Source organism: Neopsephotus bourkii, unplaced genomic scaffold (assembly GCF_033783945.1).
Source record: "Neopsephotus bourkii isolate Nb327-2 ecotype Australia unplaced genomic scaffold, CSIRO-AGI_Nbou_v1 NB_36, whole genome shotgun sequence".
In the NCBI taxonomy this organism is placed as follows: domain Eukaryota; kingdom Metazoa; phylum Chordata; class Aves; order Psittaciformes; family Psittacidae; genus Neopsephotus; species Neopsephotus bourkii.
Genome location: NW_026900553.1, coordinates 1014244 through 1293014, shown reverse-complemented (window position 1 = coordinate 1293014; position 278771 = coordinate 1014244). Strand labels below are relative to the sequence as shown.

Genomic DNA, 278771 nt, shown 5'->3' with positions numbered 1-278771 from the left:
TGCTAGAGCAGCTGATGGAGGTGATGGGTCAACTCTGTGATATAATATGACAATTTTGAGGGAAATGTCAGTGCTGCATTCCTTCTATTCCTCTCAGAGCTTTTTATCTCTTTCTGGTCTTTGTAGCAAAAAATAAAGTGAGAATTATTGCCTTTTAAATGTGTAGCTATGACATTTCAAGGCGTTAATTTGCCTCAGTTGATTACTGTTTGCTGTTCTGAGTCTACAGATGAAAAAAAATCAGAAGATACCCTGTTAAAGGAACTTGACAAACTTCAGAAAGTCCCAGAACTGTCCCAGAATGCAGAAACCGGGGTGCTCAGGAGTGCCTTCCTCCCGAGTTGCTCGACTCTCAGCATAGTTCATTTTCTACACTTAGTTCATGTTCCATACTTACTACTTAGGATCAAAAAATGAGTAGAAATTACTGCTGCTGCATGCATTGAGCTCCTCGTTTTTCCAGAGCTATCCACAAGGTAAAGAAGGAGAAATCTGAGCAGGGCAAGTATTCATATTTCCATATTTTTTCAGCTTTCTGATTAATGATCCAACCTCAAATCACAGCAAACTCCATTTGTTTCCTGTGATCAGTAGGCTATAATTCTTGAACTGGTAGTTCTTATTAATAATACCTTACTCTTCTCTGTTTCCACTGTTTTTTAATTACGGTAGGAATTGGGCATAAAGGGAATGTATAGTGATCCTAAGACCTTTCAGCTTCCAAATTCTATGTATTAATATTATGAAACTCCCCTTTCCACTTCAGGGGTGAAACAATCTGGATTGTTAAATGTCAAACATATTACCAAACATGGTGATAGAAGTAATAGGGAAGCACAGAAACCGGTGGTGAAGAAATATGCAAATATGAAGTCCTATTAATTAGCCAAATTAAAGGATGATCCATATTAAACCTTACAGATACCCTGATGATATCATCATGTTAAAGAAGAATATCAAGAAGATAAAACAATCCAACTACATAAAACCTATTCCTCATTTAAGCTTATGTTTAGCCTGGATATAGGAACAAGTAATGAAGACAGGCTCTGTTTTGTCTGTGATATAATACCGTGCTGAACAGCACACCAGATGAATAATTTTATAATTTTCCAGCTAAAGTACTGTCCAGATTAGTCAATGCTTTCTTCAGTTGCGTTCACTGCTACTTTATTTATTTTAAATTGTTCTTCATTTAGAAATGGTGGCTACCCCAGCAAGTAGGTACCTTAGTTTTTTTTTCTTCCTTTGGGTAAATGCTTTTTTCAATGCCATTCTTCCTAAAGGATGTGATGTTGAAATTCTAATTATAAATGTTGAAACTCTAATTACAAAATACATTAAATCACCTCATGGGTGTTAATTATTATTGTAGTAATAGGACTCTTTATTATCCACAGCAGAAGAAATGTATGCAAAGAAATGAAACAGACATAGAACAAGTGTTGATCTTCATCTTCCACTAAATGTAAATAGTGTAAAGAAGAGATGTCTAAGGTACCAGCTACGCTGAATTTTCTTGTATTTCTCTAGAGACCCCTAGTGGAGAAAACTTTGTAAAAGTCGTTTACTCAAAGCTGCAGTAAGTGTTTACGTTAAGAATTTATTGTATGATAAAGCACTTTGTTTTATTATTCTAAAATAATCCTAAAGAGGATTCATTTAAATATATGATGCAAAAATCCTTGCATTCAAATATTTAGGGGCTTGAATAAATGCCTTTACATCAAACTGAAGTAGCAGAAACATCTATCTATTACTCATTTATGGCTAATTCTACTGATGATGTGCAGAAATTTAGCAAATAAAAATGAAGGAAATTAAGAGCTTTTCAAATATTCTCTTTCCAGTTAAAATCTACAGATGTTTTAGATCACTAACAGTGTATGTCATGTGTTATACATATTGTGCTGTATTTTATAACTACTTTATGTGTTTATTTTTTGTTGTGTATGTGTGTGTTAAGCGGCAAATCTAAATGAGCAAAAAATCCTCAAGATCAAAAGAGAAGCTTCCTCTATCCTGTAGTTGCTGCTTAAATCCTTAAATTTCCTTTGGAAAACATGATTCAACAGAATTGGGATTTTTGACGTTAACTTCATTTAGATCAGCAATTTGCATCTGGAGTAAGTTTCAGTGTCTCTTCTTAAGAACTAGTTTGGTTTTAAGAATGCCACTGACATGTACTAGAATCATAGAGTTATGGAATCAAATAGGTTGGAAAAGACCTTTAAAATCAAGTCCAACCATTACCCTAGGGCTGCCAAAACCACCACTAAACCATGTCACTGAGGGCTTCATATACACAGTGTTTTAACACTTCCAGGGATGATGACTCTACCACTTTCCTGGGCAGCCTGTTCCAGTGCCTGATCACCCTCGCTGTGAAGAAATATTTCCTAATATCCAGTCTAAACCTCCCTTGGTGCAGCTTGAGGCTGTTACCTCTTGTTGTATCACTTGTTACTTGGAAGACACCAACGCTCACCTCACTACCACCTCTTTTCAGGTAGTTGTAGAGAGCGATAAGGTCCCTCCTGAGCCTTCTCCAGACTAAACAACCCCAGTTCCCTCAGGCATTCCTCCTAGGACTTATTCTCCAGACCCTTCACCAGCTTTGTTGCCCTTTTCTGTACCCGCTCCAGCACCTCAGTGTCTTTCTTGTAATGAGGGACATAGAACTGAACACAAGATTTGACGTGTGGCTTCACCAGTGCTGGGTACAGGGGATGATCACTTCCCCAGCCCTGCTGGCTATGATGTTTCTTATACAGGCCAGGATGTAGCTGGCCTTTGTGGCTGCCTGGGCACAAGCTGGCTCATGTTCAGCCATCAATCAGCACCCGTCCTTTTCCACCAAGTAGCTTTCCAGCCACTCTTCCCCAAGCCTGGAGCATTGCATGGGGTTGTTATGGCCCAAATGCAGCACCTGGCACTTTGCCTTATTTAGCCTTATATCATTGGCCACGGCCCATTGATCCAGCCTGTCCAGATCCCTCTGCAGAGCCTCCCTATCCTTCAATAGATCAACACTCCCAAGCAACTTGGTATTCTCCACAGATTTGCTCAAATGCACTCAATTCCCTCATCCAGATCACCAGTGAAGATATTAAACAATACTGGCCCTAACACCGAGCCCTGAGGGCTACTACTAGTGACTGGTTGCAAACTAGATGTGATACCATTTACCAGCACTGTGGGCTCTGCCATCCAGCCAGTTTTTAACCCAGCAAAGAATCCTCATATCCAGGCCATGAGCAGTCAATTTCTCCAGGGGAATGCTGCAGGAGACAGCATCAAATGCTTTACTCAAGTCCAAACAGACAATGTCTACAGACTTTCTCTCATCATCCAGGTGAGCCACGTTATTATAGAAGGAGATCAGGTTGGTCAAGCAGAGTGTACTCTTTATGAATCCCTGATAACTGGGCCTGATCCCCCCTGTTTTCCCACAAATCCTTTGTGAAGGAAAACCTAAGAAGTCCATTGTCCTTTAGGACAAACAAAGATGTTGATGTTAACACATGTTTAAAAAACCTAGTGTTTGTAAGTGCAAGGTGATGAACTTTATAAGTAAAGGGTTTAGTTGTAAAAGAGTTCTGGGCCACTCACAGCTGGGTTATGTGGCTTCTCTGCACACCTGCCTAACAGGAGTGTTGTAAGGGAGCTGCAGTCAAGGAAAAAAAAATATTTACCACCTGGTGGTTTACTGCAGCACTACTTAGAAACCCCATCAAATAAAGCATGAAAAAACATGTAAAACATCTTCTGTTTCCTTGAAAGTATAAGCAGAGAGACACTGGGGATAAAGATGTAAAGCAGAACCAGCTTAATCCAGTTAGAATTTGTACCTTCTGGAGATTTAGATCAGAAATAAAAACCAAACAAAAAAAAAAACACAAACAAAACAAAACAAACCAACCAACCAACCAACCAAACAAACAAACAAAAAACCAAAAAAATTTCAGAGTGTGGTAAGCCTGGCCACAAACACAACTACCAAGAGAAAGAAATTTCCCTGGTGTAGTGCGGGACTCAGTGAGGGACTCAAACTAGATGAAATCTGGTTTCCACACGAACTTCTGTAACATATAGGGGTTTTAAATATCAACTAAAGGGAAGAGGGCTTGATGTTCACATGGATACACAGAAATAGGAGGTATAAAGTAAATACAGTAGTAGAAAAAGTGATAATGATCATGATAGTAATAGCAAGAATAATAACTTAAGGGAAAGCTTGTAAATTAAGAAAATCAAGCTTGGTTTGACTGAAGGCAAAATCAAAAATGCTTTGTGTGTTTTAAAGGGGATGGATTATCACCAAAACATTCACTGCAGGATTTCTGATGTAAATGCCTGACAAATGTTTGCTACTGTCAGTTATCTCCTTCCTTTCCAGACCTATTTTAGTGAGGATGAATTCATATACAACTATCACCATAAATGAGAAATGGAAATATACCTCAAGGAAGTAATTAAGAAAAACCTGATGGTGAGTCCTGTGAAGATCATAAACTCGAGTGCATGGGTTTATAGTCAGTTGGTCTTCTAGGGAAATTTCAAGAAAATATTCCAAGAAGGATCCTAATTTTTTCCTCCTCTATCACCAGTATTTAGATGCTAATGAATTTTCTTAAGCCACCTCCTTATTTTCTGTCACATCAGGGTTTTACTTTAAGGTATGCTAACTCACTTTTGAAACATCATGACCCTGTTCAACTGATGATTTTTCATGTGGTCGTTTTCAAGCTAGAATTCATACTACCAAAATTTCAGCCATCTTAATGGCAGAGTTAGTCGTATCAGCTCCCTTTATATCCCAGATGGAGAGAAGGCAAGTCAGATTTTAGGTAAGGATGATTTGTGTTCTGTAAGTGCCTCTCTCCTTCAACAGCAGAGCAGATGGGATGACTAGTTTGAACTAGCCTAATGTTTAGACAGCCTGATATCATGAGAAGAATCCCATCCTTTGCATTCATTCTTGAATGGTCTGTTTTTCAGAGAATAAATGGTCTGTTTTTCAGAGAATAGATGCTTAGAAATATACTATGTTGAATAAGATTACTTTGAAACACTATATGTTTTCTGGTGATCAGCTGGGTTATTATGTTTTCCCTTTGTTATTTCTCAACCTAATGACTAGACCCAAAGGGCCTCTTGCCAGTATTCCACCTAAATTTTCACGTTTGTTGAGGTCATCCAATTAAGCACAGCTGTACCACACCTGCAGGAGCTAATTCATTCTCCTACTGTTGAGTTTATTTACTCAAGTGCTTTAGACTCTTCTCATAAATCTCATTAGAGTCTTCATTGCCAATTTATGCAATTAGAATCTTCTGATGTTTCCCCATGTCATGGTTTAACCCCAGCCAGACAGCTTTTCACTCATCCCCCCCCCCTTCTTGCCCTCCCCCTACTCCTGGGGGGACGGAGAGGAGAATCGAAAAGAAATGCAACTCCCATGGGTTGAGATAAGAACAGTTTAGTAACTAAGGTATAACACAAATCACTACTGCTACCACCAATAATAGTAATGATAAAGGAAATAACAAGGGAGGAGAATATAACACCTCGTCACCATCCGACTGATAACTCGCCCCCCCCAGCCCGACCAAGCACTGACTGATACCTCCTTCAACCCTGCAGTCCCCTAGCCCTCCTGGGTAACTCCCAGTTACATCCAGGGCATGACGTGCTGTGGTATGGAATACCTCTTTGGTCGGTTTGGGTCAGGTGTCCTGTCTCTGCTTCATCCCGGCTTCCCCTCCTCCCTGGCAAGAGCATGAGGCTCACAAAGTCCTTGGCCAAACCAAAACATCATTTTTATCAGCTCTGTTCCCAGCCTAAAAGTCAAAACACAGCACTGCACCAGCTACCAAGGAGAAAAATGACTGCTACTGCTGAACCCAGGACACCCCATTACCTAATTTTTCCAGTCATTATGTTGCTCTTTCTGAACTTAGATTCCCTTGTTAAAAATCTCTCATCCAACAAGATATACAAAAGTGAAAGCAAATCTCACCATGGTTGTATTATGCTTCAAAAGAAGCCAGTACTAATTCTGGATTAATTTCTCTCTGATCATTTACTGCAGGACTCAGATGAAGGACTCTGCTCCTTACTATCAATTAATTTATTTTATTTTTAATTTCAATTTCATTTGGCACTCATCTGCAAATTGGCTTTTCTCCTCATATTTCCACAGTTTTTTAAGCTTATTCTATACATTACTGTGTATTCACAAGCCTAACAATATTATAAGTAAGATGTTTAGCAAATAATTTCCTATTATTTTTCCCCGTGACATGCAGCAGTGAATGCATGACATCATAGCATGTGTATGTATGCATTAAATCACAGAAAGCATTGCTAGATGGAGCAGAATGATAGCCCTAAGCCATCTGAATTTGGGAAAGAAGTGAAGGAGAAAGGAATAATTAAAATTACTGGGTTTGTAATTGAGAGTTGGAGATACCAATCAACACTTTGGCTCTATGATATGTAAGGAAATAACCATCCTTGGATATCCTTGGAAGCTGTAGGTGTCTAAATTTTAGGCAAATCAAAAGAAGTTGTAAAATAAATCAGATCCGTTAGAAAGTGTATTTTATAGTCATATTCTGATGTGAGAAGACATGTTAAATTTTAAAATATCATAGCATATACTACGGTTTTATTAAAAATCATCCTATACTGATTATGAATAATGATTAAATTTAAAATTATTAATAAATAAATAACAAAGAGATCCAAAAACATGAACTGATATTTACTGACACACTTATGAGCATATGGCAATATTTTATAAAAAAAAATACAGTTATATAGTTTAATCCTGACCTGCAAATTCACATCATTTACCCTGAAAAATAAAATAAATGTGAGGCAAACGCCCCAGGAAATGGGACTGTCAGTTCCTCATCCAACAGCAGGTGATGCTGTTGCCATAGGCAAACAGTTCTGCTTAGAAAAGGACATATCATCTGATAATGCAGCCTGAGGTAAGATCCACAATATTACCAGGTTTTTGTGCTTATACAGCACATGCTAAGCATCAGACCAACACAGAGATAAAAGCTGAGTGGACCTATCAATAGGAGTTAATAAGCAATTCAGACAGCAGTAAAATGTAGTATATAGTCCCAAAGAAGCAGCAAAAGCTGCATCAAGGGTGCTTGTACTGTCACCCACTAGTATTTCAAGGTTGTCCTGGTATTAGATGGTATGACAGTGAACGATACTGTATGTCTCTATTCGTTAATGTTTAAAGAAAAAATACAGACAAGCAAACAAGAGAACAGAAAAGCCTACTAGTTCAGCCAGTACAATCCAGTTTATTTGTTTGCTTAACATGTCTCCTTGCAAATATTTTTTTCTGGTTGAGATTGAAATGACAGCAAATTGTCAGCAAGATGCATTCTAAAGGGACAAATTAAATGCTTAAGTACTCTGCTGGAAAGTTTTTACAGATTTCAAAAATAATTTAATCTACTGCAGTGTAGGTAAAAGTTACCGCATTTCTAGTTAATCAAAAGGCAATTTATTGCAGGGTCTGCATTGTCTGGATATATGTTGCAAAGATCATAGAATCACAGAATCATAGAATAGTTAGGGTTGGAAAGGACTTTAATATCATCAAGTTCCAACACCCCTGCCATGAGCAGGGACACTTCACAGTAAACCATGTCACCCAAGGCTCTGTCCCACCTGGCCTTGAACACTGCCAGGGATGGAGCAATCACAGCTTCCTTGGGCAACCCACTCCAGTGCCTCACCACCCTCACAGTAAAGAACTTCTTCCTTATATCTAATCTGAACGTCCCCTGTTTAAGTTTTAACCTGTTACCCCTGGTCCTATCACTACAGTCCCTGATGAAGAGTCCCTCCCTAGCATCCTGATTAGGCCTCCTTCAGATACTGGAAGGCTGCTATGAGGTCTCCACACAGCCTTCTCTTCTCTAGGCTGAACAGCCCCAACTTAATCAGCCTGTCTTCATAAGGGAGGTGCTACAGCCCCTGATCATCCTCGTGGCCCTCCTCTGGACTTGTTCCTACAGTTCCATGTCCTTTTTATGTTGAGGACACCAGAACTGTATGTACACAGTACTCCAAGTGAGCTAGTAGTAGCTGTTTCATCCGTTTTGAATTTGTTGATGTTCTTGTCAAGTTAAGGTAAAATTCCAAGCTTCTTGTTATTTACAGACTGCAAAACCCTGATTGCCATGATTCCTTCCTGTTATAGGATGTCTTTTCAACCTAGAATATACAGATTCTAAGGCACAAATCAAAACTGTAAGAAAGGTACAGGAATTTATGGGGGGCAGTGGCATGTGGTCATTGAGAGAGCTTTGCATAAGAAATCAAGAGAAGAATGGGAATAATCAGCCTTTAAGATGAAATAAGTCTTTTAAGTTAGGCCTTTGATCACATCAGTAAGACTAAAAGAACTGGTATTCCTTTGCCCTGAGTATAATGTAGATATACTTAGTAGTGCCAGCTTTTATAAGATGGGTGGTGTTAAACACAGGGAAAAGTGGCATTCTGGAAGAAGTGAAATGTATGGAAGGGGAATGGATTTGGCATTAAAATGAATGTTCATAAATTATTTTTTTTTCTCAAGTTTCAAGTACACATCCCATACCAAAATGCACTTGGTCTGACTGCTAAGTGAAGAATGTAGTGGTTATATCAAATGAATGTGGGAAAAAGAAATGGTCTAGGGATCTAGATGCAGTTTTTTGAGAACTATCTGTCAATTTCTCAAGCCAGATCTAAAAAGTACTCCCAGTTCAGATTATTTTTTGATCTAGAAGCAATATGACTTGCTTTCAGAAGTCACTGCATAAACTGAACATGGAATAAATAATGGACAACACAGTGATAAATGCTAAAAATTCATAAAAATATTTTTCAGTGAAGAATATATCTAAGAAATTAATGAAAATTAATATAATTCTTTTTACAAGGTTGATTATAAAACATGTATTAAAATCTTGTGTTTCAAGAATTACTGGATAGCCACAGCTTCCACTCAAATTGAGCAGGGGGGAATTGGATCCTGGGTTCCTACATGATTTGAAATATCAGGCATCTCTATTTGTCTGACATTCATGCTTGTGGTCACTTTCCAGATTTGAAATTAAATTCAGAGAAATTATTTCAGACAGGACAAGATGCATTGCCTTCATTCTTCCCATTTACATTCCTATTTAGGCTGTTGGGGTTCTATAATTTCTGAAGACAGGGAAATTGTCTTGTGTCCTTTCCCTAAAACCAGTTATAGGATGTGGCACAAATTTAGGTATTTCTCAGTATGTGGTTATGCTACTGTATTTTAAATGTAGAATAAAAAAATAACAGAACAGTATGGGTTATGAATCAGGGTTTCATTTTATAAACATTAATTCCAAAATGTTGATCCTAAGATATGTATGCTTTTCTAGGAAGCAAATTACCTCTTCTAGGAATGGAAGCACTTAGGTTTTATGCTTTTAAAAATTATGGGTTCACCCAATAATCTCAATAAATAGTCATAGAATCATAAAATGGTTAGGATTGGAAAGGACATTAAGATCATCTAGTTCCAACCCCCCTGCCATGGGCAGGGGCATATTCCACTAGACCATGTTGCTCAAGGCCCTATCCAACCTGACACTGAGCACTTCAAGAGATGGGGCAGCTATGTCTTCTTTGGGAAACCTGTTCTAGCACTTCACTACTCTCACAGTAAAGAATTTCTTCCTTATATCTAGCCTGAATCTCACCTGTTTAAGTCTGAACCCATTACCCCTTGTCCTGTCACTACAGTCCCTGATGAAGAGATCCTTTTAATAAGAACTCAGTGCAGAGGCAGTTACATACTAACGAGACCCTTTAGTGAGTTTTCATCTGTGCACAAAAAGAAACACAATGAAAATGGCATCAAAAAATGTCTTTCCAGTCTCAATCTTTGACCAGATGACAGTTCTCATATACAATGTGATAAGGTGGGTCAAAACATAAACAACTTTTTGACAAAAATCATGAGACGTTTTTGCCATGAATATCTTTAAACAGACAAGCTGTCTTCTGCAGAGCTAGGATATATGAATATATGAGTAAAGTCACCTTTCTAAAACAGATCATATAAACCTGCTTGAAGGAAACCAAACTCCTGCCTCTGATTCCATATCGATACAGTAAAACACATTTACAGGAAAATGTGTAGATTGCAATTGAAATCAGATACAGATTTCAATTCAGAGAAGTCATGAACACTCTGTTTTGCATTTTAGACTTTTCAAAGCACGCACAGTCAGACTTGATCTGTATTGTATGTGTCCGGAAGCAGTTCAATATTTGCACAGCAGTTTTATTTTCAGTGCCTTCAAAAATATATGACTTTTCATAGGAAGTGACATCTACTGTATCTTTCATTATTAAACTGACACTTCATTCAGCTTAAACATCACTACTTCTAAGGCAAAATTGAACAAACATAATCATGCAGAATATAATCTACCTTAACAAATCAGCAGATTTAATGCTGCAAATCAGGGAAAACTGATTTTCTCCTTGACATGAGGAAAAGGTTGAAGAAAAGATTAAGTATATCAATTATTGTATTTTGGAGGGAAAATGAAATCTTTATGTGTAATGTTAGGCACACAATTATTATTTCAGGGATCAGTGGGTTACCATATCAATACAACCCAGTGGCTTTTGAAATACTTTATTTAGCTTAATCACTGGGGGGAAGGATTTACTGTATTCAGAATCAAACTTAATCAGAATGACAGAATATTTTTTCCCATACCTACAGTGAATAGCCCATAGCTTCACAGAATATGATTACTGCTTACTTACAGATCCGTGTTTTGAAATCATCCCCACTTGTACTACTTCGTGAATACATTGTGAAGGACCAAGAGTAAATCATTCTAGTGGTCACTTTTTAATGTTATAAGAACTTTATCCGTGGCTTTGTGTGGTTCCTACCTATTTTGTGGTGCTTGCAGAACACTAAAAGTTACAGTTACATGACACAGGTCATTGCTGTGGGTTGGCATTTTTTTCATGGCTTGACTTCGCGAATGAAGATTTGGGAAGGGCTTTTACCCACGCTTACTACAAGCGCGCTGATGACTAAGAAGGCCAATGTGGGATAGGCAAATCTGGCTACAAAAAGCACAGCAGAAGGTCTCCTTGGGTGGAACAGGTGGGACACGATTCTTCCTGCGTTGTCTTTTCTCCTCAAGACTAGTTCTTCGTGAGCTCTCAAAGGAGTCAGCGGCCCGATTGGAGGCCAAGGTGGATCACTGATGGTAGTCAATATGGCCAAGGCTAAGGTATTGTTGCAGGGAGTCCTTATATCTCTTATTTGGGGCACCTCTCTTGCGGCTACCGGTGGCAAGTTCACCATAAAACACGATGTTGGAGAGGCGGTGATCCTTCATCCTAGAGACGTGCCCTGCCCAGCGCAGCTGCAATTTCAGCAATATGGCCTCGATGCTGGTGACCCCTGCCTGTTCGAGGACAGTGACATTAGACACATAGTCAGTCCAATGGATGTTTAGAATTGTACGGAGGCAGCACTGATGAAAGCGTTCCAGGAGTCGCAGGTGATGACAGTAGATGACCCATGATTCAGACCCATATAAAAGATTAGACAATACAATGGCTCTGTAGACACTGACCTTTGTACTTTTCTTCAGGTGTTTATTACACCAGACTCTTTTATGGAGTTTTCCAAAGGCTCTATATGCCTTTGCTATTCTGTTGTCTATCTCTTTGTCGATCGTGGCATCCGAGGAAATGATGCTTCCCAGATAGCTGAACTGCTGAACTGTCTTAAGGTCTGACTCGCCGATGGTAATATGGGGATGGTGATGATCTTCTTGGGGTGCAGGTTGGTAGAGGACTACTGTCTTCTTCAAGCTGACTTCCAGCCCAAAAACCTCAGCCGCCTCCGCAAAGCAAGATGTTAAACGCTGCAGAGCTGCTTCTGTGTGGGCAACAAGGGCGGCATCATCAGCAAAGAGCAGTTCACGGACAAGATGGTTTAGGGTCTTAGTGTGGGCCTTCAGTCGCCTTAGATTGAATAGGCTACCATCGGTACGATATCAAATATAAATGCCATCTTGTTCGTCGAGGTCTGCTGTAGCCCTTTGGAGCATCATGCTGAAGAAGATTGTGAATAAGGTCGGTGCGAGAACGCAACCTTGTTTCACACCATTGGTTATTGGGAAAGGCTCAGAGAGTGCATCACCATACCTGACTTGGCCTTGCTGATCCTCATGTAACAGAATAATCATTTTGAGGAACTTGGGGGGACAACCTAATCATTCTAAGATCAGCCACAAGCCTTTCCTGCTCACAGTGTCAAAAGCTTTGGTGAGGTCAACGAAAGTTACGTATAACCCCTTATTCTGTTCTCTACACTTTTCTTGCAATTGTCTGAGAACAAATACCATGTCTGTGGTACTTCTATTAGCCCTGAAACCACACTGACTTTCAGGTAGAAGTTCTTCTGCGATAGCAGGTAGTAGTCTGTTCAATAGTATTCTTGCAAGAATTTTACCAGCAATGGAGAGCAGAGTTATACCACGGTAGTTTGAGCAGTCTGACTTGACACCTTTTTTCTTATACAGAGTGACGATGATTGCATCACGAAAGTCTGATGGTATTTTGCCTTGTTCCCAACAGCACACAACTAGCTCATGAAATTTAGCGTGAAGTGCTTGGCCTCCATGCTTCCATATTTCAGGTGGGACTCCGTCAACCCCACCTGCCTTGCCAGTTTTCACCTGCTGTATGGCCTTAAGAGTCTCTCCCATGGTAGGGGCTAAATCCACTGGTTTCAAACAGCATTCTTGTGAGAGGAAGGTGCAATACTCAAAGTTTGAGCCTGTCTAATGCATCACTAAGTGACACAGTTCACTTACTTAGCAGGCAGCATTCGTGGCAACCAAGTATTTCAGTATCAGATAATCTCTTGCTGCAGAAAAGCTGAATTAATAGGAATTGGACTGCAATATTGCCTTTTAGAAGTAAAAGCTCTGTGGAACAAAACAAGCATCCAACATGCACAGAAGATCAGATGTGTGGCAAATTAAAAATCAGATTCCTGAAAGTTCATGGAAAGATCTACCTATAGAAGTACTGGATTGTTATTATGAACAAAATTGCTGTTTGATTATTCTGGCTCTGAAAAAGAAAGATTTATAATTTCTCTATCACATAAAATACCAAAGTATAAGCCCAAACACTGCGCTATATGTCTCAGGTTCCAGGAATATCTTCTTTGAGAGGTAACAATTGCAAAAGCACATGCATTTTTTGTATCCTTTTCAATCACGGATAAAAGTTTACACCAGATTGCTTGAGTGATTGGGTAAATTTATACATTTTGCGGTACAGATGATGCCATTATAGTGCTAAAGAATATACTGCAGATGGCACAAATCTGGCTGATCATTTTTAACTCCACTGAGTATACTGAATTTTAACAAACTTAAGGCTAATAAACTATTAGACACATGGCAACCACCACTTTAAATAACTAGACTGCGGCTCTCAATTTAGTGACTGCTCTGGAGTATTAATATCAGAAAATTTAGATATTGTGTGACTGACTCTAATATTATCCAAGCAAATAGCCAGTACCTACAGATCATATAAAACTCAGACTTTTGATTGATTAGTGTTAACAGTGTGCAAAGGATTCGCGTCTTAGATGCTACCAATACAAATATAAATAACTTTATGAATCTAGTTAGAACTGATAATGAACAAAATAAAAGTGATCATATCCTACTGACTTTCAATAGACACCAGATTTGTAAATTACCAAGTGACACATTTTCTAAATGTTCTTCATCATCTTAGAAGTTGCGTTCTCACATGGGAAGAACTCCACACAACTTTAAATTTTTTTAAAAGTTTGTCCCCAGGACACCTTTGAAAAAGTGACAGATTTCAGCACTAGAGCATCAGACAGTATGCATGACTGAAGTTTCACTTTCAGAGATTGCAACAGTGCTTCTGAAATGCATGATGTCCCAATATAGGGTCAAAATTTTGTCACAATAATATAGGAAGCCAAACATACAATGCAGAAACAGATCTTTGGAAAATAATCTACTTTAGGAAAATTATATATTAAATAGGATTTCTCCTTTTTTTCCTTTTTTTTTTTTTCCCCCTCCAGTTTGGGGGAAAATTCTCCACTGGCCTATATGATCCTGATGTCTGAGAAATCGTCTAAGAGAAGATGTGACAGGTACCATGTGCTTCCCCACCTCAAGAAGTAGGACTGGCAGTGGTGGTGAGGTAAACACAGCCTGGTGTAAGAACATCTAACCACACAGACAGGAGAGAATAGGGAGGCACTCTAGCCTCTAACACTATCCATAGGCTCCCCAGCATTCTTCATGACCTCTGCCTGGGGCACCTGGAGGCTGGTGCCTGGGCCTCAATGAGATCATGCCAGGGCCTTTGGGTGGGAAGAAAACGGGAAGAGGGACATCTGCACGCTGCCCAAGGATCAGTCAGCCTCTACACACATTGAGAGCCTTATCCAGAACAGCAGGAGAGCTCAGCACTTTGTGACCTCCCCCACCTCTTCCATCCTCCATCAGTGGACCTCTGCTTAATTTCAGTCCATATTTACCTATCAGACTTAAAAATTTAGCTTACAACAGAAATTAATAGTTCTTATTAATGACACATTAGTGTCAGCAATGGATAATATGCAAGCTACTTAATGTCTTAGTTTCAGCCCAAATCAATCTTATCAGAAACAGTTGGGAAACTGATACTGGATCATGTTTCCTACCAAGTACTACCTAAGAATGCACAGCAGGTACTCTAAATATTAATTACATATCAAAGCAACATTGTCCAGTCTTCCTCTGGGCGAAATAGAATTGCCTTCAGGATCTGCATGTAACACAGAATATAGGTTTTCTGGTTTTCTGCAGACCACATTTTTCAGTTGATAATCATTTGTTGGCTTGAGCAATTACAAAGCCTGATATACCTTTTGTCTTTTTCAACTCAGTGAGCTTCTGCATTTCTTTCATTTATTCAGTTGCTAACTTAAGATCATACCTGCTTTATGTGCATAGATAGTGAAGGAAGATGGTTATTGGCTAATTACTCATAATACAGATAGCAATTTCATAGTGTTAATTGCATAAATGAATATTTCCCACTAATAATTGATTTTGGCTCCTTTCTGTGTGTGTTTTCTTCTACTGGTGGATTTTGACTTTTTTACACCCGTATGTTTTGTTTTTTACTGTGGTGGGTGTATCAATGTCAGGGAAAGATGCCTGGTTTTGAAGATCAGTCTTCCTCTTAAGAGACACAAATAGCTCTTTAGTAGTAATGGCACAAACAGTCTGGACTCCTTACTGGGCAAGATAGATAGTTAAATAATTATTCTATAATGAATCTACCACTAAATGTCTAAAAAGAACAGGCTGCCCAGAGAAGTGGAGAATGCTCCATTCCTGGCAGTGCTCAAGGCCAGGTTGGACGGAGCCTTGGGTGATGTGGTTTAGTGTGAGGTGTCCCTGCCCATGTCAGGGGGGTTGGAACTAAAGGTTCTTAAGGTCCTTTCCGATCCTAACTATTCTATGATTCTTTGATTCTGTGTAGTGCTTAGGAACATGGTTTAGTGGTGGACTTGGCAGTGTTGTGTTCACACTTGGACTTGATGGCATTAAAGGTCTTTTCCAATCTGAATGATTCTATGATTCTATGATTTTTTTTTCCATTGAGTATAAAAGAAGCCGAAGTTGTCATTTAACTTTTAACCAATTCAGTTAGGGTGGATTAACTTATACTTTGCATACTCTATAATAAAATAAACGATGGTGAGGGTACTGAACGGGAAGCATATTATACAGATTGAGAAAGTGTGCTAGTAAAAAATCCAAAACTGAGATTTTGGAATTAAAGGGGAGGGGGGGGGGGAAATACTATGAGAAGAAAATTTGAATTTTATTGTCATCCTGGACTCTTTTTGGAAAGAAGAAAGAATAAATGGTACCATGCTCCTGCTCTTTGCAGCCAATTAGCAAGTAAATTATACACAGCAATAAAAAGTTTTGAACTGTCATATCAGGCAATTAATTTTATAGTGATAGAATGCAAGGTATAGAGTGCAAAATGTACCCTGACAATTGCTGTGAGCTATAAAACTACATAATATTTTCTCTTTATTTTCTTTTTTTTCTCTTTTATTTTTAATTGGCGGAAAATAACACTTGGGTATTTAATGCCTGTTTCACTTTTCTTTCAAAATAATGTGGATGCTTTATCTTCTCAGAAGTCTTGGACTTTTTACTTAAAAATTAAGTTAACAATACTGTTTGCTTCAATTGTAAGGCTACAGTGGACATTCTTCCACTGGACTGAGAGAAGGAGAAAGAAGGAGGCCATGTCTGGTTACTCTGCTTGATGGCCTCCCATCTGCAACTGGTTTTACTGTTGTCAGTTTTCAGAAGTCATATATATTTATCACATACATCTGTTTGTCACATGAAATTGATATAGAAATTATCAAGTTCTGCTGTAATGACTCTTGCTACTTGAATCAGGCTACTTATATGAATCAGGCAGCCCCTGCAAGAAATTACCATAATGGAAGGAAGACACAAGAAGAAAAATTTAAGCCACTAAGCTTAATTTAAGCTACTTCTGTAGTGCACTGAAAGTTACAAAAGATCATAATTCTATTCAGCCTAGGCAAAACATAATTTTCTGTGACATGCACCACACATGAAGCGTACTGGGGCTGATTGATTCAGGTGGTCCTTTCTGTAGAATTTGCATTTTAGAAAGTTGACCAGAGAATAATAGTATTTTATTCTGATGCGTCCATAAAACATTATTTCTCTTAAGCTGAGCACCCATAACTCTTGGAAGTGATTTTTTTCAGACATCTATACTTGACCAGTTTGACACAAACTATCCTTGATGTGAACATGTCATCAAAGCTTTATGGAACAATTCTTTGTTATTTTTTATATCTTACTTCTAATAAATTAACAATCTCCAGTTCTAGCTTGAGTAATACTAGATAATTCTAGCATGAGTAATCATCTGTTCCTAGGTTTCTTTTTACATATAAGGTTGCATTTACATTAATTTAGAGTTTGTTCCTATGTACTGCTCATACAGGCCTTAATTTGGATATGATAATCCTCCCATGTATAATTACAACCTGGAATTAAAGAGGATTAAGAGAAAAAAAATGGGAGAACAGCAGCCCTGAGGATATTAAGATTGATCTTTGTTCTAACAGATGGTGTAGGCATAGAGGTTAATAGTGAAAAACCTTATGATTTGTTCTGTCAGTTCTAGCAGTGCTTCCAAATGCTTTGCCCTTTATCACACCATTGCTTAGAAACACTCAAGGACTCCTTCTGTTTCACACAGTTCCCTCTGTCAGGATAAGGATGGCTAAAGGGGAAAGGAAAAAACCTGCACACACTGTAATGAAGCCCTTAACACCTCCAGAGTAAAGTAAAATGGAAGACATATAAGTGAGAATGAGGCTGTCAAAATAAATTATAATCAGTCCAAACTGTATATAAAGTTCACACCAGACTTTAAAATACACTGCTAACATTTAATGAGAGTTGTGATTGCATGTGGGTTTTGTGTCATTACAGAGCATCTGCACATTTATGCTGATGCCTTGCCCAGACTTGCCTTAAAGCTCTGGCTGTTGCCACCAAAGATAGAGGGTAAAACCCAAACCTCTAAAGACTTGACTTTTGAAGTGAGTATAGACATAAAACACGTGACAGAGGGCAAAACCCTGCCTCCAAAGCCCTGAGTACTGGGTAGCCACATGCACACTGAGTTTAGGAAACTCCTCTTTGCTGAAGGTGCCATCAGAAATAGCACCTGGCTTTGGTCTGGTTCTCAGACGTTCAAGCACAAAGGCCCCTGAAATGTCTAATTTCTGTCTGCAGCTGTCTTCTCCTCCATAGCTAAACCTTCGGAGAGAGATTTAGGAGAAAAGAACATTGGAGAACTGAGCTGTTATACAGCACATGACTCTTGATCTACAGAAGTTGTATTTGGGAGCATCCTGAGCAAATGTCATTGAACAGCAATGCACATTTGGCCCTGGAGCTGCAGGGTGGGCTATGCTGGAGGAGGCTAGGTCTGATTTGCGCTGGTCAAGGCCAGTTCCAAACAGCTCAGAAATGAACAACCTGCTGCCACCCCCCACATACCAAAACTTTGTAGCTTTCTTATTTCCTTATAAAACACATCCGTTGTGAACCAGGGGTGTAGTTTGTCATGAAGATACACCCAAAGCATCACTGCCTTCCTGGCTTTGTATTTTAGGGAGGCAAGGGTTGGCATTTTCCTAGGGGGGTGTGTGTGATCCCAGTGTCCTTCCTACAGTGTGGGAAGAAGGGTGGAGTGGGAAGACTGCTCAAACAGTCCTTAAGTACCTGTTTAGCAAGGTGAAGGCTGGGAGGTGAGCAGATAACGGAGAGCTTGTGGGTCAGGGTTAAAGGGAAAACAGTGATGGGAGACATTACTGTGGGGATCTGTTATAGACCACCTGATCAAGAGGAATCTGCGGATGAAGCAGTCCATAGGCAGATAGGAAAAGCCTCACTCTCACAGGCCTTCGTTCTCATGGGTGACTTCAAACACCCTGACATCTGTTGGAATGACTCTACGGCCCAGCATAAGCAGTCCAGGAGGTTCCTCGATTGTGTGGAAGACAACTTCCTTCTGCAAGTAATAGAGGAACCGACAAGGAGAGGTGCCATGCTTGACCTTGTGCTCACCAACAGGGAAGGGCTAGTTGGAAATGTGGCACTCCAGGGCAGCCTTGGATGCAGCGACCATGAGATGGTTGCATTTGAGATCCTTAGGACAGTGAGAAGAGCATGCAGCAAGCTCACTGTCCTAGACTTCAAAAAAGCAGACTTCAGCCTCTTCAGGAACCTGCTTAGTAAGGTTCCATGGGATATAGCCCTAGAGGGCAGGGGTGGTCAAGACTCTTGGTTGGTCTTCAAGGATCACCTGCTACAAGCTCAGGAGTGCTGCATCCCAACCAGAAGGAAGTGCAGCAGGACGGCCAGGAGACCTCCTTGGATTGATAAGGAGCTGCTGAGGAAAATTCAAATGAAAAAAGAGCTTTATAGAAAGTGGAAGCAAGGACAGGCAGCCTGGGAAGAGTACAGGGTTATTGTCTGGGAAGCTAGAGAACAGGTTAGGAAAGCTAAGGTCCAGTTAGAATTAAACTTGGCTAGGGATATTAAGGAAAACAGGAAGGGATTCAACAGGTACATAGCAAATAAAAAACAGATTAGGGAGAATGTAGGCCCCCTCAGGAAGCTCTCGGGTGAACTAGCCACACAGGATTTGGAGAAGGCTGAGGTTCTGAATGACTTCTTTGCCTCGGTCTTCTCTAGCAAAGGCTCTGACCGCACCACCCAAGTCTTGGAAGGCAGACGCAGGGACTGTGAGAATGGAGACCTTGGGCCCACTGTAGGAGAGGAATTGGTTCAAGACCATCTTAAAAATCTGAACGTGCACAAGTCCATGAGTCCTGATTAAATCCATCCGCAGGTCCTGAAGGAGCTGGAAAATGAAGTTGCTAAGCCGCTGGCCATCGTATTTGAAAAATCTTGGCAGACAGGTGAAGTTCCCGACGACTGGAAAAAGGAAATATAACCCCCATTTTCAAGAAGGGGAAAATGGATGACCTGGGCAATTACAGACCAGTCAGTCTCACCTCTGTGCCTGGCAAAATCTTGGAGCAGATTCTCCTGGAAGGCATGCTAAGGCACATGAAAAACACCAAGGTGCTTGGTGACAGCCAGCATGGCTTCACTAAGGGAAAATCCTGCCTGACCAATTTGGTGGCCTTCTATGATGGGGCTACAGAACTGATGGGCAGCAGTAGAGCAGTTGATGTCATCTAAATGGACTTGTGTAAAGTGTTCAACACTGTCCCACACGAAATTCTTGTCTCTAAATTGGAGAGACATCAATTTGATGAATGGACCACTCGGTGGATAAAGAACTGGCTGGATGGCCGCACACAAAGAGTTGTGGTCAATGGCTCAATGTCCAGCTGGAGACCATTTATGAGTGGTGTCCCTCAGGGATCGGTGTCGGGACCGGTCTTGTTTAACATCTTCGTCGCTGACATGGACAGTGGGATTGAGTGTGCCCTCAGCAAGTTTGCCGATGACACCAAGCTGTGTGGTTCGGTTGATAACGCTGGAGGGAAGGAATGTCATCCAGAGGGACCTTGACACACTTGTGAGGTGGGCTGATGCCAACCTCGTGAAGTTTAACCATGACAAGTGCAAGGTCCTACACCTGGGTCGGAGCAATCCTAGACACAGCTACAGGCTGGACAGAGAAGAGATTCAGAGCAGCCCTGCGGAGAAGGACTTGGGGGTGCTGGTCGATGAGAAAATGAACATGAGCCAGCAGTGTGCGCTTGCAGCCCAGAAAGCCAACTGTATCCTGGGCTGCATCAAGAGGAACGTGACCAGCAGGTCGAAGGAGGTGATCCTGCCCCTTTATTCTGCTCTCGTGAGACCTCACTTGGAGTACTGTGTGCAGTTCTGGTGTTCTCAGCATAAAAATGATATGGATCTGTTGGAACAAGTCCAGAGGAGGGCCACGAGAATGATCAGGGGACTGGAACACCTCCCATATGAAGATCGGCTGAGAAAGTTGGGACTGTTCAGCCTGGAGAAGAGAAGGCTGCATGGAGACCTCATAGCAGATTTCCGGTATCTGAAGGGGGCATATAGGGATGCTGGGGATGGACTCTTCATTAGGGACTGTAGTGATAGGACAAGGGGTAATGGATTAAAACTTAAACAGGGGAAGTTTAGATTGGATATAAGGAGGAAATTCTTTCCTGTTAGGGTGGTGAGGCACTGGAATATGTTGTCCAGGGAGGTTGTGAATGCTTCATCCCTGGCAGTGTTCAAGGCTAGGTTGGATGAGGCCTTGGGTAATACGGTTTAGAGTGAGTTGTCCCTGCCCATGGCAGGGAGGGAGGAACTTGATGATCTTAAGGTCCTTTCCAACCCTAACTATTCTATGATTCTATGTATTGCATATCCTTTTGTATTCCTTTTGAATTGTCATCCGCAAGATCTCTATAGTATTACCTGTCGCACAAAATGATGTTTTACACCATAAGGAAGGTCTGATTCTCTTGATCTGAAAAGTATTCCTTTTTAATTACTTGCATTTGAAGAGAAGAGTGAATTTGTTTGGATTTAAATCACAAGATATCTGGAGGGTTTTTCTTCTCCATAATACTGATTAAGTTGACTTTCTCGGTTACAGGGTTTCTCAATGGGTATGTTTTCAGCAGCTACCCTGGAGCTGTATGGTTTATGAAATGAAAAATTAAACGTGCATGTATTTCTGCAAATAAATCAATCAACTTATGGACCATATTTGTTCCCAAACATTGTTTTAATTATTTTCCCATTCATTTGTGGGCTAACACTTGCTAATCTTTATAGGTTACCAACCGTATCCTGGGCTGCATCAAAAGCAGTTGATCAGCAGGTTGAAGGAGGTGAACCTGCCCCACTATTATGCCCTCATGAGACCTCACTTGGAGTATTGTGTACAGTTCTGATGTCCTCAAAATAAAAAGGACATAGAAATGTTGGAACAAGTCCAGAGGAGGGCTATGAGGATGATGAGGGGGCCGGAGCACCTCCCATATGAAGACAGGATGAGCAAGTTGGGGCTGTTCAGCCTGGAGAAGAGAAGGCTGCGTGGTAACCTCATAGCAGCCTTCTAGTATCTGAAGGGGGCCTATAAAGGTGCGGGGGGGAGGGACTCTTCTCTAGTGATAGGACAAGGGGTAATAGGTTCAGACTTAAACAGGGGAAGTTTAGATTGCCTATAAGGAGGAAATTCTTTACTGTGAGGATGGTGAGGGCCTGGAATGGGTTGCCCAAGGAAGTGGTGAATGCTCTGTTCCTGGTGGCGTTCAAGGCTGGGTTGGACGAAGCCTTGGGTGATACGGTTTAGTGGGCAGTCCCCCTGCCCATGGCAGCGGGGTTGGAACTAGATGAACTTAAGGTCCTTTCCAATCCTAATTGTTCTATGATTCTATAGGTCCTGAATATCTAAAGATATTAGATCTGTGTTCCAGCTCGGATTATTTCTGCAGGCAAGGTTCCTGTGCAGAAACAGCTTCTGGAAACAGCAAATACTGATTTGGGTGTACCTCAGAGAATGATTACAGAAAGCAAATTTCGTAGAACACATCCTTGAAAACAGCTGAGACGAGGAACATTGCAGTGGTCCTGTGTTGTGATTATATTGCTGCAGAAGTGGGATGTGGGGGTTAATGTATGTTGTGTGTGTTCGTGTTGACGTGCAGACCACAGAGAATCTTGCTTCAGCTCCTGTCTTCCTGTGCAGAATAATATGTCATGAAAATCCATAAGACAGCACAGAAATCTTAAACTTAGAAAGCCTATTGGCTAAGTAAATAACCCCTATTCTAAGTGAATGATCCCTAAAATGCAAAAATGTTTGTCAGCAAAATAGTAAATAAAAGATGGAAGATTATTTGCAACATTCTTGTTATTCAAGAGTAACCACAGTCTGACCATCATCAAAGCAAAATATGAATTAAACTTAATGAGTTCTTCTATCCAATAAAAAGTACTGATGTGGTTGCAAAAACATAGAATCATAGAATAGTTAAGGTTGGAAAGGACCTTCAGACCATCAAGTTCCAACTCCCCTGCCATGGGGAGGGACACCTCACACTAAACCATAACACCCAAGGCCTTGTTCAACCTGGCCTTGAACACTGCCAGGGATGGAGCATTCACAGCCTCTCTGGGCAACCCATTCCAGTGCCTCACATCTCTGGAAAGAATTTTTTCCTTATATCTACTCTCAACTTCCCCTGTTTTAAGTTTTAACCCATTACCCCTTGTCTTATCACTATAGTCCCTAATGAATAGTCCATTCCCAGCATCCCTACAGCCCCCCTTCAGACACATGTTCACCTCCTTGTGTGAGTTCAGTATTTTTGTCTTGCACTAGACATAGAATGGAGCTCACTGTCTGAGTTTAAAGTCAGTTCTTCCAGGGAAAATATTCTGTTCCAGGAATCATCAAGGGACTGCAAAGAGCAGCAACCAGATAGATCTGCTGCTGTTACTCTTACTGCCCTCAGACTAAAAGTTGTGGCTGAGAAGCTATGTCTGTGGAAGGCTGCATTCAGATTATGTTGCTTAACCCTTTGGGACTACTGAGAACTGGTAAAGCTGCCCTTCCTTGAGTCTGGGCCAGTGCTATGGCCTGGGATCAGAAAATTATAAAAACAAGCTGAATGTAACAGTTCAATCAGATGTCTTGCATTTACCCTTTATCTAACTGCTGCATTTTATAAATGTTTGTAAGTGTCATGGAAAGGAGGATATAAATCTGAAGATGAATCTAATACACAAATCAAACAGAAGTAACAGAAGTTACTTCTATCATTATGAAAATTTTAAGCCTACTGTCAGTTTTATATGAACTGAATGAGCGAAAAAAAAGGAAGACTCATGGTTAAATATTTTATACTTGAGTATTTAAAAATTATTTTCAGATAAACACCCCTAAATTTAGCAAGAAGCTTTTTAAAAAAATAAACTAACCTATTTTGCTCTTCAGCTTTATAGCTGAATCATAGTTGGGTCAGATTAAAAATAAATGACCACACATAAACATTAAAAACAAATTTCAAAGGCACATGCTCTACTAAAGAAGGTTATGTTCCAGAACAGAGAGTTTTCATTCATTTGTTTTATATATTATAGCCTTATGAAGCTACTGATGGGTGAATTAAACATTTCTCTGAAGACTGAAGATGGTGGAATGAGAGTAATGACTCAAAGAAAACTCTGTGGTAGGGGTCCTCTCCAAAGTGATTAAGCAACTTCTGACATAAAAAATAGCAAGAGTTTTAAATGAGTCATTGTAGCTTATAAAGTAAATAATAGTAACTTTAACAAGCATGTTACTATATAATTGTCCATGTCAATGATTACAGACTATCTGGAAAATATAGTCTGCTGTGATATAAATACGTGGAGTTTAAAACCTTAGTATGCATCTTAACCTCCTCAGATGCACAAAATTCTTTCTATGCCTACCGTCCATATCAGAGAAAGGGCAAGTTAATTGAAAAGAAGACCCCACAGGAATCAGGTGCTTTGCTACCACCCCTCCCATCTCCTGTATTGAGGACTTGTTCTCAGGGCAGGACAGATGATTATATTGGGCACAGACTTCTCAAAGATACAGTGTGTGGAGAAACTTATTACTCGTCATGCGGCTTTCCTAACCTCAGAGTTAAGTTCTGTGTGCCCTGTTCAGTGGTACATTGGAGGCTTTACCCCCTTCTGTAATTTACCACAAAGCAGCCTCCATCACCAGGCTCTATACAGTTTTCTCAAGTGTACAAATGAGGTGAGAACTTAATTCCTGGACTTGCTACAAGCAAACTTCAATTTTTCAAGGTTTACTTCTTGGAGGCTTCTAGAAACTCACTGCATTGCAAATTTAAAAAATAAGTCATGGAATTGTCAGTGGAGAGGATACGCTCATATGGCACAGTTCTTCCAGCTGCACTGTTTGAATTTCAATATTTTCAGATTAAAAAAAAAAAAAAAATAGAGCTAGAACAGAATGAGGCAGGAAGACATCTCTGGAGATTGCCTCATCCAGTCCTCTGCTCACAGCAAAGTCAGTGAGAGCAGGTTGCTCAGGGCTGTGTCAAGTCAGATTTTGAATCTCCCCAGGGACGGACACTCCACAACCTCTCTGGGAAACCTGTTCATCACCCTCACAGTGAAACATGTTTTCTTATGTTTAAATGGAATTTTCTGTGTATCAGGTTTTGCTCACTGCCTCTTGCCTATTCACTAGATACCACTGGGTATCTGTACTCTTTACACCATTCCCTTAGATATATGGCTTGTTAAAATACAGTTATCTAAGTTCTTTCAAAAATATCTGTAGAGACTCAGTTGACTCTTGCATAGATCAGAATGTGATTTTCTTGTTTCTGTGAACTGATGAAGCAGAGATGTTCAGCAGTCATTATATTATTAAACAAATGGCAACAGAAACAAGGAGATTTGAGTATGAAATCTCATCTGCATGAGAGCTTTTTTCAACTATTATTCTTGGTGCTCGGCAGCTTTAAGGCCAATGCCATATTGCCGTAAGACTTTAACGGACCTTTTATTCCCCCATAGAGATGCAGCAAAGGGTATTTCACATTATACACCTTTTCAAGTCTGGATATAAAACATAAAACTTCTGCTAGGAAAATTTCTCCTACAATGTTATGAATTAAAATTACGTGGTAAATTAATATGCTGACATTAAAGAGCTGCAGGTAAACTGGTAAACACTCAATTAAAATTCCATGTTATGTATAAAACAAAATAATCCTATGAAGTCATCTGTCCTCCTTCTCAACTCAGTAGTTTTAAACAGTATAAATTTGAACTAGGGTCTCACCTTTCTATGTCTTTCTAGGGCATGGATGCCTCAGAAACTTGTAGTTCAGACAGTGCCTGATGAACAGAGAATAGAGTTTTTATTCCATCACTCAGAAACACCATAGACTTTTTTTTTTTTTTTTCTGCTTACCACTGTCATACATGCAGGAGATGTGGAGATTTGCCCCTAAAGACCATAAAAAGCAGAAGATCAAGCCAATAGTTCATAAATCAGAGCATTTTATTTCAGGCCAGTTTCACACAGAAAGGGTGGGTAGTGGGGAGCCTCCAGCTACCTGTGGGAGCACGACATGATGCAGGCTGGTGACGACTGTGCTTCCTTGTCTTTAGATCAGTGGCTTTGTTGAAAGCTACAAAAATCTCTGGCTAAGAGGCTGGGGAGAGAAGGAAGCGAGCGTGCCATGGTCTGGTCCTCTCCTTGTTGGGTTCTGCATAGGTCAAGTAGTCACATTTTCAGAAGTGTAATATCACTGTGAATATCCTCATTCTTCCCAACAGCATGAAAATAAGCTGATTATCCAGTCTCTCCATCTGTGTGTTTGATGACAGGAGTGCCCCATGATCTGGTACATTACTGCCAGGGCTGGCGACTGCAATAGAAAGGAAAAAAAACAAAGGCAGCAGCCACCCTTGTTCACATGGGCAATCCCTGTCCAGAGCTCTGACAAACACCAGTGACTTAAATTTGTATCTATGACATTAGAAAAGGTAGCGAATTTCTCTGCCTGAATGGCTGAGGACCAGAGCTTTCCATGGCCTGATTCTGTCCTGTTCTGTGTCTGTGCCTGCAAAAGGCAAGGTAACTGCAGACAAGCCGCCCTTGTTCTCCATGTGTAAACCCTGCAATATGCTCTGTGTCCTGGGTTCAGTTGTAGCAGTCATTTTACTCCTTAGTAGCTGGTGAGCTTAAATCATGACACTGCCAGACGCCATGACTTAATTTTATGTCAAAGTCCTTTGTAGAAGGAAGCCAGTTTCTGGCTGGGTGGCTGAGGATGGAAGTGCACCACAGTCAGGTCGGATCCTTGTCTGGGACAGCCACTCTAAAAGGCAGGAGAGCAATTTACACAGCAGCCACCTTTATTCACTATGGGCTACACCTGTGCAGTCACCCTGCTAGATGCTGTGACTTAACATTATGTCAGTATCCTTATAGAAGGAAGAGAAACTCACTGTCTGAGTGGCTGAGGACCAGAAACCGCCACTGTCTGATCTTTCCCATTCCATGCCTGTGCCTGCAACAGGCAAGGTATCTCCAGACTAGCCACACTTGTTCACAATATGCAAGCACTGCCCAGGGCTCTGCCAGACTCCTTGGCTTAACTTTGTGTCAGCGTCCTTTGTTAAATAAAGCCAATCTCTTGCTGTGTGGGCTGAGGACCAAAGTGCACCATAATCTGGTCCTTTCGCTTGCCTGAGCCTGCGTCTGCAAAAGGCAGGAAAACAAACTACACAGCAGCCACCCTTGTTCATCATGCACAATCACTCCCCAGGGCTCTGCCAGATGCAGAGACTTAACTTTGGGTCTGTGTCCTTACAGGAGGTAAAGAAGCTCTCTTCCTGAGTAGCTGAGGACTGGAACTTGCCATGGTCTGATCTCTCTCCCAATCCATGCATGTGCATGCAACAGGAAAGGTAACTCCAGACTAGCCACACTTGGGCACAATTTGCCAACCTTGCCCAGGGCTCTGCCAGTGTCTGTGACTTAACTTTGTGTCAGGGTTCTTTGCAGAAGGAAGCTAATCTCTGGCTGGATTGCCTGAGGACCGAAGTGCACCATGTTCACATCTTTTCCCTTGTTTATACCCAAAGAGGTATTCCATACCAGAGCACATCATGCCCAGCATATAAACTCGGGGGAGTTAACTGGAAGGCCCAGATCACTGCTCGGGTCGGGCTGGGTATCAGTCGGCAGGTGGTGGGCAATTGTACTCTCTCCCCTTGTTATTTCCCTTATCATTATTATTGGTGGTAGCAGTAGTGATTTGTGTTATACCTTAGTTACTAAACTGTTCTTATCTCAACCCATGGGACTTGCATTCTTTCGATTCTCTTCCCCATCCTTACAGGAGTTGGGAGAGGAAAATGGGGCAGTGTGAGCTAGTGGCTGAGTGGTTCTGAGTTGCTGGCTGGGCTTAAACTGTGACACCACTAGACAACTTTGTGTCTTTGTCCTTGTAGAAGGTAGTTAAGATCTCTTCCTGAGTGGCTGAGGATGGGAGCTCACCATGGTCTGATTTCTTTTGCGATCCATGCCTGTGCATGCAACAGGAAAGAGAACTCCAGGCTAGCCACACTTGTTCACAATTTGCAACTCCTGCCCAGGGCTCTGCCAGTGTCTGTCACTTAACTTTGTGTCTTTGTCCTTACTGAAGGTAGCAAATGTCTCTGCCTGAGTGAGGACAGGAGTGCACTGTGATCTGATCCTGTCCCCTTCTGTGCCTGTCACTGCTAAAGGTAAGGTAACTGCAGGCTAGCCACCCTTTTTCACCATGCTCAACCACTGCCCAGGGCTCTGCCAGGCCTTGTGACTTAATTTTGTATGTCTGTGTTGAAGGTAGGGAATCTCTTAACCTGAGGGACTGATGACTGGAGCTCACCCTCATCCAATCCTGTTCCATTCCATGTCTGTGCCTGTAAAAGTCAAGATAACTGCACAGAAGACACCCTTGTTCACCATGCACAATCCACCTAGGCTTCTTCCAGACTCCCTGACTTAACTTTGTGTTCTTGCAGCAGGTGCTGAATGTGTTTGTGGCTCAGGTCAGGAACGCTCCAAATTCTGATCTTTCCTTGAGTGATCTTCTGGTTCTGGAAGTCAAAGTAGGAGCAGCCACCATGTGCCATGCCTCACTCACCTGCTGTCTTCCTGCAGGGGTCCAGCAGCCCAGCCCTTCTTTCCCTGCCTTCCTCCTGTCCTCTCAACTCAGCCCTGGCTCACCCGCCTTCTTGCCCTCAGGCTGGTCTAGCCCTTGTAACCACCCAGCCTTTATATATTCATCCTGGTGTCTGGGCTACCAACCTTCTGGCCACCACCACCACCATTCTGTCTGCTGGGACATAGTGACCAACATTCTGTCTGCTGGGACATGGCCACCACCAGCATTCTATCCACTGTGACACAGCCACCACACCAGCACTCTACCTGCTGTGACACAGCCACCAGCATTCTGTCTGCTGGGACACTGCCACCATAAACATCCTATCTGCTGCCACATCACTGGGGAGATCCAGTGCCAGTAGAACTCTCAGCCCTCAGCTCCTGGGGGAAAAGGGCTGTTGCTTTTCAGCCTTGTTAAATGCAGTGGGGTAGATAAACCCCACAACTCAGGCCCATGAGGAAAACAGCCAACACAGCCACTCCCGCCTGTTCTGGGACATAGCCTGGGACTGCAGTTACCTCACAGGTCCTCACTGTCCTGTTCCACTCCAGCTCCCCAGGGCCTCCTCGATGTCAGGCCCAGGGCAGAGCAAGATGGAGCTCAGCATGAAGGTGCAGACAAATAAATATCATGTCAAAACACCAGGGAGCAATTCAGGTGCTTGACATACTGACATAGTGCCACCTGGGCTTTCTTACACCCCAATATTCTATGAATATATATGAAACTGGCAGATAGGACACGGGACCTGGGAAAAATGCATGCGTGTTTGGGTCAGGCAGGAGCAATGCACAAGGGCATTTCTCATTGCACTGAATGCTTAATTTAATTCCAGTTTTAACACATAGAATTCCACTGTCTCTTTGAGTTGTTCAAGGTACATCTCCATCATTTTTGTGGTTTCAAGTGTATAGCCTTGACTGAAAGTCAACAGAAAGCAGTCTCCTGTGACCCAGAAGTATTTAGAACAACAGGACACAGAAGTGAAGTTTTCTCAAAACATCTTGGTATCAAGTCCTTACACCCTTACAAATCTGTCCCTAACACGGAAATAAACAAAAGCTGAAAATAAGATTTAGAATGGAAGTCAATATCTATTTTTACCTATAACTTAATGCTGACCATGTAAGAAAAATACAAGTTATATTCTGGGATCTGGCAATAAAGAGTAGGATCTTGTCCCATGGAACTGGGATTTGCTTGATGCCAGTACCTGGAAATGCTGAAAATGAAAATAGATACAGAAATAATAACAAAAAATTTTACTCTTTCACAATTTTTTTCATGTGCTTTTATAGCAATTTTTTAAAATATTATTTTAATTTTTTTTTCATGTGTAGGAGGCTTTTACAACAAATTAGTTTCCATACTCAGTAATCTTAAATACCTGATATTAAGGACCAGGAAGTCTTGTGGAACTCTACCACAGCGGCTAAATAATAATTTAAAACACTGGGAATTTGAACAGCTTACTTACTCACTGCATACTTACTGCTAACTGTACCACTGAACTACAGGTGCAGTAATAAACCATAAAGCTAGTTTGACAGGCCGGTTGAACCACTCTTCTCTTCGTGTCCATACAGCCAGATCTTCCATTGACTTTCCTCCTGTCTTTTTGAATGTGGCATGGCTGTTGCAAGGATACAGGCAAATCTTGTTTTACCTACCTGAAAGTAGGCCCTGAGGAAGGATCAGAATTCTGTGCAATGCAATGCAAACAAAAAGGAGCCCCAACCAACCATCGTTCTAGATTACCATATGTCCCTGGAGATGTAAGACCTAATACATTGAGATGAATTCCATTATAAAGGTAGGATTAAGTCCTTTTAGTCAGAAAGGACAAATAGTACAGTTCTCAGAAATTTCTGGAGCCTTTTTTTTTTTTTAAAGATTAATTATATTTGATGTTCTTGGCTTTTCTCAGAGTCTTGGGGAGCAATCTGTGCTAAAGATATAAACCCAGAAATGTCACAACAAACTATGTAGCAGAAATCCATGACAGCCTCTGAGTGTTAAAAGCTGAAGCCCTCATCTTTCTATCAAAACTCAGGGGAACTTTTGAGGGAAAATATTCCCTTTAAGTTTTATAAAGCAAAGTATTTTTGAGATTTAAGGTGTTCTGTGTATGGTTGCAGAAAGCTAAACCTTGTTTTTCTTTAGACGTGAGAAAATAATAATAATGTACTTCCCTATTCCTGAAGATCTCAGTATTTTTTGAGCCTATCATCAATTGAGAAGTTGATAGAACCCTGCAGTACAGAGACTCCTGTCACAGAATCATAGTATCACAGAATCATAGAATCAACTAGATTGGCAAAGCCCTTTAAGATCATCAAGTCCAACTGTTCCCCCAGGACTGCCAAGATGATCACTAAATCATATCACTGAGGGCCTCATCTATACAATTTTTGAACACTTCCAGGAACGGTGATACCACCACTTCCCTGGGCAGCCTGTTCTAAAGCCTGACCACCCTTTCGGTGAAGAAACATGCTATTCATAGTTCAATCCAAGTTTTATTTCAGTGAGAATGCTTGTATGTGAAAGCTAAGCACAGTGTTGTTTGTAGAGTAAGGATTGCTTACTCTTGGTAAGAGTAAGCTCCTTGCAAGAGCTGTTTTAATAAAGAGAAGTCATGTTTTGCAGGTTAAGTTATTCCAAGTATGGAAAGTCAAACTTATTTTTCTGTTTGTGTCCTGAGACTGCTTTGGAAATAGGTCTTAGATTTTGAAGTGTGTTAGTCTCAGACCTATAAAGCTACTCCAGTGTTTCAGGTTTGGGGTTTGTTTGTTTGTTTCTTTGTTTTTCCATGGATCTGACATTTGAAGTATGTATAAACATTTATTTGCATTTTCAATCTTTTTTATCCTACATATTTTTAAAAATTTACTTCATTATGAACATATTTGAGAGTGTCAGATGTTCTGAAACGTTCCTCTATTTACTGTGATGTTATCTGGAATCTACATTCTCTACAAAGGTCTGAAAATTCAATTTGAGGTTTTACAACAGTGAAATGATAAAAATATGGAATAAGCACTTCTTTATAAGCATCAAGACTGTGCATCAAAAATTAACGGACAATTAAAACAGAATGAAGCAATAATTAGTCACCAGAATCTCTTTCCAGATTTTTTTTTTTTTTTCAAATGCAAGGTCAAACCAATAATATAATGCTGCAAACACTAGTTCCTTCTATCTCACAGAATATTAAACATCAATCCCCTTAATTTGTTCAAGGCAGAAACAAGGATGAGGGAGAAATTATTTTAAGCCATGTATTAGATTTTTTGCTATGGGATTTAAATGAATGCTCAGTATCTATTTGTGTTCCCAGAGACCTAGCAGGTGGGGCTGGGACAATTCCAGAAATAATTGTGGGCTCAAGTCCATGGAGGAGGTGCTGCTGCTGAAGTCATAGCAGCTGCTTGGTGGCTGCCTTTATTTAGAAACTAAGGACCCTAGGTCTGGGTTATGCTTTCATACCAGAATAAGTTAATGCTGAAAAAAATCCTGTAGTGTGTGGGGAGACCTAGCTAGCTGCTGCTGCTGCTACCGTGATAAAGTCCCATAAGAGAGAGTGTGTTGTAGCCAGGACGAATGCCAAATCTACCTGACATTTTACGAAGCATCTTGTTCTTGTATTAGACTTGTTAGACTTTACAATTTTTTAATTTTTTTATTTAATAAGAAGAAATGGAGAAATTCTTCATGGTGCTTAGCTGGGATTTGTGACATCTAGGCTTCTTTTGTAGTATATATTTCTCCTAAGAGTGGGAAGCTTCCTCCAGGTCACCTAAGATCCTTGAGATATGGGCAATCTTTTTGCAGCTGTGCACCTCAGAAAGAATCTGTTCTTCTCAATTGAGTGTCCTTTAAAATAGGTCTAACTGTATTTTGGAGTGAGAACCAGTTCTCACCTGGAAGTCTAAGACAGGGAAACACCTCCTTCCTCTTCTACTCTTCAGTTTTCCCCACTAGCTGAAATGACTTGATGCTCAGAGATTTTCTTTCTAATCCTCGAAAACTGTAAGGATGCTGAACAAATAGACAACAAAGTGTCTACCTTCATAGTGCATAGTCATAGTGCAATAAAGCAAATAGTTAGCTTCTGTTCTGTTGTGATCATTTCAAGAACCTCTGTGAAAAGAGATGGTCTAGGCATTAGGAGCATGCTTGGATATTAAAAATATATGCTTGTGCACTGCCCTGATGCCAAATCAAAAGTACATCCTAAATATGTCCAAGTCATTTACTGGAAAAATACAAAAATCACAAGGTCACAATTAGCAAACAAAATATGATTAAGAGCAGAAAATACACTGGAAAAATATGAGATATTCCCAGTGAGTGGAAGAATAGAACATTTCTAAGAATAGGTTGTTTCAAATATTTTTTAAAAATTCATGTATATTTAAAAAGCTTAAAAAAGAAATGAAGATCAGTCAGGGAGGAACCTCAGATAGGAAGGTGTAAAACAGAACATAGGTCCCAAGCTGGAAATTAGAATGATGAAATACAATCCTAAAACTTACTGCTTATCATCATTAAAGAATGGATGCTCCTATTATGTGAGTAGGTGTGTTAGGCTAAATGTCTTAACCAAACTGTATTGGAGGTAAATTCCAACTGCAGTTTCAGCTGGATATGGTTTTCTTCACTTTCAGCTTAAACTTTTAGAGTACTCTTCAATATTTCTAGTGTTTGTTTAATGTATTATGATCTAAAGTCAGCTGAGAAAAGGTCATGTACTGTGACGAACCCCTGACACAAAAAAGTGTTCTTTCGTGTTCTGCCTCATGCTTAATGCTTAAAATGCTTTAAAAAATATTTTGGGGCACACAACATGTGCAATGAAGAATTAAGTTGAAATACTGCATTTTTTATCATTTATGAGGGGTGAATATACTAGTTTAGAGACCATGTGGTTGAATGATTGAGTGAAGTGAGAACAGAGGAGGGAAAGGAAGTATACAAAAAGACTAGGAGATGTGAAAACAAAAGACTAGAGGAAGAGATACTGAAGGACTGAATTTAGAAGGATGGAGAGTCACTGGTAAATACAAAAACAGAAGGGAAGAGAATTTGGAATACCAGAAAAAAGCCTGGAAAAGAAAGAACCAAAGTGAACACAGAGGTATGTATTATTGTCCATATGTGTCAGCACTGATTGAATTGATTTCAAAGAACCATTGACTGAATGGTTTTGTATTACTCCTGAAGTAGGCGCTGAAGATGTGACTTAGCTTGCTGTGTTTTATTCGTAAATTCTGTTCACTAGGGTTATTCCCACACAGATTGCATGGGAGCTGAAGTGTAGCCCTCCTTTTCATACCACGCAGCTCAGCTTTGCATCAAACTGCAGCAGATGCAGGTATAAATATTTCTAATGGGCAAGGGTCTTAGCCTGTAGATGCAGAAATAATACGTAGTAACACTGTTATAATTTACTTTGCAAGTTTTCAGCAGATCTATTATCTTAAAAAAAATGTAGAGAGAATAGTTATTCCATCTTTCTCTGCAGTGTATCTCTGGGATGAATCATGATCGCTTTTTAATGGGATAGTTACTCTTGTGCAAAGTATAAGGATGTAAGCTAAATAAAGGTTTTTTTTTCCAATGTTATTCTTTCTCTGTTTTTCAGACTGAGAAAGAAAAAGGCTAGAAAGGAAAGTAAGCCAAAATAAAGCCTGAAATGTTGCTCCTGGTTTGAAGAATCACTTTGACAGTCAGGTGATAACATAAGGCAATGTTATCATGCTTTCTTTGACACTAATAACCGTCACAGAAGATCATAAGCAAATCCCAGGTGACATTTCAGAAGCTGACTAATGCAAATACTTCAGATGAGATTTTAATACTGTCTTTATGTGGAAAATTGATCTCCTAGGGAAATCGCATTTTTCCTAGTTTCTTATAAAAACTTTTTTATTTTGCTGTATTAATAGCTAGTATCAAGTTTACATTTGCTTTCACTTGGTCTTTCATCACTTACTTGTCCTGACCATGCTGTATAAATCTTGGCTCAGTATCATACATCTGGTTCTCTCTTCATCAGCTCTAGGGTGTGAGTGTGTGGGAATATTTCAGGTTTCAGATGTTATTCATGTTCAGCAGAAATAGAAAACAAACAAACAAACAAAGAAGTAGCTCCCAAAATGAGTTCATCTCTCCCCACCATACATGGTCCTCAACGAATAAACTTTTTCAGTATTTATTTCTCTGGGGAAATTTGGGGCAGATGTGGGATTGAGTGTAACTTTCTATGAGCCTGAATGTTTGGACTGATGTTTTGCCTTGGCCTGTTCTAGACAGAAGTTTGTTCCTTAAATACTGAAGCATGGATTATTCTCTGTGTAATTCCAATACACATTGTGCATTTTTATTTTTTGTGTTATTGTTATTTTTTTTTAGATGTGACTGTTAAGTGATTATAAATCATACCCAATGGGCCTCTGTCCTGAAAGCAATCATTATCGTAGAATTAAAATGAGCAGAGCACATTAATCTGAGCCTGAAATACTGTTGATTTTCCTATGTGACTCTGATTTCAGTTCAGAACTACATAGTTCAAAGACTGTAGATATATTTGGGAAATGATCAGTGCATTTTGTATCTTGGGAAGTTACAATCCTGTAAAAATATAAACAGTAGAGCCAATCTGCAGATGAGGTCTCCCTTAATGATTTCCTGATTTACAATCTTTCAGTTAATGAAATTCTTATTAATTATTAAATAAAAAAGCTAGGTACCTTGTAAAGCAAATCAAGGAAGAAAATGTATAATTTTAAAAATTGATGCTAAAAACCAACCAAACCTTTAATTTTACTTTTAATAAAAATGAAGGGAACTGAGGATACTAATAAACATTACACTGAGTCTAATTTAGTTTAAAAAATATTTCTTTCAATTTTCTTCTTTTCTGCTTCTTTTTCTTGGTTTAGAACTGGATTCAGTTAATTAGTCATGGAGAAAGATTATTTCCATGTTTTGGTAGCTGGATATTGATATTCATATTTGTGATATGTCTCAATGGTTTCCCTAAGTACAATTCATCAAAACAAAAGTATTTCCAGTATTCGCTAGTAAACTGCCCTGTAATCCTATGGACACAAGGTCCCAGGTTATACTCAAGATGATGAAGCATAAAATACTGCATTAATGGGTCTTACTGTCTACTTATAGAAACATGCATTGGTAAAGTATGAGACTTCTACCTTTATTGGGGAAGTGTAAAAAATATCATCAGATAAGGAAGATGAGAAGTAGAAAATGGAATGAAAGCTACTGCAGAAAAAAACATTTGTGTAGGACTTCATGAGTTTCTCTGAATGTGTATGAATACTTAACTGCATTTATTTTAAGAAATAGTTGAAACTCCCAGAAAATGGTGATATACATTCTCCCATCTTGTAAATTGCATTTTGTATACTAAAAGCATTAGTCATTAACCAGAATGAGTTATTTTGCAGTTACTATTCTCACTTGACCACATTTAAGGAGCAGTTTATGCTGTCCATTACATTTTTGAAAGGTTAGTTCAATGCTTTCAGATGTTCTTAGGGTATTAATTATACTAAGAAACCCCATGAATATTTAAAGTCTGACAAATCTGTGCATTTGTGTTTGGGGTTTGTCTGCTTGTGGTTTTGTTGTGGGTTTTTTTTTCTGGTGGTATTTCTTTGGTTGGTTGGGTTGGTTTTGTTTTTTTTTTTGTGTTTTGTTTTGTTTTGTTAATTGGGACTGCAGGTTTGGGATACAGTGTTTCTATCTGTACTACAGGGGTAAAAAGCCTTCACTAACCTGCTAAATTAAAACACGTGGGTTGTGGTCTTTTATTGCCTGTTTAAACATTCATGGCATAATTTTACTGTCGATGCCTTGATTTAAAAAAAACAGTTGAGCATATGAAACAAATATAGATGGGGTTATTCTTGCTTCTTCAATTCCACTGGATAAAAAGTATGCCAGCTTGTATGAATTAAACTCTTTATTCCATGCTGTGGAAGTTTCCCATGAGTTATGTATGTCTGAGCTTCTATTGCTAATTTCCGGACTAGAAAGCATTATTAATGCTAATAAGTAATCAGAAAGCATTAGTGTCTTGGTGTCTTTAAGAAGCTCAGTCTTTAGAAGCTCCTATTTTCATCTTGAATACTTCTTTTATCTCTACTGCAAGCTGACTCTGATACTCTTAAAACACAAGAGTAAGTATGTTGCCTTAAAAAGACTGCATTATCAACAAGGTCATAGTCACTTGCATTGTCAAAGAAGAGAGAGGACAGATATTGAAGAAACACAATGTGGAACTGGTATTAATTTCATCTATCAGCTGTTGGAAAGCTCGGTTTCTAGCCATAGCTATCTAAACTCCCTTTAAAATGTACAAAGAGACAAGGATCTCTGTCAAAGACAATCTGATGCTAAGGACAGCGTCTGAAATGGAAACATGCACTGGCCTCTGAATGTACCAGTTTAGTTCTACAGTAGAAGGGTATTAGATTACAAAGAACTAAACGCCAGACTGTAAAGACAGCAGTACTGAACAGTGCAACATTTAATACTGCAAAGCAACTGACTGTAACTATGACAGTCAACTAAAAAGAGCAGAAAGTTTTAGATAAAATGAAAATAGTATAATTGATTTAGACTACACCCAAATAAACCCCTGAAGGGGGAAGAGTACAGTGAAAAGCTATAAGGTAGTGACTGCCCAAAGGGTATGGATATAAATGTTTGAAAAGATTCATGTGTATATATATATGTATTTCATAACTATAATTAACAAGAGCAGAGGATTTGATTTATTTAAGAGGAGAATAATGTGATGGAGAGACCTATGATAAAATCAAAGTATATTGTATGACAGTTATCTTACAGTCCTGTATTCATGAAGATTGAAGGCCGCAAATTATTTTCGGTTGAGTGTTAACAAAGAGATATCTCTGTTCGATTCTTTTACACATATATAAGTAATGGAACTTTTCAAGTACTAAATCAGTGGTTAATGAACTTGATTTGATGTAGTTCAATGGATTCAATTCTTTTTCATGTCTGGAGGGTTCAAATTCATCCATAACCACAGCAAGTTATTTTGTAGTAGGACCAAAACCATAAACTGTTTATGTAATCATAAACTGTCTCAAAGGATCTCTCTGGTATTCTGCAGCGAATGTAGGGTCCATAACTAAAGCTTCAGCTAGGAAAATTGTTGAAACACAGAGAGGTAAGAGTTTTTGTCTAGAGATTAGAGCACTTATGCTGAACAACAGCTGTCCCCAAAGACTCCTTACTGGTGTTATTGAAGAGTTGTTCGACATGGGAAAAGGGCAAATTTTAAAGCAGGTATTAAAACTGAAGAATTTCACATCCCAGGATAAATGCATAGAACCACTATGTTTACACTTACATTTACTACTACCATTATTGCTGCTACTACTACTACTGCAATCACTACCACTACCATTACCATTACAAGTACTATTGTTTTTATGAGGTTTAGAACTGTATTAAAAGCTTATTGCCTTATAAAAATCTATAAGCATGATCTTTTCTCTTTCATGCTACTTCCCAGAATCTGATTAAATATCCATCTCAAGTTTAGAGAGGGAATGGGATGTTATAGCCTGCTATATATATATATAGTGGGATTTGAGATGGACATATAATCCATTCCTTGACTTTTTTGTCTGTGCTTTACTCCTGAGGAACTTAGGCAACAATTCTCCTCCAGAAGATCAGTCCGAGAATGCCATTATAACAGACTTTTTTTTTTTCAAATATTCTGTTGAAGAACATTTGGGTGCCCAAGTACCAGAAATATCCTCACCTCTTACAGGTTTCAACAGTTATGATGAAATATACATTCTTCTGGAACTAAACACTACTCATTCACAGAAAAACCCAGATAAGGAAAGTCATAGAATTTTTCATTAAATCCTGACCTATCGAAAAAGAAATAAAATAGCATTGTGTGCCAAGTGCCTCATACAAACAGTATGTGTGAGATGTTTGGCCCACACCAGTCAAAATGCAATGGTCTCAATCTGCATACCAAGAAAACAAGATCAAAAACAGCCGCAAAGCCATGGTTCCCCCTTAGAGGCATCTACCTGTCTTGCTCTCTGGTCATACTGTATCATATGTAGATAGTGCAGTGACCCACAGCTGGCTTACAGGGCCCAGCAATCTCAACTGTCTGATGCATGGCTCTCACCTCTGCAGTGCCCTTGAGGGCAAGAGTCAGAAGCAGCTGATGCAATTTTGTTTTGAAGGTATAGCATGCAGTTCTTGCATCACTGACCTCTGACTGAATGTGTGTGCAGCCTGGAGAGAGTGGAAGTCAAACCAACCTTGGATCAAGATACTCACTACCCAGCTTGTTTTGGCTCAGACTTGCTGTGCATGGGAGGACAGGGTTGAAAGACTTCAGACTTTCCCCTGCCCATCAACTCCAGGAGCCGAAGAAAATGCAAAGAGCAGTGAGGATTTGTCCTTACAAAAAATAAATTAAAAAAAAAAAGAAAAAAAGCAAGCTATAAATTTAAAAAATGTTTTCTAAACATTCTGAACAACAGAGTATTGGGATTAATAACCTTTATCTTTAGAAGCACGTTTTTATTTAGACAATTTTCTAACTCCTTGGAACATTTAATGATTTTAAGTTCCGCTTCAAAAGACTGTTTTTATAGAAGTTTATATCCTTGGGGCTTTTTGTGTTCCTCCTATACTGATGCTGATGGAGGCTGCAGACAGGGCGGGGTAGGTTTGAACATTTTATTTCTCTTGAGGAGAAAGCATGCTCACCTTTGCAGAGCTTAAAAATGCCTCTGCTGTGGTGTTTCAAACCTTGTGCACTGCTAAATCTTTCTTAGTACAGATATCCTCTTGAAGGCATATGATGAGAAGGGGTGTTTTTTTGACTGTCTGCAAAGCAGTAAAAGCCCACCACCATTTTAAATTTGGACATATTTTGAGCTCTTATCTGTTTTCACAAAATGAGGTGTTTATTTGCCATTAAATTTAAATGGAATGGGATCAGGTCCCTTTTGGTGTCAGGCTTTGATGCCTAAGAATCACATAAAATTGGTCAAATGTTGAAGTATGCTTTATTTAATAAATCTATACTTCAACATTCAGTTGTAAAGAAAGAAAAAAGAAAGCAAAAGACATTGTATTGCTATGCAATACAATATCATGGCCTTATGCCTAAGCACCTTGCCCACCTGCACTGTCTTTGGTGTTGCCTTGTATCTACTCCAAGACTTAGACTGACTCTCAGCACAGTGAGGTCATGATGTGATGGCATGGACAATGTTTCAGCTAAATTGTACTGTGTTATCTCTCTGTTGGGAACTTCATGCACAGGACAAATAGGCTTTTATGATGGCAGAATAATATGCTGATCTCTTAGGCCTGTGGTAGTCAACTTGTTCTGTTAATGGCACTTATAAATGGCATTATAAATACCCTGCTCAGGCACATTTTTTCTGTAATGAAACCACATGGCTGAAAAGCATTGAAAGCTCTTTAGAGCAAGGACTTTGAATTTTGTTAATAAAAGGGTACTCAGCTTAGAACTGTAAGGTGTTACAAACCGTGATGAAGAATGAGAAAGTGAAATCAGTGGTGGAGAAGGACTGTATATAAATATATAGGATATATGTATATGTATATAGGTTATAAAGAACTTTATGACAACATATAACACATTTGCTTTATGCTATTCCTAACACAAATTTTACAGTAGAAAAGAGAACTCTCTAAAAGAGCTGATCTGGTAAAAATGATATGAAATTTTTCCACCATTGTTATTATTATTTATTTCTTTTTATGCTTGTGATAATTCAGGTGCTTTCCAAACAGAAAAGCTACAGGCCCTGCCCCGCGGAGCTCACAATCTAAAGATGGACAAGGAGAGACATGAAGGACGGCGGGGGAGGGGGGTCACAGAGAAGTCAAGAGGCCAAGATGGAAATCAACCATATCTTAGTAATCAAATGTGGTTTGAAAGTATTGTTGCAAAGCTATACAAACTGTTTTCCAATTATTGCTCACATTTTCCATTTTGGTTCAAATAACTTACTCCTAGGTGCCATGGCACAGATAGATGTACAGGAAGGAAGCTTTCAATATGTGAGTTCACAATAGCATGTGTATAAAGTAGAGCTAGGGAACTCACCTAAGAGTATAGAGATGACAGGGATTTATCTGGAATTTCATGACTCAGTTCAGTACCATGACCGTTTAGATCCACAATGGTATGGCTTTCTCTCAGGTCCTACAAGGTGAGAGTTACTTGTGCTGGTTTTCATCTTCAGTGTAAGTGTACTCTATGCATCTGGAGGTTCCTTAATATAGACTAAGATGAACTGCAATATCTATTATTGCAGGGCTAGGCAACTTAAGAATGAAATGACCACACCAATGTGGTATATTCTCGTGTTTCCAAGAGAGAAGGATGGTGCTGACAGTTCAAGGGTGGTTATTTTTAGGTCAGTTGTAAAATTACGTTTTTAATAATGTAGAACACCAGTCACTGTTTAAAAAGAAACAGACTGTTTAATTTTAAAAATACTTGATTTGACTAAGACAATAAGTCACTCATCAGTTATGAAAAATACTATTAGGTTTTCTTTATACATTTAAATGTCTAAGTATTTTTTTATCAAAACCTCCAATCAGGTTCCCCCAAAACTCTGAAGCTGTCAAAGAAACTCTCTTAAGGCTTGCCTTTAAAAACTTCTCAACAAATTGCTGCATTTTTCCAAGTACTCAGGGGACAAGTGTATGTTTATTTATTCCTGAAGTATCTTGCTCTTAGCAAATAAAAGTGTATTGTGAAGGCAAAAGCATAAGTTGAAGGCAAAATGCATTGATTGTCCATGTTTGGAAAAATAAATGGCTGAAGAAGCAGTAGCTGTTGTAATTACGGACTTCCAAAGAGTAATCCGTCATCAGTTCTTAGCAAGCCACAGTTATTCTTTTTACTACAAGAAACACTATTTTTTACAGTCTTCAAGTCCTGCAAATGCTTCTAACAATGGTAACAGGACAGTGATAATCCTTTTGCTGGGGGGAAAAGCTGTAATTAAATAATTAAATAGACTGATCTTCCATAACTTACAGGTATCCATATTCCTTCAATAAATAAAAGAATATATTTTATCCTTTGATTCTGTATAGCTTTTGAAACAAATTAAGTTTATAGCAATTTAAATAAATGATTCTAATAGCTTGACATGAATTATGCTGACAGGAACAGCTTATGATTATTATGGTGCCCAGAATCTTTTAAGAACCTACAAAGTTAAATAAAGGCTTACAAGTCTCTTAAGCTACTTTTTATTTGCATAGAAAAATATTTATCATAAGAGTCAACCATCATATGAGAGAAATTGCATTTGTTGTAATTGAAAAAGATAGCTAAAAAGTTTCTGTGGGTTATTGCAACAGTACAAGAATACAAGATGCTTCCATTTATTAAAAAATGTAAAACAAATCGTGAAAGCTAAAGCAGGCTACAAAACAGAAGGTTCCCATATTATCTTTTTCTTGACTACTATGTTACAAGATCATGTGCCACAGTTGAGTACTACAAAGTGTAATTCTTCATTTGCTAATATAATTCTTAAAACATTCCCCCCCAAAAAGCATTATGCAAAATATATATATTTGTAAATGCTTCCTCCTGTAAGCATCACAACCTTGTTATCACATAATCACCCTGATCAATTGTTTCCTGTTTCTCATCACAGTCAATGCTAATCTCCAATTCCTTGTCCAGCTGATCCTGCAGTGTGGCTGGTTCTGAGTTCTGTATCTCCATTTTCTCTGTTTCTGAAGCACATATATTTCCCTCTTCCTGTGAATCCAAAGAGTCACTGTTATTCTGTGACTCACCTAACGTGCATTTTTTGTCAGGACTTTGGATATTTAATTCACAGTTCATGGTCAGTTCTCCCTCTTCCAGTTCATCAGTTTTCTCACTTTGTTCTTCTGCCTGTTGACGGGAAACTTCTTCAGAAACGGTGTATATTTTATTTGTACTCTGCTCCAAAGAGTTTGGTTTTGATCGTCTGTGAAATAACCCAAAATTTTTTATGTCTGTTACAAAATTCACACGCTTTTGTTTCTCCTTAGTGGACTCTGACACCATCATTGCTGAGCCATTGCTTACATTATGTGGTTCAGAGGCAATAGTGGCTGATCTTGGGTGAATCATAGTTGTTATGTCAAAAAGGCTGAAGTTCTTTTTCTTTCCTTTCTTTTCTTCACTCTCACTATTTTCTTCATTTTCTGACAGAGAGGAAGTGTCTTTGTTCATTTTTGCAGTCTGCAAATTAGACAGCTTGCTTCCTTTTAACAAACCCAGGACTTCAAAACGAAAGCTGGAAATATCTTGTTTTAACTCCTACAATTTAGGAAGAAAGATGAAACAACAGAGCACAAAAGCTGATTTGACTTTTCCTCTTGTAATTAAAAAGAGAAAAATAAATAGGCTTATGCTAGGGATCAGTAATAAACTTCACCATATGGATAATACCTGGCATTTCAAGGTGCTTTGCAGACTGTCTAATGGATCTTCCAGGTGAGTCAGAAAAGCAATCAGCAATTCTACCAGAGGAAACTTCAGAGAAAATGTGCCTTAGCCTAGACTACTCATAGAAATCACTGTCAGTGGTGGAGGAAGGAGCACAGACAGCTTGAAGACCTGCACCCAGTCTGCTAGACAGTATAATCCCATCATGATAACACCGTTTTGTTCAGCTCTTAATACCACACTTTACACACACATGGGGACACATGCATGCCCTAGGCACACATATGTGCACACACTTCCCTGTGAGTAGCAGCACAGCTAGGGCTTTGTCTATTTCCACTAAATATTTGGCAGCTAGCAGGTAAGTCAGAACTAATTATTGCAGGCTGATTTCAGCCAGTGCAACATCTGTCAAACTCCTTTCTCAGTAGAAGGTACCTTGCTTTCAGGAGGTCTCTATTTCTCTTCATTTTCTCTAAAGGGATAGACCTTTAAGATTATTGAGTCCAATTGTAAACGAAATACTGCCAAGTCCATCACTAAACCATGTCCGTAAGCACCACATCTACACATCTTTTAAATACATTCAGGGATAGTGACTCAACCACATCCCTGGGCAGCCTGTTCCAATGACTGACACCCCTTTCAGGGAAGAATTTTTTCCTAATATCCAATATAAACCTTCCCTGGCACAACTTGAGGCTGTTTCCTCTTACCTTATTACTTGTTAGTTGGAAGAAGTTATTGACCCCACCTCACTACAACCTCTTTTCAGGTAGTTGGTTTAGAAAACAATAAAACCCTCCTGAGCCTCCTTTTCTCCAGGCTAAACAAACCCCGTTCCCTCATAGAATATACCCAGCAAAAAATAAACCTGTTCAAGCCATGAACATCCAGTTTCTCCAGGATAATGCTGTGGGAAATGGTGTCAAAGGATTTACTAAAGTCTAGACAACATCCACGCCTGTCCCTCATCCATTAAGTGGTCACCTTGCAATAGAACGTTAGTCAAAGAATCATAGAATCATAGAATAGTTAGGTTGGAAAGGACCTTAAGATCATCAAGTTCCAACTCCCCTGCCATGGGCAGGGACACCTCACACTAAACCGTGTCACCCAAGGCTCTGTCCAACCTGGCCTTGAACACCGCCCAGGATGGAGCATTCACAACCTCCCTGGGCAACCCATTCCAGTGCCTCACCACCCTAACAGGGAAGAATTTCTTCCTTATATCCAGTCTAAACTTCCTCTGTTTAAGTTTGAACCCATCACCCCTTGTCCTGTCACTACAGCCCTTAATGAAGAGTCCCTCCCCAGCATCCCTATAGGCCCCCTTCAGATACTGGAAGGCTGATATGCAGTCTCCATGCAGCCTTCTCTTCTCCAGGCTGAACAGCCCCATCTTTCTCATCCTGTCTTCATACAGGAGGTGCTCCAGTCCCCTGATCATCCTCGTGGATCATCCTCTGGACTTGTTTCAACAGTTCCATGTCCTTTTTATGTTGAGGACACCAGAACTGCACACAGTACTCCAAGTGAGGTCTCATGAGAGCAGAGTAGAGGGGCAGGATCACCTCCTTCGACCTGCTGGTCATGCTCCTCTTCATGCAGCCCAGGATACGATTGGCTTTCTGGGCTGCAAGTGCACACTGCTGGCTCATGTTCATTTTCTCATAGACAAACACCCCCAAGTCCTCGTCTGCAGGGCTGCTCTGAATCTCTTCTCTGCCCAACCTCTAGCTGTGCCTGGGATTGCTCCAACCCAGGTACAGGACCTTGCACTTGTCATGGTTAAACTTCATGAGGTTGGCATCAGCCCACCTCACAAGCATGTCAAGGTCCCTCTGAATGGCATTCCTTCCCTCCAGCATATCAACCGAGCCACATAGCAGGAGTCAAGCAGGACCTCCCTTTCATAAACCTATGCTGACTGGGCCTGTATATGCCGTGTGGTGGCACTCAAGGTGTTTTGAATAAAGCAATAATGAAGCAATTAGCTCAGGCTCTGGTTATATCTTCTGCATGAATATGATTTTGAATATTTGAAGTTTGAGGTGTGAAAAAGAGCAAGATGCTAGAAATACACAGTAATGGATGTAAGCATTGTGATATATACTAAATATGAAGTATATTTGACTACTTATTTAAATTTTCTATCTTTTAAGTAATAAAAATGGTGTTCTGTGTACAAATAAATAATAGAATCACAGAATCAACTAGATTGGAAAACACGTTTAAGATCACCAAGCATTACCCCAGGACTGCCAAGTCCACCACTAAACCATGTCACTAGGGCATCTACACGTTTTTCGAACACTTCCAGGGACAGTGACTCCACCTGTGCAGTGGGCAGTGGACAGTGACTGTCCACCCTGGGCAGCCTGTTCCAATGCCTGACCACCCTCTCAGTGAAGAAATGTTTCCTAACATCCAATCTAAACCTCCTCTGGTGCAGCTTGAGGCTGTTTCCTCTTGTCCTATTGCTTGGGAGAAAAGACTGACCCCCACCTCACTACAGACTCCTTTCAAGTAGCTGTAGAGAGCTTTCTCTACTCCAGACTAAATACCTCTAGTTCTCCCAGCTGTTCCCCTTAAGACTTATTCTCCAGACCCTTCATCAGCTTCATTGCCCTTCTCTGGACCTGCTCCAGCAACTCAGTATCTCTCTTGTAGTGAGTGGCCTAGAACTGAACACAGGAATCAAAGTGCAGTCTCACCACTAGCTGCATGATAGCAGACTTTAGCAGAAAAAAAATCTATTTGCTTATGTCCTGAAACTGTTTGCATCTTGCTTTCCCATATATTATATGTTGTTACACCCACTTAGTTCCCCTTTGTTGTCCCCTTATACCACTTGACACAATTCAAACCAGCTGATAAAGCTGATTATTGCTCCAGAGAAAGAGGGAGACTTGCTGGTGTTGATGTACAATACTATCTCTGTGTGGTCCATCATAACAGACACTGCTCTAGGAAGCAAGTTATACACTACCTAAACAAGTGAGAAGTGTGAGAAATATGCTTCACAGTCTTACAATATCTTACTAGAACACCTATAAACATATAAGAAAACCACATACCTTAAAATTTTCTTCTGTTAGTCCTTCCTCAGTTTTGGCATCTCTTATCATTGCTGCAACATATCTTTTCACCAGATTTCTCATAACTTCCTAAAAACATAAAATATTGTGTTAGCTTTCTTGGGATTAGTTACTAAACCTACACTCACCAGGCCTGCTTGGGCTTGTCTGTGCTTTAGGAACATGACAAAAACCGCACAAACCTTATATCTGGTTGGAAATTTGCTCTGCTTTTCAGTGGAAAGTGATGACTTTAATTGCCCTGAAAAGAGCTGTATTGCAGTTCACTGAAGGCATGTCTCATGCCAGTAGCAGGCAATCTGACAGCGAGGAGTTGCTGATGCCTCATGAGGGACTGTAAGTCTATTGTGGTTGTATAATCTTATTTCCAGCTATACTCTCCCAAACCTCCTGCAATGTGAGATTCAAAGACTTTCTGAATCAGCAACAGCAGCTCTAGGTTTAATGGCCTGTGACAGGTTTTCCTATGTGTTTTGAACTCATGTAAATTCTCAGCATCCACAAATCCTCCACCAATAAATTCCACAGTATATCTGGACTAAGATTCTGTGTAGGGGTTTATTCATTTCTAACCTGCTCTGTGATAGTTTCCACTGTTGCCTTCTACTTCTAAAAATCGTAAATTTATTTCGATTGGAAGAGATGCCTGGAGGCTGTCTGGTCCTGCTCATGGCTGTAATCAGACAAGTGCTGAATATCTCTAAGGGTGAAGATGCTGCAGCCTCCATGAGCAACTTTCTCCAATGCTTTCCTACCATCACCGTGATGAAGATTTTCCTTACAGAATTTCCCTTCTTGCAGTTTGTGTCCATTGACTCCTTTTTAAAAAAAACTCTGGCTGCCTTTCTCTCTAACCACCCGCTGTGCTCTTGAAGGCAGCAATTAGATCCCCCTTAACCTACCACAGGCTGAAATGCCGGTTTCTCTTGGTGGCTGTTTCCTGGATTCCTTCCTGTTAACATCTCTCTTGCAGTGGGGGGCCCAAAACAGGACACACTGCTCCAGTCTTACAAGTGTGGGCTGGAGAAGAATAATCAGTTCTCTCAAAGTGCTGCCTACAGCCTTACTAATGCAGTGCAGTATGCGTTTGGTATTCAGTTTGTAGATAGTTGGCAAACAGCTGCTCTCTGTTCACCTTCCCCCTGATTTTATAGATCCCTGCTGTACGTCTCACAGCTGTCTCATTTTCAGGTTGGAAGAGTCCTACTTTACCTAGTCATTTCTCATATGGAATCCATTAATTACCCAACCTACAAGTGTACAGTCCACATCTTGTTTAACTTGCAAAAAAAATTGAAAATAAATCTGAAAATTATTCCTTGTTCAATAATCTCAAAAAATCAGAGGCTGAAGCAGGAAGAATGGAGTAGAAGAACAGCTTACAGGGTATCTAGGCAGTCGGGTTATTAAGCGACAAGAAGTTTGTGACAGGAAGTCTGTGGGGAAACAGAGGTGGAGAAATGGAGAGCAGGTTCTCATGAAACATGTCAGTGAGCTGCACATATAATCCTGATGAATCCCAGAAGGGAGGTGGGACTATGTGGGATGTTTTTTAAAGGCAATCCATGTTACAGTGGGCAAAATACTACTTAGTTTATTATTCCTCTATAAAATACCCTTTTCCACCCCAAAAGTAGACAACCCTACTTCTCAAATGCTGTTTTTCTGAACACCAAAAATACTATGCTTGTTTGCTGAGGATGAAATAAGTATTCATTTTGTGAATTATTCCTCTCTTTTTTTTTTTTTCTTTCTTCTTTCTCATGAAATTCTTCCTTTTTTTTTTTTTTTTTTTTTTTTTTACCCCATGAACTTTCTGGAAGCACAGAAAAAAAAAAGTCAAAAGAAAATAAACATGGGCCTGTACCTGGTACTGATGATGTCTTCTCAGATTGTCAGCTGCACGCCTCTAGAAAAGAACAAAAACATAAATCCTTGCCTGGTAGTAAAATACTTACTGCATAACAAAACAGCAGGCCTGTGCAGTATGTGGTGTGTACTAAGCTGAGGGGCTGTTCAAAGTCTGCTGAAGACAGTGGTGTTGGAGCAAAGACTGAAGAGTATTTTACTGAATTGAGAACAGCTTGACATAAGCATGGTATTAGCAAGACACTTGCTATGGCTCCTAATGTTTTATTTAAGATAGACCTAACCAATACTTGCACTATAAAACCATACTGAAGGGAAAATTTCCTGCTTAGTTCCCTATTAAAAACACTTGCTCATAGAGAGGGGATCGAAGAAAGAAACCTAGCCTGCAATGCAGTTTGGTGTTGATAGGGAAGGAGGGTAAGAGGGTTAATAACTCTGAATAGGAACAGTAAAAAGAAGTGTGGTAGGATGAAAGCATGGTTCAAGCTTGAAGCAAGTGTTGCATTACTTTATACTGCAATATTTAAGGGCTATCCAGAAGATGGGTTGAAAAAAACCAAATATCTTGAATTACTTAGTCCTTGAATTATTGTTGTCCTCAATATCATACTGAGTCACATCTCCCTGTTCTATACCTTAATTATTTCTGACTCGTGAAAGAAAGACAATTTTAACTTGGGTTCTTGTATCTGCTGCTGGTGAGAAAAAATGGTGTCTAACCACTGATTTCATTTGTACAAAACAGAATATTTATGGCATCTTAAAACAGGGCAAAAAGACATCCATGGGGCTTGTTAAAATTTACTTGAGTTACATAATAAGACAGTCCACAGTAAGGTATTTTTTCATCTTCTTGTACTTGAAACTTATTGACAATTTATAATTAACACTTTCTCTGTACTCCAAATCAGTTTAGTCTTCAGAGCTGACTTCTTGTTTGTAATTAATTTGAGGGATGCAGTAGCTATGTGGTTGGGCTTCACAAAAAATAATAGAAAGGGCAAGATCATGATTTCCTAATCAGTCTGAACAGCCACTGTACTGTAGGGCTTTATCCATAAGCATCTTGCCTTCAGTATTTTTCCAGATGGTGTTTCTGTATCTATGCCTTGTCCAAAGAGAACATAGAAATTTCTTGTGTTTAGGAGTGGAGGGACAGGTAAGCATCCCCACCGCCGGGACGAGAGGGGCAAGGCAGCCGTGGGGAGGCCGATACCCTCCCACCACCCGCCTTTAGCCGATTTTCAGAAGAAAAAGTCTGATTTTTTGCAGTTGACCACACGATGGAGATGTTTCATTCCTGCTGAGAGGGCACTGAAGGGGTCCGTTGTTAAGAGAGCTCAACAACAGATCTGACTTACAGTCAAAGGGAAAATACTCTTTAAGGAGTAATTGAAATGCATTTCAGTTCAGGTAAAGCTAATAACTCATATAAACAAAGCAAATGATTATTTTCATCTTGCAGAATACTTTCTGGAGTTGCTATCTGCTCTGCTTTATTTCACAGTGAAGTGTGAAATAAATGCATAGGTTTCATTCTGTACCCATAACAAGAAATGGCTAAATCATATTTATTCTTTTCATCCAACTGATTCTGAAATTCCCAGAAACAGAGGCTGTGGATTTTAAAACAAATTCATATATGTAGTAACGTCTCCAGAACAGTTTTATTGTACTTAACAATTCTTTTCAATCCATAACACTGAGAAGGTGAAAGAGAATGCATTTAATGGCGAGTTTTTAAACACAGACACCTAAATACTGCACAGGGAATTATGCATACAAATAACCTATAAAAGTTAGTACACCCATCACTTCTCTATCTCCTGTTTAAATGTTCAGTCTCCAGTTCATAATGGCATTTTGATTCCTCCTGAAAGCAGAACGAATCTCTGCTCAAAGACATCTGAAAATCAAACTATTCACTATAAATAAATAAAATTGCATTAATATTTGTATTGTACTTGTTTAGCTTACAGCCAGCCTGCTTTTCTTCATGTGGTCATAGTCTCATTTGTGTTTCAAAAGTTGTTTCAAGTAACCACTGTGCTATGTGCTTCTTCAAGTGTTGAAAAATATGGCTGACAAAGTTAAATCTAACTAAAAATAACAACATTCTTCTGATGATAACGTTTTATTAGGTCATGAAACTGAAGGGGATTATAAAACACTTTCCAAAGGGGGCACTAATATAATTTACTAAGCTTGAATAGTAGATCTCCTAGTACTGATAATAATTTTTGTCTTTCTCCTTATGCCATTCCTAGTAATTTGCATTGCTCAGAAGAAAAATCTCTTTAGCAGTGAAAAATTTGATAATCTTAAATTACTTGGAATCATAGAATCACAGAATAGTTAGGGTTCGAAAGGACCTTAAGATCATCAAGTTCCAAGCCCCCTGCTATGGGCAGGGACACCTCACACTAAACCATATCACCCAAGGCTTCGTCCAACCTGGCCTTGAACACTGTCAGGGATGGAGCGTTCAAAGCCTCCCTGGGCAACCCATTCCAGTGCCTCACCACCCTAACAGGGAAAAATTTCCTCCTTATATCCAATCTAAACTTCCCCTGTTTAAATTTTAATCCATTACCCCTTGTCCTGTCACTACAGTCCCTAATGAAGAGTCCCTCCCCAGCATCCCTATAGGCCCCCTTCAGATACTGGAAGGCTGCTATGAGGTCTCCACGCAGCCTTCTCTTCTCCAGGCTGAACAGCCCCATCTTTCTCATCCTTTCTTCATACAGGAGGTGCTCCAGTCCCCTGACCATCCTCGTGGTCCTCCTCTGGACTTGTTCCAACAGTTCCATGTCCTTTTTATGCTGAGGACACCAGAACTGCACACAATACTCCAAGTGAGGTCTCATGAGAGCAGAGTAGAGGGGCAGGATCACCTCCTTTGACCTGCTGGTCATGCTCCTCTTGATTCAGCCCAGGATACAGTTGGCTTTCTGGGCTGCAAGCGCACACTGAAGCCGGCTCATGTTCATTTTCCCATCTACCAACACCCCCAAGTCCTTCTCTGCAGGGCTGCTCTGAATCTCTTCTCTGCTCAGCCTCTAGCTGTGCCTGAGATTGCTCCGACCCAGGTGCAGGACCTTGCACTTGTCATGGTTAAACTTCATGAGGTTGGCATCAGCCCACCTCACAAGCATGTCAAGGTCCCTCTGGATGGCATTCCTTCCCTCCAGCGTATCAACCGAACCACACAGCTTGGTGTCATTGGCAAACTTGCTGAGGGTGCACTCAATCCCACTGCCCATGTCAGCGACAAAGATGTTGAACTTCTTTTGAAGTGTTTTATCAAAATTGTATATTTCGTAAAGTAGGAATTCAAATATAATATCTGCATTTGACCTCAAACTGCTTAGTGATAGAAGTCCAGAAAAATGTAAAGACTGCCTGAAGTCATGGGACATATTCCTTATCTTGAATAGAAGCATCCCATAAAAAGGATAAGAACTTAATCTGTGTTGACAAAGAGGTTTTCCCATGAGAACGTCCTTGGCTACACAGCAAACACTCCAGATTTCTGATTTTTATCCCAGATGGAAGGAACTTCAATTTTCAATAATACACATTACACAGAAAATACAAAATACTTATATTGGCTTAGGAGTTGCATCATTTTCCACTTGGAGAACAAATAATAGAAGAAGGGGAAAGGATATTTTATCTGACAAATGGTAAGAATTATCATGTAAGTTGCTTGGCAAAATAGAAAAAAAAATAGCTAGAAAAGAGGTAACTTTTTATCTATGTATCAGATGTACACACACACATAAAAATATCACCAAAGATATTCCTAACTATCCTTTATAGTTTCTCCTCTGAAATACTTCTAATTATGTGTAAAAAACTTTCTGGCAACTGATCAGACATAGAGTTTAATGTAACTTGAGTAAAGCAGCACAATTTATTCCAGTGGGATTGGGGTTACTTTTCTTACATCTCTTTCTTGAAATAGCAATGGATTTCAGGTGGCCAACAGCAGTAGCCTTGAGACACCCAAAAGCCTTGGGCAGTTAGGAAACCTTCAGCCCAATCAATACAATTACATTACTAATCTGGCTTTTTGCAAAGGTGAGTGACAAAGTTAACAGAACTGCTATATATATATGTAAAGAGCAGCACACACTGTTAATTTCAGATGTTTGAGTGTAGGAGGTATTTGTGGTAATAGCTAAAGAGAATGCTGCACAGCTGGGATATGTCAAAATGACAGAAAATAAAGATGTGCTGCAATCTGAAAGGTAGAAGATCTCTCTCTGATTAACAGCAGATCTGAAGTAATAGTAAGTGACATGCAACCATCCTGTCCTTTCTTCAAGCTGTAGCTGTGCTGGAGAAGCTGCCATCAGTGTGGTTGGACAGTGTGCTGCTTTGGAGAAAGAACTGTCCCTTGAAAAAGCTCCTGTTGACTCCCCCACCCACTGCTTCAGCTGTCCCAGTACAACAAAGGCTGGCAGAACCAGAGAGCTGACATTCAAGGAGAAGCAAATTAATCAGCTTTCTTCAGAGGCACCTCACTTGCCTGGCAGACTGTTCTTTCCCCTGATAGCTTTGTTACAAGCAACACTGTAAATGGTCCCTGCAAGCAACCATGTCATACTTATTTCTACTGACATTTTTCTTCTTCATTCAAGCCAGTTAAATACTTTCACTAGCAAGTCTACTGTAAATTATTCTGAATCTGAAGTCTTTCTTTATGAGTTCTGCCTGCATATAATGAACTTGCAAGTGTACATATATATATATTTTTTTTGTAGTGGATTGTTGGTGACACATTTAATGCATACTTTACTCATTCCTAGCTCATGATTCCTGTCTTTTTGGTATTAAAGTTTCTTATGCAGACATCATGCCTGATCCTCCATTCTGTCTATCATCTGTTTTGTATCCTCTAGCCCTGACTCAGATTTTGGATGCACACTATTGTTTTTTCTGCTGGAAAACACCATAGTACATCACCACTGATTAAAGCTTCCTAATAGGAAAGTTAGCATTTAAAGGTTTCTGAACAAAATGTTTTGAAATCTAGGTTCTGCCTTACAAACAACATGGCATCCATACATCCTGTTCTGGGTTCAGCAGTAGCAGTCATTTTTCTCCTTCTTGGTAGCTGGTGCAGTGTTGCGTTTTGACTTTCGGCCTGGGAGCAGAGCTGATAACAATGATGTTTTGGTTTGGCCAAGGACTTTGTGAGCCTCATGCTGTGCCAGGGAGGAGGGAAAGCCGGAAGGAAGCAGAGACAGGACACCTGACCCAAACTGACCAAAGAGGTATTCCGTACCACAGCACGTCATGCCCAGGAGGTAACGGAGAGTTACCTGGAAGGGCTGGGACTGCAGGGTTGGAGGAGGTATCGGTCGGTGCTTGGTCGGGCTGTGGGGGGGCGAGTTATCGGTCGGCTGGTGCTGAGGTGTTGTATTCTCTTTCCTTCTTATTTCCTTTGTCATTACTATTATTGGTGGTAGCAGTAGTGATTCGTGTTACACCTTAGTTACTAAACTGTTCTTATCTCAACCCGTGGGAGTTGCATTCTTTTCGATACTCCTCTCTGTCCCTCTGGGAGTAGGAGGAGGGTAAGAAGGGGGGGGGGGGGAGTGAGTGAAAAAAGCTGTCTGGCTGGGTTTAAACCACGACACATCCATATAGCAAATATAAGAAAATGAGCCCAAAACTGAGCCTACAGTGTTGCATTTCTTTTTCCCCCAGGAATGGTCATAGGGAATCAGAGTACATAATGTGGAGTTCAGTAATAAGAAATAGGTCCCAACAAAGCTTATCTTGTAGCTGTGAGGTCAGCATTATTACAGGGGATATTCTGGTGAGCTGGAGTCAGAGCTGTCAACTGAGATTTGCGAACAAAAAGCAAAGAATCTCTTCATTTTCCTTTGGTTCATAGGGCATAGAGATTCTAAATTTAATTTGTAATGCAGTTTTTTGGGACAATTGAAAAAGATCTGGGAAACCAACACTTAGCTGTGGGTGAGTAAGTTTTTCAAAACCAGGAAACAGCACATTCCCCCAGGACAAGCTGAGATCACCATGATGTGCCCATGTGTTGTCCAAGGGCTTAACCTCTTGGGGAAAAGCCAGTGAGCAGCATCTGGTTTACATCTACTCAAACTGTGTGTAGACCTGACTGCTGGAGTAAATAATGGCTCTCACACTTTGATGGGTATGAAAAGATTTTCATGGAAATCAGAGCAAATATTGCATACCCACATCTGATTTCATTTTGGAGCTTGGGTGCATAACTGTGCCTAGAAATCAGTGTTCCAAATTCAGATAGCCCTAATGGGCCTTGTGTTATACCTGAGGAGCTAGCTGAAGTTGCACAGATGTATGGACTGAATCTGCCTGGTCAGCCACAGACACTCACTTTCTCTGGGCACCTGGAAGTCTTGTTGCCATGATGGCTCTTCTGGTGAGCCCTCTGCTTCACAGGGGTTTCAGCTATTCTTTCAGCTAAGTGCCTATTCTGTAAGAAACTAGCAATGGATATAGCCCTATTGGCTCACATACTTTAGGATTTCCATTTTCTTCCATCAACATTTTTATTTTAAAATTTACTCTACAGATATAAACCAAAAATGTCCCACATCTCTTCCTTGCCTATGTCCTCCACTCCCAAACAGTTGAGTAATTAGGGGTTCACATCACATATTTCTGTTCTTCCAAGAGAGTACTTTTCCCCTTCAGGATCTTAATGATTTTGAGATGGAAATCTCTCCTATCAGAACTGCTCTGCTTGAGGTAAATAATTAAATATCCACTGGGTATTAACCTGGCTCTCTCTTAGCCCAAGCTGTTTGCTTTACTGGGTACCCGCTCCTTCTCTCTCCATACAGAAATACCATCCTGAAGCTGAAAAGTCATTCCCAACAAATGCTTCTTCAAAACTGGTATATATTAATGAAAAAGTTTGTTACGATTTTAGGTGGGGGGGGGGTCCATTAAAAAAATAATAAATTGCATTTAGAAAAAATCCCAACCATATCTGTGTATAGAGTCCCTGCCCTTTGACCTGTTACTGCACCAGTTTTCCAAAATCCAAGCTGTTAATTTCTAGAAGATGTTCTTTATGTACCCCTGCAGGAGGAAGTCACAGGAATCTGGGGGTGATCTTTCCGAATTCCTTTCCTCACCATTCTATTCAGCATGTTTCTGAGAGCACCTTGTCTTTTTATTATTTCACATAGCCAGAAATTAATTAACTTCCAAAGCTGCAGTTTGAGAGGGAAAAAAATGGAAAAAAAACCCAAAACTCTTATCCTGGATGGAAAGTTTAACAGAAAATACTGTATTGAAGGGTTTTTTGATGTATAAGGGTATTCCAGATCTGTCTCAGTCAAACAGGGATATTGTATTAACCAACCCTAGATCCTCAGCTTCAATACACTGGCATTAATTTTAATATCAATCCATCAGTTTACACTAGCTAATCATCCTCACCAAATGTTTAACAAACACCTAGAAGCATTGCTCACTATTTCCCTCACACAAGTACATAGAATCACAGAACCATAGAATAGGGTTGGAAAGGACCTTAAGATCATCTAGCTCCAACCCCCCTGCCATGGGCAGGGACACCTCACACTAAGCCATGCCACCCAAACACTAAACCATGTCATCCAAGTTACATTCACATTATGTCACATTATGGTTACTGCTTTGAGGCAGGTTTTCCTGTTATGTTCATTGACTTTTGGAATGTGAAGATAACGTTGCCTCCAGCTGATAGAATAGTGGGAACTCCTTAAAGAGGAAAGTAGGCAGATAATGAGTAGAATGAGTGACTCTCAAAGACCTGTGTCCCCCCTTGAGGAATATGGGAATTAAATATGATTTTCTCTTTCTAATAAAATCTTACAGTTTTTCCTCCTGTTGGTCTCTGCATTTACTTCTTCCCCTTCCTAGATTACACAGTGATGTTTTATTTTTAAAATTCTTCACCATTCATGCTATTTCATGTCTTTAAAAAAAAAAATCTATTCAAATCACTGTTTGTCTTTCTTCACTGCTTTTCTAATCTTAATTTCAATGTTTTTTTTTTAATTGTTTCTTTCTTGTAGTCTATTACTGCTTTGTTTCAATGTCATCCTCACATTCATAAGCTTCCTTTTCTGGCTGTTTCTTTCCTATCTACAAGTATGAGAGATAAGTGAACTTGTTTCTCCAAGTGTATCTAGCAATTAATCTGAATGACAGGATGTGACTGGAGGATATGTAGGAAAAGCCTATCCCTATTAATCAACTTATCAAGAAAATGTAAAAAAATACAAATAAAAGGTCAACAGAGTAATGGTCCAGCAAAGAACTGTATTGTATCCCCTGGCTTCTTTGAAATGAATGGAAGTTTTGTTACCATGGTCAACAGCATGAAGATTATAACCCTTTCTTATTTCCCTTACCTACACATGAAATTCTTATACTCTCACATAATGCTTTGCTATTTGAGTTCCTAACAGACTTGAAAATATTTATATTCACTAAATCCCTATAGTATAGGGAAAGCACCATTGTCCACATTTTACTACATAGAAAAATATGTGGTAGATATGGCCACATAGTTTTCTTTATGTTGGAGCTGGCTGAAAGCAGTTTAGTGACTGAGGTACTGACTTGCGCACCATGGGAAATGAAGAAAACATAACTAGAAAAATTTAGTTCTTAGTGGGTTAGATTGTTGCCTGGATATTTGCTTGACAATACAGAAAAACTCTGCTGCTGACTATCTCAGCTGGGTAAAGCTAGGAAGCACAAATTTAAATCTGCTTTACCCACTGCAGCTACAAGAGAAAGCCTGTAGCTGAGATATTGCAGTCATCTGCTGAATCCAGGTGCAAGACTATTCTTGCTCCCCTTGTGTGTCTTTTCCCCTCTTTTGTTCTAGAAATTTCACTAACAATTGGCATTATTAAAATAGGGTACCAAAGTGATTCTGAAATAACTCTAGCTTTAAATTCAAGTAAGCAATTCCAAGTAAATGCTATTATCTTTCAAAATATTTTCTTTAATGGGAACAGCATTTTGTAAGAAAACTCCTATGGTAAACCCGTTTCATTACATGATGAGAGAGACAGAGAATATTCCATGACAAATACTTTATACACGAATCTGTGGTTCATGATGTGTTAGTGATACTTGAACTGTGACACTTGAGCTAGAGATCATCAACCACACTTCTGAGATTGGTAGGCAGGTATAGATATTTGATCTCTTGTATTTTTATTCCTTTTAATCTTTCTTGCATTATCTGTGGATGAGGCACTGTCATGTCCCAGGCATACCTACAAGTTGGGCAGAGAAGAGATTCAGAGCAGCCCTGCGGAGAAGGACTTGGGGGTGCTGATCTATGAAAATGAACATGAGCCAGCTGCAGTGTGTGCCCACAGCCCAGAAAGCCAACCGTATCCTGGGCTGCATCAAGAGAAGTGTGACCAGCAGGTCAAAGGAGGTGATCCTGCCCCTCTACTCTGCTCTTGTGAGACCTCACTTGGAGTATTGTGTACAGTTCTGGTGTCCTCAACATAAAAAGGACATGGAACTGTTGGAACAAGTCCAGAGGAGGGCCACGAGGATGGTCGGGGGACTGGAGAACCTCCTATATGAAGACAGGCTGATAAAGATGGGGCTGTTCAGCCTGGAGAAGAGAAGGCTGCGTGGAGACCTCATAGCAGCCTTCCAGTATCTGAAGGGGGCCTACAAAGGTGCGGGGGGAGCGACTCTTTTGTAGTGATAGGACAAGGGGTAAACTTAAACAGGGGAAGTTTGGACTGGATATATGGAAAAAGTTCTTTACTTTAAGGGTGGTGAGGCACTGGAATGGGCTGCCCAGGGAAGTTGTGAATGCTCCATCCCTGGCGGTGTTCAAGGCCAGGTTGGACAGAGCCTTGGGTGGCATGGTTTAGTGTGAGTTGCCCCTGCCCGTGGCAGGGAGGGTTAGAACTAGATGTTCTTAAGGTCCTTTAGAACCGTAACTATTCTATGATTCTATGGTTCATATTGTCATTGCACAGAAATATGATGATTTTTTGTCAGTCTAATACATTTACATGAATGCAAAAAAATAAACATTCTCTGCTAGAATTATTCTGTAACTCATACGTGTGTTATTTGACAGTTTGGATGGCCTGTAAAGCTGAGAAAGACTCACCTGTATAGCAAAGAGGAGTACTGTAGGCAGAGTAAAGCATAGGACTTACCCCTATTGTTCCAAAACTTTCAGGTTTTCTTCTAATTTTTTTCTTACAAAGGTGTCTCCATAACCATTTGATCAGATACCACAGAGACTTTGGGCTTGGTATGACATTAAAAGGAGTGGGCAGAGTTCCTCCTTCTTCAAAGTAACTCATCCAGAGTTTTGTTCGAGCGAACTTCCACTCAATGTCTGCATGATCCTGCACACAGGAAACACAACACCAGCACAGATGTTCCTTTAATTAAGGAGGTGAAACAAACATCAACAAAAATCTGAAAAGCTAAAATTAGAACAACTTTGAAATACGAAATGCATTTTCTTGTTAAAATTGAATTTAATTAGTTTTCTTGTTAAAATAGTGGAATCTTCTTTTGACAGAAGGTCTTTAACATGAAGCAAAGCTAAGCTACTTTACTTCAGTATACATACAATATATATCCACTTTTAATTTTTCTTTCATTGCTACAGGCTTTTAAATAAACAAAAGATAATTATAAGCAGAAAAATGCTACATTTCTGAAAGAGATGGGGTTTTTTTATAATAGCAGCTTATCATTATTCCACACAGATCACTCTTAACAACTCTGCTGAGTAGCAGCTTCAACCAAGTGTGCAAGTCTCACAAACTCTCTTAGTAACTGACAGCCCCAGAAACCCTCAAATAGCTTATCCAACAAATCATGAGGCTACTTAAAACTGTTGAGCTGAATATATCCTTTTCCTTCTACATCAGATCTATATATTCAGATCCTATTTAGGTTGTGAGGGGGTTATATATTTTATCTTATTTTATTTTATTTTGAATTTTTATTTCTTTTTTATTCTATACAATACCGTATAATTTTGTAAAGTTTGAAAAAAAACCAAAACTAAAGTCCATGTAAAGACTGCTAAAAGCAGCTGAGCAAGAAGTGTAAATTTACAATATTATACATGGATGACAACCATAGTAGCCAAGAACTTAAACTATACGTCTAGTCCTAGCCTTTAATTTTTAATTAATCAAAACAAAAAAATTAGAAGTTGTAGTGGGAAAACTATTCTAACTGCAGTCTCGGTTTTGATGACCTAGTATGTTGTGATATTGTGCACCAGACTTTGTCAACTAGCACTATATAAACACATATAGTTTGTACTTCTTTTGTGGAAAAACCTGTAATTTCCTGATCGGAAAAAAAAATGGGGCATTTTAAAAATCTATGACTGTGAAGCTTTCTTTCATTTGTTTGCTTTCTGCATGATCATATTAGAATTGCCATATGATGAATCGGTGTTTATTTTCATTAGCCTTCTTAGTAGAAAGATGAGAAATACAAATAGCACAGTAGCTTTGGTAAGGATGAAGACAGGTTTTGTTGAAGGAAAACAATACAATGACTACAAAATGATCATGATCTTTTGTTTCAATTGTTAATGGGCCCAGAATTGTCCAAGAAACATCCAGTTTCTATTATCTGTATATTCATGCTGTATGAAAAAAAAAATCAGCCTTTTAAAGGTTAATAAATATAATGCATTAAAAATAAAGCAGAGACAGAACAATCTTTGGCAGGGTCTCTTTCTCAGTACAGCTTCAGCAGGGCAGCAGCTCCTGTCACTTGCCAGAAGCTTTACAACATCCTTAACCCATAAGCTGGCTTCTGCAGCAGGGCCACCTCTTCCTCATTCAGAGTTGTGGGGACATTCCCCTCTGCCCTATCTAACGAGGGTCTGGTTTCTGGGTCCTTCCAGAACAGCGCAAAGGAATTAGAATGAATCAGAGAATTTGTCCCAATACCCTGTCTGTAAAAAAGGCTTATTGCTAGAAAAATAGGATGTAGGAACAGAGAGAAGGTATGTATTATAAATTATCTAAGGATACAACTTACAGCAATTAGTTGGTAAGAATTATTCATCATGGCTATTAGCATGTTGAGTAGAACAACCAGGGAGATTACATTATATGTACCGAACATGGTGGCCCCAACAAATTCAGTAAATTCGTGCCTTGCTTTCACATTGGTCACATAGAGATTGATGAGTCCAAATATAGACCAGAATAATGACTGCAGCGTTTCAAATAATCTGAAAAACAAAACCCAAAAGGACTAGTTGCATAACAACACATGTACTTTTTGGATTGTTCAGGTTTTCCCCAAACATACAAACGTCTGTGACTTGCTTGAAATAAATGATACTTATCACAATAGAAGCAACATATACAGAATATCTTCCTAGGGAAATGATGGCTTAATGTTTCAAATCTGAGCTTCTAGATACACAATACTGAATTTATAAATAAGCCTGCATGTAAAAGGCTGATCTTGTACAAACTTCTGAAGGATAACATAGTTTTAGGAATCTTATTTTAGACACCTGCCTTTGAAAGCATTTTGACCCTTTGCCTTGACTGTATAGGGTAGAATAAGGATCCCAAAGTAACTCAGTGGTTGTGTTTAAATCAAGATGTTAAAACAATTACAGTATCCTCATACATACTTGGTGTTGCCAGTTTATTCAATTTCTGGTTTGTGTTGAGAGCCACTGAGATAAAAGGAGTTGTATAATTAGAACAACATTATTATCATTAGCATACGTTTTGTTTTCCCAAGAATGGAGGCATTAAAAAGACAAATATGCTGCTCAAATGAAACTTGTGCTTTTATAACTAAAGTAGACGATATTCCCTTAGAGAAGCTTGGGACAAGAGCCATAAAGCTAAATAAGAATAACCAACTTCAAAAAGATTCTTCTGAAACTAGACAGTTTGACATAATTTTACTTTTGTACAATGTTCAGCTACACTATAGTGTCATAAGGGTGGGTTCTGGTTAGACCCTTTACTCATGAGAAGTTTGGAGCAAAATTTTCTGCTTGCCTGGTCCCATATGCTGGTATTAACTGGAGTGAGTTTTCCCCATGGCCTCTCTCCTGCTCCTTCACCCTGACACCAGGAGCAGGTTACTTGGACAGGACGTGTGGGCCACTAGTGCTGTCCCCACTGCACCGGGAAAAGGGAGGCTGCTGAACTGTGGGGACTTGTAGCACCCTGGGCGGTCCTGCGTGCAGGGATCTGCTGTCCCAAACTGGGCAAAATATAACCCTTCAAGTCCTTTTCCCACCAAGCGCTATCATCTGTGAAACAGAACTTTATCATGCAACCCAGTACAGTGCTGCCCCACAGAGAAACCTGAAAGCTCAGTATGCTTTTACTTATAGTAACTCCAGGTCCTGAATCTCTGAGCCTGCAGTACAGTGCATATGAGTGACAAAGTACTGCTCTGGAGTCTCTGGTATGGTTTGCACTTGCCTGAGCACAAACTGAACAACCACTATTCTCCCCCGCTCAGCTGCCAAAAAGACTCTGCAGGAAAGACTCAGGGTAGTTTGCTTGACATCATCTTCTGTCACTACTGCCAGTAGGTCCCCACTATTTTCAAAATATCACTTCCATGAATATGGAGCTCTAAAAAATTTCCTTATGCCTTTTTGTTTAGATCACACGAAGTTTAGAACTGCATAAGATGTTATTAATATGCAAAATAAATACACATGCCTGAGCAAAGTGACTTGATTAAGATGATGTAAAAGGTGCTATTTTTATAAAATTATTTACTTTGAGAATGAAGCCATTGGTAATAAACATATTTAAAAAACAGCCTATGATTCATAGGAGGTAATAAGGAAGAGGTATTTATAGTAGGATTTTGATTCAGATTGAAAGTTGAAAGATGAGAGAGTATTAGTATTCATTTGGTAGAGCTTTGGAACTATAGATAAACTATAGAACAGAGTGAAGTAAAATTGTTTTTCAAGTGAAAAAAAATAAAAATAGACTTTTAACCAGAAATTAGAATACAGTATTTGATTGCATGGAGTAGACTCAGTTTCAGTAGGAGGCTGGACTGAATGTTTTTTCCTGCCTCAGTTTATCACATTTACAAAGAATCTTCATGCTTTAGACAACCAGACTTATTTAATGCCCACAAGTAGCCATCACAAAAATGCAGTGCGGCAGCTGCCTAGATAAGCAAGCTCTGATCTGGTGACCTTTTTCCCTTAATTCTAAATATGTACTTCCTAATATCATACTATCTCCCCATTGTCTTTATTTTATCTTGCTATGTTTTGAGATACTATGATTTGTACAGACTTCACTGTATTATGGGACGAACATCATTACAGATTGATTAAATGCTAGTATTTATTTTTTTGTATTAGGGTAAGTTTAGATGTGTCTGTCAGGACACCACTGTAATACCAATAGAAACAGACAGCCTCTTTGCCGTAAACATCTAAGTGATTAAAATACTAAGGACAGAAGGGGAGGATAGAAATGGATCAGCCACTTACGTTGAAAATGCATTATTCTGCTTTTCACATCGTATTCCTTTGCAGTTGCCAGGTTCATTTGTCTCATAGTAGAAGTAAAGCTGGTTCAATCCATTTGCAAAAGCTAGCAGCACAAGGCAGTATATGAAGAGAAACTTCAAAATGTCCAGCAACATTCTTCCTAAAGATATCTGCAGAGGTCCCAGGTGAGAATTTGCAGTGAATAATGAGATCAAGCGTAGGGAGCTAAAGATGTTTGCAATTGCAAACAGGGCCTCGGCCACCAAGGTTGGATGCCACATGTCCCAGCTCTCCCGTGGAACTAACCCACTATACTGAAAACAAGCAGAAGGGAAGAAATTACTCCTCTATTTTTATGCATAAACAAGTATGTCAGTTTCTTTATAAACTCTTCAATTAATTTGCAGGTAGCACAATAAAACTAAATGTCTTTTGGAACGCAACATGCCTTCAGGACATTTTTTTTTATTTTAGCAAAACAAAAAAATGGGCAGTACTCATGTCCTTGTACATTTTTACCTGCAGGATGGTCTACAGTTTCTAGTTTTATGCAAGTCTAATAATTCTCTCTCAAAGCAAAAGGAACAGCTTTTGAACACCTGGGGTTTTATAATCATAGAGACTTTCAGCAGTAAAATTGATAAATTATTTCTTTGGGGAACAGTCTAGATATGACAATGGTGGATAGAAACCTCCATGACCTTGGCAAGATGGAAGAAAACATTTAATCAAGGAATAAGTATATCACTTAATCACTAACAGTGGACCAATGATGAAAAAGCTGTTTATTAATGAACCATGGCAAACTGCTTGTGTGTCTCATTATTGAAGAATCTGATCCCTGGAACTGTGACTCTTTACTGTTCCAGCTTTACCAAAAAATTTCTTGAAGATGTTAGACATTACTCTGAACTGAGGCTTATCTCCTGTGGAAGACTCATTATTTATTTAGTCTCATTAATCTGTTTTACAGAACGTGTCAGAGTAAAGAATCTATGCTATGAAGTCCTCTAAAATGATGGGATGTTATGAAGCAGACTTTAAAGAGGGACCATAGTGCAGTCTGTATTTACCTATTGTAGGCCACCCAGATGCATCCATCAGAGCTGCTAGTATGCCCTCAGTAGTAAGGAAAAGGACTCATCTGTGTCACTAGGGCCAGATGAAACAGCATAGCTTCTGCTGCACTCACCCTCCAAAGAAGGCGACCAGCTGAGGAACCTGGACTTACTTAAGTTTATGTGACCTGACAAGATCCATACTATAGTCCTGATCTAGTTGGGAGGCCACTCCCCATGTTACCTGAAAAGTCAGTCAGGTAAAGGCCCTGATGACAGGAAGAAAGGGACTCTGGTAACTGCTGACCTATCAGCCCTACCTCTGTGCCTCAGAAGATCATTGAACAGATCCTCCTAGATGCTAGGCTAAGGCACATGTAGGACAGAGAGATGTTTCAAGACAGTCAGCAAGGCTTTACCAAGGCCTGCCTGACCAACCTAGTGGCCTTGTATGGTGGAGTGATTACATCAGTGGGCACAGCTACTTGTCCACTACTATATCAGCTACTGATGTCATCTACCTGGAATTTGGTAAGGTTTTTGATGCATCCCCCACAACATCCTTCTCTCTAAACTGGAGAGATAGATTTGATGGGTGGATTGTTCAGTGGATGAGGAATTTAGTCGGATGGTCACATATATGGCTCAATGTCCATACGGAGATCAGTGGCAAGTGGTAGTCTGCACTGGGACCAGTACTGTTTAATACCTTCATCAAGAACACAGATAGTAGGACTGAGTGTACCCTGAGCAAGTCTGCAGATGACACCAAGCTGAATAGTGTGGTTGACACACTCAAGGAACAAGTTGGCATCCAGAGGGACCTGGCAAAGCTCAAGAAGTGGGCCCATTTGAACATCACGAAGTTCAATGCCAAGTGTAGGGTCCTGCACCTGGGTCAGGGCAACCCCTGGTATTGATACAGGCTGCGTGATGATGAAGGGATTGAGACAGCCCTAAGGAGAAGGACTTTTGGGGTACTGGTGGATAAAAAAACTGGACATGAGCTGGCAATGTGTGCTTGCAGCCCAGAAAGCCAATGACATCCTCGGCTGCATCAAAAGAAGTGTGACCTGCAGGTTGAGGGAGGTGGTTCTGCCCCTCTGCACTGGTAAGATCCCACCTGGAGTACTGCACCCAGCTCTGGAGTCCTCAACACAGAAAAGACACAGACCTGTTGGAGTGGGTTCAGAGGAAGGCCACAAAAATAATCAGATGGATGGAACATCTCTCCTATGAGGAAACACTATGAGAATTGGGGTTGTCGAGCCTGGAGAAAAAAAGGCTCCAAGAAGACCTTATTGCAGACTTTCAATGCTCAAAGGGGGCTTATAGGAAAGATGAGAACAGACTTTATAGCAGGGCCTGTTGTAACAGGATGACAAATACTGGTTTTGAACTAGAAGACAGTAGATTCAGACTAGATATAAGAAAGTTTTATTTATTTTATGAGGATGAAACACTGGAATGGGTTGTCCAGAAAAGATGCCTCATCCCTGGCAGTGTTCAAGGTCAGGTTGGATCGGGCTTTGTGCAACCTGGTGGAAGATGTTCCTGCCTGTGGCAGGGGAATTGGAACGAGATGATTTTTAAGGTCCCTTCCAACCTAACCCATTCTATGATTCTATGAAAAATATGAGATGTACTTATTTTATCTGAATACTGGCAATGAAACATATAACTTTGAGTTATCTTGGCAGTTCTCTCATACTGGAATGATATTCTTACACAGTCCTGTCACCTGCTGTAAATAATATACATCTGCTTAACTACTATGTCAGTCAGAGAGCCTTGAATGGGCAATAAATATTACATTTTCCTCTGGGAACATTTATCACACAGGACAGTAGTATAAGGGGATTCTTATAATTTTACTCAAGAGAGTTAAAATATTTTCTTAGGTGGCTTGAGATGACTCATAGAAGATAGAATTTATTTAAGCACTAAGCTTAGATACTGGATTTAATAAACACAGGAAAGCTTTATTTTAGAAAAACCCATCTTGCAAAGTTTAGGAAACTAAAATAAAAAAGTTAAATCAAAATGTACTGGTTACTTTTGGTACCCTCTCAATCTCATCTGGCATAGAGGTGGGAAACTCTTTTGCATGTATTTAAAGGAAATGCGGCTGGGTATTAAATTAAGCTTGTATTATTCTGTTCATTACAACATCATGTGTTTTAACTGACTACCACAACTGAAGCACTTTTTGTTTAAGAAACAAAAAAAAGTATTTGGGTGCAACGTTGCTTATACAGTAAAAAAATAATAGCTGCAGAACCAAAGTCCTTCATGAACTGTACTCATTATGATTGGCATGCAGGCACTAATTTAGAGTGTAATGGATGCACATTATCCCAGATACTGTCACCTTGGAATTTGATTACCTTAAGCAGAAGCTGTCTGGAAGATGAAAGGTTGTCTTCTAATTAATATTATCCTAAAGTGAATAATTGGCCATCTCCAATGCTTTGTAAACATGCATTTTCAATGAACTACTTGCTTTGTTACATGGGACAGAAAAATTATTATTTTCCAGTTACCTTATGATAAGGCATCCTTGCTTGCAAAATGGCATTTCATCAGCTTTAAGTCACAGGTCTCCTCATACTTTCAGGCACCTCACACTTTCAGGCACCTCACTCTTTCAGACAACAGCTCCAAATTTCATGAGAAGACTCCCAAAGGTCTGCAGCTAGAGAACCATCACGCCAAAACTCTTTTGTCACAGGAGAATGGTGTGTCAATAGGCCTTTGCTCATCCCTGCCCTTGATCAACTGACATGTGGAAGCTTGTGAATACACAAGATGATATAAATTAGAGGTTCCTTTATTCCTCTATACTTATGGCAGGGCTGCAGGAGGAACAGCTGCTGTTTGAGTAGAAGGAGCTCTAACAAGCTACTTGACGGCTGTCTCCTGTTTCTAGCTGAAAGGCTCTTGGCAGAGGAGAGACTCTCCATCCATGCATACTGGGTAGCTGGTAGTAGGGAACTTGAAACATCTGAAATATAATGCTGACCACAGTGGCCAGTAAAAATGGGCTTGTTTTCTTTACTTGAATGCAACAAGAGCTCCATGACAGATGTCAAGAAATGCTTTCATTTCCTTTCAGATATGTCTTCCTTGCACTTTAGCCCATTTTTTGATTAATATATTTTATTTTATAAGAAATTTATATCATGTTATGAATTCATGTTGAATACATACAAAATGCAACATATAATCATATAATCATAGAATAGCTAAGGTTGGAAAGGACCTTAAGATCATCTAGTTCCAAACCCCTGCCATGGACACGGACAACACACAGTAAACCATGTCACACAAGACTCCCTCCAACCTGACCTGGAGCTGCCAGGGATGGAGCATTTACCATGTTCCATGGCTTTGGAAAGGAGGGCTATTTTGCTGTAGAATAAGTCAAACAGTGGGAATATAAAACTATTAACAAAAAGTTCATGAAAAGGATGGGAAAATGAACATACCCAGCCTTAAGTGAGCATTTCATCCCATTCAGCTTTACTTTTTCAAGCTGCATTTATCATGAATTTTCAAAACAAAGTTAAAATCCTGCTCTTCACCTTTTTTCTTTCTTTTTTTTTTTCCTACCTAATTTTGGATAAATATTTTTCTTGTAGCCCTGTCTGGAAGTTCTGCATGGTATATAAAATTCTATTAGGCACAATAATTTCTTCTGAAAACCAGGCAAAAACTAGCACAAAACATTTTTGTGCAAACATTATTAAATATTACCAGTGATTATCCTTTTCCAAGAAAATTACATCATGACTGTTCAGGATCAAATAACAAAAGATTGCCTCACCCAAAAATAAGGAAATATAAATCACAATGTTTTGTTTGCTCTCATCCTAGTCTAGCTTCTTGTCACTTCTAAGGCTGAGAACATTAAAATACAGAAGAAAGTTTGAATAAGCCTAATTTCATTTATCTTAAATATTTTGCCAATTTTTAAAAAATACTTTACCTTTGAAAATGCAACAATTTTCAAGGAGATTGTTGCTAAGTACAAGGAGTTCATGACAAAATCCATGAGGTTCCACCAATCATGAATGTAGTCCTGTAGTCCACCATCCCACATCTGTTTAATTTCACCCCAAATAAAACCTGTAAATGGAACATAATTCATTAAGCATGAATATTCAATAAAAAAGGCTGTGACTATTCTAGACACTTATTTCACAATGGATTGATTCTTCTTACATTAATTATAAGGGAAGGTGGATAAGTGCTCTAAATTATGCATCTAGTAAGATGAAATTTTATCTTCCCATTAATTTTTCCGGAATTAATTTTTCAGGCAAAATAAAAAAAAAAAAAAAAGAAAAAGAAATCATCTGCTTATACAAGGGCAATTTCTTTGGCTTTAGTCAATCTTTTCCCCATTACACTTATCTTAATAAGTAAAAAAAGGTCTTAAAACCAGACAACTTTGTCCTTGATTTCTGCTGACATATATCATTAACTAGAAAGTTTATGACTGCAGGAGTCAATCCAGCACACTAATTTATTTCAGTTAGAACACACACAGCAAGTAAGAGAATTTCTACTGTTATTGCCAATGCTGAACTGAAGTCTTCCTTTTGAATAGGAAAGAGTAGTTTCTTCAGTGGAATATTTTTTCTTGATTCCTTCCCTTGGGATATGAAGGAATGGAAGCTTTTCAGGTGTGCAGAGCATGCATTGTGCTGGACACAAAGTGATACAGAAATATTAAATCCCAATGGGAAATTTTGCAAGTTGTCTGACATGAACTCAGTATAACAGCTCTAGAAACAACTGTGTGGAGATTCTTTAATGCTATAAACATTAAAACATCTCTGAAGAAGATACGTCACATTATTGTATAATATAGTACACTAAACCAATATGGAACATTCAAATGCATACTTCATATTATTATCTACAGAGCGCTTTTGATAAAAATACTAATAGAACTTTCAATTTTTCACAGTTCATTATTTTCTTTAAGGAATTTCTTACTTTAGCCCTTGTTAAAGGAACAAAATTCACCATAAAAGGGAGCAATCTCTCAGATATAGATGTTGAGAACAGTTAATTCAACACCGCTTTTCTCCACCCACTTGTCACATGTTCATTTAGAAAATATTGAAAAAAATTCCTGCAGGAGACTATATATAGGGTCTTGCATCACTCTAGGGTTCGAGGGCCTAATTTCACCTTGAACCTTATACATGTTGTCTCAATGGGCTTTTAGATGACTGCATGGAAAACTTATGTCTTCTCTCAAACATGATACCTAACAAGTGAATTCTGGTCTACTTTTGTTGTGCCAGGTAGTTTATTGAGTTATTTGGAAGGTAGGAGGGGGATAGATGGGAGAACTACAGTTTCATTTTGCAATATTTTGGCTTGAGCCTTTCTGTCTCCTGACTGCTTTCAAAAGGAAAGATTCCCTTCCTCACTACCTTCTTCCCTTAAACCTCAGCCACACATTCCCATCTTGTTTCTCCATGTCATCATCAATAACCACAAGCCTCAAGAGTATGTGAATCATCTGATTGGTCCAGCAACATTTATTTTCATAGAGTTAATTTCCAGCCATGCCACCACCACTGACCAGGCTGATTACAACTCTATCTTTAGGTTATCTGATAAAACCAATATACAAAATATAGCACTGTTAAAAAGCTAACATTTCAAGCTACAATCGTGATGAGTCACCCTGAGAAAAGTCAAACATTACTACATGGCAAGGGTCAATATCCACAATCTCTACTCCTGCTGTTAACTGCCCAAGTGCCATCACAAAGGGAACATACCTTCACAGGGCTACCAGCAGACTCCTAACTGCCAGACTGTTTCAGCCTGTTAAACGGCTTAACCACTTACTCTTCAAAGAGTTGGTCACTCCCAACACACAGTATGAACATGATGACAGCAGAGAAGGTTGCCCCTTTCCTCCACATTTCCCTTGAACCTGCAACATGCAGTACATGGACTTGCAAATACCCCTGCTTGCTCTTCCACTAATTTTTAGACATAACATGTTAAGCATCAACAGGTCATCAAAGCAGATGTTTTGTGGGCTGCAATATACCACTCATATTTCAGACACTGCTCTAAATCATGCCTGTTCCACCTGCAGAACCTCAAATAAAAATCAGCATTGTGCCACAGGAGCCTGGAGACCTGGCTCCACGCTCAGATTAGACCAACTCTCTGTAAGATGGATATGGCCCCTAAGCCTCTGTGTTAGAGAACAGTTCCTTGCTCTTTTTTATTTTATAATACAGAGGTAGCCCCAGGATCTTGACACTGGGAAGACTTCTATGGCACAGAAAGCAAACAGTTGCATTGATAGAACTCCAAATAAAAAGGCTTTACAGAAATAAATACACGCATTCATAGAATTAAATAAACTCTTTTGTAATTCATCACAATTAAGCATTTCCTTTGAAACATGCTTTAAAAACAGAGCAGAAATAGCTTGGGATGATTAATAAGATGAATACTTAAGTGGGAGGCTGTAGGTTCATTAAAGTCTTCTGCCAAGACATTCCATGATTCACAGCCAGCCAAAGATGTGAGCTGACACAACTGCAACAGGGCTGTTCCCTGCAATAGTGTTGCTCAGCATTATATGCTCTGATAGCTCTGCCTAAAATATAATAAAATTATGTACAGATTGAAAAAGAAACGCTGACTAATGCTTCTGCATTTCATCTGTTTTTATTTGTCTGTGAGTGAAAATCCAGGCTGTTTTTCCAAGCACTTCCTGGGCTTCAGAAAATGAAATGTAAAGTTTATGTTAACAGAGAAATACTGACCTATTACAGAACAGTGGAACAGAGTATATGGCTATTGTAAATTTGATCATTTTGAGTTAGAAAGAGAACCAATTCAAACTACCAGCAACACTGAAGTCATGTGGCAGCTGAAAGTTCTCAGTATATACTTTGATATTGCAATAGCAGTGGTTCTGAATTTTTTCTTTGTTCAGGACATCTTTGATGTTCATCCTGATGCAGGGCTTGTTCCTTTCAAGCAAATGATAATGGAAAACTGGAAATCATACATTTTGTTGGATGCAATGGATATGTGACAGTTTAGTCTTTTTTGCCAGATAAAGCATCTAAGTGCAAACTTCAGATATATGAATACAGTTACTGAGATCTTACAGGACTTTGGAGAACTGGAACCTAGGTGGACTGGTGGATGCTTCATTTGTGCCAGACACATGGTCCATGTATGCACAGTAGAGCTTCCCAAACATGCCTCATTTAAGGCAAAACTTTGAAGGTACCAAGTTCTAAGGCTTGATAGTGACAAAATTCAGAACTTCAGGGCAATCTCACCCTGAGATGATGACCACCAAGGTCAGTTTTTGCAGGTACCAGGTCTGTATGGGGAGGTATCCTGAGGGGTGCTCAACTGGGGCAATGAATGCTGGAAGAACTGGGATTTCTTGAGTTCTGTAAATCCTCCCAAGTGTGCCTGAATGCTTATCCTAGAATAGTGTACTTTGAAATCCTGGAGCCTTTCAGGTTCAGCAAAGCTGAAGACTTCTCTAAGGCCTTGTGAGCTTACATGATAGAGCTATTCTGAGCAACAAACCTCAGGGATTCCCAGTTGTGCTGTTTAAGATTAATTTATGGTCATATAGACAGAGATCTTAAAATCTTGTTTTGGATCATAACAACATCTTTTTGCAAGCAGGTAAGGTCAGGTGGGAGGAAAGTCAGTCAGCTCTTATTGTCACAGGGTCTGATACAACAGGCCAATTTTGTTCTGTTACATTCATTGGAAGAATAAGGAAAAGGCTAGGAAGATCTATGTTGGGGGGGAGGGGGGGGAGGGAGGGTGTTAATTGAAAGCCGGCATCCAGAGATCAAGGCAGCATTGTCTGTGTGATGCTGCACACCTCCCTTTTCTATTTAGAAGACTTACGGATAGCTGGACACAACCTGACTTTATTATCTAAGGAGTCTTTTGGGCAATTATAGAATATGACCTGACATGATGCAAAAGGAGAAGACATGCAGTGACAAGACTGCCTAGTAGGTGCATTTTTACAGGTAGGAAAGAAATCTAGACTCCAGGCATTGCCTGTTTATTAATGTGCGAAAGCAGCAATACTATCACATGGTGACAGAGCTCATGTCAGAGCTATGTGCCCAGCAGTGAGAAAAAAGACTTCTCAACAAAGCAGGGGGAATATCACCAGCCTGCACAAAGGTGTCAGGAAAAAACTGCTAAAAGGAACCATCTAAATACAAGGGGTAGATCTAAAAGCAACAGCCTTTAAGCAGTCAGGCTGGGAATCAGTTCATTGCCCAAAGATTCAGATTTCCTGGGAGAAAACAAGCATCTCCAAGGCAATACTCCTGTCACCTGCAGATGGGTCATTCTTCACATGAATTCTTCTGACTGAAAAGCGAGCCATGGAGGATCAGGTTGAATTAAACAAGATGTCTAACTTCCAGATGCCTGTATTTAACTGAGATAAATCCATTCAGAGCAGATTTCACTGTTTTAGCTAGATAATATTTGCTATATACTGGTTGTCTTTTTGCTCCAACTGTCTCCTTCCCATCTCTTCATACAAGATAAACTTCACATCTGCCTCTTATACTCTCACCTACCCATTACTCTCACCCTGCTGTTATCATTTATTGCCACTTAAAATGAAATCATCAATCTTATCCGCCTCTTCCGTCTCATTAATCAAGGACTTAGATCGAAAAGTTGAAGATAAGGCTTTCAAGCATTTGTTGCATTGTTTATAACTAGATAGCGAAGCAGTAAAAGAGAAACAACAGCATGCGCATGAGATGATACAAACAAATTTCGTTAAGCATCCTGTGGCTTTAATGGGATGAAAGAGATACAAATTCAGGCCAGGAAGCCCACAGACCACATAAATCCCTCGGAATGACAGGAGGTTTCATATAGTTCTGTTAAGTATTATACATGCAAGCTGATCAATGGAAACATTTGACTGAAGTCCGGTTTGCCTGATGCAAGAAAGGAACTAAAAGAGATCAGATAAAATAAAGTTGGATAAAAAATTGGAATCTCTGTGCTAAGTATGTTTTCTTTTTTTGCAGTAAACATTTCTGAATATTGATGAAAAAGGTTCTTTCTTCTAAAATAAACCCTACATACTTTAAAAAAAATTCTTCCTAAGCCAACAAAATGGATACAAATTAAAATACGTCTTACTGAAGAACAAAACCTGCTGAAATAAGAACTTTCTTAGAAAGAAATATCATCTTTCATTAAAATCACCTCATAACACTAAAAAAATCTTTAAGAATTGAGTATTGGATATCACATACTACATACTATTAAGGTGTAGATTTTTGTTTAGGTAGAAACACCAATATATCTATACACTGATAAGATTAGCTTTTATTTTATATACTTATCTATAGACTTAGATTTTGAAGTTGTATTTCCAGTCTTGAAATCTCTGTATATTAGACACAGATATGCCTTTTAAAACATGCAGACCTACTTTTCTGTTCATAAAGTAAGAGTCTGTTGGCAAACCTTGCAACTTTGAGCAGAACAGCAGCTCTATACTCTTACAAACTCTCCCTTTGGATAAGTCTCTGGGTTAGACACAGTATCTTTTTGTGCAGGCTGGCAGATAACTTTCAGATGGTAAAAGTTTTGCATCTATCCTGATTGTTCCATTATCAGTTCAGTTACCTAGACCTATAATTTTACTACTAAGGAACTCATCTCTCATTCCCACGCAAAAGAAACAAACAAAACCAAATAACTGCTCTATAAAATCCATTCAAATGTTCTATCAGGAAGTCTCAGTTTCATCTTATCTGAATTCCTATCTCATACTGAATCTTGAGTGACTACAAAAATAATTTTCCAGCAACTGTGGAAATTCACAAAAATGTTATACCATCTCCACAACACTGCCTTTTGTTATTTATAATTATGGTTAAATTTCACTGTAAATAATAACATCAAGATTCTAAAAGAAATATATGAAAGGCAGTATTCTTAACTATATTTATATTTTAAAGGATTTGTGGATCCCTAGCTAATTTTGACCTTACCTTTCCCACAAAAGGTTGGTCGCTCTGTGTTATTTTTGTCCCTTACAATAAGGTGATGGGAAGCAAGAGGTTCCTCAGGGTCAATGTCTGCATGCCAAGTTCAACAACAATCTTTTAGTATGTTTCTTAGAGAACATATTTTCACTGTACTGTGAAAACATTCAACTGATAAATTCAACTTTGCTCTACTATGTGATCTACAGATTTTCACAGATAGAGATAAGTTGCTAATGACCTAGAGCTCTCTAAGACAGGAAAGTCATTCCAGGGAATTCAGTCATCATTGATAAGACTTGAAATATCTCTTCTTTTTTTACACCTGGGCTGATGAACTGAACTCTTCTGAAGGTAGAGGAATCTGGGAATAAATAATCAACTCCCAATATCCGGGACACATTTTATTACCAAAATGCAGCCATTTCAAAGGAACATGCACATCATCAAACACACACCTTCTGCTTTCTCTTCGGTACAGGGAAATGGCTGTCTGGGAGGGGAACAACTGTGCACAGTGTCTGGATCCTCTGGCAGGTGAGGCAAAGAGCTGGTAATGAGATGACCAGAGGAGCCATTTATGTCCCAGCTGTCTTCCCAGAATAGTTATACTCAAGCAAGCCAAGTCTTGTAATTGCTGGCTTAAATTATATGTGCATACAACTCAACACTGAGAATATTAGACATCTAACCTCAATTCACTCTTCGTCTTCAGTTTCTTATCTGTACAATTTAACTTAATTCCTTCCCCCACAGAAGCAGTGATGAGTTTAGTAATACCTCTGGAGTGCAGTGAAAAGGTAATGAACAACACAAGTCTTACAGAGCAATCTGAGCCTTTTGGATGAACTATATCAGAGCTGGGAGTATTCAGTGCTAATTATGTACCAGCACTGTGTTTACTTTGTGTTCAAGGAAAAGTATAATTTCTAAGAAACAGTGATCAGCTGCAAATGAAACAGGTCTAAGCCTGGCTTATATGGTATTATATGGTATTATATATACATATATATATTTCATCCCCTATAGAAGTACAGGTGGAAATGGTTTGGACAATCAGCACTGAACAGCCCCTTAAATATTTACATCTTAGTCTCATCACCTAGTCCAACAGCACTGGTTTGTTCAGTTGCTTAAGTATTTATGCTGTAAGGCATCCATATAAGTGGGATAGCTGCTCCCTAAACCCAGTACCTTTGGAAGACAGAGTACTCAGTATTTTCAGACAACACACCTTCTTTCATAACTTTACTTGAATAGCAAGAAGTCTGACTTTCAGAGTACTACTATACATGCCAAAAGCAAACATATGCAATTAGTACTTAATTTTTTTAAAGCAGTCTTTTGAATTTCCATTGCAAGATGTTCTGAAATGCAAATGAATTGTAGTTCATAATTACAGTGGAAGACTAAAGGAGATTTAACCTTCTGCATCTATCTTAACATTATTGGGCCTTTTTCTTCTCCTTTTTTTTTTTTTCCTTTGTAAAACAGGGTTTTGGGAAGGAATAGTAATATAAACCAAGGGAAATTTTTCAGTGTCCTGGAGTGTATGAAAAAAAAAAAAAAAATTTGTAACCCTGGATTAACTGTTATGTTCAATTGAGTTGGGTTCACTGGGGTTAATAAAAATCAAATTAACCAAAGACACTTAGCCAATCCATTTCAGGTTAATGCACCTATGCCTTCCACAAGTGGATCGTAGATGGTGATTGTGCAGTTGACACAATCTAGAAAAATATGAAAGATAGATTTTTTTTTTAATGCTTAAATAATAGTATTCAGCACCATTTCAAATGCCCTTCATACCCAAGCTGGCCACCCCATGCATTGCCAAAAAATGGTACAGGCTTCCTGTAGAGCATTTATCATAACCTCTCTGTGAGTATATCAGTCATCAAAAATGGGACCAGGTATCTCTTTGTAGGTACCTGAGTTGCTTTCTTCATGTTTACTTTGATTTAATCTCTTAATTCATAACAATCAAACTACCTAAATGCCTGAGTTTGGAGTAACAGGGATATGGACAGGTATCTAAATATGGAGATAACAGTACAGAAATTCTGCACATTCTTGCTTTTGAACACTACTCTAAAGTAACATAGACAGAAATTTAGTCAGACAAAAGCATTGGTCAACCCTTTCAGGTACTTTTGCACAGGATTCTAGAAATCTTTTTAAAGAAAAAGTACATCCTTGTTTACTGCTTATAAATCTCTACTAAGCTCAACAGGTTTACATGAGGAGTAGAGCATACATGGCATCATTGAAACTATTTGTGGCATGTACTTATCAAAATTCATTTAATACAAGGAGTAGTTTCTTGCTATTGTGGAAAGGGTAAGGAGCAAGGCTTATATCCTAAATATTACCCTAGCCAGCCTTAATTTACAAAGCAATATGTTTCCCATATGTACAGTACTTCAAGCTAATATTCATTAAAGTGTTCTATGTCCAACCATCTGCATGTTCTTTTATCTTTGCAGCCCTTACTACATTCTGTGTTCCTAGAATAATATAATTAAGATACTCTTATCAGGTAATAAATAATACGTACAGTTTTTAAGCACGCACAAGGCTAAGATGCACAAGGGGATACAAGACCTGCAGTCAGAATAAATGAATGTATAGCTTGCCTATGAAACACAGAAAGGCCTTAATAGCACTGCTCAAAAGCTCCGAGTCCTGCACAGACCAGCTTGGTATTGTATGTGTAGCTCTAGGCAAGGCCAGGAGTGGATATTTAGGGATGTAGGAAACTTCTTTTCCCCTTCTCTCCTATTAATAGGAATGTCAGGATTTCAACATCACATTACTGAGACTCTAAACTTCATATTTGGGAGGCCAGTTCCATGAAAGGGTTTAGACATGGAAATACTCTGTTATTCAATGTCTAAATTAAGTACATAGTACTGAAAGTAAAATTCACCATGCAAGAGATCTAAATTCTCCATAAATCACATTTTATGATCACTTTGAGTTTCAACTGCCTAGCTGAGGTCCACAACCTATGAATACTGAGTGTCAAGACAGCCTGTAAAAGAGGAACAGAAGAAACTGGAAAAAGAAATTAGTATCAAACACTGTGTCTCACCAGCACTTAGAAGCCTGCCTCAGGACTTCAGTTAGATGTCTACATGAGACTGTGTTTCAGCATGCAAAACACCTTCCTTTCTTGAAAAGCCTAAACTACATCCCCCAAGAGTAGTGTGAATGTTTGGCACTGAATCTTTATGGCTAAAATTCTTGCACAGAGAACAGGAAGCCTGCCTTTTTGCAGCCTGAGGGAAGACTGAACCTCTATGTCAGGAGAGTACTAGGGCAGGCATAACTGTGTGGGTGAAACATTTACCACGCCTGCTAAAAATGGGAGAAAGAAAAACTTAAAAATGACCAAAAACCCCCAAAACAACAAAATAAACCAACAACAGGTGTCTTTAGCCTCTTTACTAAGGGCCTCTACTAGAAAGCAAAGGCGTCAGAGCTGGGCTTTGCACACCCATTGCAAAGCCTAGCTCTCTTTTCTTTATCCTTTCTTTATATGATTGTAGCATTAAATTGTGAAACATTTGAATGCTAGAGAAGCAAGCACAGTGGGACTCAACTGAAAATAGGGAAAAGGAAGGGAAGGGAAGGGAAGGGAAGGGAAGGGAAGGGAAGGGAAGGGAAGGGAAGGGAAGGGAAGGGAAGGGAAGGGAAAAGAGAAGAGGAGAAGAGAGAAGAGAGAAGAGAGAAAATCTAATGGGGGTTATTACTGCTCTCATGCACTAATGAAATTGCTTCTTATAAATAATTGCAGCCAGACATCTGAGAAGTGTACATTGGAAGGACAGAAGAGGTAATGGTTGCATGTTGTAGCATGGGATATTGCAACTACTACCAGGCAAAAAGTTTACCAGTTACTAGACACCGGCACAGGTTGCTGAGAGAGGCAGTGGAATATCTACCCTAGAGAAATTCAAGATTTGACTGGACAAGAACCTGAGCAATCTGACCTATCTTTGCAGTTAGCCCGTGTTGAGCAGTAGTTTGAACTAAATGGCCTTGATTGGTCATTATGTGCATTATCCTCTTCCTGACTGAAGTGCTGTTACAGCTTTGTCTGGGATTATTTTCTACACTTTTGTCACTACTGGTTACGTACTGTTTCATCTTGCTGGCTGTATTATCCTTTATATCTGCTTTCTGGAACATGTCAATTTGTACTAGCTGTTTAATTTTAAATACAACACTTTCTTGACCAAATTTAGAAGATGATGTGCAGTTTACTGGCCACCTCTACGATTACTTCATCTGGAGTGTCTTGCTATGCCATACGTTTGGATGTACATTGTGCTAAGTACTGACAAGACTGTACAATCCCATACATCCCACCAGCAGTTTGCTGACCACAAATGTCTGCAGTTTGCATAGCTCCCAAACATCCACATTCTCTATAGATTCATGTACTCCAACAGCATAAACCACTATGACAGAAAGGATGTGGAATGCATTGTTAAAAGGTCCAGTAAGGCTGCATTCCTGCTCCAGGCAGTATTCTGAACAACATAATTACAATGAACATTTAAAGATGCCCTTAAAAGAGCAAAAAACTAATCAAAACAAATTTGACTAAAAAAAAAAATGTTCTTTTTGCTGCAACCACCCCAAACAACAGGGTTGGCAGGGAGCTTTTTAACCACAGCTACTAAGCACTGAGTTTGTCTGGTTGTTGGCTTTGTCTTCTAAATTTTGTAGCATTCCTTGGTGAACCAAATGCCCACTGTGAGGACATTTAGCGCGGTCACTGACAAGTTTGAAGCTAGGGATTAGGGTAGAAAAAACAGTATGAAAATGCTGTAGGGATCAGTATGATCTCTAGATGATCTGCAGTCAAGGCACAGAGAGGGGGAAGCTGGATCTTACTTGATTTACCCTATGCATCACTGCTATCATGCTCAGAGGACACTTAAGACACTGGATGGGGAATTGGGTGATGGAAAACATTGCTCTTCCTGACTATTTTTTTTTCCCCACAAGATGGGGTTCTTGTTTTTTCTGTCTGGTTTTCAGTGGTGATGGATTCTCCAGTATAGGTCCATGTTTCTGCAGAGTGAAGCATCTGCCAAGCTCAGGAAATCTGAATCAACAGCTAATAAGAACAAAAAAAATAATTCTCCTTACCAGCAAAAGCTTGTTTCTTATTTGTTTAAATGCAAGGACAGTAGATTCTGACTCTTCTTACTAAGAGATTTTTTCACAACTGCTTTTTAATGCTGAAACATCTGCCTTGTTATACTGACTTTACTGTTCCACAGATAATCACCATATACTGTAACACCACTTGTGTAATCAGCTAATCATGCAACAAACAAAATTAATGTAAAGGGTTCCTCAGGAGACTTTTTAAATGTAAAGTTGATAGTCTCCATGGAAATGTGGCCCAATACAAGTTTTGCCTCTGAGCTTCCTACTCTAGTGACACCTTTAATATGTGCTAATCATGCACTTTCAGCCTTCTATTACATAGTAGTAGGCAAATGATAGTTACTGTTTGATCATTAGAGAGTTTAGACTGCTATGGACAACCCTGCAATTTCTCTCAGTTCTAAGAAATAGGCTGAAATTCATGTTGATGAGAAGCTTGGAAAGTAGAGCTCCTCTTCCTCTCTTCATTTTAAGAGAGTCAGATATTAAAAGGCAAACTACATGCAGAGCTATTTGAATTAAAAGAAAAAGAAACAAAGAATTCTATTGTTAAAATGTTAATGATTTTGACATGCTGCAGCTGCTCCACAATAACCTTTTGCATCGAGAAAAAGGTTTACTTGGTCATGTTTCCAATTTCAGAGAAAAACTGTAACCCTAGAGCTATATTAATTTTGTCTCAGGTATCAACAATTTTCACCTGTATCCAGAAGACTCGAATATATATCTATGTACCTCAGATATAGGCTCCCTTGTGTAATTCAAGAGTGCTACTTTTACTCTTTTTAAGGATACTGCATAACTGTAGAGTTTGAAGAGATGAGATCACAGACTAAATTGTGGACTGGAAAGTAACCTTATTTTATTGACAAGGACTTAATAAAACTGTTTAGTTTATTAAAAGGTTACTAGACCGCAGTTTGTATGCATTTGAATATGAAAACAGCAAACGGGAGATTTTGGCCAATAATCATTCATTCAAAAAATTCTTCAATGATGAGACAATTTAGGAAACTAATGAATTGCCTGAGATTATGGTGGATTAATCTGTTGCCTTATTATTTGGATGAGCTAAGGCACTGCAGTGACCAAGGTCTGAAAGCTGAACCCAGAAAATGTGAAATTGGAACCATTAATCAGGAACCATTAGAGAGCAGTGTATAAAATACACTGAATAGAGTGGTTTAGATGCAAGAGATTTTGGAAGGCACAGTTTCTCTGAACATTGCAGTGTAGATTAAGAACAAGCTATTTTACCACATGGTATCTGACTATTGATCTTTTTTCATGGTCATTTATGCAAGCAGTTCCCTTGATTTGACCTGTACTACTTGCAGAGGAAGGACTTATTCAGCACAGGCAGTACTGGTATAATCTGGCTATATGAGTCTATATTGCAAATATTAATGCTGCTTTTAGAAATGATAGTCATCTTGATAGTCATAATTCTCAGGGTTAATGGCTTCTTCAAACAAGTGCTTTGGGATACTGAGTTTCTTAAACCCTTTCCTAAGTAAACAACAGTATCAGAGGTTTAGGGCAATGGGGGTTCTTTCTCTTCCCACAGCATGTTTTCTGGAGAGGAGTTAATCACCAAAATTTTACAACTGACTTTAGCTGAAACAGGCCCTTGCCCTTCTCAAATTGTGCCTTTCCTCTGGGCTCTAATTTCTTTCTTTAAAAAGATAGGTTAATAATAAAACCCACTACGGCATGTCAAGGCCTATGTGTCAACATATGTTCTTATTATCCTTCAGCCTCTGGATACTGTGAAAGCTGAATAGATACTGACACCTGCTGTTTTGGAAGGCTGGGCAGAAAGACTTCTATCATCTCTGGGAATGTGACAGCACAGAAAAGCCCCCTGCTCCTCCTCAGCATTGTAGTATTGATTTCTAAGTAAGTAATGTATCACACTAATGATTTTTATATTGGTTTCTTATTTCTCGACTGTACAGAACTGGGAAAATGTAATTTTTAGTATTTAAATGTGAATCTCACCCCCTGAAGTTAGTCTGACCTGTCCGCAGGAAATGTCATTCCAAGCAGCCTGCAAGATTAATTAATTCCTTTCCAGTATTACTACATATTGGCTTTTAAAATGTTAGTAGCAATATTTACCCAGAGAAGAACAACACACCTCACAGTAAAGGCTGGCGGTGAGGACTGTTTTGTGCTGTGTCAAAAATAGACACTTAGAATAATCAGAAAAATTTCCAGCCTGGAGAAAATAGATATCAAAAAGGATATAAATATCTAAGTTTCACGGCACTTCTTAATCACAGGAAGGAACTCCCAGTATCTTTTATTTTCCCTCACTGTAATATATCAGGGGGTGACACTGGATTATTGAAGTCTTCTCAAGTTGTCTACTACTTTTGCTAGGTATTGGAGGAGATGGACAATTTGCCTGTTTTGGTAGGTCAATAATTCATGACAGAACTCTCTCCTGTGTCTTCCTGCCTCAGGATTACTTGGCAAAACCACAGGGGTCAACACACTTTTCACTGTATTTTCTTTAGTAATACATTTACCCAGGACCCACGGTAATATCATCCACTCGACGATGGTTGGTGGCGGTCCCTGCATGCTCAAGTCTGACCTGTCAATGTGCTGAGAGGCAAGCAACAGCAGGAACAGAAAAGTCAAGTAGGATGCAGTATGGCAGATAAATTTGATAAATGGCTTTCTGATGAACAGCCCTAATGGGCTTTTGGGAGCTATCAGGTAGCACACAGAGAACACTGGGAAAAGGAGTCCAATCACAACACATGTCAACATCTTCACAGCCCAGTGTCGCCTTCTCCATCCAGGGAACTCATCATACCAGCGGGATGCAAGCAGCTGCTGGCAGTTGGGCTGAGCAACAAACTACAGAGAAAAGAAGAAAGGAGAAAGGTCAGATCTTTGTTACCTCTGTAAAGTTATTTTCATGCTATGTATCTTACAATAAACAACTTCTGATAGATATTTAAAAAAAAAAAAAAACAACAAAAAAAACCACCGTCTGCGTAAGTCCAATCATACTGATAATACCAGTAAAATATGGCTGGGTCAACCTGCCCTTCTTTCCATTTAAAACGTATAGTGCAAAGCCACCAAAATTCACTTCTCACAATAAAGACTGACTTCCCTGTCAGCTCAGCTCAAGGAGACAACTGACTGTAACACACATGCACCTCAAAAGCTGATTTCAAACTGAAAATCCCTGTAAATATTTAATATTTGTCAGATAGCTTTTCAAAGAAGCTTTAAGTATATTCCAGGGGGGTATGTCAGAGTTTTATTTTATCACTAGTTCTTATTTTATCCAATGCTTTATTTTATAAAGGGCCATACAGTAGCAGCATGCTAGACTTATAGAATAGGTAGTATGGAAAAGACCTGAAGACCATCTAGTTCCAACCCCTTGCCATGGGCAGGGACACCTCCCACTAAACCATGTACCCAAGGCTCTGTCCAACCTGGCCTTGAACACCGCCAGGGACGGAGCAATCACAACCTCCCTGGGGAACCCATTCCAGTGCCTCACCACCCTCACAATAAAGAACTTCTTACTTACATCCAATCTAAACTTTCCCTGTTTAAGTTTTAACCCACTACCCCTTGTCCTATCACTACATCCCTAATGAAGATTCCTTCCCAAGCATCCTTGTAGGCCCCCTTCAGATACTGGAAGGCTGCTATGAGGTCTCCACACAGCCTTCTCTTCTCCAGGCTGAACAGCCCCAACTTTCTGAGCCTATCTTCATACAGGAGGTGCTCCAGTCCCCTGATCATCCTCATGGCCCTCCTCTGGACTTGTTCCAACAGTTCCATGTCCTTTTTATGTTGAGGACACCAGAATTGCACACAATACTCCAGGTGAGGTCTCACAAGAGCAGAGTAGAGGGGCAGGATCACCTCCTTTGACCTGCTGGTCACACTCCTTTTGATGCAGCCCAGTATACGGTTGGCTTTCTGGGCTGCAAATGCACTCTACCAGCTCATGTTAAGCTGACGTAACTTGACGTAAGAGATATAGAATAGAAGCAATATATGCATCAAAGAGAACCAGAACATTTTGCTAAAAAGGATTTTACTTATGCTATTGTGGTGGGTTGATCTTAGCTAGATGCCAGGTACCCATCAAAGCCATTCTGTCCCTCCTCTCATCAGTTACACAGGGAAGAGAAAATATAACAAAAGTCTCGTGGGTCAAGATAAGCACAGGAGAGATTACTCAGCAGTTGCCATCACAGGTAAAATAGACTTGAGTTGCAAAAATTGATTTAATTTATTGCCAATCAAATCTGATTAGCATAATGAGAAACGAACCCAAATCTTGAAACAATTTCCCCTCACCACCCTTCTTCTTGGGTTCAACTTCACTTCCAGTTTTCTCTACCACTTTCCCACCTCCAGTGGGAATAGGGGTTATGATCAGCTCATCACACATCTCTGCTGCTCCTTCCTCCTTTTCAGGGTCTGACTGGGGGAAACCCCAAGCCGGACCCTGTTTCAGTTCGTGATCCCGAGTGAAATTAAGATGCAGATGAGGTCAACTACCATAATCGATTGGCTGGTTCATTACAAAAAGGCAATTATTATTAAGAAAAGGTAAATTATTGTAATAAAGGGGATAGTGATAGGACAGATTGGAAAAAAGGTAGAAAATGAATCCAGGATTCATGGTGAGAGAGAGATAGTCACCACTGTGGATCCATCAGTGTCCTGGGGATCTACTGTCATCGTCGTTGGTGGTGGGAGTCCTTCAGGGTTTGCAGTTGGTATTGGAGTAGAGTGCCCCCAAAGAGTCCATTGGAGGTGGGTGTCCTCGTGGAGGCATCTTTCTGGAGTCCCCTCTAAGGTAACCCGTGGAGTGTGTCTTGTAAGTTGCCCTCATGGGAATATCTCATGGAGGGTGTCCCTCAGGGTCTATAGTAGTCATCGGTGGAGTGTCCTCACGGAGGTGTCCTTTTGCAGTTATCCTCATGGCAATGGCTCCCTGGCGATGTGCCCTGGTGGACCAGTTTCACTGGTCTTGCAGCCAGCTCTTCAATTGCAACACACAGGTTTCTGCAGCAATTCTTCGGATAATGGGCAGGAATTCCTCACACCAATCCTTCAGGCAAGGGACCAAAGAGTCTTATATCAGCTCTTTCCCATTCATCCCTCAGGCAATGGATGGTGGAGTCCTGGTTCAACTCCTCACTCCCTTCTCTCTGGCAATGGATGAAAGAGTCTTATCTCAAATCCTCCCACTCATCTCTGAGACAATGGGGGAGTCCCATTTCAATTTCTCATACCAATACCTGAGGCAGGGGATGGAAGAGTCTTATCTCAGCTTCTCATACCAATCTTTGAGACAGTAGACAGTGGAGTCTGATTTCAGATCAGTCTCACTCCTCAGGGGAGGACTCCTCACACTTTTCCCCTACTCCAGCATGGTGTCCTTTCCACAGGAGACATTCCTCCAGGAACTTCTCCAACATAAGTCCTTCCCATGGGCTGCAGTTCTTAATGAGCTGCTCCAGCGTAAGTCCCTTCCATGGGTGCAGCCATAGAATCACAGGATCATAGAACAGCTAGGGTTGTTTTTCATGTGCCTTAGCATGCTTTCCACGAGAATCTGCTCCAAGATTTTCTACGCACAGAAGTGAGGCTGTCCTTCAGGCACAGACTGCTCCAGTGTGTGTTCCTTCCATGGGTGCAATCCTTCAGGCACAGACTGCTCCAGCGTTGGTCTCCCGTGGGGTCACAGCTCCTGCCAGCAAATCTGCTCCAGTGTGGGCTCCTCTCTCCACAGTGCCACAGGTCCTGCCAGGAGCCTGCTCCAGCATGGGCTTCCTATGGGGTCACAGCCTCCTTCAGGCATCCCCTTGATACAGCACTGCATCCTCCCTGGGCTGCCGGCAGGTATCTGCTCCACCATGGATCTCCATGGGCTGCAGGGGCAGAGTATGCCTCACCATGTCTGCACCATGGCTGCAGGGGAATCTGTGCTCCAGCAACTGGAGCACCTGCTCTCCTCCTTCTTCATTGGCCTTGGGGTCTTCAGAGCTGTTGCTCTCACAATTCTTCTCACTCCTCTCTCCTGCTGCAATTGCTCTGTTTATTTTTCCCCTCTTCTTAAATATGTTATCCCAGAAGCACTGCTACTGGCACTGATGGGCTTGGCCATGGCCAGCAGTTAGTCCAATTAGCACAAGTAATTTAAGATTTGAATGCACCTAGTTCAGGATTTTATATTGTTTTGATAATACTTATAAACACAAGAGCCAAGTTCCTTGTGGGTAATAATAGGTGACTTTTACAACAGTTTCTGAAAACACTGGGATTACTACTGGTAGAAGACGCTATTTAGTTTGGAGCGAAATGGAAGATTCTACATATGTCTGGATCTTGTCAGAAGTCTTAACCTGAGCCAAACCCAAACACTGTGTATGTTAATGAAACACCACTGCTCTTAGCAGAGACATATTCACTCACCAGACACTAGCACTGAGGCTGCCTCAGACTGATGTGAAAGACAAGAAAATTTACTCATAGTGTAAGCATCTTGAAAATAGTCTTAAAGAATAGTAATAGTGTACTTTTCTACCAGGAAAAATGCATTTGCAAGGTTTCATATAGTTTGCTTCAAGATATAAGTGTTTGGAATATTTCAGTATGCAGTTAAAGCAGATGTTGTCAAAGTTATATTTTTGCCTACTTTTTAAGAGGGATCTCCCTAAAAAAAAAACAACACCTCAATTTTCTTAGATAGATACAGATTACTGCTTTGCTTAACTAGTGAAAACATATGACTCATGGACTAATTCCTGCGTAAAATACTTTTTTTTTTTTTTCCCCCCCCGAACGTTCCCAATAGATGTTTGTTTCCCCTTCTTCGTATCTTATTATAGAATCATAGAATCATAGAATAGTTAGGGTTGGAAAGGACCTTAAGATCATCAAGTTCCAACCCCCCTGCCATGGGCAGGGACACCTTGCTCTAAACCATATTACCCAAGGCCTCGTCCAACCTAGCCTTGAACACTGCCAGGGATGAAGCATTCACAACCTCCCTGGACAACCTATTCCAGTGCCTCACTACCCTAACAGGAAAGAATTTCCTCCTTACATCCAATCTAAACTTCCTCTGTTTAAGTTTTAACCCATTACCCCTTGTCCTGTCACTACAGTCCCTAATGAAGAGTCCATCCCCAGCATCCCTATAAACCCCCTTCAGATACTGGAAGGCTGCTATGAGGTCTCCATGCAGCCTTCTCTTCTCCAGGCTGAACAGCCCCAACTTTCCCAGTCAATCTTCATATGGGAGGTGCTCCAGTCCCCTGATCATCCTCGTGGCCCTCCTCTGGACTTGTTCCAACAGATCCATGTCCTTTTTTATGCTGAGGACACCAGAACTGCACACAATACTCCAAGTGAGGTCTCACGAGAGCAGAATAAAGGGGCAGGATCACCTCCTTCTACCTGCTGGTCATTCTCCTTTTGATGCAGCCCAGGATACAGTTGGCTTTCTGGGCTGCAAGCACACACTGCTGGCTCATGTTCATTTTCTCATCGACCAGCACCCCCAAGTCCTTCTCTGCAGGGCTGCTCTGAATCTCTTCTCTGTCCAGCCTGTAGCTGTGTCTAGGATTGCTCCGACCCAGGTGTAGGACCTTGCACTTGGCATGGTTAATCTTCATGAGGTCGGCATCAGCCCACCTCACAAGCATGTCAAGGTCCCTCTGGATGGCATTCTTTCCTTCCAGCGTATCAACCGAACCACACAGCTTGGTGTCATCGGCAAACTTGCTGAGGGCGCACTCAATCCCACTGTCCATGTCAGCGACGAAGATGTTAAACAAGACCGGTCCCGACACCGATCCCTGAGGGACACCACTCATAAATGGTCTCCAGCCGGACACTGAGCCATTGACGACAAATCTTTGTGTGCGGCCATCCAGCCAGTTCTTTATCCACCGAGTGGTCCATTCATCAAATTGATGTCTCTCCAATTTAGAGACAAGAATGTCGTGTGGGATAGTGTCGAACGCTTTACACAAGTCCAGGTAGATGACATCAACTGCTTTACCACTGCCCATCAGTTCTGTAGCCCCATCATAGAAGGCCACCAAATTGGTCAGGCAGGATTTTCCCTTAGTGAAGCCATGCTGGCTGTCACCAAGCACCTTGGTGTTTTTCATGTGCCTTAGCATGCCTTCCAGGAGAATCTGCTCCAAGATTTTGCCAGGCACAGAGGTGAGACTGACTGGTCTGTAATTGCCCGGGTCATCCATTTTCCCCTTCTTTAAAATGGGGATTATATTTCCGTTTTTCTAGTCGTCGGAAACTTCACCTGACTGCCATGATTTTTCAAATATGATGGCCAGCGGCTTAGCAACTTCATTTTCCAGCTCCTTCAGGACCTGTGGATGGATTTAATCAGGACCCATGGACTTGTGCACGTTCAGATTTTTAAGACGGTCTCGAACCAATTCCTCTCATACAGTGGGCCCAAGGTCTCCTTTCTCACAGTCCCTGCGTCTGCCTTCCAAGACTTGGGTGGTGCGGTCAGAGCCTTTGCTAGAGGAGACCGAGGCAAAGAAGTCATTCAGAACCTCAGCCTTCTCCAAATCCTGTGTAGCTAGTTCACCCAAGAGCTTCCTGAGGGTGCCTGCATTCTCCCTAATCTGTTTTTTATTTCCTATGTACCTGTAGAATCCCTTCCTGTTATCCTTAATATCCCTAGCCAAGCTTAATTCTAACTGGGCTTTAGCTTTCCTACCCTGGTCCCTAGCTTCCTGGACAACACCCCTGTATTCTTCCCAGGCCGTCTGTCCTTGCTTCCACTTTTTATAAGCCTCTTTTTTCCTTTGAAGTTTTCTCAGCAGCTCCTTATCCATCCAAGGAGGTCTCCTGGCCCTCCTGCTGCACTTCCTTCTAGTTGGGATGCAACACTGCTGAGCTTGCAGTAGGTGAATCTTGAATATCAACCAACAGTCTTGACCACCCCTGCCCTCTAGGGCTATATCCCATGGAACCTTACTAAGCAGGTTCCTGAAGAGGCCAAAGTCTGCTCTGTTGAAGTCCAGGGCAGTGAGCTTGCTGCACGCTCTTCTCACTGTCCTGAGGATCTCAAGTTCAACCATCTCATGATTGCTGCAACCAAGGCTGCCCTGGAGGGTCACATTTCCAACTAGCCCTTCCCTGTTGGTGAGCACAAGGTCAAGCATGGCACCTCTCCTTGTCGGTTCCTCTATTACTTGCAGAAGGAAGTTGTCTTCCACACAATCGAGGAACCTCCTGGATTGCTTGTGCCGGGCCGTACCGTCATTCCAACAGATGTCAGGGTGTTTGAAGTCATCCATGAGAACGAGAGCCTGTGAGCGTGAGGCTTTTCCTATCTGCCTATGTAGTGCTTCATCCGCAGAGTCCTCTTGATCAGGTGGTCTATAACAGATCCCCACAGTAATGTCTCCCATCACTGTTTTCCCTTTAACCCTGACCCACAAGCTCTCTGTTATCTGCTCACCTGTCCCCAGACAGAGTTCCATACACTCCAGCCTATTCCTAATATAAAGGGCAACTCCCCCTCTGTGCCTGCCAGGCCTGTCTTTTCTAAAGAGTCTGTAACCTTCCATTCCAACACTCCTGTCATAGGAGCCATCCCACCCTGTTTCTGTGATGCCTATAATGTCATACGCCCGTAGACGAGCACACATCTCTAATTCCTCTTGTTTGTTCCCCATGCTATGGGCATTTGTATACAGGCATCTGAGCCGAGCTCAGGTTATTACATACCGTCTCACCTAGAAGTAATCGGATCCTAAGCAAAAATAAAAATACTCTGTGACATTGATTTGCCAGTTCTGCATTGCCTATGCCAAAATATTTTCACTCTAGTATATTTTTTTCTTAACTGTAGATATTACATTCTGAGGTATTCGAAGTATCTTTTGTACTGTCAGAATTCTGTTGTATATTATTTGACTTTGACATTGTCTCCCTATAATTAGCAATCAGCAAGTTTATATTTTCACATTACAATTGCTTCCAATAGATTCCAGAATTTTGTAATTATATGAGGGATTTTGCTATAATGATAATCCCTTGTTGCACATCTTCAGCTCCTTCATACAGTATGTCCATCTAAAAAAGTTTTGGTACTCATTCTCTTAGTTGTCCTGCTGGGTATTGGTTCTTCCCCGAGACTGGTGAAGATCAGGAATTTCTCACAGTGCAAATAATGTGGTATAAATAACAGCAGAACCAGATTCTAGTGATATCTAAGCATATATGTATCCCAGAATTTACTTTTCACTCCTCTTTAAAGCTTACCTTTAGTTTTTCTGTAATACATATCCTTCAGTCAATAGAAATGAAGACAAAATAACATGGACAATGCTACTAACTCTATATGTTCTTTATAGAAATAATACTTTTATAAAAATATTTTAATAAATAATATATCAACAGAATAACTGAAGTCAGTTCTTCACTGTAGCACAGTATTACCTTTAAATATTTGTTTTAGTCTATTAGGAAATACGCAAATAAATAAAAAAAAACCCCACTGTAACACAGTTCTCATTTTTACACTTCAAAAGCAGTCTAAAAAAATCTGAGGTCCAAACTGAATCCCCATTCTGAGATCAGTAGGTGGTTTAGTATATGCTACATAGAAAACTATGTGATTTGTTATCTTGAAATGAAAGCTGACAAAGGAAAATGGTTTCCTTTTTGGCTGACATGGAAGTTATGCTGTAACACAAACAACTATCCCCAATACCATTCTCTAACAGGGGACTGTTAAAGATCTTTTTGGGGGGAGGCAGAAAAAGAGAATGGTTATCATAAACTTTCTTAGTAAAACTTTTTCAAAATCATGGCCGGATTCTCTGTTGTGCTGGTTTTTACCGCGATTACAGCCAAGCTGGTAAGAAATGTTAGCTCTGAAGTCTGATGCTCTGTCACACACGTTTACCAATGGTTGTGCTCCAGTTCAACAAGAATTGAGCCAAATTACTTTTCATTTCTCTAGAACATTTTTTTTGATATTTTACATACTTTCCCAGATATTTAATGAAACCCCAAGCTCTTCTAGTTATTTTAACTTCAAATTTAGATGTCAAAATTCTCTATCTACTGGTTGTGAAAGCATGTTTGCTTGGCCATAATGACAGATTCGAGTCCCAGCCTCATTAAGCAGACTCCTAAATTCGGTAGATTTTTTCTCCCTTTAGAGACATCACTGCATATTCTTTTCTATACCCGCCCCTCCCCCCCCCGAATACTTTTATGGATCTCAGTGTTCTCTCTCTGAGGTCTGGCTCATTCAGAAAAATAACATTTCACTGCAATTTAAATGCTTTAATTCTATTGACTGGATCAGCACTACATTATCCTTTCTAAATGCTAGGGACCATGTTCTGGTCTCCTTTGGGTATAGTTATACTGTCTGTTTTCTGCCTCAGGCCAGAAACCCTGCCAATTCCTGTGAATCTTCTCAGGTCCATCCTAAGTCTAGTGCCAACTGGATCAGACTATTATTATAATCACGATTCTTATGGGACCCAAACCACTGAGTTAACTGTTCCTCATCTCTGCAGCTGTGTCATTAAGAGACCTATGCACCTCATTTGGGATCAGAGCACCAGAGCACACCAGCTTGTATATTGCAAGGGCAACCTTCTTCAGATCAGGTCCCTAGAGCAAAACAAATTCACAGCAAGGATGCCTTCATCATAAAATTCAGTTTTTACACTGCTCTCAACAGGAACAGCATACAATGCCATTTTTTTAAATTGTAACTATCCTATTGTTTAACTCCAAATATGAGGAAGAAAACAAAAGAAAAAGAAAACATAAAAGTGAAGACTGAAATGCTTCATTAAAAGGATTAATTAACATTATTATAAAAACAATGACATTTCAGTTTGTAATTTTAACATTTAAAATTTCTTTTTGCCACAGCAACGCAAGCAGAAGCTCTTTGTTTGATTCATTGCTCCTTCTCACTAAAATGAATCAGCACAGAGAAAACTATTAAATATCTATTAAATAAGTCAAGACTTATCTATAACTGCAGTGATTCTTTTTAATTTCTTAGAAAAGACAACGGCAACTGAAACCAGAATGCAGTTTGTTGGAATCAGCTATGCATGAATAGCCTTGTTAGACTTCCCAGTGGTAAAGAAAAGCAAATCAATTTTGGGGTTTTGGAATTAGTGTGTAAAGTAGCTTCAAACCTCAGGACTGGAGTGCTGGCATAATACTTCTGGTTCCCATTCTGGGTAAGTGTTAGACTCACCACAATACAAAACAGTTTTGTAGGGGAAAACAAGTAAAGAACCCCTTTAATTGTAAGTATCTGCAGATATAACACAACATGAACTTGCTTCTGTTATATTGCATCCCTATTTTTCCACACCTAGCTGGTGTATTTCCATGCATAGCAAACAAAAAATATGACTGGTAGTTCTATGCTAAGTCCCATGGTTGGGACAGAATAACCCTGTGCAACAGCAACTGTACAGGGTGGGATTCACTGTTTAGGAAGTAGCTTTGTAGAAAAGACCTGGGAAAACTGTTAAGAAGCTGAATACAACTGGGTCCATGCAGTACAAAAGTATAGCCCGCCTGCAGTAGCCAAAGTATAGCAAACATGTCAACGAGGGTGATAATTCCCTTCTCTTTGTCACTTGTGAGACTACATGCGGAGGAGTGCTGTGTCCTGTTTTGGGTCCCTTATTACAACAGAGGTATGAGGAAACTGGAATCCATCAGAGCACAACTAAGAGGTTACAGGGCTGCCTCCATGATGCACAGGGAGAGGAAGGAAGCTGTGTGTACTCAGTCAAAAAGAGACCCATAGTGGGAACTCACAGTTATCTTACAGAAATGGAAGGGAGGGTATGGATAGAAGCAGACTTTTCTCAGGACGACAATAAGGAATGAGGATGATCAATCACAAGCTGCATCACAGGAAGTTCTAGCTTGATCTAAGGAAAATATTCATCCTCACTGAGAGTAGTTAAGCACTGACACAGGTTGGCCAGGACAGATGCAGAATCTTCATTCCTGTAATTATTTAAAACTTGGTGGGGCAATTTTCTTAGCAACCTGATTAATCTTCGGTATTAGCCCAGTTTTGACCAGGAGGTTGGACTGAATGATCTTGAGACATAGATTTCAACCAATTATTTTATATGATCCTAAAACCAATTAAACCATTAAGCATTAAACCAATCAGTGTTTTCTGGTGCAGCAAAATTTTTAGTAAGAGCCACAGTAATTGTCTTTATGGGTTTGAATTTATTTATTTAGGTTTGAATTACTTCTCTATGAATACAGGGTATTACTAAGGTCTTTTTCACCATTGGTTATTCCCTTTCAAAAAAGGCAGAGCCTGTCTCATATCATTGAACCAAATTTTTGCCAAACAATACATAATACCGTTTCAAGTGTTCCAAACATTTGTGCTATCATAATCTAGGTATCATGTGTGAGGGGAAAGACATAACAGTCAAAATATTTGCTTAGGTCGCTGTCACTTCTATCTTATTATTCCCATAGCAGTCTTCAGATAGCTCTGCCACCAAGTTTGCTGTCTGCACCAATAGTTTCTACAAAATAAACTAACTGATAAGAGAATAGTGGCTGACCATTCTCCCAGTATTCATTCTAACACAGAATAAATTGACACTATAAACATGTTTTGTTTATAATCTCAGAACTCCAAGTTCACTTTAGGACACTAAAATCAATATATATTCTAAGCAACTTCTTCAGGTAGAAATCACATATACTGTCCATAGCATACAGATCATGTAAATCATGTTATCAACTCAAACTGACTTGGAAATAAATAGCCACTTGAATAAAGAATAGGCTGTTGTCAGCCCCAGGGGCTTAAAAAGCAAAAACCCCACACCTCTGGAACAACGAGCAGTTCCCAGTAGCATGTTTCTTACATCCAAGCTGGTTTTGTGGTCTGTATTGGTAAGGCTTCTATGCATTAACTGGTAAGCCAGAAGTGGTTAGGATTTGTTAGTTACAATCCCACTATATGACAGAATCAATTAATTCCCTCACATCCAGCTCATTGTACCACTCTGTCTACTTTTGCAGCTGCCATGTTCCTAGAAAGTTACAAATTAATAAACCAAGCTTTCAAAATTCATGAGGGAGCTGCAAATATGTTGAAACCAACTGAAGCACAGAAGGCAGTGTGAGTTTAATTGGTGAAAAATTATCTGGCCACCCTGTTCCTCATTTGTGCACTTTGTTGCAGAGGCCAAACAAGGTAAAGACATTCTTGGCTTCATTTTGTCTTATTGAACATCTTTTCAGATTTGAGCATGATATTAAGCTATATGGAAGAAACCTGACTACAAAATTTTTCTGTCCTTTTTTTTTCCCTTCCGTTTTCAGGCTCTTTGCCTGTTTCTGTGAAAGGAACCTTGGAGAAGTGACATTTTGTCATAGTATTTAGGTTTATTTTCCCTGTAAAAGCAATGGTAATCACCTTCCGTCAGCACCAGGAAAAATTAGGTTTCCTTTTGTTAGCTTAGCTTTACAAGGTACCATCTGCATCCTGATGTGAATGATGGAGATGATCGTAACTGTTCTTGACTCCAAGCTTATGCTGTTCTAGCCAAGTGATATGATAGCCAACAACAGTCATGTTGATCTCCAAGGTTTCCCACTTTCTTTATAAGTAACTGTTTATTATGTGAAGCTTGTGTAGCACTGAAGATGCCAAAGTTCCCCAAAATCAGTGTAAATCCAGTGTTTGGAAAGCATAACACTCATTTGAAGGCTGGCGGAATACAAAATAAGAGGGATGAGGGAAAAATAAAAGCACAGAGTGATTGTAAAGACATTCAAATGAAATTAAGCAATAAACTGCATATTTTTCTCTTTAAAGTTCTCTAGTAACATGTTGTAAGGAGGTCTGGCTTTACATTAATACTTCGGAGCAGAATATATATAGTCACTCAATCTGCTTTTTTTTCTCTTTAATTTTTTCATCTTTAAATTTCTCTCCTTTGTTTGTGCTTATCTGAGAATGTTAAAGGCTGAGAAATCATATCAATCACTCAGTTCCTGCATAAAAACTAAGCTGAAATGATAGGTCTTTGGCAGTGATGCTCAGTGAGCATCATTCTGTGACCATGTGCAAAAGAAATGCATGTGAGGCTATACAGATGTATCAATTCTATCAGTCAAGTGTGGCCTTCACGAACCTTCTTTCTGGCATTTAGAGATGATGTTTTTCAATTTTTTTCATAATTTTTACAATCCACTTTTCTTCACAGTTTTCCCTTAAATGAGTTCAGAGGCACTGCTCTTGAATGGCCAGTTCTCAGCCACTGTGTAGAGCTTCTGCAGTTTAAAGACAGAATAGAAATCTCAGGAAGAATTGCAAGGGGTATAACTGCTTGCTCAGAAGCCTTGCTCTATGAAATAATTACTTAAGAATAGTTTGTGGTTGAGGAAAACTACCTTGTCTTGTGAACAATCCTAAGAAATACTGTGATTTCCCATAATGGGAAGAGACCTACACCAGCTGTTAAAGCAATTCTGTATATCCAGCATCTGCCAGACTGGAGAAATAACAACGGCCTTGGATAATTCTTTCCCCTTCTGAAGTTCTGCTATGTGTGGCAAAACATAAGTTTGCCATCTCATATGAAATCCTAGAACTACTCTCAGTGTCCTCAAACAGATGTCCGAACACTGCTGTTTTCTTTCATGGTGAAGAACCAGAGCAATGAATCAATAAAGAGTCCTTTTTACTTCAGTTTTACATATGCGTAACATTTAGGGATGTTCAGTCTATACCTATACTGAAGAAATCAAACAGTGACTGAGTCTGAGCACCGGACTCCAGTCATTTCCACTACCTATTTTCTCTTGCCAAGTTCTACTTTTGGACTCTTCAGCCCGCTCTATGAAAGGAGAATCTGCAACTTGCTGTAGCCTGTTTGCATACAAATCTCTGTGTCACCTGGTTTTAGGATCATGCCATGGTCTGCTTTCATTTAGCAGCACAGACAACAACTCAAAGACCAGTTTCTTGCACAATATTTTACTGACTTATATGTTTCTGTGTTAGACTGGTGTTTCTAAAATTTACTGCATGGTCCTAGACACTGGATAACTCAGGAGATTTTATTTTCCCAGCTTCCATCCATAGCTATTTCTTACAAAGATAGAGTAGAATAGATTGGCTTATAGTTCCAGCTAAAGTAATACAGTTTATATTAAAATATGTTGGAAAATGACCATTTGCAAAAAGCTGGAGGTGGAAGAAGCAAATGTGAAATGATATAATGAAAGGCTATGTTCCAGTCCTTGAAGGTTTGAGGCTACATTCTTTCTCAACAAATCACAGACAATTTGTTCATTGACAGAGAAATACACCCTTATAAGCTGTTGTTACTGTCTGCATAACATGCGTGCCCTAGGTTCTGCTCCAGCATGTCAGAAAGGGTACATTTCTAAGAAAGAGATGCTCTTTAATTCCTGTGAGAGATAGCTCACTGGTACTCTGAAGGAGTATTTCCTTCTGCTTCCTTTGTACTCTTCTCTGGTGTTATGCAGATGTATTCTGATCATATGCATGAAATCCTGATTCCCTAAACTGAAATTTATTTGAAAATCAGACATATCTTATAATTAAGAATAAGAAATTTATTGTATAATAAAGATAAGTGAATACAGAAAAAAAATCCCAAGCAAGCCTATAAAACCACTGAAGGCCCTATGTGTTGTGCAGTTTAAATTTAGATTGCACAGGTATCTTTCCCATCCCTTGCATTTATACATATCATACAGGTTTTAATGAAATCATCTGGCTAAAGGACTTCTGCCTTGACCCACAGGGAGGTTGGGTGATGTCTCCTGAGCTAAAGTCACGCTCAGTATCTTTTTTTCTCCACAATATCCAGCCTGCAGATGTAAAGGTCTCATGCTAAACCCCTTGAAAACTGCAGTCAGGGAAGCAGGACCTCCTCTTTACCAAATACCTCTGTCAAATTTATTCCCACAATACTCCCTTAGAATAGAATCATAGAATAGTTACGGTTGGAAAGGACCTTAAGATCATCCAGTTCCAACCCACTTGCCATGGGCAGGGACACCTCCCACTAAACCATGTCATCCAAGGCTCTGACCAGCCTGGCCTTGAACACTGCCAGGGATGGAGCATTCACAACTTCCTTGGGCAACCCATTCCAGTGCCTCACCACCCTTACAGTAAAGAATTTCTTCCTTATATACAATGTAAACTTTCCCTGTTTAAGGTTTAACCCATTACCCCTTGTCCTATCACTACATTCCCTAATGAAGAGTCCCTTTCCAGCATCCTTGTAGGCCCCCTTCAGATACTGGAAGGCTGCTATGAGGTCTGCATGCAGCCTTCTCTTCTCCAGGCTGAATAGCTCCAACTTTCTCAGCCTATCTTCATAGTGTAGCCTGTCTTCAGGGCACACACTATCTCCATAGGTTATCTTCAGAGCGCACACTGAAGCTGGCTCATGTTCATTTTCTCATCGACCAGCACCCCCAAGTCCTTCTCCGCAGGGCTGCTCTGAATCTCTTCTCTGCCCAACCTGTAGCTGTGCCTGGGATTGCTCCAACCCAGGTGTAGGACCTTGCACTTGGCAGGGTTAAACTTCATGAGGTTGGCATCAGCCCACCTCACAAGTGTGTCAAGGTCCTTCTGGATGGCATTCCTTCCCTTCAGCGTTATCAACCGAACCACACAGCTTAGTGTCATCAGCAAACTTGCTGAGGGTGCACTCTATCCAACTGTCCAAGTCAGCGACAAAGACGTTGAACAAGACTGGTCCCAACACTGATCCCTGAGGGACACCACTTGTTACTGGTCTCCAGCTGCACGTTGAGCCATTGACCACAAATCTTTGTGTGTGGCCATCCAGCCAGTTCTTTATCAACCAAGTGGTCCATCCATCAAATTGATGTCTCTCCAATTTAGAGACAAGGTTGTCATGTGGGACAGCGTCGAATGCTTTGCACAAGTCCAGGTAGATGACATCAGCTGCTCTCCGCCTGTCCATCAGTTCCATAGTCCCATCATAGAAGTTTACCAAATTGGTCAGGCAGGATTCAATTAATGGTCAAGTTACATTAATTGCATTTATGAAGGAATAAAAGCAGAAAGGAAGGGAACTTCTTAGTCTTAATTTTCTTTTTGAAAATTACAGAGTAACAATTTTCACCTGTTTTGAGATGGTATTATCATATTTGTTGAAAAGTTTGTAGAGGAAGAATAATATACAACTGCTAAATAATCCATTGTTAAATTTTTTTTTGTTGCTGTTTTTCTTACTTTTACTTCTAGTACTAAGTATTTGTGTTCTGTTCCTGGGGGGAAAATACCCATAAACTGAACACTTTCATATTCTATTTTCTCATGTAATATCCATCCTTTTCCTTCCTTAATAATTTGAAATTACATATCGCTTGGTTATTTCAAACTCATTGAACTATATCTAATGTTAAATATCCCTGGAGTACTGCTCCAATATTAACAACAGCAATATTCTTTCTGGCACCCTTAATAGGTGTTAAGGGTTAAGAAGAAGGAAAATGTTTCTCTCTTTATGCTTCTAGCTGAAATGACAGGGTATAAAATGGCAAATAGGTACGAGAAGGACGAATGTGGCCAGATTTCTTACCACGACAGAAGAAGAAAGATGCAAGTATCTGTCATCCTCTGTACACCTGATGACAGCTTCACAGACTTCAAAGCATGCTTGCTACAATGCATACGGCTTCATGGTTCCTGTCATCAGACTATGAATAATTCAGGCTAGAATGTATCTCATGAAGTCTCTTATCCAATCTCCTGCTCCAACCAGGGTCACCTATAAGATCAGACTGGGTTGTTCAAGGGTTTATCCAGTTGAGTCTTGAAAATCAATAAGGATGGAGACAGCGCAACCTGTCTGGAAAACCTGTTTGACTGCCTGACTTTCACCATGGAGAAAATCTTTTTCTTTCTATTGAGTCTGACCTTTTCTTTTTGCAATGGATGCCTATTGTTTATAGTCTCTCCACAATGAACCAGTGTGCAGAGCCTGGCTCCATGTCCTTGATGACTCCCTGTAGTCACTGGAAGGTGATGTTTGTTCCCCTTGATGACATCTTTGCTCCAGGCTGAACAGGACCTACTCCCTTCGGATCCTCCTCAAGTGCTCCAACCCCACCACCTCAGTGGCCGTCCACCGAACTTGCTCCAGTTTACTGGTGTATCTTTTGGTTTTTGGGACCAAAGCTGGATGTAGTATCAAGATTCGATTGAATGAGTGCTGATCAGAGTAGGAAAATCGCTTATCTCAATGCACTACTTGTATTCTTGTTAATACAGCCCAGGTAATGGTTATCCTTCTTTGCTGCTGGCCCTTGTTCAGCTAAAGGTCCTCACACTTCCAGTTCCTTTTCTGCATTGCAGCCAGGCAGGCAGTTCTCAGCCTGTGTCACTTCAGGGGTTTCTGCTCTTCAAAGTTCAGTACTTTGCACTCGTCCTTTCAGAATTTCACAAGGGTCCTGTCAGCCTGTTCCCCTAGCCTGTCTTGGTCTCTCTAAAAAGCAGCCCTGCCTCAAGGATATCAGTTGGTGTTTTTCACTTCATATTGTCTCCAAACTTTTTAAGACTGGATCTTCTTGTTACAATTAATCTTGCAGCACTGAAGAGTTTTTACTTCTCTTCAGGTAGAGTATGACTCATTAATCAAAACCCTCTGAGCTTGACCAACCAACCTGCTTTTTACCTAACTTATTCTTCCACCTAGAGTGTAACATTCTAACTTGGATAAAACAATGTAGTGATAAATAGTGCTGAAAGCCTTGCTAAATCCAGGGTAAATGACATCTCTCCGGCCACAAATCTAGTTAGGGTCCAAGCAGTGCTTCTGTGGTCAGATATGTACACTCTAACTGAAAAAGCTGTAAGAGAAAAGCAAGCAAACTTAAACCAATACAGTTGCAAGTATTGATAAGGTCTTGATTAACCGTCACTTCTACACTGTAATTTGCAATGATTATACCTGGAAAGATCTGTCACTGAAAACAAAAAGTACTCCTACTCCCAGACTACAGAGCAATAAAACTAAATAAAGAGCAAAGTGCAATTTTTCATACAGGTTAGGAAGACCTAACCTTAATTTATGATAATGAAAATTATGATCTCTCTTTCTTCAAGTGTGAATATACTACTCACCTTTAATATAATTTGACTAATAGCAAAATATCAATGTTCAAGGCCAGGTTGGACAGAGCCTTGGATGACATGCTTTAGTGTGAGGTGTCCCTGCCTATGGCAGGGGGTTTAGAACTAGATGATCTTATGGTCCTTTCCAACCCTAACTATTCTACGATTCTATAATTCTAATATGTTTGTATTGAGAATATGGCTACATGCAGTGAAAGAAAATATTTTTTCAGTGCATATAAAATGTCTTTTATTTCAAGATTTTGACTGATTTTGGTAAGTTCTCTTACAGGTTTCCAACTTTGGAAATAATGATGAAAAAATGGCTCAACACAAGTGGAATCTTGCAGTCTGTCATAGCTCTAATAACAGTTATCCCCTGCAAAAATTTCCATCTAATTTTGAGGATCTTCATGTAAAACTGAGAATTTTTTCCTCAGACTACGCCTCTAAAATGTAGCTTTGCATGGTGCTTACTTGCCCACATGAAATCTGAAGTTATCACCCAATCTCTGCATACTGATGAAAAAAAGCCTAGCATGGCATGATGTGTCCTCCCAAACACCTGACTTTGCTAGGAGGAAGGTGTCACCTGCACAAGCATTACAAGTCCTGTAACGCTATCTTTCAAGGACACATTGCCAGCTTCTCTGTAAGGTGGATAACTGGATAATGGTGATCAAAGAGAAGTTACGTTTCATTGAAAAGTCAGGTTCAATAACTTTTTCTTGACCTTAGTCCAGTGAACTCTGAGGCTTGCATACTTCTGTTCAAATTGCTGGCTCTCAATTTGTGTGTAGTTCAGGTCCAGAAAGATTAAACTACTTAGGAAGAGCTGATCTGAGACAGTTTGACCATTTCTATAACCCAAACATGATCTGTCCAGGCTGCATGAGTGATGCCTTGTCTCAAAAGCAAGACAGATTTTTACTATAGAATCATGGAATCATAGAATGGGTTGGATTGGAAGATACCTTAAAGATCATCCTTTCCCCTCTAACAAACTCTACAGTGAGTCTAAAACCTCTAAGTCTAAATATGTATGTCGTGGTTTAACCCACAGCCAGACAGCTTGTTACCCACTCCCCCCCCCCCTTTCTTGCCCTCCCCCTACTCCTGGAGGGACGGAGAGGAGAATCAGCTGAAAGTCAAAACACAGCACTGCACCAGCTACCAAGAAAGAGAAAAATGACTGCCACTGCTAAACCCAGGACAATGTAACTGTATATAAACAATATTAAACAATATATAAACAATATTAAGCAATATGTAACTGTATATAAACAATCTTAGTGGGAAACTGGGTTTCTCTCTGAACTTACCTGCTAAGGCAGACCCTTAGAATACACCATGCACTAGAAGGGATTCCTGTAAACAGGTTCATCTCTTTCAGCTTAAGGGGCTTTTTAAGTTCTCAGAACAACAGAATATCAAGACTTTAAAAAATTTGCTTTGGCCCAATGTTACCTACTTTCCAGAAATTACATGTTATTCTTTAAGGATTTTACCTTCTTTTTTAGCTTGTACAACACATCTAGTTATCCCATGTTTCCTCTGCAAGAAGTTTAAATAACATAGGTAATGACAAAAATTATTTTGCTTTTAGATGGTCTGAGTTGCTGTTGGAGATGGCTGCCTCCTCCCATTGACTATGAAGGAGCCCAAGGCTAGGCTGCTGACACTGGTACCTTAGTTGAATACCTGTGGTTATGCTGAATGAGTCGAGGACTCTTAAACACACTACAGGAATGGCTATTTTTATTTTCTTTCTGCACACTATTAGGAAGGTAGAAAAAAAGAGTCTAAGCCTTGAACTAATTTTATTGATAATGTGTCAAACCTTTTTTACCTTCTATTAGATTTTCAGCTTGTCTTAACGTCAAATACTGTGTAATTGAGTCATGTCTTTTTGTGAACCATAATGGAGCTGCTAATGAAGCACTTAAGGTTAGCTACTTAAAACAACTTCTAATTTAAATGACTACATTACCTTGGTAATTAAATATTATTATCTTTTCTGCACAGCAGGCAGAGTAAAATGTTTACTTTTCCTCTTCATCCACCTAAAAAGCCTAATGAGATTGATCCTGTACTTGAGCAATAGAGCATAGACATGCTGCATTGGTCTTTCTCTCCCACAGATGTTAAGAACCCTCGTATCTTTTCCAATATTATTCGGGAAAGAAACACATTCAAAGCATAAGCCGTATGGTTTGATGTAATAGAGAACATGCCAGAGCATGTTGAGCTCTGATTTCTTTCTTCTCTTATTCATATGCATTTACCTTTGGTTATCCCCTGATGTTCAAAGCATTTCACAAAATCACCTAAATCCTTGCTTGTTTGCAAGTACTCGCTAAGAACTGAGACTATTTTATCCGTAGCAAAAAAGTTTCTGCTTTCTTAAAATATTTCTTCAAAATGTCTTACATTTTCAAAATATCTCAACAGCCATTTATTTAGCCTTTTGCCTTGCTAAAATTTTGCATCTTTCACTAGAGGAGTATTTTATATGATTATAATAATAGAAACAGTAAATATCAAATTAGAATGACAGGACCTGAATTAAAGAAAAAGGCTTTTTAAAAAAGCATAAACCACACTATTTGGAGAGTCCACAGAGATTACAGAATTCAAGCCAAGAATGAAACTGAAAACTGAGCGGATATGCTGATGGAGAATAGAGAGGAGGCAAAGAAACGCACAAACTTCAGTAGCTGGCACCGTCAACTACTGCCACTGTGATGCTATGTACTGCTATTGTGATGCTATGTGATGCTATTCAGCCACATACACAGAGGACAGGGAAATTCACTTCCAGAATGGGCACAAAGTTGTACGGAGCTATAAAAGAGTACTGCTAAATCACTGGAGAGTAAAGAAACCATCCTTATGAAATCACACAGCTGTGTGACATGTTCCCTAAAGAATACTGCCAGTTGCTGTTGTATATGGTATTGAGAAGCAAATGACTATAAAATAGAGATGCTAAAAGGCATTTTCCTTGATGACAACATTTCAAAGAATCTCTGAATGTTGCAACACTGGGCACGCAAGTTGAAATAAATTCCATTATAACTTTAGCTATAGAAAATTAAGTCTAAGATAATCATCAGGACCTCTCTTCACCAGCCAATGGTAGTTGCAAAGGGTAAACTCATTATGAAAATATATGAATAAATTATATTCTAGAAGTGCCTATTCCTCTCCATGATGACTAATATAGAATAGGGATGCAGTCTGACGTTGAAATACCTAAATTTAGACATAAGTAGCGTGCCTTACTCCACTATGCTCCCATCATCCATGACTATTTAGTTAATACAGTCAATGGATCCTAGGGAGAAATTACCTTACATCTGAAAATGTAATTGTTACCTACATGCAGAAACCTAGTGCTGTTTCAGATGTCCTGAAGTATGCTAGCCTGTGTCTCCTTGTCTAGAACACCACATATTCCCTGTAGGTATTGTGCCATACCTATCAGCTCTGTTTATTCATCTCAGATAGGTTGTCTCAAATAACATTTGTCAGCAGTGCTTAGGAAACTAAATTGATCACTAGTGTCTGTTCAGCTGAATCATGCTCTAGGACTCATTGATTATAAATTAGCGAGTCCAAAGGAGCTTATCCACCCATCTGACCTATAAACAACAGGTAGACCTTAAAGAGGTTTCAATTCCTATGTCTTTCCTGCCATTTGACATGGCCAAGTATATCCAAGTAATCTGTACAAAACTGAGATACCTGACACAGGAAATATGCATTATTGTAGAAAGGAAAACTGTTGATCTATTGAATCCCTGAAATATCTTTTAATGTGGAGTGTGCAGGATGTGATGTGTACAGGAACAGTCTGCAACTTCAATTATCTGGGGATTGCTAAGCATTTGCCTAAGCAGTTACATATCACATAAGCAGATCAGCTCCTGAGTGTGTCTGCAAAGCATGACATGCAGCACATATAACCTGCTAAATAATATAATTCCATTGTTGTGAGATTAAATTTAATAAAAATGTAACTGAAAAAAAATATACAGTTCTCTCTATTTACTGTGGTTCAGCATGCCATCACACTGCTGTTAAAGTCAGGACTTGTAAATTTAGCACCACATAAATGTGAAATTACCCTGAGTTAAGCAACATAGAAGAAAGACTGCTTATAGTTTATATTCATTAGTGACAGTAATGAAATAAAACTGATTTATTTAGACAACAAAACTGGAAAGCTTTTCATAACTTTTAGTAAAAACTCAGCATGTACTCTTTTCCCCTCAATCCTTCCTTCAGTCCCCATGACAGTACTTAGTTGTTTTCCAGACAACTGAAGCTGTAACTAACAATAGCACTTTCTTCTGCAGTTTTGCCCTCAAAAGGCATAATCCTTACTTTGTTGCCATGTTTTAAAATAAAGTTATGAATTTATTTTAAGGTAAAGAAATGAATGAAACTGTATTCACAGAAGCAACAAAGAAAAATTCTCTTTCTTATCCCAAGAAGATATTCTCAAATATAAACTTTAAAAAGCCCTCAAAATCTCATTGAAGCGTAAGAAATAGAGCAGTTCTATGGCAGATCTAAGCAGAAAATTTATGAAGCAACACAAAAGCAGAAAGCTTTACTATTTTACTCTTGATAGCTAAGGCCTACAACAAAAACAAGGGGTAAAGAGGGAAGAGAAGATAGCACTATGGACATCTGGTAGAGAGCAGGTAGGTTAGAAGTACCAGCAGACAGGCCTAAAGCAAGATTGTTTTCGCTGTCTTATTTAATTATTCAACAAATACTTATCTTAATGGAGGGCATCCTGCAAAGCAGTGGAAGAGAATCACACTCCAGCAGCATACAGAAGTTTCAGCCAGCATGCTCAAATATGCCTTGGTTAAGCAATCACTCTAACCTAGGCCAATTGAACTTATCACAGGCATGGAAAGGTTAGATTTTGGACAGGTCAGGAGGCTTTGTGTAAGAGCTTCCTACAAGACAAGTGACACAGGAAGGGTTGCTTGAGAGTGTTCTGGGAGCTAGGAAACACTAAAAATAGAAAGGGGTTAAATACTCTATGAGTTAAATGCCTGTATGAGCTGTCATGCTGCAAGGGCATTTAATAAAGCTGAAAACATACTAAGTATTTGAAACTCTTGGGCTTTGCCAAAATGACTTGCAGTGAGGAGTGAAGCACAGCTGCTTCTGCAGCTATAGCAGAAGGTGTGGTGATCATGAAGGACTAGCTACACAAGGAAGTGGAGTGGAAGCAGCAGGGAATGGATAACTTAGGCCACAGAAGGAACGGTGGCAACCCACAGAGGCAAATCCCACCACAGCTCAGTCTGGGGCTCATCACCCAGTAAAACTAATTAACCTCAGCTGTGGATTACACACTTTTGTAGGGGTGGGAAGAAGAACAGTCAGATCCCCAGCAGGGAGGAAAAAGGGCTGTAAATTCCTATAGCTATAGATTCACATTCAAAATGAAATAATGTGCACTACCTTATTTATTCACCTTGTTCAAGATTTTTTCTCTAAAACATTGTTTGATAACAAAATGTATTGTTATTGTAAGCAGAAAAAAATAATAATTTGTGGTGCTAAATATACCCCAATTTTGTAGGGAAGCTTGTAGTGCATTAGTAGTGCCTCCTTCAAACTGAAAGCCAGCTTGTGTTGCTGCCAGTCACATTCTAACAGAAGGGCTGTGCACTGCTGGTTAGGGATATGCACTACTGGTTGTTCCTGCTTAAGGCAAACATCCCAGCAACGTTTCTTTTAAGGAAGATGCAGAAATGGAACTGAAAGGTTTGCAATGTACTTCATTAACAGCAAGCCTTCTCTTTGAGCTAATTACTTCTAGCAAGTGTACAAAATAAATAGACCTTGGTGTCAGTTCATGAATAGTTTAACTAGAACCATGATGAGAGGATTGCAACTTTAGTGCAGCATACAGCATTCAAAGGCTATTGATGCCTTCTGAGACATCATTAAAAAGTTAGTGCTGACATTCATTATGTGGGATCTGAGCCTTCAGGATCTGAAATCTCTCTTACCACAGGGTAGAAATTGCAGTTGATACAGTAAGTTGCCTAACTTGTATCTACACTTTCAATGTCTAGTGAAATAATTCTTATAATTGAAGTGCCCTGTTTCCTTGCCCAGCCAAGGCTGTAGAGAGAAACGTCTCTGGAGTTAACTTAGATGTCTTATCTTGAACAGACAAGATCTCCTGCTGTGCATACCTCTGTCTTTTGTCTATATAAGGCATTTGCTCACATACTTTAGGAAGATCGCTTCACCAGAATTAAATGCTGTATTAAGCAGATGTGCTCCCACCCTATGACTATAAAGAGCATTTTTTTCTAGCAGCATAGCTACCACAGGGACACAATGCTTCATTTAGTTCTGAAGTCCTGCCTGACTAACCTTATCTCCTTCTATGACAAAGTGACCTGCTTAGCAGACTAGGGAAAGGTTGTGACAAGGTTTAGTGTGAGGTGTCCCTGCCCATTGCAGGCGGGTTGGAACTAGATGACTTTAAGATCCTTTCCAACCGTAACTATTCTATGACTCTATAATGTTGCCTAAATAGACTTTAGTAAAGCCTTTGACACTCTTTTCCACAGCAGAAACTCACTGCTCACGGCTTGGATGGCTGTATTCTTTGGTGGGTAAAAAACCTGCCCGGATGGTCAAGCCCAAAGAGTGGTGGTGAATGGAATTAAATTCAGTTGATAGCCAGTCATAAGTGGTGTTCCCCAGGGCTCAGTACTGGGACCAGATCTGTTTAATACCTTTATCAAGGATCTGGACAAGGGGATTGAGTGTGCCCTCAGTAAATTTGCAGACAACAAAAGCTGGGTGGAAGTGTTGATCTGCTAGAGGGTAGGGAGGAGCAATGAACCTACTGAAGAGACTAGAGCACTGACGAAGAGATGAGGAGCAGCTGAGGGAACTGGGGAACTAGGGAACTACGGAACTACTGAACTACTGGACTACTGGAGAAAATAAAGCTCAGAGGGATCCTTACTGTTCTCTACAAGTACATGAAAGAAGGTTGTAGTGATATAGGAATCAGTTTCTTATCCCAAGTAACAGCACAAGAAGAAATGATTCCAAGTAGTGCCAGGGCAGGTTTGGACTGGATATTAGGAAAGACTTCTTCACCAAAATGGCTGTCAAGCATTGGAACAGGCTGCCCAGGTATGTGGCTGAGTCCCATACCTGAAAGTATCTAAAAGATGTGGCACTTAAGGACATGGTTTAATGGTGGGGCTTGGTAATGTTAGGTAAATAATTTAACTCAATGTTTTTAAAGGCCTTTTCCTGCCTAAACAATTCTAGGACTCTAAGACAAATTAGAGCAAGATTTCAAGTATGTGTATCAGATAAGCTACTTACATAATTTATGCTATTTAACAATCCATGGAGACTTTATCTATAAACACAGAGACCTTTATATGATTTACAAAGCAAACATATGACCTGTTTCAGAGTACCTGACTCTTGCCTGGAAAAATGTTTATCAAACCGTTTGAATGCTATGGTTGAGAGTCTACAGAAATGGGTCTTTTGGAGACATGAACCCAAATGTGCATACATCACCCCCCTCAATTATGTGATTCATAGACTAAACACATGTTCCTTTCATGTTAAAAACGTCCAAATATTATCAGAATCCATTTTCTGTGGGGTTTTGTCATTTTTTACATGAACACTTCTAACTGCAGCTTTCCATACTTCTGAGAAATATTCACTAAGACAGTGACTTGTTAACACATGGCAGCTGTGTTTGTGTTTATCTTGAAAGTGTGGCTGACTCTTAGATGTTATGTTTCCAAAGTAATTCCTGCTTGCAGCATCAGTAGGTAAGGTTTTGCATCTGAAATACTTCTGATGAGAAATTCATTATAATGGCTACTAAAATTACTCAAAATCAATCTGTAGTTCCAAAGTAAAATTCTACTATCTGAGACAGTCACAAAGTTTGACTTAGCCTCTTAAACTGTATTACTGCCAGAGGAGATCTGCAGAAATTTGCAGCATTTTCAGGCATATTTCATATTCCATATCCAAATAAAAAGCCAATATTCTTGGTAGAATGGCAGTTTAAACATTAAAAAACAAACATTACTAAGAACATGGTAACTTTTCATTTCAGTACATACTCAAATTTGATAAGGAAGATTTTTTTCTATCACATTTATTCTGCTTTGTAAAATAATATATGGGTGATATTAGATATCAGCATTACATTGTCAAAAACATTAAAGTCCAAGTGAAGTAAGAAGAAACGGGTCAAAATGGTTTATTGGAACGAAGTTTGCAGACATTGACATGAAATGACAGATCTGAAATGATCTGACATGTTTTCATTGAGAATTTGACTGAATTTCTGACATTATTGCGAAACATTTCTTTTTAATTGATGCTCTATTTTGTATAGAAAACTAGTGAAGAACTGATGACTGCATTTTGAAAAGTCTTTTGAGCAGAAAGAAACAGATGGCTTTTATTATCAATAACAAACAAGTTTTTTTATCCTGCAGCACCATTTTCCTAGAAAACAAGAACTGCTTTATGAAATGTGAATATTGTATTATTATATTTAATATTTAACTACAAATTAATAATTCAGTGATTTATATCAGTAATCATTGCTGTGTGGCTTATGTGAACATAAAGGTTTATGTTAAAACCTGCTGATCCACGATGAGTTTTTCCTATATGGGGGTGTCTTATTTCACTTCTTGTTTGCCTCCAAATATGTGCGCAAGCTAGTCTGAAGCTGATTTCCCTGAAATATTTTACCTGAAATTCTTACTAATAAATCCTGTACTTTTGTTAAATATAACAAAATTTAACAACAACAACAACAAAAAACAACAAACCCCCCCCCCGCGTTAAATTGTTAAAGCCACTCTCTATTTCACTCTTCTCTGCCTCTGTCAGTTCAGACTATTGGTGCTAACCTCATAAAACCAGGGCTTATCCCTGGGAAGTGGGAACTGCTAGATCAACCAGAGGTATTCTGGAGAGTTTTAGTAGTTAAGAAACTGAACTTTTTGGTAAACACTGATTTTTCAACTCTACAGAATGTACTGAAAAGAGAAATGAAAACTTAGATATAGTTCTATGTTCTAGGCAATTAAGTGTAATAGCAATGTAAAAGGACACATGGTCCTATTTTACTTGTCCTCATTCTTCATTATTTTTGTTACTTTCACCTTCAATTTCTGGTCTTAGACTGGATGTTCTGAACAACCAGACCTGATGGCTTACTCATGGAGCTCTGACCTCAGCCCCGGTATAGCATTACAATGTCCTTTGGTAATAGCATGAATAAAGATTGAGACACTGGGGATGGGTCATAAGAAGGGAAGGCAATGCATTCTTATCTGGTTTTGCTCTTTTCTTGGTAGGGTTTGGGTTGTGGTTTTTTTTTTTTTTTTTTACTGTTTTGTGGGATCAAAAAAACACAAATCCACTTTTGCTCCTGTCATAACAAAAACGTTTTTGGTGGAGAACTGACTCTTGGTGGTCAAGACACATTGGGCAGAAGAAGTGGATCTATTACCCCAGCCAGTGTTTTTAAACAGGTTAAATTCAAAATAATATATTAATGACTAATTAAAATCCAGCCCACACCTTTTTCTACTTCTTCGAAAAAGAAAAGTGATAAATTCAACACAGAAAACAGGGTGTAATAGAGACAGTATTGAAGATCAATACTTTTTGCCTAATAGGCCATTAAAGGCCTGTTTGCAACTGCCTCATGGAGGGGCAACCTCAACTGACCCAGCAGAGTATGCTTGTGCTTGGGATAAAGACGGAGGCTGGTGTTTCCACCTGACCTCCTGGCCAGGCTTCAGTGCCCAAGCAGTAAGAATCCCCATGCCCTGGATTCAGGGCTCTTTTAACATTGTTAACACAAGAAGTAGAAACACCTGTCTTGCCTATTTTCATCATGACCCCTATGCATCTGGACAGCCAGAATCCAAGCATTTCTTAATGCCTGAGGTAAGTTTCTTTGGAGCTGTACCTACCAGAATCCTGTTGTAAGAGTCAGAAATAAACCAAAGGATCATTTACAGTGGATACTACTTGCTCCAACATCTAGCAGGGAATACATTCAGGTACACAAAATAAGCTATTCAAACTTCAATTTAGTTCAGGGAGATTCAAATGGTGGAAAATATTTTTAGAAATGAAAGCTGTATGTAAAATATAAAATATATGCCGATTTGGAATTGTTGCACTAAATCATTATTGCTTTTACGTTTGTTACTATGAAGAATCAACAAAGTGTGATCATGCAATCTAATTAGATACAGGAATCAGATGCAACTATAAAAAAAAAAAAATCACCATACAGATGTCTCTTAGTGTCTCTACCTCAAATTAAGAAAATTCAGGCTTTCTATTTAGGTGTAGATAAAAAATATATATATATAAAAAAATGGAGAGGTCAGAATTTTATTTCAAATCATGAATCCTTCGGAAAACAGAAGTCCAAGCCAGAATTTCTTAAATGTCTGTAGCACAGGACTGGCATTTCAAAAAATAGAAACAGTAGATGTTACAAAAAGTCTGGAATAGTACCATCTGAAAATAATTTATGAAGGCAGTGAATATGCTGCCTAAAACATACTATCAAATATAAAATTATGCAACACATTTCCTGAAGGGAAAAAATGCTTATTAGAACACTCATGAATTCAGAGGCCAATAGAGATGATTTTCCATCAGTACTTCAGTAGTTCCTTACCTTCATGGTAACTTCTTAGCATTACCAAGTTGCTATTCAAATAGACGACAGAATCATTACAGGTTTGATTATTGTATCTGCAAACCTTTCTAAGGTACTTCATGTATTAATGCATTTACTATCGTATTTTGCAGAACAGATATTTAGCAGTGATAGACTAGTTCAATATAACACAGAGGATTCTTGAGCGTTCGCCATATTTTATGTGAACAAGTAACATTTAATTATTAACAGCAGTTGTGCCCACATACCTCCAAAGTTCAGCTGATTTTGTACATACAGGTTCCAAATGAGACGATCAAACACATTCTGACATGACAATGAACAGGGATCAAGTGAAGTTGTGGAAATATCAGGGGAACTGTCTCCCTAAGTCATTTTTTTCTGTTTTGATTTTTTTGCTTTTGCATACACATAAGAACTTGAGTATTTTTCAAAGAAATATAGACATTTTGTCATTCCGACTGAATGTGAAGCAAACTCATGAATTTTTAACTGTCATGGAAACCAATACCCATATAACTCCATTTTGGATTCTTTAGAAACAAAATGTCAAAAATCTGGGGAGTCGTGCACTGTTATTAATTTTATGTTTCATTAACTATTTATAACAGCTATTTTTTGAAGTAATACCTCTAGAGGTACCTGTAGTACTTTGTAGGTGTTTAAATACATAGCCTCATTTTTCCATTGGACACAATTAAAGCTAATTTGAAGTATGCTGTATATCTTTCTTATCCTATTATTGAAGAGCTCCTCAGAGCACAACTACTGGAGACTATGTCCATTCAGGTGCAAAAGAATAAAAGTTTCTTTGGATCTGTGCTATAACAGAACATTCTAAATTTTGATACTATCAAACTATAGCAGCCACTCAAATTCATGTAATTAAAAATATACAAAAAGAAAAAACCCTGTAGAACAAAAAAAAAAAAAAGCACAATTTGTCTCAGTTAAAAGGATGTATTTCAAGCTATTATCTATCACATTACTACTACTAAATATGCTTAAATATTCTCCAGAACACTCACCTCTTTTTGACGGTACTTAATTGCCAGTTTCAATCTTGCAAGATCATTACCACTTTGTTCTTCTATCAAGCTATTATCATCTCTGTAATTAAGAATAATTTCCAATTCCCTGGAACTCCGTGTCTGATCCAGGAGATCTTTCGCAAACTGCTTACATTGCCTTGACAGTTCCTCATACTCTGACTTAAATTCATTTTCCACTTTACTCAGCTCCTGCAGCTCCCAGCTCAGCTGAAAAGCAGTAAGAAAAGGATCCTCACTGGATAGAGCAATCAATGAGGGGCTCGCAAGAGCCTTGTAGATATTAAGTCTGGATCGAGAGTGGCGGAGGCTGTCCACATCTGAACTTGAGACACATTCAACACAGTTACAGCGGACCTCGTGTGGCCTGGGCACGGAGACTCCTTTCTGCACAAGGAGTTTTATGATTTCGTAATTGTTGGTGTGGGCAGCCAGAATAATGGGTGTGATGTCCGGTGTAAATTCCGAAAACTGCTTGTCCAGAAGCACTGGTGGCACCTGTGAAAAAAAGCCAAAAAGCCTTAGAGGCTTCTTCATTGAACAAGAGCTATGGGAAATTAAGCTACAGATAGTTTAGCAGGTAGTACACTTCCTGAGGGATCTTTGCTTCTGGCCAGAATTGAAGGAAACATTTTAAACATGACAATTCAATTGGCTAAAATAGCCTCCTTCCAGTTAATAAATTGCTATAAACAGGATGTGAGTTTTCATAAAACTTGTTTGTATGTAAAGATCCCACAGGCAATGATTCATTAGAGCAAATGATTAGGTAAACAAGGAAGATTCAGACACTCCTGTCAGGTGCCTTGAAGTGTCAGCTGTGAGCGGGATAGAAATGCTCTCTTGTCTCTCAATGGTTCATCTCAGTTTTATATGGAAGACACAATCTTGGGGGCATAATTGTGATTCCCTGTAGGAACAGGACACAGACAAGTTAGACAAAATAAAATGGGCCAATAAAGGAGAAAGAGATCATAGATTTTCTTAAAGAGAATGTTGGACTGTTTATAGAGAAGCAAAGATAATCTGCTGCATAGAGCTTAATGTTTTACGACTCAGTTCTACATTCACATGTGCAAACATACTCTTTTCATAGGAAAATGGGGGAGTTGGGAGAACAAGGTCCCCAAAAGGGCATTTTTAAAGCCTCTTCTGGTGTGCATTTCTGTATTTTCAATCTTATTTATCAGAACCTTGTAAGGTCGTTCATTTTAAGATTGTTTCTTTTTTTAAAATACCCAACTCTAAAGTATTTTCCAGATCAAGACTACTTGTTAGACTAGCATAATGAAGCCATATAGGTATAATTAGCCAATACTATAAAAATAAATGGTACTTGCATCATCATATGGACTGCCTTTGTCCATAATCAATAACCAAACACAGACTCAATCCACATCAGTGAGGTGCTCTGAGTTATGTGCCTTTACGAGGAATAAAAAAAGAAAACACTTGCCTCAGAGTTTTCTGAAGGCTAGGGAAGTAGATGGCCACTGGAAGGGGGAAAACATGTTTGGTAGAAGTCATGAGAGAATAATGACCTTGTTGCCAGGTGCAAAAATCCCACAAATAGCTGTGGTTTTTTTTAAATAAAAAAAGAAGAAAAGTTGATAGGAAACAGGTAAAGCATGTGAAAACACTGTAAAAAGGAGTCTAAATGAGCTATGTTTAGAGCCTTGGGAGGGAAAGAAGAGAAGCAAAAAATGCAGTACACTGAATCAGACAGAAATTCAGTGGAAGAGTGAAACTAAGCTGAAAAGAAATGGTAGTCTGTGGATGTAAATCCATAAATAAAATCCATAGATCATGTTTGTTTTTTTTCTCCCTCTTTCTAATGAAGACACTGTATTGAACATTTTTCAGCTGTTGTACATGAAAATCAGCTCATGTTTGTTCAATGGGACTGTGTACATTAAGGGCTGCTATGTGTGTGGGCTGTAAAACAGAGGCCTGAAGCACGAATTGGTTGAATGAGAGAATTACTTTGGAGGTGGCCACCTATTCATGTAAAATGGGGTGGAAAATCAAAATGGGAAAGCTGGCATTTGGGACTGTAACCACACATCCCTAGGGAAATAATCCCCGCTTGGCCATAGCATATTGCTGACCACAAGCAGCTGTGCTGCATTCTGAGAAGGTACATTCAGTCAGTGGGTGAGATCTCTTTTCTCCCTTCCCATGCACTCAAACATGCATGCTTGGCTTAGCACTGGGTAAGTTTTAGAGCAGGACTGAGGGATGCCTGAGCTAGTACAGCCACCCTTACAACCCCATGCAGAGGGAGCAGCTGTCCTCGCAGTCCTACCCGCCAGCTAACCGGAGATGTTTACAACCAGCAGTTGTGAGCCGAGCAGCTCCTAAGCAAGTCCTCTTCTGCTTTCTTTTTTTCTGAGGTACAAATAAAACAGTGTAGTGTATGCAAACATACAGAGATATACGGGTTTGAAATTAATCATAAATTAAGGAACCCAGCTGAGAATATACTGAGGGTATGGATGAGGGTAACAGTTGTGTACAAGACTAAGCAGAAGGTCTGTGCACTATGTCTGGTCTCAGCTGTGGTCAGGAAAAGAAGCATAACCTGGGCATATGTCTTTTCAGAGGACTCTATGGCTGTGTTCACACTGCTCTGTTGGGTCTCTTCCAGGACACCTCTGTGTCATCTGCCACCTCCAGGTTGGATCCTGTGCAGAGCACACTAAGGGATGCGCACATGCCCAGATTGCTTTGTTATTCTTGTCCAGTGTGAACTTGGGTTTGAAATCCGTATCTGTTTTCTCACCTGTCTGTGGTGTCAGAGCGGAAAATGATACTGCCTTCCATAAGACCTCCATGGTTAGTCTTAGATTTATTTTCTTTTACTTGCATATTATATAGAAAAAAAGAAAGCACACACATGCATACACACACTTTTCCTGCTTTTAAATTGCAACTGTGACCAATGCTTCTGAGCTGAGAAAGACATGAAACTGGCAGTAAAATTCTGCGTTAGTAGAAGTGAGATTTTGGGCTACCATAGGTCTGAAGAAAAGTTTACAGGGAGGAATGCGTTGCAGTCTGACAGCATCTGCCACAACTAATGAGACTCTCTTGGCTTCAGGGCCAGGGTACCAGGATGTAGAGAAGAGAGCTGCAAGGGCAGAAAACTCAAGGATACAAAGCTGTATCTCCAAACTCGCTGACTGCTCAGAGTATTCCTCTGTCACTTAGCATGTCATTATCTTTGTACTTTCTGACACTACTAAACTAATATTTGCTTCAAGACTTGCCAGAACTGAAGGCTATCTTAACATGTCATTAACCACATTGTTCTCTAAAAAATTAACAGAAACACAGCTTCAAACAACATGGTATTACAATGATTGACTTGTACATGGGGTCCATTAACTCAAAAGCTGCTTGTTTTTCTTATAACTTATCAAAACCTTTCCTCTTAAGGTAACTTGGCCATAAGGTTAATGCACACATTTTGGAATTCACACCATCAGAATTCACCGAAATATAGAAGTGTGTATTAAATAATTTCAGCCTTAACTTGCAGAAATACTTAAAGGTCAAGCCCTTAGACTTCAACTTTAATTACATCATGAGCTCAACCCCTGACCCTTGTATTTTAAGATTTCCTACTAATTAAAACAAAAAACATACAGAATGCCAAAGCAATAAGGTCAAGTTATTCCCTGATCTGCAGTATAATGAAGTACTTACCTTTTGAAGTTCTGAGTGCTCTCATGGCACTCAGAACATTTCAGCATTTAACTGCTGACCCAGAGTACTTGGTCTGAAGTCATCCGACTTATGATGAATTTTACTTTCAAACTACTAAAATTATTCTCTTTAAAAAAGCCCAAACAAATAACTAGCACACATTGACATCAGCCACACGATCTAAAGCTTTGATAGATCACTCACAGAGAACATAAGAATCTTCCTTAAATCCTGGGAGGATGGGAAGCTATTATGTCTTCCAATCACTGATTGTGAATTCCCAGTTCTTAGCAGTGGTATAACTATATTATACGCTTTAGAGTTAACATGTCAAGTGTGAAGCTGCTTAAACTTAGGTTAAATGATTTTTGCTTTCTTACATTTTGTTAAAAATTTTCTACTTCAACATTATTTTCAGGGTGGGGCAAAGCAGCTTGGTGATTGTGTATGCATAGCTGTGTGGGAATGAGTAGGCAAAAAAGAGAAAAGAAGAAAGCACAGCTCAAAGTCTGTACACTTCAGTGCTCAAGGACATGAGATTTTCTGTTGCATTTCTTTTTCCTGTACTTAACTGTAAGTGGGAATGAGTCAGCTGTACTTAGATATCTAACAATTTTTTTAGATACCAAGTGGAACAGCCCACTTCAGTTGTCTTTAAGTTCCCTTTATGGTCTGTGTGAAGAGACGACCCTTTGCTTTGACAGATAGAGAAATCTAGGCCAAATTAATACCTATTTTCTGTCTGCATGACATCAGAGTAGAGAGACCGATTGCTGATGATCTCTTAGATATCCAGGAAATAAAAAAAGATGTTCGGAAAAGGAAGAATGCAAACCCTGGGTGTGTCCTTTTCTCCATCTCAATTTTCCACAATGTCTCTCATTAATGCAGTGTCATAGCAGAGAGAAAACTGCAGTGCACATTTACCCACTTAAGTGCAAGAGCTCAAAATCTACGCAAAGCAACCTATTTCTTTGGGCGAAGGGATAGCATGTCTGGTTCTTGTCTTTCTGTATTTACAATTATATTTCCTTTTGTTTTCAAGGAGAGCATATCCTGCAATGGCTGCAAGCAATTAGGTGAATAAATTTCTGAGTCACTTCAATCATGACAGCATGATTGCAGGAAAAACCTAAAGCAAAAAAAAAAAAAGAGGCTATAAGACAACACAAGATGAATGTATATGTCACCTCATGAAGCCTCACATTATATAAGAAAATTAATATTATAAAGGTGTGTCATCAAGCCCATCGGTTTCTTCAGCACTACTGCTCTATAGCTGCCATCAGCCAAACAGTTTGAAATTGCTGAAGTCTACACTGCAGTACAGCCCACAGCGTAAAAGTTATCCCTATGCATATACAGTTTTCTGATTTGCATTTTGGTTTGTTGAGTTCTTATCTTCTTTGGTTTCATATTATGTCAGCTGAAATACATCCTGATTATAATGATGGAAGTAATTCCACCAGGAAAGATTCAAAAACTCCTTCTACCCCAACTTCTTTCACAAAGTAAGAAGCTACCAGATAACTTGAATGATCTGAAAATATAACATCAAAATAACTTGATTTCAAGTGTCACACCACTGAAGGAGTCAATACAGAGTCCATCCTGAAAGCCATGCTGAAACTATCTTCACAAGACTGCACAAACTGCACACCTCCAGTGGCAGCCCCATATTTTGGCCCAAAGGCCTTTTCCCTGTCCCACGGTTCTTGCTGTGCATTGCACAGCTGTCATATTGTTTGGTCATTGAATGTGTAAGGCAGGAAAGGGGATGGATGTTGGCAAGCTAAACTCAGGGGCAGCATCATTTCAGAGCAGTGCGTCTGGTACTAGTCATGCAACACCCATCTCATATGTTGTCATTTTCTGTTTTCTATAGGTATCTTCCTCGGCCTCCCTGGAAAGGGTTCAACTTGTTTATTACCCTTGGACTCATACATTTCCTGAAGATAAGTACCACACTCTTAAAATGCTATCGAAGTATTTTCTTTCCTTTTATAATATTCTGCCTCCACATTTATTCTTTTTGTAGGAAACAAATGCATTCACAAAACCTCACTACTGTAAGTTTACTGACAACAGTCTGAGGAATAAATGTATGAATGCACAGTTAAAATTTTTTTAGAAATATTGTTACTTCTTGAGAATGCATTCTTTGAATGTAATTAAACTAAGTCCAGCAGATAAGATTTCATTACAAATTGTGTCCTTTAATATTTTCACACCCATGGTTCAGCTCAATGCTATCAAGATGTTTGATACTCATCTTCCAGATTTCTTTTCTCTGGAGCCTAACCACAGGTAACAGAGATGACAAAAAAGGAGTAGTACATATCTAAGGTTAAGTGATGCGTATCTTCTGGGGTCTTAAATGAAACAATGACTCGTAAACTAAATGTGACAAAAAATTTAAAATATTAGTTCTGACATAAACTATATTAGGATCTCCAATTAAAATTCTAAATGCTAGACACATAAGCCCATAAAACCTCCCTCTCATGCCAAATTATAGGATGTGGCTCACGGCAAAATGGAAGGACTGACTAGCCAAAATGAAACCTTAATCATAACTTGAGACTTTGTGGTGGGAAGGTTTTGGGCTGCAGATTTGAGATGGAAGTATCTTCTGTAAAATTCCAAATTATGTTATCACAATAATGTAATCATAAGGGTTGGAAAGGACCTCTGGAGTTCATCTAGTTCACCCAAGACAGGGCCACCCAGAGCAGGTTACACAGGAAAGTATAATCCTGTCACATTTAAGGAGGCTTCAGTGCTTGCCTTTGCTGTATATGGGAATATTTCAAAGTTAAATTTACAAGTTTGAGTTATTTTCATTTTATTTTTCCCAAATACAAGCTGAGTTTTCAAAACCTTGGAGTTTTTGTCTTTTTCTATTAATCAGTTACACTTAACCTACGCTAAGATGGGTGCTTACGGTTTTCTAATGCTTTTTCATGCTCGTCTTATTACCCTGAATAAATCTATGTGTCACAATAGTCACAGCATGGACTGATGACTTCCAGTCTCTATGCCAGCCACACTGCACAAAAGGCATTAATATTACATATTAAAAAAAAGAATTACAATAGCAATTCACTGAAACCAACATCACTTTTCTAAACAATAACTTGCATAACCGCACGATACAAACAGTACATGCTTAACACATATGCAGAACATTTGAGCTAAAAAGCGTAATAGAATTCAGCAACAGAAGTACTGGATGGCAAGAAAGAACTTGTCAGAAGGTCTTGTTTGCCCTCTTGAATGCAAAGTATGGTAATTACACCTACATCAATACCCATAGATATTTGACCACTCTGTTCTTAAAGCCATGAAGTGCTGGGTGGATATGTTTAATCATTTTCAGACAATGTTTCTGATACTTAATTTGCTTTACCTTTGTGCACTTAAGGTTATAATGTCTTGTTCAAAAAATGTGGATAAAGAGAAAACATTATTTCTTACTACAGTTTCATTTTTTTCTTTTGAAAAATTCCCTCAGGCTTTCCTTATGGGGGATATTTTCTATTTCTCTGAAGCTTCTTATTTCTTTCTGCACATTCCTTACCATTTCTGAATATAACAAAGGCCAAATTCATAGATATTTTATCATCTGTGCTCATTCTGATGTGACCCTATCTGATACTGACTTGCACAACAATATGATATTGTCCCATCTTTTTCTGTTAGTCTTAGAATCATAGAATCATAGAATAGTTAGGGTTGGAAAGGACCTTAAGATCATCAAGTTCCAACCCCCCTGCCATGGGCAGGGACACCTCTAATCCGTACCACCCAAGGCCTCGTCCAACCTGGCCTTGAACACCACCAGGGATGGTGCATTCACAACCTCCCTGGGCAACCCATTCCAGTGCCTCACCACCCTAACAGGAAAGAATTTCCTCCTTATATCCAATCTAAACTTCCCCCGTTTAAGTTTGAACCCGTTATCCCTTGTCCTATCACTACAGTCCCTAGTGAAGAGTCCCTCCCCAGGATCTCTATAGGCCCCCTTCAGATACTGGAAGGCTGCTATGAAGTCTCCACGCAGCCTTCTCTTCTCCAGGCTAAACAGCCCCAACTTTCTCAGCCTATCTTCATATGGGAAGTGCTCCAGTCCCCTGATGATCCTCGTGGATCATCCTCTTGCTTTAATCCCCCCTGCAGAGCTGTTATCTTAATTGTTTTCAGTTCCAATATACATTTGGTTGATCATTTCTGCCCTGCTTATAACTACACTTTTTCTTAGGGAACTGTTTTACAGAAATAATTTCTCGTTTGCCCAAACAATCCTGAATTCCAGTTGTGTCCTGCAAATAGCCTTGCAATCCCCCCAGCTTTTTGCTGTCTACAGATTTAACACACCCTCTATTTCATCTTAAATGTCAGGAACAAATAGACCCCTGTGAATTGATCATTTCATCCCTCTGATTCATTCTTCCTGTTTCATTAAGTACTGATGGCAGCTACTGTGAGTCTGGTGTTCTTAGACTGTATTTTGAGTGACAGTTCATGAAATCTGACAAAACTCGAGCTATACGGCATGTACCGCTTTTACCTAACATAACAGAGCTTGCTATATGGTGATGAATGTAAACTATATTGTTATTAAAAGATTTCTTCTGGTAGGCTGCTATTCATGTCTATGTTTTCTTTTAGGTGGGTACAAGCAAAATATTTGTTTATTTTCTTCAGGATCCTCCCTTGTATGAAAAAGTATAAACTTCTTTTACTTAAAAAAGGACAACAGAGAATTGAAAGAAAATTATGTAAAATTAATTGATATCAGTTTCCAGATAGAATCAATGTAAAAGATATCTGATTAGATAGATTTGGGGCATACATTTTTTGGGTGTCACTGATTACGAAAGGCTTCTGCGCTTTATTACTTTTTTTTTTCTTCTCTGTATCTCTGGGAGGTGATCCAAAATACAGCCTGTACTGGTCATTTTCAATTAATGTTTTCCTGTGAGCATTATTAGTGGATGGGTATGTCCTTCCTTCAGACAATGTCAATACCTTGAGCAAGGGTGGCAAATTATGTCAAAGTAAACATTCAGTAAAAGACTAATATTCTGAATTTGTTTCCAGTTCTGAAACTCATACATGCTCTCTCACCACACATCCTTTTGAAACTAGGTAAAGGAGTTTTTCAAGTAAGAACTGAGCATTGCTTGAGTGCTCATAATGAAAAGTGACAAGCAAATAGGGCTTTTTTCACTCAGGGACAATGAGAGAAGAAAATGAAAACGGTTTGGAAAGATGTAAGAGTGAAGAAAGAGGAAAAGAACTTATTGTGGAAATGATTAAAGGATAACTCAAATTATTCATGTTGCATCAGAATAAAGCTGTTATAGGCCTTTCTCAGTCTGTATGATGAGCAAAACCATTATTGAAACTTTCTGAAAGTTCAAAGTAGACCTAGTGGAGTCCTTCCCAACTGAATGTTTTAAATGGATGCATAGATACATGCAGAATAATTTATAAAGAAAAAAATCATTTTAGTGAAGTTTATGTTTGACATTCCATTTCCTGAGAATCATGTATCTGGTCTGATTAGAAAAATGTGAAAAGCATCTTGCCTTTCCCTATTTTTTGCCTTCTCCCAGAATGGCTTCAATCATTAGCTGGGGAGCCAGAAGGAAATTGGCTTGCTTCTCCAGTGAGATCTTGAGCAAAATGTAAGAAAAAAAGAGTTCTTAAAATCTTCGCAGGATCTAGAAACAAAACAAAACAAAACAAAACAAAACAAAAGCATCCCACTGCCTAAGGAATGAGAAAGATGGTTTTTGAAAAGGAGCTTTTGCAGAAAGAAAATTAACAGATTGACGGCCTCTCTAGGTACCAACAAACTGATTAGCAGATACAAGCATCTCAGAAGGAAGTGTAGGAATTAGCTAAACTTCTTTACAGCTGATTGCAATTATTCAGCATTGCAAATTAATTTGAGATTTCTTTACATGTGGGAAGTAAATTTCATGTCTGAGAAAATTAAAAGGGTTATACTCTCAAAGAACAAAGTGGGAACCAGGCAATTTTGAAAAACAAAGAAAAAATGTTTTATATATTTTCAAAATATGAGAAAGGAATACAAAAGAGTATGGTAACGACATAGAAACCTCATAAATCTGCAAAGATGTAAAGAAATGTCATAGCAAGCTCTTTCATAAGCATATTATTCCTGGTATGATATTCAGTGGTTTGATATTTAGCAGCAGTTCTAGTTTTTGAACCATAATGTAAGTTTTCCATATTTTGCAGACGCAAAACAGAACATATTTCTGAAGTAGACAGAGGAGACCAAGGCTCACACAATTACACTAGGATATGCTGGGATTTGAAGTTCCTTTGAGAGGCAAAGGACTGACAATTTTATTCTATTACAGGTTAATGGTATTCTCATCTGTGTTCAGTTCCTTACACTATAGACACTTTGAGATCCTCCCTGCATGCATGAATCAACTGAAAAATCCTACTTCTTATGAGGTTTTGGAAGATGCAGTGGTAAGCAACAGAAGATTGCTAGAAGCAGAAAAAAATCCTTTTAAATTACCACTGCAAAGGAGATGCATGCATTCTGATAAACTGTCCTATACAGGGAGAGACCAGAAGCAGAATAGTTAAGATTATTTAAGGGTAGATTGCTAGAAAGAAGCCTTTGAAATTGGTGCCAAGGGGAATGGATTAGTTCAAATCCTTCAATAATGTGAGTTCTTGTTTCAGGTGAGTCTTATTTTAGTGTTGTATTCCTCTTGAGCTTACTGACATATTGCAGATCTTGATCTGTACATGTCTTATACACATGGTGCCTCCTAGTAATCAATGGGAAAGAGGCATTACTAATGTGCTTAGGATATGGAAAGATTTTTTCTTTGAGCTTATATATGTATATATTTCTTCAATTCAGTGCATGGTAGTGACAAAAGGCTTAATAAGCAGAGGTTTAAATGAGCAGGGAAGAGATGTTTCAACTTGCAGTTGATGACATAAATCTAGTTGGTAGCAAATGAAATGGTGGCAGACATTTTTGCATCTGCTGCAAATACCCAACTACATGCCGGCAGTACATAATGAGGAACTTAAGGCTTTGAAGATAGATATGTCAGTTTTCCTTTTTTTCTGTGTTCTGGTTCTGTCTGGGATAGAGTTAATTTTCTTCCTAATAGCTGATGCAGTGCTGCATTTTTGCTTTAGTCTGAGAACGGTGCTGATAACACACTGACGTTTCTAGTTGTTGCTAAGTAATGTGGTGTCTTTCTTTTTTTTTAATTTTCATAGTGTTTTCCCACAGCTGAAAGTTTTGAAAGCCATTCATTTTAAAGATGACTCGGTATGACTGCATGTTTGATGCTCAAAGATTACTGTTCAAGTTGAAAAAGTCTTTACAATTCTTCTTCTCTTTGCATACATCTTAAGAGGTATCTCCACAGCGAAGTTCCAGGTAACCATTTCAGCACAGTGGCTCAGACAAGGAAGAACTCTATAACAGGTCTTTGAAAACATTTTTCCTTGGACCACTTTGCAGCACAAGACCGTTTGAAAGTTTGTGTGCATCAGGAATTGCTGTTTCTTTGAAAGAGTTTCTTTCAACAGTAGGGCTCTGGTGGTCCTGTTCCTAAAACCTTTCCTGGCTTTCTACATTGAACACTATCATAGGGAGGATATGTTGTAGGTGAAACTACAGGACGGGATTTAACTCCAGATTTAAATGCCTCCTTATAGGCTTTATATGTGAATTAGATTTTTAAGCTCCTGATATATACAGTGGAAAACTAGGGCTTATCTCAACTGCCCCACGTAGCTGTGAAGTGTACTTCAGATACCTCCAGGTGTCTTGTGTGACCTCCAGTCACCACTCCACACAGGCACAGTTCCTGCACAGGTACTGCCATAACTGCCAGGACCACACATGTCTCACAGGTATACTAGAATCATAGAACAGGCTTGGAAAGGACCTTAAGATCATCAAGTTCCAACCCCCCTGCCATGGGTGGGGACAACTCCCTCTAAACCGTATCACTCAAGGCCTCGTCCAACATGGCCGTGAACACCACCAGGGATGGAGCATTTACAACCTTCCTGGGCAACCCATTCCAGTGCCTCACCACCCTAACAGAAAAGAATTTCCTCCTTATATCCAATCTAAACTTCCCCCGTTTAAGTTTGAACCCATTACCCCTTGTCCTATCACTCTACAGTCTCTAACGAAGAGTCCCTCCCCAGGATCCCTATAGGTCCCCTTCAGTTACTGGAAGGCTGCTATGAGGTCTCCATGCAGCCTTCTCTTCTCCAGGCTGAACAGCCCCAACTTTCTCAGCCAATCTTCATATGGGAGGTGCTCCAGTCCCCTGATCATTCTCGTGGCCCTCCTCTGGACTTGTTCCAACAGATCCATGTCCTTTTTATGTTGAGGACACCAGAACTGCACACAATACTCCAGGTCTCACAAGAGCAGAGTAGAGTGGCAGGATCACCTCCTTCGACCTGCTGGTCATTCTCCTTTTGATGCAGCCCAGGATACAGTTGGCTTTCTCGGCTGCGAGCACACACTGAAGCCGGCTCATGTTCATTTTCTCATCAACCAACACCCCCAAGTCCTTCTCTGCAGGGCTGCTCTGAATCTCTTCTCTGCCCAACCTGTAGCTGTGTCTGGGATTGCGCCGACCCAGGTGCAGGACCTTGCACTTGGCATGGTTAAACTTCCCCACCTCAGCCCACCTCACAAGCGTGTCAAGGTCCCTCTGGATGGCATTCCTTCCCTCCAGCATATCAACCAAACTAAACAGCTTGTTGCCATTGACAAACGTGCTGAGGGCACACTCAATCCCACTGTCCATGTCAGCGACGCAGATGTTGAACAAGACCGGTCCCAACACCCATCCCCGAGGGACACCACTCGTTACTGGTCTCCAGCTGGACATTGAGCCATTGACCACAACTCTTTGTGTGCGGCCTCACATCTCACTTATCCACTACATATAAGCCTCCAAGCTGGGCTCCTGGTTGATGTAGTCAGGAGAGTCCAGATAAATATTCTTCTTGCCTATGGCAGACACTTGCATTTGGTCAGCACATCATCTAGCTCCTCACTGACTTTATTGGAAGCTCAGATATTTGGCTTGTATGTGAATAATAATGAAGTGATTCAGGTATCTACACACAGGCATCCAGTGTGATTTAGGATACCCTAAAGAATCAGAGATATGACACAAAACCTACTGGAGGCTTTCAACCCTTTGCAGCACAGGTGAAGGACAGGCAGGCTGCCCTGATGTAGGAGACATCTCTGCATAGTCCTCTGGGTCTACTGCTACATTTCATTCAGCTTCAGGCATCTGAACTGGGAACTGACTCCCACCCCTTACATACATATATCTGTATACATACATACATATACACATATATATATATAGCACAGATCTTCTCAATCTGTTTTGTCAAGGGTAAAATCATTAAGTGTCCCTTGAGAGGCTGCTCTAGGCAGACAAGGTACTGATTTCTTTATATTGCTCCTTTAATGTTTATAAATTTGTTAACTTTGTAAGTTAAATTGCATATCCAAACATAATTTGCCTTGGGGACTTGCTAGACCACAGAAGACAAGACTACCTCGATCAAAAAACGATTCTTTGTTGATCCTCTTGGTCTTCTTAATTTATACAGCTGGTCTCAGAGATGATTCTGAACCTATTTTCAAGCAATGAAAGGCTGTTAAAATCTTTAGTTGAAACTATCTTTGCAGTTGTTGAGTTCTCAGGAAGTGAAAGCAGGTAGGTTTTGCAAACAGGATTCCAGGCATGGAAGGTTATGAAAATTACAGTACAGGACCACTAACAGTAGAAGGCGGAAATTTTGGACCTTTTTTATTTTGTATGCTGACCCTATTCTATTGTAAGCTTGGATGAGTGCTGTAAAGTGGGGAAGAACACAGTGCTGAAAACGTGACTTCTAGAGGAGAAATCTGACTTTTCCACAGACTTCATTTTCTGCATTAACCTTCTAGAGATTTTGACTTATTTTAGATTTTTCTAATGTTTGTTGCTGTTCTGCATTCATTTCCTTATGGTAGAAAGTACTTTCATTTCCAGCATGAGCTGAAAACATGAAGTGTGAAAAAGGCAGCAAATAATGGCAGAAAAGCACATAATGTTTCTGAATGCTTTAGGCAGAAGTTACTTAAAGTTCAGGTAGAATTTTGGTTCACCAATTGTCTTTGAATTAAATTTGTATTTGTCATCATTAATATTTTTTGAACTTCCACAAGCTGCTAAAATGGAGGATTAGATTCACTGTTAGTGACAATGTGACTGGTTACAGTCATGATCAAGAAGAGCATCTGTCAGGAATCTATCTTTAAGGATCCCGCTAGTCAGATTTTTTTTGTGTGTGTGTGTGTTTTATCAAATTCCAATAAAAATTTTGTACAGGTCAAGAAACTGTAACGTTTCCCCATATTTTGGCATGCTTGTTTTGTCACTGCTTCAACTTTAGAATATTGTGATTTAGTATTAGTTACACGGTGAGGGGTGCATATTGTAGAACACGTTGCCTACATCGATACTGGAATTGGTAGCAGCTTTATTGGATGGCACCAGAATACCAGCATCTGTTATTCTATGATTCTGGAGTCTCTCTTTAGCAATTGTCATAGGTTTTTCTAAACAGCCACCCACCCTACCTCCTATGCATATAAACACAGACAGTTTGGGTTTATTGCCAAGACATAACGACACTTACAGGCAGCATTTTTTGAACTTAAAAACAATCAGTATACATCTAAAAAATCAAAGAACAATACTTTTGTAAATCCATATCGCCATCTCATATGCAGTTAGTAATCTCCACCTTTATAGTACACCTCTCTTTAAAAGCTACATGTTTTTGTGTGCCCATATGGTTATATGAAGACCGAATACATGCGTAGACTACTATATCTATTTCATCAGTAAACTGAAATATCCCCTACACAGCTTCTCCCATTCATCTCTGCCTATTAGTATGTTAAAACCTGTCAGAATTTTCTAATTAATCAGATGCCACTGAGGAAAAAAAACACCAAAAACTCAGCTACCCACTCAGACAGCCAAGACTGCCCTCACATTCCACTTCAGGACTGTGTACTTCAAGCCCAACAAAATAGCTTTGCATTGCCTCCTCCATACATATTATCAGCTAGACTGTCACTAATCAGAACACTGCAGAAAGGCACTCAGTTCATGAACTTGTGTGGGAGACATTTTCAAAATAAAAATGATACTTTAATCTCAGCAGGTGAAGAGCATTACACAAGTGATTGTGACTGATATTTTCCAAAGTTATTGGAAAGAGTTTTAGATAAGAAAAATAACGAGGTATCATGCAGTGCTCATAAAATCTTTCCCTTTCTTTCTGCTCTGGCTTCACCAATATAAATTCCAGTTTGGTAACTAGGTGAAAATCTGAAAAACATCTTAAAACAAAAGGTCCAACATCTTTGTAGTGTAACTCCATTGCAGGTATGCAGGGTCTACAACCTGTATATGTTCCCTCGTCTCCTCCATAATGACCCACACTGTTACCAGGATGAGGTACAACCACAACACAGCAAATTTCCCATGTACACTACTGGGTTGTGGGCCAATGCAGGGCTGGGAAAATGGTGTCATCCCATGGAGCATGGAAGGAAAATAATCGATGAAGCTGACTAAATGCTCTGCTGCGTAAGAAAAGCCTGACTGAGACTGAAGCTGGGCTATAAGCACAGCTCCAAAGAGCACTGGCTTCATCTCAGGACCCTGAGAGTCTTCAAAGGGCATTTGCAAGAAGTCCAAAGATATTAAGAGACATGAAAGGAACAGAATGGGTGACGAAGCCACATGTAGAGAATTTCCTAGGAGACAGGAGCTCTGTCAGACTTGATAGAGCTCTATCAGTAGAGCAGAATCTATGCTGCCAGGAATTCAGGAATAGAAAATTACTCTTCAGGCTCTGTGCCACTTTCATGCCATCTCCTGACTTTTCACCTTTAGACTTTTTATCTGTTTCTGGGAATGCTGCCAGACTGAAGACACTTTGCCTGAAAAGCTCTCTAGCTTTGCTATCTGTATCGCTTCCACAGATAGCTTAGGTGCGTGTCTGAACATCCACATAGAGGCCTGTCCCAGTGGCCTATAAACTATACTGTGCAACATCCTTAACACATCTCGTACAGGACCATTCCCTCCTCCTGGGTGTTCTCTTATACCCTTTTCATTCTTCCCAAAACTACATGGCAATACTGCTAAAAAAAATCAAATGTTGAGACACATTTTGGTATAACATCAATCATTGTTTATTCTGATGAGAATTGCATCAGTAGATTCAAGTGAAAGACAACTTGTATTGTCAACACCTCCTCCTCTACCTTCCCACACTCCAAATAATTATCAATCAGCTAAATTAATCAAGATTTATAAAATATAAGATCAGCCTGTGACAGCAAAATAACGCCCCTGCTCTCTCCACCTCCAAAAAAGTCCCAAGATAGCAAGCTTTCCTACTGATCCGCCTGGATAACTCTCCTGTCCAAGGTTCTCAGTGGCTGCTAACACACTGAGCAGCACATAAATGCCAGAGCAAGCTCTGAGGCATTGGTCTGCCTATCATCCAGGTCAGGGGACTGAAGATACCTCTCCGTAGCTTTCTGCTAGCTCTTTCAACACCCAGATGTGGGGTGATGACTGGTGCCTCTCTGGGTGAAGATGCTGCCACCACACACCCTTAGGCTTTAGAACTCCAAAATATCCTGGATCCTCTTGCTCACACAGGGTTAAAATGTCCCTGGCAAGCACTGTGCATGTGGCATACAGCAGCGTTAGGATATGTTTGGCTGGGTTTGATTTCTTCATTCACATCTGGTTTGCAAGGTACCAGATTCCATTTCTTTAAACATAAAAACATATAATCAGAGCTTGATGCCCCTTACTCCTACACAAAAAATTCATCTCTTCAATTTCAGTCCTTTCCCCCAGAGATAAAGACTAGAACATACCATACCTTTTACTCAGATGCTCAGGAATATCTGAGCTGTAAAGCCTACCATGATCAGAGAGACTACTAGAGGCCCTTAAATCATAGAATCATATCTCAGATTCGAAGGGACCCATAAAGGTATTCAAGTGCATCTCTCTGCTCCTTGCAGGACTACCTAGAAGTAAATTGCATGATTAAGAGCATTGTCCAGATGCTCTTTGAACTCTGACAGTTTTGGTGCTGTGACCACTTCCCTGGTGAGCCTGAAATTCTCATGATGCAGCTTCATTTCCTTTTCTCATGTCCCATTGTTGGTCAGCAGAGAGAGAGCAGACCAGCACCTCCTCCTCTGCTGCCCCTCTTGAGGAAGCTGTAGACTGTTGATGATGAAGGGTTGCTCACAGTCTGTCTGTAGAGAAAATTGCAAATAACCTTATAATCTTCCTGAGGAAGTCCTAGAACCTGGCAGTGAAATCAGAAACTTAAATCCACAGCTCTGACTGCAACACAAACCTTAACCAGGTTTGCAGAAAGCATGGGGAACTATGGGAAGAATTGGGATGGTGAAAGAAGATTTTCAAAGCGAGTATATCTTACTTTGGGTTAGGTGAGCATTTCCAGGTCCACTGTAACCAGGTGGCATTAACAATCCCTACTATGATCATCCCAGTCTTAATTAACTTTTAGCCTTAAAAAGGCATGAAGGTGTTGAGATGCTAATTCAGGTATCAGTATCTTCTACCACTTCCTAATCACATGTCAGGCTTTCATACCCTGTCTCTGGTACCCATTTGCAGTATGCTTTCACCAAGGAATATGCTGTGTTTTTTACTCCTTCAGAAATACCCCTCTGTACATGTTACGTTTTGGAAGTTTGTGCTTTGCTCTATTTTTTTTTTTCCCCTCAATATTTAGACGAAATACATAGCGAACTTATCCATTGCTGGGCCTTTGAGACATTGCAGGAAAATCCATGAAAACCAATGAAAAAACCTGTCTATGCCATGGACTCACATTTTTAGAGGCAAACACATTGAAGCAGCTGAGGCCTGGCTTCCTAGTTTGACTTTGACAGGCATGACTGAGTATGCAGGGGCAAGCAAGGAGCAGAAACTGAGGTTGAAAGTATGAGATGGAGAAATTCAACACGTGTAACATAGCACAGTAAGTAGAAGACAGGTATCTTACATAAAGTATTTTATCATGTTACTTCACTTATTGCACCAGGAATGCAAAAAGGCTATGAAAGTTGCAGGAGGTTGATACAGTCTCTTTTTAGCTTTCTACTTCCAGCACTATGCCAACAACTTTTCTCAGCACATGGTGTGAGAGCACAGCACACAAAAGGAGAGAGGAGTAAAAGCTGATCCCAAAGACCTTTTGTGTTCCCTTCAGGAAATGAAATGCACATTTCACAGCTTTCTTGCAGAGATGGAGTTAAATGAAGCAATTCTTGTAAGGGTTTTCTAAGCCAGGGCATCAGAAATTATGCACTGACTTCCTCATTGTCTGTTCCGCTAATGCTGAACAAAAAAGAGATGAGAAAAATAGTAGGTAACCTGTACTTCGCTGGTACATGCTGGAAATGCAAAGGTGATGTACAAGGAACTGATGCACTACTGCCATAACGATCTTCCTGTTAATAAAGAAACCTGTCTGACAGTGGACTGGAGACAGGAATAGAAGTCTCACTGAGGACACCAGCACCTCTGGGGAAGACACTGTAAGGGTGACATTTGATATGTGTATCCAAAGCATCCACAGACTAAGTTATCTGCTATACACGAGATTTACCTCCCAAACTGCTCTGCTGGACACTAACTTTTTGGTTCCAAACTGACTGCAAGAAAACTGCAGGGGCTGTAGTCTGCCAGCTTTCACCTTCTTACCACGACCCTTCCTCTGTGCTCAGCAGTGTTTTCACATTAACAGACTCCCACACCACAGAAGGAGAGCAAACCAGGGACGTATCACTGTCATCACTTCCCTCCCTGTCCTATAGTTCTCCCTCCTCTAGCAATTCCCTTATGTTTGCAAATTCCATTCTGGACTTAGCACGGTATTTTTTTCAGACATTTGCAGAAGGCTGTCCCTAGGGTGTCCATCTATAAAAATACCCACAGTATCACAATATTGACATCTAATAGTGAACAGGGAGTCATAAAAACACTACCATGTGCTTCTGCTAGCCAGGCAATGCTTGTAAACATTGGAGTGAGGTTCCCATGCACTAAATCTAGACTGTCAGCCTATACAATGCTACACAGATTCAAGTTTAGTAAATGAAACTTCAGCTTCACTTATGTGCTCTGTATCATCCTTGGAAGACAGCTACACCTCTGTTTCAGTCTTCCCAGAATATGCATGTGTATCTAGGTGGTTAACCACCCAGATAAAGATCAGTGCCTGGGTTCCTCAAAAATTATAGCATGCTGTGATTTAGATAAATGTCTTCTACTCCTCTTTTTTTGTGCTACCTACCCCCCATCCCATCTGTGGATGCTGCATGCAATTTTGAAAGATAAAGAGATTTTCTGCAAATACTATATTTCAAATAACAGCTTTTTTTCCCTCATTCAACTATCCACCAGGGTAAGCAACAAGTGACTTGGCAGATAATTCAGGACATTTGGCTTTGAAGAACTGATAATTTAAAAGTACTTGGACAAGTTTCCTCAACTCATTCACCTTAATCTGTGTTATTCACTTTTACATGTGCTGTAGCAGCTTGTACAGCTAAAAACCGTGTAGAAAGTCTAATGCAAGTGACAAAATAACCTTTTCCTGAGTTGTATTAATTTATACCACAGAAACCACACTCAGAAACTGAGTGACGGAGACAAATACAACTCAAAGCTGTTAAACATGTCTCATCTGAAGTCACCAGGTGGCACCAGTTGTATTCATACACTGATAACTGGCTTCAACCCACTGTAACCTGTATGCTCTTGGAAGTGTAAAGCACATCATGTATAGATATTATGTAGAGACCAACAGTTGAATGGTCAATAAACCAGAGAGTTCAGATAGAACTTCAACAACATCTGACTGTTGGCTTTTACTTGTTTGTTTGTTGGTTTGGTTTTGCTTTTTTAATTCAGTGGCATCTTCTAATTTTGAAGCTAATGGTTGGAAAACTTCAAAAAACGCGAAGAGGCACTATTTTAAGTAAATGCATTGATTTTTGGTTAGAATTGACATCTTATAGCTTTCTGTTAACACAAGAGGGTATTTTTCTCTGGCTTTCTGTCACTATCAATGAGTTCTTGAATTAACTAGGAAATTCTAAGCTTAAAAATTCTTTTGTTTTACAAAATAATTATATTATTGTATGAGGGTGAACCTGAAATTAGCTATGTATAGCACTTAATATATTATGTCATTAGCAAATAATATAGGTACTATAGACAAATTATGTAATAATATATATAATATACAAATGATGGATACCAAGAAATAGTAAAAGCTAGTTCATTTACTTCTAAATCATGAATTGTATCAGGGTTTTATGCATTTGAACGTTCATAACTTTCATCACTAATGAAATATTTGTGAAGCTAAACTGTCTTGAGCTTGGCAGTATTTATCACATACATTTTTCTTACTCCTTATTATCTGTCTCCTTTGTAAATAACTTTTCATCAGAAGAAAAAAGAGAAAAAAAAAAAGCAAAAGAGTGAAATCTTGAACTCACTGAATCAATGGCAGAACTCCCACTAACATCAAGGGGTCAGGATTTTACCACACTTGACCCACTTTATACAAAGAAGGAAAACCAAACGGGCAAAAATACCATGTTTATAAAGGCACAGAGTCTGAAAATGAATCATCATGTAAACAATGTGGCAAATGTTTACAAATAAAAGTAAGAAAAAAAAAGTCAAGTTGTAGTTTGAGATAGTTTTAAAAGGAACTTGATTCTCCAGGGAAAAGAAATTATCTTTTTAGCTAAACACTGAAAATATAAATTTTAGTAGATAATTCTAAGCACCAACATTTTATAACTTTAGTCTATTGTAACAGGTTTCAGCCAGCAGGTACTTTTGATTATATTAAATACTCACAGCTGTATCTGCTTCATTGTAACATTCTTGAAAAAATGTAATCCATATTTACATTCTCTTCAGCATGACTTATTCTTAAAAATGTACCAACATGATTATCTAAACATACAACAGCCATAGAAGCTTAATGGTTGTTGTGGTCCCCAGTGCAAACAATGACGGATGCATGTAAGTAATCTGTTTAAAGACCATTTTTTGCAAGCACTGGTTTGCAAGTAATATTTGCATTTGCAGTGAGCAAGCCTAGCCTTGTACAGACAAAAAAAGCAGATGGCTCTGTCCAAGTGATTCATGATTATTGTTCATGCTTTACAGTAATAGGAAGACCCTCAGCAGTGCAACCAGGGAAATCAAGTCACAGAAGGATAAGCAGCACTCTTCATTCCATCCAGCAGTGGACTCCAGCACTGAAAAAAACATACTTGAACTAACCTCTAGTTTGGAGCCAAGCAGTTTGTGCCTAATTTAACAGTGTAGTATGCACCCAGAAAGTAAGTCTGTCTTTCACCTGCTGTAGAGTGAAGCTCACCGAAACCAAGTTTCATTATTTGTATTTAAGCATTTCCATTACAGTAGCTGTGGCACATATAAAAAATTAGTCTTGAAAATCTAAAGAACAGCCTGAAATGTAGGTATCTAGTGTAAGGTAGATTTGTAGACTCTCTCTCTAGCTAGTCCAAAAAGTGGTTTATGCCATCTTAAGTAATCAAGACACATTAGTTGCTCTCCAGGGATCTCCATTTTTCTCCATTGGTAAGGGAAGCCCAGGAAGCCAGGTAAGAGGTGAGACACAGCTTTGGATAGCTACCATCAGGTGAGATAAACTTCAGTCTGCAAAAGGCAACTTCCACTATAGAAGCTACACACTACAGGCACAGCTGGTTTAACTGGCTTGGCAAAGGGCTGTGCACCGATCCTCCCAGGTCATGGCACACTGCACTGAGAAATTCCCATACATTTTATTCTCATCTGTGCTATTAGCTGAGAAATAATGAAATGAGACAAACATAAAGTGAGTCTAGTTTTCTTCCCTTTCTCTGACATAAATCTGTTATCACCATAAAGGAGTTCTGCTTTTACTGCCTAGAAGAGAAGGCAGACACACACATTTGCACAAAGACCTACTATATTTCTTTCATACTGTAACAAAAGAAAGCAGAGAATTCATGTTATTTTATCAGCAAAAATTATACTCTTTACCTATTATCTGCAATTCTATCTATAGCAAGTACATTATATTGTAATTAAAGTGCATTGTATGCATTATCTGTGAAAGGGCTGTAATCATTTCAACATACCATTCATTGAAATACATTAATACGTTATCTGTTATACATGAAAAATGAAACAGATTAAAGTATAATACATTATATCTATTTTTAATATTTTTCTTACTGAATGAATCCTAGGAGTATCAGAGTTTATGGGCTATGTTATTCTGTTTCCATTAGGTTCTTAAAGTGAGAAGGATATGCAAGCATCTAGCTACCTCCTAGAGATGTTTCAAGACAAGGAGATGCAGTAACGATTTTTTCCTTTACAGGAGACAGGGAGAAAGGGAGATGAGTTTGTGCCTTTTTATCTGTACTTGATGGGATGGACACCTACTGGACACAGGGCTGAAGTTCTGATCAACTGAGTCATGTCTCCCAGTGTTTCCTTGCAGAGGTGGTAGATGGTGACCTCCACACGGAGGGGCTGAAACCTTCACTGATTTAAAAGGGAGTTTCCTAATTAATTCAAATGGACCACATCTTACCACCATTATTCTCTTTGGAATGTTTTGTATCTCTAAATGATTTCCTACTAATATTTGCAGAAATAATGTTACCATGTCAGAGGTCTCACAAGCAAAACCTAAGGCAGGGGGCTTATGAGAAAGATAAAGACTTTTAACCAAGGCCTGTTCTGACAGGAGAAGAGGCCATAGCTTTAACTGGAAGGTAGGTTTAGACCAGACAGAAGGAAGACAAATTTTACAGTGCAGGTGGTGAGGCACTGGAACAGGTTGCCCAGAGAGGTTATAGATTCCCCATCCCTGGCAGTGTTCAAGGCCAGGCTGGATGGGGCTTTGGGCAGTCTGGTCTAGTGGAAGGTGTCCTTGCCCACAGCAGGGGGGTTGGAACAAAATGATCTTTAATGTCTCCTCCAACCCAAGCTATTCTATGATTCTATATCTAAATAAAAATGAATACAGTGCACAGAGCATCAAAGTTATTAATTTTCTGACTTTAAATACTTGAGTGCAAGGATGATGGTTAGTTTCATGTATGTTTCTGATTACTGCCTCACAGTTCTATTTTCATTAGAGCAGACTACAAACCTAGAGAAAATCCTGCACATACCTGTTTCTCCCCACTGGGCTTCTTGTGGTTTAACAGCAGCTCCACGGCACCAACTACCTCCTTTCGTATGGCATGCAACAGAGCATCTCCCACATATACGTTAAAACTTAAGAGCAGCTCAATGAGCTCAAGGTTCTCATTTTCAATTGCAATAAGGAGTGCAGTTCTTCCCAGGGGATCAATGCAATTAATATTGATCTTGAAATAAATTTCTGCTTCCTCCAAAGCTTTCTTTACACTGGCATAATCTCCTTTCTCCACGGCGTTCAGATAGGCTTTCTCTGAATGAGACAGTTCAGATTCTGCCCGTACAATACGAAGAGGGATACGATCTCTGTAGGGAGCACTGACACTTCTTTTGTAGTAGAACTGGGCCATATTTTATGCCATTCTAATACTTTGTCTCTGCAATATGAACAGAAAGATTAAATCAATAATATATTTTAGAAGTACAACAGACCAAATTAATATTTGCAATATATATTTAAAACTCATACTAAAAAAGTGATGTTAAAACAAGTACAAATGGCCTCTATGAACAAAACTTGTAAGATCACCAGCAAAACATGGAAACCAAAACATATAACCAAGTTGTTGCAACTTACCAAGTCAAAGCATACCTGTCAGCATACCATTCAGTTGAATGAACTCCTTAAACCGGTGGCAAGCAGGCAGTTATATGACACAACATAGTTTGAATCAAATGTATGGCCCATTTCATCCTTAACTTCTTCACGAATTTCTGCTACCTCATGTTTCCCATAGTTTAGGAGTATGTTTATACATAGTCAATGCTGTTCAGTAGACTACACGGCCTTACAGCTTGTAAGCTTGCAAGCTTGCTTGCGGTAGTGGTTATGTCACTTGAGATTGGTTCAGCTGCCCATCTAAGGTACCTAGGCCTCTCTGAGATGCCCTAGTTATCTTATCTGTATTCCAGCATGTCTTGGGTCTTTCAGAAGGCCTGTGGAAATTCGGTACCTCCATGCAAATGAATCTGACATACTACACAACCCAGGCATCACTCAGTGCTTGCGTGTAGACAACTCAATAGAGCCCTTCTTACCTGTTTCTTTATCCTGGGCAAAACACATTAAGAGTTGGAATAATTATTCCTAGTGCCGATGAAACACCCTGACTTATCTGTAGCAGACACAGATTACACAGCTCGGTGGTGAGCCTTCCTACTAAGATTTTTATTTGATCACATATGCTATCAGAAAAATATTAATATAAAATATTTTTCCAAACAGTGCTTACAAACCTATAAATTTTTATTCAAAGCCTAAAAGCTAAATCCATATGAGATAAATTGTCAAGGACTGGTAGATAATAATAATGGCTTTGATTCAAAACCATTAAGTTCTAAACTAGTATTAATACTGAAACACTGCAACTGTAAAACAACTCTAAAGTCTTACATATAATAAAGCACTTAATACCTCTGATTTTACCCTGTATGTTTTATGCAAGAACAAAAAAAATTCCTTCTAATGGTATAATTTTCTCCAGGCTCTATCTTCTACCAGAAAGGAAAATGAAAAAAATATATATATATATATATATATATATATATAAAAGGAAAGAAAGAAAAGGGGGAAGAGGATGAAGAGAAAAATATTACTTGAAAAACCAAATAAAAAGCTACACAAAAATGTTTCCTTTTGCAATTCAATCAGAGGTTGAACAGCGCTTTAGTCAAAGAACTGTAGTTTCTTGTTATTTTCCCAGCTGCCAATGCAAGTTGAAGTAACCCACTGCCTTTTCCTCTTGCTATCAGGCAAACGGAAGAGACCTTGGAGACAGGGGAGGCTGGAAATGGGATACTCCTTGTAGTAGATGGCGTATTATCTGCCAGCTTGCATCACCTTCCTTAGTACCCCCTTAGAATAGATACGAGCCCTTGGTATTTCAGGATAGAAAAGTGAGCAAGATGATGATAGGAGATCATTCAGGTCAGAAGAGCTCCCACAGAAGAGTTGGAGAACACCTCATATTACAACCAGTTTTACTAAAAAAGAAGAGTGCTGGTGACTGGCGACTCCACTCCGAGTGGAACAGAGGGCCCTGGTATGTTGACCTGACCAGACTCACAGGGAAGTCTGCTGCCTCCCTGGGGCCAGGATAAGGGATTTCACCAGAAAACTCTAGTACAGCTCTGTGATTATTATCCTTAGTCCCTCAGGTGGAAATGAGGAAATGTCTTCAAGAAGCCTGAGAGGATTCAAGGACTTCAGAGCCTTGGGGTGACCGGTTCAGAGTTCAGGAACCCAAGTAGTGTTATCATCCTTCCTGCCAGTCACAATCCATGACAGAGGCAATAGCTACATCAGAAAAATCTCATTCATTAGTTAACTCCTGGCTCTGTGACTGGTGTCAGTGCCAGAATCTGGGGGTTTCTGATCGTGGGTCAGTCACCACAGCACCAGGCCTGCTGGTGGCAGATGGGGTATGCGGGTCCCAAAGGGTAGGATTCTAGCTCAGGAATTAGCAGGGCTTATAGAGGGCTTTAAATTAGGTTTGAGGGGGGAAGAGAATAATATAAGGCTCGCTAGAATGAGCTAAGGGGTAGCAAGCCACTGTTGGAGTCCAGATCCACAGGACAAAATAAAAAGAGGATTTGCTTCCTGAGGTCAGATAGCCATGGTTTGTGTTCAGTTCTGGGCCTCTCACTACAAGAAAGACATTGAGTTGCTGGAGTGGGTCCAGAGAAGGACAACAAAGCTGGTGAAGGGTCTGGAGCACAAGTGTGATGAGAAGTGGCTGAGGGAACTGGGGTTGTTTAGTGTAAAGGAGGCTCAGGGGGGACCATATCACTATCTACAACTACTTGAATGGAGGATGGAGAGAGGAGGTGGCTGGTCTCCCCAGTAACAAGTGAACAAGTGATAGGACAAGAGGTAACAGCCTCAAGCTGTGTCAGGGGAGGTTTAGACTGGATATCAGGAAAAATTTCTTCACAGAGAGGGTGATGAGGCATGGAACAGGCTGTGCAGGGAAGTGGTGAAAACACCATCCCTGGAAGTGTTAAAAAATCATGTAGATGAGGCCCTCAGTGACATGGTTTTGTGGTGTTCTTGGCAGTCCTGGGGTAATGGTTGGATATGATGATCTTAAAGGTCTTTTCCAACCTAGTTGATTCTATGATTCTTTGTCAGAGAGGAATACTGAAGCTTTTAAGCCTGCTACCAGAGCAAAGGAGACAAAGACTGCTTTCCACTGACTGACATGAACTTGTTCTTCAAAATGACAGAGCACAATGTCAGCCCAGCCTACATGCAGTAGGCAGCCAGTGTGGGGTGGGAAGGACAGAGAAGGCAGTAACACAGATAATGATCTTAATGAATGACTTCACCATCCAGTTGAACTGACCTCCCTGTCTCCTTGGCTGCTGGGTAAATTCAAGGAGCTCTCCAAAATAATTTTCAAGAGAAAGTACTTCAGTGTCATTTGACTACACAGAAGGCCTCCTTCCAGCATTTTCAACAGCAGCACTGGCCTTATGGACTGTGTATGTGATCCTGCACTGTTCACTCAGCACAGCATTTCTCCGAAGACATGGGGAATGGGCTGTCCCCTGCTCAGGGAGAGGGTGGGCAGTCTTTCTCCAAATAACAAAATCTCAGGACAAGAAACAGTGCACAATTTTTGCCAAGATATCAAACTACAGCTGGGCAGAAAGGGTCTGATCGTACAAGTTCACTTAATGAGGAAAGAGGAGGGAAGGCAATACAGTTTGGGAAATAAGAACAGGAACATAACTTGTGGGAATTATGCTACAAGTGGCAGTGGCTTAATCTACACTTCAGGATATGTTTATGTGCAGATCCATATGCATTTCTGTGCTTCATGTGATGAAGCTCCCTGCGAATGCATTTTGGCCAGAATGGGCAGGTTTGGGGCAGGACTGCTCAAATACTATTAGTAAAGACTTGCTAATAAGAATACTGAAATGTGGATTCATTTTCACATGCACAAGCTAAGCCACCCCAATTGTAAGTTACAACACTTTCTAGTGGTTAGGGCCAATAGAGAGTACAAACATGCAAACACTTTGGTATTTGCTGCTGTCCTCAGAGCAGTATGTGTATTTTGAGGGGAGCCTCAAAAGAGGCTGAACTAAAATATAACAAAAGCTGGCAAGAAATACAGACTAGTTAGAGGTACTGTTCAGTCTTTGGAATGTATTGGCCTCTTTCCATCGAGCTCTGTAATGGTTCTGCCGTGACATTGCTTATTCAGAGACATGTGAGTCAGTGCATTTTAATATATTTTACTAAAAGTCTTCATTAAAAAGTTAAATCAGCAAAACATTACCTAACCTCAGATACTAATAATAACACACTAATTCAAGTAAAAATAATTATAACAATCAATCAAATAAAAATCAAATTGGTATCAAAGAAAACGAATTAGACTCAACAGTAGACAATGTGTGACAACTTAATTAGCTAGATAACACAAAATGTAGTTATACAAGTCTAGAAAAGATGGTTAGCCATTGGCTGTAAACACCAACCAAAGAATTTGACTGAAATCAATCAAATTTATAATTTGGTTAGTTAAGTAGCTAACACCAAAACCTAATTATTACCTGGACCAAAGCCTAACAAAAAAATTGGTATTTTTTCCTCAAGAAATTCTATTGTTATGTGATGACTAACCTCTTCCTGCTCTTATAGCAATGCAGACTTCAAAAATAGAATAGAAAACCACAAGTCTGACAACTCCTATTTACCAGAAGTCATAAAGTGACAGTTTCGTGTTACTCAGAACCTTTAAATGTATAGCACAGAACATGCCTTAATGAATAGCTTGATAAGGTATTATGTAAGGCTGCTTAAATGTAGGGGAACATTTCTTTCCAGAAATTTGCCTGTATGGCCAAATTGTCACTTATACACATGCCCAAATCACAATTCAGGATTAACAGTCTCCTGCTAAATGACAAAAAGAATGAAAAGTATAAATAATACCAATAAGAGACTTCTCATTGCTAGCAAATGCTGAAATCAGAAAGCTGTCATGTGGATTCCCCTGGCTTACAAACGCATGTCTATTATAGCATTTTACAGATCCCTGACCTAGCAGTAATTATGTGAGCTTGGTAGTAGCTGAAATACTTTCAATGCCCTTCAGGGAGGTTGCATTTTCTTCCTTGGGTGGGAAAAGGTCATAGAATCATAGAATGGTTAGGTTTGGAAGGGATCACCATATTACAACACAGAAATCTTAAAATCAGATCACCTGACAGTCTTTGACACTCACTTATGAGCTTTTTCCCTACATATGACTTCTTTCCCACAATATATAAGACCAGGCTGGATAAAGCCTTGGGGTGACAAGGTTTAGTGTGAGGTGTCCCTGCCCATGGCAAGGAGGTTGGAACTAGATGATCTTAAGGTCCTTTCCAACCCTATTCTATGATTCTATGATTCCATATATATTCCAGCATATTATTCACAGAAAAAAGTGTATTTGGCAGAGATGGAAATAGGAAATAATTGATATAGGAAACTTTCACTGTGGAAAATGCACCTTGACATCATTTCCAATTGGCAGAGGATTAATTCTGCACTCTGTTAGGCCAGATTTTAACTCACCTAGTTTAAAAAATTGTCATTCAGATTTATCTCTGGAACTAGAGAGTAAGCAATATCATTTTGAAGCATTTGTATTAAGGCAGGCCAAGAAAAATCAGCTTTGCTTCCTGGTCCTGAGTAGCCAGAAATGGAAGAGGCTTCCTGAGTCACCAAATCCAGCCTCTTTATCACCAGCAGCTCTGTCAGACAATCTTTCTTTCGACAGAGCAGACTCCCTATAGAAGTAGTTGGGAACCCCCTGCTTGACCCATTTTCCCCTCTGCTGCTTCCATAATTGGTTGTGGACAAAGCTTTCTTTCTCTGACAAGATAATTTCCTCAATCCTAAATTAGGTTCAGATGTTGATGGCTGCTGACAGGATTATCCTTCCTCCAGAGTATTTTGGGGAAAATGCTGTCTTCCTTAACACTTCATTTTGCCATGCTGTGAAAATCTGGGTCTTTTACAACCCAACACACTGATGCCGCCTCAAATGCCTCAGGGTACCCTACTTGTCACCCAGCTGCTGCCCTGAAAAGACATGGGTCCTCTCCAGCCCTTCTGTCACACCTGAAACCCCTGGTACTCTTAAGCATTTGACTGGTAAGAGGTGTTTACATGTGGGCAGCTGGATTGAATCTTCAGTCTCCTTCAATCTTTATACTATTTGTTTGCCATATCGCATTTTTGGAGTGCCCTGAAGCATACCTGTTACTTCAAGACACACTTCCCTACCTTCTCATACAATAATTTCAACAGTTGTCTATCTCATGCTTAGGCATTTTGCTTGATTAAGTTCTAGACCTATGATCACCTTTTTCAAGGCTGCATCGTAATTATCACCTTTACTCTTCTGATAACCTGTGTTCCTTTCCTCCTCAGCTTCCAGTGCAAGGAAAAAATGCTTTTATTTTATTATTGCATAAATGCTTAATATTGTGATTTTCATTGATGTATAGATTAGATTAACCTTGCTTTCTACAACAGTGAAACATCTGGTCTCAAGGGCAAAGCAAAAGAAACTTCATGATGCATGTACTTAATTCTGCAATTATGCATACATGCATATATATAAGAATTATTTTCTTCCAGCCTTGCAGCAATCAGCTTCCTCCCAGGTGCTTGAGTTTACTCAGTTTTCTCTTTACTTGCATGTATCACACAGGTCTCTGCCTCTGTTAGTCCTCAGTAAGCTTGACTCTGACCTCTTGTAGTTATGAATATCAAAATTTCTCTGTGAACCACATGAACTTCATTCTGGAAAACCTTGTTCTAAACATACATGACGCTCTTTTATTGAGTATTTTAAGGTCTCCACCATCACGGGTGGCCCAAAGAAGTAAGGTGCGCACATAAGGTGGAACATAAATATGAGTCATTATTTCACAATAGCAACATGCTCTTCAGACATTGCTTTCCTATAACCAAATTGGTGTCCTTGGCAGGGATCACCGTTGGTCCCTGCAGGGCTGTGCTGCCCCACATGACATACATCACCATCAAGCCACTCACTGCCAGCTATGCTGAACACTGCACACCGCTGAACTGGGGTAGTGCCCTGATGTTCTGTCCAACACCAGTGATTTCTATTCAAGGAAATCTAAAGTTATGTAATGACATTCTTTCCATCTACAGCTACAGCTCCAGACATGCAATAGCCCTTCACAAATAATAAGGAACTGCTAACATAACATAATCCACCACAAAACCAGTTGATACTGTTTTATGAGTGATCTGAGAATAAAAATGGACAAACAAATTAAAACCAACCCTTTTAAAATTAAGGCTTGTGAATGGAGAGAATATTCACTTTGGGAAAGATTAAGAATCAAAATATCCAAAGTGATTTTTTTTACAGCAGGAATAATTTAATGCTATCAGATACCTGGACAGCACGTTACTGAAGCACACATCCCTGTTTCCTACACTTACTGCTTGGAATAAGGGTGAGAATAAAGGTATTTTCCTGAGCTGCATCAAAAGGAGTGTGACCAGCAGGTCGAAGGAGGTGATCCTGCCCCTCTACTCTGCTCTTGTGAGATCTCACTTGGAGTATTGTGTACAGTTCTGGTGTCCTCAGCATAAAAAGGACATGGAACTGTTCAACAAATCCAGAGGAGGGCCATGAAGATGATCAGGGGGCTGGAGCACCTCCAGTGTGAAGACAGGCAGAGAAAGTTGGGGCTGTTCAGCCTGGAGAAGAGAAGGCTGCCTGGAGACCTTATAGGGAGACCTTATAGCAGCCTTCCAGTATCTGAAGGGGGGCTATAGGGATGCTGGGGATGGACTCTTCATTAGGGACTGTAGTGACAGGACAAGGGGTAATGGGTTAAAACTTACACAGGGGAAGTTTAGATTGGATATAAGGAGGAAATTCTTTCCTGTTAGGGTGGTGAGGCACTGGAATGGGTTGCCCAGGGAGGTTTTGAATGCTTCATCCCTGGCAGTGTTCAAGGCTAGGTTGGACGAGGCCTTGGGTAATATGGTTTAGAGCGAGGTGGCCCTGCCCATGGCAGGGGGGTTGGAACTTGATGATCTTAAGGTCTTTTCCAACCCTAACTATTTACTATGATTCTATGAGAATGAAGTTGGCATTGATACATTCCCTGCTTGAGTGCTTACTCAACTCAGGTTCAGTACAGAAATACTGGAAGAGGTTTTAATGTAGTTCACAGTAACCATTCTCATGGTAAAAATAAGCAACTTTGTTTTTCAGAGGTTGAACTGTTTCTAGACTAATCACAGTTGCTTAGATAGAGAGACAAGTGGGATTAATTCACGGGTAGTGTAATTTAGACACCACGTTTGCAGAGTAGTTCCACTGCTTGTTGCATATTGGCATGGCAGGAAGAACTTTATCAAGCTAATTGTCTGAGAACATAAGGTCAACCTCAAGGTAGGAAAACCAGCTACTAATTAAGATTTCTGCTTCACCGAAACAATTACTCATTTTGATTAAACAAGGGTATCTTGACCCTTCATATTTTGGAGATCAGCAAGAGTAAAAAAAGTGATCATCATTTCTAGCAGTGGCTTAGCAACTGACAGGACAGGGCAAGAAAAGAAATTGTAGTGAAACAGCAAAAACAACAAGAAGAAATAGGCAGTGGATCAAGAGACAGAATATGTTCATCTGAATATGGTAAACTACACAGAACTGAGAATCACACCTAGTAGCAAGGGACCCTAAAAGTACTCATATTTATTTCTGAAAAGCAACCGTCTGGATGAGAGTTGTGTCAAAGTGATGCATATATCTGACAATCATTTACTGGCAAATTCTCACCATTTTGCTTCAGGCAATCTGACATCCTTAGACTACTTCTTTTTGAAGGATACAACCGTGAGTGGGATTCAGTTCAGGGTTAAGACACCTACGTTAAACGTCTAAATGTAGACATCAACATATGAGGTAAATCCCTAAACTCCCTTTGTTGTCAGCCAATAGCCAGGATTGGACTAGATTTTCTAAACAGCGTCTAATGATCTTTAAGGTATCCTACGTAACTGAGACATCCCTGGGGGCTGACCAGAAATATTATACCCTTCTTTGTCCACAGGTAGAAGGCAAGCAGGATGCAATGTCAGATGTCACTAGACACCTACCCTTAGGCAACTTTATCAGAGCTTGAGTCAGTAGAATTAGCAGCACTCACAAAGTGATTCAACTTCCCTCAGATAGCTCCACACCCCTCAGCTGCAACACTTTCTACACTACACTCTCACCTAGCATACTTACGGACACCTACATAGAATCATAGAATAGTTAGGGTTGGAAAGGACCTTAAGATCATCAAGTTCCAACCCCCCTGCCATGGGCAGGGACACCTCACACTAAACCATGTCACCCAAGGCCTTGTCCAACCTGGCCTTGAACACTGCAAGGGATGGAGCATTCACAGCCTCCCAGGACAACCTATTCCAGTGCCTCACCACCCTAACAGGAAAGAATTTCCTCCTTATATCCAATCTAAACTTCCCCTGTGTAAGTTTTAACCCATTACCCCTTGTCCTGTCACTACAGTCCCTAATGAAGAGTCCACCCCCAGCATCCCTATAGCCCCCTTCAGATACTGGAAGGCTGCTATGAGGTCTCCTCGCAGCCTTCTCTTCTCCAGGCTGAACAGCCCCAACATTCTCAGCCTATCTTCATATGGGAGGTGCTCCAGTCCCCTGATCATTCTCGTGGCCCTCCTCTGGACTTGTTCCAACAGATCCATGTCCTTTTTATGTTGAGGACACCAGAACTGCACACAATACTCCAAGTGAGGTCTCACGAGAGCAGAATAAAGGGGCACTATCACCTCCTTCGACCTGCTGGCCACGCTCCTTTTGATGCAGTGTGGACACCTGCACTGTGACTGGGCCTGGAGGCAAATTCCACATGCTGAGCAGAATTCAGCTGCCTAAATACTGGCGTGTAGGAGGGTAAGATGATAGAGTATCAGCGATGTTCACTGAGGCCTAATAGTTGTGACACAAACCCAGTGGAAGACCTATACCCTTCTGGAATAACAGGCAAGGAATGTTCTGCCCCACACACATCCAGAGAATAACTGTGCCCAGACCAGTGATCAGGTTAAGTCTCCCTGTATCTCAAATCTGCAGTGCAAACTCCAGGTCACAGACTCACTGTGCACGCCCACAGTCACCCCTAATTAATGGTAGCTGGACACAAAACGTCATCAGCAAAGAAGAGTCAGTTCATCTGAAGTGGGTCAGGTGAAAGTCATGACAGACAGGAAACTGTCTTACCCTACAGCAGATGTTCTCTACCAGTTTACTCATTGGGAAGAGCTAAGGAGTATACTGAGTCTAGATGTCTGCTAGGGAAGGAGGAATGCCCACAATGTGCAGCAAGGCAGCTGCAAAACCTTACAGTGGTGTTTGGCAAACTGCTCCTTGGCTGTGCAGTCTAGGACAAGCCACACACTGGTTTAGAGGGATGGAAAAGAGCACAGTTTTTCTCCTCATGATGTCAGGAGGTCAGCAAAGACTGAGACTTCAGAGATGCTGACAACATACTGGGGTTGGTGGAGATGCCTGTGCAGTTGTACCTCATTGCATGATCTAGTCTGCCATGCACTTGTTGCTACTTATAGTAAGTCAAGAATATGTCCCATTAGATCCATAATGGATAAGAAAGAAAGAACACATTAGCAGTCATCACTTGACACATATGAGGCTGTTGTAAGCACTGCTCCACTTTTAGGGCAATTAAACTTGTTGCCTTGACACAAAGAGCTAGAAAGCAACCGGGTGTCATCATCCCACAGTTTAGTACTCTGTTACTCCACATTTAAGCAGATGTCAGAGCCCTTCTGGGCAGCCATCTGGTTATTTTTGATCTATGGTATTTGGCTCACTATTTGCCCTGCAAGAGATATATATTACTTAAATCAGAGGAGCCAAGATTTTCTGATAATATTCATAGATACATGATTATCATATCATATTAGAAAGTCAGAACAGCACAGAATATAAATGGTGAACACATATGCAAGTATTTCAACACTAGGAGAGAAAGTTTCACAGTCCAACACACTTCACTATTCAAAATTCTTTCCAGACATTTAGCTGATATTTTACTTTTCTTTTACCCTCTGCTTCTAATTATACTCACACTGACCTATTTAAGTAAATTTTACTAATAGCCTGCTTATTGACAATCATTTATCCCAGTTGTTTTCATTTATGGCATCTGTTAACTAAGCAGACTTGAGATATACTTGACTATATGTCTGTCTTTTGCTAGGGGACAATGGACAAAGCTTTCTAGCACCTTCACAACTTGCTGCTGTTACATTTTCAGGGGTGACAGCATAAGACAGCTTCAGTATCATGTGCTACCTCTGAAGCAAGTCTTTATCCTTACCTTTACATTCACACTTCCTCAGTCAAATTTTTATTTCATCCATAACTCTTCTCCAAAAAAACCCCCAAATTAAACTAAGCAAAAAAAAAAGTGAGTGTAAAGAAAAACAAGCCAGCCTTCTTGAGAAAATTGTTAAACTTCAGTTTGTGTTAGGCGAGAAGACAGAAGTGAAGAATCAAATTGACGGGTAACCAGCTCTGATTCTGCTCTACAAGTCCAGTCTGATTTTATGAGAGCAACTGAGTGACTGCTAAAACAGCTAAACACCACAACATTGCTTTCAACTGTGCAATGCAAGCCTGATCAAGAGCAACCATCAGAGAGGAAGCAGAACAGGTGTACTTTGTCTGCCATAACAAGAGCCCCACTGTCTTGGCTATATTCAGAAAACCACCTGCTACTGCAGATTTGCAAGTGACAGAACCAAGGCATAAGGAAGGCAACAGTTTGCTTAGTGATACTTCCTTAAAAGCATCTGCAAGCCCTTAGTAGGTCATGACAGTGCTTTGTAGCTTGAGCATTACCTTCTCTTGCTGTGATGCCTACAGAAAAAGACACTAAGACTGCATCTGCCTCAGCAAATAACAGTGCAATAGGAGCAGACCTCTAAAGTGATGCAAAAATTGCTGAGAGCCCTGTATTTCAGTAGATTTACCTCAGATGGGCTCTGTACTGATCCTGTGAAATAAGTGTTGGCAGCTGTAGTGCAGTAGGCATGATCCTAGAATGCATGATTTGGCTTTGGGTCCTGTGGAAGAACTTAGTCCACATGTTCCAGGCTGCTCTGCAAACAAAACAGGGTTGGAGGAGCAAAATCAGGAGAGTCTCTTAAAGATGATATGATACCAAACTAATGTAGATATGATACAAACTAATGTAGATATGATACAAAATAATGCTGATAGGATACCAAACTAATGTAGATAACTGAACCTATTTTTTTTCAGATTTGAAACTCTATCAGTGACATAAATTGCTCTGATCATTAAATATGTGAGAAAGCTCTTCCTGGCTCATTAGTATTTGAGAGTATCGCAGGTATTTTCATGGGTTCTCGTGGCTGGTATGTGGAATTGGTTATTTTTCTAAGAAGTACTTGGCTTGATCAAAGGAAAGGTTTCATTACCTATATGACAGCATGATATTTAGTGCATAAATAGGTTCTTACTCCATGTGTCGGAACACTGAAAACATTCAGGATGGGATCTCAAAGTGAGAGCACTTCAGAAAGATACAGTCAAGGAGAGCACATACACAGAAGGGCATTGTCACCCTACCAGCCCAAAAGGTGAATTCCATTACTGGCCATTACCCTCCCAGAAAGAGTTTAGCTGTGGTATTCATGCAGCAAAAAACTGTATTTTCTCCAGAACTGATGTGGCGACCCAGACAGAGTTTGCATGGAAACATGCAGCCATCAAAGTCTCAGACTGTGGAGAGTGACAGAGCCTTTCACTGGTAACAGATGGCAGTCGTAAGAACTGCTGTGTGAGCTGTGATGAGATGCACAATCTGCTCAGTCTGGTGTTAGAGCTTTGGGAGGAAGCAGAAACTCTAAGGAGAATCAGGGAGCCCGAGAGAGAATGATGGAAACATGCTCTGCTCTCCCTGAAACAGACACAGGGACAGCCACCAGAAAACAAACAACATGAAGGGGATCCTGTATGCTCCCTCTGTCAAGCGGAAGGCAGTAACTTAAAAGAAAGAGTGAATGGAAACAAGCCCAAACTTTGTGTAGCAGGTTAAGCCCCTTCTTGCCCAACTCCCATTCCCAGATGCTTCTATGAGGTTTTGGATTTGAAAAGTCAGTCAACTGATGATGTGGATGATGAAGAGAGGTGTTGCTGAGGTCAGAAAGACCTACCCTCTGTATCACGACCACGTGAGGAAGAAAAGACAGGTTATAGTTGTAGGTGACTTCCTCCTGAGTGGAACAGAGGGTCCAATACACCAGACAGACCTTCCTCTTAGGGAAGTCTGCTGAATCCCCAGTTAAGGACATCACTAAGAAACTTCCTAGCCTGGTATGGCCCTTGGACTACTACCTATTACTGGTCTTCCATGTGGGTGGTGATGAAGCCACAACACCCGATCCAAGGGCAATTAAACTTCAGGGCCTTGGGAGTGTTATTAAGGGAATCTGGAGCACAGGTTACTTTTTCCTTTATACTCGCAGTTGCCAGCAGCAACACTAGAAGAAACAGATACAAGGAAGAAACAGGACTCAGTCCATTAATACATGGCTTTGTGCCTAGTTTCACCACCAAAATTTTGGGGTTTTCGATAATGGAATGGCACCAGGCTTACTGGTGTCAGATGGGATTCATCTTTCTCAACGGGGGAAGAGTGTCTGTGCTCATGAGCTAGTGGGGCTCACCGACAGTTTTAAACTAGAATTGAAGGGAGAAGGGGATAGTATCAGGCCTGTCCATAACAAGTCATGGGCTGACACCGCAGCTGAAGTGGCAATACTCCAATGCACACAACACGGGCAACAAACAGGAGGAGCTGAAAGTCTTCGTGCTGCTAGAAAGTTATGACTTAGCTGTGTTACTGAAACGTGGTGGGATGAATCCCATTACTGGAGTGTGGCTATTGATGACTACAAGCTGTTCAAAAGGTACATTTGAGGATGGAAATTACTCTGCTACAGGTAAGACTCACAGCTTTTCTCTTGAATGTAAGACATTGTAAACAGTTTTTCAGGAAAATGAGCTGGGATCACTGCTTTCAAAATAAAAGGATGTGATTCTTGCTTTTCACAATATGATTCAGAGTTCAGAGCACTGGGCCAAATCTTCAGAGAAGCATCCTGAGATTATTTATATCCGTATCTCCTAATAACAGTATTATTCAGAAGGATCATATTTTTCAGTATTCCTTCTGAACACCCACTGAAATATTCCCACTGAAGAAGAGTGGAACAAGGGACAAGAACATGATGCCAAAGTCTAGTGCTTATACACTTGACTGGAAGAGTCAGTGTCCAGTTCTGCATTCAGGACTGGATAGTACTAAAGGATCAGAAGATAAAATAGAAAACTTCTGGGATAGCATTTCAAGACATGTCTTTTACCAAGAACAATACTAGAATTACAGCAGGACTGTCATCAGAATATGATAAAATTTATGACCTAGTCTACAAACAAAAAATTCACTGAAAAATAAAAAGTAATTTTTGCCATATAAACTCTTTGGTTGTGACTGGCCATACAAAAATGCTCTCTGCCAGTGTGTAATCATAATTCTGAACATGCATTGAAGAGATTTATGCTTCCTATGCATTCTGCAGTACAGATAGTACTGTAGTATATACTGGAATATAATGCAAACATGGAAAAACTGTACTTTGGATGGCACTACAGACTATCAAGATTATAGTTCTCAAACTCTATCCATGATTTGTACTGACTTCCAGAACAAGTCAAGTGATTTGTCTCTAGCTACCACTATGTTTTTTTACCTTCTTGATTGAAAACAAATCTCTGCAGCTGTTTCTTGGCTTTGTTTTTTGGTTTGGTTTTGGTTTTTTTTGGTTGGTTGTTCTTGGTTTTTTTTTTATTATTATTTTTATTTTGTAAAATGGTTACATATAGTGGACCAATATGGGCAGAATAATAAAAAAATTGTCCTTTTTTAGCTATTCTTCAGAAATTTTGCAAATCAACCTTGTTAGTGAAATATTGCTTCATATAGCAAGACAAAGCAAAACTATTTTATGCTTAAAAATATCTCTGAAAAAGTCTCATAGGTAGAATAATTGAAAGATTTCCAATTATTTGTATTCATTTGAAAGTCAGAATGACCTCTGTCACCTAGAATATCATAAGAGTTGCTGAATTAATTACAATGTGGCATTTTTAGGAGCAAATCTGTTCCTGCTATGTTGAGTCTGAATAAAGATTCTTGGTATACGCTTTTTCATAAGATACTGTTCTTCACACACCACCTACAAATGCTGAAATGCAGCTACACTGTACTATTTCTGACTCAGTTTAAGAAAAAGCTCCTCACGTGAGAGAGCTTTAATACTTTTTAATGTTTGCTTCAGTAGACATGGCAGTATTCTGAATTACAGAGATCATATGGATCAAATACATCATCAGCATGGATGTTTCCTCAAAAAATACATTCACATGTTCACATGACTTGAATCTTCTACTTGCACAGCCTGCAAAATGCAGCTGGAGGATAGAAACACAGATGTCAAGCAGTCTGGTAGGTTGCTAGGCAAAGGGGATGTGAGATGTTTCCTGCAGCTAAACAACCTTAAGAGTGGATCTAGTTACGACTTTTTTAATAGCTGGACATCTGCAGAATAATGAAATTCTACAGACTATTCCATCAAACTTGCAATATAGTGTTGAAGGGAAAAGGCTGTCATCTGGCATCAAGTTAATGCATTACAAATAATTACCACTCCTATATCACTCTCCATCTCAGACAGATCAGTTGCCAAGTGCAAAATTCTAAGCTTTTGTCAGCCAGCTGGTGAATACTTTGAACTTCTCCATCATGATCTTGCAAATTAAGAAAAAAATGTATCTAAAGATGTTCTGAACTACACCTTACACAGTGGCGTAGTTGAAAGTTAAAAAAAAATAAATAAAAAAGTCATTACTTAAATAAATATTTAATTTGTCTTACTGGAATACCTAGGAGCTAAGAAAATATAAAGTTATTGCAAAAGTTACTTTGGAATGTAATTGATGATGTACAAAAAAGAAAACAGAGCTATAAATGCCCAGTATCACATACTACGTCAGAAACATATTTGAAAAAAAAAAAAAAAGGACCAATATTTGTCTGTACTTTTCCTGATTCCTGCCCATTAATTCACAGTGCAAGTGTACCCAGCGCTGTGCAGTTTAAGAGTACATTTCACCTTGCATGGGAGTATGAAGGCAAGGAAAATCATTTAATCATGGTAAGATGACAATGAAATAACTATCACTCGGTTTTAAAGCAAATTGCATGGGGAACAAAGTGGCATAACTACTGCTTGTCTCCAGAAGCTTCTCAAAACAGACACAGAATGGGGCAATTGTGAAATTTTCCCCATGTCCTCATACTATGCCTTCATTCTCACCAAGACAAAAAGCCAGTTTCATCTTTGCTCAAGACAGTGAGATCATTTCTAACTGGCATGTAAACTGTTGTGGATGAATTCCTCCCACCTAAGTTTAGATGTCTAAATTTAGTTGTCTGCAGTATGCTTAGTTAAATTTAGTCGATTAACTAAGGGGAGTTCTCCTTTACAATCAATGTAGTGAAACAGGCCACTACAGAGGGAGGTTCCTCTTAGGTATCTTACATACTTTCTTTAGGATCAGATTAATTTCTCCTGGAGATCTTGGGGACTATGAGAGGGGCTGACAGTGATTAGCTTAAATTTAAACATGCCTAAATTAAGTAGAAATACTTTCAGTATGTCATCCAGAAAATGGACCACAAACTTTTTCCATTTGGGCACAGAAGAATTATGAAAGGCAGCAAGAGAAAGCTTAGTAATATATTAGAATGTGTTTTGGATAGATAGTTTGGATATGTAGTACACATTTTTGTAGATTTGGAGTCGTTCTGCATAGTGGAATATTAACCTTTCTTACAACTTTGAAAATTGTATTTGTTAAAACAAAGTGTGTTATGCCTAAATGTATCATTTCATAAATTATTTGCAACTTAAATCTGAATTAAAATAGGTCTTACTTTAGTTCATGTTTCAAAGTGGTTACCCTGAAGTTTGTCAGTTTTTGTCATCTTGGAAGACTGTACTATAATATTTTTAAGGAAAGTTTTTTTCATCTGTTATAAAATAAATTTATATTAACTTTTTTGACACAAAACCCTGTAGCCATTTGTGTATTTGCTATATAAAAGGAATTATGATCCTTTGGAAAACTTCACTATCTACTTAGGTGAACACAATGTCCCTGGTACAACATGTAACTTAAAATTACAGAGTAATCACAATTCTGGGCACATTGGAAAACTCAGCTCTAAACCAGTACAATTCTTGGATTTTAAATCTTTCATTCATGCCACTGTGTGAAGGTCAGATATTGATGTTTGAGTTGGTTAAGGACCATGGAATGTTTTGCTTCTCAGCTGAGAATTTTCTTCCCAAGCAGCCGCAGGGCTTGTTCCTGGGCCTAAATCAAGACTCAAAACATTCCATAACCTTTCACCTTGTAAACTGAAACATCAACATCTGCCTCACATACCACTCCTCCAGAAGGAGGACACACAGGATGAAACATCATCAGAATCATTCTTACATATTATTTAGGAAGTGCCACCTTCAAGCCACAACAATGGTTGAAAATAATTAACCGGATTAATAGGGGTTTAGTTGGCATAGCTTTGAAAAAGCAATTTCCAGATGACAGCTTCTGCAGATTGTTATTTTACTTTTGTAAATAATTTGGTTGTGAGAATAGCCCAAAGGAAGGATTCTCCAGCCCTTCTGCTATAGTGGAGTATGCACTACAGTTTTTAAAACCTGCTGGTGGTTTTAAAACCTTAGTTTACTACCTTCAATTTCACATTTTTCCATAGTGTTTCTCCAGGATGCTTATGTTACTAGTACTGAAAAAATAAGCTGTTACTATAAATTAATACTTGAGTAGCATTTCTACCACCATTTCCTATTTTTACTAATGATATTCATGATTAGGCTTTATACTTCAGATGTTTGCTAATGTTCAGAACTATTTCTTTTCTATTTTTGGATCTGATCCTTCAGCACTAAACAGTTCATTCCCACACAACAGCCTTAAAGAGACACTAAGGCCACACAGGAAACTACACAAAAATAAAAAATCAATGTTTAGAAACAACTACCCTTTCAGCATGTACACAAAATGTAGCTGCCATGTAACAGAACCTCCACATCTCTAGAATCATAGAATAGTTTGGGTTAGAAGGGACCTTAAAGATCACCTACTTCCACCCCCCTGCCCTCTAATATATCACAGTTTCTTCCTTTTGGTTTCAAAATAGATCAGTCAAGCAGATGACGTGCACCATGGCAGTATGCTGTGAAAATGCTTGCTTATTGCTTAATCCACTTAATATTTCCTGTTTGGTTTTAGGCATAGAAATCTCTTCCACAAAGGCAACCACTTGGTTGTGAGGAGCATTTACCTCTATTAAATCAGGAGGCAACAGCACCTTTGATTTTATGATGAAATTCTCCTGAACAGTTAATCTAAATTGCAATATATTCAGTAACAGATTGGGATCAGATAACAATCATGTTGAGTCCAAACTGAGACAAAGGAATGTACTTATGTGGGAAGCGGTCACAAACTCAGGTTTCCAAAGGGTCAGGGAGGGATCCAGGAGGTCTTCAGAGAGGGCAGCTGGTGATCCAGTACAATACATCATGAAGTTCAGATGCTGACACCCAGCTGCAGAAAGCAGGCATAAAAAGGGTGCAATCCGATGCAGACTGGGCAGTGTGGAGAAAGAAAACCTTCTCTATCAGGAAGAAAGAAGAAGATGGTTTAAGAGGAGCCATCACCAACTTTCCTTAGAAGACCACACCCTGGATAGAAATATGCTACTTGAAGACTGGGGTGAGGGATAAGTCTCTTCATCCGAAATAATTCCAGTACCTCCCTGAATGACATGATCTATGCCAATAAAAGCACTTAGCTGTTGCCATAGCATTTTTAGAAGTATAGTTGTGTTTTGTAGTGAGTATGGCCTTTCTCATCCAGCTAAATGACATAAATATGCAAGGAAAATATTTTAAAAGTAAGAAGTCTATGGAATTTCTGAAAGGTTTTAATTAAAGGTTTTCTTCCCTCTGTATCATGTCAAAATTCATAATTTCTCATCTGTATTGGAAATTATTTTTAAGAAAGTTCCCTGAGGTTATTGTAAAATTTTTTTTTTTACATTTATTTTTCTGGGTTTTAAGAACAGTAGATTTACTGATTATCAGGTGAATTATTGCATCTTAGTCCACTGCCATAAGCATGAACATATTTCTGCTTGCAGAAATAACTTGATGACAAAAAGTATTTGACAAGAAAAATCCTTTCTACTTATAGAAATTTGTGTTCATTTTATCTAATTTTAATTCTAAAAGAAATACCCAAATTTGGAAAAAATCAGCGTTTTTTCACATAAAACTGATTATAAACTATTAGTAGCAAGTTCTACTAGTTCAGACGAGAATTTATTTAACAGGCTGCTGTACTAGATCTTACTATTTTAACAGAAGAGATCTTACTAGATCTTACTATTTTAACAGAAGAGCAACAGAGGTTGAGAAAGTTACTGGGGAAAAAAAGTTCATCTGAAAGTTAGAGAGTGTGGAAAAATCTAATTAAAGTTGGAGTAATAACCTCTGTATTATGTATTTCCTTCATATGGAAGAAGGGAAACCCAGCAATTATCATCTAAAATAAATTAACACTCTCTGTAGCCTTTCCGAATGAAAACAATGTGCTGTATTGATCCATGAAAACATAACCTGTCCCTGCCTTTTGGGCATGCTCAGAAGGTGTGTCATTGAAAGCAGAGCTGATGGGCTTAGTGTGGATTTAGCTCTTCATTAATACCAAGAAGCATCTAGTGCCCCTGTGCTAAGTGGTGTGAATGCTGGCACGTAGGCTGTAGAGCCTTTTCCCAGCATACTAGTGCTTATGTAATATATGTACATGTCATACGAACAGTGTGTAGACACACAACTTTCTCCCTCCTCTGGAATGTGATTAGAGCTATGTTTGCTGCTGGATTTACTTCCAGTTAGTGAATTAAACATGGAGCTCCAGTTTGTGGTGGGAATATGTAGCTCCTTACGGTATGGCACAGGAATCTCCTGAGCTTGAACAGAAATGGCTAAAATAGTGTGGTTATCAATGCAATTCCAGCTTCTGAAAATCATAGCTGAGATACCACGTTGACAAATCTGCTAATAAATGAACTTTTTTCTTGGTATTTCTTTTTCTCCTTTTTTTTTTCCTCCATATTATTTAAAAGTTAAATTTTCATTAGATATTTTGTTGTTGCATTTCCCAGTGTAGTTACTTGTTCCGCCTTGGGAATATTGCTGCAGACATCACTCCAGGAACCATTTAATTTAATTCCACTCAGAGCAGAGAGAGCGTATAACAGTTAAATTGTACAAGGTAATCTCCAGTCTCCTCCCCAGCACAGAAACAACCCAAGGGAATATTCAGGAAAACAAAGCTAATGTGAACAGACTGCCTGTGTACTTACTTTCTCCTCTCCTTTGCTCTCAGTACATAAAACCTTCAACTCAAAGGCACAGAGCCCTGAGCACTGCATTCCTTTGGAAGCCCATGCAAACTTAGACCAATGTGTGTTCAGTTTGTCCCTCACTACTGTGTTTTTACTATTGCTTATGACAAATTTTTCAGCAAAATTTAATAACATAGAAAGACCATGCCAGAGGTGGTCATGGTCATGGAAAGCCCATGCCAGAGCTCCAGCTGCACAGAAAGCCAGACTGAAATACGCTATAATTTCAATAGCTAGTTACTGAGTGTATTATTTGGGCCTTCTCTGTAGATATTCACATTTTATGTCAATTATTCATAACTCAAATAACATTAAAACTTTGTCTTCATATCAATAGTCTGAACAGCTAATGAATGTGCTAAGCAACTCTTACAATTTACAGATTATTACACAATATGCTGCCAAAAAATATAATGAAATCTGCATGCTAAATATCAACAGTCTTTTCGCTTGGGGTCATTACGCAATAACAGATAAAGGCTCTGCAGAAGATCAAAATGCCATTTTACAGTGAATTTCAAAGTCTCAAAGTTGGGCTTTGTTCCAAATGAAAATACTTCAATATTCCTCAAGAAGATGAAATGCTGAGACTGAGGTATGAAGAGAATATGGTGATAAATCAAAAGTAAAAATAAAGTAATTTTGATGTTAACAGTACATTTAAATAATTTTAAAATAAAATTTAAAACTCAAGTAGCTAAAACTTTTTCAGTCATTGTTCGAATGTATCAAACCTGACTGTTTCAGCATTCTGAAAATATCAGTCTCCCCCTGCAGTTTTCATCCAAAATATAATTCCGTTATCAACTATTCTGCTAGATGCTGGATGCAATTTTAATCTGTCTTATTTTTACTACTTCTGAGTTTTACTGACTTTATGCTGAATGGCAACTCATTAGCAGAATGGATTACATCCATTACTGTCCACTTCATATTTCAGATGCAGTGATGTAAATTTCTTTAAGTCTTCATTTGTTAAGCATTCATTACCAAATCAGTGATCACAGAACAAACTGTAATATGAACTACCTGAAAAAATTATTACTGTAGATGCTCATACCATTTAACAGGTCTGCATTCCTATGAGTTTATCTATATTTTCTATATTTATATTTGAACTTTTATATATATATATATAATGTTTTTACACATGCTATTAAGAGTGATGATACCTCTGTTATGGATTATGTATTTAAAGACAATCATCAACTGCAACTGGATTATAAAAGACTGAAACAGATCCAAATGTCTGTAACACTAAACAGATTTTTGGATCAAAATGTAAGATTACAAATATGTTATATACAATATTGTATGTGATTTCATTAAGAGCATCCACAGAGTCTTCAAATAACAGAAATACCAAATTATAATAAAAGAAATTTCTGTCTTTCATATAGCAATAATACATCTTGGGTATCTAGTCCCATAAAAATATTCCAGTAAAACCCCTCCAATTTCTGTGTGTTTGTGTGTTTGCATGTATGGAAATGCACTAGTTCTTGCAAGGCAGTTAATACCTCCCTCTTATTATCTCCATATTTGTCTGATAAAGTTAGCAGAATGCTACACTGAGATTCAGGGTTCTTTGTATAAAATATGCAAATAGCAGCTATAAAATATTCAGGTGATCTGCATAGAGAGCCCTCAGGCAAGGTTCATTACACCTTAATGGAACTAGAAATTTGAAAAAAAGTCCCATGTGTCCATGTTTAACTGCTTGAAATAAACCAAGAGCCAAGCCATGCAACTCTGATTCATTTCCTCAGTAGGTGTTTTGCTCATGTAAAGACCCTCATAAAAAAGACAAAATTAGCATGAACCTAGGATAAACTGCAAAAGGCACCACAGCAGTATCACTAAAGACTCTCCATAGAACAACAAATGTTGGTTCAAGCCTTATTTAGGAATTCACTGATCCTTACTCTGCCTTAACTATGCTCATCTGCCACCATCCCTGTTGTCTGTGGAGATACACCAATAGCCCTGTGTTGCTCACTGCAAAACACTTTGTCAGGTTATGCACCACCCTATTATGGGAAGTGGGAGCCTCTGACCCTCTGGGGCCTGAGGAAAGGATGCCCCTGTGCTTTGTGGCGATTTAGCTGCTGCTGGACTGTCCCACTCACCAATGCTGAGAGGCTTCAGTCAACCCATCTGCAACCTTCCTGACCTCTACAATACAAATGATGCCCTGATCTTCTTGTCTTGCCTACAGAGATGAGCCAAAGAATAGGCTTCAGCTGTAATCAGCCTTGTACTGAGGTAATGGAGAGCCATACAATGTATATATTATTGTATTTTCTCTATCCTTCCCTTTGGGAAAAGAGATGCAGCCAGCCTGCCTGGGGTAGATAAACGAGAGGATAGGAGAGGAGAGGAGAGAGAACAGAGTATTTCAGTTGGAAGGGACTTACAGCAATCAACTGTCCAACTGTCTGAACATTCCACAACTGACTGGAAGTTACAGCAAATTATTAAAGGCATTGTTCGCATGCCTCTTAAACACTCTCTTCCAAAAGCTACACAAGCCCTGCTGCTCCAAAAGAGACTTCTCATCAGGTGAGGGAGCACCCAGGTTCCACATGTCCAGTATTAATTTACAAATGAGTTTTCCTATCCACAAAGTGCCAAGCAGCTTGGGGTTGAGGACAGTGTCCTCACACTGCTTACTGACAGCCTATGTGCGAAGATAGATTACTTTTTGTTTGGTTGTGTGGTTTTGGGTTGCTTGGTAAAAATTTACCTTGATTGTACTTTGGTTTTCATTGCCTGAAGAATACATCAGGCTGCACGATAACATGAACTGCAAATCAGCTAAATGAAAGCAGGAATAATAAACAGTCTAAGTAAATTCAATTCTTTTGACAGGGAAAGTGTCAGCAAAAGACAAAGGTTTTCTCTCCCAGTTACTGTGAAGAAATGTATCAGTTAAACGTTATTTAACTATAAAAGTTAATTAGAAATTACATATTTTTACATTACATATTAAGGAATAATCACAGAGAAAGACAAATAAAGAAATATTGAATAAGAAGTTTCCTTAATTTAATATTGCAGCTCAAATAAAGGTAAGATTTTTTTAATATTTTGAAACCCCTGATACACTTATTGGAACACTTTCCTTTAATTAATCATGTTAGAAGAGGCACAAGCTATGTGCTTGAAAGGGAAAGCCTGTAGCTTTCATTTTAATTTCATTTCTATTCTTTCTATTATTTTTTAAAGGAAATTCCTGTTTGTGACAGATGGCACTGACATTCAAATATAGCACACTGAACTAACATGATAGTGGTAACTTCAAAGTACAGTCATTGCAAGATGTACATCCATGGAGGCTCTATGGTTTGTGTTGTTATTACTCAAGAAAATATGATAAATCATTAAGGTATTATAGTCCTTTGTTGTCTAGAAGGTATGATGCTGGACTTCACAGTCCCTGTGGTAAGTCTTACTTCAAAAGCAGCTGGACATACAAATGACAAAAAATGTGCTTATTTTCAGCTGTCTTCAAGTGCTTGATATGATGCCTCTGCTATGGTAGCACTGACACAACATCCTTCCCCTAGAAGAGCAAGATGCTGACAGGCTTACTGCCACCTAATTGTTTTATGCTGGTGTTTGTAAGCCAGTAAACCTCAGTTGAGATAATTCCCTGAATGAAAGATTATCTCTCTTTGACAGGCAAACTCTGAGACAGAATTTTTGACTTTCACAGTGGCACAAAGGCAGCTGATGGCCCAGGGGGTATGTGAATTCCGGTTTCATAGAATAGTCAGGGTTGGAAAGGACCTTAAGATCATCAAGTTCCAACCCCCCTGCCATGGGCAGGGACACCTCACACTAAACCATATCACTCAAGGCCTCGTCCAACATGGCCTTGGACACTGCAAGGGATGGAGCATTCACAGCCTCCCTGGGCAACCTATTCCAGTGCCTCACCACCCTAACAGGAAAGAATTTCTTCCTTATATCCAGCCTAAACTTCCCCTGTTTAAGTTTTAACCCGTTACCCCTTGTCCTATCACTACAGTCCCTAATGAAGAGTCCCTCCCCAGCATCCCTACAGACCCCCTTCAGATACTGGAAGGCTGCTATGAGGTCTCCTCGCAGCCTTCTCTTCTCCAGGCTGAACAGTCCCAACTTTCTCAACCTATCTTCATACAGGAGGTGCTCCAGTCCCCTGATTATCCTCATGGCCCTCCTCTGGACTTGTTCCAACAGTTCCATGTCCTTTTTATGTTGAGGACACCAGAACTGCACAGAATACTCCAAGTGAGGTCTCACAAGAGCAGAGTAAAGGGGCAGGGTGACCTCCTTCGACCTGCTGGTCACGCTCCTTTTGATGAGGTGCAGGATACGGTTTCCTTTCTGGGTTGCAAGCCTAACATCTTAGTCCAAATGTAAAAGACAAGTCTGCGAAGAGACCTTATAACAGTATTCTAGTACCTGAAGTGGGCCTACAAGAAAGCTGGAGAGAGACTTTTTGTAAAGGTATGTAGTGACAGGGCAAGGGAGAGAGAAGAAAACCATTCTTATGACTGTGTGTGCTGCAGAGAGGAGCATATATGATTGGGAGATAATGCGGGACACTAGGCATGGAGTAACACACGTTTTTTCCTTATAAAGGAACATTGATGATTACCAACTCAGATAGTAAAAACTCTTTACTCATTGTACTCAGTAGAGCTGCCATCTTCTCAAGTTCCCATGACTACAATGCCCATGGCAATTTAGAGAACACTCACAGCACCACCCAGAGACAAACTCCGCAGGTGTCTAGTGAAGGAGCTGCGTTTCAGATAGCTGAGAATGAATGAAAGACTAAAAAGCTTTCCAATCATGGACTTCCTTAAAACTCCTCTAAAATAATTGTGCTGTTATGCCAACAGCCTTTGATCCTATCCTAAATATAATTTTACCCATAAAAGCCAAATGGCACCCTGGGATATTGTCCTACCAATCAAGATTTGCACAAATGCTAAGAACACTGGAGAAAGCAACAAATGGAAATCCCATCCCATCAGAGAGAAGTTCCTTCTTCCACCTCCCCCCAAATAGGAAAAGAAAAGGTCCTTTTTCACACCAGTAAACTTAATGTTTGCCTCTGAGCGTTTCCATGTTTTCTATTTTATCTAAACTAGGTCTGTAAAAGACAGGACATTGATTGGCAGGTTTTGAATGGGAGCATGGCAGCAACAGCCTGAACCTGAAACTGTTTGTATCCGTGAGGTATGGTACACACCTCTCGGCTGCCTTTCAGATACTTACACACAAGCAGATGATCTGTGGTCTGACTGAGTTATCTCAGGGCAATCTTGCAGAGTACTGACTTAGCACTGAGACCCTGGAGAGAAGGGCAAAGAGAGAGTGGAGCTGAAGCATCACAGGGGATGCTCTGTACAAAATGAACACTCACTCAGCTCTTCTCTTCAATCTCTTGTCATTCACTCACATATGGCTGCTATGGGTAGGCCCAATGCCTTTCTTCTAAAATGGTACCTGGGATGGACATGAATATAAATAGTAAATGTATGTTCATAAAAAAAGTCCAATGAACAGAGCTAGCAGAAGACTATCCTTGATTCAGAAAGCAGCTGGGCACTTACTTAAATCTCAGTGGGCTTTAATAGGATTTAAAGGCACTCTGAAGGCTTTGCCTTACACAGCCATTATAAGTGATGTTGTAAATGCACAGGGAATATAAAAGATTGAATGTATTCAGCTTATGAAAACCCTCTCAGCTTTCCTTGAGCTGTAAAACTTTATATGAAGCAAACCTCTAAGGAGACCATTATTTCAGGTCATTTTGTCTCCTACTTTACTTACTAGCTTTCTGGTTTACTGTTCTGCTTTGCATCACTCCTGGTCCACCATATCCTGAAAAGCAAAAATCCAAGACAGAAAGGAAACTACACAAAGATCAGGGTTAGACTGAGTAATACATGCCAGAATTTAGCTACAAAATGATGAACAGGATTTCAAGAAATGTGCCAAATTTTCATATCCTTAAATGCCAACTGATATAAAGTATTCAGAGGAGAATTTATTCCTGCACGTGCAGAGATTTCTTTTTATAGACCCACTTATAAAAGCAAGTTTTAATATAAATGAAAAGCACATTTCATTTGAAAGGAAGCAGTGTGGCCAATTAAAAGGAATTAAATGTGTAGCCAGTGGATCTAACTTTGATATCTTTAAGAAAAATTTCATGGAATTGTTCCACTTACAGATCACTTTTTTTTTTCTTTTTTTTTTTCCTCCTCCCTAAGACATTCATCCTGCACAATCAGAAGCCAAGAAGCCTGTGAGTTTACTGTGTACGTAAGTTAAAGCCTAAGCACCTCTTTAGAAATGAAAACATGTTTTATTTCCAGAAGAATGCTGCACACCCCCTTCACCTCCACTCAAAGGGACAAAAAGCAATAGATACTTGAAGACTGAATAAGAGAACTCATGGACACAGCTCTACACTGCAAAACTATATATACACTCATATATAGTCACAATTCTTGTACCAGTGAGAAGTCTGATCATGCTTATATAATGTGCTTAGGAGAGACTCTTGAGAAGGGGAACAAAAGATTTCAGAATAGCTGTACTTCAGTTACCTGGTGAGCAAAGCATCAGGCTGGAATTCAAGATACTGCTGGGTGAGACTGGGTGAGTCACGTTACCCAGTGACTCACAGATTTAGGACTGTAAAACTGATTTTACCTGGGACAAGTGTTACATACAGAATAGCTGTAATTCTCATTCCTGTCAGGGTAAGAATGTCCAGTACTGCCCTCACTGAATTTATGAAGAAATTGCAGACTGACCTGATTCAAAACATAACATGAAGTCAACATTCACAAGTTAAGCTAGAATGAACCTGGGATAAAGCTATTGGACCTACTTGTATATGCATTCAAAATGCACACGTACACACTGCACTGGCACAAGATCACTGGTTTTATCCATTAAAAAAAAAATTAAAAGCTCTAGAAATCACATCTACTAAAATGAATAGAGAATCATAGAATAGTTAGGGTTGGAAAGGACCTTAAGATCGTCAAGTTCCAACCCCCCTGCCATGGGCTGGGACACCTCACATATATTTTTATATTTCTAAAAATGTATTTTTAAATTCCTTGTAGACACAAACAGAAATCCTCCACAATGACAGACACCATATCCTCATCACAGCACAGCAGAAAGTTTCTAGGAGTCTCCACTTTCTGCTTTTAGCTTGCTTGCAAAAGATTTATGTACGGGATAGCAACTACTTTAAATATATAGTATTAACACCTACTTACACACATTTTCTTCATTTTTATTCTAGTTTTGATTTATTCATTTCAACTTAGCTGTGACATCAACAGAAAACTTTCAAATTGTAAATATACTTCTTGTGGTGAATTAGCATTGTCTCTGTTCCTTGATTAACTACACGTAGCTCATATAGCCAGAAGCATCTGTGAAGAACTAGTTTTAAACCCTGACATTCAAAATTTTATAAAAACTAAAGTATGATCATAATTTAAACAAAGAGTGGTAAGAAAACATCATTCTTCTGAGGAAAAAAAAAAAAACCAAAAAAAAAAAACAAACATGTTTTAAACAACTTCCTCTAATTAAGGCAATCAAAATAGCACTAGAAGTCCGGAAAAGTATTAGATTTATGTGTATGTGATGGTTAGGAAAGCTGGAAATTAAAGATACAGTTTTTTCTTCTTTTTCTTATAGAGTATTTGATGCAGTTCTGGTGTCCTCAACATAAAAAGGACATGGAACTGTTGGAACAAGTCCAGAGGAGGGCCACGAGGATGATCAGGGGGCTGGAGCACCTCCCGTATGAAGACAGGCTGAGAAAGTGGGGGCTGTTCAACCTGGAGAAGAGAAGGCTGCATGGAGACCTCATAGCAGCCTTCCAGTATCTGAAGGGGACATATAGGGATGCTGGGGAGGGACTGTTCATTAGAGACTGTAGTGATAGGACAAGGAGTAACGGGTTAAAACTTAAAACAGGGGAAGTTTAGATTAGCTATAAGGAAGAAGTTCTTTACTGTAAGGGTGGTGAGGCACTGGAGTGGGCTGCCCAAGGAAGTTATGAATGCTCCATCCCTGGCATTGTTCAAGGCCAGGTTTTGTGTGAGGTGTCCCTGCCCATGGGACTAGATGATCTTAAGGTCCTTTCCAACCCTAACTGTTCTATGATTCTAGGATTCTATGACATGGTTTAGCGTGAGGTGTCCCTGCCCATGGCAGGGGTGTTGGAACTGGATGATCTTAAGGTCCTTTCCAGCCCTAACTATTCTATAATTCTATGATTCTATGAATGTTCACCCTCCACTATCGACCAATCATTGAACTTTCCTGTGGGACACGGACTCCTAGTTGCAATAAACCATTGGTTTGTTTGAGACAGAAGAAATCCTTGGATCAATACCACAGGAAAAACTCTGGAGATTACCTGGCACTCACTATGCCATAGTTAGATATTTGAATACACAGGCAGATTCCCATACAACTGCAGGTATTTAAATGTCTCTCTGCTCTCTTCCCTGCAGTGTTTTCCCCTCATCTGTAACATGCAGCAGATGAAATTCTTTACTGTTTTCACAGCAAAGACCAGCTTGAAATGAAGTTATCAAAGTTTGAAGCTTCAGTTCAGTTATGAATGTTCATGCTTATATGAGTCCACATACTTAGACAAATTGAGACTATGTGTACATGTATGTGCACTGTGCAGTATTTGCACATGCGTCACTACTTCGGGATAATTAAACAAAAAATGTTTTAAAAACTTCTATTACTTCACTTTAGCTTTGCTCAGCACATAGAGATTTTCAAAATTACAAAACAGCTGCCACTGTCTTATAAAACATTTGGAACAATTTCTAAAGATGAAATTAAAATGCTCGGAGGTAAACAGTTATTGAAAGGTGACTTTCTCTCTCCAGGATAAAAAGCTGGGTTTCTGTAACAACTATTATAAAGTGAAGCTCTACACAAAATTAATCTCTTCTCCCAAACTGTTTGGATGCTATCAGGGACCAGGACTTTCCTTAGGCAGTTTTTTAGGAAAAATTTCACTGGCATTTGCAGGTGTATTCAGGCTCTTATCACCACCTGCGTGAAAAATACAGATGTGATTATTTTCAAATAAAAGCTGTATATCTTTTTAAGCTGTTTCTCATTGCATGCAGGGGTTTTTTCTGCATATTTAAATATCTCTTGGGATGAAAGGTCTGGAAATTTTGTACCTAAAAAGTAATCCTTTAATGCTAGTTTCTCAAGCTATAAACAACAAGCAATATAGTAGAATTTTTAAAACTTCACTGTTTGCTTTTAGTGTGACATTTATTTTGCAATTTTAAGTATTCTTTTTCAAGCAAAAGTGAAATAGTATCTACTGTACATGAATGGCAGAAGGAGCATTTTTACAATTCACTGATAAATGTCTTGGACAGTCTCTGTCTTGAAAGTAACTCTTGGAAGTATTTTTGATATATATTATGTTTTAGTTCTTAACTTTCAGGTATTTTCCTTTCAGGTATTTTTTTCTTCTTACAGTCAGCTCAGTGAAATGTATGGTCCAACCATACTCATGTGCAGGTTTTTATGACCCTTTATAAACTACAATTATTTTTTCCAAGACAGCAGTTAGTATCTATACCTTGCATGCATACCCTGAGGATCAGAATGAAATGTTGCCTCAAATATGCCATAAGCAGTTCACATTTCAAGAAGGATGACTTACTACCATATTCTGCTATGATGCCTGCTATTTTGTCCTGCCTTCTTCCTCCTTCTTCTCTTCTAGTCATAGCATTAACATTTATGATGAGTATAAACAGAACATACTTGGCAACTGCAAGATCCAGATGCCTTGCTTTGGAATATATTTCCAATTTCCGCCTTTGTGGTTTGTTCCTTCATTAGCTACACTTCTAGCACTGTTGACAGAGCAGAGCAGTATATCTGGGCTGGTTGATAGAACTGTCTTCCCATCTTTCTCTGTGGATCACTCTTGCTTCTCACGATGACATTTATCTTAATTCTCAAACACAAAATAATTTCTGTTGATAATTACCTTTGAAATGTACATTGAAATGTATGTGTAAATACTTTTTATCCCAAACACCTTTAGTTGTTATATTACATACATGAATAATTAAAATCTGGTGTTTCTATTTCTTTATTCATCTTTGTAAAACCAGGTGAAATGTAACCAACTCCTAGGCAATCCTTGTGTTATATTGTGATGTTTCTAATAGTCACATAAAGAAATTTTAATCTTCAGAGTAAACAAAGTCTGCTTTGGACCACTGCAGATAAGTGTAATGACATCATGCAAAAAAAAGGGAAAAACTGGTTAATCAAAAGTGAGATCTCTTAATTGTAGAGACATTAAGAGGCAATGTAAGGGGTGGTGTTTCGAACTAGTATCATGAGGTTAGTGGGTCAAGCATTAGATTAGTCTGGGGCTGTACTGGGTTTGTGTGGCAAGGTTTTGGTAGCAGGGAGTGGGGGCTACAAAGGTGGCTTCTGTGAGGAGCTGTTAGAATTCTGCTTCCTCATGTCCAGTAGAGCCAATGGCAGCTGGCTGCAAGACAGACTTGCCACTGGCCAAGGCTGAGCCCATCAGTGACAGTGGAAACACCTCTGGCATAACATACTTATGAAGGAGCAAAAGTTACTGAACAAGAGCATTGCAGCTGGAGAGTGGAGAAAGAATATGTGAGAGAACCATCCCTGCAGACACGAAGGCCAACAAGGAAAGAGGGGAGGTGGTATTCCAGGCACCAGAGCAGAGATTCCCCTGCAGTCCATGGTGCAGCCCAAGGTGCAGCCCACGGAGAGGCAGGCTGTGCCCCTGCAGCACATGGATGTCCATGGTGCAGCAGATCTCCACCTGCAGCCCATGGAGGACCCCACACCAGAGCAGAGGGATGCCTGAAGGAGGTTGCAAATGGGGCACATAGACCTTGCTGCTCTCTGAGGTCCTTAAAGGGGAATGGTTTGATTGCTGTGCATTGTGAAACCCAATCAGAAGAGTCAAGGCAGAACACTTCCCCCAGACAGTCATGCAAACTAGAAGGGGTTATTGCCCATAGGGTTAAGGACTTCTTTGAGATGTGAGGGGAAGAGATTTTGGGGATTGTGAAAAGCTTATTATGGGATGGTTTAAAGCAGGCTGGGAAATTTGCAACACTTACCGATCAAAAGCAGGGGAAAGAAGGGATCATGGTGGATTGGGAAGAAACAAATATGGGAAAGTAAAGAGACAGTGGGATAAAATGGACTGGTCAAGGTTAGGCAGGTTGCTGGTCAGTATGCTTGTCTGACTGAGACCTGCACTTGATCACCATAGCCTGACTCTTCTCATTAATTCCTATTTCAAACCACCTTTTGTCTAAGTGTGTTCTGTACTGTGAGTGGGTGGCAATGATTGCTAGCAAACTTCAGTCTGGCTAGCAGGCAAGTGGGAAGGGATCCAATTACCAGTACTTGGAGTGGGACAGTGAGCTTAAGAGGCTTATATATTCAAGTGCCAACAAAGGGGGGAGATCAGGGGACCTGGGTAGCTCCTGGTTAGACTGAGTGCTTAAGGCCAGCAACCAGAGGGACTTCCATATAGGGAAGAAACAGAATCAGACCTTCTGTAGTATTCATGTTTATGTGAATGTTGGGTGCAAATGAGGCATTGTTCTCTGCTTGTGTTGATCCATGTGGCCAGCCATGTTTTGTAACAGTGTGCTCACATGCACACATGTCTTTGGGGAACACATGCTCAGCATGGCAACAGGCTGGGCCTAGGGAAATATAACTGCAGCCTTGCATTCACTGCACCAGGACAGGAGGAATCCCCCTGGATCCCATAACCAGAGTTGGCTACACGAAGTATTATTCATCATTGATACTCAGGAGAGAAAACAGGGATCTCAAGGACATTGTACATGAACCATTTTATTTCAATTTTTACCTTTCTTTAGTCAAATATGACTAAAGCTTATCTGTGATGTTCTGTAACCCTGCCAAGATTTTCAGCAACAGTCAAATGGAGCCATTGCAGGCTGAGCCTTCTTTCTGTAAGCGTAATGCATGTGTGTGATGCCCCAGGGGTTTACATTGAGAAATGTTGTCAAACAGGGTGATCTGTGTCAGTAAGATCAAGATACTGGGCACTGCTGGAAGCAAGTGAATATTTAAATCCCAGATCAAAACACATCAAAAGCAGAATAAGCTTTGTAATGCAGTTGCTGAGGGAAGAACTCAGCAACACAATAAAATGAAAAGCACAAAGTAGTGTTTTAGTCAGATTACACAGCAGTGACTTGTGTTAGGCTTTGTGGCATTTCTGAAAACCAGATTATCATACTTAATGTTCTGCACAGATATGCATGATAGAAACATATCACTTTTGTATTGTTTGCAATTAAGAATTGATTACAAGACAGGATGGGGAAGGTAGACAGTGAAACACTTCCAAGCGCTCCTCAGAGTTTGGAAATGGTTCAGCCACGAGCATTCTGAGTGTCTTTTGCCTACTCAGCCTTCCCTCTACTTCAGTTATTCATATACAGTAACAACACCTAGCGGTGTTAGGGAACTGACATCATGTCATGTGTGAAGTTTTCAAACACAACTCTAGCGAAACTCAGAATCACTCTAGCCCATGGCTAGGTTATGTTTCTGTCAATGTCAACTGAGTGGGAACTTGACTATGAATATGCCTCAAAAGTATTATAAGTTCGATATTTACCATGTAGGTGTGAGAAAAATGAGTTGAATGAAGACTCCTGTCCCTTCAATGGGCAGATTGGAAAAACAAATGAGCTGTTAACTTTTTGTTAAAGGTTCTCTGATTCATTTTCCTTGGATGTCTTGAAGAGAAACACATATTCTGAAATTCTGTATTTCAAGTCTGAAGAAAAAGGGGGATTGTAACTTTGCAGTACATGTAATTTACAGTGCAAATGACAGTAAAGAGTGATGGATTCTGAATGACTCAGCAAGTAGTCTCCTTGCTCTTATTTTCAGTATTGACAGCAAATTCCTATTCTCTTAAATTCCACCGCTCCACATCCTGACTGAGATATGTTTCAACAAGCTCAAAAAGACAAGTTCAGCTGGGCAGAGAATCATTAGAGTGCAAAACCAGTGAATAACGGAAGCTCTTGTACAACTTGCATTAGATCCATATGCTACAGTCAGTAATATGCAGAATTTTAACATATGTACAGGAATTAAAAGGACTTACTACTATTAGCAAGCATTTCCACAAGATAATGATTTAGGTTTCACAGAGCTGTTTGATCTTTATTTCAAATAGAAGAATAAAAGTTATGCTCCCAGCATTGAAATAGACTTCCATAAACAAAATAGAAGGTATTTTATAAATCTTCCTTTCTCATCTAAGCCTGAATGAGTCATGACCAGTTATATTTCCACGTCTCAGCCACCTCTGCCAAGTTGGCTTCAGGAAAAAGAAAGTATTTTGTAACTCTTCTTTTATAAATAGGGGCCAGGCAAAGAACTTGGAGTCACGGTTCCCAAAAGATAAGATTAATTTTCTCTAATTAATATGCCCATTTCCTGACAAACACAATTTGCTTCACTCATACTAATGGAAATGTATATATATGTCTTTAGTTTCAGAGTGGCACAAAGGATTTAATATGCATTTCTAGGCTACTTATCTCAAAAAAGGAGCCAGTAGCACCAGAATACATTCAGAGAAGGGCAGCAGAATGATTAAACTTATGGAAGACCTCCAGAAGTGGAATGACTAAGTAAGTCACAAACCCGCACTCTGTAAAAGAATGACAGATGGAAGGTGTAACATAGATGTCTGTTATTATAGGTGTCAAGAAGAGGACAGACATGGATTAATTGTTCACTGGCTCTTCAGGTACAATATCCAGGAGCAATCAAACAAAGGTGGTAGGAGTCAGGTTCAAGAAAAATAATAGCTGATGAGTTTTCAGGCAGTTACTTGAATCCATTGCTGAAGGATTCTGAAAGTGCTAGAAGTACATATGGGTTACACATAAGACCGGATGAGTTCATGAAAAAAAAAAAAAAACCAACAAAAAACACCAAACCTGCAGAGGATTACAAAACACAGAAAAACCATCTCTAGCAAAGAAAGACCATGCACTGAACATGGTTGGAATCTGGGAGAGTACAACAAATGATGGCATATCCTTCCTTTGTTACTCTACTCATATCTAGAAATATACTTTTTGACACTGTCAAACACAAGCTACCAGGCTTCAAAGAATTTAGACAGAGGCAATAAGGCTGTGACTGTATTAAAATCAGTAAAAAAAAAAACAACTAAATCATTAACTTCAACATGGGTTATTTTTTTCATTTCAGTTATTATCTGAGGTTTTAATCCACTGTGCTTTACATGTTCACTGTGATACCCCACACAATCAGATTTACATACCCTAGGCTTAGAAAACGAACACTTCTAGAGAAAGTAACATTTTTACAGCACTTTGAAAAACACAAATTATCAAGATCAGTTGACATTTCAAATGGGACTCTTCGAATTTATTTTGAGAAAGGATTGTTTCCACTGCCCAGCTTCATCTATCTGTTCCAGTACTACAGATCTGTTACAACTCTTTCTTTGGAGTCTCTCCTCTTGACACTCAAGCCCCAGTGTAGATCTTGGTCTGTGTTGCTTCTTATTCAACAGCTAGAGAATATTAAATGTGACTAAGATTTTTTCTACCACCCAAATATGTGATTCATTTGATTCTCAAAAGCTGCCAGGACTTCTACAGTTCAGCAATTATATCCATGATTCTACATAGCTGACTTTTGGTGTCACTCAGATAATGTTATTTAAGGCTCCAGTGCATTATCCTAGCTTGTTTTCTTTGTGCTTTCCCAGGCAATTTTAAGCACATTCTCATGTACCTTTTAATTTCTTTCATCTGAAATCTCCATGATAATATATGGTAGAATGTTTCATCCTCCACTGCCAACACTCTAGTAAGCCAGTTTGTCCCACCACTTATAGTACCTTTCAATCCTCACTGCTGCTAAAATATCAAAGGCATTAAGACAGTAGCTGAAGTAATATCATAGCTGAAGTCAGTGTCAAAGCAAACTTTGACTTAGCTGTGTAGGTGACCACTCACAGAGCATAGAGTAAATCTTTGCAGGGCTTTGGTTAAGGAAATGATAAATTAATTCATGAATCTAGTATTTCTGTTTAAATATGCTAGATACTATAGGTCAGAAAGTAATGAAGACATACACATGTATGAGAGTACTGCTACTCTGGATAAACTATTTGCAAATTATAGATATTAATGAGTCAGAAATCATTTAACCTTTCTGTACCACAATTCTGAAAACTTCAAATATATTTTAAAGCATACGAGATCAAGATCAAGATCTGAAAAGTAATTTCTAAGGGCCAGTTTGTGATTACTCAGACATGGTTATCTAGAAACATCAAAAGGATTAGCTAGCTTTGTCTCCTCTGGTTCTTTTACTTTCAGTCACCCTAAGCAGATACTTCACAGGTCGAGGCACAAAAAAAAGGGCTGTTTTTTCAGTGTTTTGTAGACAGGTGAATATAGAGATGCTCAAGAGGTTTAAGGCAAGAAGACTGAATATTGGTTATGTTTCCTGTTTATGTCAACAAAGGTGAGATGTAAGGAAGAAATTATTTGCTGTGAGAGATTTCAAGTAACTTCTGTAGCCATCCACAAGCACCATATTCAGGTGCATGTCACAGGGCAACTGAAACTGTTGGCACAGCTGACTTTTTCTACATCGGCTTAGATGATGCACACCACTTAACTCTAAAATCCCTTTTAAATTGTGCCTGTACCCTCCTCTTCTATTCTCGTAACAGTTCTTACACTCGAGTGCAGGAGATCACAAAACACAAGCAGCTCTCAGGCTTCTGCCACTTCAATGACTCTGTGAAGCAGCCAGCAGGATCCTGAAGGATCAGCCCTTTTATATCATTCACAGTGTGGCCTCTACTCTTAGAAGCAGGTTTCTGAGGAAGTTTTGAAGCAGCATAGCACAGGAGTATTCTGACACTTTTCAGATGCTTTCCCTGACAGCTGCCATGTGCAGTTCCTCTCAGGATCAGTTAAAAATGTTATTGTTAGACTTACATGAATCTGATTAATAGACTACTGTGTTTTAAAGCCTATGAGTTATTATTTCTACATAAAAGCATACCAAAAAAACCCTTTCTGCGCAATAAACAAAGTGAAAGATATTGTCTCTGTCCTAGTTAAGATGTATTTGCTACTAGATTTAGACTTATTCCTTAGTAGGATCTGTGTTTAAATTCGCACAGTATCAGGGCTGTCAGCTCTACGCCCAGAAGCTGCTGGCTCTTCAGAAGCCTCCTCCACCTGGGAGTCTCTAAATTCATAAGGAAAGGAACTGCCTCTGGACAGCTACAGATTTTCCTGGTAGGTTGCCACTGCAATTGAATTTGCAGCTTTTATTTGATCGGGGTGGCACAGAAGCCATACTTGGCTAAGAACTGTACCCAAACACTTAGTGTTTAAATCATATCAGTAAGCGCAGAGAGGGAAATATTCCCCGCCACTAAGATACAGATAATTCTGTCTACACACACACAAGACAGACACTTTAATGGCCTGTATTCCTGACTTCTGGATAGCTGCTCTTTCACTCACCAGAACAAAAATTAACCTTTAATGCATCTCAGTCACATAGTCCACATAAATACCTCTGTATATATAAGTATATATCTACTCTTCTGCTACATGTGTATACAAAGATGTGTGTTATATTAACACAAAAATGTAAATCTCTGTAAGAACATTTTGGCACAGATTACAGTTTGGGCATCCAGAAATCTGTAAATCTTTCAGATTATGGATGCAGACACTACTATTTCATTCAAAATTATCAAAATATAAACAGAATTATTTACCTTTCCTATAAAACCTGGTCATGGAATGCCCACATTGCAAATAAGTTTCACTGCAGTGTTCTGAGCTATTACTCAGAGGAGTTCTTGATGTCACAAGACAGAATTAAGCAATGCTGAGGAAACTGAACAAAAATTTTGATGACTCCTTCATAACACAACACCTGGTTTCACAGTTGACAGAAGTAGATACGACGTTAAAACAAAACCATTTACCTTATGTTCAATGATATCAATGTGATCTACTGGAAGTGTGAATAACAGCTTGTACATATTGAATATGCAATAGTACTCTACAGTTCTGCTTATAATAGAGATTTCCAAGACCATTTTTTTTTTGCTTTGATGTGCTACAATCTTGAAATGGCAATCAGTTTTCTAGCAATTCTATCAAACCCTGTTTAGAATGTTTCCTGAATGTTTTAAAAACTATTAAAAAGGAGGTTTAGTTTAAAAATTACTTGTGTCATTGCCTATTTAATTTTCATTCTTAAAGCTAATTTCCCAGCAACAGAAAGATGTAGGAATTCTTAAAATCAGATGCAGTGAAATTTTAGTCCTTGTCAACTGTAACAGTATACTTACAGCAAAGATTCACTGCTTCCCACCATTAAAAGACTCAGTGTATGAATCAATGTATGAATCAATGTATGAATCTTGTGAACTGCAACAGAAAAAAATATTTAGATAGAGAATGAAGAAAATGATTGAGAGCCATCCCAACATTACAGAGGGCAGATGCAGGTTGTAGCCATGGCAACGATGGCAAATAGATTAATGTTTTAGGCCTACATATTTTTCTAAAATACTCAACAGCAGCACGATTTTGAACTAGATTCTCCATGGCTTGTAACTGCATCGGCTGTATGGCAGTGGAGAAGGAGAAACAATATATTTTTCATAAACTGCTAAATTATTAAGAAGAAACAAGAAGCTGCCAGAGCATTATAATTCTCTCAGAAACAAAGGGGCAAATTTTCAAAATTACATCTTCCATCTGAACCAATGCATGCATGATGGATGAGAAGGCACAACTGTTTCATTCTGTATTTTGTAAGGTTTCACATTATGGTGCCCATTACCATAATTTTAAATTCACCTGTGATCTTCACATTTCTCTAAGCCCAGGTAATTTTTATGACACGCTTTGTTTTTCAGCAAGGGGCTAAAGAGAATCATGGAATCATAGAATGGCTTGGGTTGGAACGGAATTCAAAGATCACTTAGTTCCACCCTCCCTGCCATGGGCAGGGACACCTTCCACTAGATCAAGTTGCTCAATGCCCCATCCAGCCTGGCCCTGGAACACTTCTACAACCCCAGTTCAGTTGGGTTGAACAACCCCAACTCTCTCAGCCTGTCTTCATAGGAACAGTCCTCCAGTCCTCTGATCATCTTCATGTTAAAATAACAGTAAATGAGCAATTAGACAAGAAAATGCTAACAAAATAAGATGACTGAAGTGTCATATTGCCCTGGTATAATTGGTCTACCAGCCCCCTATATTTCCAGAAGGAAATGAAGCCTTGAAAGATGTCTGTTATCTAACTGTGAATGGGAACATCATGGAGAATATGATCATGGTCTGACCTATTTAATTGTGCTAGTGTCTCTCAACAGTCATGGTTATTGTCCTTCATTGATGGCTTTGAAATAAGAACACCTGCTCTTTTGTCCATTTTTGCTTTGAAATGCCAACTTTCCCCCTCCTCAAAATCCCACTTACACCCTTTCTACCTTGCCCAAAATCAGCCAAACCTTGTTTTTAAGAGAAGCCTGCTTGTGTATTATCACTGAGAAGAACTATTAATCAGCAACAATTCATTCTGAAAAAAAGGACCCTGATGTGGACTTTGGGTAACACAAGATACTTCACTTTTTGAGACCTCAGTTGGAGTATTGTGTACATTTCTGGTGTCCTCAAAATAAAAAGGACATGGAACTGTTGGAACAAGTCCAGAGGAGGGCCACCAGGATGATCAGGGGACTGGAGCACCTCCCGTATGAAGACAGGCTGAGAAAGTTGGGGCTGTTCAGCCTGGAGAAGAGAAGGCTGTGTGGAGACCTCATAGCAGCCTTCCAGTATCTGAAGGGGGCCTATAGAGATGCTGGGGAGGGACTCTTCATTAGGCAGTGTAGCAACAGGACAAGGGGTAATGGGTTAAAACTTGGAACAGGGGAAGTTTGGATTAGATATAAAGAAGAAGTTCTTTACTGTGAGGGTGGTGAAGCACCTAAACAGGTTGCCCAGGGAAGTTGTGAATGCTCCATCCCTGGTGGTGTTCAAGGCTGAAATACAGTCTTAATAAGGGACAAAGGTGAATGCACAATGGACTGAAGGCATACATCCAGATCCTATTTTATATATTTTTTTAATTATAAATATCTAAAAAGCTAGATCCTGTCCATGGTTAACCCAATGGAATTCTTCAGATGGAAGAAGCCTTCTATCTGGCCTAAAGACAGCCAAAGCAGTAGCAAAATGAGGGTAGTTTCTAATTAAAAGGAAACACTCAGGGGATGAGAGAGAAATCCTTCTTTTATCCTAACCCATTCCTACAAAATCCAGTGTGTTCTGTCATTTAGTTGAGTAAGTTAGTGCAGCTCTGAGGCTGGAGTAGTGCCCAAGCACTGAAATGAAACACAGCTCACTGAGCATCCCTTGCTTCCCTCCTCTGTGGTCAAAGACATATTCAAAAGAAAGGAGATTCAGGATTCAAGCCCTTGCTCACTGTGCTTGTTTAAAGCATTGCAGAAAGAGCAAATCCTAAAAAAAAAAATAAAATTATGTGAAAGTTTAGAAAGTCTTCTTCTGTGTCAAGACTCCGCACCAATAAACGTAATCGTCTCAAATCATGTCAGTTATTTGGTACAATTGGCCTCAGTGCATAAACAAATATGCTTGAAGTTAATATCACTAAGTTAAACAGTCATGAATAAAATATTTTTATCTAAGTAGCCAGTTCAAAATATTATTTTGCAATTGCTCTGTACTAAACCTGATGCTTTTTACAAGAAAACACATGAGTAGTTATTGCCCAGGTACAAATACCTATCTATGCTACCAATTTTCAACATCAATGTAATCTCTGTGATGTAGGTGACAAGTTCCTAGTTAGTTTTAAAAAATTAGTATAACATATTCCTCATAATAGAATTAGGAATCTTTATTAGTAATTATGTGGCACAATTAAGTACTTTGATTGAAAACATTTCAAAAATTAAGGTGAGATTCATATTTGCTAATCTAATAATCCAAAACACTGACATCCAAGGCTGTTTTGCCACCTCAGTATTCCTTTATTATAGATGGAAATAAATGGCACCCCCTGCAGTGGGTAATTAATTTTCTTCAAGACAGGTCACATGAATCACCCTACAAAGTTACTAGGTTCTTTCTAAAAGCTATAAAGACTAGCTTTGACTCTGAGGTCTGATGTTACAGTGTCTAGATGGATACAAAGACAAGCAGTTACTGTCTTTTGAATAATGGTTTTCTAGTTAAGAAGTTTAAGGCAAATCAGACAACTGTTCCGCAGGCAACTTGTTTTTGGCTTTACTCATGACCAAAATTCCTTCTATAGGGTATCTGCTAGGTAGTTGAAGCCGTCATAGGAAAAGCAAATGTTTCTGAAACTGATGGTATTGGAAGTACGAATGCATTATAGAACAAACCAAACCTGAAAATCAAACTCATCATGCCAGCATAAACAAGTCCAAGGAATTGACTGCAGCTCTAATCGCTTTAAGTGATTATCATCAAAAATGAAAGGCAAACATCTCTCCCAATCTAAAACAAAATATTGTCAGTATAAGCAAAACTCAAATGGGATATTTTAGTTATTTTCCAGTCCAGTGGAAATAGGCAGGATGTACGTAGCAGTCAGTGCTGAAGCGTAGTGGAAGGATTTATTGTGAAGTGCTTTGATAATAACATTTTCACATGAAGAGAGATTAAAACAACTATGTCATTACTAAAAGGTAATTTCTGTTGTAATTATGTACTAGATAGACTAAGGTACACTGTGCAGATGGCAATGTTGAGAGCATTTAAAGAGAATCTGTGCTTACTTTTCCTTGCTCCTCAGATGCAGCATGTTCTCTCCCAGAGAGAGACACCCTGCACATACAGGAAGCATGATATTAGCACCGAGAACTGTGTGTTCTTCTTTTACAAGGGTCTGGTTGACACTCCTATTCCCCTTGGCACAGCTACAAGCTGTATATCAGCTACCCAATCCAACCACAAACTTAAAATTTCTAAGGACAAGGGGATATTTGAATTATGTTGTAGTCATCTAGCTATTGTTACAGTATCTGCATCAATACCATTCTGGTCAATATGACATTGAGATACCTTAGAAGAAAACAGACGTCTATTTTTTGTCCCCTCTGAATAAGTGTTTTTATTTTCTGATACCACTAGGGAGTGATTAATCTTGCCTTACTCTAGCTGTGAAAACCAACAACAATCAGCAACAATACCTGATCCCTCCCACGCTATGTCAGGTGTTTGAATAAGGTGGATTAGTTTGTCCACTGGAGGTTTTTGTCTCTCCAGGAACACAGATGGTTGGTTTACAACCAGCAATCAAATTCGTGGTGGCTACATGAAAAAACACCATGACCTCTGGTGCAAAAATTCCTTAGAGCTTTTTGAGATCCGTCAGCAAAAATGTTTTTGACATAAATTACTATATACACATGTACTGCAGGTAATCTTAAATCAGACAAACCATGACCCTGTATCTTCTGCTACAATCCTATTGTTTGTTCCTCAGAAGTAAACTGGCCTGTTCTACTCTTTATAACGGAAATTATAGGAGCAAATCAATGTATAAAATAAAATCTGCTAAAGACATCTGAATGATGATAATATTATAGATCTCATCTTCAAAATAGAATCCTTTAGTCTTCCCCCTGACTTAGGGCAGCACAGAAAGAACACAGGAAAAAGCAGGTCCATTAATTTAATAAACACAGAACTGCACTGATTTTCCTAGGACTGCTAACCTCCTCTGACGTGAGTCGTACGTTGATTAATTCATGGTTAAAGTGAGAAATTTGGATTCTTAGTTGCTCCCACATGGAGCATACTGCAGAAAGTTCCTTACCAGCAGAATGCCCACATCGCTGTCATAAGGAGCAGCAAAACTCTCAAGACAGGTCAACTTCTCACCATACATTTTGGGCTGGATACAGATATGTATTAACACTCCTCTTATGCTTTATGACCTGGGTTAATAATCATCCCCATTATTTGGCCTTCACTGAGAAAACTGTTGGCTCTTTGGCAGCTGTTGCTCTCTCTGATGGACATAAGAACCAGATACGTGAGCTGAAAAGTGACAAATGGTTTAGGTAATTATTGGCAGCTTGCATAAGTTTATATGTTTTGAAGGATCTTGTGTAAGGGAACTCAACTGCAGAGGTGGCAGCTGGCAAACTCTCAGCAGTATACATCCAAAAGGCAGTTACGAAGTCATGCTATTTACAGATTGTTTCAAAGTTAGCACAGCAGCTTGGAGCACATAGAGTCATAGCACAGTTAGGGTTGGAAAGGACCTTAAGATCATCAAGTTCCAACGCCCCTGCAATGGCAGGGACACCTCGCTCTAAACCATATTACTCAAGGCCTCATCCAACCTAGCCTTGAACACTGCCAGGGATGAAGCATTCACAACCTCCCTGGACAACCTATTCCAGTGCCTCACTACCCTAACAGGAAAGAATTTCCTCCTTATATCCGATCTAAACTTCCCCTGTTTAAGTTTTAACCCATTACCCCTTGTCCTACCACTACAGTCCCTAATGAAGAGTCCATCCCCAGCATCCCTATATGCCCCCTTCAGATACTGGAAGGCTGCTATGAGTTCTCCATGCAGCCTTCTCCAGGCTGAACAGCCCCAACTTTCTCAGCCTATCTTCATATGCATGTGTATGTGTGTTTTGGTTTGTTTGGTTGGTTTTAAAGTGCATTTTATCCTGGTTATAGCAACCATTTGTCCTGGATTTATTGACCTGTGTGCTTACTTAGCCTTTATGCTGTACTACTACAGCCTGCTCTGTGTACAGAGCTGGGATTCAGCTAACCTAGCTTAAGAAGGTTCCTTGTCTTGGGTCTTGCTGCATAGTTAGGAAAGAGACACAGGCACTTCTGTAAGATGCTTGTTCTGATCTAAAGGAGATGAAAAAGAAAATAAAAAATACAGAGCATGGTTCACTCTCTGCTTCTGCCTTTCTCTTTCCAGAAGAGAGCCACTATATGTTCACCTCAATAGCTGATGAATAGGTGTTTCATGTCAGCTCAGGGTATCAGATGTAGCCAGAAAAGGCTAGCCTGTATGCTGTAAGACCTATGGGAGATTGCTATCCTCCTACAGTGGCAGTTGTAAGTCAACTGAACTGTGTTTTGCATGACTAGATGGCATGCAGAGAACATGGGGACCCCACAATCTGTTTTTCCAGTCCGGTCTTAGGTGTGAATGCAGGTAGCATTAAGCATTACAGTTCTCTGAGCCAAGGAAAGATACGGGTTTTGTCCTTAAAATTAGTATCAGAAGGAATTACTAAAGAGAAAAAAAATTGTGTGTCGTGGAAAACCAGCATGTGCTGAGCTATGATTGGAAGAGCTTAGGAGCACCATCACAGGGCTTGCTAGGCACTGACTGTCCATGTACCAGTGGCGGGATGGGGGACTTTGCCTCCCAGGGAAAGGTTGCTTGTTCCTCACAAGTTTTCAATTAGATTTGGAAAGTATCTCCAGAATAATCCTGTAGTCTCTGTCTCAGGAAAGCCCAGTGAAAAATCTTTTTCCATCTACTGTTCCCTTCTTCACCCATTGCATAAGATACCAGATATTATTATCATAATATTCAAATGGTCCATGTGAAATGCACAGATATGGAAGAAGCTTTGCAGATGAGTATATACAGGCTCAATTACCAAGCCACTGCAGAATTTGACAGACTTTGGAGGCTAGGTTTGAATGGTTCATACACTTAGACATATGTAAAATTCACTTAAATGAAAGAAACTTTTCTTGTTCCCCTTCAGCCCACATTTGCTGAAAAATAACTTATTTTTATCCAAGGATGTTTTCAGTATTTGTCTCACACCAGTCACTATCTAAATTAGAAATAAGTGGTTGTAGAAGAGTGGAAGAAGTACTTTGAGATTTCAAACCAAAACAGAAGTCTGAAGGGAGAAAAAAACCCAACTCGAAACTCTCAGATAAAGCTGATATAATAAGTAATATTAATTTATTGGTTTCTTTTCTATGTATAGCACATTAAAAACCTTTATTTGAAAACTTCACTGTATAAAGCAATTCTGTCAGGTGTTCATCTTTTAACGGTTTCAAATTCTATTGACTGAAAGCTAATGCACATATGAAAGACTTTCGCATGAATATCTGTTACAAAAAGATTTAATCTGCTCAGCCTCCCTCTGTGCTCATTATATAAAACTGTAATAATGAATATGTATTTAGTCAGGTGAATTTGTTTTGCAGCAACAAATCACAGTGGACATGAGGATTCTGGCACCATTGTTCCTGGTGTTATACTAATGCTATGCTACGCTACCAAAGATAGGATCAGTGGAGTAAAATAAGAGCAAGTCTATCTTCCTCAATGGATTCAGGGCTTCTAAAAGAGATTTTTCTGGAATTTTGTTTGTTGTCACAAAACGTGGTGATGGAAGATTTACACACAAAGTTTTATCTTCAACCTGCTTTCAGTAATTTAAATTATTTGATAAAGTAACCAGAACAAGTTAAATCTGAACAGAAAAGGTAACAGTAAATCTGACACTCATAAAGCTATTATGTGTCTGAATAGAGCAATGTTTCCTCTATTCTTGTCTGCTTTTCTTGAAACAGTTTATAACAGTCTTTTCTTCCTGATCCTGTGTTGTCTTTCCATAAGACAATCCATGGTGACTTAGCCATCCTTTTCAAAAGGAATTCGGTTGCTTTTTGCACTGATTACTGGAATCACCAGAGGCACACAGAGGTGCTGCACAGGATATTCTCTGCTGATTTTGCCACCACACCTCAATAAATGAAGTCCCAGAAAAAGCTAACAGGTTCAACAGTGTACTGGCATGGAGACAGCTGTCAGGTGTGGAAAGCAGTCATGCTCATTTTTACTTGTCATTTAAGTAAGGCAATATACGAAAGATAATCCCTGAAGAGGCTTCTCTGTGTGTGTCCTCCAATACATACTCGGTGGGCTCTCCAATCCCTTAAGAGGCTTCTCTGTGTGTGTCCTCCAAAACATACTTGGTGGGCTCTCCACACTGAACTAATGCAAATCCACTTTCACTGACAGTGGAGTCATACTGCCTGGGACCCAGTATTTCCAGCAAGCATACTCAAAAGATAAGCAAAATCATACTAAATCTGTATTGACCTCAATTAACTTAAATTTCAGCTAGTGGTATTTGATTCTAAATAAAATTAGATAAGAAGAAATGGAATTTATTTCTGGAGCTATTTTAAGCGCCATGACTACTATATATAGAATCAGAGTAAGTGGCTTAAGTTGAATTTAAAAGACAGGCGTATTTTTGGTTTGTTGTTTCCAAATACAGTCTCATCTGTTCCCAAGTCTGAAGAAAAAGAAGAAAGACTACAGTAAAGAACCCACATCCTTCTTCAAGCAAACCCAAGGTTTTTCAGTATGGAAGGCAACACCAAGGGAAAAACAAACTGTACCATAAGAGTTTCAGCTGATTTGATATTAAGGGAAAAAGCCTATTTATGAGTCTTGCCTGAAAAACAGGTATAAACTCAGGTCTTCTGTAAGTCCAGAATTTCTCCTATTCTAACAGTTCTAAAGCAGTCTCCCTCTGGAGTGCCTGGCTTCTCCGAGTGTACATAGAACTCTTGCCTATGTGAATGAATTATCACATTCTGTATGTTTATCATCACAATCTGTATGTTTACATAGATAACCTTGTTAAACTGCCCGGGTCTGGGCTTTGGAGAAAGTAAACACTGAAACATGCTATGTCACTGCAGAACAATTAAATTTGAAATTTCAAGTAGATTGGATTTGAAGGTGCTGTAGTGTCAGCATTTGTTTAGTGTGTAGGGCTTACGATAAACTATTCTGCCTATATGGTATTCTATAGGAAATCTGTATTCTTATAAAAAGAAGTATTTCTTTCTCAGATGAAACCAAGGTTCAATATCTGGTTTATGTTTTTTAATTCATTATTTTGAGGAATACCCATTCTTTGGAAGACAAACACAGACTGTAAAGTGTTTTTACTTACTTCCACCTAAAAGGTGCTTTAGTGTTGGAAGAGCCATTTCACTTATGAGGCACAATTAGAGAAATATAAATTTCGGTTGCCATGCTAACAGGAAATCTCTCATTTGATTCCAGTAAAACAGAAGTGCACAAACGACATTTTCTTGTAAAAAACAGGGAAACACCAGATTAACAAGGCTGCAGGTTTTGCCAACTGCAGCTAATTTCACAGTTCTGCCCCTTTGTAGAGTGTGGTGTTCTGTCAGCATCTAAATCTCCAGAGCAACAGCTGCTTCTTTCCAACAGGACTTCTGCCCAATCGCCTGAACAGTCTGGATCTTGCAACTGTAAACCCCACGCGGGGACGAATCCCACCAGCACTTTAAGTACTCTGTGAGCCGTCCCATGGCTCGTTTGAGAGTGCTCTCCTCCTACCTACCCGCATTTCGCCACCCTCCGGGTCCCCCCGGAGGCTTCCTGGCATCACCTAAACCTTCCCAAGGCTCTTCTTCGGCGGTGGGGACAGCGGGGGCCAGCCCAGCTGCGGCCGCTGGCTCCCCGCGGCGGGGCGGGTGGCCCGGCAGCGCGGTTCCCTTCTCTCAACCCCCACTCCGCACCACACGGCGACTCACTCTGGGGAGCTGCCGGGGGCCGGATGCACTCAGGTCCGCCGGAGCCTGCGATGCCCCCACTTGCGCCGCCCTCCCCGTGGCCCAGAGCGGATGGCAGACGCGGAGCTGCACCTCGCGCCGCGCCACCAGGGACCGCTGGGTCCTCCCGGTCCCCCGGCGCCCTCCTGCCGCCTGCACCGTCGCTCCGCTGTCCTGCAGCGGAGTCCCTGCAGGTGTCACCTCACCGGCCACCGAGGGATGCTGCTTTCCGCGGCGGCAGCTGAGAAGGAAAAACCCTGCTTATTACGTACAAGAGAAAGAAAAGGATCTTAAATGCTCTGCAGGACTGAAAGCAAGGAGCTGCACAACCTCGCTTTGTGCTTGCGTCGGCGCAAAAGTTACCTTGGACAGTAATTACTTGGAAAGTAATCACAGGTGCATAAAGAGAACACATCAAAGCTGACTAGCACTTACTTGGTTTAGGTGCATGCGTTGACAGCCGGCATCTTCCTTCAACAGTTTTAAACAGGTCACATTTTCCCTTGGAAGTAGCACCCTCTTCAATCCCTTCCTGTGAATTAAATCCCTTTCAAAGGTGTTTGTTTTATTTCACTGGCTCTGTCCATTTGAGGCACTTCTCCCCTTTTTACTTTATTTCCTTCATGCTCGCCACACGTGCAGGCACGCCCGGGCCCACCAGTCAGCGGCTGTCCCTTGCCCCTAGCCGCCGGGACCGCGCCTGCCCCCGGGCTCCGGTGCAACAGCTGAGAAGCAGATTCTTTTCCGGCTGCTCAGCGCGGCACCTCCTTACTCCGTCAGGGAGCCTCATGCCGGCTGTAAAAAGTAACGACTCCCTCCAAAGCGACCGTTCCCTCCGGAGCGCAGGCTGAGCACCATGGGGGGGGGGGGGGGGGAAGCACGGAACTCAAGGTGAACGGAGCGCAGAGGGGCAAACGCTAGGGTTTCTCCTCCTCGCCGGTGCGCTCCCTCCTCAACCGGCCGCAACCGCTGTCTCACGGCCTCCCGCCGCCGCCACCGCCTCCTCCGCGCTGCCCCTGCCACCCCCCGCGGACTCACGGGAGCTGCCCGACAGCGCCTCCTTGTGAGCGCACCGCGCACCGCCCCGGCCGCGGCCGCTTTGCCCCCTTCGTGTGTGCTTAGCGGCTCAGTGCTCACCCAGATGCCTCCCCGGGAGGACGTCCACCTAGCGCCGGAGTTGGGCTCATAGCTCAGCCGAGGACATGGGCCGCATGGGATCGCTCACAGACTGAGCACCGAGCGGCGGCCGGCTCCACGGAAAGTTTGCTAGCATACCTCTCTGCAGTGGGGAAAGACCGAGACCTCTCTACGCGATAGCATCAGGGGCTCTGTGAACCCTCCCTTGCCTGCCGCTGGCGGTTCTCCGGTGCTGTTCCAGCCCGCAGCAGAGCTTTCGTCTCGATAGCTTTCGCGATGCTCCCGCCTGGGGCTCGGCGAGGGCTCTGCTAGTGCCGCCCAGCCGAGGCTCAGGCCGCCGTGCTTCCCTGCCCCTGCCTCGCCCGGTGCAGCGGGGTCAAGGCCGGCTTGGGCGGTAACGGGAGGCTGCGCGGGACCGAGCCCCAGCCGGGGTTCATTATAAAGGAGCGGAGGGTATGAGGCTAGACACCATTTTTTCACTTTACTTGTCCTTTACCTAAAAAAATGGGGCAGAATTTAAATGCACGAGCTTAGAAATGGTACGAAAAAGACGCAAAGGGCGGAGACCGTTTTTTGAGACGCGTTTAGACGCTGCCCCGTGCTGGCTCTGGACACGGTGCAGGCGTGGAGCTTAGCGGGGCACCTGCCACCGTCTGCAGAGTCCCCGGTGTCCCGCCACCGCCCGGGAGAGCACCCCTTGCCGGCCCCAGGTCCCGCCTGCCGCGAGAGCCCGAGGGAGCACGCCACCCGCTTCTGATTTTGCCCGTCTCCTTGTAGGAACTGCTTCCACCTTTCAGGTTCCCGCGGAGGCGGAGGAGAGAGGGGGTGAAACAAGCTCTGTGTCTGTCTGTGCTAAGAATGAACAGAGCAAAAGTATCTGTCGTGCTGAGCTTCACCCGTGTTTGTGGCAGAGACTTCAGCGCACTGAGCTGTGGAGCGCTTCAGGAAGCCGGCAAGCCTGAAGTGCTGTTACAGCAAATGTTAAGGATCTGCCAGCTACACCGCTCTGGACGGCAGCTGCTGGTACAGGCACCAGACCTCCGCGGGGAGCAGAGGAAAAGGAAAGGATGCAGCTACACAGCATTAAGTGCAGCAGGAGCTGAGCAGTGAAAATGCCAGATTGAGTCTCCTTTGGGATGTGAACCGTTGCAGCATCGAACATCTGCATCAGTCTGCTGTGTGAGCCGCTGGCACGCATATTTTACACATGCCCCCACCTAGTTGCTGTTAAGATTTCAGCAGAAATGTAGTGCCTTTGGGGAGCTGCTCAGCAAACAGCCGAGTGCCGCTGAGCTATGCGCAATATAGGTATGCCGTGACAGGTCACTCTTCTGAGAGATGTTAGTTGAACTCGTGAGATCCACTCATGTTTATTCAAATACAGATCAAATGCCAGAAACAGCTGTTTCGGAAAGCTGAGCCAGTCATTCAAGCACACACACGTGCATGCATATGCATACAACATACACACATGTTGACTCACACATGCACCTCCATACAAAGGCACGGAGAGATAATTGAGTAAGGAAAGGCAGCCTAGTACAAAGTCAGCCTGAGAGACCACAGTGAAGCATGGAAAAGGCCACACCACTAGATTGCATTGTAATTGTTAGTGTGGGCTGATTTACCTATTACTGGAATATGCTTTAAGCAACCTGGTCTAGTGGAAGGTGTCCCTGCCTATGGTTGAAACTAAATGATCCTTAAGGTACCTTCCAACCTAAGCCATTTTATGATTCTATAGTTTGTACCCCTTGTGCATGCTATCAGCATTACCAATATTGCACTGCGTTACTACATATTGGAACTACAGGCAAGACTTCCTTTCAGAAGGATTTGATGTTCATGTCCCAGAGCAGAGAGTGGTTTTTTCCCTATATATTTCCTTATTAGATCTTGAGAAGCCAAGTTCTGTTCTGAGTGTAATGTTCAATTTTATTTTTTTTTATGAGCAGAGACCTCTATAATTAACAGTATTTTCTTTGTCTTTTTATGTGCATCTTTGTGACATTTCTTCTTTTCAGGGTTGAATACAACATGGCACTATGTACTTTATGCTTTCTGGCATCTTACATGTAATAACCCATTAGTAGTCTCCTGTGGGTCTTGCCAATGCTTATAATTCCCAGTTAAACTAATGTTCGGATAAAATTTCTGTGGCATTACTCAGATGAAAATGAAGTAAATAGATTCTTTTTTCTGTGATTCAGAATAGTGGGGTCTGGATCTTTACAATGCTCTGAGTGTATGGTAGTATATTTTATTCCTAGCACATAGGTAGCTGCCAATTATTTTGCAGCAGTAAGCACTGTGGCAGGGACAGTGAGGTATAGGGGGAAAAAATAAACATTCTGTGAAACACATCGTGTTGTTTCAGAGGTTATATGGCAACAGAATGGCTGGTCCTTCCTGTAATTTGCTCACTGCATCCCACCAAATTAGAGTCTGCCTTGGGATCTTCTCTATTCTACTTACATGTTGCACAGTTCTCCTCAGCACACCTACTGATGCATGCCCCACAGCTGGCCATTTGCATTTCAGCTAAATCTCACATATCCAAAATATCAAGCAGACTGAAGTCTTCTTTTTCTTGCAGTTTGTGCAAATGTCACTAGGGTGTATCTGTTGTTCCATTTCATGTACTACTGCAAACAAAAAATAAAATACTAAAGGCACCTTGAAAAACAAGAGAAAACTGGAGCATTTAGAAAACGCTAATTGATTTAGCCTTCTAATATTGATAGGTACAGGTAAGAACGCCTCCAACAGGTATGAATCCTCATAACTTTACCCAAACCACTAAAGCTGAATTGGCTTATATGAAAAGATGGCTCATTATTTTGAAAGAGGAAAGCAAAAGTTATGCAGAAATTTTAACCAAATTTGCTCAGTCAGTACCAGGTAAAACGTCCAATAATATTCCTATGTCTCAGCATCTTTTTTTGTATTAATGACAGCTTTTCTTACTAGTAGCATGGAAGTTTAAAGGATTATCAATTTTTCACTAAGATGAAGATTTACACATAAGAAGGAAAATTAGAGTAATTATTTAAAATAATCCTAGCCAATTAATTAAAAAAATAATTGATTTTTATTCATTTAGGATTATGGAGGAAGATTTCCTCAGATTTCTAAAATTTTCATGTGATTTTAATTATGGTTTTACTGATCTATTCGTCATTAGAAATGATGTAAAATGTTAGATCACACAGTACAAGGGTATCTTACATTGCCTTTTAAAACGTTTTCTGTTTTGGAGACTAAATTGTCACAAAGCATAAGGACTTTTTTTTTTCTCTGTATTAATCTAATTTATGAAATCTGTAACAAGATAATTCTGTTAGTTCTATTGTTACAGGCCATGCACTTCTTCCAGCCAGAGCTTTTTGCAAGCTGTAAATTGTTCTTGCCAGCCCACACCAGGCATTCCATACTATTAAGTCGTGCCTTCCACATAACTCAGTATATTGCCATTTATGTACTTAAATGCCATTAGTCAAAACTCAAGTTTCCAACACTTGACAAAAAGAGATTCCTTTTATTGAATGACTGAAGAGCACAACTTGTGAAAGAAGAGGGGAGGGGAAAAGCAGAAATCCTTCATTTTTGTGTGAAATATTTATTAGCACAGAAATTGTTCTTATGAAGGTTTAGTAGGGGAAAACGGTCATGAGTGAAGAGAGAGGCAGGAACATGCAAGGGAAATGATAAGTAGGGGAAAAGACATTAATCCAGAGAAGTGAATAAATGGTAATGCTTTCCCTAAAGCAGGCAAGTACTAACCTCAGCTGGGGGACCTTTAGACTCAGGCTGTTTTTCTATGCCAGGTCAACTAGAATATTGAACTATATTTCTTAATTTCTTTTTTTAGCTTATTTTCATTTAAAGGTTAAAAAAAAAAAAAAGAGAGATACAGGTTCAAACACAAGTGAACTACTGGGAAAAAAAGTCCAATACCAAATGTCGGTATTTGCTCAACCTTAATTTCAAGTTATGACAAGCAGGTCCTTGTCTGACTTTTTCCATACTTACAAATTATTGAGGTGAGGGGTTATTTGGGGGTTGTAGTTTCGTAGATGGAAGCAGGTTCCTTATCTCTATAGGAAGTTAAATTGCTATTTAATTTTATTTTTGCAACTTACATTAGAAGTACGCTGAATTCCAGGCAGAGTTCCCATTTCATTACAATTTAAATCCCAACATTTCATCGTTTTAGTATACACCAAGCAATTAAACTTTCTTTACCTACCTACTTTTGTCAGTTCTCCAGAATTCACATCTGTTATTTTTACTGACATGATGCAAACTCTTTCTCCTTTCTTCTCCTGCCCAGAGTTTTGGAATGATTTAAGCTTATTCTTCTGACATCAGGGTGGCAATTGGTATACTAAGGTTCACTGCTGTGTCTTGCAATTTTTAAACAAACAGTAGAATGAAATCCATTAAATTATGGTGTTTTACAAAGTCATTTAGTTTTGTTCTCCATTATTAGTTTGAGATGTCTGTGCTTCCCAGTAAGTACTTACATTCTTTCAGAAAACCCAGCTGTTACATTTTTCTTTCTTTGTAGGGGTTTTAGGAAGACACAGGTCTAGCAGATCAAACCCAGTGCTGGAGTGGGATTCAGCTCAAGACCTAGAAGCAGCTAAATTTAGGTGTATGCATTTGAATTGCTGAATGTCTTAACCACCCATCAAGTCAATGGAAATATATTCAATACAGTCACGGAAGCCTAGGGAAAATTTCAGCTTTAAATGTGGGTTTTGGTTTCTGGATGAGCTAAATAGTCTCTAAGCACTCTGCTGAAGGGGCAAACAATAAAGCAGAGGTATTTGATGTTCCCAAGGCTATCCAAGGCAGCTGCAGAAAGTGAACAGATAGTTTTTGTCTTGCCTTGCCTTGCCTTGCCTTGCTGAGGAACTCATCTTACAGCTGACCTGTACATTTCTGGAGGTTAGACTAGGCTGTGTGACATCTCACAGGGCACTGGACACCCATGCACAGGCACCTGAATCCACACTAGATTGCTTTTGGCTCTATACCAGCATTACAGACACACAAAATCAAATAATGGAATCCCAATCCTTACAATTACACAGCAAATGCATTAAGGCAGCAGTGGCATAGCAAAGCTTGTTGAAGAGTAGAAGCAAAACATAAGCAATGACCCCTTCTTTGTTTTCTGAAAGAGTCGAACCTTTCCCTGTATTTATAAGGTTGGTAACCTGGCATAGGACCTGAAATCTAGAAAACAAATGGGGTCTTTCAATTGAGAGATAAAAGGAAACAAGAGGCAGGATTCCAGGGCTACTAGCCAGACATTTTGGGTATCTCTAAGAGTATGCAAAATAAACAGAAAGTACAAGATGTCTTGCTCCACAAACAAAGCTATAACTTAATTGGCAAGACAGAGACTTCATAGGATAAATCAAAGGGTTGGAGTGTTGATAGAAAAGAGTACAGGCTGTTCAAGAAAGAAAGGCTGGGAAAAGGAGAAGACAACATTACATTATGAAGAATGTGCTCATGATCTTCTGAAGGAGAAGGCAGATACATTACAAGTGTTTAAGGGAAGAAAAAACAGGGATTCAAAAGAGAGGTTTACCTTAAATCAGTTTGGGAAAAGAGATGGGTGGACATCTTACACACATGATAAATCATAAATAAAATAAAATAAAAATAATAATTAAAAGAAAAGAGAACAAATCCAGGAGACCTTTCTTGAAATTGTCAAAATGTGATTTTAGAGTATATAACTAGATTTTATTGTGCCTTAATGGGTCAGAACAAATGAAAATTCAAAGATGGATACCCCTCAGATCTGATAAAAGTGAGTTTGAAATAATAGGAATGAGAACAGTGCAGAAAAACACTTTAAAAAAAGAAGGTGGTGACATAGATGGCTGGTAGAAAAAGTTTGGAGGTTTTAACGGAGCATACGTTCAGAGAGAGAGAGTCAGCCATGAGAAACTGTTGCAAAAAAAGCGATATTGGCAAGAAAGCAGTAGTCTTTCAGAGTGTATTAGCAGGATTGTAACATATGAGAAATCATTGTTTTGCTCTCACTTTGCATCAGCTTTGGACCTCATGCTTGACAGTGTTGTAAAAAATAAGCTGCCAGGAAGCCTATAGGTGAGCACTGTGAATAATAAGGTAATGTGATCCCTCAGAAATATTTCAACTGGGCTTGTTCTGCATAAGAAAAGATACCTTTAAGTTATATTACATAGTTTAGAGTTGTGTAAAAGACAGCTGTAAAGAGATAGCTAACACATTCACCAGAAGTATCAGTTTTTTGTCTTAGCAAGGAAAACCTAAAGTATACATAAGTAGGATGTTTCTAGCTATAAAAAGAGTTAAACACCGTAAGACGTCACATGAGAAATTTGTGGAATCCATATCTTTGAAACACGTGAACCTTTTTCTAAGAGTAGCTTTTTTCCTATTTTAAGATTCTCTGAGCATCTATAAGGAGACATTTTCTGTCCAAAACTTAGTGTACCCCTTTTTATAGGTGATATTTTTGGAAACTGAGTTTTCATGCTTTTAAGAAAGACATGCAGCCAATCTGTTTGCACTCTCAGATGCCATTTAAAAAGCATGATTCAACTTTGGAAGCATATGTAGCTAAAGAGAGCAAATACAGTTTCTGTCATGGCCTTTACATCTGAAAATGGGGAATTCTTCCTTCTGGATAGACACCCATAAAAGCCATCAGGGCATTAGTGCCTGCCAGCACAGGAATTCGACTTGTGCTTATTGTGGTTTAAGATAATAGGACTTTGACTTAGGAATTTGGTTGCCTAACCTTAGCATCGGTTTAGAGTCCTTAGGGTATTGCAAGGTAGTGTGGGCTACCTGATATAACCCCAGCCTGACAGCACATCCACACCTACCCACAGAAGCAGACAGGAAGTCTCACCGGCCAGGTGCTCCATAGTGCCTAAAGTGGCACCAGGCAACTGAATCCTGTCCTAAAGGTGCTTTTTGGCAGTTTTATCACTTCCCTATTTTTTTAAATAACATTTTGATAAAGCATACATATTTTTAGCTTGACTTCCATTTGGAATTCTGTTTTAAATACAAATCACAGACTAATGACCCAAGCTCTGCTTTTGTGAGACCCCACTTGGAGTACTATGTGCAGTTCTGGTGTCCTCAATATAAGACAGACATGGAGCATGAGGATGATAAGGGGGCTGAAACATCTGTAGGAAGACAGGATCATAAAGTTGGGGCTGTTCAGCCTGGGGTAAAGAAGGCTGCGTGGAGACATCATAGCAGGCTTCCAATATCTGAAGGGGGCCTACAAGGATGCTGTAGAGGGACTCTTCATCAGGGACTGTACTGATAGGACAAGGGATAATGGGTTCAAACTTAAACAGGGGAAGTTCAGGTTAGAGATAAGGAAGAAGTTTGTTACTGTAAGGTTGGTGAGGCACTGGAATGGTTTGCCCAGGGAAGTTGTGAATGCTCCATCCCTGGCAGTGTTCAAGGCCAGGTTGGACAAAGCCTTGGGTGACATGGTTTAGTGTGAGGTGTCCCTGCCCATGGCAGGGGGGTTGGAACTAGATGATCTTAAGGTCCTTTCCAACCCAAACCATTCTGTGATTCTATGATTCTATGAAGCCTTTAAAGCTCCATAATTATTCTTCACTCTTCCCCAGACAAATACATCATTAATGCTTTTAACGCCTGAGAAAGGGTGATGTTTTTTAAAAAATATATGGCTTTTGCAGTATATTAATGATCTGTTTTCTACAATATGAAGGATAACAAAAGTTCAGCTTGGTGGTGGGTTGTGTTGAAAGTGTGTAGAACCTGAGATAGCACATAAAGTTCACTCATTTTACCTTGTAAATACCTCTTTTTTGCTGTTTCTGGAACTTGGTTTTCTTCCTTACAATGTGGCAATCTCCTTTATCACACCATTATGACTGTGCATGCAGTATTTAGGAAGAAATAATGAACACCTGTAAAACCATTAAATGGTCTGTAAGCAGTAACAACAGTAAGAGACTTGACTAGAGTGGATGCTGCACTGATTCTGCATTTTACATAAAAATGGAGAGGGGTATGGGAGGTTTGTTTTTAGATGTTTTCATGAATGTAAAGTGCTGGAAAAGGATTATTTCTGTGTGTAAAGGACTGCTTATAAGTGGTCTTGCTATGCATACTAAGACTCACTAACAGTTAAGCATAATGTTCATATGTATTTTTTTATGGCAGGTCATATTGATGACATTAAGAGATGTAGACGAAATCAAGAAGATACCAAAGGATGCTTCAAGAATGAAGTCGCTTTCCTTTAATAGATTTTTTTTTTTCCCAGAATTTTTACTCTTGTGTATAGCTAGGCAGAAATAAACTAAAAGAGACTTATGGGTTTTATTTTTTTTTTTTTTTTTAGAGTGCTTTGGTAGCTTTCCCTTTTTTTTTCTTTTTGTTTTTAATTATTATTTAATTTTTTGTCTATGACAACGGCATGAAATTGTCTTCCTGGACTTCAAAGTGCTTTATGTAGTCTTCAGATACATTTTTGGTATTATATTCTCCAAGTTATGTTAAACTCTGATGGAAATTTATTTCACAATTGTCTATGTGTAACATAAAAGCAAGATAGTTTGTTGTATAGATTTTTAGAACACTACTTAATGAGTAATCCTGAGAAAATGAGCTTCTGTTTATTCTAAAATAAATGGATGCCATTATATTCCCCAATTACTCCAGTGTATTGTACCCATAATTCTTAGCTGAAGAGAAGTGACAGAAGGTGGGCGGGGCAGAGGGAAGAACAAGCGTACCGAGAATACGGCTACACTGCCTCAGCCCCGAGATGTATAGTTTCCACGTGCGTATTTTCTGTGTTTTACAGTCAATGAAAGACCGATAGATGGTGCTATGGAGACAATTTGCAGTCATTGCACAGATGTGTAAGGTACACGTCGTTGTACTGATGCACATCTGCATGAGGCATGAAAAAGGCTCTCACAGAGAATTAATTTTACCCTTTTCTTTTTATTTCTTATCTCACACATTTGCTAGAATTTCATAGAATCATGGAATCATAGAATGGTTAGGGTTGGAAAGGACCTTAAGATCATCCTCAATTCTAATTGAAAGAATAAAGACCATGTATGATCTTACTGAAAAATGTGTATCGTGTACTTGTGCGTGTGTGTGTAGTTATTTTTTATTGAAGAAAAGAAGCTGGTCAGTATTTTATGCCGGTTCAGTATCTTTTTTGGCACTATGCTCACCATAAAAGAGTTACACAGCTCTTCGATTTGTTTGGTGAAAGTCTAAAGCATGTCATCTCTCTGGGTATTTTGGGCAGGTATGTCTTACTGTGCAGAGCTTTAACCTTTTACCACTTGATGATTGACTGTGTGGGAGCAAGGGGCAACAGCTTTGCTGTGTCTGTACCCTGCCTCTGTTCACTAGTGCCCTTCCTGTGGGAAGGGTGATCGATTCGCACAAAAAAAGTTTATTTTCCATCAGTGCTTTGATGGGACTGTTACTGGGGATCAAGAAAGTAGAGACCTATCACAGTCATGCTGTCAGCTCCTTGAAACCCTGAAACATCTATCTTAGGATAGCTCAGCACCTAGTATTGTGCTCAGGTCCTGCTTCTGTGGGTGCCTAGTTTCTAGGTAGGTCCTAAGGTCTCTGGTGAAATCCACCTTACCAGATGTTAAACAGCTACAGTACACGTCTGTATGAGGCACTTTCTTGCATATAATGCATAGTGCAAGCAATGTAGACAAAATGCTTGAGCAAAATATTTTCATAGGTGAGATGCATCTTGTCATAGGAATGCCGTTTTCTCCTCAATGATTACAAAGACATATCATGGCAGTTAGCCTTAATATAAACATCTGCAATGAATCTCATCTTGTAGCCCAGAAAACCGCCTCTGAAAATGGCCTTCTGGGAAACGACATGTAGGCAATATTGCAATTTTAAAATGAGGAATTTACAAATATCATGTCTGTAAGTATATGGGGTAAACTGAGTTACATCATCTCAGCTGCATTTGAGATGATAATCTGGTTTGCTTGTTAAGCTGTGTGTCCTTTCATTTTCTAGGCATCACATGATTTAAGTGTGTGGGATTGGTCCCTCCTACAAAACCCACAAAACTGTGCCATAACTGGAAGTGAGGATTAGTGAGGACGTGGGCAGGCAGCTCTGGTTTGTCCCTCCTGGGCCCAGAGCCTAGACATGGTCTGATGCTGAAGGGGTACCATCTTCCAGTAGGTAAATTTAGACCTGTCAGACCTTGAGATAGGCTAAGCAATTAAGAGAGGTACAATAAGGGAGCAATTGCATTTCATGGCATGATTTTTCAACAGAAGATTTCTATGAGGCAACAGAATATGATGTAAATATCGCTTGGACCCGTACTGCCCCTTTCTACACACTCTCTATGGAGTAATGGAACTACTGAATTGCTTTCTCAGCATCTATATAGACCCTAAATCACTATTACTCAATCAGTAGAGGCAAAACTGAGAAAATTATTTCAATAACTATTTCATTTGTTTGAAATTAATTGTTCAAAATCAGTTCCTTAATGTTCCTCTGCAATAGTTCAGTTCATTCCAGTTCTGAGTATCTAGATTTTGCAAATACTCTGTTGAATTCTCTTAAGTTCACTAAATTTATGAAAATTCCTGACTGTGAATACAATAAATAAGCATACAAAAGGAGAAGATGCAGTTAATGTAAATGTATTTTTAATATCAGAATGAGAGATAATGAGAATGTGTCTCTAACAGTCATCCAACTTTACTAATGACACTTCTGTAGTGGAGAGAAATATTTGAAACAGCTGGCCTGATAATTTGAAGTAGATCTTAAAGACTATTTCAAATGCTACTGAAGTTCTACATGTTATTGCAAAAGAATGGCAATATATAAGTGTATTCACTAAACAAGGGATATTTAGTGCAATAGAATAGTCTGTGTTTGTGTGAACTAGCACAGCACTGTTGATGATAATGACTTGTACAAGCTAACTGACTTTGTCCAGTAGGACTTCATAGAAAAGGACATAAAGACATGGCAAAAAGACCTGAATAAGAAAATCCAAAAGCTTTGTCAGTAAGTACCTTCTAGAGTTTGGTTGATGTCATATGAATTATGAAATATAATGTAATGGTGGCATTCTCACTGAGACTGTATGCTTTTCACCACTGCTACCTGACGATTTTGCCTAACTACACGCTGTAGTATTTCATGACTTGCTAGAAATCTTAATTATATTTTTTTTCCTCTCTTGGATAATTTTGTGGGTGGAAATCCTTCTCTATCATATGTGCAAGTGACTGTCAAGATTTTCAGTAATTTTTAGGTTCAGTACACCTATTAAACTTTATTAATGTTTTCCCAAAACTAAAGAGATTGATTGAACTATGGAAAAATTAGTTTCTAATTGCTGATATCCTGTGACTGTTTTCCCTCTTGAAGTTACTTCTGTAACAATTTTGTGTCTGTAGAGACTTTATTCTCTCCTAAAATATTTGTATTTGTCATGATCCAGTTTTAACATTAAATCACTTCATAATCTAAAAACTGTTTCATCTGTCACACTAGAAAAAAATTTCTATGAACTAGTTGCTCTCATGCCTCACGTATGAACAAGTCCTGAACAACTGTTTCCAAAACAGTCAATATAAACCATCTAAAATGCTAAATTTGAATGTGTGGTGTTTTGTGGGGTTTTTTTTGGTGTTTTGGGGGTTTGTTTGTTGTTTTTTTGGGAGGGGGTGGTTTTTTGTTTCTTTTTTTGTTTGGTTGGTTTTTGTTTTGTTGTTTTAAGTATTAATGACACTTTCACATCTTGTTTCTATCTTGGAAAACTGCTGAGGTCTGATGGCTCATGAAATTAATATATTTGATTTTGAGAAAATAAATCTTTTCAAAGTAACTTTCTCCATGATTGGTCTTAATGGATTACTGTTAGTGAAAAGAAGTAACTCCTGTAGAGTAAAAAGGAAGACTTTTTACTTATTATCTTTCAATAAACAAAAAAGATGTTACAAGAAATGTATGGTTAGATTAATATCGGCCTTTGAAGAAATCCTACAGGAGGGCAAAGGCATAGAAATCCTCTACATGCTTCATACCCTTATGTTTCCCAGTTCTTTACTGTTCCACTGCCTCTACCCCATGAGAAGATAGCCCTGGTGCTAGACAGCACTGGCTTTGAGGTGTACTATTAGACAGGGAAGAACAGGACTACAATCATGGTGAAAAAAGTATTTGTAGTTACTTTCCTGACATATGAGACATAACTCACTTCATCACTGTGTTTCAGCCATGGGCAAGGGCTGCTGGAGCCAGGGGGAGTGCAGCAACATCGAGAGGCACAGTGATGCTGGAGGAGCTGAGAGATGCACTCAGGTCTGTGTTCAACTTCATTAGGCAAGGTCTTCAAAATAAAAGCACAGCTATTGGACAATTACAGTAATAGATGTAAAGACTATAAGAAGGGCAGGATATTCAGTTTTTAACTCTGCATTAAGACCCCTGTAAGTCCTGAAGCACATGTCAAGGTTGGTGACTGCAGTGACTCACTGGAGAGGAGCTTTCTGGAGCTACTAGCAACCTAAAGCATCCTAATGCAGAAATGACCACCACTGAATCATGCTGGACAGATGCTTGTGCAGCTCTATACTACTTTTAACTTGTAAACACCATAGGCCTACCACCTAAACCATTCTAATGCTCAATTCCCACTGCTGGTAGAAAGCTTCTCCTCAAATCTAGACTAATTTCTCTTCTTGTAATCTCTCAAACTGTTGTATCAATTTAATTGGACATTAATCGGTTAATAAACTGTTGTGGAAGTCATGACCCTAAGGACAAAGGAAGGAAGGAGAGATCATGTGGGTGACAAAAGCTGGAGGAGAGGTTAGGAGTGATAGCAGGTAGGGGCTTAAAGGGAACTTGATGTCATGATGTGTCATCTTACTTGATAGTGAGAATTTACTGGCCTTACTTAGGTGGATGAGCCAACTTAATCACCTCCAAAATTGAACATATAAATTATAGTGTTCAATAAATAAGCCACTTCATCCAGGTCTTTGCAGAGATCTTATTCAATTATTCTTTGCAGCCTTCATGTGCATAATTAAAGCCTGCTTTTTTATTTCTTCTCAGTTTCATTTTCTCTAAGATGCCCAGGACAAATACTTTGTGTCATTTATCTATATTACTGACCACTTCTATACAAATAAATATGCCTTGTCGCTACCTGATCAATCTGTACCTTCCTCACTTCTATAATATTAATATTCTCGTGAGTGTCTGATAAGCCAATTAAAGTATTGACTTCTATCTTGTTAATGTTGGGGATGGAGGGTTGTGTGTGGTTATGTTTGGTTGGTTGGCTTTGGTTTTGTTTTTTCTTGAATTGATATTCTGGCAACCTGAGATATTCAAGAGACTTCTCTTTTTTGTCTCTTGTTCAGAATGACTCTGCATCAGGGAAATGACACAGATAGTAGTAGCTCTACTGCTTTGGTAACCTTGCAGAAACGTCACCAGTCATCATTCAAGCACCAGGCAGTGACAGTCAGATAGCTGGATGGGTCACAATTATTTTTCAAATCCCTTTGGATTCCTGTAAGGCAACACATACCAACAGATTCCATGCCAGCTCAGCAACGGGGGCTTCTCCATCCACAGTCACCAATGTAGCTGGCTGCAGCCACCAGTCTTTTCAAGAGCCCTGAGGGCATTCACAGGCCCAGAGACCTGCAGCTTGGGTTACTACCTCCCTCCCTTCCCAGCACCTGCAGCCAGCTCTCAGCTGCCTGCTCAGCGTGGGGCCCCCACACAGACCACTATCTAAGCTACACTCTCCTGCCAACTATAGCACAGAAATCCTTTCTTTTTATAAGATTCCATCCAAATTAGCCTCTTTTTCTCTACTTTAATTCTAAAAAAATTTCACTGTGGGCTTTGGATGCTGTACTGTAGTTATTTCTTTATCACAAGAGGATAAAGAAAACTATTTTAGAAGCCCAAAATAATTTTATTAATAGCCCTGTTAGGAGCACTAAATCACACACACATTCCTGAACTTCCCTGGCTTTTTAATTCTGGAGTTGAACAGTATATGGAGAACTGTTTTCTCTTAAGGAATCAGTTATATTTGGTTTTGCAGTGGTATCCTTTCTCGCAATTTAACTGGCTCGTGCTAAAAGACCAAAAGCTATTTAGACAAAGAAATTTTTCACTAGGAACAGGCACTTAGTTGCCAACTGGGCTTAAACTATGACAACCAGTAATTCTGAAAGTCAGACTGAGCTGACTTTCCTAGGTATGCTCCAAAACCACTCTTTAAATTTGATACTTTGTTTGACATGTTGCTTTGAAGTATTATTTTCAGATGTATTTTCAGAAACATTTTTCAAAGCTCCTGAAGCTCACAGGAAGGTTTGGAGGAAGTCAGCTTAATCCAGAATTGCACTGCATGGCAGTTTAACCCTGTATTATGCATGGATGTATAAAATATTTTATTTCTTGTCAACAAATGTCTCAGTCATCATCTGCTGCACCTTGTCAGTCTCATCTGTGAAGTAAATCTTCTGTGATAGCAAGACATGATCCAGACTGAACACTGGCAATTTTCTGTCTAGCACCTATAAAAGCATTTATCTAATAAAAAATAAATCTATCTTAGAAAATGACAAGGAAACTGAAGGTAAAATATATTGTCTTCCTTCTTGTGATTAATGTCTCTTTACGTAGTAAAAAGGCAGTGTTTCAATTGCAGCATTTTGTCTGATGTCTTAGTGTCCCACCTGGAATATTCTAGTTAAAGATACAAATTATATAAATATAAAATGTATTAAAGACATAAACGCAAAGAGTTGTGGCCAATGGTTCAATGCCAAAATGTTAAAACTTAAACAGGGGAAGTTTAGTTTGGATATAAGTAAGAAGTTCTTTCCTGTAAGGGTGGTGAGGCACTGGAATGGGCTGCCCAAGGAAGTTGTGAATGCTCCGTCCCTGGCAGTGTTCAAGGCCGGGTTATACAGAGCCTTGGGGGACATGATCTACAGTGAGGTGTCCCTGCCCGTGGCAGGGGGTTGGAACTAGATGATCTTAAGGTCCTTTCCAACCCTGACTATTCTATGATTCCATGAAATGCTTGTTTTTCTACTTTCTTTTTTCTATTATTAATCTTCATTAAGCAACCTTCAGCCAATGACCTAGAAAGACCCAGACGATAACAAGTGTGTTTCCCAGACTGGCACCCAATCTGCTTGAAGACATGGGTGGCATCAAACTATTTATAACTGTCTTGTTCAACAAATAGCCCTATAGTTATACTGGAGCTTGGTAGGGTTTCATCTTATGTCATTAATGCTACACAGAGAGCACCTGTATTTTTTAACAGAGGGCACAATCACAGAATCTGTGAATGACCTGGTAAATCTAATTTTGGATTTTATTTGTTTGGGGTTTCTTTTAGTTCTGAAGGTTTGGGGAACTTTTTCTTCTCTCTCCCCATCTCACCTCACCAAAAGCATTCAAAATAATCTGAGCGCTGCACTACTCTACTTTCTTTTTATGTTAAGAAATAGAGGTGTGAGCTGAATGTTCGGAGGTATAGCACCAAGTCACAGATGGGTGTTTTGGAGGTGCAGACCTTGCTGGGGTACTGTTGTCAAGGAGGGGAGGGACCCAAAGCAGGTGCCTCCATACCTGATCTGCCATACAGAGTTTTGTTGAGAGAGGAACACTCAAAAAAGAAACTCCAACATAAACTAACCTGAATGTTATATGGACAATCTGTTGACAAGGGTGCAGGAGTGCAGTGAAGAGCTAACATTTTGACAGTGCAAAAATACACAAAGCTTCACAGGTAAAAGCTACCATGTCTTTTCCATCTACTGTTTTTACAATAGCCCTTAATACTGTAGCACAATGTATAAAACCACAGTGGAAAATGTACTAATTAAAAGAAAATCAGGGAATGAGCATCAACACTGAACTATCCGCACAGTTTAGATGGTTGGTTTCTTTTTCGTACCCCCTAATTAGCTGGGAAAAAACAATACCAAACCAAGCAGTTAGCCACTCTCTCACAAATTTAGTCAGCTATTTTCAGGGAAGTGCCTATTGTATATATGTTGTATATAGGTATATATGTTGACCTATTGCATCAATCTGAGATGAATAAATGAACTTAATGTGCATGAATAAGCATAGTTTGGCTATAATAACAATGTTCATATTCTCTACAGTGTATATTTGGTGATATTCATTTTCTGAAATGCATTTGCACTGTTCTTTTTGGACTTGATTATTGCTGAGATTCCTTGAAGCAGAATATGTTTGCGTTGTCTGTTGTGCTCATTTATTGAAATTCAGAGCAACTATATTGGTTATTTATTTCTTCACAGATACTTTTTTATTTCTGTGGGGAAAATTTTATTAATCACTTGGCAAAAAATGCTCATAAATAATGTCATGGAAATGCCTCATTATCCTAAGAATAAATGTTTATAATGCTTTAGAAAGCTAACAGCTAACTTTATTTATTTCATGCTGAAGTCACCAACATCTATTGCAAGATATTCGTGTAGATCAATTTTTGCATAAGAAGTCTTTATTCTCATGAAAGTAATTACAAAATTTTTAAAGCACATTTTGATCTATCATTTACTCTGCCTTTCTGTAGACTAATGTTCAAACTTTATATATTAATAATTATTTATTTTTTAATTATTTTAACATTAAAGTGATTCAAAGTCAGACTTTATATGGCATGTTCAGCCATTATTAAGTGGGTGATTGAGTGGATTTACATATAATTGTGTTAAATGATCAATTCATCACATAGCTATGAAATTAATTTTAGCTTTGTTCATTTTTGTAATTATTTTCCATTGCTGCATATTTTCTTTCCACTCTTTTCTTTCTGCCTTCCTTAGACATTGAATGAGAAACATAAGTATTCTGAAACTCACATACAAATACCAATTGCCAGCCTTCATGCTGCTTTATTTAAATAGGCAGTAATTCAGTATCACTATTTAAAGTAAGAACGTTTTGATCTGTCAGTGAAAATTTGAATTATATATATATATATATATTTTTTTTTAGCTGAGAATCATAGAATCATAGAACAGTTAGGGTTGGAAAGGACCTTAAGATCATCTAGTTCCAACACCCCTGGGCAGAGACATCTCACCCTAGACCATGTCATCCAAGGCTCTGTCCAACCTGGTCTTGAACACTGCCAGGGGTGGATTATTTACCATTTCTTTGAGCAACCTGTTCCAGTGCCTCACCACCCTCAAGGTAAAGATAAGCATATGTGTCTGAGTGCATGCACATGTGAAGGAGCCTAAGTGTCAGAATGACTGAAAATTATCAGTATGCTGTGCCAGCATTGCCTAAGACTATGGAGCTACAGTGCATGTGCCTTGGGGTTACAAAAAATCAGTATAGCTGGTAGAAGTGGTGATAAGGTGACATTTGTTCATTATAGTGATACCACTGTTATCACCTCTGCCATTCATGAAGAGCTATAACTATTTATCACAGAATGCTTAAATCTCTAAACATAAAAACAAAAGACTTTTTATGTTTCTGGCAATCACTGTCTATCTATTCAGGTGCAGAGCTGTCTTGGGTGGCTCCATGAAGCTCACAACCCAGGCAAGCAGCGTGTCCAGGAAGCAGGGATCAGCCTGGTGCTTCTACTGTGACCACACAGCATCCTTGGGACCACCCTGTGCTATCATGCAGATCTTTTGTTCTCATCACCTGTGAATTGAGGGGGTAATGAGAGTTTAAAAATAGCAGTGGAAGACAGGAGGATAAGATAAAAAAGAAAGACAGCAGGGCCTTCAGCATGTCAGCAACTGGGTGAAATAATAACCTTACCAAGGACATTGGACAGTGAGAATGTTGACTCAAAATCTCCTAACCACAAATATATACTTAATTATAAAAACACCACTGCATGATCATTTGCAATGCCTTGTGTTCTAAAACCTTCTAAAACCTGTAAATATTTCTTACAAAATGTAATTATCTGACATAATTCTTTGCTCTACATAGAGGCAAGTGCAGACCTTTCATTCAAGTGTTGTAGAGAACATAATCCAGTAGCTCTTACTAATTTATTTAGTTCAGCACAATCAGAGGACAAACATTATGACAGAAACTTGGAAAGAATCAGTGATCATGATCTGGCTTTAGGCAAGATGTATAGAACAAAACAGGGCTGCCTGGCAGACAATAGCAGTCCCCAGGCTGTTTCAGGGAAATGGTATAAACTACAGTAAATAATATCTTGAGAAAGAAAAAAAAATAAAAAATCAGTGTTAGCATACAAATATAAGAGTGGAGAAAAACTTTACAGTTCCTGGTCAATGTTTGGTTAAATGGGATTGTATAGTAAAACAATGCAACTTTAAAAAAAAAAAAAAAGTTGCATTTTCTAGTTAAAAGAAAGGAAGCTCTCTCTCACCTAACAGCCAGGCAGCCTGCTCAAGTTAAAAAGCAGTTACCAGCACTATGACAAATCCCCTAAATGTTACATCTGTGATGATATCAGGAATGACAATTATTTTGTTTTCTAGCCAATTTTTGGAAGTGAATTAGTTCATAGTTTTGTTGAATTGCAAAGGCAGTTCTATTTCCTTCTTATACGCAGCTTTTTGATTTTTTCTACAGATACAAATTTGGAGCACTGGTAGCAACAATGAGAGAGGTCTCTGGGTGTAAAACAGAAGAAAAGATTAAGGTGCTGGTTTTTAAGAACCCAAATCACAGAGAAGATTCCTCTTGTTTAAAGATTCATGCATGCAATTGGTCATACAAAAATATGAACTATAAGCCCTTGTGCAGCTGTGAGATGGCATCATGCATTACACAACCACCGTTGAATCCAAAATACTAAAAACAAACAGCAAATAAATACCCTATTACATATTTAGAACAAAACTTTTGAAGGTAATTAACCAAACCTGAAGGAATCTTCAGAGCGAACAAGGTTTCTCTCTAGATAACTTATGCCCAAGTTTTAGCATTCTTTCACAGTCATTTGCGCAACACTAGATATATTTGACTGGCCTGCCCCTTGTGGATCAGTTTGTTTCCTAATAGGTGCATTTTTGCAATTGACCTGAGCATAGATTACACCAGCATGTTAACCCTGTTCCTGAGCTGTTGACTGGTGAAACACAATGCTTGTCCTTCTCGTACAGGTAGAGTACTGCAACATAAAAAAAAAAAAAAAAGCAATGAATACTGTAGGTGAAGATCAGATTTAAATAATCTATCTTTTATTAAAGAATTATGAAAACTGTAGAATACTGGGATACATGTTTTGGTATTGCTGAAAGCAAGAATCTCTATAGAAATTGCTTTATGGTTCCATATCTTTTTAAAGGAGGAAAGGCAAAAGATCTTGTTACCATATCTATGACTGTAGCTGTTTTTTTGGCCTTCTGCCCTGTTAAGCCTGAAAAAAAAAGAAAAAAGAAGAGAATAATGAATGAAGGAAAACACATTCATTTCTTAAGCACTATTTACATCTTTCTTTTTGAAAGCAGTTGCTTATCTCCTTTTTATTTATTTAAAATATAAACCTTACTGAACACAGACATAATTCTTATCTTTTATTTGGTGGAAAAATCCAGAATAAAATACAAGAATTATAGTTAACAAATAAGAACTCATTCATTTAGAGGGAAAACCAACCAAACAACACAACATTCTATTTCAACTTTCATACAAAATTTACTCCTTTCACATGTTAAGGAAATTCATGCTTCTGGACAAAATTCACTGAGAAAAAACATTTCTTGTAAACAAAATACAGATGTCTGCATTAAAAAGAGGAGACAGAGGTAGTCATTAAACAGTACATAACCGCTATGCACAAATGAGTAAGGCAAAAAGAATATCACATTCAGCTGAATCTCAAAGATATTTGTGATTACAAACTGCAATTACCCAACATGATTCCCCACCAAGAATCACATCTGTCATCCCACTGGTTTGAACAATTACAGTGATGGGTGTTTTTGCAGCAGTGCTTCCTGCTTGTGTGTCATGTTTTGTTTTTTTTTTACACAGAACAGTAAGAATCACTCTTTGCATTAATGGCAATTAGTTACATATGTGAAAGTCCTTTCCATTTCTGTGGTACTCTAAAGCGGTTGTGAGCTTTTGGAGAAACCTGTTGCAAGATGAAATAAATTGCATATCTGTAGTAGAAATACCTAAATCTATACTTGTGAAGGTTGTCCATTAAAAAAATTGCAGAGATCCAGGAAGCATTCCTAGTGTTTCTCAGCCCAGATAGTAGTGAAGGCAGAGGCTGATTTATTTTTTATACCATAAAGCTTTCCTGAGTTGCAGTGTAGTAACACAGTCCCAAAGATAAACAGAATGTATATGATGGTCAGAGATGCGGGTATTCAATTTTTTAGAATATAGGTTCTTTCCTAGTTGGAAGTCAATGAATCAAGATTCCTTGGCAATAAAATGCATCTCCAGCATTGCTCGAATGAGTTTCTGAAGGACAAGTAGGACCATTTCTAAGGGAATGAGCACAGACAACACATGCAACACTAAAAATGATGATGGGAATTCCGCCTTCTTCTCTCCAGCACTAATGAGGGCAATGAAAAAATATACGCACGCTGGCAGAAATTAGTTCTGACCCAAGGTTTTGAAAACTTCTGTAGTCATTAACAGAGTAGCGTGACAGTTGTCAAGTGGCTTACTGAACTCCATGTAAGATTTTTCTTTTGTTTCCCAGGCTCCTTCTGGGAGTTCTGGCTTCATAAAACTCTAAGCGCTTTAAGCAAAACATAGGCTAATGTGTTACATTCCCACATAAAACTGCAGAGTTTTGTAAGGTTTACAGTGGAAACCACAATGACTCCCCAGCATATCCTCCCTTGGCATCAGCAGGTGTCATGTTTTGTGAATTACCTAAATAACGTTGCAAGGTCACAGTTAAGAGCCAGCATGAATATGGAGAAAAGGAACAAATGAGTTTCAGTAACATATCAATCAAAGCCACTATTTCAACTTATACACAGAAAAGAAAAAAAAAGCCGACCCCACCTGAAGACTCTCAATAGCTATTGGGAAGTCAATGAGCTTGATATAGATCAACAAAGCACATGTTGTTATATCCTGTCACCTACTAACATAAACGTTCTTACTATGCTGGCAATAATTATGATGATTTCATTTTACTTAGTGTGACAGATAAAGTTAGATATTCTATTCCTATCTTTACAGTCAATGATATGATAGAAATGATAGAAATGTAACTTTGAGTTTGTAGTAAAAGTATATGCCAATATCACAGATAATGGTTTAGAAATCAAATGCTTTTAAAAATGTCATTATTTTAAAAAATAATTTTATTTAGTACTTCTCTATTGAGAAGTCTGCAGTGCTGAAGAAACTGTCAACTGGAAATACAGGCTACAAAGCAGAGATCTCAAAGAATGAAAAATGTGTTTGATATAGATTATAAAAAAGACAGGGGCATACCACTCTGTCATAGAAAACCGATGCCATATGCAAATAACCTGTTAGCCCACAAAAAAGGCACCTGCAGGTTCCAGTAGCCAGTAGCCTGGAAAGGAAGAGGAAGTTACCTGTGATACTTAGAAAACCATCTGTCAGAACTTGTGAACTCTGTCAGTCTGCTGGCATATCATATCTAAGAAGTACTGGATAGGAAACTCTTGGATCTGAAGAGGGACGCTATGTTGGTGGTACCAGTAAGATACCCTAAAAAGGATTAAGAAAAAGGAGGGTGATTATAGAAATCGTGATTTTCATGTTTTTACTGTGGGTAGCAGTCTATCTCAAGAGGTACTCTATCACAAGGGTGCCTGGCATTCATGTGTGATTATGTGATTATGAGTGATTATTATTCTGAGTTTAGGCTGGCTCAGAGTGCAAAAAGAAACACCAAAAAACACAGAGGCAAGTTACATAGCATATTAACAAAAGGCTGGCATTCACAGTCTGGATTTTCCTGGTCACTGTGAAAAGGCTGAAGGTGAAAGAGCATCAAATACCGAATTCTTCACTGCTCCTGTGTTTTACTGTGCTGTTGGCAAACAGCTTGCATGAATGGCTTTGCCAAATGCCTCAGTGGTGGGTAAAATGGAAAGTCCATTTACTTCTTACAAGTCAACATCTACCTCAAGACATGCGTTCGGTCACTAAAAAGCATGATGTTGCAAGCTGTTAAGACATAGGAAACAAAGAAAGATTATTTCATATTTCAAGAAATAGAATAAGATTGCATATTCCAGCATGATACAATAAAAATTTCTCAGTTGGTGCAAACAAGGAAAAGATCAACAAAAGAGGAAATCCTAAAACACAGCAATGATTATTTTATTTCTTCTGACAAAATTAGGTGTGATTGTCTTTTTAGTCTGAGTACTGTGAATAAGAGGTTTCTCAGATCTACATGAAGAAGAATGTTTACCCTCTAGGAGAAAACCTGACCGAATAATAGTATACTGGGAAAAGAGTATATCTTTTGCATTTAATTAGGATAGAACCCTTTCAAATTTTTTATTTTTTTCTGCCTGCGTTATGTCTTATCAGAAGCAACACCAGTTACCTAGCTGACTGCATTAGTGTGAAGCAATGTAAGTCGTTTGACATTACTTCCTAGCCTGTGAAAACAACTTGATGTTGAAGCTCATCATAAACATAATAAATATGTAGGGGTAGGGAGAGCTGCAAGGGGCCCTTCAGTTCATCCTATATTCTAAGAGAGAATTAAGTATATCCTACACATGATGCCTTTCCAAATATTTCATAGAATCACAGAATCAATCAGGTTGGAAAAGACCTTTAAAATCATCAAGTCCAATCATTCCCTAGCACTGATAAGGCCACCACTAGCCCATGTCACTGACGGGCTTGTCTGCACGGTGTTCTCGAAAATCCTCTTGGTAGGAATTTGCTGACCTTCTGATGCAGTTTGCTTAAGCACTTTAACTAACTTCACATTAGAAAGACTTTTTACTAATTTTATTAATATTTCTTCTTAAACAGATTTTCTGCAAAATAAGTTAGTACAGCTCATCCTGCCTGTAAAGAGCACACAGATGGAATAAACAATCAACAACTTCTTTTCAAAGACATTCTCATGTCACCTCTTCTGGTTGTTTTTCCAGGTCACATGAAAATGTAACCCATCCTTGGTTTGTTCAGAAATCTTGTTTTCTTGTCCATTATAATTTTCTCTTTCTAACTCCGAGCAGTTTTTAAGGTGTGGATTCCCACAGTGAACATATGTACTCCCATCAAAGCATAGCTAGTTGAGGACTGTTCATGTCTTACATGCAAAGTGCTTGCTAGTTTTGAATGACTGCACTATACCAATGACTCATCTTCCACCTGTGATCCAGTTCAAGCTTAGATGCATTTCTGTGGTAGCTGTATCTGCCAGTTTCCCCCCTTTTGTTTTCTTGCCTTTCAATTTTCTTTCTCATTGATTTCTGTGAAAACAATATCAGGGAAGGTCTGAGGGAAGATGAAGCTCACAGCATGCTCTAGCGAAGTCCTGTCCTGGCAGCTTAGAGGACCGGAATCCTGGAGTTCAGGACCTTATTTCCCCAGTATGGTCTTCCAAAGCTAGCCTATGATACTTCATTTACAGAGTCCTTCAGTTCAACTGAAGTCTTTGACTGCATTTGAATATTATCTTTTCCAGAAGCTGGTTTGCCTGATCTATAAACTCCTAGATCATTCATTTTATACCATTTTAATAATAGTTATACTGTTTGCCCGTTAAGAATCTTTGAGGTCTTGTGTTTCCGCCCAGGATACCTGATGACAATTGCTAAAGTCAAACATTGCCCTGCTAAGTGCTGTCTAAATCCTGCAGTATACTTCTTGTTATTCTGACAACTCGAAATATTGTTTTTTTTCTTTTTCTTTTTTTGACCTGTGTTTCTGTTGTTTCTTTTAACTGTGATAAATGTATGGCTATTTTTATCCTTTAATATAAGGTTAGATAATCAAAAAAGAAAAAAGGCTAATTCATTCTTTTCCATTTCAACAATTTATTGTTTGTCTTCCTTACAAAGAGGCCTATACTGCTCTACCTTTTCTAATGTGTTTTTGTGCTCTTTTTAATGCTACATGTTTCTTTGTATATTTCATTATGTTCTTTATTTTTCCTTGATTTTATCACAACAAGCTTGTGCTATGCTTTTCTATGTATCCTTAATAATCTGTCCTTCAGCCCCTTTTTTGTATGCCTGTTAATTAAGATGCCAGTCATTATAAAATTTTTGGTACTCGGTGGTAATATATAACAACAAGGCAGTTTTCTCCTTCACATTTAGTATTGCCTCCCTTCAAAAACTGCTTGTCTGAACCATGTTATCCTTTGGAGCACCATCTTTAGGAGTTCTCACCGTTTTCTTGCATTTTTTGAAAATTTTCACTTGGGAGTTTCTCCTCAGTTACAATCACTTGTGTTGGAGTTGCTATCATCCAAATTGCTTTCCAACTCCAATCACTTCCTCAGAATCAGATCTAAAACAGCAAAAGCTTTATTTCTTTCTTCAGCTGCAGGATGAAAGGGTTTGGGTTTTTTTTTACACATTCAAGGCCAGGCTGGATGTGGTTCTGGGCAACCTGATCTCATTGAAGATGTCCCTGCTTATTGCGGGGGGGGTTGGACTAGGTGACCTTTGAAAGTCCCTTCCAACCCAAACTATTCTATGATTCTATCATCCTATTGTGAAATAAAAAGAATATATTTGTAAAGCTTTCAATTTAAATAATTTTAATAAAATAAGCTTTTTTCCTGTTAATTTTCTGCTAAGGAAGTATATAATACCACACTTTCTGTAAAGGCTGACCCAAAGACCACCGAGATTAATAGACTTATTTACTGACTCCAGTGTTCCTGGAATACATTATACATCAGCTTTTAAATTATTTTGCAAAAACACTTATATTGTACTAAGTCCTGGAGAAGAGAATTGTTGAATTCAGTAGGCTAACAGTCAGAGACATAAGCAGCAAAGTGGTAAGAGAAAAGCAGAGGAATAACATAATTACATAGATAGCAGCAGCCTAGAGAACATAAAGAAGGACTACAGAGCCCTGTGAGAGGTGGTTAGGGGCTCTCGATCTCAGATTGTCTTTTTGTCAATTCTCCAGGATACAGGGGAGGACCTTAAAAAAGCTAGGAGGATTGGCCAGGTTAATAAATGGTTAAAAGGGTGGTGTCATAGTCAGGGGTTTGGGTGTCTTGAGCATGGGAGCGGAGTTTGTAGGCCAGGTCTACTAAGGGCTGGTTGAGCTGGTTTTTGGTAGGTGGCTTGCCAGACTGGTCAAAGATGCTTTAAACTAGATGTGTTGGGGGAGAGGGGCATCATTACATCCCAGCACAATCAGTCAGTTGCCAGCACCTATAATAAATGCTTGGAGCAATGTAGAGATATTCCAGCCACTCCAGCCAATGAGCTGGCTTCGTTTGGATCTTGGCTCAGATGCCTCTACACAAGCGCCCATAGCACGGGGAACAAACAAGAGGAATTAGAGATGTGTGCACGTCTATGGGGGTATGATATAATAGGCATCACAGAAACATGGTGGGGTGGCTCCTATGACAGGAGTGTTGGAATGGAAGGTTATAGGCTCTTTAGAAAACACAGGCCCAGCAGGTGGGGAGAAGGAGTTGCTATTTATGTTAGGGATAGGCTGGAGAGTATAGAACTCCGTCTGGGGACGGGTGAGCAATCAACAGAGAGTTTGTGGGTCAGGGTTAAGGGGATAACAGCTATGGGAGACATTATTGTGGAGATCTGCTACAGATCACCTGATCAAGAGGACTCTGTGGATGAAGCACACTATAGACAGATACGAAAAGCCTCACGCTCACAGGCCCTTGTTCTCATGGGTGACTTCAACCACCCTGACATCTGTTGGAATGACGGTACAGCCCGGCACAAGCAATCCAGGAGGTTCCTCGATTGTGTGGAAGACAACTTCCTTCTGCAAGTAATAGAGGAAACGACAAGGAGAGGTGCCATGCTTGACCTGGTGCTCACCAACAGGGAAGGGCTCGTTGGAAGTGTGACCCTCCAGGGCAGCCTTGGTTGCAGCGATCATGAGATGGTTGAACTCGAGATCCTCAGGACAGTGAGAAGAGCGTGCAGCAAGCTCACTGCCCTGGACTTCAACAGAGCAGACTTTGGCCTCTTCAGGAACCTGCTTAGTAAGGTTCCATGGGATATAGCCCTAGAGGGCAGGGAAGCCCAAGACTGTTGGTTGATATTCAAGATTCACCTACTGCAAGCTCAGCAGTGTTGCATCCCAACTAGAAGGAAGTGCAGCAGGAAGGCCAGGAGAACTCCTTGGATGGATAAGGAGTTCCTGAGGAAAATACAAAGGAAAAAAGAGGCTTATAAAAAGTGGAAGCAAGGACAGATGGCCTGGGAAGAATACAGGGGTGTTTTCCAGGAAGCTAGGGACCAGGTTAGGAAAGCTAAGGCTCAGTTAGAATTAAACTTGGCTAGGGATGTTAAGGATAATAGGAAGGGATTCTACAGGTATGTAGCTAATAAAAGACAGACTAGGGACAAAGTAGGCCTCCTCCAGAAGCTATCGGGAGAACTGCCTACACAGGATTTGGAGAAGGTTGAGGTTCTGAATGACTTCTTTACCTCAGTCTTTACTGGCAAAGGCTCTGACCGCACCACCCAAGTCTTGGAAGGCAGACGCAGGGACTGTGAGAATGAAGACCTTGGGCCCACTGTATGAGAGGATCTGGTTCGAGACCATCTTAAAAACCTGAATGTACACAAGTCCATGTGTCCTGATGAAATCCATCTGTGAGTCCTGAAGGAGCTGGCAAATGAAGTTGCTAAGCCACTGTCCATCATATTTGAAAAATCATGGCAGTCAGGTGAAGTTCCCGATGACTGGGAAAAGGGAAATATGACCCCGATTTTCAAGAAGAGGAAAATGGATGACCCAGGGAATTACAGACCAGTCAGTCTCACCTCCATGCCTGGCAAAATCTTGGAGCAGATTCTCCTGGAAGGCATGCTAAGGCACATGAAAAACAACAAGGTGTTTGGTTACAGCCAGCATGGCTTCAGTAAGGGAAAATCCTGCCTGACCAATTTGGTGGCCTTCTATGATGGGGCTACAGAACTGATGGACAGCGGTAGAGCAGTTGATGTCATCTACCTGGACTTGTGTAAAGCGTTCGACACTGTCCCACATGACATCCTTGTCTCTAAATTGGAAAGACATCAATTTTAGAGGTTAACCACTTGGTGGATAAAGAACTGGCTGGATGGCTGCACACAAAGAGCTGTGGTCAATGGCTCAGTGTGTGGCTGGAGATCAGTAACGAGCGGTGTCCCTTAGGGATCAGTGTGGGAACCGGTCTTGTTCAACATCTTTGTCAGTGACATGGACAGTGGGATTGAGTGCACCCTCAGGAAGTTTGCTGATGACACCAAGCTGTGTGGTTCGGTTGGTATGCTGGAGGGAAGGAATGTCATCCAGAGGGACCTTGACTTGTTTGTGAGGTGCGCTGATGCCAACCTCATGAAGTTTAACCATGACAAGTGCAAGGTCCTACGCCTGGATCAGAGCAGTGCCATGCGCAGCTACAGGCTGGGCGCAGAAGAGATTCAGAGCAGCCCTTTGGAGAAGGACTTGGGGGTGTTGGTCGATGAGAAACTTAACATGAAGCAGCTTCAGTGTGCGCTTGTAGCCCAGAAAGTCAACCTGATAGCAGCCTTCCAGTATCTGAAGGGGGCTATAGGGATGCTGGGGATGGACTCTTCATTAGGGACTGTAGTGACAAGACAAGGAGTAACGGGTTAAAACTTAAACAGGGGAAGTTTAGATTGGATATAAGGAAGAAGTTCTTTACTGTTAGGGTGGTGAGGCACTGGAATGTGTTGCCCAAGGAAGTTGTGAATGCTTCATCCCTGGCAGTGTTCAAAGCCAGGTTCTACAGAGCCTTGGGTGAGATGGTTTAGTGTGAGGCGACCCTGTCCATGGCGGGGGGGTTGGAACTAAATGATCTTAATATCCTTTCCAACCCTAACTATTCTATGATGTTATGATATTTGCGCTCATCAATAAATGTGAATTACATATCAACTTATATTGATATTTTTAAATTATATGAAAATTAAGTAAAAAATAGTGTGAAAATCTGATCTTAATGGTTGTTGCAAATCAAGAAAATAATACTTGTTCAGTATGATTCTAAAACTTACTTCATTTTAAGCTGAAAGGGTGTAGATTTAGTTTAGATATAAGGAAAAATTTATTCATTATTAGGGTGGTGAGGCACTGGCAAAGGTTGCCCAGAGGTGCTGTGTCTGTCACATGTCTCTGGAAATGTTCAAGGCCAGGTTGGATGGGGCGTTGAGCAACCTGGTCTAGTGGAAGGTGCTCCTGCCCATCACAGGGGGTTTGAAAAATAGGTGAGCTTTAAGGTCCCTTTCAACCCAAACCAGTTTATGATTCCATGATACGTGATGTTTGTTTTGGGTTTTTTGTGAGTGTTTTGTTTTTTTTTTTTTTGGGTTGTTTTTTATTTTTGTGTTTTTTTGTGAAAATAAAAAGGATTGATGTTGAAAGTTCTTTCAGGCCTTTTGACATAACTTTTGGGATTATTTTTCTGTTAATTTCTATTACATGAAAACTATGACCATGTGCAGCTGCAAGGTCCTCTCCATCAGAATAGTGGAGAAGCTAAAGAAGGTATTTTATGTCCTTTAGGATTTGCAGGGGCACAGCTAAGGATGTAGAATGTACTGGAAATAAGTTGCCATTGGAGGGGGATTCAGATAAATGTGAAAAGCAATAGTTTATGCTTGTTCTACCTCTGTAAATGTGCTCTGTAAAGTTCAACAGCTTTCAAAGCAATTCCACCATGTTTTCTCCTTCAGTGCTACATCTATACTTCTAAGTGAAAAGCAAAACAAAACAACCAAGACCTACTTTTTCCTAATGGAAATCCAGTTTTGACAAGACATATTTTTCTTCAAAACAATCCTGAACATATTAAAAGTTTTAATTAAAACATTGAAGAACTGCATGTATGAATCTCATGTAATTCACTGAAAACATACATTCCCATTTAGAAATGCTTCTGCCCAAGGAGCTGTGTCATATAGGGTGATTTCCTGCTATCACTGCTTTCGCCTTCTGGTCGCATTCCGCAGTCGTACTCAGCCTTTAATGATTCACTAAAGATAGAAGTCCCAGGAGCAGGAGGCAATAGTGCATTACATGAAAATAATTTCTAACCAGAGAATCTGTCACATGGGGAATGGTAATAACAGAAAGCATGCAAACTACTTTTGCTATGAGGCTGGGGCAAAAGCTGTCACAGTTTTTCTGTATAAAAATGACTGTTTTCAAATTTTCAAATATTTTCATCACTTGATTTTCCAGTAATATATAAACAGTTGTTATGAGGGGGAATAAAAAGCTGTCATGCATGTCTACTGAAAGAAAATCTCTATGTTTGAATGTTTCATCCATACAGGAATGAATGAAGCAGCTATTCTAAGCCAGGTCTAATGATATTTTTGAGAAAGCATTTTTCAGGTAGTATGTCATTGTCATCCAAGTTGAAATCTAGGCATTACGAAGTAGAATGTGGAAGCACCCATTGCTGTAGGAAGCTGAGAGCTGTTTTTTCTATTTTCATTAGTTCTTCATATTGACAGCAGAGAAATGTAGAAGTCAGGAGAAGTGTACAGCAGAAGTACAGCCATTCTTGTAAACCAAAATTACAGGAAAAGAGCCAATATGAAGAGCTTATAAATGACCCTATGAAGCCAGCATGTTTGCCTATTTATAACAACATTGTGAAATATGAGCCAAATATTGAGTCTGCATAAAATAGGATGAATACATGGTAAAACTCCATTACAGTAAGTGGGGGTCTGTCTGAGGAGCTGTTTTTAAGCCTGAGTTTACAAACCTGGTAATAAACAGGTCATAGCAAAATTATTGGTGGTAAAGGATACAAAGGAGCCAAGATACAAAGGCTTTCTTGGACTTAGAATGTGAAATAGGAGTGTCATGGTCTAGCTTTTTCTGATGGGGAATACTCTGATTTTCTACAATGGTAAGTATCACTTCAACACTTCAGTTGTAAAGCATTTATCTGTTTTATTTGTTGACCTTTACAAAAGAGGATAATAATGTTGAGGAACAGCTCCCAGAAGAAGAAGATGTGTATATTTAAAATTGATAGAACAGGGTCAGTAGCTGCATGTCTGCAAATTTTAAGCAGCCAGCAGGCAGAAAAAAAGCAGATATGACTGTATGTGCTTTGCTTTTCTATATGTCTGCAAACTATGTTATTTGCATGTTATCAAGGCTATTGTTAGAATAACAGGAAAACAAATAAGATAATTTATTTCCAACATTGCTCAAGCAGACGCCATCCAGAAACTTCGTTATCAGAGACAACTCTAGGGGTTTCTGAAACTGCTGTCAGGAATCTGTGAAGCATACAACAAGATGCAAAGCTGTACAGATAATTTCCATCTAGTCTGATAGTATTACCCTGGCACTGTCAGAGTGGATTTACATTTTGTTCTTTTTTGTTTCCTGGTTAGATTTTGTATTTGGGATTTTAAATTTATATGCTTCTTAGTGGTAGCAGTAGCATTACTGGTATGGTGACTCCTAGAGGTCAAAACTAGATTCTCTACTAACACCTAGAGATGATCTTTGCCTTGAAGGCTCAGAGATTTTATTCCCAGAGTAAAACATATAATTATATTTCATTTTATTGTAACAGTGTCTACCTAAATACAACTAGCATGCAAAACCAGCAACAATGGTATTCTTTATTGATTCCAGCATATACTAGTATCCTGTGCATGTATCCTTGCTATGCTTCCAGATGTCTTACTGAAGCCTGTGTCATTGCTCGTATAAAGTAATCTGTAACAAGCATTTCTATGCACAGGTGGATAAATCACATAGAAATTGATAATACAATTTGAGCTCATCAGCATGATGAAAATGGCCACAGAAAAACTGTTAACTATATTTTCTCATTTTGGTAGATATCTTAGCAGAAGAGTATTTCAGGGAGGGACCTAGAAAAGGTAATAAAGCAATGTGATTGTGTGCAGCTGGATTTGTTATTCAGGCAGTCTTTTTTCGAGCTGTGACTCTGTAGGAGCCTCGTATACAAAACTATATTAAAAAACAAAACAAAACAAACAAACAACCCCCCCTCAAATGAAACCCAAACAAACAAACAAAGCCCCCCAAAACAAAAAAACAGAAAAAAACCCCGAACCAACCAACCAACCAAAAAACATGAAAAAAAGCTTGAATAATCGAGTATGGAAATCCTTGTATTTTTAACAGCGAAGTTTCAAATTATATCTAAAAATGAATTTTTCTACCTATTAGACCTCATAGCAGGCTCACAGTATCTGAAGCAGGGCTATAGGGATGCTAGGAAGGAACTCTTCGTTAGGGACTATAGTGATAGGACAAGGGGGAATGGGTTAAAACTTAAACAGGGGAAGTTTAAATTGGATATAAGGAAGAAATTGTTTACTGTGATGGTGGTGAGGCACAAATGGGTTGCCTGGGGAGGCTGTGAATGCTCCATCCCTGCCAGTGTTCAAGGCCAGGTTAGACAGAGCCTTGGGTGACATGGATTAGTGTGAGGTGGCCCCACCCGTGGCAGGGGGGCTGGAACTAGATGATCTTAAGGTCCTTTCCAGCCCTAACTATTCTATGATTCTATGATTAGTGACGTAAGTCCTCTCAGTGTGACATTTGCTCTTGCACTGAGAACCAGAAGAAAACATATGCAATGCTTTAAAATGTCATTCTTAGCATACAATAGAACTAAATGTACATTTCATTTCCAGAAGAGAAATGTCATGATTCACTGGCCCTCATATTTTCTGAGAAGTGCAAATATAACTCTGATCTCATCAGCTATGTTTCTGAATCAAACATTGTTACAGTCTCTGAATTTTTCTTTCGCTATATTCAGTTTCTACTGAAACAGATTTATGCAGTTTGCTTCTACATTTTAACGAGTCTGCATATAAAGAAATTTCATCTCAAAATGCTTACAAATTTAGACTGTCCCTTAGCAATAACCCATTGAAAAATTACTCTTTCCCCATCTTGATACTTTTTTCTACTAGTACTGTTGGCTATGTGTGTTTTGCCCTAGAAACTGTTCAGCAGCCTATTGGAGATTTACCACGTCTCCCATATGCACTGAGAAATAAATTTGGAGCATGAAGTTGGGCCTATCTTTTATTTGTAGCAGGTGTTGGCTCACTAGCACTTTTAAATTTAGTACCTCCAGACTATGAGAACAAAATGTTTCAAATTGGCCTGGTTCTGGCTCTAAACACACTGTTTACATCTGAGATGGGAGATAAAACCAAGGGATTTTATGACTTTAAAATAAAATGAATGGTTTTAAAACGTTTCAGGATGATATCTTCTAAGACAGCATTCATATGTCAATGGCAGAGTGATGGGCAAATTATTGAGAACAGACTTATTATCCCATTAAAACTCCTAAGATTTCAAAAACATTCCCATTTCTCATCCAGTTGAAAAAAAAAAAAAAAAAAAGAAAGAAAAAAAAAGGGCATAAACAGGAGCATCACATGCTACACCATGTCACCCAGGACTCCATCCAACCTGGCCTTGAACACTGCCAGGCATGGAGCATTTATGGCTTCCCTGGGTAACCTGTTCCAGTGCCTCACCACCCTCACAGTAAAGAACTTCTTCCTTGTATCTAACCTGAACTTCCCCTGTTTAAGTTTAAACCCATTATCCCTTGTCCTATCACTACATTCCCTAATAAAGAGTCCCTCCCCAGCATCCTTATAGGCTCCTTTCAGATACTGGAAGGCTGCCAGGAGGTTTCCACGCAGCCTTCTCTTCTCCAGGCTGAAGAAGACCCCCAACTTTCTCAGCCTGTCTTCAAACAGGAGGTGCTCAAGGCCCTTGTGGTTCTCCTCTGGACTTATTCCAGTTGGTTGAAAGGACTTGTTTTCCCTTCTCTTCTGTCTACCCCTCCCCTGCAGTTTTAAACTTTCCCAGTGGAAGCACCTTTCCCTGTAAACATGGTGAGGTTTTGATCAGTTATTGCTTTATCACCAGAAAACCTAGATGGTAAGATGCCTTTTTACCAGCATCTGCTTTGGGGAAGGAAGATTCAGAGTCGTTCTTACCCAGCACACGTATATTGCTATCTACCTGTTTCAAGGAGAAGCCACTGAGAGAATTTCCTCTCAGATGAGGGGGGTGGGAGCTGTGAGTATGGTAGTAAAATGATGTGTCATTTCAGCCTCTGCTTGGAAAACCTTCAAAGAAAGTTAACTTAATAAAAGAAATCTGCTGAAGAGGCACTTGGAGAATAAAATGGGCATAATACCAGGTATGAGCACCACTAATAGTTCACAGGAATGAATTGAATCTGGGCCTTTCTCTTTCTTCCTCTGCATATCCCCACTTCTCCTTATTCTTACTATCATTTTGTAAAGAAGGACAGTCATTCTTCCACAAAAGAGGAGAAACATTTCCGTTAGATCTCAGAAGCTCAAAAGCTCAATAGCTGGGCTTTAGGCTGAAAAGGTGCCTATAAAAGATAAGCTGTGATGTGGGCTAAACACTTTTAGATTTTTCTTGATTTGAAATTCTTTTTCAGTGATTTAAAGGAGTTCATAGCCTTGTTTAGATCCATTCTGAAAACCACACAATGTATTATTGTACTATACCGCAATATAATCCTATGATACTGTTTTATACTATAAACTATAGTATATAGCATGATAGCTCTGAATTAAGTGTATTCAATACTCTGAATTTAAAATTTCACACTCTTATGCTTTCCTACAAACTGTGGGAAGCTATGTGATCTAGATACAATGCTGAATTTGTCTTGAAAGCAGGTTTTATGTTAGAACATTAAACTCTCCCACTTATAATAGCTCCTGCTAGTCGTACAGATTGCATTCAGACTTACTGACTAATGCATATTGTAACATATCCTGGAATCATGGTCCCTAACTACAGTAGAAAAATATGAATGGCTCCTCTTTGGATGGTGAGATGTTATTAGAGTATGCACATCAACATGGAAACTAGAAAAGGCTCTCACTTCTGTAATACAGCCATGATTTTAAAGCAGTGTTTGCAATCTCCTGCATAGCATGAAAATAGCTTCTAACTGGATTTATCTGCACTTAATTTACTTTTTATATAACTATATTGTTCTTATTTTAAATGTTCATGCATGGCATCAAAATGATGACTAAAATACAATATACAGTCAAAAATGTCAAACCCAAATATATGGATCAAAAAATGTATTGCTTTTGTGTTAAGCAGTAATACAGACACATACACAATTAGATAACACTACTCTATGGAACAAAGACTAATGTTTCAGCCCTCTTGGCAGAGTCTCTTGTAATAAATGGATCAACGTGAGTAAGACTAGCAGAATGGAGCCTATGATCAAATTAAACACTAGACTTCATAATGTTTGAAAAACCTTTTGAACAAATGTGCTTTCTTCTTTGTGAACATTTGAAGGAAGTCTGTAGTTTAGCATTATAATTACAGCATGTAACTGTTTTGTTTCCAAATGTTAAACCCTCGAACTGATTTTCATACACCTGTAACTTCATACAATTTGATCTTAGAGGCTGACTTATTTTTGTACCACAGTTAAATTGAAGTCTAGTTAAAACATAATGACTGCTTATATTTTATGATACAGTACCTTTAGAAATACTTTTAGTCTAAAATGAGGTTTTTTGATAACTTTTTAGAGCTGTTTTTAATGGTAAACTCTTAGGTACTAAAATAAAGATGATCCATACTTCTGAATGGGAATAAAAATGTGGCTTCCTTTGAATTGTGCAAATAAATCAATTTCCCCAAATTCGAAAGATTTCCAAGCATACAAATAATTCAAATTATTCACGGTTATATCAGATTTATTTTTTCACATCATGGCAGAAAAAAGATGCAATAAAAGATTTATCATTGTGAATACGTTTAACATCAGAAGATTTATTAATCAGATTGTTTGAGCTTCAATTATACACGAAGGATTAAAAGAGTGACTCAGAATACTGTTTATTCTTAAACAGCATAAAATAAAAGATGGTAATTTAGACATTTAGCAGATTGTCTTCATGTTTGAAAAAGAGGAACAATTATTTCTTGGAAAATTATAATTTATATCAGATCTAGTTAGTAATTAACATTTTGAATGCACTGTAGCACTGAATATTTAAAATTATAGGTAAAAGTTTGTTGAATAGTACTATACAAGCTTAGCTCAGTCAGTGTATTAATTGGTTATTGACTTGCATAAATGTAGTTTTGATGCATATATAAACAGCCTTTAGTATTTGTATCCACCAAAACAAGACTTTCAGAGGAACACTTTTTTATTAGACCAAGTGATGCAGCTGGAAAAGCAAACAAAATTTTTTGGCACAACCCCTTTCTTTGGGTTTGAAATGGGAAAAAAATAAATCCTTAAATCAATTAAATATTGTCCCTTGTTTAAAACAGATGCACTGCAATCAGAAGGGCTTCATGTTTATCACAACTTTCTACAATGCATTTTCAGAATTAGTCTTTGAAGACAGGCATGTTTTTCTGTGGGCTTTTATTCACAGAGTAGTGTAGTGTTCCTAATATTGTATGACTTCCTACCGTAGGTTTTCAAAAGCAAAAGCACTTCTGCATTCAATATGATACAGCTCTGATTCACCTCTGAGGCTCCCTTTACTGTAAATCATATTATTCCTGAAAAAAACAAAAGGGAAAATCAGAGATTATTAACTTTTGCTAGAAAAATAAAAATCTTTCCCGATGGTTCCACAGCGCTCAAATGCATTTAATCTGTAATTTTAATCTCCTTTGTGCCCATTCAACCAATTTAGAGAATAGATTTGAATGAAAGATAGGTCACTAAATTTAAAAATAAAATCCTTCTCAGACAAAAAAAAAAAAAAAAAAAAAGCCTATTTCATTTTATGTTGAATTTAGTCTGCCCAGAGAACGGTCTAGCGAAAAACAAAGGTGTTCATCTTGGGTATCAGGTATAAGTATGGGAGGAAGATCACCATCTCCCATAGAGCAATATACTGAGTTAGACCCATAATGAGCCTTGAAATAAGTGTGTATGTTAATGGCCATTCATCAGCTTAGCCAAACCATCACACTGTGAGCAAAGCATTGTGGGAACAGTGGTAGATGTGCTAAGTATATTAGGTATTTAAGCAAAATACAATGAACATAAAAATATTTCTTTATTTTACTTCAAAAGTCTTAAAATTTAGGTTTGTTTTGAGAAATATCAGTTGTAACATTCTCCTCAATGCTAGTAAAAGTGATGGTTTCAGCAGCAATCATCCAGGGAAGAGCCCCTCCCATTTGCTTTATCTGGAGACCTGTCCTTCCCCAACTCAGAGAATAGAATATGGGAAACAGAACAACCTTTGCTTACATGTCTTCACATAACTTGTCTTCTGAAAAACAGGTTAAAAAAATGCCTAAACTTCCCCCTTATTTATTGAAGGGGGTATGGTCTACTTGAAAATCAAAGACTTTATTTAGTTTATAGCTTTCTGTAAGAATAGAAAAGTTGCATTTACCCATAGGAGCTCATAAAATTTATGAATACTGATTTGAGTCCAGCATTAAAATCATATCTTCTGGGGCTGCGTTTGTTTTTTCTCATTCAAAATCTGTCAGTCCTTTGTATCTGTAGGATTTAGTTTTAACCAGAGGCCAAATAGGCAAAAAGCAAAGGGGTAACAAAATAAGGCTTATAAATCATATCTTGAAACAGGGAACATAGTGAAGATCTCTTCCGCAGTATGAATCATTAGTGTCAAAATGGAAACTAAAAAAATGATCATGCAGCAAGCCTACTTCCTAAAAACATAAAGGCTCAGAAAGCTCGATAGGAATTCCTAGAAAGCACCACAATGAATATGCATTGAGTTGGCTGTACTGTGTAAGTTATGGCTAATTATTTTATCCAAATGAAAAAAAAAAAAAAGGAAAAAGAAAGGAGTTGATGTATTTACTGCAGGCATGCCACAGTGAAATATTTTGGTGTCAAACCTGGAACTTCCTTAGGTCTATGTATAAAAATCTTGAATAATCTCTTTACCAGCATCATCTAGTTTTACACCACTGAAGTAATAGTCTACTAAAATACAAACTGAATCATTAGGAAACAGATCAAGCTGAGAGTATGCCTAGTGGATCTAATCTTCATGTTTCGTTTACATGTCCAATTGCTTTTGACTGTCTTACTAATTTCCACTATCAGAAAATATAACCCTTTTACCATTTGCAATTGGACCAGTTATCCTTAACTTTTGGTGGTGTATTTTATCTCATAGACCTATATTATGAATGCTGCACTCTACATTTGGCATCCACCAGTGTACTGTGTCCCTTGCAGTCCCATATTAGCAGTCCATGCCCTTTTTGTTTCTCCTCCTTAAATTGTGACTAAAGAAAGAAAAATCATTGGGTTTTGTCTTCACTTACTATTGTCTTCTGATTAAGGGGTGTATGATGGCTTTTTCATTGAGTAAGTCTGTGCAGTTTTTTTCCTGATGAGAGAATGACAGTTTTTCTCTGACACTAATAAATTGCTATTGGCTTTGATAGTTGATGACTCTTAGCAATAATGGATTATAGCTTGTAAAACCTACTCTTTTGATATATTTAGCCATTTTGTCTGAGTTTACACGTACTTGAGAAACACAAGCATTTTAAAATATTGATTGCTGTGAGCTTTAAACCCTGGACATTTTAAGAGTAACAGAACTCAAAACATGGGGTCTGATACTCTTCTGAATTATAGGAAAATAGATAATACTCCATCTAGGTAGGAATAGAAATCCAGGGACAAGCTGAATTCAATGCTCGAGTCTTGCAGATTTATGCCAGCTATGAGAGATTCTTAGATTTAATGTCATCTGAGACTGTTTCAGCAGAAAGCAGAGCAGCAGACAGCTTCATACACAGCTCCACATAACCATATATTTTGCTTATTTTTTCTGGATGCAGGAGATAACATTTAGGGGCAAGGTCAAAGGACTTTTTGTGGGGATTCATATAGTGGCCTGCCTCTGTATCAATATTCACAACCAGTGGATGCTATTCTGACAACACCCATGTCTTCTTCTTGTAATGATGTAGTTTACTGGTATCACCAGTAAGTCATTTCTTACCTCTTTACTGGGATATGAAGCCAGTATTATACTCAAAAATCTTTGTTTTGGGAAAAGAGGAAACATGCATTATATACAAAGTCATAGAATCATAGAATGGTTTGGATTGCAAGGGACGTTGAAGATCATTTAGTTCCAGTCTCCTTACCATGAGAAGGGACACTTCCCACTAGACCATGTTGCTCCAAGCCCCACCCAACCTGTTCTTCAACACTGCCAGAGACGGGGCATCCACAACTCTGGGCAACCTGTGCCAGTGCCTCACCGTGCTCAGGAGTTTATTGTCAATATAATTAAAATCTTAACAGTTTAATTCAAGAATCATTGCTAATCCAGGAGTAATTGTTGCAGAAAGAGCAAATCTATGCAGAAAAATTTCCAGTAATAATATTTCAGTTAAACTTGTTATACATGCACTTATTATTTTCTACCCCTTTTCCTGATTTTCTGCTCACTCTTCCTGTGCTCTTCATGGTTATAAACTTTCTGGTTTCATCCTTATGTTGGGGGGAGGTGTGTTACAGGAAGCTGTCTGCATCTACAGCCTTTTGCTGCATGAATTAAGATGCTGATATTGATGGCTTCTTCTTCTTCTAGAACCCATGCAGGGTCATTTTTTTATGTTTGCTAACATGCTTTTACACTATGGTCTTTCTGGCCAGGTCTGCAGTTTTCTGTCTTACCTGGGTTTATTATGCTTGTTGCCTGTCTCACTTGTTAAGTTACTACCTTTTTGGTTTGTTACTCCTAAAGCATGTTTTCTCAAAATCTAGTCCTACATTCCTCTTACTGACCACTGGTGAGTTGTTTATAGCTGCAAGGTCTCCGGTACCAGCCTTTGTCCTGTTTCCTACCATCCCATTCCTGAACTCTCGCATTCTGTGTCTTCACTTCTCAGGGCCTTTGCTGTTGTATCAGGCCTGTAATTCTTTGCATTGCAGAATACCAGCTCTGGTCAGCAGAACTGGGAAAACCCCAACTGTCGGTCACTACTGATACACTGTGAGTTACAGCTTCACGGTCTAATATTCACCTTGGAATAATCCTGAGGAGATTCTAGCCTGTGGTGGCAAGAAGCAGAACCAGCAGGTCCCCACGACTTCCATGTCTCCAGGCATTTCCTGTCTTAAAGGGATGTGGAAGAGAGGGACTCTGTCACCAGAAATCAGAATTACGGGCAGCAACCTCCACCTCCTCTTTGCTAGAAAGTACTACCATGGGCCAGCAGTGCCCACATTGGCAGTGCGGAGCTAAGTACTGGGGTAGATTGAATGGGAGAGAGATAACTGCAAAAAAGCTGGGCACAGAAAAGGCAGAATGCCTTGGATTGGGGTTTTACAGTTTCTACACCCTGCAATTCAGCAAAAATACTCTATGGAGAGTAAAAACCAGGCAAAGATCCTAAAGACTCTTGGTTTTGCGTGCTTCTATTCCTTGGAGAGGGCAGGAGAGATGAAAGAATGCTGAGATATTAAAAAGCTGAAAACCTTTCTTTCTGGAAAAATTCACAGTGCCAGTTTATGTGTGCAGAGGACACAATACATTGTCAACTACTGACAAGGTCATAAACCTGATTCTTGTCATGAAGCACTTGTATTTCTAAGAATAAAAATCAGAGCACAGCAAGCACACAAATATGCAGCGTACCTCAGCAAAGAAACTTTGTTTAGGATATGTTAAAGATGGTTAAGTAACAGTGGCATTGCTAGGAAAAGCACCAGTTTTATGTTGAGGAGTTTTAGGAGATAAATTTTAACCGAGAACTTGAAAACACCTCTTTTCTTGATTTCAGCTCTTTCTATAGAAAGCAAAGCAGCTTTGAGAAGGGTGAAAACCTTTCATTTGCACCACCAGGTGTAACAGGAAAAATAGAGAGTGTAGCTGAATCTTCTGGAAAGAGATGCTGGAAATTTCTGTTTATTGTATATTCTTCCTTTTTGCTCTTATTTTCTCTTTTTTTCCATCCTTGTTTACAAAGTGTCTTTCTTTTCTGTCAGCACTTTCAAGAAAGCAACATTCACCTTGAATCATTGGACAGCGGGAGCTGAGCGTTATGAAAGATTCAGACTGGGATAGGGTTTTAAAAATTTTAATTTGAAGTGAGAAAGCTTAAGTGAGAAAAAAAATGCTTATCAGCTAAAATGGGGGCTTTTTATTTTTTCCATCAGAATTTTGTTTCATAAGACATACTGACTTCTTTGGTCTTTTTCCAGTGTAGAAGGGAAAAAACATAAATCCAACTGAATAATTTCTCACTAAGCCAGAAACCCAGTTCTCTCCCATTTCTCACTTAGGTTCAATTTATATTGGTCTAAACCCCATCAAATAATTAGCTTGGGAGAGGAAGCATTTTGGTTTAAGTCTGTTTATTTTTCAACACACCAATAAATATGGTAGCTATTTTGCTCCTGATTGTTTCACTCCTTCTTGTTTCAGTATTTGTATTGTCTTGAATTTATGAGGATTTCTAAGTTAATTAAACTTCTAAAAGAATCCAATAAAAAACAATTAAAAAGAGATCTGTATTGCAGCCCAAATTTTTGAGACCACAGGAATGTAATTTTTAAAAAGATTTCTATTTGAAATTTCATTATAAATATTTCTATGATTCCCACACATTCTCAGCTCTGTTGCTTTTAAAGTTTCTGTTCTTCAAGCTTAATTTAAAGCTGTTACCTTAAAAGTAACAACCCAGGTTGTTACCGGAGAGCTTTGCACATCACGTGTATTATTTTCAAAAATTCAAATTCCTTTCTTTCTCTCTCTATTTAGGTTGTCTGGTAATCTTTTTCAGCGCAGTATGGAAGTTCTAAGCACAGTATATTTTTCATCATAATCTATATGAATGTTGACTACCGAAACAGCATAAAATTTGTCAAGAGAGATTCAAATTTTTCTACTAATAAATTACAAATTTGAATGGAATTTAAATGATAAATGTGTTAGTTTTTCTAATTGTTTTCACAAAAGTATATTTTTTTATTTTTATAGTCAAAGAGTTTCATATTCTCATTTCAAAATGGCACATTAGTTTAGAAATTTGCTGATATGCAATGGAAAATATCCTAAAACACACATGGGCATTTAAGTTTTGTTTCTTACTGGAAAAAACAGTCTGTGTATTTATGGTCACACTTGTGACCAACCAAGTCAAAACATCACTTGTTTGAAGATATCTCTCAGTGTGTGTCTGTGTTTTACAGTCTGCTGGCGAATAGAGGAGATGAGGATTTCCTCCTTGGGCAGTTCACAGGAGCTTGGAAGTCTCTACAGCAGTCCCTGTATGAGTAAAAGTCTTGAAAGCGTGCCTCTAAATTTGATTATCACCATGTGTATGTTACCCTGTCCAGAGGGTTACTCTTTATGGGCATGCCAAATGTTGGAAAAATAAGGTATGCTTTCTGGGATGATGAGCTGCCAAATTATACTAGCACAGCACCTGCATCACCCACCATCACAGAAGAGCTATCAAATGGAAGGGGGACATCCAGGCCACAGAGAAAAACTGCTGTGAAGACCAGCACAGGATCTGTCCAGATGGTTGTAGACTGCCTGCTGCAACTACCAACACAGGCAGCTAGCTGGGATGGTTGTCAGGAAACCCAGGAGACATGAACCAGGGTGGTCTACGGGCAGGCTTGGTGTTGTTAGCTAAGAAAACCAAGGAAAATCCATCAAAAGCTGCGTATTCACAGAAACATTTTGCATTTGTCAAATCAGCACTTTCTGGAGGAAAACCAGCACATCATAAAAGTTTATGCTCCTTTGCAATGATAAATATCTTTGCGACAGTCCTTGGCATGGCATATAAGAAACATAAACTTTCTTTAAAATATTTGTTTCCATTTTCATTTACTTTTAGATTTGTTAGCAGAGTTGCTGTCATCCAGGGCAACAGGAGTAACAGAGTTCAAACTTTAAAATCCTCCTAGACTAAACTTTAAACAGTCTGAACTTCTACACTCCTCATTAAATGATCTTTTAATTATAAAATAATATTTCTTAAAGGACAAAAAAATATCAAGCTCTAGAAAATTACATTTTTTGTGCAGCAACAATTAAAAAAAAAAATAATCCAGAGGAAGTAACAATCCACAGATGCAAACATCAGAATAGTATATTTTTTATATGACTTATTTTGAGTTCTCCTCGTATTCCAGTCAATATGACCCATTGTTGTGAAAGTCAGCAATAAAGATCAGTATGCTAATGCATGTAAAAAATAACTAGGAAAAGAAAAACTTGCAGATATTGAGCCTAGGGTTTAGGGAAGAGGTCACCATAAGCCTGCTAGACTTTTCTTGTCCAAGTGTTTAATTTCCTAACACCTTTTTTACCTTTTTATTTATAGGCAACTTCTTCTATATTCTCAGGTACGAAAGCACTCCCTAAAATCCTTTTCTCAAACCATGACTAATTTTGTAAATGAGAACTATTTGTAATAATAGAGCAGCGTAAGATTACTTTAATCAGTTCCGAGACATGAATGTATAAACTTTTGGCACCTAGCAGTTTACACATTGCACTTTTCCAAGTTCATTCCTTAAACTGTTGGATTTTTTTTAAAGGATTGAGTTAACCATTTAGGCAGAATTGTCAGGTGTGCCACTTAACAATTATAACTGATAAATCTCTGCAGGATATACCTTTTCCCAGAGAAATAAAAATCTTAAATACGTCATAAAAGTGGTCATTGAGACACAGGAGGATGTGGGAAAGAAGGAAAGGAAAAGAAAGGGAAGGGAAGGAAAGGAAAGGGAAAAGGAAAAGGAAAGGGAAAGGGAAAGGGGAAGGGAAGTGAAGGGAAGCGAAGGGAAGGAAGGGAAAGGAAAGGAAAAAGGATATCATTGCCAGGCATAGGCTGCATCATGTTAAAATAAAAAGAAAAGCCGAGTCCTGATTGCATTACTTTGCAATGGGTGATTTTACTAAGGCAAATGGCACTTTCAGAGTACTGTAGTTGTTAAGATAATCTGGGAATAAAAAGCTGCTCTTTATAAAGATATGGCAGAAATCCATTATGACATGTTCATAGTCTGAATATGCCAGTAGAGAAGTGCAGTGATCTTGCTGAGATCACTTCATGTGTGGCTTTTGAAGAGTGGGGATTGCTGACAGTGGGACAGCTGTACAACATCACTCCTCAGGTCCCCTTGCTGCCTCAACTACGGAGGTTGATGGCTGTGAAATGCCTCCTCAAATGCCAGAGTTTGGGAAGGGTGTGTGTGTGTTTCAAAATTTATGATGCTTAGCTTTAAAAACGGACTCTAAAAATCCACAGTAGAGGAACAGTTTCAGAAAAAATTCAACGTTCTTCACAAGGGTGACAGAAGGTCAAGTAACAAACCAAGAGTAAGTAATCATTGCTACTTTGTCAGAACTATTGTCAGGTATCTTATGAGTTAGGGACGTGATGTTTTGCACTGCTATTTTCATATGTAACGTTATATGGCTTACTTCTAATCTTCAGAAAGTGTATGCAGGGCTTTGATTCATGTTCAGTATACAGTAACATGAAAGACTGTGTTCATGAGGATATTTGGCACACATTGAAGCTGCTTTGAAGTGTGGTTTTGTACCAAATCTTACATAAATTCACTTGTTCAGATGCTGATTACTTATTTTGGTCTTTCCCTATAATAGAGATGAGCAGTTTTGCTATTTGAATAATGTCTTGCCATAAGGAAGGTATTTAAGTGACAAATGCTGTTAGCTGCATGTCAAAGGGTTTTCAGACATGGCAGGGAAAAAAAAAAAACAACCCCACAATAAAAAAACCCCAACAAGCAAGCAAAACAAACAAAAAACCCCACAAACAAATAAACAAAACCCAAATAATTTAAAGGGGAACAGGTAGCTGAGAATGTAAAAGATAAAACACGCTATAGAGAAAATACAACCTAGTGATCTGTTGCCTCAGCTATTAAAATCTTATTGCAAGTACCTACTTACAATATGTGTTGTCCACTAGAACAGACATCCCAAGAAACTGATCGCCCTGCAGAAATGCCCCTAGCTGACCACAACGGTGTAGTGAATTTATTCAATGTTTATGACTTGCAAAGTTAAAGACAGTAGGAAAAAGTTCAGCTAATCTATTTTGGCAGAAAATTCTAGTTCATTGAGCCTGAAATGTTTATTTTCTAACATGTCATGTTCAAAGTATTTTTGTTTGGATGCTTGATGAACTACCCTACAAAAAAAAAGTTTGTGTTTCCAGTGTTCCTAGATATGTGTTAAGCAATTTGGCATGTTTTCCTGGGAAATTAAAATTAGTTGCTTTAAGACCTTGGAAGGAGTGTGCTCCTAAATCTACAACAGTCTGCCTGACTGAATGACAGGGTTTGTGACAGTGGGATAGCTACAGATTACTCCAAGACTGAAATGGAATACTAAAGCATGAAGTTGCTCACCTGAAAAACATGTCTGAGTGGGGGGGCTGAGCTCCAGCCTCACCCAAGATCAGAGCCTTCAAGCACTGAGGATCCTATAACTGCTTGAAACTTAGTTTCCCAGGGAAAATGAAGATGCTTTTTCTTTCCCCCTTTTGATTTCAATGCTGTTGCTCTCAGTTGTTAAAGGCATTCAGTAGACATGGGCTATGCAATAAGCTCTGTGTTAGGAATGGATGCAAAGGCACAAACTATAAGGGACTTCTGTCATTCTTTTGCTTACCTAGTAAAATAAGAAAACACTTTCCATGACAGCAATCTTTGATTTCCTTACCCAGTGCCACTTCTCAGGATAAAAATGTCTGAGAAAGGACAAAATAGCTACTATTTCACATAGTGTGCCATGCTTCTTAAGATATGGTGATACAGATCCTGTTGCTTGGAGAGGGGCTGGCACACACCTCAGGTAACACAACTTGTTAATGGCGGTGATTCTGGATGAAAAGCACCAGCCCCTGGTTGAACTGAGTAGTTTTGGATCCTTTGAAAGCATTCCTTTGACTAATATGCTTAAGAAGAAACACCCCTAACAAGCAATATAGACTGACATGAACTCTGCTATGGGATGCTCACAATCTGTCTCCTGCACTGTAAATAATATTCCTAGATCCTAAAACTTTTGATATTTTCTTTAATGCCTTTGAGCTAAGATTGAAGATAAAATAAGCGAGTAAGTTTTGATAACACTGTGCTAAACAAATTGCTCAGGGGATTGTATACAGGATAGAGAAAAACAAGGACCTTTCTTTTTCATATAAACCAGTTTGATGAGCCAGATTTTGTTTGGAGGTTGGCTGACACATGAATTTTTGTGCCTCCAGCTTCCTCATCAGGGAACCTGTGGGTGAATGGTTCTGTTTGAGCCCACTTTTATGGAGGAGGAAACACCCACACTGACAAATATTTGGAATGTTTTGGGTAATGTTTTAATGTACTGAGTAATTATGTTGGCACCACATGTAGAAAGAAACTGAGTAAACCTTTCTTGCTAGGTTACTACAGCTTTCAACCGCCTACACCTTTACTGATGCACAGGACAAGAATTTTTTATGTTCCTGTAAAATATGTTGCTATTCCACCTTCAGCTTCTTCCCCTGTCTTTTCTTTCTTAACTACCTCTTGTTAGGAAGTTATTAAAAACTGCTCAGACACCTGGAATAGGAGACTTAAATTATTTTTCTAGGTTTTGAGTATATTAAGTTTAGGAAAATGGATCACAAAAATAAAGCTGAGGTTAAAAAGTGTGCCACAAAGATCCTGTAAAATGCATGATGTATCTAAGCAGATAGATAATTAGGTTGCATGAGACCTTATTTTTTGAACATCTGAAGTGTAGGTGGACTTGAGGAAACAAAGAATTAAAGCTCAATTTTACATTTATTTTGCTGTCTTTGCACACTTGCCTCAGTTTCCTGTGGTGTCAGCCATCTGTGCAAACCCATGCGCTTGATAGGACAAGACGTAGTATACCACAAGGATCTTGGGTACAACTGTGTTTAGCCTGAATTTCAAACTCTGAATTCTGTATTTAATTCTCTTTTATATTTGTCTTATGTCTGGGTGTGAGTTGAAATAAAATACAAAACATCAAGGCATGCTATCCTGCAATGAATGACAATCCCTCATATTCAAATTAAAGAGTATCATGGTGCCAAGCATTCAGCTAAAAAAGAAAGTATGCATAAAAAAGTGCATATATAGAGAGTTCTTTCATTAGGTGCTTTGGAAATTGAGATGCTGGCTGTTGGTATAGCGAAGAATTTTTTATATGGCAAGTACTAAGTAGAGTCCGTACTGCACGAAACATGATAGCTTGCATGGCAAGATATCTTGGCAAATCTGTAGCAAAAATCCAAGCTATAAAGCATGTAAACTAAAGATTTTTAAGTTAGCTGTAAAAAAATCATTAGAAATAATAATATCCTCATCCCCAAGTGAGTTAACCACATCATACATAACATCCAATGTGGACTGAATTCTACTTTATCAGCTTAAAAGTGGTTTTAAAATAGATCAGGCACACAGAATCAAATAATTAGAGAAACAATCAGAGAAACACAGAATCAGAGAATCACAGAGTTACAGAATGGAGCTGGAAGGGGCCTCTGGAGATTTCATATCCAAAACCCAAAGCAGTTTGCACAGGATTACGTCCAGGCAGGTTTTGAATGTCTCTCAAGAAGGAGACTCCACAGCCTCCCTGGGCAGCCTGTTCCAGCACTCTGCCACCCACAAAGTAAAGACATTTTTCTTTATATTCAGATGGAACTTCTACTGCCTTAGTTTGTGCCCATTGTCCCTTATCCTGTCACTGGGAACCACTGAAAAGAATCTGGCCCCATCCTCTTGACTCCCACCGTTAAGATACTTGTTATGCATAGATAAGATTTTCTCTTCTACAGGTTGAGCAGGCCAAGCTCTCTCAGCCTTTCATCATAAGGGTTGCTACGGTCTTCTAATTAACTTTGTAGCTTTCCACTGGACTCTCTCCAGAAGTTCTTTGTCTGCATTGACCTGGAGAGCCCAGACAAAAGCTTTTACAACTGTATTTGTATTTTTGTTTTTTCTTTTCAGCACTCATGATTTTCATCATGGACACACTGCTGGATTTGAATGATCCCCAAAGGATCAGAGTATACTGAGAAAGAAGAGTATATTGAAAGCACTGGAAATCATGAGTTAATGTCTGATTCTGCTGCACGTTACGTAAGGCCTTGAGCAGGTGACTGAACTTCAGATGGTAAGAACTTCTTTTAAACATTTTCAAAAATAATTGTATCTTATCTTTCAGGTCAGCTTAATTGATTTACTGTTTTTTAAAAAACTCAGAACTAAGAGTTCTTAGAAGAAAACCGTCTGGCTTTTTATAACATCAGCAATGACATTTCACCAGTTTTCTAGTTGAATTACACTTTAAAAAATGAGAATCTCATCCTAGTTTTAAATTCTCAGTGTCAGGAATATCCACTGTGAGCCATTGTAAATTTTCTCAGTGATTAATTACTCTGAAAGCTGCAAAAATACATCTTTATTTTAGCCTTAATTTATCTAATCCAACCCAATATGATGGGATCTTGTTATAACTTAGACAGCTGGACTGAAGTACCCATTATCCATGTTTGACTCTCAGTACAGGTACTTATGGGAAGTCCTTATCACTCTAGATTATTTTATAAAATAAATACTTCAGGTCCCAGGGTGCTGTAACAAGACAAGGCATTTGATTTCTCTGTTTCCAGGCTACTGATAACCACCATAAACTTTGACCAGCATGACCAGCATGTCACCAGGATGCGGTGACCATCACAGCTCTGTTGGTACAAAGGAAATGTATCTGTGCAAGTCTACTCATGACTGCATATTGGCCTTACAGCCTTACAGCTGTAAGATGTTCAGCTGTCATTCCTCCATCACTCTGGAGTCCTCTCCAGGAGCATTGCCAACCAGCAGAAGTTCTCCTGCTCTCTCAATGGCTCCTATTTTCCAGAAGTGTAACATCCACTGGCAGAATAAAAAAGCATGTTTGCTTCCATTCAGCAGACAAAGCAATCCATTTTTCAACCTCAAGAAGCTTATTCTCTCCCTTCATACTTACTATTTTCCAAAAGTATGTGCCATGAGCAAACTTTATCAGTGATATTGCTTTATTCTTAAGTTATTGAATGTTTCATAAAGCGAAGAACCAGCTCCTGCAGATCCTTCTGCTCTTTCAGAAATACACTGGCTGATTCTTTAATTATCTTTGAGACCTGTCATGGCTATTTTTAATGAATGCATTTGGTGCATCATGTTAATTTCAGATCATTTTAGTTCTTAATCAAAATGTCAAGCAATATTGAGTCATAATCATTACAGTAGTGGAGGTATGTTACACCAGCATCCATTACCTTTATTAACCAAACTGGAATAATTAAAAAGAGCAAATTACTTGGAAAAAATCTAATGGCTTTCCACAAATCATTAATCATTCTCTTAATTGGTCATTAACAAAATGTCAGCCATTCCCATATTTACTGATGCTGCTAGACAAACAAATTTGTCTATTTTAGTTTATTTTGTTTGAGCAACACTAAGCTTTTTCAGAACCTTCCCAATACTGAAAAGGTTATTGAAAATCAGTATTCAGTAACTAGAGAACCCCTTAGTCAGCTCTTTTAAAATTCATAGGTGGAAGTTTAAAATGTTTTTGCTAGTTGCTGTCTTGCATTGTACTGAGTTACAGTTGGCATTTCTGGAAAAAAAAACAACTGTAAATGTAACATTTTTATATTTTAAAGAAAATTACTGGAAAAGTTAGTCTTCCTTTATCAGTTTAAGGAAAGGCTGAGAGAATAAATAAAGCACAAAGGAAGTGGAAATAAATTTTGCTCTACACAATAGAGGACAATGAATGATGCTGTCTTATTATAGAAACAATATAAGTAGTACCCATGGAACTGCCCAGTAAGTAAAGATGTATGTAGTCAAAGTATATTTAGAACTTGTTGTAAATTAAATTTAAAACCACAGAATTGTGCTGGGTTGACCCTGGCTGAATGCCAGATACCCATTAAAGTGCTCAATCACTCCCTCTTCAGCTGGGCAGGGGAGAGAGAACATAAAAGGCTCAAGGGTTGAGATAAGGACAGAGTGAGATTATTCAGCAATTACAGTCACAGGTAAAACAGACTCTACTCGGAGTGATTAGTTTTATTCATTACCAATAAAATCAATCAAGTAGGATAACGAGAAATAAAAACTAAATCTTAAACACACCTTCCCCCACCCTTTTCTTCTTCCTGGGCTTAACTTTATGAATTCTCCACCTCCTCCCCCTCAGCACTGCAGAGGAACAGCAAATGGGGGCTGTGGTCAGTTCATCACACGTTGTTTCTGTTGCTCCATCCTCTTTCCCTGCTCCAGTGCGGGGTTCTCCATGGACTGCAAGTGGATATTTCCTCCACCATGGGCAACCCTGGGCTGCAGAGGAACCTCTGCTCTGGTGCCTGGAGCAGCTCCTCCCATCCTTCTTCTCTGACCTTGGTCTCTGCAGAATTGTTGCTCTCACATATTCTCGCTCCCTTCTTTGGGCTGCTGCTCCACACAACTTTTAATCCTTCTTAACTATGTTATTTTAGAGGCACTGCCACCGTCACTGCTGGGCTCAGCCTTGGCCAGCAGTGGGTCCATCTTGGAGCCAGCTGTCATTGACTCTATCAGACATGGGGGAAGCTTCTACTGCTTCTCACAGAAGCCACCCCTGTAACAACCCTGCCGTACCAAAACCTTGCCATGTAAACCCAATACAAGCATGAATCTAATGATGAAATTGTGGTACTATGAGGAACTGAGTCACACTGAGACAAAGACTGGGGTTCATGTAGCATAACTTCAGCTGCATAAAATTTAGTCATCTCTTCTAAACTAGCCATTTATGCCTTCTTTATAATTACTGTGAAGACATAAGATGATTTGGAGTACAATTCATACCACAGATGCTGAGGATGGCTCAGCTGTCTTTTGTGGGTGCCCATTTGTCTCCAGGCAATCCAGGGAAATAAGATTAAACTAGATGACTAACACTTATCTGGCTTAAGACAGGTGAGAGGAATTCCATCCAACATGACTTATTCAAGGAGATATGCAGTGGAAAAAAATCCCACACCACTCCTCACATCTTGTACAAAAATATCATCATTATACCATTCTTTCCAACTGAGATCAGAGTTTACTGAAATAGAATAAGTGGTTTAAATGCAATCTGCATTTCAGATTTAGGGGGGTTTTATTGCTTTTTCACAGAAATCAACCCTTAGAGACATGCCAATTATTGTACAGTGTTTCTCTCTAATTGGAACAAATCATCTCTTCCAAATAAAATATGAATGCATTTATAATCATTGTATGACTGTTTGTGTGACTGTATGTCAGCCTTTTTATTAAAAGCAAAGCAGTACTCCTCTGACATTATCAACTGAATGTATTAGGTAGATGTAACTTGTCTCTGATACTTTGCTTATAGAGTACAAAAAAATCCAGTTTAGATTTAAATCTGAATGTGCTCAGAGAGAGGTTATCCCTCAAAAAAAAGCTCCCATCTTTGAAAAGCAGTCTTGACTCAGTTCCTTTCTTATTCTATGGCAAAACAGAGAGTGCAGTCCCGCTTCCCAGGCTGAGTTGCTTTCTTCCATCAAAGAGGGAAGCACACTGTCTAGTGCTGAGAGGGAGAAAAGAGCAAGACTATGCCAAATTCACACTTAGTAAAGAGAAGAAGGGACATGACATGCTTGATTAACCATTACTATCTCCATGATGCTTATTAACAGTATAGATCACCTGCGGAGAGGTGGGATCACCCCTTAAGCCTCTCACATGATGTATAGATTCACTTGATTCACACACTCAGAATATCATCTGTGATGACTAATGAGTAATGTTCAGTAACAAGAAGTGAATTTCTCCTTAGCCAAATGTTATCTGGTGACAAATAAAAAAGTCCTTTCTGGAAGAGAGGAAACTGTGGATCTTTAAATACCTCAGTATTATTAGAACTCTTAGACCCTTAGCAAATGATTGACAATATTTCAACAACAGGGAAATGGTGACTGAGAATTCGTCTGTGAAAACAGATGGTGCTTGACACTTCTCTGGAAGAACCCATCAGCCTCATTATAAGTTCAGGTCATGTAGATTAGAGGACAGGAAGAGAATATGCTTGTACTAAAATGCTCACTACACCAGAAAAATGTTAGCTGGAGAGCAAGTATCATTGTGCATTAGCTGCTGAGGGAAGATTGCAGAGACAGTTGAAGTGACACAGTGAACATGGCAGTCATGGCAGCCTCCACATCAGTCTGGAGAAAAGTTCGTTCTGGATTCAGCTGGCACTTTGCTAGGCACAAGATTATTGTGTTTGTGTAAAGGAAATTGTATATGCATACAGATACGCATACATAAATATAGATAAATATAGATGCTTACCCTGTTGACTGTGGGTGACACAAATGCATGTGTACATATCTCTGTGCATGTGTACATATTTCCTTACATGTGTACATAGTGAAACACACCAAAATGCATATACTTCGGCAAGGAAGGTAAGGACTGGCCTGAGCTGTCCCATAAGCATTTAGTGCTGGTTATATCTAAGATGCTACTTGAAGATGGCATATCTTTACAGGCAATTTACAACTTTCTGGAGCTTCAGTTGGAAGTTGCCAGGCTCCCCCCACAGTACCTAAAATGACAGTAGCGGCACGTGTTTGTGTGGTTGAATCCCACCCCACATACTGCAGTGAGGAATGTATAGACTGTCACCTACTGCTTTATGTATTCACCTTGTGACATACGTCATGATGACCAAAAACCAGAAAATACAGTATTTTCCCTCTTCCCAACAATTTTATTTAATTATTGAGATGTGTTTCTCTGTCAATAATTTCATCTGGTCAAAGTGTGCTGCAGTTTGTTACTTTTATTTATGGGTCCCCTCTTTCTACTACAGCTTGCTCACTCGATGAAGTTATGTGAAGAGACATGGCACATGCAGTAAATCTGACAAGTTCTTAATTAAATACCACTGTAGAAAACTACACCTCACATCCTCTAATAAAAAAAAAAGAAAAAAGAAAAAAACCAACTTCTTCTGTTAAAAATATATATATGCCTTAATGCGAAAACAGAGAAAATAAATCAAGAAGTTCTCAGAGCTATGCTATAGTACTACAGCTGTGGTATTTCCTATCACACCATTTATTCAACAATAAAGAGAGAATTATCTGAGACAATATTTCTCCATTGAAACAGTAGTGATTTTTGCTATGTTTTGCCGTAAAGAAGGATTTATAGAATCATAGAATCAGGCACAAATGAAAATAAATCTTGCCACTGCCATGAAAGATAACAAAAAACACTTTTCCAAATGTGTTAGCAATTAAAGGAGGGCCAAGGAGAAGCTCCATCGTCTATTGGATACTAGGGGAAACCTAGCGACTGAGGCTGAGGAAAAGACTATTTAATATTGCCTTTGCCTCAGTCTTTAATAGTCACACCAGCCATCCTCAGGGTACTCAGTTCCCTGAGCTGGATGGCAGAGATGGGGAGGTGATTGAAGTCCCCCTAATTCAGGAAGAAATAGTTAGCGACCTCCTGCTCCACTTAGACATACACAATTCTATGGGGCCAGACGGGTTTCACACATAGAAGACTGCAGAAGTAGCTGGCAGAGGAGCTTGCTAAGCCACTCTCCATCATCTATCAGCAGTCCTGGTCTAGTGTGAGGGTCCCAGAGGATTGGTGATTGGCCAGTGTGAGGCCTCTCTACAAAAAAATACAGGAATGAAGTTCCTGGAAACTGCAGGCCTGCCAGCCTGACCTCAGTGCTGAGGAAAGTCATGAAGCAGATGATCCTAAGTGAGATCATACAGGAAAATGGAGAGATCAGGCCCAGTCAGCATGGTTTCACGTAGGGTAGGCCCTGCTTGATCAACCTGACCTCCTATGATAAGGTGACCTGCCTAGTTGATGAGGGAATGACTGTGGACATTGTCAGTTTGGATTTAAGTAAAGCATTTGACACTGTCTCCCACAGTGTTCTCTTGGAGAAACTGGCTGCTTATGACCTGGTTAGGAAGCTTCTTCACTGGGCTGCAAACTGGCTGAATGGCAGAGCCCAAAGAGTGCTGGTAAATGGCATCACATCTACTTGATGATCAGTCACTAGTGGTATCCCTCAGGGCCTGGTGTTAGGGCCAGTGTTTTAATATCTTCATTGATGATCTGGATGAGGGAATTGAGTGCATTTGAGTAAACTGGCAGATAGCACCAAGTTGGCATGGAGTGTTGATCTGCTGAAGTATAGGAAGGCTCTGCAGAGGGATCTGGATAGACTGGATCAATGGGCTGTGGCAAACAAGGCAAAGCACTGACTCCTGCACTGCCACAATAACCCCATGCAATGCTCCAGGCTTGGGGAGGAGTGACTGGAAAGCTGCTCAGTGGAAAAGGGCCTGGGAGTGCTGACTGATGGGTGAACATGAGCCAGCCTGTGCTCAGGCAGCCAAGAAGCCCAGTACATCCTCTCCTGTATCAGGAATAGCGTGGCCAGCAGGACCAGGGGAGTGATCATCCTCCTATACTTGGCAGTGGTGAGGCTGCACCTCGAATTCTGTGTTCAGTTCTGGGCCCCTCACTACAAGAAAGACATTGAGGTGCTGTAGCAGGTCCAGAAAAGGGCATGAAAGCTGGTGAAGGGTCTGGAGAATAAGTCCTAGGAGGAATGCCTGAGGGAACTGGGGCTGTTTGATATGGAGAAGAGAAGGCTCAGGGGGTACCTTATCGCTCCGTACAAATACCTGAAAGGAGGTGGTAGGGAGATGGGGGTTACTCTCTTCTCCTAAGTAACAAACAATAGGACAAGAGGAAAAAGCCTTGAGCTGTGACAGGAAAGGTTGGATATTAGGAAAAATTTCTTCACAGAGAGGGTGGTCAGGCATTGGAACAGGCTGCCCAGAGTACTGGTGGAATCACCATCCCTATAAGTGTTCAAAAAATGTGTAAATGAGCCACTCAAGGACATGGTTTGTGGTGGACTTGGCAGTCCAGGGGTCATGGTTGGACTTGATGATCTTAAGGTCTTTTCCAGCCTAGTTGATTCTATAATTGTATGATTGTATAATAATATAATCCCAGGCACAGCTACAGGCTGGGCAAAGAAGAGATTCAGAGCAGCCCTGCAGAGAAGGACTTGGGGGTGCTGGTCAATGAGCAAATCAACATGAGCCAGCTTCAGTGTGCACTTGCAGCCCAGAAAGCCAACTGTATCCTGGGCTGCATCAAAAGGAGCGTGACCAGCAGGTCGAAGGAGGTGATCCTGCCCCTTTATTCTGCTCTCGTGAGACCTCACTTGGAGTATTGTGTGCAGTTCTGGTGTCCTCAACATAAAAAGGACATGGAACTGTTGGAACAAGTCCAGAGGAGGGCCACGAGGATGATCAGGGGACTGGAGCACCTCCCATATGAAGACAGGCTGAGAAAGTTGGGGCTGTTCAGCCTGGAGAATAGAAGGCTGCTTGGAGACCTCATAGCAGCCTTCCAGTATCTGAAGGGGGGCTATAGGGATGCTGGGGAGGGACTCTTCATTAGGGACTGTAGCGATAGGACAAGGGGTAATGGGTTAAAACTTAAACAGAGGAAGTTTAGATTGGATATAAGGAGGAAATTTTTTTTTGTTAGGGCGGTGAGGCACTGGAATAGATTGCCCAGGGAGGTTGTGAATGCTCCATCCCTGGCAGTGTTCAAGACCAGGTTGGATGAGGCCTTGGGTAATATGGTTCAGTGTGAGGTTTCCTTGCCCATGGCAGGGGGGTTGGAACTTGGTGATCTTAAGGTCCTTTCCAGCCCGAACTATTCTATGATTCTAGGACTCTAGGATTCTAGGATTCTAGTCTAGGACTCTAAATCATATTGTTGAATCTCTATTTTGACTCTCAGGCTAAACTACATGTCTGCCCACCTCATCCAGCTCTTAGAATGTCTTCACAAAAGTCCCTTTTTGAATGAGTAAGGTGGGTATCTGGCAAATATCTATCCTCCTTAATTCCTTTCAAAACACTTCTACAGGCAGTTTTCAGATAGGTCAGAGGAAATTAAGGATCATTATATAGGACTGCATTTGAACCACAAAATCATCTTCCACCTGCTTACTGTCTGCTGAGTGACTGCTAATGGCATGATGCTTGTTCTGTTTCTGGATCATTACTGGTGGGTCTTTCAAAGCCATTAAATTGACCTGCTGCTGCTACCAGAAAGGCAGAATTGAGCTTATAATAGCAATGAGGAGCATTTTGTGAAGACTTCCTTTCATTAACTAAAGAAATGAGGTTAGTTGTCACAGTGTTTTAAATTATTCAGACTTCATGTTTGTATATTAATTTGCTTGATTTGCAGCATAAAAGAGAGAAAAATCAGGTCTTAGTTGGCTGTTCTTGTTATGGTTTATTTTCTCCTTCTAAATTAGAGAATATGTTGACCTACTTCTCTGATTAGATAACTTCAATTCTTTTGCTCTTCTTTTTTTTTTTTTTTCCTGAAAAACTAGTGAATCCCTTAAATTTGATTTTCAAATCTGCTTTGCCAATGATAGTGGAGAAGTCTTCAGACAATATTTTATGTCTAAATTACATGAAACATTCTAACTTGGATCATTAGACTTCGGAGAAATGCCTATAACTGAGATTATGGTATGCAATTGTGTGTGGAAACTGGGATTTATTTATCCTATTTTAGTTGCATAGATCTGCAGCTGGGCTAACCCTTTTATCAGTGTCCCATACTTGAAAGAAATGGGCACTTCTTGGAAGTGATTCATCTGACTGATTTTAAATGTCTGCTTTAGGAAGAGATTAGTTATGCCCTGCTAACACTTCTTTCTCTCCATTGGCGACATGACTGCATTACTTGAGAGACAGGCATCTCCACAGTAGACAACAGCATTATATCACACTCTTACTTCATATTGTTTCTTAGTTGGAACTATAATGTACAAGCTTGAAGTACCAGTAGTTCTTGAAGCAGGTTCCACTGTTTGTCTCCGAACTGGTGCTGAGCTTGGGGCTTTGTCCCATATGCTGGTGAGGAAGAGCAAGAATATGAGTGACTGAAAATAATTACATTTCCCAGATTGCACGTGTGCCTAACAACTGCCTTGTCTCTATTTTGCAGTCTTTTGTCTGCCTGTCGCTACAGGCTCTCTTAAATATATTGTCTAAACTTGAATATTTCTTAGCTCAATATCCTCAGTTTCAAAGTGTCTAATTTATGAGCCTTGTGCACTGCAGAAACATTGAGTCTCCAAAGGGTACATAAAAATTCTGCAAGAAAGATAAAAGCTTTAATTGTAATTTTTCAAAGGAGCCTACATAAACTGTACCTCAAAGAAAGGATAGCGCAAGGTGCAAATTTGTTGCTTTGAGCAGGTTTTTTACAAATTTGTTCTGACCAATGGAACAGATAGCTTGAGATGGACTTGTTTCTTTATGAGTAGTTTGTCACATTCTTAGATGCTTTGAAATCAAGGTTACATTACTTTACCTGATGAAATATATATCTATTCTATTGTTTCTCCAGCAAAAGAGGGACATGGACATACTGGAGTGAGTCCAGAGGAGGAAAAAAAAGAAGATCGAATGGCTGGAGCACCTCCCGTATGAAGACAGGCTGAGAGACCTGAGGCTGTTCAGCCTGGAGAAGAGAAGGCTCAGGGGAGACCTTACAGCTGCTTTCCTTTTAAGGTCCCTTCGAACCCCAGTTCTATGATTCTGTGGTACAGAATATCTTGTCTTCAACCTGATAGATTTTTAATTTATTTTAAAATCTTTATTTTCACTTTGCAGAGTGGAGATTACTTCTTTTCAGGGAAAAATCAATTAAGAATTAAATCCCCTCTTTTTGTTTTCCAGTCAAAGCATACTGCTGATAAGGCTTTTAGCTCATGTTTTATCATTAGCTTATTGCTATCAGCAGATATAAAAGGACAGAATTTTCACTGCAGTTTCTTTTTCAAGTTTGACCCTGTGTCACAGACAAACTAAACAAACTCACCTATAAATGTGTTAAGTTCTGTTTAAGCTGCACTGAATGCTTTGCATTACACTCATGGATAAGTGGGTATAGAGGCTCACTTTTGCATTACCAAAAGATTCCTTTTTCTAATTTCATATTTAAACTTATTCCTGGTCCGCCAACACCTGTTATATGTTTTAAACCTATTCCTTGCCTTTGTTTACTTTGCCACTCAATTTGCAGCAAGCACTTACATGTCTGTATTTTATTTATGTGATAAGGTTCTCATAGCGGGGGGCTATAGAAATGGCTTCTGTGGAAAGACGCCAAAGGCTGCCCCCATATCAGACAGAACCAGTTCCCCTGCTGGCCAAATCTGATCCAATCAGCGATGGTGGGACCACCTCTTTTTTTTGAAAACCAGTAGCCAATTCTGTCCATCTAATGAATTACTGTAGATTTATCAGCACCAGAGTTTGTTTAGTATTTTAACTATTTTTTTCTTCAGTAAAAGCTGAAAGTTTATGCTACAAACCTCACTTGAAAACAGATCTACTATTTCGCTAGCAGATCTTTTTTCTTCCCATGTGTTAGTTGTTTACTGCAGAGATGACTGAAAATAGAGTACATTATGAAAACTCAACCCACAAGTAACACTTAGGTGTTCCTAGGACATTAAATTTCAAACCAAGACCTCTGCAACAGTGCATACATACTGCAAAACAATAACAGACTTAAAAATCCAACAAAGTATTTTCCCATGGTCAAATTAAAAGACCAAAAGTAATATTTTTTCCATCCTTAAAAATAAAAAAGTTACCAAAATTACAGCTACTGATTGGAACCTTGGTCACACCAAAATCCCCCTGAAACCAATTTTTTACATGTGTCTTTTGTGGGGCACCGGACCAATTTTTCTTCTTTTTTTTTTTTTTTTTTTTTTTTTTAATTTTTATCATGAGCAACATCTCATCTCTCACTGACATCCTTTTCTTTTTCCCCTCAGCTTGGTCCTAACAATCCTATTGCACCTGCAGCGTTAGTGCATTATTGTCATGCAGAATTTCAACTCACTTACTGGAGTCCTGCATAGAAGCAAAGGCCTGTTCATATGAAGTCAACTGTAAAATAGAAGAGTCCTAGTGTATTTGAAAATTAAATGGCACCAGATAACTTTATTTGACTCTAAAAGTCAATTCAGTCTGGGTTGTTAGAGGAGTCCAAGCCATAAATTTGACCTCTGTCGACTAGCCAGCTAGCTTTCTCAGACAATATGTGGGAATAGAACAGGAGCTAATGCAGACCAGGGACTATTTCTAAAGGCAGTTGTTTACTTTTGGAGGGTAGGAAAGTTTGAGAATAAAGAGACAGCTGTTGCATGCAACTGTCCTTACTACCAGAAGCCATTTTGACTACATTTAATTTATAGACATATCCTAATGCCTCATGGCATGGTCTCCACTGGTAAAGTACCTAAAAGCTAAGTGCTGCCTTACCATCAGAAGGGCATAATCCAAGGGTTTATGCAGTGATAAGCATAACACAAATCTCATGCTGGCATTAGCACTGAACAAGGGCATGGGTGAGAGTTGCGCTAACTGGGTTCTACTGGTCTTGTCTTGGCTGCTTGCTCTCTGCAGTGTATAGCGACACTGTGTGTAGCTACTGATAGCTACAGATGCTTTATTTAACAGAGACTTTCATAGCACAGTACTCCAGATACACAGTACAAAAATAGTTCAGTGCTTCCACCTCAGCAGGCTGCTTTAATACTGAGATAAGCAAAACAGAGGTGATATATTCCTACTGCAGAGAGCAGCAATAGTGAAGAAAACCTTATTTTGCCTTTTTCTCACAAAGGCATGAATGCAGTAATGTGAAGAAAACTTTTCACCTATCAGTACCTGAGGTCAAGTTTACATGATCATCTATGCTCAACGTCATGTCTTGTCTATCATCCCTCCTTTCCACTCTGTGTGCCTTCTACTGTCAGCAGCTACCATTTGATCAGCTCCTACCATCACTGTTTCTTGATCCCTTTTCTAGTTCTCCTGAGAGAAGGACCGCCTAAAGCCATCCTCTGCCTTGACTCCCTTGTAACATCATGTGGTAGCAGCACCAGAAAGCAAAATATGGATTGTTTCATCCATTTTAGATGACAGACAGGTGCATTAGAAAAACTGGGAAACTGGAAAAAATTTTATGAGGCTATGTTATAATGATAAGTGAGGTGAACAGGAATATGAGACTAGAGACCCAAAGGAAAAGCACTGCTATAACCTGCTGTGTTGTATTTGCAGTAGCATTGTACTCACTGTGCAGGCAGAAAAGCAAAAGGTTTTCCTTCTCAGTATATCTAGAGAAATGACGTGTGATTATGAATATCTAGACAAAGATAAATAGAAACATTATATTTCAGCTTCTACATCAGTGGTAATAGTAGCTTGACTATCAGTGGAATTGTCACCTGAAAAATTAGGACCCTGAATTTTTCAGTATAAAGAGTCTTAGTGGGTATCCTGCATTAAAATTTGAAAGGAAAACCCATAAAAATATATTGTTAGCATCTGGTTGAAATACAAAAGAACAGTAGTTCTGTAGCTATAATTTTTACAGGTGAGATTAACTGCTGCTATGTACTCATATTTAATATAAACGTTGACAGATTGGGTAAGCAGGTGATTGTCATTTCTGTGAGTAATTTATTCTTCATGCGGAGCCTCCTCCTATTTTCATGGGATCATAGAATGGGTTGGGTTGGAAGGGACCCGAAAGATCACCTCTTTCCAAACCCCCTGCCATAGGCAGGGACACCTTCCACTAGACCACGTTGCTCAAGGTCCCATCCAACCTGGCCTTGAACACTTCCAGGGATGAGGCAAGCCACAGCTCTTCTGGGCAACCTATGCCAGTGCTTCACCAGCCTCATAGCGAAGAATATCTTCCTTATATCTAGTCTAAATCTCCCCTCTGTCATCTTAAAGCCATTCCCCCTTGGCCTATCACTCCACGCCCTTGTAAAAAGTTCCTCTCCAGCTTTCTTGTAGGCCTCCTTAAGGTGCTAGATGGTTCATCTAAGGTCTCCCTGGAGCCTTCTCTTCTGTGCTGCCCACCCGGACCTGTGTGGATCTCTTCCTGTGTTACCAAGTGTATTTGTTCAAGAGGATACCACGCATTTCACAGGCTTCATTTGCATCTCATTTGCAAGTGTTGTTGTGAGACTCAGATACAAAGAAGCCCAGTTTCCTATAAATTCATTATGTGGAAATGAGTTCTCTGCCTGTGTGACCTCTGACTACAACTCTTCTGTAATTGAGCCATCTGGAGAATCTCCCTTATTTCCTCATCAGCATTGCTGGTGGCACTTCTGTGGTAACATATTTAAGAAAGGGTAAAAATGTTATGAAAGGGGAGTGAAAAAAATATAACCTTTCAGACACCAAGGTCAGTGAAAAAAAAAGGGGAGGAGGTGCTCTAGGAGACAGAGCGTAGATTCCCCTGTAGCCCTTGGATGTTGTCGTTGGACATATTACATAGGTGAATTTGCTGCAGTAGGTGGATTTGCCCTGAAAAATGGTGCATCCTGTAGGAGCAGGCTTATGGCAATAGCTACATCCCATGGCAAGGAGCCTGCACAGGAGCAGGTTTTCTGGCATGAAGTATGGCACATGGGGGACCCACACTGGATCAATTTGTAAAGAACTGTCTGCTGGATCAGTGGAAAAGTGTGAGGAAGAAAGAACAGCAAAGAGGAGCTGCTGGGACCACAACCCTCATTCCCCACCCCGCTGCGCCTCTCTAGGTGGTAGGTAGAGAGCTGGGAACAAATGAGTGAAGCTAAGCCTGGGCAAAAGCAGGGGTTAGGAGGAAGTTTTTTAGTTCTGTTTTTGCTTCTCACCATCCTACACTATTTTAAATTAAAAATAAATTATATTAATCTTCCCAAAGTTGAGTCTGTTTTGACCATGATGGTAATTAGTTAGTATTCTCTCTGTATCTGAACCCATGAGGTTTTTTGCATCTTACTTGCTTCTCTCCTGTTGAGGAGGGGGAGTGATAAACTGGTTAAGTGGGCATCTGGCAGCAAGTCAAGGTCAAACCTAGTACACAGAGCAAACTATGAGTCAGTGGAATAAATAAGATTTGATCATTTTCTTCACCTCAGGAAATATTGCTATTATTTGGTTGTCATCATCCCACTTCTCAGACCTGTATATTGAAAGAAAGAGCATGTAGCATATTTAGCAAATGATGGGAGTTTCCAAAGAAGAGAAAGCTTCCCATCATTGTGCTCCCTTGAAAACAGGTGTCTAAACTGTGACCTTTGTCAAGGATGCTTGGATTACTTTTTAAGGAGAGTTTATAATGGTACAGAAAATGAGGTAGCTGCAAGTTCATTATATCTGAATTGGGGTTATATGACACTAGAAAGGAAGTAAAATCCTCCCAAGATAAACCAGCTGGGTGCAGTTTTGAAATGTGATCTGAGACAGAAGTGTTGGCATAAGGGAGACTTTTCAAGTTGAACTGTAGGACTAACTCTCACTCATGGTGAATGTAATCTCAAAGGAAACAAAAGTAAAGAAATAAATAGAAAAGTAGATAAAAATAAAGACATATATTTTGTTCTATAGCTCTTATCCCTAAAGAGATATAAGAAACCTTACAGGTGGGTTGGACCAGATGACCTCCAGAGATTTCTTCTAACCTCTGCCGTTCTGTGATTCTGTGAACTGCTCAGAGCTTGAGAGATCTTGATCTATTGGGTAGGCAGTATTTCTCTATCAGTGGTATTTGATTAGAGAAAAGCTGTAACTGGTAAGTAAGGTGTGGTAAGACTATTCTTTGTTAAGAGAAGGAAGATCTGAGCTGTGCACTTCTATCTGTAGCTTTCTGCTAATGTATGTTTCATCTACACTTTCAAGACATTTTTGCAGATAGGTAAACTGATTTTTGTATAATATAAACTGATTTTTGTATAATAGCAGCTTCACATTTACCATTGCTTCAATGTGAATAACCTTTAGGTCCCTGAAAATTAGAATCTTCAATAAGTTAAGAATCCTGTGAAGAAAATCATTATGTGCTAGTCAGTTATTTTGCTCATTTTTTTTCCCATCTCAACCACTGTAACAGCTCTTTCTTTCCCAGTCAGAATTGTAGTTCTGCTTCATTAGAGAAAAACACTCCCCTATTGACATTACGGGATCTGTTTCTATTGCCTGCTAATCAGGTTCTAACATAAAGTATGCGTAAGTAATCGTAAGTAATTGTAGCCACGATTGTTGCTTACCTCTAACCAGGGGAGTTCTGAACTACCTGTTTTAATATTCATAAGTAATAATTATGGTTTTATCTACAGCTGTGGAAGTCACTCATCCCAATTTTATAATTTTGTGGAAATGGAGTTTTATTTTGGATGTCTGCATGAAAATTTAAAGTCAGGCTTTATAAATCAATAAAATAACCATTTCTGTAAACCCATGAGATTAAGAAATTTTGGGGTAAACCATTTAAGAAAGAGAGGGAAATTTATCCATGCATTAGAAATCATTGTAGCCTTGGGAAAAGAGCATTTAATTTCCATTGGGTATAAATGCAAGACAGCTTCCAATCCCATGAATTTAGAACTTTTGGAAACTGCATTTTTAGAAACTCTCATATAACGAGGGGTTAGAAAGAGTGGCATTACAACGAATTCACAATGCTGACTAATTAAAAATCAGTGACTATCTAAATAAAAGGCTTCCCTCTCAGACTCAGACTAAGTCAGTTCAGTTGGATGAGTGATTTTTGAAGAAGGCAGAGATAAAGGATAACAACAGCTTTCCCTGAGGTCTTTCTGGGTTTTCTGGTTGGTACTATACAGCCTTAACATGGCTAACCATTGCTTGCTATGCTGTCACTTTGCCACAGGATTGCTCTGAACACAGTGGTCATACGTGTTTATCTTTTCCTGGAAAGCATCATTCAGCAGGACAAAGGTTTCTCTGTACAGACAGTCTGGGATCTAACACTGAAGTCAGTTATTTTTGAAATAGGGTAAAACCAACAAAAATCTTTAAGCACAGCTTTGTATCTTTTTCATGGCACTTTGCTTTATTATGGTATTCAACCTGTGGCCGTTCTGACGAGTCCTTATTATCCCCTATTTCTATCATGCTGTCAGACAGAGAACACTACCAGGAGCATAATAACGTTTCAGGTGCCATCCAAAATCTGAGTATTCTCTATCTTTATACTGCTTTAGTTGCATGATTCAATATTTAGTATTGCACTTCAAACGCTACAGAATCAAATTTTCACTTGCTTTAAAGGGAAGTAGAAATTGAAATACAAGGGAAAAATACAAGTATCTCACCTCTTATTTTAACTTAGTTGAGCCTTTTGTTTACTAAAGATAACATTTCAATGCAAGGCAAAGTGAGTCAGGGCTCCCTTTTTACAAAGCTAGATTCCAGAGCTGGGCTTTGCTTTTGACAAACCCTTGGGTTTGGTTTTGTTTTTTTTTTTTTTTTTTCATTTTGGAACATTTGGACTTTTTTCTGTGACAGTTTTTTTTTCTGGAATATACTAGTTCTATTTAGTGTCTTTTCATTAGAACTTTATAGTCTAGGGTGATACAACCAAAGAGCGAATCTGATCCTGCCCTTTGATTAGTCCATCTATAAAGGCTGTGGAAGACCAATGCTTTTTAAAGTATGTATTCAAACTGATCTGGGACAAGGGTTTGATCTCACATTGTATTACTCTTTAAGCTAGCACTCTGCTCAAGAAGTATAGTGAAATGATAATCTGATACTTCTCTCAGTTTTCATGATTTTCTGAAAGTCACTGGGTTTTATTTTCCCAGAAAAAAAAAGTGATTTTCAGTTTCTTAATTTGAAGTCTTTGCAAGAAAATACACATTTTTTCTTCTTACTTCTGCACTGTCCTTCTGCCTCAGAAAGTCTGTCTGAAGAAAGAGGACAACTGTTCCCAGCACAGAACTTATTTTGACATAAACACTAAACTTGCAAAGGTATACTCTTAAAACTCTCTGAAGCATCAAAACTTGTTCTGAGTCTTTAGATCCCCATGTACCACAGTATGGGGAATACACTAGCAAGCTTTGGAAGGACAGTTATGGAAAAGAGCAAAATAACGTTTCAAAGATGTTCAAAACTAAGATTCACAAACAAACTGCTCACAGTGAACATAAAGTGTGATTAACTCCTTGGTTTTGTGGCTGGCAGGCAGAGATATGTATAAGCTTAATTCTTTTCATCATGTTGCAATCAGTATTTTGGTGTCTGGAGGCATGCTAAAGAATAACATCATTCTACTGCAACCTCAACCACATTTTTAGCACAAAAAAAAAGCTGGGCTTTCAGTTAAATTCCAGATGCTGCTTTCTATTCTGCCACCAGTACAATCCCAAAGCTCATGAAACTCTCCATATGAGTCATTAATTTATGCAGATGCTTTTTATTTGTCCAGTCCTATAAGATGCAGAGTAAAATATCTTGTGTACCTGTTAGCACTTTTACTGAGGGACCCAAAGACTGAGGCAGAGAGGGCTATAACAATCTATATATCCAGAATTCACATACTGCAGATAATGTACAGGAATGGTGTAAGAGTCCATGTACCTATTAGAAGAGAAACAGCATGTGAACACACTGGATTGACATATAAAACTTTGTTTATTTCACATCTCAAATTGTTACTTGCCTTCTGTGTCCAATTTATTCCTGATCAATAATTCATTCAAGCAATTAGTTTTGAATCTTTATTCTATTAGTGTAAGAACATTGGCCAAGCTACAAGGTGAACAATTTGTGTGGAGTGTGAGCTGGAATGAGTACAAGAAGTACCATTATAGTAAAAAACCTGAACATGCCCATGCATATCTGATGAGAAGCCCATGAAGGTCAGCTAACGAGCAGACAAGTGTTACTCCCTGTGGAATACTAGAAATGTCATCAGGTTTGTTGTGTGATTTTGCATATATAAGCTCAACTCAAAATAGACACATTTGAATTATCGCTGGAACTCTTGAGAATTAATCTAATATCCTTCCAGCATGTGGTTTATCAATATATATGATTCCTGCCTTTTTTAGAAAGTTGATGCTGCTTTTGTATGCTTGTTAGATGTACAAAAAACTTTTGAAGAATAATCATTTGCAGTCATAAACAGATCACATCCGTCTATATCTCCTTCCTATCGATCTCTTTGGAACAACTCAGCATGAGAGTAGATACGGCAGCTACAGTAGTTGCTTGATTATTTGCTTTGTGCACAAATGATTGCAAGCACAGGCTGGCTGCAGTGCTAAGGGAATATAGGAGATACTCTCATTACTATGTTTTTGAAAATCAATCTCAAGACACTAAATGCAAAAGATATCATGATATCAAACAAAATGAAAAATTCTGTTTTCTCCATAGTTTTTTTTACCCCTGTGGATCTCAGCCCTTCAAGTGTACAACTGCATTTAAGAGCAATGCACAGAGGTCTGCAGGCATCTCCAGCTGTTTCCTTAGCAACAGGAGCAATGTGCAGGCTATCTGAACTACTCTTCCTGCACAGGTTTCCTTGGCAGCAAGGAAATGTTTAGGAAAGCAAAAAAGGAGCTAGGACAATTCCAACACAGAAATGGGTGTGTGCTCCTGGCCCAGAAGAGCATCACATTGTCACAGCTATCTGCACACCAGAGCCCGGTCCCAAGAGATCTGCATACCTGTAATAGAATCTTCTCCTGCAGGTAGGGTGGACTTGATGGCTCTGAAGAGGCAGCTTGCATGCAGACTGAGATGTCCCCCAGAGCTGGGTGCTGCCAGTGAGGTCAGGAGGACATCCCAGCAATTTGTGAAGGGCACTCCTTAACTTGGCAAAGTTTCACTAACAGGGCATGACCTTCACTACCAACAATGTGAACCATCACAAACCAACCAGTTTTCACCACTGTTTATAAGATGAAGAAGGAAAAAGTACACACACTGGCTGTTGCTGTTCACTGGCTCTAAGCTTACCCACAGTGCAAGCTGCAGGCTAGGATACATCCATCAATCCATTGATCATGTAAATAGAATCATAGAATCATAGAATAGTTAGGATAGGAAAGGAACTGAAGTTCCAACCCCCCTGCCATGGGCAGGGACATCTCACACTAAACCATATCACACAAGGCTTCGTCCAACCTGGTCTTCAGCACTGCCAGGGATGGAGCATTCACAGCCTCCCTGGGCAACCCATTCCAGTGCCTCACCACTCTAACAGGAAAGAATTTCCTCCTTATATCCAATCTAAACTTCCCCTGTTTAAGTTTTAACCCATTACCCCTTGTCCTGTCACTACAGTCCCTAATGAAGAGTCCATCCCCAGCATCCCTATATGCCCCCCTTCAGATACTGGAAGGCTGCTATGAGGTCTCCATGCAGCATTCTATTCTCCAGGCTGAACAACCCCAACGATCAGCCTGTCTTCATACGGGAGGTGCTCCAGTCCCCTGATCATACTCATGGCCCTCCTCTGGACTTGTTCCAACAGATCCATGTCCTTTTTATGTTGAGGACACCAGAACTGCACACAATACTCCGAGTGACGTCTCAAGAGAGCAGAATAGAGGGGCAGGATCACCTCCTTCAACCTGCTGGTCACACTCCTTTTGATGCAGCCCAGGATACGGTTGGCTTTCTGGGCTGCAAGCACACACTGCCAGCTCGTGTTCATTTTCTCATTGACCAGCACCCCCAAGTCCTTCTCTGCAGGGCTGCTCTGAATCTCTTCTTTGCCCAGCCTGTAGCTGTGCCTGGGATTGATCCAACCCAGGTGTAGGACCTTGCACTTGTCATGGTTAAACTTCATGAGGTTGGCATCAGCCCACCTCACAAGCGTGTCGAGGTCCCTCTGGATGGCATTCCTTCCCTCCAGCATATCAACCGAACCACACAGCTTGGTGTCATCGGCAAACTTGCTGAGGGCACACTCAATCCCACTGTCCATGTCAGGGATGAAGATTTTGAACAAGACTGGTCCCAACACCGATCTGAGTGACACCCCTTGTTACTGGTCTTCAGCTGGACATTGAGCCATTGACCACAATTTGTATGCGGCTATACAGCCAGTTCTTTATCCATTGAGTGGTCCGCCTCTCAAATTGGTGTCTCTCCAATTTAGAGACAAGGATGTCGTGTGGGACAGTGTCGAATGCTTTAAACAAGTCCAATTAGATGACATCAACTGCTCTACCCCTGTCCATCAGTTCTGTAGCCCCTACATAGAAGGCCACCAAATTGGTCTGGCAGGATTTCCCCTTAGTGAAGCCATGCTGGCTGTCACCAGGTAAATAACCAGGTAAATCCTGATCCTTGGCAAGGTGGATTAACCCCTGAATTGTTGTATAGTACAGATAATCAGAAATAGATGTACTAAGCAATCTAGCGTAAAACATTTGGATATTTCTACACAAGACTGCGTGTGAACTGTAAACTGCTTTAGAGGTGTTTTTCATTTTGTGATTTCAGGCATGTTAAACTTTCAATTTAATTAAAATCTAAAGTACTTTGCATCATCTTAGCTATCAGATAATGAGATTTTACATTTTATTTCTCAAGTAAAACACAAAATAGAAAATGTATTCTTTATATTATGACTTAGGGCAACAATACTGGCAACTGATGAGACACTCTGGAAGAAAAAACAGTGGAAGAAAGCTTGATTACTAAGGGCAAAAAGGAGTTTTCTGGCAGCAGTTTCTTACTTCTGTAAGTTCAGTGCCTTTAGGGGCAGACATTGACAAATGAAAGAAAATGGGTGATACATAATGCACACATATATATGCAAACACACAATTCTGAAGTTATTAATTATTTATATTAGAAACAGAATATTGACTTGAAAACAAAGTGGGATTATAAAATTGTATAAATAAACTCATATATTTAAAAAATCGTGAAACTGATTTCAAACTCATTTTTTTAGAAGTCACTAAAGTTTGATAGGAGGTCTTAATGCTGTATTTTATGAATCTCTTCCCACTGAATTCATTGGCTATGGATGACATTGTTTTTCTCAGATTTGCACTGAAGATTTATTGTGGTAGTCAGTTTAGATTTTCCATTTGCCTCTTAATAATGAATTTCTGTCCTAGAACATTGCTGCCCTCTTTCTAATCACTCAAGTTTGCTCAAACCTCCAGGAATATTTCCAGCATCTGAAAAAGCACCTGAGGAAAGCAGCTGCAGAAGCAGCATTGCTAATCAGAAATGACAGTGCCTAGCTGCTACAACTGAGGTCCTAGTTCAGTAAATCAGTACAGTTGCCTGAACAAGTTGAGTGTCATAGTCCTAAAAAAGACACATCCTTCCTTAGATCCACTTATAATTTTGCTTTTCAAAACAATTTCTTGTAAGGGCATGTATTGCCTGACAAAATACACCTTTTTGTCTCAGACTTTTGTTGCCCTAAATGGTTGCACACGACTAATAGTAATTTCTGAGTGCCTCTGTATGCATTTCAGGGTCCTGTCAAAGTCCTGGAGCCTTCAGACAGGTATATTGAGGAGACTATTTACAGCAAGGCTTTTAAAACCCTTTCAGAGCATCTCATGAAAATGTGCTAAGGAAAAAAGTGTTACATTTTCTTATTATATTGTCTCCTGTTTAGTTTTTTCTAGCAGTATTTGTTCTAATGTTTTATCTTGCTTAATAAGAAGGCATCACTGGAGGCATATATAGATATTTGACTTCAGGATTCTATGATCACAGGAGCATGTTTTATACACACCTGACGTATAAGGGTTATTTCAGTCAACAAGGGGACTAATGAGTGGAACTTTGAATGCACCATCATTCAGACTGAATTACAAAATTGGAAATTAGTGACAGAATTTTTGTGTCACTTAAGAGTGGTAAAAAGGAATTAAAGAGCAAGACTTCTGCAGTAGAGTTGAAAATATCTGTTCAGTCAAGAATGTCTTTGATTACCATGAAAAGTCAACTATTTGCCTCTTGCAGACTGTTTTAAACTACTGCAAAAACTATCTGCACAGCCTTGGACTAGAGGAAGAGGGATATGATAATGCCTAAGACCACAGAGTGTAATTTGTAAATATATGTTACTGTTCCTAAGTACAGAAATAGTGATCTGGAGAGAAGGATGAATAAAGAAGAAAATCCTTTACACATAGCATATTATTAAAGTAGATATTCAGAAGTACACAGTCAACAGCCAAGTTTTACTCAAATTTGAAAGTGTATTGAAGTGCCATGCTTTGCTGTTTGTTTTAATTCACAAAGTTTGAGGGGAAATGAGTACCCTCACGAGGAACAACTTGGATGCCTGACCAGTTTCACTCCTTCAGAAGCTGAGTGTTACAGAGCTAATCTTCATCACCAACCTTGTCATCTTTCCAGGACAATAAATTAATGATGGTGATGTTTTCTTATCTAGCAGCTGACTGTAGAACAAGCTTCCTTTCCTAGTGTGGTAGGACTTTTCCAGTGAATATCACTGGCCTCTACCCTATTGTTCAGATTAGGATGAGCCTCACAAGGAACAGCCAGCTACTCTCAGAACTGCTGTTTCCCTTTGCTATCAGCTGAATTGCTTGGTCTTCCCTCTTATGATAGTGAGTGTTTCTGAATTCTCCATAGACACAGAATCTTCTTCTTTATTTTGTTTTTATGGTCTATGATGAGTGCATGCTTCTTTCCTTAATAGATGATGCTGCTGACTGAAGGCAGCAACATCAGTAAGACAGTAGAGCTAGCTTTACATGAGCTAGCCAGGGTGTGTGTAGAAAGCTTAGGGAAAATGTCATTTGCACATTTATCATGCTTACTCAATTTGGGAACAAACTGGGACAGCTATGGTTTGCTATACAGGACAATAACGTACTATCCATCTTCCAAATATAAACAATATTGACAGCTAATGAAGGTATAATGCTAGTTCCTTTCATGGTGGTTTCTTCACCTCTCTATTTTCACCCATTACAACTCTCAAACATAAAAGTCATGCTTAGTTGGAATTTGTGGTGATCTACCCTTTTCGGTCATAACTGAAGTGCTAGTAGTAGCACCATCTACATTCTGACAAATGAACTAGATCTTTCCAAAGTAATTTTGGCATGTCTACGCCACACTGACACCACTGCAACATCAGGACAGGGGTACAGCAGTTGATGTCATCTACCTGGACTTGTGCAAAGTGTTTGACACTGTCCCACACGACATCCTTGTCTCTAAATTGGAGAGACATCAATTTGAGAGGTGGACCACTCAATGGATAAAGAACTGGCTGGATGGCCACATGAAAAGAATTGTGGTCAATGGCTCAATGTCCAGCTGAAGACCAGGAACGAGTGGTGTCCCTCAGGGATCGCTGTTGGGACTGGTCTTGTTCAAAATCTTCGTCGCTGACATGGACAGTGGGATTGAGTGCGCCCTCAGCAAGTTTGCCGATGACACCAAGCTGTGTGGTTTGGTTGATATGCTGGAGGGAAGGAATGCCATCCAGAGGGGCCTCGACACGCTTGTGAGTTGGGCTGATGCCAACCTCATGAAGTTTAACCATGACAAGTGCAAGGTCCTACACCTGGGTCAAAGCAATCCCAGACACATCTACAGGCTGGGCAAAGAAGAGATTCAGAGCAGCCCTGTGGAGAAGGACTTGGGGGTGCTGGTCGATGAGAAAATGAACATGAGCCGGCAGTGTGTGCTTGCAGCCCAGAAAGCCAACTGTATCCTGGGCTGCATCAAAAGGAGTGTGACCAGCAGGTTGAAGGAGGTGATCCTGCCCCTCTATTCTGCTCTCATGAGACCTCACTTGGAGTATCGTGGGCAATTCTCTTGTCCTCAACATAAAAAGGACATGGAACTGTTGGAACAAGACCAGAGAAGGGCTACGAGGATCATCAGGGGACTGGAGCACCTCCCGTATCAAGATAGGCTGAGAAAGGTGTGGCTATTCAGCCTGGAGAATAGAAGGCTGCATGAAGACCTCATAGCAGCCTTCCAGTATCTGAAGGGGGGCTATAGGGATGCTACGAATGGACTGTTCATTAGGGACTGTAGTGATAGGACAAGGGGTAATGGGTTAAAACTTAAACAGGGGAAGTTTAGATTGGATATAAGGAAGAAATTCTTTCTTGTTAGGGTGGTGAGGTGCTTGAATGGGTTGCCCAGGGAGGTTGTGAATGCTCCATCCCTGGCAGTGTTCAAGGCCAGGTTGGACGACGCCTTGGGTAATATGGTTTAGAACAAGGTGTCCCTGCCCATGGCAGGGGGGTTGGAACTTGATGATCTTAAGGTCCTTTCCAATCCTAACTATTCTATGATTCTATGATTCTATAAGAGTTGGGAGCCTAGAATTTGGTTTGAAAAGAAATGTGGTTGGATTTAAGTATGCCAATTCAATAATTTTTCATTTACACCATCCTAAATCTTGAGTCTCTTATTTTAAAGCAAACCTGTGTAGGCCACACTTACTGATAGCGTGGGGGAGATTTGTTGTGCTCATTAAAAAGACTGTTAGACATGTACTACTGGCAATTTTCTACTGAGAGTAAGAATAAACCATTTGGATTGATATTTCCAAGCTGTGAAGTCTTAGTCACTTTGAAGATAAACACATTAAATATATGAACACTGTACAAGAAGGAACGTCTTGAATACTTGTCGCGGTTTAACCCTAGCCAGACAGCTTGTACACTCACTCCCCCCCCTCTTCTTGCCCTCCCCCTACTCCTGGAGGGAGGGAGAGGAGAATCAGAAAGAATGCAACTCCCACAGGTTGAGATAAGAACAGTTTAGTAACTAAGGTATAACACAAATCACTACTGCTACCACCAGTAATAGTAATGATAAAGGGAACAAGGGAAGAGAACACAACACCTCATCACCAGCCGACTGATGACTCACCCCCCCAGCCTGACCGAGCACTGACCGATACCTCCTCCAACCCTGCAGTCCCCCTAGCCCTTCCGGGTAACTCCCAGTTACATCCTGGGCATGATGTGCTGTGGTATGGAATACCTCTTTGGTCAGTTTGGGTCAGGTGTCCTGTCTCTGCTTCCTCCCGGCTTCCCCTCCTCCCTGGCAGAGCATGAGGCTCACAAAGTCCTTGGCCAAACCAAAACATCATTGTTATCAGCTTTGTTCCCAGTGTGAAAGTCAAAACACAGCACTGCACCAGCTACCAAGAAGGAGAAAAAATGACTGCTGCTGCTAAACCCAGGACAATACTTGACTTCAACCCTGCTATCTCAGGCAAATAAGTCACAGGAGCCTAATTTTTTTCTTTTTTTTTTCTTTTTTTTTTTTCTTTCCCCCTCATTCTCTCACCCACTAAGTGGAAAACCATTCAGGTTCTCACAGCTGTAAACCTAGTTTTCACAATCAGGTGTTTTTTCCCTGTCTGTGCCAACATTGTCATTATCCTAACAGCTCTTCTCTCTCCTCCAGTGTTTACCTTCCTGGTGTATTTGCAGAAAGCAGCAACGCCACTTTCACACTCAATTTCACTAGGCTAAACAAGCAAAGCTTTTTTGTCTTCTCTGTAATTGTGCACTTATATGGATGAGCATCTTAAGATAATTCATAGTGAAATTAATAATTCATTTTAAAGCACTTATTAGTGGAAATAAATAAAAAAATGTTGCTAATATTATAGTGCTAACTATAATCTTGCATATGCAAGAGTGCTTCCAAGTTCCAGATCCGTGTACACACAAGAATATTTCAGATTCTTGTGTGAAGCCAGACCATGGTACAACAACCCGCAGAGAGGAAATTCATAAGTTAACTCCTGTATGTAGTGATGGAAAGACATGTTACTGTCTTGTGGAAATGAATCCCGAATTAGCCAGGAGCAATTTACAAAAGACTGTGCAATATTCTAAAAGAAAATATTGTATCAAAGTTAGTACTAGGCATACAATAAATTTTGTAAGAGCATCCCTGTTTGCTGATCCCCAAATGTTTCTTTCAAAACATATCTGGCTTATTAAGTTTTACCCAAAGATCTCCAATGCAAATAGACAAGAATGTCAGCTTCTCACTTCTGCATGGTGGAAATCTTAGGATGAAAAAAACCCCATTTTCATCTGATTTGAGTCACAACTATATTTCAGCATGAAAACACAAGATCAAACCGATTCTAGACCCCACGAACAATTCTTTACTCTTTTGGGTTCAGTTTTCAGTGTTCTGCTATCCCAATTATGAGTATGCATGTACAGTTGAATTCTTCTCACTGTTCTGGCAAATGAGGGGCCCCATTGTTCTCAATTGTATGCAGATAAAGCAGTGGAAGAATTCAGATTTCAATAATGCAAGCAAAGTAGGAAGGAACAAATTGAGGTATTTAGGTAGAGGGCTGTACTTTCACCACCTGTTCTAGTTCCTAAGATAGATTTAAGTGTCTGTGTGGGATCAGGAAAACAAAGATGTATAGCCCCATACCTTCCAAATCTCCACTCTTTATGCTATCTGTGGATTGAAGTAGCACCTATATACTGATCATCAACTGAAAAAAAAAAAAATAAAGTTAGACATTTCCCAGTCTGAGTGTGATCTTAGTGGATTTTTTAATAGCCATGCCTCAGAAGAGCTACTGTTTTTATGAAGGACTCAGGTACACTCCCATATTAACTTCCTTTTTTCAGGACAATCTTGTTCTTATAACTGGAAACACAGACAGAAGAGGTGTCAGTCACTGAAGGAAAGACAGAAAAAGGATGACACCCATTCTTTCCTTCTTAATACTGTAAAATAGGTACATGACTGTGGTTTCAAATTTTGATATTTAAGGTGTCTTTTCAGTAAAACCAATGCAGTTCTGCCTCAGATTTTTTTTTCTCCTTCATAGGCTAATTCCCTTTAACAATTCAAGAGTGTCAAAGTCTCCAAAATATTAAACAAAATATTGGAAGAGTAATAGGCATGATGGGAATGGAAAGCAGACTCTCTTGCTTATACCACACCTAACAATAGAAGTTCTAACTATCCTAGAATATCTTCTTGCTAGCTCACAGTCTGGCATATTTCTGGGACTTCAGCAGGTCTGTAGAAGAGTCATCATGATGGGGGTGGGAAGACATGGCAATCATCTTAGTAGATGCATGATATGTTGCTGTTGGTTTGCTACTTGTTTTCAAGCAAACAGATCACTGACAGGAAAAATATGAACTTATCCCTCTGCTCATTTCTGGTAGCTCTGTTGCTGTTCTGTTTTAGACTACTTCAGGTTCTCTCCTGACAAGCTGCTGCTCTGAAGGCCCTGTTCTGAAGTATTGGGTTCAGCTGTGCAAGGCAGGCAGAACAGAGAACATGCCTGTGAGAGGTTGTGGGTCTGATCGTTGACTAATAATGTTGTTAAAGGTCTGGCAGCAGAAAAGTGCTATATAGAGAACAGCCCTCTGTGGTAGTCTCTTCTATATACAGATCAACTTTGACTGATCAAAAGCAACAAAAATGTGGTGTCCTTCCATAGTCCAGCTCCAGCATGGAGGACTTTCTGGGGGACAGAGCAATAAACAAGGGACATTTTAGTCAGACTTGAATGTGTTGCAGTATCTGTTGTCTTTAAAGGGAATAATCAGTGTAAGGATATCTGCTTGCCAGGGCTCAGGCTCACAAAGATGTAAATAAGGAGGGAGCAAGTGAAGCACAGACTGAGCTAAAGGATCTGCTTGCAGCTCTGAGGACAATACAACCACATGTAACAGAGGTTTAAGACTAAAATTTCTTGTGCTGAGATGCCTAAACCAAAGCCTTGGGTAAAAAAAGAAAAAATTCAGAATATTAAATTTCAATAAGGGCTCAAAGTCTTTACAGGCAGTGCAGGAGAGTGACAAGAGAGTGATGAGAGAAACAAGAGACTGCAGCCAGAGAAGTAAAGAATATTTGTATTTCAAATATTTGTTCTAACATGAAACAGGGAATGTGGGAGGCATTCACAGCTCCTGGTAGAAGCAGGAGGGCAGAGAAAGAGTATTTTTCATTTTCGTAAGTCTGTGAAATTATGGGTTAACATAGATACTGTAGAGAGCAAGTGCCACTGCAGAGGACAAAAAAGGAGCAGTTTGTTAAAGGGCAGCTTTAAAACATGATCACTATCTTCAAGGTATGTTGGAGTGGGAAAATCATGAAGAGAAAACAAATGACTTGACTCATACTGCCTGTGTTATTTTGAAAGCAAAGATTCATTTTAAGGCAAAAGATTAGTGGAGCTGCTTCAGATTGCTGAGCACTCCCTGTTAACTGCACTAATTTGCTAAATTCACAATTGTTATGTGATGGAGTAGGCATTACAGAGAACAGTTTGGTTTCTTTTTCCCATATTTTTGAGCATTTTCTTGGAATTTATCTTACAGAAATGGGTTCTCTGGGGTTTATTGAGTGCCAGAGGGACACCAAGAAAATGCTCACTTATAATAAGCATTTACAAAATAAACCTCTGAATAACTTTGCTGGTTTTTTTTGATGGGTTCATTTTCATTACTGACAGTGTTTCATCTCTCCATATTCTCTATCAATTGGTTTTAGTAAAAATCCTCACACCATAACAGCATATTTGTACGTGGTAGTATAGAACTCAGAGGTATAAGGATTTTCAAGAACTCTTGTTCGTTTAGTTAAGAAAAGGTTTCTTAAATAGAACTTAAGAAAAAGGTTTATGTTTAGCTAAGTAAGAGTCTCTCTCAGAGTGAGCCCTTCACTGCATTGTTCTCTTAGTAAATGATAACGCGCAAGTATGTGGAAGGAGGTACTGAAGCTCATGAGGGAGACCTTTGAAGGAAGAATTGGGAAAACAGCCAGTGCAAATGCTGGTTACAGCTGATCTATTTCTCTCTGTAGTGCTTTTAATCAGTTTTCTTCATAAAGATGTGCTCAGATTTATAGTCTTGAGTCTTTTCATACTTCTTGTGTGGTATAACCAGAGAAATACAGAGTGTAGGAGAACAAAGGTCTGGGAACTGATTCACTTGGTTCAGAAAAAAAAAAAAAAAAAAAAAAAGTGACATCAGGGAAGATAGGTATTCCGAAAAGATTCGTTCATTCTGATATATTAGATCTTTGTGGGGATAATCAGCTGATGTTGACTGTAATGAATACATTTCTATATAATTTCTCCTGCAATATTATCAAGCTTAAGGCTGTATGTGTATAAGGGCATTTTTGCATTCCACTTTAAGTGTCTGGGAACTTATTCTTGCTAGTATAAGGTTAACTCCAAGAAGAAAAAGGGTGCATAAACCCTGCAGAGGAAGTTCTAATGAGAGGAAACTGTCCACATAAAAGTGACTTAACTTCCTAGCACAAAGTTCCTCTTAAGACAGTAGTCAATATATCACTAATACCATTTTCTGAATTTTGAGGTTTGTCCTGGGTTCAGCAGTAGCAGTCATTTTTCTCCTTCTTAGTAGCTGGTGCAGTGCTGTGTTTTTTACTTTAGCCTGAGAACAATTCTGATAACACTGATGTTTTTAGTTGTTGGCAAGTAATGCTTACCCCGATCAAAGACTTTTCAGTCTCATGCTCTGCCAGGGAGGTGGGGAAGCTGGGAGGAAGCAGAAACAGGACATCTGACCCAAACTAGCCAAAGTGGTACTCCATACCACTAACACTTTATGCCATATCACTAGCACTTCCATATATAAACTGGGGGCAGTTACCCATAAGGGCTAGATCACTTCTTGGGTCGAGCTGGGTATCAATCAGCAGCTGGTGAGCGGTTGTATTCTCTTCCCTTGTTATTTCCTTTATCATTATTACTGGTGGTAGCAGCAGTGATTTGTGTTATACCTTAGTTACTGGACTGTTCTTATCTCAACCCGTGCGAGTTACATTCTTTCGATTCTCCTCCCCGTCCCTCTGGGAGCTGGGGGAGGAAGAAGGGGTGGAGTGAGTGAGTGGCTGCATGGTTCCGAGTTACTGGCTGGGCTTAAACAATGACAAGGTTCAACAAGGCAAATTTACGCCTCAGCAACATTCTCCTTCTGTAAGCAGTAGGGCACATGAAGCAGGGACAGTGTAGCACCCTTTGGGTGATAGGCTTCCCTGTCCTTTTGAAAGGTAAGTCAGATTTCTGTGTTTTACTGACAAAATAGGTGTAATCATTTCAGAGATACAGTTATATTTCTCTTTGCATGTTGTTTGCAAGTGAGATAAGTATTGGCAAGCACTAATCTTCAAATGCTAACCAGGAGGCCATTATTCTCCCTCCTGGACAGCTATATAATTCATGCCAATTTTTCTACAGCATTTCTTCAGCTACTATTTAATATAAGCAGAATACACAATAAACCCAGTCTTAACTTCAAGGTATACTTGCAGTAACTATTGGAAATAGCTTCTATATCACTTCCAGGGAAAGCTGATCTATACCTTTTCTTTTTTTTTTTTTTTTTTTTGCCAAGTAACATGGAATACAACAGACTCACTAGGTATCCCAACAGACAGAAATGCCCTTTAGAAAAACTGACAAAATATGGCCCTGCATTGTGTCTGGCTGGGATGAAGTTAGCTTTCCTCATTGCAGCCCATACTGTGCTATACTTTGTACTTAGAACAGTGTTGTTAACACACCGATATTTTTGGCTATTCCTGAGCAGGGCCCAGATAGCATCAAAGCTGTCTCTCCAGCCACCCCCACCCTTGCAGCCAGTAGGCTGGGAATGGGCAAAAATGCTCGGAGGGCACACTGCTGGCACAGCTGACCCAAACTGAGCAGAGGGATATTCCATACCATACGATATCATGCTCAGCAATAAAAGATTAGGGAAAGGAGGTGCAGGGTATTTCTTATTAAGTCAGTCATCTTTTGAAGCAACTGCTATGTATACTGAGGCCCTAATTGCTAGGAAGTGGATGAACACCTTCTGAGCATGGCAGGTAGCTAATGAATCTTCTTTTGTGCGCTTTGCTTCCACCTGCAGTCTGCTTTTTTATTTATTTACTTATTTTCCCATGAAACTGCCTTTATCTTAGTTCATGAAATTTTAATCTTATTTTCTTCTCCTGTTCTGCTGAAGGATGGGCCAGGCAGCCCATCACAAGCCCCCTAACAAAGGATTGATCAGCCTCTGCTGAAGCATACATTCAGTATGAATGATAATAAAATCCATGGAAAATGGTTCACCTGTTTAATCAGCAGGCTTGGTATAATGTATTTTACAGATACTGAGCTCCTTCAATAGCATACATTCCCATTTTTGCTTCCTTTAGTTCTGCTTCTTTATGCTGAAATTAAGAGTTTTATTCACCTTTATAATTTCCATCTAGCTTTTCTTTTTAATGCTTCAGCAGTTGCATTAAGAAATTATATGCCCTACAAGGAAATTTTTCAGAGATGCTGAAAAGTTTCTCAGGTCTGAATCCTTGGTAGAAGTTAAAGCTAACTGGCAGAGCTCAGCATGAGTCAGGTACAGTCTGGGTCTCAGCCCTACCTGTGATATAATTTTCCAGTGCTGCAGCAAAAAGTAATAATCACTCACCAAAAGTTAATACTGCTTGCAGAACAGAAAGAAAAGTTAAAGTCAGTAAGCAGTCATCTGTTCTAGCTTGAATGCTAACTACTCTTATGGGTTTTCATGGATATTTAATATAGCTAGTAGTGTGTGTTTGCTTTTCATCTGTTTTTACAAAGGCATGGATGAAAATATTGTGAAGACAAATATTTATATCCTAGTTTCACTTCTGTGTTTGTACTGTTTGGTTTTTTTTTAGTTTTTATCTTTCTTAGTTGCATTGGCACAACATTTAAATATTTGTAAGAGAAATTTCAGTCTCTTCCAGGCAGTATCTCCCAGATGAATAAATTCCTGCAGATCCAAACCTGGAACATCCATCTGGAAGGTTTATATATATCTTTCTCAGGTGTACAAACAAAGAGAATTGTTTAGCTTAGCAAATTATGTGAAATTAAATTTCTCCTCTCTGAAAGTTCAAGAAGTATGTCATAATTCTGTGAAACTGCAATAATGAAAAGATTTTTGTATCTGGAGTTAACCAAAGAAACCTATTTCTAGGTGTGCCACTACAATGTTTCAGAAGCCAATACTCTAAGAAATATTTCTTATAATATTTTAATTTCTACCCCAGTTCTTCCATGATTTCAAGTTTCTATTAAACTGAAAACCAAGTTAGGTTTATCAAAACTGGTTAAAAAAGAACTTATGTGTAATTTTTGGTTGTACATAAGTGTAATAAAATGCAGTAAATGTGGGTACTTGTAATGTCATTATTAAAACCTTGTATTGCCTCTGTGCCCTTTCCTCTCACCACCTTGTCAGAGTGTCCCAATCACCCTTTTGTCTCCAAATATACCATTATCGTCATCATATTCATCATCATCTCACTTAATGACAATGAAGAAAAAAAAAAAAAAAAGATCTACTTTTGGCTGTATGTCTCCTTCTTTGAGTGATAACTATTGTCTAAGAAAATCTCGGTCTGAAGATGTCATATATCTTGTCGGCTTGAGGTTGTAAGCCCCCATAGTTTCAATACCAGAGATCTGCTGTCCAGTATTCCCTGAAACTCAAGCCCAAAATGTTGATAATATCTGGGGGGATTTTTCACTACAGAATCACAGAATAATGACATAATTTAAGTCAGAAGGAACCTCTAGAGGTCATCTGGTTCAACCACCTGCTCGCTCAAAGTAGGGACAGCTTGTTTCACACTGCTCAGGCTTTGCCCCAGGGTGGAGATTCTACAGTCTCCTTTGGTACCTGTATGTATTTGCAGAGGCACATGTATCATGTGGAATCTAGAGTATTTAATATCTTACTTAATTGAGTTTGATCATGAATTATATGTGTATATTGTACTACTTCAAGCCCTCTACGTTTAGTAAAGTCCAGTTTGTACCAAACATCTTAGCATTCAAATAGTCAAAAGAAAATGGAAGGCATAAGTAAATATTTTATCAGCATCCAGGACTGTGTAGGAAAAATCATATGGGGGTTGAAAAAGGAAGGGTCATGGGTCAGGACTGAAGGGTGAGAGATGTAGATTCATTTACCTTATTGTTAGATGCTGTACAGAGATATAATGTTTAGGAGTCTGCTTGCTGTTTGGACAATAAAGAGTGAATATGAGAAATCAAGTCTTGAACTCTATCCAGAATTTTGCCATGTGAAGGTCTATGTATCAATTAGATTAGGCCAGAAGTAAAACCTTGAAATACTTGATAACACATTGATATATTCATGAACATACTCAGGGTTTAGTAGTGTACCTCCTGGCATCTCCAGTATTTTCTGTTTGAGAAGGTTCTTCAGAATATTGTCTGACTGTTATGCTTCGTGGGCTGTGCTGTGAAGATAATTACTTTTTCCGTTCAGTGGCCTGCATGGTATCGGGTCTCTCTGTCCCTCAGGTGAAGCACTCACTCACCCCTCATTCAATTTCAAGAGGTTAACTATTCTGTCTAGTCATCGCCTGTTGCGAGGCTCTATTGCCTATGCATTAGATTTTGCAGCCACACCTCGAGCTTTTTTGCAACTTTTTGTCCTTGCTTCCTATGTTAATATCTGAAAATTTATCTCAGTCATCTGAGGAAGAAGTTATGAAGCCGATTAAGGACTAAGAGAAGATGATATGAAGCAAAAAAGTGATGCTTTGTAGTAAAAAAGTCTGTTTCCAAGAACATAGAAATATATAATGAATTACCATTTTGGTTATGGTACTTTGGTTTGGGTACTTGTGGGCATCTTAGATGTGTCTGAATGTAATATGTGGTCTAATGATACTGCTGGCGTCACGCAGATAAAGTGTTTAATTCTGCGATTATTCTACAAATCAGAAGTGTTAACTTTAAAACAGTCTTTCAGATCAATTCCTGAAATTCTCATTTACTATGGGAGAACTTAAAGTTTTAACTACAGTACTACTTAACTAAATGACAGAGGATTTTCATAGCTGCCTGTCATGCTGATCACATGGCCAATCAGTTCTTCATTCTCCCCAGTTTCCAGAGTTTGCGCAGGTTTCTCATTACCTGCGATGTATTATTCAAGGCATTGAGAGCTGTTGTCCTGAAGACCTTCATTAAGGTGATTTAATATCTGGCTGTTATGCTTATTCCTTATGCTGGTGTCATGGAACCCAAGGTCTTACAGAGTTAATACAAGTCCCATAGATTTTCCATGATTTTTTTTTTTTAATGAAATTCAGTAAAGCAATAATACTCTGTACTGCATAATATCTATTCACATTTAACATCTGCAGCGTCACAGGATATGTTATTTTTGGTCTGTATCATAGCCAGACTTTATTCAGGATAAAGATAGAAAATACTAAATTCTAAGAAGTAGAGGAGCTATAAAATAAAACAGAATGAAGAAGAGGACAATTTGAAGTTGAGCAATGTTCTTGAAAGGCTCTTACCGAAGCCCAAAGTCATGCCTGTGTGTTTTATTAGATGTATGAAAACATTCATTTAGTGTGGAAACTATGATGACAATAAGTGACTAAGAGAGACTTACAGCAAAAAAGAGATGCTTTAGAATAGAAAAGTCTGATTCTAAAATAAGGTGGAGTATGGAGTAAAGAAATAGAAATTGTGCTGGCTTGAGATTGCCAGCTGCCAGCTACCGATCTTAGAAGCTCTCTCACTCCCCTCTCCTCAAGCAAGACAAGGAGAGAAAAGGTGAAATAGCTCATGGATAGGGATAAGGAGAGGGAGTTCATTTATGAATTGCCATCATGGGCAAAGCAGACTTGACTTGGGAAATATTAATTTCATTAGAATGAACACAAAATACAGCACAAAGACTGAGCATCTGGAGAACTCCTTATTTTTGTTCCCAAGCATGAAATTAATCAGTTAACTTTCTTGTCTTGCATTCAAAACACAAAAGGACATTTCTCTAGACACATTCAGAGGTCATCACTATAGAATCATAGAACAGTTAGGGTTGGAAACATCACAAATCTTGTTTTCTCCTGTATTTTTAAATAAATACTGTGTTATATGCTTGTAAAGAGAGGAGTGTATATTGATGACTTACAGAATAATGCTTGAAGGGTTAGACCCTCATATATGGAGTGTCCATACAGAGTGGTCAGGAAATACAAATTTCCTGACAGCTAACATATGTGTGTATGGGTATGTGTGTGCATATGAAGTATTTATGTGTGTGTGTGCAATTGAATAGATACATATTCTCACATACATCTGTGAGAACTGTATTTGCAGTTTGTTCAGCAGGGTGTCCTGCTGAGGTGTGAGAGTTCTGTAGAAAGTGCTTCTAATAGGAGGCTGGTAGACTACCTGCTACTTCAGATGAGCTAGCTGGACTTCTTTATCTTTTTACAATTGCCTGTGAGAACTGAGGCTGTGCTGTGTTTCCTGAAAGAACAGTTTGGTTTTGGCTAAACTTTACTCTATGGCATAATACAAGGAGAATATTCTTGTTTTGGATGATACAAGGATAATATCCTTGCTTTGCTGGAAGAAGGAAAGCAGAAGCTGGTTGGTTATCACTCTGTGATGTCCTGCCTGGCTCTGACATGTTAGACCAGCCTGGGCTGTTTTATCGACATCTCTCTATGACTCAAAATGAGCAAGACCTCTTGGCTGTCTGAACATTGCTTCTTTTTACTCTTTATAAACAGGAACTGGGTTTTGTGGGATGCTGCAAAACCTGTACAAAATTTCAGAGAGATTGTGTAAAAGCTCAGTGTTCTACTGCAGATTGTATTTATTGTAATATCTCTGCCCTGTGCAGACGTACTACTTTAAAGTTGTGGTTGGTTTGAAAATTCTGCAGAGGGCTTACCTAGGTATAAATAGTGTGAAGAAATCTCTCTGAGAGTGCATTTTTAGTATGATATGAGAGGTAATCATTCTGATCCTATTAACATCTAACAGGATTGTTTATAAAAACCTTTCCTGTATCTACCACTTGCTTTAAAACTGCCTAGAGGGCTGCCCTTAAAAACCAGGAGATTTAATCCTATTCCGAGACAAAAGATGCAGGATCCTAGCCACAGTTTGTAAGCAAAACTGAATGTAGCTCATGGAGGTGAGACATCTGCAAACACTGGAAAATATTTGTCTGTGCTGTCAAAATTAATCTAAATGTAGAAATCCTTAATACTGCTATAACTTGAACTCATATGGTCAATTTTAAAGCTGATAAAGAGAACCAGTCAGCAGGGTGCCATCAGAACTAAACATAGAGAAGAATTTTTGTCTAAGGATAAGTAAATACTTTTTTTATTATTATTATTATTTACCCTGTCTATATGTTAAGAGTAGAACAGAGTCATCAGGCTATGTTGTACATTGAGCACCCTTGACATTCATTTTAGAGCTTACCGAACATTGTATTCATATTACTGTTTCTGCTCATTTTTTGTTTGATTGGTGGGGGGGGGGTTTGCATTCTTTTGCACATGCTTGCACACAAATGCTCAGGATCACATTTTAATCATTTTATGTTTAGACAGCTTTCAAACACAGCAAAATGAGGCTCATTTGCCCCCTTCTGTTGCATTTTGCATCAGTATCTTGTATTACTTTTGAAGTAATTCTTTAGATGGAAGTTTTTGAGATGCTTTTTTTATCTAGGTGGCAAATACTTGTGAATTTCATCTCCACTCAACCTGAAATGGAGCAGCCTCTGCTCTGCAGACAACTAATGTCCATTCTGTTACAAAATCTCTCATATGAAATTAATCTTGGCAAATATACATCACAATATAGATTACACAGAAAGTGTCCATATCTGTGCTAGGTTTTCATGGTCCTTTTCATTATAGCTACTGGGAAGAAGTACTTCTATGGTGTAATCTTCTGTTCCTAAAGACATCTGCCTTTGGTAATGGGACCGACACTCTAAAGCAGCTTATTTCTCTCCACTGGAGCTTGGCTGACTGGTTCAAACTGAAGTTAGTTGATATAAATCCCATTTTTACCTTCAGTGGTAATAATTGTGATTGTGGTTAATGGCTCCATAAATGCTAGTAGTGTCCTTTGGGGGATTTTCTATTTCATCTATACAAAACGCAAAAAAATATGCTGTTAAAACCGATTCTGCACCTGCAAGAAGGTGAATCTGATAAAAGGAAGACTGTAATTCTATATCCTTTGCTTTGCTAGGGATCTTTCGGACTATGAAGTGTTCTCTAATTTTATATATCACGAATCCAGGCATGGTGCACATTAGTAATCCAGATAAACAATTAGAGTTGTACAATTCAAATATATTTGAAAACTTTTTCCATTACATTTGTTATGCATAAGTGTCTCTCTTAACTTTGGGGAAGGTTGTAAGTGTATCTTCATTGCAATTAACTACAGCTACCCTCCTAATTGCACAACATTTTTGAAAAGTGCACAGTATTTATGACATTACTTGAATGTTGAATAGTTGCTGGAACCCCATTCATTCTGCAACTATTCCTTGTGGTCACCATGTGAGGTTTTGTGATTCTTGACTCCCTACTGTTAGAAAGCATTAGCAGCTGCTAGGTACCTTCACAGTTGATTATTGAAATGAATATAAATTCCTCTTCCTTTGATAAAGCTAAAGTACTGGGCCAGCTCCTCAGTTTGCATAGGTGTAACATGTTTTTCCAGGCTATACGATATGAGGAAAGATTCTATAATCCTTATCAGAATTTTAGCAATTTATACAGAAATACTGTCATGAAAAGACTTCAATAGATGTATGTGTTTGAGCAAATGGCTTAAATATTGAATAATCTGGATCAAAATCTTCTTACCTGTGTACTTGAAAATTATTTGGTAATAACATCACATTCCCTGAAATGTTTATATTCAACCTTTATTTTGTATTTAATAACTTCAATTCTGAAAGTTTAAAAAGTATTTTTCATCCCACTCTGAGATTACCAGGTTGAAGCCTTGAATCGTGACCTAATTATTTCCTCCATATTTCAAGATCATGTACCCACCAACTGTTCTGCGATGGGAGATGCTTAGGAATGACAGCAAGTTCTTCCTGCAGCCCCAGCTAAAGCCATGTTTGAGTTCAGGCTACTCAGCACTGCTTAGAACTGAGACCATACAGAAATTTAAATTGTTACTCTTTTGGTTCAGTGACAAACACCTTCTTCAACACATTTTAAAAATAAGGTGATGAAAACAACAAAATCTGTTGCTCACAAATTTAGATCACTTGAAGCATTCACAAGTACCCAGAATCCTGTTCAAAGCCTCAAGGCACATTTTCCTTTCTAATATACATATATAACCCTTAAGAAATACTGACATCTGCTGTCAATATGGGCCTGGAATCAGGCTGGTATGAGCTTCTGGCTAAGTTACAACATTTGCCACCTTAGGTGACCCCAAAAGTTTCTCTGCTCTTCAGATAAAACATGCAAGCTGTTAGTAGAAATGAGTGTGATTTTTGGGAACAATTCAGGAAACTTTCCTTTGTTGTCATTGACCTATGGCTTGCTGAGAGTTGGTAGAGATCAGACATGGTTTTATTCTGATTATTAGTTAATGCTTCATATGAAGAGATTTTGCCATTTGGAATTTGCAGTCTCTTTCTAGTGTAAAGTAAGTGTCCACCCCACTGCATCCATAACAGGAAGTTATCACTAAGAAACACGAACAGAATCAACATAATGATTTCTCTAGGTTTTATATGTGAAAATAAATAAATTTATGTATGAATATAAAATATATGAATACAATGAATAAAATAAAAGTTGAGGATATTGTCAGGACTCTGCTTTGAAAACCTCTACTGCTGCTGATCAACAACATATACTTGAAATTACTTACGTATAAGTAAGAATCACTGAATCTTCATGTAGAGTGTAATTGCTTTTATTTGCCCACTAAGCTTTGTGTGGGATTCATCTTTGGGCAGCTTGGTTAAGCATCTAGGCAAAGGTTATTTAGGATTTCCTGATGGCTAGTGTGGTGGGATAGGCTGCCTTAGCAAGTATTTTAAGGTGTCCATATTAGAGCTGAGAACTTGTTACTGGATATGCCCAAGATTTTCTCATTTGCTCTAAGTTGTCAATGCCTAAAACTAACAGAAATTAGTTTTGACTGTAAACTGTTGTTCTGTCTTGCCAATCTGAACATGTAATACTATCCAGAGTTTGAAACTGGCTTGCTCTTTAGGGCTTGATGGCCAAGCATCTCATGAAAAGAAATACTTTTGCTTCATAACTGCTTTGCTTGTTATTTAGGCATAATAAGTTGCTTTTACTAAAAAAATATTCCTGAAAGGTACATGATTATGGGGCATAGTCATGTATACCCTACTTTTTTACTCCTCCTGGGAAACTGACACACTCCAATACCTTTTTGAAGTGCCTGTATACCAGTGCACATAGTATGGCAAGCTTAGAAAGTGCCAGCTGGACAGGTGTATGGTGAGGTGAACTGAGACGTGGCTGGATGGCAGGTCTCAGAGGGGTGCGATCGCTGGCACAGAACCTAGTAGGAGACCTGTAAGTGGTAGTGTCCCCCAAAGATCAATACTGGGTCTTGTTCAACTTATCCATCAATGATTTGAATGAAGGGATAGAGTGCTTCCTCCAAAATTTTGCTGACAATACAAAACTCAGGGGAGTGGACGATCCCCCAGAGCACTGTGCTGCCTGTCAGGAGGATCTAGACAGGCAGAGGTGAACCTTTTGAAATTCAACAAAGCTAAGAGCAGGGTCCTACACCTGAGGGGGAAGAGCCCTATGCACCAGTACAGGCTGGAGGCTGACCTGCTAGAATGTAGTGCTGCAGTCTGGTGGACAAGTTAACTATATGCCAGGGATGTCCCCTTGCAGCCAAGATGGTGCCCCAGGCTGCATTCAAAAGCACATTGCCAGCAGGTAAGGGGAGGTGATCCTCCCTCTCTGTTCAGTCCTTGTGAGCCCTAACCTGGAGCAATGAGTGCAGTTCAGGCCTCCCCAGTATAAGAGAGACATGGATCTCCTAGAGTAAGTCCAGCAAAGGGCTACTAGAATGAGTAAAAGTCCTCATGTAAGGAAAGGCTGAGGGAGCTGGGCCTGTTCAGCCTGAAGGAGAGGAGAAGAGAGGAGAGGAGATCACTCTTCTCAGTGATGCCAGGCAATAGGATGAGGGGCAACAAGCACAAACTGAAGCACAGGAAGTTCCATCTGAACAGGAGGAAGAGCTTCTTTACTGCGAGGCTGCCTGAGCATTGGGGTAGGCTGCTCAGAGTGGTTGTGGAAATATTCAAGAGCTGTTGACACAGTCCTGAGTAATGCGTTGTAGGTGGCTCTGCTTGATCAGAGAGGTTGGACCAGATGACATCTAGCGGTCCCTTTCATCCTCAACCATTCTGATTCTTTGACTTCCAGGTCCACCCCAGGAAAAAGCAAAAAGAAAAAAGAAAAAAAGGGGGGGAGGGGAGGAATGCAAGAATTATGAAAGATATAAAGGTACCAAAAAAAATTATGTTCACTGAATTGTTTATCCCCCAATCCATTCCTTCAATAATAGTGACAATAAGCCTTCTTTCAAAATGAATTTAAATTCTATTTTGATGCTTGTTACTAATATGTGTGGCATTGTTTATGTTATACTATTTCTTGACAAAAGAAGGACTGACTATACTGAAAAATAAATAAATAATAAATAAATCAATAAATCAACTGCAGCATTTTGTGACATGTAGAGTGGAGTGAAAAGCAGGTCGCACAACTGTTTTTAGAGAAAGGTGACATTATAGTTTAAAAAGCCAGTTTGTGATATGCCTTTATTATTCCTGAAATAAGGATGCCACATGCCACAACATACTGCCTTTCAAATAGAATCTTGATTGGTGTTGGCAGAACATCAAACAGGCAAAAAATTAGCACATGAGTATCAGTATGCTGGAAATCTCTACTACTCCCCTACTGACAGCATGATAACGGAAAACCTCCTCGTTCTGACTTTCTGTGTCTTCTACCTCCTGCTTATTGCATTCTTCCATATACAAAGTTCAGTTCTGGACTGTAAACTTCTACCTGAAGACAAAGATTTCTTTGTGAGCCCGCAGCTCAGAAAGAAGGTTGAAGCCTGGGTTGTCTTGAAAGAAGTGTTGGCAGCAGATCAACAGAGGTGATTGTCCCCATCTACTGTGCTCTTGTGAGACTTAACATCAAACTTAACACTACTTAAAGCTACTTCTAAAGATTTCTATATACCATTTTGTAATTTCGTGCCCCCCCTTGTCTCAGACTCCACCTGGAATACTGCATCCAACTCTTGAGTTTCCCAGTACAAGAAAGGCATGAACCTGTCAGACCAAGTCCAGAGGAAAGCCACAGAAATGGAGAGGGCTGAAACACATCTCCTGTGAGGAAAGGCTAAGATAGTTGGGGTTGTTCATCCTGGTAGAGAGGGCTCTGAGGAGATCTTATAGCAGACTCTCCATATATAAGGGCTGTTTAGAAGAAAGAGGGAGAGAGACTTTTTATCAGGACCTGTAGTGACAAGATTAAGGGCAGAAAGAGGGTAGATTTAGGTAAGATATAAGGAAGAAGTTTTTTTATTGTGAGAATTCTTAGACACAGGACAGGCAAGACAGAGAAGTTGTGGATGTCCCATCTCATTCAAGGCCAGGTTGGATGGGGCTTTGAGCAACCTGGTGTAAAGTGGCCATGCAATGGCAGGCTGGTTGGAACCAGATGATCTTTAAGGTCCCTTCCAATCCAAACCGTTCTATGATTCTATGACTAAAAGGAAAAATGGAGGAAAATTAGACTTGGGGGATAATCTTATCATGAAAAGAGCCAAGAAAATGTTATGTGGTGGGCAGAACTCTACACATACATTAACACAGTAAGAAAATCCTTTGGCATTAGCTCACTGAGGAAAGATGAGAATTTTCCATATCAGGCTTGTTTTACTGTCGCAAAACTGTGTTTTCCATTAGATTTTTCTCAATTTTTTTCTGAGGTCTTTGTCTTCCACGATATAGTCAGCTAACATAATTATTCATCTTCTTCAGTTTTTATTCCCAGTCACTGAGCACTAAGATAAAGAAATGGCCAGCAATGTTGAAAGTAAGAATTAGGAGGATGAAAATGGAAGAACAGCCTCTTCTTTCTAGGGTGGGGAAAAAAAAAAAATAGAAAGAGGTGAGGAAAAGAATCATACATATGTAGGAGTACAGTAAAAGAGTTGCATATGACTGAAAAGAGTGAACTGACAAGAAAGTTGAGGAGAAGGAATTATCCTAAGAGCACTGCAAAGAAAATATAATTAGTATTAGAAGAGGAGACAAAGCATTGAACATTAATAGAAGAACAGAAATAAGTAAATTGATGTATACATAGAAATACTGAGGATAAAATAGGAAAATACAGGTTGCAAATGAGTAGCTGTCATAGCCAGGCAATCCCCAGGTCTCCTATGGTTACATCTCTACTAGTAACTTAAACAATGTCTCAAAACTTTCCTGGGTCCTATCAATAGTAGCAAATACTTTAAAATTGTTTGAGTGATCCTTGAAATGGCTTTTGTGCATTTCCAAGTTGAGAAGCTTGGTACGCAGAAAGCACTGTTCTCACACACACGCCCTGTTTTGGAGATAAAAATATTTTATCAGGTGTGTATGAAGCACTTTGTTCCAGAGTGTGGTTCTGAGCACATTTCTTTTACCAGTAGCTATAACCAATCTATCTTGGACTGAAGGTCAGAAGCTGCTAAAAGCATTCTTAATTCTTTTAAACCATGCAACATTTTTGTCAGCCACAGGTAGAATCATAAGAACTGGTCCCCCAAAGAAGTTCTCTCAAAAGCAGCCAAATAATCATTTCATGCACACAGCAACCTGGTTTGTCAAAGTGTAATAAAGAGCTGCATTTTTCCACAAGTCAGATGGAATGATCATAGAATCATAGATCATAGAATCATGGAATCAGCTAGGTTGGAAAAGTCCTTTAAGATCAAGTCCAACCATTAACCCAGGACTGCCAAGACCACCACTAAATCATATCACCGGGGGCCTCATCTACACAGTCTTTGTACGCTTCCAGATACAGTGATTCCACCACTTCCCTGGGCAGCCTGTTCCAATGCCTGACCACCCTTTTAGTGAAGAAATGTTTCCTAATATCCAATCTAAACCTCCCCTGATGCAGCTTGAGGTTGTTACCTCTTGTCCTATAGCTTGTTACTTGGGAGAAGAGACAGACCCCCACCTCACTGCAACCTCCTTTCAGGTAGTTGTAGACAACGATATGGTCCCCCCTGAGCCTTGTGTTCTCCAGGCTAAACATCACCAGTTCCCTCAATTGTACCTCATAAGACTTATTCTCCAGACCTTCTACCAGCTTTGTTGCCCTCTTCTGGACCCAAATGATGAGCTGATTCTGGTGATACGGCTGTTTGGACAGCTGGAATAGATGATCACTGTAGGTGGCTACCAACTGTTCTACTTCATTTCACTTCTGTTGTTCTGTTCTGTTCTGTTCTACTCTGCTCTTCTCTGCTCTCTTATGTTATGTTCTCTTCTATTCTACTCTGCACTGAAGACGTAGTCCCAGAGTCATGCAAAGAGCCTCTTCCACCTTATGAGAAAAATAAAAAAAAAAGTGGTTATCTTCCCTTTTATCATTCCAGAAATTAATTTCTTCCTAATCCTTGAGTTTTATCACTGGAGTTAATCTCCCATGCTGTGTGTACACTTGCAAGAGCCATAGGAATAAAGGAACATGCATAAGACCACTTTTTGCTTTATTCTGTCCTACTAAACTTCACCTGCAGTTTTTACCAGCTCTTTCACATAGTCATAAAGAGAGGCTGAGTCAAAGAACTAAATGTATTTCATTTTTCACAGCATGTAAAGCATGAGATTAGAAATAAAAGGGCCTATTTGAAGTCACAGATTGTACAGGAAAACAGCATTTACTCTCAGCCCACAAAAGGTCTTGATTTTGATTGACTTAATTTGAACCCCTAAGGCTCTGGAGGAGAAGGAGATTTCAGGTTCCTTTGTTTTGTTTTGGGGGTTTTTAAAGAGCTAGTTCCCACAGAGTAATTTTGAACATTACAGAGAAAAAGTTAAAAAGCTTTTTTTTAAAGACTCTATTTGTTCCATAACGAAAACATTTTAGCATTCAAAGTTCAATCAGCTCTACACTTTAAAAGTATTTTCAAAAGGCAATATTTAGAAATAAAGAAGCCTACTTCTCTCCCTATTTACACCAGGATTATTCTACTCACTTTACTGCCTAAGTATGTAGGAATAAAGGAAAGGAGAAATTAAATTTAGCTGTTCACCCTAGAGTACAAAATCCTGTGTTGCACAGACTCCTAGATCTCCCCATTTCTATAAGGGTAAGTAGGTACATGCTTAAAATGTTCCATAGTGCTCAAAAGAAATTTAGGCAAGGCGTCCCATACAATTAGAATCACAGAGTCATGTAATTGTTTAGGTTGGAAAAGACTCATTAAGAATATAGAGTCTAACCATCAGCCTAGCACTGCCAAGTCCACCACTAAACCATATCTCTCAGTGCAACATCTACATGTCTTTCAAATACCTCCAGGGATGAGGATTCAGCTACTTCCCTGGGCAGCCTGTTCCAATGTTTGATAACTCTTTCAGTGAAGAACTTTTTCCAAATATCCAATCTGAACCTCTCCTGGAACAGTATGAGGCCATTTCCTCTTATTTTATCACTTGTTACTTTGGAGAAAAGACCAACACTCACCTCACTACAACCTCCTTTCAAGTAGTTGAGAGTGATAAGGTTCCCCCTTGAGCCTCCTTTTCTCCAGGGTAAACAGCCCCAGTTCCATGAGCCACTCCTCATAAGACTTGTGCTTCAGATCCTTCACAAGCTCCATTGCCCTTCTTTGGACACACTCTAGCACCTCAATATCTTTCCTGTAGTGAGAGGCCCAAAACTGAACACAGTTTTAGTACCGAGTACAGGGGCATGATCACTTCGCTACTCCTGCTGGCCCCACTACATCTGATACAAGCCAGGATGCTGTTGGCTGCCTTTTCTGCCTAGGCACAAGCTGGCTCGTATTCAGCCACCTGTTCACCAACACCCCCAGGTCCTTTTCTGCTGGGCAGCTTTCCAGCCACTCTTCCAAAGCCTGCAGCTTTGCATGGGATTATTTTTACCAATATACTTGTTACCGTGTATGTTCAGAGTTAAATAGAATCATAGAATCATAGAATAGTTAGGGTTGGAAAGGACCTTAAGATCATAGGGTTGGAAAGGACCTTAAGATCATCAAGTTCCAAGCCTCCTGCCATGGGCAGGGACACCTCGCTCTAAACCATACCACCCAAGGCCTCGTCCAACCTGGCTTTGAACACTACCAGGGATGGAGCATTCATAACCTCCCTGGGCAACCCATTCCAGTGCCTCACCACCCTAACAGGAAAGAATTTCCTCCTTATATCCAATCTAAACTTCCCCTGTTTAAGTTTTAACCCATTACCCCTTGTCTTGTCACTACAGTCCCTAATGAAGAGTCCATCCCCAGCATCCCTATAGGCCCCCTTCAGATACTGGAAGGCTGCTATGAGGTCTCCACATAGACTTCTCTTCTCCAGGCTGAACAGTCCCAACTTTCTCAGCCGATCTTCATATGGGAGGTGCTCCAGTTCCCTGACCATCCTCATGGCCCTCCTCTGGACTTGTTCCAACAGATCCATGTCCTTTTTATGTTGAGGACACCAGAACTGCACAGAATACTCCAAGTGAGGTCTCACAAGAGCAGAATAAAGGGGCAGGATCACCTCCTTTGACCTGCTGGTCACACTCCTTTTGATGCAGCCCAGGATACGGTTGGCTTTCTGGGCTGCAAGCGCACACTGAAATAGGTCAACTCTGAACAGTTAAAGCTGTAAGCATTAGACAAGGCTGGAGGAGAGTGAAAGAATAAAAATCATCTTTGCTCACAAAACTCAAGACTTTACAGTTATCTTCTCCCTAAGGGTCATAGTTCCCATCATTTAGAAACATACGCCCTTAGGACAACTATTCAATTTATCAATTAAGTTACCTTATTTAATCAACACAATGATCAGTAAATGTTGGAACCTTACAAACTAGATTGTAATAAGCACTGCAACATGGTCTTCCCTTGGGCTCTCAGTCCGTTTTATTACACAATCACCCTGCACAAGCAGCATCACACCCCTGCCTTCCACAGATGTACATATTACAGCTGGGGGTATCTACCTGTTTCAAAATACAAGTATTCAGTTTTTGTTAGTTTATTTCTCTGTTCACTCAAACCTCTCTGCAGGCTCAACAGTTAGTTTACAAACTGGGATTACACAGGGAGGTTGTGCATCTTCCTTCTTGGCTTACCAAGATACCCCCAACCAATCTTGCACTTCCAGTCAGCTAGGTTCACACACAAGCTGCAGATGGTGAGACATGCTCTGTGGTACATTTTTCTATTCAGTCTGTGAAATTCATATGAACCTCTGTACTGAGTTTTCTTTCAGTATTTATTTTATTTCCAAAACATATGAAATGCTGTAATGAAACAGAAGATGTGAGGTCTTTAGAAGTCCTAGTTTTATCCAAGAAGCAAATACAACCTGTGAGATTGAATTATATCTTTTATAGGATTGGAAGATTTCTCTGTGAAACAAACTGCATTTATCTGAATGTGAAGAATAGACTTTTTAAGAACACATTGCATTAGTGGGAACCATATTCTGTTATTCATGCCTTCCAGTGCCTGGAACAGTGGTAAAAGACAAATTGTAATGAGAGATTTCATGCTACATGCTTCTCCATATGTTTCAGTGGGACAGTTACAAAGTAAAGAAAGCATAAGCAGTCCAAGGGTTTCTATGCCACGACTAAATGAATTTCTAGTCAAAGGATTTTAAATAAATGAGGGTAGCTGATTGCTGAGTGCTGAGTCAATTTGCAGTTGACAATCTACCCATTTATCCTATTCCTTCATTTCTTCAAATACTAGGAGTAAGGCCAAATCCTGACGTAAATTAAGTCCAGACTGTGCTACTTGATTCAGAACATCCCACATGTGATGGCTGTGCTAAACCACAAGTTCTGGGAGGTTAATTAGAAGCTAAATCCAGCAAACACAGAGTTGTAGTTTCTCTATGAGATTCATTAGCTGGAAGGCTCAAAATAGGATGGACAGATGCTGTCTTCTGGATCAAGCAGTGAGCTTTTTACCTATCCCAGCTGCTCCTCATTCATCACCCTTTGGAAATTTCTAGCTCTGTAGCTTTGCTGATATCAAGGGCTGTATAGAATAATGAGGACAGTTCTGAGGTATTTTGGAATCATGCTTTTAAAAATACAATTTTCTCATACATGGGTTCTCTGAGGTGCAGTATTTGAAAAGTACTATGAAAGGGTTAAGTTAAAAAAAATGAAAAAAAAGAAAGAAAAATAAGCAAGTATCCCAGCATGATTGTTATCATGGACCAGACAACATGCTTGAAAATGAAGAGCAACAAAATGACTTCTTTTAATCTTAAAATCTTTACTTTAGGGAAAGAAAAAAAAAATGCAAGAATTTCCTTTTTTGTTTTTTTTTTTTAATAATTATTTTAAATCATGCAAGGGTAAATTTAGCTATACATCTGGAAATAAAACATACCAGCTTAGGTCAGCACCTTTCTGAGTAACACAGTTCACTTACTGGAAGTGCACAATCACTTATAAGTTAAGTTGGAAATTAAAAAATACTCTTTTGAAGTAGCTGGAGCTCAGAAGATTGTTTAGTGATAGAGTCAGGAAATGACTAATATATTTCACTGAAAATGAACTTTCAGTATCTTGTGTCCATATTGCCTTAAAACACATAAAAATATAAAGTCATAAGTGTTGATGTAAAACAGCATGGATATTATGGTTATATGGCTGTGTTATCACTTTGAAAGATTATACTTCTTTTCAGTGCAAAACGTACTACTTAATAAGCATTGGTTACTGGAATAGTTGAAAAATGTGCAATAAGAGAAACACTAATTCAGATAAAGACAAGTAATTTATTGAATTCATGCATAATTTCTTGCATAAATACAATATTCTTATATCTGTTGGGGTAGAAGTAAGAATAATAAATAAAAGATTATCAAATTACTAAGGGGGTTTTATAACATATCACTTTTAGGACATCTATTAGTGATCTGCCTAGTGGAAAACAATATCTGTCATAACGATTTGCCCATCCATTAGCAAATAAACTTGTAATAACAATTTTAATTTTAGGTCAAGGTTTGGAAGAGTGTGCACAGCACCTCCCTTGTATTCTCCAGGTGAAATTTTGCTTTTGCTGGAGCTAGTACAGTAAAGGTGTGGGTCTTCTAGGTTGGAATTAAAACGTACGAGCAGTGCAGTGCAAGTACAACCTTTCCTCTTATGCTGTGTCTGCTGCATGCATAAACATCGGCCACTACAAGCAAGTTTCTGAAGCTCACTGGAAGAGCCCATTCACACATGAAGACACATGATATATGTTCATTTGCATCATGTTGTGATCAGCAGAATTGAAACACAGACTACACTGGGAGCTCCTCCATGCTTCTGAAAGAAAATGTTTATAACAAGATTACAAGCACAGTGCTGCCAGCTGCTGAGCTAAACAGCTTTTCATTTGTTTGTTTGTGTTTTAAACAGCATTTCGTTTAGAAAAGAATGCTGAGTTCATCAGCTCAAACTATTTAAAAGTAATTTCAGGATTCACACAATCACAGACTTAAGCAGTTAGCACAGCTAGCATTTACATGACTTGTCATTATTTCACTGAATACGAGTGAGCAAGCCCTACACTGAACAGACTATGTTAGTTCAAATTACCTGCATCTAATATTACCAGCTTTTTACTTGCATCTTT

The 278771-nt window shown here is 39.4% G+C and overlaps 1 protein-coding gene across 1 annotated transcript; it reads right to left on the bottom strand.

Annotated features, from left to right (window-relative positions):
- Positions 1-40976: 40976 nt before the first annotated feature.
- Positions 40977-182448, bottom strand: TRPC4 (transient receptor potential cation channel subfamily C member 4). Its single transcript, XM_061345117.1, has 11 exons — positions 181958-182448; positions 133944-134348; positions 110804-111322; positions 81333-81669; positions 67539-67678; positions 62493-62806; positions 60029-60224; positions 58165-58359; positions 47946-47987; positions 46058-46147; positions 40977-42848 (listed from the first exon to the last, which is right to left on the bottom strand). The coding sequence occupies exons 2-11, from the start codon at positions 134319-134321 to the stop codon at positions 42135-42137; spliced, it is 2925 nt and encodes a 974-aa protein (XP_061201101.1). The 5' UTR covers positions 134322-134348; positions 181958-182448; the 3' UTR covers positions 40977-42134.
- Between the last annotated feature and the right edge of the window lie 96323 nt (positions 182449-278771).

What these genes read in the sequence shown, in the direction of transcription:
- TRPC4 (XM_061345117.1), bottom strand. Translation starts at nt 134,321, where the DNA reads ATGGCCCAGTTCTACTACAAAAGAAGTGTCAGTGCTCCCTACAGAGAT. An exon ending in AAATTGTTGCATTTTCAAAG is followed by an intron (nt 62,807 to 67,538) that starts GTAAAGTATTTT and finishes GCTTGTTTTCAG; the next exon opens with TATAGTGGGTTAGTTCCACG. An exon ending in ATTCTTACCAACTAATTGCT is followed by an intron (nt 58,360 to 60,028) that starts GTAAGTTGTATC and finishes TCCTGTGTGCAG; the next exon opens with GATCATGCAGACATTGAGTG.